The sequence below is a fragment of the Magallana gigas genome, chromosome 3, assembly GCF_963853765.1.
Source record: "Magallana gigas chromosome 3, xbMagGiga1.1, whole genome shotgun sequence".
Taxonomy (NCBI): Eukaryota; Metazoa; Mollusca; class Bivalvia; order Ostreida; family Ostreidae; genus Magallana; species Magallana gigas.
The window spans coordinates 45,897,690-46,186,047 of NC_088855.1; the positions used below are offsets into that span (position 1 = coordinate 45,897,690).

The 288,358-nt window shown below is 32.8% G+C and overlaps 20 protein-coding genes, 1 long non-coding RNA gene and 2 other non-coding genes across 43 annotated transcripts in view; 12 read left to right on the forward strand and 11 right to left on the reverse strand.

Annotated features, from left to right (window-relative positions):
• The first annotated feature begins 5,772 nt into the window (after window positions 1-5,772).
• LOC117685503 (uncharacterized protein KIAA1958-like) lies at window positions 5,773-8,040 on the forward strand. 4 transcript variants are annotated; one of them, XM_034459915.2, is made up of 4 exons: window positions 5,773-6,268; window positions 6,418-6,548; window positions 6,630-6,819; window positions 6,902-8,040. In XM_034459915.2, exons 1-4 carry the CDS (start codon window positions 5,908-5,910, stop codon window positions 7,537-7,539), a joined length of 1,320 nt encoding a protein of 439 aa, XP_034315806.2. In that variant the 5' UTR covers window positions 5,773-5,907; the 3' UTR covers window positions 7,540-8,040. The 4 variants fall into 4 exon arrangements, with proteins under 4 accessions (XP_034315806.2, XP_034315807.2, XP_065936071.1 ...); XM_034459916.2 differs by having other exon boundaries at window positions 6,979-7,148; XM_066079999.1 differs by having other exon boundaries at window positions 6,982-7,148.
• Window positions 8,041-9,390: 1,350 nt separating this feature from the next.
• On the reverse strand, window positions 9,391-12,508 carry LOC109618048 (uncharacterized). The gene is made up of 2 exons (XR_010712278.1): window positions 11,952-12,508; window positions 9,391-11,448 (listed from the first exon to the last, which is right to left on the reverse strand). It is a non-coding gene; the product is annotated as an uncharacterized protein (transcript).
• A 1,161-nt stretch (window positions 12,509-13,669) lies between these two features.
• On the reverse strand, window positions 13,670-17,229 carry LOC109618462 (uncharacterized). The gene is made up of 2 exons (XR_010712279.1): window positions 16,654-17,229; window positions 13,670-15,574 (listed from the first exon to the last, which is right to left on the reverse strand). It is a non-coding gene; the product is annotated as an uncharacterized protein (transcript).
• Window positions 17,230-17,649: 420 nt separating this feature from the next.
• LOC105325975 (acyl-coenzyme A diphosphatase FITM2) lies at window positions 17,650-19,880 on the reverse strand. The gene has a single exon (XM_011425794.4). The coding sequence runs from the start codon at window positions 19,837-19,839 to the stop codon at window positions 18,913-18,915; it is 927 nt and encodes a 308-aa protein (XP_011424096.3). The 5' UTR covers window positions 19,840-19,880; the 3' UTR covers window positions 17,650-18,912.
• Window positions 19,881-20,052: 172 nt separating this feature from the next.
• LOC105325976 (zinc finger protein ZFAT) lies at window positions 20,053-33,491 on the forward strand. Of its 3 annotated transcripts, none has more exons than XM_034443142.2 (16): window positions 20,053-20,182; window positions 23,793-24,011; window positions 24,211-24,384; window positions 24,531-24,632; window positions 24,831-24,965; window positions 27,575-28,102; window positions 28,325-29,128; window positions 29,238-29,672; window positions 29,944-30,166; window positions 30,279-30,403; window positions 30,618-30,897; window positions 31,108-31,324; window positions 31,750-31,890; window positions 32,146-32,257; window positions 32,373-32,452; window positions 32,741-33,491. In XM_034443142.2, the coding sequence occupies exons 2-16, from the start codon at window positions 23,843-23,845 to the stop codon at window positions 33,050-33,052; spliced, it is 3,837 nt and encodes a 1,278-aa protein (XP_034299033.2). In that variant the 5' UTR covers window positions 20,053-20,182; window positions 23,793-23,842; the 3' UTR covers window positions 33,053-33,491. The 3 variants fall into 3 exon arrangements, with proteins under 3 accessions (XP_034299033.2, XP_034299034.2, XP_034299035.2); XM_034443143.2 differs by lacking the exon at window positions 20,053-20,182 and adding an exon at window positions 22,658-23,472; XM_034443144.2 differs by lacking the exon at window positions 20,053-20,182 and adding an exon at window positions 23,510-23,529.
• A 2,329-nt stretch (window positions 33,492-35,820) lies between these two features.
• On the reverse strand, window positions 35,821-47,763 carry LOC105325974 (neurochondrin). Of its 2 annotated transcripts, none has more exons than XM_034443148.2 (19): window positions 47,607-47,763; window positions 46,703-46,816; window positions 46,041-46,140; window positions 44,631-44,716; window positions 44,086-44,150; window positions 43,838-43,974; window positions 42,922-43,049; window positions 42,643-42,708; window positions 42,432-42,507; window positions 41,696-41,865; window positions 41,265-41,459; window positions 40,918-41,033; window positions 40,070-40,718; window positions 39,704-39,827; window positions 39,439-39,528; window positions 39,070-39,237; window positions 37,278-37,376; window positions 36,734-36,851; window positions 35,821-36,639 (listed from the first exon to the last, which is right to left on the reverse strand). In XM_034443148.2, exons 2-19 carry the CDS (start codon window positions 46,784-46,786, stop codon window positions 36,567-36,569), a joined length of 2,544 nt encoding a protein of 847 aa, XP_034299039.2. In that variant the 5' UTR covers window positions 46,787-46,816; window positions 47,607-47,763; the 3' UTR covers window positions 35,821-36,566. The 2 variants fall into 2 exon arrangements, with proteins under 2 accessions (XP_034299039.2, XP_034299036.2); XM_034443145.2 differs by having other exon boundaries at window positions 43,838-43,980.
• Window positions 47,764-53,903: 6,140 nt separating this feature from the next.
• LOC105325973 (protein NipSnap) lies at window positions 53,904-63,551 on the reverse strand. 3 transcript variants are annotated; one of them, XM_011425791.4, is made up of 10 exons: window positions 63,394-63,551; window positions 62,540-62,715; window positions 62,108-62,153; window positions 61,445-61,536; window positions 59,869-59,939; window positions 59,263-59,403; window positions 58,975-59,006; window positions 57,130-57,224; window positions 55,135-55,218; window positions 53,904-54,161 (listed from the first exon to the last, which is right to left on the reverse strand). In XM_011425791.4, the coding sequence occupies exons 1-10, from the start codon at window positions 63,483-63,485 to the stop codon at window positions 54,097-54,099; spliced, it is 894 nt and encodes a 297-aa protein (XP_011424093.2). In that variant the 5' UTR covers window positions 63,486-63,551; the 3' UTR covers window positions 53,904-54,096. The 3 variants fall into 3 exon arrangements, 2 of the variants coding, with proteins under 2 accessions (XP_011424093.2, XP_011424092.2); XM_011425790.4 differs by lacking the exon at window positions 57,130-57,224 and adding an exon at window positions 58,059-58,156 and having other exon boundaries at window positions 53,952-54,161; XR_002199349.3 differs by lacking the exon at window positions 53,904-54,161 and adding an exon at window positions 58,059-58,156.
• Window positions 63,552-64,070: 519 nt separating this feature from the next.
• LOC105325972 (coiled-coil domain-containing protein 42 homolog) lies at window positions 64,071-74,757 on the forward strand. Of its 2 annotated transcripts, none has more exons than XM_011425789.4 (9): window positions 64,071-64,242; window positions 64,385-64,490; window positions 64,639-64,743; window positions 65,199-65,284; window positions 65,817-65,988; window positions 68,525-68,599; window positions 68,837-68,994; window positions 70,036-70,120; window positions 74,223-74,757. In XM_011425789.4, exons 1-9 carry the CDS (start codon window positions 64,187-64,189, stop codon window positions 74,316-74,318), a joined length of 939 nt encoding a protein of 312 aa, XP_011424091.1. In that variant the 5' UTR covers window positions 64,071-64,186; the 3' UTR covers window positions 74,319-74,757. The 2 variants fall into 2 exon arrangements, with proteins under 2 accessions (XP_011424091.1, XP_011424090.1); XM_011425788.4 differs by having other exon boundaries at window positions 64,072-64,242; window positions 74,053-74,757.
• Window positions 74,758-75,235: 478 nt separating this feature from the next.
• Window positions 75,236-80,513, reverse strand: LOC105325971 (uncharacterized). 2 transcript variants are annotated; one of them, XR_002199348.3, is made up of 9 exons: window positions 80,423-80,513; window positions 80,028-80,264; window positions 79,334-79,442; window positions 79,085-79,156; window positions 78,544-78,613; window positions 77,496-77,572; window positions 77,195-77,255; window positions 76,776-76,882; window positions 75,236-75,475 (listed from the first exon to the last, which is right to left on the reverse strand). XR_002199348.3 is itself a non-coding variant. In XM_011425786.4 (8 exons), exons 2-8 carry the CDS (start codon window positions 80,248-80,250, stop codon window positions 75,404-75,406), a joined length of 684 nt encoding a protein of 227 aa, XP_011424088.3. In that variant the 5' UTR covers window positions 80,251-80,264; window positions 80,423-80,513; the 3' UTR covers window positions 75,236-75,403. The 2 variants fall into 2 exon arrangements, 1 of the variants encoding a protein (XP_011424088.3); XM_011425786.4 differs by lacking the exon at window positions 76,776-76,882.
• A 909-nt stretch (window positions 80,514-81,422) lies between these two features.
• Window positions 81,423-123,929, forward strand: LOC105326007 (uncharacterized). 2 transcript variants are annotated; one of them, XM_066080002.1, is made up of 15 exons: window positions 81,423-81,794; window positions 82,219-82,318; window positions 82,456-82,731; window positions 83,216-83,322; window positions 83,418-83,462; window positions 83,559-83,830; window positions 85,222-86,664; window positions 86,780-87,280; window positions 87,387-87,834; window positions 88,244-88,728; window positions 88,843-89,269; window positions 89,358-89,625; window positions 89,812-90,207; window positions 123,380-123,406; window positions 123,840-123,929. In XM_066080002.1, exons 1-13 carry the CDS (start codon window positions 81,536-81,538, stop codon window positions 90,131-90,133), a joined length of 4,953 nt encoding a protein of 1,650 aa, XP_065936074.1. In that variant the 5' UTR covers window positions 81,423-81,535; the 3' UTR covers window positions 90,134-90,207; window positions 123,380-123,406; window positions 123,840-123,929. The 2 variants fall into 2 exon arrangements, with proteins under 2 accessions (XP_065936074.1, XP_034299040.2); XM_034443149.2 differs by lacking the exons at window positions 123,380-123,406; window positions 123,840-123,929 and adding exons at window positions 91,596-91,622; window positions 92,075-92,203.
• Window positions 95,441-98,265, reverse strand: LOC105326006 (potassium voltage-gated channel protein Shaw-like). The gene is made up of 2 exons (XM_011425841.4): window positions 97,561-98,265; window positions 95,441-96,979 (listed from the first exon to the last, which is right to left on the reverse strand). Exons 1-2 carry the CDS (start codon window positions 98,029-98,031, stop codon window positions 96,089-96,091), a joined length of 1,362 nt encoding a protein of 453 aa, XP_011424143.3. The 5' UTR covers window positions 98,032-98,265; the 3' UTR covers window positions 95,441-96,088.
• LOC117685070 (carbonyl reductase [NADPH] 1-like) lies at window positions 103,799-113,633 on the forward strand. Of its 3 annotated transcripts, XM_066080004.1 has the most exons (3): window positions 103,851-103,933; window positions 111,786-111,917; window positions 112,685-113,633. In XM_066080004.1, the coding sequence occupies exons 2-3, from the start codon at window positions 111,897-111,899 to the stop codon at window positions 113,492-113,494; spliced, it is 831 nt and encodes a 276-aa protein (XP_065936076.1). In that variant the 5' UTR covers window positions 103,851-103,933; window positions 111,786-111,896; the 3' UTR covers window positions 113,495-113,633. The 3 variants fall into 3 exon arrangements, with proteins under 3 accessions (XP_065936075.1, XP_065936077.1, XP_065936076.1); XM_066080003.1 differs by lacking the exons at window positions 111,786-111,917; window positions 112,685-113,633 and adding an exon at window positions 109,004-110,089 and having other exon boundaries at window positions 103,799-103,933; XM_066080005.1 differs by lacking the exon at window positions 111,786-111,917 and having other exon boundaries at window positions 103,818-103,933.
• Window positions 123,930-126,862: 2,933 nt separating the features above from the next.
• On the reverse strand, window positions 126,863-129,089 carry LOC136274022 (potassium voltage-gated channel subfamily C member 1-like). The gene is made up of 2 exons (XM_066080006.1): window positions 128,478-129,089; window positions 126,863-127,893 (listed from the first exon to the last, which is right to left on the reverse strand). Exons 1-2 carry the CDS (start codon window positions 128,946-128,948, stop codon window positions 127,003-127,005), a joined length of 1,362 nt encoding a protein of 453 aa, XP_065936078.1. The 5' UTR covers window positions 128,949-129,089; the 3' UTR covers window positions 126,863-127,002.
• A 5,357-nt stretch (window positions 129,090-134,446) lies between these two features.
• LOC136269521 (carbonyl reductase [NADPH] 1-like) lies at window positions 134,447-136,430 on the forward strand. Its single transcript, XM_034443150.2, has 2 exons — window positions 134,447-134,580; window positions 135,337-136,430. The coding sequence occupies exons 1-2, from the start codon at window positions 134,560-134,562 to the stop codon at window positions 136,159-136,161; spliced, it is 846 nt and encodes a 281-aa protein (XP_034299041.2). The 5' UTR covers window positions 134,447-134,559; the 3' UTR covers window positions 136,162-136,430.
• Window positions 136,431-136,484: 54 nt separating this feature from the next.
• LOC105340670 (carbonyl reductase [NADPH] 1) lies at window positions 136,485-139,979 on the forward strand. Of its 2 annotated transcripts, XM_034443151.2 has the most exons (4): window positions 136,485-136,624; window positions 137,646-137,769; window positions 138,143-138,274; window positions 139,029-139,979. In XM_034443151.2, exons 3-4 carry the CDS (start codon window positions 138,254-138,256, stop codon window positions 139,836-139,838), a joined length of 831 nt encoding a protein of 276 aa, XP_034299042.2. In that variant the 5' UTR covers window positions 136,485-136,624; window positions 137,646-137,769; window positions 138,143-138,253; the 3' UTR covers window positions 139,839-139,979. The 2 variants fall into 2 exon arrangements, with proteins under 2 accessions (XP_034299042.2, XP_065936079.1); XM_066080007.1 differs by lacking the exons at window positions 136,485-136,624; window positions 137,646-137,769; window positions 138,143-138,274 and adding an exon at window positions 138,384-138,812.
• A 1,602-nt stretch (window positions 139,980-141,581) lies between these two features.
• Window positions 141,582-144,303, reverse strand: LOC136274023 (uncharacterized). The gene is made up of 3 exons (XR_010712282.1): window positions 142,728-144,303; window positions 142,490-142,584; window positions 141,582-141,863 (listed from the first exon to the last, which is right to left on the reverse strand). It is a non-coding gene; the product is annotated as an uncharacterized lncRNA (long non-coding RNA).
• A 4,238-nt stretch (window positions 144,304-148,541) lies between these two features.
• LOC105325714 (carbonyl reductase [NADPH] 1) lies at window positions 148,542-150,496 on the forward strand. Its single transcript, XM_034443159.2, has 2 exons — window positions 148,542-148,663; window positions 149,585-150,496. The coding sequence occupies exons 1-2, from the start codon at window positions 148,643-148,645 to the stop codon at window positions 150,389-150,391; spliced, it is 828 nt and encodes a 275-aa protein (XP_034299050.2). The 5' UTR covers window positions 148,542-148,642; the 3' UTR covers window positions 150,392-150,496.
• A 1,310-nt stretch (window positions 150,497-151,806) lies between these two features.
• Window positions 151,807-161,296, reverse strand: LOC105325710 (uncharacterized). Of its 2 annotated transcripts, none has more exons than XM_011425391.4 (12): window positions 161,133-161,296; window positions 157,472-157,590; window positions 156,815-156,921; window positions 156,014-156,184; window positions 155,512-155,623; window positions 154,836-154,919; window positions 154,575-154,612; window positions 154,275-154,316; window positions 153,816-153,954; window positions 153,339-153,459; window positions 152,936-153,073; window positions 151,807-152,405 (listed from the first exon to the last, which is right to left on the reverse strand). In XM_011425391.4, the coding sequence occupies exons 2-12, from the start codon at window positions 157,556-157,558 to the stop codon at window positions 152,245-152,247; spliced, it is 1,200 nt and encodes a 399-aa protein (XP_011423693.3). In that variant the 5' UTR covers window positions 157,559-157,590; window positions 161,133-161,296; the 3' UTR covers window positions 151,807-152,244. The 2 variants fall into 2 exon arrangements, with proteins under 2 accessions (XP_011423693.3, XP_011423695.3); XM_011425393.4 differs by having other exon boundaries at window positions 157,472-157,559; window positions 161,133-161,272.
• A 1,192-nt stretch (window positions 161,297-162,488) lies between these two features.
• On the forward strand, window positions 162,489-174,304 carry LOC105324179 (D-aspartate oxidase). 2 transcript variants are annotated; one of them, XM_011423230.4, is made up of 12 exons: window positions 162,489-162,635; window positions 163,383-163,590; window positions 168,708-168,822; window positions 169,457-169,539; window positions 169,809-169,874; window positions 170,262-170,316; window positions 171,848-171,949; window positions 172,632-172,693; window positions 172,973-173,090; window positions 173,356-173,454; window positions 173,546-173,687; window positions 173,828-174,304. In XM_011423230.4, the coding sequence occupies exons 2-11, from the start codon at window positions 163,397-163,399 to the stop codon at window positions 173,651-173,653; spliced, it is 1,002 nt and encodes a 333-aa protein (XP_011421532.3). In that variant the 5' UTR covers window positions 162,489-162,635; window positions 163,383-163,396; the 3' UTR covers window positions 173,654-173,687; window positions 173,828-174,304. The 2 variants fall into 2 exon arrangements, with proteins under 2 accessions (XP_011421532.3, XP_019921053.3); XM_020065494.3 differs by lacking the exon at window positions 162,489-162,635 and adding an exon at window positions 162,646-162,729.
• Window positions 174,305-175,564: 1,260 nt separating this feature from the next.
• Window positions 175,565-187,691, forward strand: LOC105317035 (D-aspartate oxidase). 4 transcript variants are annotated; one of them, XM_034443160.2, is made up of 11 exons: window positions 175,565-176,837; window positions 182,580-182,778; window positions 183,053-183,167; window positions 183,748-183,833; window positions 183,967-184,032; window positions 184,533-184,587; window positions 184,977-185,078; window positions 185,169-185,230; window positions 185,431-185,548; window positions 186,756-186,854; window positions 187,321-187,691. In XM_034443160.2, the coding sequence occupies exons 1-11, from the start codon at window positions 176,792-176,794 to the stop codon at window positions 187,429-187,431; spliced, it is 1,059 nt and encodes a 352-aa protein (XP_034299051.2). In that variant the 5' UTR covers window positions 175,565-176,791; the 3' UTR covers window positions 187,432-187,691. The 4 variants fall into 4 exon arrangements, with proteins under 4 accessions (XP_034299051.2, XP_034299054.2, XP_011411861.3 ...); XM_034443163.2 differs by lacking the exon at window positions 175,565-176,837 and adding an exon at window positions 176,931-177,747 and having other exon boundaries at window positions 187,321-187,689; XM_011413559.4 differs by lacking the exon at window positions 175,565-176,837 and adding an exon at window positions 178,598-179,934 and having other exon boundaries at window positions 187,321-187,689.
• A 5,169-nt stretch (window positions 187,692-192,860) lies between these two features.
• On the forward strand, window positions 192,861-205,024 carry LOC105349231 (uncharacterized). Its single transcript, XM_034443165.2, has 8 exons — window positions 192,861-193,018; window positions 193,118-193,219; window positions 193,350-193,445; window positions 201,214-201,343; window positions 202,284-202,420; window positions 202,819-202,919; window positions 203,121-203,262; window positions 204,297-205,024. Exons 1-8 carry the CDS (start codon window positions 192,922-192,924, stop codon window positions 204,479-204,481), a joined length of 990 nt encoding a protein of 329 aa, XP_034299056.2. The 5' UTR covers window positions 192,861-192,921; the 3' UTR covers window positions 204,482-205,024.
• A 33,634-nt stretch (window positions 205,025-238,658) lies between these two features.
• On the reverse strand, window positions 238,659-262,686 carry LOC105349230 (transmembrane protein 64). Of its 2 annotated transcripts, none has more exons than XM_011458944.4 (6): window positions 262,448-262,686; window positions 254,762-254,863; window positions 252,612-253,350; window positions 248,415-248,576; window positions 244,862-247,554; window positions 238,659-239,764 (listed from the first exon to the last, which is right to left on the reverse strand). In XM_011458944.4, exons 3-5 carry the CDS (start codon window positions 253,317-253,319, stop codon window positions 247,378-247,380), a joined length of 1,047 nt encoding a protein of 348 aa, XP_011457246.3. In that variant the 5' UTR covers window positions 253,320-253,350; window positions 254,762-254,863; window positions 262,448-262,686; the 3' UTR covers window positions 238,659-239,764; window positions 244,862-247,377. The 2 variants fall into 2 exon arrangements, with proteins under 2 accessions (XP_011457246.3, XP_011457249.3); XM_011458947.4 differs by lacking the exon at window positions 262,448-262,686 and adding an exon at window positions 256,617-256,934.
• Window positions 262,687-265,741: 3,055 nt separating this feature from the next.
• The window catches only part of LOC105349229 (uncharacterized), a 28,034-nt gene continuing 5,417 nt past the window's right edge, over window positions 265,742-288,358 (forward strand). The window contains exons 1-5 of the mRNA XM_020062708.3: window positions 265,742-265,895; window positions 272,672-272,925; window positions 273,266-273,357; window positions 279,357-279,433; window positions 284,106-284,255. Coding sequence (XP_019918267.3) covers window positions 265,799-265,895; window positions 272,672-272,925; window positions 273,266-273,357; window positions 279,357-279,433; window positions 284,106-284,255 — 670 coding nt within the window. The 5' untranslated portion in view covers window positions 265,742-265,798. The remainder of the gene's footprint in view (window positions 265,896-272,671; window positions 272,926-273,265; window positions 273,358-279,356; window positions 279,434-284,105; window positions 284,256-288,358) is intronic.

The window sequence follows — 288,358 nt, forward strand, 5'->3', positions numbered from 1 at the left end:
TCTGTTGGTTTGATTTTTCTTACGAATTCCAACATGTTCCGTCCTTTCCATTCCCGCGGGTTTGCACAATGATATCGATAATACCAGTCTGTCATAATCTTTACATCTTTTTTCTCCCTTTCCCATAGTACGTACTGCATCAGTGGGCATTTGCAGCTAAATGGATTTCCAGAAAGGTTTAGATCCGAAACGCTCTTTGGTATAGAACCAGGATCTAGTGTTTCAATGCGATTCCATTGAAGATGCAAGTTTTTGATGTTAACAATGGTACTGTTTCGTTGTGGGTCTAAACTTGATATCCCATTATTACTCAGAATCACAGTTTTCAGGTTTGGCATTTCCCATATAATGTTAGGAATCGTTTCAAAGCCAACTTTTGAAAGTTTAAGGGTTATTATTGATTCTTTAAATGGTGCAAACAAAGTAGAAAGATTTAAAGAACTCCACTGACTTAAATTCCAGTTGCTCAGTTCTAATTTATTTAGTTTTATGAGATACTTGAAAGCTTTTGTATTGGTTTCTGTAGGTGGAAATAGAAATGCAATACAATTCAGTTCCAATGTTGCAAGGTTCTTATTCCTCTTAAAAGTTGGCATTTTAAATTGTTTGGTATATTCTAATCCACTAAGCTGAAGATACTCCAATTTTGGAAAATTTGAAAAACTATCTTTGTGTATGCTATCTTGAATATGACTTTTGCTCAAAACAAGCTTCTTTAAATTGTTAAAGCAATTTTTGATGTCTATATCCGCTAGCCGAAAGCGAATGCCGTCAAGACATAGAGCTCTAAGATTTGGCAAATGTTTAATTTTGTTTGGACAAAACGTTGAATTTAAGGAACGCGTGTCTGAGAGATCCAGTGTCTTTAGGTACGTAAACGGTTTAGAAGCCTGAGGTGAAAAAACCAATTGCTTATTCCCTGAAAGAATCAGACTTTTGATTTTAAATAGATTATCAATGTTTTCAAATGAAAAGCTTTCAATAAGATTGTTTTTAAGACTTAAAACCTTTAAACGTTTATTAAGTTTGGTAAACAATGGCACGACAACTGCTGTAGTAAGGTTCACATTCTCTAGACACAGTTGAGTCAGTTTTGTCTTGTTGATGTCTTCAAAACCACTTATAATTCCTTTACCAAGCATGGGTATATTTTTCATATGAAGAATACGTAGACTGCGGAAGTTTGAAAACAATGCCGTTTCTATTGAGTGAAAAACGTCATCTTGAAAGCTCATGCATTCTATTTTCGACCATTTACTGGTATGTTTAAACTCATCTCTTGTTAAATTTCTTAAGTTTTTATTATAGATGGTTGTACAGTTGCGAATTTCACAGGACGTGGTCGTTGATAGTGTCAGTCTAATCATCAAAGAAATCACGTCAAAAAATAAGATTCCGAATGTTACCTGTGAAACAAATAAACAAAGATTATTCCAATATCTGAATTGATACCTTCACATTGTTAAGTGTTTTATTTCATATTTCTGAGTTTGATTATGCATAGATTAGTTTGCAATCGATCGAAACTTGTCTACATATTGAGCATATACTTCAGTGACAGCATGGACAAACGTCAGAGTCCCAAGTACCTCTTGTATAATTTTCATCTATGAATTCCTAATCAATATTTGAAACTTTCTGATTGACGATAATGAACGTGTTTTACTTGTTTTTCATGAGTAATTGAGAGATTTTTAGAGATAAATAAACACAAATACTGTAATACTTACTTTGATGGCTCATACGGGCCAAGAAGGTGCATGTAATAAAAGGTGCATTTTCTGCAATGCTCGCTACCTTTACGAGTGTGACATTACTTTTGGATCAACCCTTGTATTTTCACATTTACCATCCAAAAAAGCAATTTTAATAAGATAAACTTAATAAATCGAAAATAGAAAGCGGGAATCGAGAGATAAACACAAAATAGAAACTTTTAAGTGACATTAACGAGGCCGGGTCTAATTTTTTCTGCCCTAGATTTTTTAATGAAATTTTTTACATGAATTTCTACTGATATAATTATTATTTTAAGAAAAAAAATTAAGACATTTACCACCCCGTTTGTTCAAGGGGTCATCTCAAAGTTTGTTAATCTTTAACATGGGACCCTATGGGATTTTGCCTGAAATGTATCAATTTTGCACATTTTTTACATTTTTTTTAAACTTCTGCCCTAGGGATTTCTTTTTCTGTTCTACATATTAAAGTTATTGCTTATAGATATCAAATGGTCAAATAAAAAAAACCTTTTACCTCCTGGTTTGATCCAGGGGTCTTATCAAAGTTGTTTTTTTGTATGCCCAATTTCCCAGTGTGCCAGATAATGGCTATTTTTTAATTTGACAACGACGGAAATGGTGATCTTCATAGTATTATTAAAACACTCAGAGACATTTAAGTACTAAATAAATATATAACATCGCATATCAAGGGTCATTAATATAAAATACATGGTTACTGTCTTGAAATATAGAAATCAAGCTATATTTAGGCGGGTAAAGAAAACGTGACAGAGGGCTATGCTTGCTGAACCCTCTTCACGTTTTCGAACCGAGCCCAAATATAGCTTATACTTCGAGACATTTATGTTTATTCCACAATATAATATCAATTTTACGCATCAATCGAGCTATTTTCAACAAATTTCGCTGAATATCTGCAGTTGAAACTATTACGCCATGGCGTCAACAAAGCAAAAAGATGACGTCACAATACAAATGAAACGCTGCGCGAAAGCGTGCGTACTCGTTCTGTACTCGGCCTCGTTAAGGTCCTACGAAAGAGACCAAAATATTTGGTAAAACATGTCCAGAAATTTTTTTCTGAAATTGCGTTAACTGTTAAGTATTATCTAGTGATGTGAAATCTTAGGAAAGGTTAGGGCACTGAAAATGACACTATATAAATAGCGCCTGGAGGGTCGGCTGACAATGGTTTTCTCGTGGGCTGTCAATTTCAACTATTGCCCCCCCCCCCTCCTAACTAGCAATATTCATGTTACTTTACTGAATGTCTTAATTTTTAAGAAAACCTTACTGCTGACGTGAATTTCTACGCGCATCGTTGTGACAATTGTGTTACCCGTTGCCAAAAGTGTTGATAATTAAAGTCGAGGGTAATAGAACGGATTATAAACTGCGTCTAAACCAATCAGATTTCAGTATTTAACGTTAAAGTATAATAAAGTCGCATGTACCATGCTATCACAAATTAATTTTATCAATATTTTGCACGAGGTTTCCTATCTTCCTATTTTTAAGGGACTTAGTTCGAAGAAAAGTCCAGGTAAAAAGGTTAAAGTTAAAGAAACTCTCTCTCTCTCTCTCTCTCTCTCTCTCTCTCTCTCTCTCTCTCTCTCTCATACAAATAAACATGGACTCAAATATAAATATATGCATTAAAAGCATATTTTTTGGATATCGTTGTTTCTTTAAAAAATCCAGGCCGTGCAAACACGTGCTAGTGTGTTAAGTGTATTCTTTCTCATTATACTTTAATCATTATTCACATTTTTTTTTACATTTAATAGGTTTGTAACATATTCTAAAGGGTCTGTGTGACATACATGTACAAAATTAAATCTTGAAAGAGTGATAGACGTTTAGTAAAAAAAAATCATACAAAATTATACATAGAATGTCTGAATATTTTAAGTCAAATTTTTATAGAAATTGACCTTTGAAACCCTTCATCTAAATTTGACATCACTGACCCCCAATGTTTTATTATGTCAAAATGATACTGAAAACATATCTAACTGGATAAATTCTTGATATTCAGATATTCTAAAAGTTTTTATTCAAAATCAATTTGTAACTTTTATAGAAATTGCCTATTTCAAGTGCAAGAAGGTCTTATAACTCAGAGGGATGAATACTCCCCCCGCCCTGCCCCCCCCCCCCCCCCCCCCCCCAATATCATCTTTGTATTTTTGAAGTCTGTTTTGTCTAGTCAGATTTCATTGATATACTTCTCAAGAAATTCTGGATGCAACAAAATTGAGGAGTAGGATACCTTGAAGGACCGACGATATTCAAAAATAAGTATTCAATGCTGAAAAGGAGATAAAGTGATAATTCTAATTTACAAACTTACCATGATGGTGATCTAGACGATGCCCCGTTATATACAATCTATATCACGTACATTTCTAAACAGGAAGGACAGTTCATAATTGTTTTGATGATTCTTATACATGTAATGCCGCATGTTGTCAAATAAGTTTGTTTCCGGATAATTCAGGACTTTACCCGGAACTATTAAGTTAATCAGATAAATGCTTTAACGAGTGTGTGTAAAAATACTAAACCTTTTAAAATATTAGGCAAATTGCAGTTCTGGTCGACAATACAATTAAAATGCTATACTTACTTTGGTGCACAAAATATTCTGTATGTTCTGTATTCAAATGTATGTGTAACTAAACTTTTAGTAATTTTTTGAAAATCTTATGCCAACAAAATAATATTATACACATGTCTTTAACAAACTCTGTAAAAGTTCATTTCTTTATTTTCAAGATATAACTTCGGGTATAGTTATAAGAACTAATTTCAACTTAAAGGCAGTCTGTTTATGGCAGTTAATTTCGGAACGAGAGAGTAAGCATATTAAGTTCTGGCAAACTTTTTCAAACAAAAATTATATTACACAATCCGGAGCATTCAAAAAACTGATTCATAAAACTGATGAAACATAAAAAAGTGGGGCTTATAAGTAGTTAAATGTTTTATTCCCTCAACTATATTTCAAAAAGTAAATACTAGGATTGCTTAAACTTTTTCATACTGGACAAAAATTTAGTTTATAGATGCTTATAAATTACTATAGACGGTATGATTTTAAGGTTTGCGTTTTTTTGAAAGTCAAATGTTTTCTAATAGTTTAAGGTCTATTTCTAGTGGGAAATGGTGTCAAACGTGTATTTTATTTAAATCTTTATAATTTTATGAATGTTAAATCGTCTTAATCCGGGAGTTTCTGTGGGCGTCGTCCCCTAGACCCCCACCAGGGCATTGCAATGGAACCACAGGGGTCTCAGGACGGCTCGTAGATCCCCATCTTGAGCATGTGCTGCATTCTGTGCTAAGCTACCCCCATTGACTGAGGAAAAAATGCGAAGCATTCAGAAAAGTAGATTTTCATTTCATGGAAGAAAAACTGTGACTTATATCAAACCATTTAAACAACCTTAAAAAAAGGTTGTATTTTTATTGATTGTCAAATTTAAGAAATCGGTCTTAATTTTATAGAGACCATATGAAAGCATTGCAAAAATTCCGGCGCTTTAGGTTTCGCATGAAGGCGAGAAAAGTTGAGAAAGGATAAAAAACGAGGGAAGGGGAAGATTAATCTGTTCCATATTAATTTTCCTATAGGAGATTTTACGTCACGTGAGTTTAACAATTTTTCAAGTTTTTTCATGAATACTTCCTGCAATAGTACTTGTTTTGATTTTTTCTCCATGTATTTCTTAAGATGGAATAAACACACCTGAAAAAAGTCACTCAAATTAACAGTTAATTATTTGATAATGAAAAAAATGATAAATAATCTGTACATATGTCAAATAAGCGAAAAATTTGCAGTTGGGGGGGGGGGGGGGGGGGTGGTGAAAAATGAATATCGAAAAAATTCAATAAAGTAACAACAAAAACCCCTGTGGGAATCGAACTCGGGATGATGTGTTATTCCACTTTAAACAGTTCTGCTCCTTCATGTGATTCTATAAATAGGTACCGCGACTTGAAAATGACAACGAAATTATATCATTATATTATATACTTTTGTGAAATCCGGTAATCTGATTGGTCAATACGAAGTCATTATTTTTTTATAATGACCGCTGAAAGCGAATATTGACTCGCACGAGCTGTCTCGTTTTCACTTTCGCTTCAGTCAAATATGGCGTCGAATACGAAAGCTCGCAGGTTTGCGAGTTTCAGTGAGGAAGATTTGAAAGAAATAGTAAACAACTCTGAGGCCGAGAATACCAAAAAATTAACAAGGATAGCTGTAAACGTTTTTCGGGAATATTTACTTTCTAAGCAAATCAGTGCAGAATTCGAAGGCCTATCGTGTGAAGAACTGGATCGTCTGCTGGGGAGATTTTATGTTGAACTTCGAAATAACAAAGGGGAGATGTACAAAAAAACCACTCTCTTATCATATCGTCAGGGTATACAGAGATTTTTGCAATCTATTCGACCAGACGTTGACATTATCAAGGGTCCATTATTCCGAGAGTCAAACAAATTTTTCAAAGGTAGGACTTCCGATTTCATTTAATTAATACTATCAGCTCATATTAATTTCCCGAATTATCTAGTCATTGAGCATACTCGTTTCAATATTTGATTATGAGGTATATTTAGAGGATTTAAAACTCTATTTATTTCTTGACAACAAATATAGGGATGACAATGGAGTTGAAGAGGCAGGGGCAGGCTAACATTGACCATCACCCTCCAATATCTGATGCTGACTTGATAAAAATGTACGACTACCTTTCAAGCTCTGACTCGGCCCAGGTGTTGCAACACAAGGTAAGTTTTAAAACTGATAACAGCAAATGGTCATATTATAGATCACAAGCATTTATTATATAGATGCTTTTTTTATGATAGGTCTTTGTGGACATCATGATGCACTTTGGCAGAAGGGGTCGTGAAAATTTAAGAACTCTTCGAAGAACAGACTTTTCTGTTAGTACTGACGGAGAGGGATGTATGTATGTGGAGAAAATTCGAGATGAACAAACAAAGAATCATCAAGATGACAGCTGCAAAGCAGAGGGCAGAATGTATGAAATAAAAGGTATGTTCTAATACTATATTTAAATTAACAAAAGTTATATTAAAATTGAAAAAAAACCTGGTAATTATTAATTTTTTTTTAGATAGTGACCGCTGTCCCTTGAGGAGCTTTGTGAAACTAATCCGAAGGTTGAACCCACAGTGCCCTTTTTTATTTCAGCAGCCGCGTGCGGTACCAAAGGATAACATACACTTCAATAATGTAGTGTTAGGCCACAACAAGATGGGTAACATGATGAGTGTCATCAGTGAGGCAGCTTCCTTATCGAGGCGTTATACCAATCATTCTCTCCGGGCAACCACTGTCCACATTCTAGACGAAGCACGTGTGCCGAGTAGACATATCATGAGTGTTACAGGGCACAAATCCGAAAGTTCCTTGAAAACTTACTCGGGCCAAACAACGGAAAGTACAAAACGTCTAATGTCAGAAACTTTAAGCGCACGTTCAGGAGTTGTGTCATCAAATTCCAAGTCTAAAGCATCATCCACCATTACCCAAGCTTCGTTGGCTACCAATGCTAACTTTGATATTGGGTTACCACTGCCAAAGCCCTGTTCTTCAACTTTGACGACTTGTAGTGATGAAGCAACCTTGAATGATGGTTTAGACAATCTTTATGCAAACATTCCCATGCCAAATGTACCCGTTTTACCAACCATGTACAATTGTTCAAATGTAACAATCACCTACAATATCAGTTTTAAGAGTAATCAGTAGACCAAGTATATTGGTGAAATCAGTAAAAGAAATAATTCAGGAATATCTATTTTAGTGTTGTTACTGTTATTAAATTTATTACTGTTATCGTTACAAATTGTTATATGTTGTTTTTATGTTGAAAATATTGACACTTTTCATTGCCAAGATAAAATAATACATATATGTGATATCTATTCTTTATTAATTTGTTATTCATGTTGTGATAGATTTACAATTATTGTTATTGATTATTGTTATTGTTGATTATTATGATTTCTGTCTAACAATATGAGGACTGTTGCTCAATGAAAAGAAACTCTGGTTGTTAGGTTTGGAAGTAATATTCAATAAACTTTGAAACATTTTCATTCAAATTGTGCTTTACAACAACAGCAAATCACTATCTCTGTAAACATTAAGAAGATAAACATTGTACTTATAAATTTGGGATATTATATAATATAATAAATATGGACTCAATGCACGGTCAATATGCATTTATAATGACCCAGGATGACAGATATTGACCTCAGATACATGAGAATATCGACCTCGGGCTAGCGCCCTCGGTCGATATCCTCCATGTATCTTCGGTCAATATTGTCATCCTGGGTCATTATAAATGCATATTGACCTACATTGAGTCCATATTTGTATAGTAAGTTCACAAATTGTTAAACTGAATGTCTTAAGTAATACAAAATTTGAGATATTTTCCTAAATCATAATAAAGATAAACTCTTTGATCTTTCCAGGAACCCTATCTCTGTTCCACTGGTTTCAGCTTGAAATGGAACCTTTCATTGCAAAGTAGAGCGTAATTACATGTATGTAAGGTCTCTCATCCGTCTCGTTCACAGCTCATACTGCCGCACATAAACTTGTAATGATGTATTCATCTTAATTATCAGCACAAAAAAGTTACCATTACAAAACCGCATCTTAACCAATTATAAAATTATTCTAAAACCAAGAAACTGATCTGTTCCGTGTAACACTATATTTTAGTGTGGCATGTACGGTTCCCCAACGGAAATCACCCGTTATTCTGACGTTTTAATTAGTTTTCAAAATAATATACGATATAGAGATCATTTTCTTTTTTAGTAAATTGAACTGAAAAAATATTCAACTGATATTAACTGTTATGTATGAGACTATTTTCTTGTGGTACAGTCTTTACAAGAAATAATATTGACGCAAGCGTCAAATGGGCCGCAAAAAATATTATTGCTGTAGGAATCATCATTGGTTGTTTACATTAAAAAAACACACCACAAAGAAGAAAATAACGAGTTGGTAAACGTTGTATTAATTTTAATGGTAAATTTTAATTACTTTATTTTCAGCAACACGTTTTGAATTTTAACATTTTACTATTATTATTAAGAATAGAGTTCGTTACTGTAAGCATTTCTAATGGTAATTGTATGATTATTGCTATAGTATGAAGTAATGGAGAACACATTGATTTGTACATTATTCTAATACAAAGTCCAACTCATCATTATTCTCTTGGAGATTGTGTATTTCAAACCATCTTGATTTTTTGTTGCATTGTATTGAATTAAAACTAAATGCATTAGTTTATATGATTTCAAGAGACCACATTATAAAATAGAAATGGATTGTTTAAAAGAAACATGTACAATCATACTCATCCGGTAGAATCTGCACAATTTTAAGGGTAAAAAATAAGCCGGATAATTTTTTTTCCAAAACTGAATTATAAATCTTATCCACACTTCATTTTTGTGAAGATAATCATGGTTATTTCAAAAGAATTAAAAATAAATCAGGTTAGCTCAAATTTTCAGGTTAATTTAAATTTCAGTTCTCTCATATTTTTGCGTGAATAAATGATATGGATGTCATTTTATGATATATATTTTTCTACCGCATACCACATGGAAATATAATAGAAAGACACACAAAGTTCTTTTTAGACGCAGCACATAGAAATTCAAATACATCATTTACATAAAATTTCATGTCATTCAGGTCTTTAGTATTTCAGGTCTTTAGTATGTCCCGTATACCATTCCCGATACATGTTTTGAAAAGAATGAAAAACTCCGAAACTTTCCGAATATAATTAAGTCTCGATAAAAACCCGTCTGACACGACATGCTATGACCAACTTTTCATTTACGAGTGAAAAAAAATATCTAATGTTTTAAAAAGGCATTAAACATATTTCTACATGTAAAATTACTTTTAAGTCATAAAAATAAACATAATTTTAATTCAATAAAAAAAACTATCCCGCAGAAACGCAGTTACAAAATTTAAATGTGTATCAAATAACGGACCACCTTCTGGCGGCCCGTAATAATGAAAAAGATTTTTGATTGTTAACTAGCTAGAGGACAAAAGCTTCCGTTTTTCACTGGAATCGTGGGTGTACTGAAATTTCTTCAGTATGTTTTGTTTTCTTCGTCGGCTGTAAATATTTGTTGCAATGACAATGATGACCATCAAAAAGCACAACACAATGGCCGTGATAACGTATGCATTGAACTCTTGACAGTCAGTTATTTTGGGTCTGAACATATCTAGAGTTTTTCCTTCCCATTGATGAGGTTTGGAACATTGGTATTTACTCGCCCAGTCCTTTATAATTTTTGTTAATTTTCTTTCTTTAACCCAGTTCTTGTAGGGCATCAGCTCACACGTGCATAAAAATGGATTGCCTTCAAGTGGGAATTCTACGACTCTTTTAGGAATTGAATGCGGATCCACAGTTTCTATTAAGTTCCACTCCATAAAAAGAATAGTTAAATTTTTATTTGTGTTTTCTGAAATTGAATTCCATGACGATATGTTATTGCTAGTTAAAATTAATTTCGTTAATTCATCCATTTCTTTTATGACCAATGGAATTGTTGATAGACCTGTTGATTTCAAATCCAGATGCTCCAGGGTTTTAATCATTGGGCTAAAAAGAACAGTGAGTTCTGTTTCGTCCCACAAGTGTAATTCCCAATTTTGCATTTCCAACCGTCGCAATTTATGCAGATTCTTGAAAATGTTTATGTTTTTGAGTGTTGGATTAACGAAGCATTTAACGTCGTTTAGACTCAGTTTGGTAAGACGTTCTGTGTGTTGAAAAGAAGGAAACTGTTCTATGTTTGAAATTCCGTCCAAATATAGCGATGTTAGATTTGGGAAAAAAGAGAAACTTTCATTAATAATAGGCTCGGTTAGATCGCATAAACTTAGATTCAGCGACTTCAAGTACCAAAAACAATTTTCGTCGTTGCGATTGTCAAAGGTAGATAAATTTAAACGATTTCCCGCAAAATTCAATACAAGTAAGTTTGGTATTTTACACACAGGTTTGCTTTCTTGAGATGTCTTCCACTCACAATTCGAATGCGACAGATCAAGATGTTTCAAGCTTAATGCTTGCTTATCTAACATCATAGTGATATTTTGGTTCTGAGAGAGGTCAAGTGTTTTCACTGTTGTATTGGAAATAAAATTCGTTGAAAAATATGTGAGGCTGTTGTTCTTAAGATCCAACAATGTCAGAGTTTTCGGCAAAAAAGGAAGAAGAGATTCAAACAGTGTGTTATTCAGTCCAACATTTTCCAAGCTCAAATAACTTAATTTTAACCCTTTTCCCAAACTATTTTTGATTGCTTCGCCTTCCAAAGGAAGATTATGAAGGGAGAGGTTTTCCAGTTTGACAAACTTTGAAAAAAGTCCTTTTTGAATGAAGTGAATTTTAAGATCGCGCACCATAATGTTATAACAGCATTCCAAATTATTTCCCTCCGAAAATTCCTTTTGTGTTAAATTTGTCGACTCATTTTTAAATCTCGGAGTACAGACATTTCTGTGTCCAATACATTTACTCAACATCTCCATCCAAACGATCTTGAAGGATAGGACGATGATTGCAACCTTAATTAATGATTGGAGCTACAAAAGACAAAGTGCCATGCAATTAGAGTTAATAAGCTGAAAGGGAAATCTGTACAAAACCCAACATGCATGTGCAGTAGAACATTCATCAATACTTATACATGTATGGTGTATATTGATTATAATAAGAATAGGTTTTGTAGTTTACTTTTTCGCTGATTCTCGAATTGCCCTTTTAACTTAGATAAATGTATCAGATATCTCCGATGCACAATCTAAGAGGTAAGTGCAAAATTAATATATATAAAATGAATCAAAATCGAGATAAAGAGATACAAACACTTAACTGTGTACATTTTATACTCGAATCATTTAAAAATAAGTTTGTAGTCTTAAAAATGAAAGATATACTTCCTGTCTGTGACAGGGGGTATCAAATTGGTTCATGAAGCTCAATGGTCACCATAGATTTATAAAATGTACATGTATAACATAAAGAGTGCATCAATTCATGTCTATAGTCTAAACTAATCAAAATACGAATAGATACTTCTTCTTACCATTATAGAAATGCAGAACGTTCAATTCTGTACCTTGCTATGCACAGTTTAATGCACAATGTAATCTATTTACTTCCTCGTACACACATCACGATGTTGATGTAAAACATATCAGTATTTGATACTTCCTCCAAACGGGACTAGTGTTTCCTTATAGCAATCGAATTGCTCTGATAAAACAAAGTTGTTTCCCTGTTTTAAAATTTTCAGAATCGGTTCAAATGCCTTTCAGATTTTCATAAGTTGATACCATACATTAAATCAAAGTTTTCAAGTGTTTCAGACCAATTGATTGACTGGTAGCTTCCAGGTGTGCTGGCATTGTTCAATTCTTCAAATCTGATTTCATGCTACAAAATATCCACGATCGTTTATAAATCTTTAGTCTTAAAAATGATGAATTGTGTAGATCCGACAACTATCTATATTTAAAGTGATCATGTGACACGATGCAGTAGACAATGATAATATAGGCAGCGACATTGCTTTGCTTATGTGCAAAGTGAGCTTTACATTTCATAAAGTTTTTTGTTGTTGCCAATTTGTATAATTATGACAATTCAGATTATTACATGTACTAACATTTTGTATAAGTTGGATTTAAAATATTTTTAAATTCTTTCGGAAGAAATCAATCATGCTAAGGAATATGCTGTACTGTCAGCCAATTTTTGGGTACAGCACGAGAATAATTTCACTTTACATGTACTTTATATAGTGCGTCTTTATGATTTTTCCCTCAAAAATATGACAAACAGAAGATTATATATCATAAACCAACTTGAACTTTACAATTTTTTTTTTCGACATGTAAATTGTCGTGTTGCTTTAAGGCTCAAACTCACTTACCATGATAACGATTACGGGCATCAAGCGGATAGCATTAAGAAAGTGTACAGTTTCAGACATATTTTGCCCTTTCTAAAAGTTATACTAGTACATGTACTAGTATTACACCAAAAATAACAAATTAACATTAACTTTGGACAACCATTTGACTTATGACTTAGTCATATCGTTAGCCCAACGGTTGGCAAATTTTTCAATCCGTTCGTCTTTATTTGCTTGCGTTTCTTCTCATTTTCTTGTTCGACAAAAACGTTCAATTTCACAAGAATGATCCGATGTTGTCCGTTGATTTTTGGCAGGAAGATTTGAGCATACATGTTTAAAACTCAACCTGACACCATTGGTAAGGCGACATGTGGTAGGGAGCCTGCTTTCCATGTTTTGAAGAAAAAAATCATACAATTTCTCATAATTTCTAAAGAAAAATAAACGTACAAGCCCATTGGCCACTCCATTTTATGTTTGGACCCTTCACTTGAAAATGAAATACATACTTGCACACGACTGTTATACATTTAGTACCCGCAATGTATGTACACATCGTGTACTAATATAAGTGATCAACGAGGGAGTGTGAAAATGACAGCTAGAGTTCCATAAACACACTTTTCTACAGTATACATGTAGATTTTTGTTGGCTAAGACCAACACGAGACCAGCTATTACTTTAACTTCTTCACTGGCCTTTAGTGTAGAGAATACTCTATATAGCTATTGCTTGATCGGCGATACTCCCGAATACCGTATCTCCAGAAGATAGTTTTTGAGAGAAAAATGTCTTGATAAAGCTAAAACGCATGCCTCCAACTTTCTACCAGTACAATCTACATTAGTTGTGCTTAATGTACCAAGCAATAAATTCTGATATAATCATTGTTTGAAATATTTATTTCGATTGTGTGACTTTACATTATAATTGACTATGCATGTAACAACAATGAATAAGACAGCAGCATTGTGACACATGTTCAACTTGTACATAGCGTTATAATGTGAAATAGAGAGTATGAAGAATAATGATTGTGATTTTGACCAGAAGAGTACTAGCAATGAACAATAAACACTCACGCAAACATAAAAATTAAAATTACACGATTTCTGTGAAGAATGATTTTTGTTTATATTAATGCGAATTTAACATGTGTTTTCTTTTTTTTCAGATGTCGCCACGACCACCTCTCTTTTTAGCAGTGTCAATTCTAGCTCGATTAGGTAAGTGGAGATAATTTCCTGTATCTGGGCTTTCTTTTTGGCTTTTCTCTTCTCTCTCTATAGCAAACTACTATATCGGTAACACAAACTACTATCACCATTAGACCACAAAGAACCATGGCGGTGATCACGATCGTGTTGAATGGCCGACAGTCGGTAGGTAATGGATTAAAATCAGCAAGCGACTTGTTTTTCCTGTCCATTGGAAAATCACACACATATTGCGTTCTGTTCCTCAATATATCCGAATACAATTTATTTTGCTTTGCCCATATTATGAATGGGACCAAATCGCACGTACATCGAAATGGGTTTCCTTTGATATTCAATGTTTTGATTGAGGTAGGTAGAAAGTCAGTGTCTAGATATCCTATCGCATTGTTTTCAAGATTTAATGTCTCAAGTTTCCCGCTTTGAAATGTTGGTTGATGCCATTGCGGTATGCTATTATTCGTTAAGATAACGGTCTTCAAGTTATGCAACTTCAAAAAGACACTAGGCAAGAATTTTAAGTTATTATTGCTCGCATTAATAAATTTAAGATTTGTCAGTGGACCTAAAAGAGATCCAATGCCATCATCACTCCATGTACTCAAGTTTATATGACTAATCTCCAAGTGTAGAAGGTTTTTCAAATTCCTGAAAATATGCAGATTATCTTTTGTTTCATTAAACTTCATTTGGATATTATTCATTTTCAATTCTTTTAATGGCGTATTCAGTATGGGCAGCTGGTAAATATTGAATGATTCGCTTATGCTGAGATTTTGTAGGTTTGGTAGAAATCGAAAGCTGTCGTTGTACAAACCATCTTCAAATAAACAATGGTCTAAATCAAGTACGTTTAGATTGTCTAAACAGTTGTCCTTTACATCTGTTGCTGAAACGTTTACAAATGTGGATGAAAGATGAAATTCGGTAAGGTTTGGCAATATACACGTTGAATTGCTATTTTTGAATAATTTGGTCCAGAAGAAGGATGTACCCGTTACAAACAGGTGTGTTAGCGGCAATTCCTCTTTGACGTTATCAGATACAAAGTGCCTGAATTGAAGGCTCTGGCTGAGGTCGAGGCTGGTTAAGTATTTCAAGTCCTGGATCCATTTCAATGGAAAAGTTGTTATGTGGTTCGACCGTAACGCTAGATATTTGAGTGTCGGTGGGAATATAGTGTAGATAGCCTTTAAATTTTCATCGTTTAATGATATGTTGTTCAGTGTTAAATTTTCTAATTTTGTTTTATCGATGCCAGTCAAGTTGTTAAGACACTGAGATACATTTGGGTTTGTGCTGAATTCTAGATTTGTAAGATTTGTAAAATTGACAAAGAAACCGTTTTCAATCCATCTGGTTGATGTGTTAACCAAAGAAAGAACTTTTATATCTTTCACACAGTCACGAAACTCGCTTATTGTTAAGTTCGGTAAAGAAATATTTGAAATTTTGCAGTTATGGTTGTGATGGTAACATGGACACTCGCGGTGTTCAGGATTGCAATCTCCTTTTTGAAAGGGAACCAAAATGACGTAAAAAATGGTAAATATCCAAAATATCAGCAAATTCTAAAAAAGAAAGATTTTATTGTGTTTTTATTGTGTTTTTTTTGGTAAAGAAATTACCAGAATCAGCAAATTGAATAAACAATACCCGGTAGTTTATTGCAAACCCAATGCATTACACTTTATCCTGCCTTTGCCCCCCCCCCCCCCCCCCCCTTCCCCGTTTACGAAAAATGATAATCAAATAAAACAAAGTTATATTCGGTCAATGTCCCAAATTATTAATGTAGCTTAGCTCGTGCATTCATCCGATTCAATGTTTGTAATGCGATATGTATGCTGACAATACACAATTTCATTCAGCTTGACGGTATGTTTTGTACAAGTATTCAATATATATGAGGAGAATTTATCTTACTTTTGTGCTTAAATGCAGAGACTAGAATCATATGAAATGAGCACAGAACTTACAGTATAAAGTTTACTTTATTTGTAAACTGGTTCGCGATTTTTAAACGAGAACTGTCCAGTCTAGTTTATTATCGTATATATTATGATGCTATTCAATTCATTCTGAGGTTATTTTCAGCCATGGGGTATGCCATGGCGTCAACTGCAGAAATGCACAAAAGGTCGAAAGTAGTTAGGAAGGAGGTGGATCAATATATGTGAACTATACTGAGATATATAAACGATATCTTGGATTTGGTCGAAGCTTAAATATAGCTCAGTAATCTTTTCTTCTAACATGTTTTCTTATCCATGCCCATAAAACCGCTAATATCACAAGACAGTGAGTCCACCTCGTCCCACATGGAATTTACTGATCACTTAAAAACTACATTCCATGTTTACTTATACCTTACAAAAAAATGTTTATTGTACTTCGCCGACAAAATGGAGTAGGAAATATTATGTCGTTTTTTTTATATTGGAAAAATTTATTCTACCGGGTATTAAAAATGTACACTTCTTTCCTCATTTGAAAACCCGCAAAGTTTTACACATGGAAAATTAAATTTTATCTCAGAGAGAGAGAGAGAGAGAGAGAGAGAGAGAGAGAGAGAGAGAATTTTTCATCGTGCAATTTACAAGAAATAAAAACAGCTACATGTACATGCACAGTGACTCTCTAATCTTACCATGCCTTTAGGTTAGTAAGATCTCATTGTTCCATGAAACACATGTGGCTTGCTGGTAAAGGAAGTGTTTTGTTGAGTATGTTAATTTAGATATTCTGGGTTTTTTTCCGGGTTTTAAAAAGGTACATAAAAATACGAAAGACGAATACTGCCATAAAAAAATAATAATTATTCCATTCGTAATTACCGGTATGAGGAAACAATCCGGTTATCTCATTAAACTAGATAATTGTCTCGCAATTACTAAATATGGATCACAAAACCAGATCTTGTAATATTGCGAGATTATGATCTCTTACATGTATTGACGAGATTTTTACTTGTTTAAATGCTAACATTTTGAACAATAAAATCTACTTAATCTCAAATGAGATACTGAGTATCGCGCTTCACAACGCAACACACGTAGATCTTTACAATGCGGGGAACTGTACGGCATATACATATCAAAGGTTTCAAGGGATAAGTTGAGGCAAAAAACGAAATTTTTTCATCGTCTTTTTTTAGACGTATAACCGTAGGTCAAGTTAACAAATACCAAAGTATATACTATTGTCAACATAAACACGTGACCCGCTTCAAAATCCAACCCCCAGCATCTGAAAGATATGGCTCAGATTCAGCGTTCAAGCCTGTCAAATGCATAAATGTCATAAGACACACAATCCATGCAAGTTTAGTGAAGTTAGGACCAGTAGCACATAATTTATATTTGACTATCAAAGGGCACCTGCTCCAAATGATTTAACCTGCTTAAAAAACCTTTTCCTCCTCCAGCATCTGAAACCCATGGCTCAGATCAGCATCCGAGTCCACACTAGTGAGTGAAATTGGTCAAATATGCAAGCTTGGTAAAGATAGGACATGTTATAACTTAGATACATGACCTGCTCCAAAACTTTAACCAGGTCTGGACACAGACGCCATGTAGTATAAGCAGATTACGTAAACCCACTAAAAACACACCTTTTCTTTAAAAAAAACCATGAACATATATGATGTTTTTGTAAAGATTTTTCTTTGACTAGGAAACAAAATAAATGAAGATCAAAGTAAAATACAACATCTTGCATATGAATACAATATAAGACAATAAATGTTGGTATCAACAGGTCTTTCATAATGTTTGAATTCGTGTTTAAATTGTAATCAATTAATTATACTTGCTGAACATCAATATATAAAACATTCTCTGAGTGAAACTGCAGTTGAAATAATGTCGATAGCTCTTTTTAAAATTATTCTTTAATAATTACACGTATAAAATAATTTTTATTAAAAAGTTGAATGCTCAAAGAATATTATGAAATCACAATTTATTATCTACCGATATATACCGTCTACGGTAACAATTTGAACTTGTACAAAATGTCAAACAATTATCCATTTCCTCTACAGGATTTAAATAAGATTGATTCAAGTTATTTTGAACAAGCTACAACTATTTCAGACAATTGTATAAAAACTAATAAACACACATGAATAATGATTCAGTAAATAATTAGTACAGGTAAAAAGATAATATCAACAACCCGAAAATATTGCAACTTCATCATCAGATGAGGGACTCAGGATTGCTTCATTCCTATATGCACATAGTATTGCTTTAGTATAAATTTAATAAAATCAGAATTAAGGTATCTCACTCTGATCGTTTTAAGTTCATAGAGCATTAAAAATTATGTCATATTGTATTGATTTAATTAGCACAGAAATACTGTTATTGCACAACATTCATAATGAAACTTCATCTAAAATCAAGTAACAGAAAAGTTTTTCCTTTTAAGCTCTTTTTCTAAAAATTGTCATCACTGATCCCTCTGTTTTATTTTTTCTTTAATTTATGAAAATCTTTATATTTCAAACACTTTTATTGTAATTGTACAGTAGATATATATTTAACCACGGATTTCAAAGATATACTTCCCAAGAAGTTCTTAATACGTCATTACAGGAGTTATAAATATACCTTAAAATAAAAAAACTCATACAAATGAACTCCATAAAAAAATCTTTAAATAATAAAAATAAAATGATACCATCTTCAGTAACAAGCAAGCGCTCTCAATTCATGCACATGTAAGTAACATTTGTTTAACATACAACCTTAATAAATTACTTTGACTTCTCAACCACATCAAAGGTGCAACACACATAAAAAGTACATGCAATGGTATTGTGAAAGAATATACAAAACTTTCCATCTGAATTTTAGATAATATTCAAAAGACAACTGACTAAAGGATTTACTGGTATGAATCATCCAACTTTAGTGAATTTCATTGGACTTTCTCCAGGTTTTTGAAGTAGTTTCAATGATCCTGTTTTAGAATATCCAAGAATAAGTCTGTAACTTCCAAACCAGCATGCAACAGCCATAAACACTGCAGTGACTTTCTGTGAAGTGGTGTGGAAGCGGTATATGGTCGAAATAATCAGCATGAATTCCCACAGCACCATAAAAACTGCAGCAACTACAACTGTAATGTTAATATATGGCGTAAGAACTCGATAGTTCTTCCTTCCCTGAAGAAAGTCACTCATTTTTATGTCCTTATTCTTTGGCAAATCAGGATCCTCAAACATTTCGCCAAGTCTTTTCCAGTCCTTAAATATTTTTACCTCTTCAGAAATGGAAAGTAAGTTGTGTATTAGCAAAAAGACATGTCCAGAGATTTCAAATCCTAACCATGATTTTCCATTTTTAATGCACGCATCTTTCCCAATAATTCCTTTCCCAGAACAAACTCCAACTACATTTTCAATGTAATTTATGATAGAGACCATTGTGTACCACCAAAATGTTCCCATGCACAGTCTCAATAAGTGAATTTTTACAGAACTCGTCTTCCCTAAGCAGTAAACATAGCTTGTCTGCGTGATAAATGCTGTTAAAACCAAAAGTGTCCATCCCCAGCCAAGTTTGACGAAATATTGATTAAATACATTATCTTTGTTGGATAAGTAAGTTCTCGGAAGCTGAATCATATCAGCCAAAACTGAACCAATAACGACACCGGCAAAATACAGTCCTATTTTTACTGATGTGTCCACAAGTAGTATTTTTTTGCATACTGTCATCACAAATACTACTATAAAATCTCCTATGTGCGTAGGAGGTGGGACAGGCTTCTTTTCTTGTGTTTTATCGGCACTTTTCTTCGTGGATCCTCTGGTGGACGCCATATTGGTTGTTTACATATTTGACAATTAGTCAAAAGTATAAAATTTACCCAATCGGATATATTTGATTACTCTCTTAATTTTAAAACAAATGTTATTATCAGATTCCATGTCATTTAAATCAAACTTTATTAATTCAAATGAAATGATATTAGTATACTAAGTTACACATTGAATATTTTAAATGTTTTAAATAAGATAAAAACTGCCCATATATATCCGAAGAAAATAATTTGTATCATTAAGTTTAACAGTTGCGTTCTTGAGCCGCCATTACATACAGCAGATATAACAGATATTTTTCTTGAATAAGAACCTTTTTTGGAATAACTGATTAAGTTTTGAGGTCTGTATAATGAAATTTGTATATATTACAAAAGAGGTATACCCAGCATTTTTTCCTATGTAATGCTGGCTCCAAGTTAAAGTTGAGTTGTTAAATGTTACGGATACAAAGTTTCGCATTTTACCCAGTTACACTCTCTAATGGGTCTTACAAAGCTGAAAGTTTAGCGTGTTTTCATTGATTATATACGTTTTCTTGTCGAACAACATTCAAATGCCATTAAGCATTTCTCTGTTTCTAATGCAATGAATTGATGAAACTCCCAAACAGGTTGGGACCAATCTCCCAAATGGGATATAATAGCCCGTTTGGGATATAATAGACCAAATGGGATATGAATTTAAAGTGCAAAAAATAAATTGGTGATATTTTAAAATTTTGGATATAAATCCGCATTTATATGAATCAAATGCAACAACTTTTGGTTAAAAAGTTTTTCTATAATGTCTGTAGTTTGTAAGATTGATCCCCAAGAAGTTTTGGATATACTGAGGGATCAATCTCCATAATAGTACAGCTACAGAAAAAGTTGTTTACCAAAAGTTGTTGTATTTCATCTATTTTAATGCGAATTTAAATGTCAAAAATTTCAAAATCAAAATTTTTTATTTTTTGCACTTTAAAATTATATCCCATTTGGGCTATTATATCCAATTTGGGAGATTGGTCCCAACCTGCCAAATGGGATATAATACCATGTTTCGGATATATTGACCCATATGGGATATAAATTTGAAGTGCTTGAATTAAAATGGAAACCTCCTGGCACCAGTACCAGGGAAAAAATCTTGGATGCGGCATGCCTGCATATTCAAGTGCCAAGATCATTTAATTAATAAAGGGGGAATGTGATGTTTCTACAGTTAAGCGGGGGGCTGGTATACCTATATGACTCCAACTTCTCAATATTTCAATCTTTTCAAGGTAAATTTAGGAACAATTATGTTTCCTGAGACAAAAAGTGGGGGGGGGGGGGCTGAACCCTCTCTGATGCCAATTTAAATATAGATTAATGGCGTTTAATGAAGTTTCACAGATGATGAACTAGGTTTATTAACATTTAACTATAGTTTACGGTTCATAGACTTTAGTTAGCGATTTGTAAACTGTAATTAACGATCCATTTACTATAGTTTTTACCTGCAAAACCATATTTAACGGTTGTAACTATAGTTAAGAAATGATTATCTTAGTTTATCTGTCTGCAAATAACATAAACAATAGATTTTGATGATAAATATAGATCTATCGATTTACATATGTAAACTATAATTTGCATTTGTTAAATATATGGTTAGAAGAGTTGTTAACCATAGTTTCACACTCTTGAAACTATATCTATCAGATAAACTTTGTTTTGCAATCGCAAATGGTTGTTTTTAGTGTTAATTATAGTTTTACACTTCTGAAACATAGATGATCGCCTAAACTATGGTTTTCAGATGTAAAATATAGATAACGTTGACGTTTTAGTTTTCTGCTGGTAAACTACAGTTTACAACTGTTAAACCTGTAGTTAATCAACTGTGAAACTATGATTAGCTCTTTTTGTGAATTTGGCATGCTATACATTCCAGCCCTATGCCAGATAACTATGGCATGCCAAATTCACAAAAATGAGCTTTAATCATAGTTTCACAGTTGATAAACTGGGTGTAATGGTTGTTAACTATATTTTACGGACAGAAAACTGTAATTAACAACATTAATCTAATGTGAAACATATGTTAATCAATTAAAGGTTACATGATGCGATCTATCATGGCATCTGTGTTTCAGAAGTGTTAAACTGTAACACTGAAACAACCATTTGTGATTTCAATCATTGTTTAATCTGATATAGTTTCATGATTGTGTAACTATGATTAAAAACTGACAAGTATATAATTAACCAATGTAAATTGTTTAGAACTGTTAAATTTGGTCTAAGATATATAATTAATGAATCCTTAAACATAGTTAAATTGTAAACTATAATTTACGGTTTTATAAACTATAGTGTACAGGTACCTATAGTTTAGGGTTTGTAAATTAAAGTTAAGGGTAGATAAATTTTGTTTATCACTGTTTTGATATTGTTAACAAATGTAAATTATTAATAATAAACAAATGTTAATCTATATTTATCAGCAAAATACAGTAAAACACGGTTATAGCGAACACGCTTATAATGAATTGACGCTTACAGCAAAGTGAATTTCATTCCCCAAGTCTCTATTTCATGTTGTAAACTTGACGGATATAACGAATTACGCTTATAACGAAGTTAAATTCCCTGTCTCTTGGACTTCGTTATAAGCGTGTTTTACTGTATATTGTTATAACGTTATTGCAGACAGATAAACTTAGATTATCATTCATTCACTTTACTTTACAACCATAAAATATGGTTTTACAGATTAAAACTATAGTTAAGCATCGTTTAGTGTAGTTTACGGTTCATAAACTATAATTCACAATCGATAAACCTAGTTTATCAGCTGTGAAACATGTTTGCTTATCTTTGTGAATTTGGCATGCCATAGATAACTCTGTTGATAGAGCACCTGATTGGAGACTCAGAGGTCCTGGATTTGAAACCATCCCTGCAGATCTGTCAATTGTTTTTTTCCCTTTTATTACACAATAAATCTTGGCTAAAGACTTATTCTTGGAGTCTGTTCAACTTGTACACATTCAGAATTTAACATTTTGCAAACAGTGAACTGATTCAGTTTGACATTCAACACATTTACCAACTTTTTAAAACAACTTCAGATTTTCAAATACTGTAGGTTGATTTACATCCTTTTTTACTTTTTTTGTATTACTTGATATATCACATCAAATTGGTGAAAATCTTGGATGAAAACCTTTTTTGGCTAAGCAACAGCGCCAACAAAAACCATACATTAAACTATACTGTGTATTAGGTGTTTAAAGTATCCTGGTATAAGAGCAATAACGCATGTACGTTAAAATGAGGTTACAGTTATTTTGCGGTTGCTTCAGTTCACTGAACTTAGGCAAGTTAGTCAGCTTACATGTACCAGCGATTATCCAGTGATGCCATGGAATAGAACATTTGCACATTTTTAAAATCTATCCTGGTTTACTTGCTTGTAAAATTGTCAAGGACTTTTCTATTTTTCTTAAGGAAATGATAGTAAATGTCTCAATAATTTCCAAACAGCCTCTGTACTATACTTGCATGTCTGGGCAAATTCAAGATGGCCGAGATAAAACCAAGTTTTCAAAGATGAGAAAAAAACCTTGTGTGCAGAACCAATGATAAAGAACTTTTTTCATGGGTAAAGAGTATGCAAAGACCTTGAAACAGTCTCTAGGTCCATTCAAGGACAATTTTGGTTTGTTAGAATTCTATTCTTTCTACACAGTTCACAGTTTGTACGTGTCTGCATGTTTGCAAAAAATATGCAAGGCCTTAGTGATGTAAATAAGAGTATGTTCATTATGACATCATAATAACATCAAGATTTAATATTTATGATATTGTAAAAATGATTTAAAATAATAAATTTGAAAACATTTCGTTTTATTTTTATTTTTTGATATTACATGTAATTATGTACTGATAAACTTTATTTGATAATTTTTCTTTGCTAAACAGTTTGAGGATTGACGGGAGGTACCTATGTGAAAGCCAGACCAAGTCTATTGATGGCTATGGACACATTTATTTGCGGGTCATGCCAGATGACCTTCAATGACATTGAACAGTTTGTCATTCATAAAAAGGACTGCAATGTCAACCTTCTGTCTGCGTCCTGTCAGCAGGAACCACAGGGAGAGGGCCAGGATGAGGGGCAGGTGGTGGTGGCCTCCACAGGTCTGTTATATTGTAGTGTTCACTGTCAATTACATGGAAGCTGGTAAACTGCATGATAATTTCTATCAATTTCTGCATTTAATAATAAATTAATTATTTCTATTTCATGTAGAGGAATGTTTGACACTGCAACAGAAGTCAGACTTATCATATCAATGACTAAACAAGTTCTCAACATAAAACATTCAATATTCTACAGATTCCAATGCAGAAAACCAGGTAATGGCATTCCCAGAAGGAAGCCGTGTGATTTCTACAGAGATGGTGGATGCCCTGACAGGAGAGCAGCAGACAGTTATTATCATCCAATCAGCTCAGGGAGCTGAAGTTCAAGGGTCAATGCCAGGGGTCTCCCTCACACCACAAACTCCAGGTTCTTAAATTGTTCCACAGTACATTTTTCCCCTAAACATACATGTATTACAAAGTAAATTCAAATTATTTTTTATAGTTCTTTTGTGTTGAATGAAGCATGAAGTGTATCAATAAATCGTTTAAAATTTAAAAATTTATTTGTAGCAACAGGGAAAAAAAGAGGAAGACCAAAAAAGGATAAATCAGAGGTTTCAACTTCTGCAGTAAAAGTTGAAAGAGTTGAAAAACCTTCAATTCCAGATATGGGTGGGTGTTAAAACTGTGATCTGAGTAGATTTCAGAATACTAGAACACAGAATATTATCTCTCCGAAGTGAAGTTGTCTGGCACTAGTATTGTAATAACTCTTTGTAAACTGTAGATGTTCTTCCAAAGTGTCTTGTTAAAGAATGTGTGAGGTCCTTTTGTTTTGAAAATGTTTTTGAATGTGAAACCTCTTTGCAGGGGCTGATGGGAAACTTTACTGTAAGGCATGTAAGAAGTCATTCCACAAGGAGAGGTTTTTCAAGACACATAAATGCATGCCAACAACTGACTATGTGGACATCACCAAGAAAAGTGTCCTCACTGTAGAATATGGTATGTCTGAGAACTTTGATTTTTAGCTCACCGAGACGAAGTCAGGGGGAGCTTATGCTATACCCTCGGCGTCGGTGTCGGCGTCGGCGTCCGGACCTGGTTAAAGTTTTTGTTGCATGTCCTGTATCTAAGCTATTACTTGTCCTATCTTCACCAAACTTGCATGGATGATGCATCTGGACCTACTTATGGACTTGAAAGACTAGGATGCTGAATCTGAGTCCTAAATTTCAGATGCTGGAGGAGGTTAAGGTTGTTGGACCAGGTTAAAGTTTTTGTTGCAGGTGCCCTTTGATAGCAATATCTAAGTTACTGCAGGTCCGTACTTCACCAAACTTGCATGGATGGTGTGTCTTATGATACTGATGCACCAGACAGGCTTGAATGCTGAATCTGAGCCATAGGTTTCGGATGCTGGAGGAGGTTAAGGTTTTTAGAGCTGGTTAAAGTTTTTGAAACAGGTGCCCTCTGATGATTATATATTAGTTATTGCTTGTCCTAACTTCACCAGACTTCCATGGATGGTGCGTCTTATGATACTGATGCACCTGACAGGCCTGAATGCTGAACCATAGGTTTCAGATGCTGGATATGGTTAAGTTTTTTGGAACAGGTCACATGTATAATAGATGATAGTACTATTTCAAACTTGCATGTTGACTAAACTGCAATATGAATGAATCACAGAGGAAGCTTCAGATGCAGAGCTTGATTTCCATTATCAAGGATGCTAAAAAATATATCTTAGTTATTACAGGTCCTAACTTCACCAAACTTGAATGGATGGCGTGTCTTATGATACAGATGCACCTGACAGGCATGGATGTTGAATCTGAGCCATAGGTTGCGGATGCTGGAGCAGGTTAAGTTTTAATTGCTAGTGCCCTCTGATGATGATATCTTAGTTATTACTGGTCTGAACTTCACCAAACTTGCATGGAGATGCGTCTTATGTATACTGATGCACCTGACAGGCTTGAATGCTGAATCTGAGCCATAGGTTTCGGATGCTGGATGAGGTTTAGTTTTTTTGGAACAGGTCACATGTTTTATAGATGATAGCTTGCATAGTTGATTTAACTATATTATAAATGAAACGCAGAGGTTTCTTCAGATGCAGAGCCTGATCTCCATTATCAAGGATGCTAAAGAAATCTCCTACCTCACTTAAACCTGCTTGATAGAAAGATGAGGTTGTTGTTAAATGATATAACATGATTCCTATGATAAAGTATTGTATGATGTGAAACACTTTTGTTTAATATGATACAATATAATATCATATGTTATATTGTAAAAAGTTATATGATACAATATGATATTGTATCAATTTTTTTGATATTTTATGATATGATATTGTATCATGATATTGTTTTGTATAGTATTGTATATTATGATACAATATTATATTGTATCATACGATATTGTATAATATGATATTGGTTTCTGTAATTTACAATTATATCACGCAAAACTGTAATTTATGATATTGTAATATTATATATTATCGTATCATACAATATTGTATAATATGATATTGGTTTATATGATATATTATTGTATCATATGATACAATATGTATGTATAATATTGTATTATATAATATTTTACTTTATCACATTATATTGTATCATTTGATATGATACAATGTAATATCAAATTATACAATATCATATGATACAATATCATATTATGTATCAAATATTATACAAAATCATACAATATAATATATCATACTGTATTATACAATATAATATCATATGTTTCAATGTTATGATGTATTATGTAATATGATATTGTATCATATAATACAATATTGTATTATATATAATGATATTGTATTATGTGATCAAATACAATAAGGTTTAACACAATACAATGTCATTTCATATTTACAATATCATCTTTGTTTATTACAGTATTTTATTGTATTATATGATATATATTGTAAGTATGATAGGATGCAATATTTAATTTTATATTATTATATTGATTAATATATGAACATATGATTATCATACAATTTTTTAACAGATGATATATGATTTTGTGTCAAAACAGAATCCATGAATATCCAAAATCGTATGATTTTCATATAATATGATAAAGGTGGTCTCATAGGGGTGATGCCTCGTCTCGGTGAGCTTTGTAATCTGTGATTACCTATGTTTGATATCTAAATTCTAACTGGTTTCCAGTAGTATGCATCTTCGCTAGCCAAGGGTGACGATCCACGGTGTTTCTCTATTCACCCAAGGTGACGATCCACGGTGTTTCTCTATTCACCCAAGGGTGAATAGAGAAACACCGTGGATCGTCACCCTTGGCTAGCGAAGATGGGTAGTATGAGACACATAAGGATATCAATGTGGATGAAAATATGTCCAATATATAGAATTTTCAAATTATTCAATTTTTGACCATAAAATTCATTATTAATATTGAATAATTTATGTGGCTACTGGTATGTAGGCAAATCATTCATCAAGGCCAGAGTCAATTCCTCCTCAATTAAATACGGTACTGAGTATAGTGAACCACAAACATTGCATGTAGCAGTATTTGGGGTTTAATTTTACAGTATATTCATTTGATACTTGTTTATACAGGGGAAAATGAGGAAGCAGCATCAGATGATGAGGAGGAAGAACTGGACAATGATGAAGACAAGGACTTCAAGGTCAGTGATTACAAAATTAAGGATGTAGAAGAGGAGGAGGATGAAATAGAAGAGGAAGAGGAAGATGATGAAACAGAAGGCCCTCCAAAGAAAAAGAGGAGATCGTACAAACTGCGTATGGATGCTGATGGTGAAGAAAGGGGAGCTAGGCCAACAGATCAGATAGGAGATGTGCCCATCTTTAAAACAGAGGCTGAAAAGTCACAGTTTGAGCAGAGTTTGAATGTGGATTTGAGTTTTGTGGACAACATGTTTAGGCAGCACATGATCGAGCAGGATTTAAATGACAAGGCGACTGTGGCATCTCGGATGACCACAAACACACTGAATCTCTACTCTTGTAATACATGTGATAAGATCTTTAAGACATTGTCTCATATGAGATTGCATTGTCTGACTCACACAGATGCAAAACCTTTCAAATGTCCAAAATGTCCCTACAGTAGCAATGGGAAAGGTAAATATTTATATATTGAGGTGTATATCTGTTTTACTTTTGGATGCACCATACCTGTACTATAGAGTCTAATGTATATATACATGTATGTGCTACCAGTATGTAAAACTTTTGTTTTCAGGAACTGAAATTTAAAACAAGATTATTTGAGGAAAACTTGCATGCATATTTACATTGAAGTCTTATTACTCTTTTTCATGCAATAATTTTTATTGATTTCAGGCAACCTGTACACCCACATGAGGAAGCATACAGGACAGTTTTTCCGATGCAAGGTCTGTGATTTCAAATCTGTGAACAAAAGTCATGTATTGGAGCATGAGGCAGTCCATAGTAATGTCAGACACCAGTGTGACATATGTAAAAAGGACTACAACACCCTCAAGTCCCTCATCAACCATATCAGAAAGTACCACAAAAACTCGGGAAGGGGTGAGGAGTACCTGTCCTCATTCCTCCAGGGAGGTCGCCAAAGGGGTGCTACTGTCATTCATCAGTGCCATGTGTGTAACAGAAAATTCAAGAAGAAGATTGACAGAGACCGTCACCTGTATGTACACGATATAAAAGACATTCCAACCATCCAGATGTGTAGCCTCTGTGACTATACAGCCAGCAGAAAGGTTTACCTGGAGAAACATTTTCAGAAGCACAGGGTGATTTACAAATGTGTGAAGTGTGAGGACAAGTTTCTCAGCACCATCCGCCTGATTGATCATCTTACCACCTCGCATATACAAGATGATGAAACCACTAAATGGGAGAGCATGTTTGAAGAATGCATAAATAACAGCTTGTATTTACCTGAGCCGGATGAGATGTTGAGCTCGGCTGAGAAGGAGTTTGTCAGTCTGCCAGCAGAGCTATCTCAAACAAATCTCGAAGGAAAGGCCAGAGTTGAAGTGGAACAGATGCCAGAGGAGACCGCAGGGGCCATTGAAGCAATGAAGTCTGAGCAAAAAACAATTCAGGAAGAAAATCTCCAAATGAATGAGATAGATGCCAATTCCCAGAGCAAGAATAATGGTTATAAAGATTAATGCATAAATATTGATTTGCTAAATGCTTAATATAAGATGTTAATGTGAATTAGGAATTATACAGTTGGGTGTGAATTTTGATGCTTTAATTTCAGAGATGAAATCTGAGGACTCTGAGACTAATGAAGATGGGAATGACAAAGAAGAAACAAAGGATGGGCTATCAAATGAAACCAATGACCATGCTGATGATCTACCTTCCACAGAAGTTGATAATACAGTATCTGAGAACATTCCTCTTGGGGAGAATGAAGATATGAGGACCATTTCAAGAAAAGATGACCAGGTATTATCTTCAACTGACCAACCTGGTTCAACCCCAGAAGAGGAAGATGAGGAAAATGAAGAGGGAAGTCCCAAAGAAGACAAAGTGGATTCTGCTGACCTCATTAAAACGCTGGGATATCGCCCTCTTACTCTGCAGATCTTTCACAAGATGAGGGAGACTTTTGGTCATGAAGAATGTGAATATTGTGGAAAGTTGTATTACAACAAGATAGACTATGATCAGCACATCAGAACACACACTGGTAATAAGAGGAAGCTCGAAAGAAAAGCTTGTATTTCCCATTTAGTTTCAATTTTCCAATATGTAGATTTGTCTGACCAAAACAAAACTTACAAGTCATGTACTCATATTTTATCCCATCACATATGGGACATAACAAACAATGTCAATACAACTGTTGAAAAAGAATTGAGTAATTGTGGTATCCAAAAATGAATTTTTCATAGACCCCAAAATTTGTGAGTTCTTTTTTTTTTTTTGCCAAATACTGTATTTGCATGTATATATTGTAGGAGACAACCCTTACCCTTGCTCTATATGTGGTTTCCGTGCCTTAACTAGAGACGGTCTCCAGTCCCATAAAGCCAAAGAACATGAGAAGATGTCATTCCCTTGTAAGGAGTGTAGTTTCACGGCTAACAGCCGATCACAGCTGTGGAATCATAGCCTTGTCCACTCAGGGTTTGGAGAAGACATGGGCATTGAGTGTCCTGAATGTCAACAGAAAATTGGCAGGTACAGAAACTACTGAAGTGAAGTCTTTGAGGATTGTAATTCAATGTGGACCTTCAAATTTTATCTCAGAAGTCTGGCTGTATTTCTATCATGACTTTATTTTCTTGAACAGTTGGTCATTGTTTAAAGAGCATGTGAATGAGGTTCATCCAGATAGCAAAAACAAAGAACTTGTCAAATTACACATCTATGCTGGGTACGAGACCTCTCCCAAACACAAAGTGCAGGGCAAAATAGGTAAGTTAATTTGTGTTCATTAGTTTCAAGTAGTTCTAAGCATTGCCATATTAAAAAATATGTACCTGGTATTTTTGCTTAATCGAACATTTGATACTTAAAATTTACAAAAATTTGGTGACGATGAAACTGTCAAAGCCCTAGATATAATCCACTTATCAAGCAAATGTTTAATATGTATACATGTAATATGTAAATACATGTATGTGCACAGGCCGACGAAGCTACAAGTGCCCTTACTGTGATAAAATGTTCATTCGAGCAAACTCAGAGCTCCAGAAACACATTTGGATCCATGAGGGAGTAAAGCCATTTAAATGCCCCCTCTGCCCACATGCCTGTAGGAGCAAGAACAACCTGCAGGCTCACATGTTGAGGCATTCCAATGAGAAACCCTATACCTGCTCCGAATGTAACAAAGCTTATAAATCTAAAACAGCTCTTCGCTGGCATGTGCGATCCCACAAGGCAGGGAGACTTTTCAAATGTACAAAGTAAGTGTTTTGTCCAACTGGGTAATATAAAAACACCTTATTATACAATACTATAGTATCAGATATCAATTTTTTTTCACAGTGTTAACAAACTTCAACTTCACAAGAGACTCATCACTTAAACATTCTATGCATTTTTTCAATATCTAGATGTACATGAAACAAAAATATTGCGAGGAAATAAGTTTTTTTGTTTTATTTGTAAACTAGGTGTCCTTATGAGGCCACACAAGCGGCCCATCTGAGACGCCACATGGAGATCCACAATGTCATCAAGAAGTACGCCTGCCAGCACTGCAGCTACACAGCCAACACTCTGAGCTACCTGAAAGTTCACCACACCAGGAGCCACAAGGGGCTGCCCTACAAAAATGTGGATGTGCCCGTGGTGGAGGAGACAGGCATGGGTTCTTCTGGTGCATCCCAGGTAAAGCTTTTTACAGTAAAATACAGACACACACTTATATTGAATTCAAGCTTACAACAAAGCCAGTTTCATCCCTCTAATCTTAAAATTGTGTTAAAACATTTTGAATATAACAAATAACAATTAGATGCATCAAAGTCACTCATTTTCTGGAGCTGTGCTCAAAGCATGTTTTACTATACAAAAAGGAACTTTTAATCTGTTTTGTATATGTGATTATGATAAAATGTGTAGGTAATGTGAATTTATATTTGGTGATAGATATAATTGCATAATTTATGATGACTACATCATGTACTTGAATTTTAGTTTGAAATGTTCTGCAGCGCTGCTCTGAAGCTTTACACATCAGGCAATTTATAATAAATCTTAGAATTGCCTTGTTTTAATTCAGTTAATAAACACCTTTATTTTTTTTTGCTCAGGTTTACAGATGTTTGAGTTGTGATTACCTGTTTGGAAACCTGACTGATCTAAAAAGACATTTAAAAATTCGGCATCATTTGACTCTTACCAATTTTGTTGGATTAGATGGGGAGAAAGGAATATCCAATCTATCAGAACAGGTACTGTCAACCTTTCATTAACTAGTACATTTTATAGTTTACCTTTGATTCTCAAACAGGTAAATATATAAAATACTTTTTAAATGTTAAAAAAGTATTAAAGGCAAGTGTTAAGTTTTCAGTGTACACCAGTACACATCATTAAGAAGTAAGTCATTACTTTGTTTCATAATAATGTTTTATTGTGTAGTGAAACTAATACCAGTATACATATGAGTATGTGGGTATGTACATGTATATGACTTTTTAATTCAGCAAATGACCTATTCTGAGGAGAATGTTCCTGATGGCATCATAACAGAGGAGGGTCAGGAGGGGTCAGTCCCAGTAATCAGTTCAGTCCAAACTATTGATGCCACATCAACTGGTAAGCTTTCAATACATGTACCATGCTCTTTAGAAAAATTTCCATGTCTGCAGTTAGAAATTGGGTTATACTGTCCTTTCTACAATATAAGCCTTTCCATAAACCTTTGTTTCAGATGTTAACTCTTCACATTTGGATGAGAAAACTGCATCAGCTGTTAATATTTTGCAACAGATTTTTGGAATGTCACAACAGGTAAATTACCAGAAAGAAATAATAGGGGGTGGATAGGCATATTATACATTGTAATATTGGCCTAATTTAATTTTATGTACAAACTGTATTTATATGTATATTAAACCAGTAATGGCATTGATGTTCAAAATCATAAATTTTCTTCTGCACTATAGATCAAAGTGGTTCAGTCTGTTTATTTACTTAATCTGTATTAATATTAAAAGAGCTCTAGATTTGTTGGAAAAATTGTTTTATTTGAATAAAAATGACACACTGTTTGTTGATTTATTAAAATTGTGTTAACAGAGCTCAGGAGGACAACAGCAGTTTACTATTCAGTCAGAAACAGGGGAGGTAATGACTGTCAATCCAGAGACCATCATTGTACAGGAGGGAGATGAGCAGGTGCTGGTGACAGACGGGAACCAGCCAGAGGGCGGGCACCAGCAATACGTAATTCAGTACGTCAACCAAGAGCAGATAGAAAACTCCATGGTGGAGATTCAGACCATTCAAGATGTGCAGCATTTCCAAACCATTGAACAAGAGATCATTCAGTCTATGGATACGCATTCTCTTGGAGACAATGTTGTGGAACAGCAGATTGTGCAGAGTTGATGATTCAATATATTGGACACTTGTACACCATTGGAAAAAACTGTAGAAAATTCATTTGAGAAAAAATCAAAATTTTACATTTTATTGGTACAGTGTATATACATGTATACACGTATGTAAATTTACATTTTGATTAATTGTTTAGAATTTCTGGGAGTTTTTAAATGTACTTTTGCAATTTATTTATTCTTTCATTGAGAAGTGATCTACATGTTGCAAGCCATATTGACATGAACAAGCTAGCAATATTGCTTTATTCAAAGTACCTTGAATACATGAGCAGTAGCTAGGGCGGTGGTAGTGATTCATTTCTTTGGAGTTACAGCTTACAGTAAAGAATGGATCAGATTTCTCAAAGCATTATATTTATTGTATTTTTATTGATACTTAATTAAATTATACATGCATGTTAACTTTGTTAATAAATGACTTTTGGGAAGTTGTTGTTTATTAGTCAGTGATTATGAAGAAATTAAGTTACCCTGTACATTGTACATGTATTTAAAAACAACATCTTTTCATTTCAATAAGTGATCCATAGATTCTTTTTCCTTTGTTAGCTCTGGTCTGAACAGATGGTTTTAGTGGGAATTTCTGATCAAATCTTTCTATTGTTCTCAATGTTGGCCTTGTTGTAAATTTTTCACATTTTCAACTTCTCATGAACTATCAGTACTTGGCTAATTTCAATCAAACTTTGCAAAAAGTGTCATTTAATGGAGGACTTTAGAGTTAATGGCCAGTGTTAATTATTAGAAATGAAGACAAATGGCCCACACTCATCAGCCCCACAGGCCTTGATGGTCATCTGAGTGCCATAGCCCATAAAGATGGATCTACATGTATCAAAGTCTCATGCTCAATTTGGAGTCTAATCCCTAATCTGAGACTTCTCTGACTATTACCCTGCTTTAATTCTTCGATGTTTACAAACATCAATTCATAAAAGAGGGGCAAGATTTAGGAGGAATCTTGAATCATCTTTACCCTAGCTCCAGAGGCCAAAACTGTACACTTTTGGTACAAATAAAGACCTGCAGGCCTTTAATGGTCACTTGTCAAATATTGGGAGATTAAATAGCCTTGGAGCACTTTTGTGATTGAAGTTGCACTTCCTAAGTCTCTTCAACTATCATAGTATTGTGAAAGCAAAGAAATTTAATGCATTAAATTAATATTATTATATAATATATATTTAAAGGGGCATGGTCACGATTTGGGTAAAATTTTATTTTTCTGTTTTTATTATTTAGAGTGCTTTAGGAATGCATTTCTAATGATCAAATGAAATTTGGATGCCAATTAATTTTGAGCAAGATACAGGGTGCTCAATTCTTCGTATTGTAAACAAGGCTCGTGCCCTGTTTTTGTTTACATAGGTTCAATATACCAGTAAATAATCTTCTTCAAGCTGATTTTTCTATCTTCTTATTCATTTTAAGCATAAATAAACAGTTCCTAATGATTAACACATTCGTTTGAGGTCTTAAACTGGAATTTTCAATTCAACATTCAAAATGTAAACAAAAGCTTTGTTTACATATAGCAAAGAATGGTAAACTCTGTAACTCGCTTATAACTCAACAAATGACACCCAAATTTTGGTTGCCCATTATTAATGCCTTACTTGAGCATTGTAAACATTAAAATCGAAAAAAATAATTTTCGACCAAAATTGTGACCATGCCCCTTTAATACATGATGGATATTCAAGGTTAGTAAAATTAGGTCCTAATATGAATGATGGATATTCAAGGTTAGTAAAATTAGGTCCTAATATGGACTGGATACCTTAACCATGTTAACCATGGACAATTATGTAGACCACACTCAATTAACATATTTCAAGAGGTGACGAGTCACGTATACCAAAGTAGTTATGTCATTTGACAGAAAATAAATCTGACCCATCCTGGGGAACAAGTGCATGCATAAATTAACGTCCCTTAGGTGTTAGAGGCTAGCAATCTGTGATCTGAACATGCATTCTTAGCAACAGGTGATTTCCAATCAATATGTGGCCATAATGGCCCTACTAAAGAGCCTGAATCTAACCCTAACCCAGGGGTCATGAATTTCACAATTTAGGTAGAGGGCTTCATGGACATCATAACCATGCTTTCATTTTATCTCCCTTTTGCTGTGGAAGTACAGGATATTTTCTAAGATTAAATCGTTTTCACTATATGGCCAAATTAGTCCAACCTTAGGACCTACATCCCTGACCCTGGGGCCATGAATTTCACAATTACTGTAGATAGAGGGCTTCATGGACATTGTAACTATGCATTTACTTTTTCTTAAAGTTATGCGAGAGAAGACTTTCTTAGATTAAATACATGTTCACTATATGTAGGGGTGAACCCCTGACCCAGGGGCAATATTTCACATTATTAGTAGATGACTTTATGGGCATCATGCATACATGTAACCATGCATTTCATTTTTTCATGTATTGGTGTAAATATTCTTGATTTGCCTTTTACACGGTCCCAAGGGTGGTAAGGTCATACTAGTATATTTCACAACTCTTATCCTAGAGATGCTTCAAACATAAAATGGTAGCAAATGGCCTCATAGTTTTCAAGAAGTTAAACTGTTCAATTTTTTACAAATGACAAATGAAAACAAAATAATGGAATAGGTCATCTAAGTGACTCAGGTGACCTAAAATTTCTTTGAAGCTTCCTATTATGTACCTGGCAAATTCAATATTGCCTTATGGATTTTATGTTCATTTCTTTATAATAAAAAAAAAACAAAGAAAATTTAAGTTACAAGTTTATTTGTTGAGACAATAACATTAAGCTTCATTGGCAAATGTCAACACTCTCAGGAGAGACAAACCTATATATTTGGCAGTTATGAATGTAAAATTAGATTATTAAATCAGAAAGACACTCAAGAATCAGGATTGTTTGCTGCTCTTATTTACGAAAAAAATTCAATGAAAAAATTCCAAAAATAAAGCAATATTTCTTGTGTTGAATACCATACTTGATACTAAAGAATCATGTTCATAAAATGCATGTCACACCAATATTTTCTTTTTCAAAACAGGTACTCATGTACTTGTCAAAAACCCAAAAAGTATAATGATGTAAAATGTAAATAAATGTATTGACTTCCTTCAAAATTCCATCATTTCATCAAAAGCTTTGTAAGTTATGTTCAAAGCTCCTTTAATGGAACTAAAAAATGACTTTATGATTTGGCAGGAACTAAAAAAAAAAGAGTTTGATACAGATACATTGAAGCAGGAACAACACTTCATATCAAATCAAGAGTTCATTTTATAAGGGATAGACAAAAATTACTGAATTTCACCAAGTTAATCTATTATGTGTACATGTAGGCAACAATGAACTTACATGTACATGTAGCATCTAATATACATGTTCTTATATGAATCCCATTTGGTGAGTGTATTTAATGACAAATTCCCCTATTTTGTAGCCTTTTGCCTTTCTATCTGTTCAATCTGAGAGTCCCAAAGAAATAAACTGGAATGCCATCAGGATTTCTTTTCCTGTCCACCTTTTTCAGCAATTCCTAACTCTTTACGCAATTCCTTTGAGTCATAAATCCTACAAAAAATTTGTATATTAATAATACCTTAAGTTTCACAATGTTTGACTTGTACTTGCATGATGTTGAAAGACAGACTTTGTGGTAGCTTACTTTGACAGCTGTAGACCACCAGTGGTTTTGATGACATTTCTGACTTGCTCGTGACAATGTGCCATGGTAATAAACAAAGACAGAACACATCTGATTACTTCCTCTCCAACATCACGACCTAAATAAAAAAATAATTTTTTTTGGTATTATTCCTTTAACTACATCAAAGCCAAAGCAAGCTGTAACATGTTCAAACCAACTTTAATTTGTGCAAGAAAACATCGTCTGAATCACATAAGCCTTCTCATAAATATTTCTTCTCATGCACTAACATGACATAAAATGCCCTTTGTAATTGTTCCATCACATCAAGTGAACATACCCGGCTTGCTTACAAACATTTGCTACTGCTAGCAAGTTTATTACTTGGTAAATACAAAAATGAGTCCTCCTGAAGCAAAGTTGGTCTATGTATATTAAATTATGTACACTGATTCATTAAACAATAATTTAAACCATTTTTAATTTATTTTTTAATGACTAAACATAAGATATTAAAACAAATGAAAATCATAAGAACTCCCAGGTGTAACGAATCTCTGACCTTGCACAGCAATGAAGACCTTTGCTAGCTGTGGCATCATTCCTGAGACGAGAGTGGCCTTTACCAGTTGTGGATACATTGATGTGCAGGATGTCATGGCTACATTGATAAAATAAAATATCTTTAATATAAACTTACTTTCCTCCATCTTATATGCATGTTGAAAAAAATTACTTTCAAATATTTATTGATCTTAATGAATAAAATGCATACACCATCATAATTCATCTTCATAAACTAGAACTGTCCTAATGGGACTAATACCCCCGCTAGGCTAATTTCAAATGGGACAAATAATTGAATTGAATAATAATTAAGGTTTGGAACACATACAAAAAAAAAAAATTCTAGAAATGTAAAAAAAAAAAAATAGTTAACAAAGAAAAATTAAAATCAAAATTGTCAGAATTTCACTGTAAATACATATCTATAACAGTAATACATTTACAAATGTATGTATTTGATGATATATTTTTTTAATTTAATTGATTTAAAGAAAAACCAACAAAATGACAATAACCCCTCCCTTTGCAGTGAATAGAAATACCGGTAGCCAAGCAATGCTCTTCTGTTGATAAAACTTTCAATATCTTTCTAATAAGAGTCTTGACAGATGCAATTAGTTGTTTCAAATTTTCCTCACTTTCTCCTATGGCACAATTGAACTCCATATCAGAAAATTGATCCCATAAGACTATGATTTTCTTTGATGAGCTTGTTAAATTTAATAAACTCCCAAAACATTACCATAATTACCATACTATGTAAAAATATGTAAAAAAGAAAATTTAATATTACAAACAATTTTAAAATTGCCAAAACACTACAATCATATCTGTAATTTTGAATTTCATTTAAATTAATGCCCAATAGGGTCACTTCATCAAATTACTTGACAAATAAATTTAAACAACCTCTAAAAAATAGTTTAACTTCTTTATTAATAATTATATTATTTATTTCCTTATAATGATAGACCTTTTGGTTTACATGAAACAGTTTTAAAATAGCCCCAAAACCATCACCCATTTTACAGATTATCAATTTCCCCTAAACACATGCTCCATCTGAACCATGGCTCAGATAATGGCTCCCTTGGGACAATTGAATTCAGCCACACTTGTCTTTGATGTTCTCATTAGCTCCTAAGAATTTATCATTGACAAACAAAAACTTTGCATTGTCAGTTGATAGAATACTTATAAAAAATAATTTTTTTTTTATTAATTAAGACATAAAGACAAAAAACTCCACCTGGATGTATTTATATAAATATATTTTAGAGTGTTTTCTATTAATTAATTAATAAAATCTGTAAGGATTACCTCCCTTACTTTTCAACATTAGTGTACAATATATAGAATAAGGAAAATGAAAACTGTCATAAAATCATTAAATCTTGTCTGATCTTAAAAAAAATTGCAGGTGCACATCTTCAGATGGTGTTCAACATATGTACAAATTTTCAAACTGTTCCATGCAGTAATAAAAAATTCTATAGGGGGGACAAAGTTGCGTCTACAGACAGACGGACAGACGGACGGACAGACAGACGGACAGACGGACAGGGTAAAACCAATATACCCCCCTAAACTTCGTTTGCGGGGGTATAATAAGTCTTACATTTTCATGTACACTATCAAGTACTGAATTGCTAACCATTATATTTTACATATATTTATTGATAACAACAAATTAAATTTGCGGAAGTGGCAGTAAGTAAGGAAGTATATTTTACACGATTGCATACAATATTTGAGACTTTACGGTATACGTTTTCTAAGCTTTTTACCTTGTATAGTTAGGAACCAGAGCTGGGAGGCCTCCTCCCAGAAAGGGAGGTAATGAGGGGACACAGTCAACACATCCTTCTTCCTGTTCTTGGAGCTGTTGATGAAGGCCCCCTTAACAAAGGTACAGGCGCAGATAAAGAAGTGAACCAAGATGTCATCAGCAGCCACTAAACACAAGAACATGTCTGGTAATTAAAATAAATTCAAACAGTGCCCTATACATGTTAATTTGAAACAACAAAGCCCCAGGATCGTGAGGAAGTCTTACATAAGGTCAAGCTTCAATCATTCATAGATTGAATATTTATGATAAATATAATAAATAGATGATTTTTTTATTGACCACATTGTATTAATCAATAACTTACCACTCCGTATAGCAGAGCTTTGATGTCGTAAATAAAACATTCCCAAGGTAACCATCTTGAGCCATAGAGGAGTAAACTCTGTTTTGCGACCTTTAAACAAATGATAAATCGTTTAAACATTAAACGATTCCTTTTACATGTACCATAAAAAAATTCTTCTCACAATTTTATTCTTATTTTAAATATGAATAGGATAAATGGTGAACACTCTATAGAGTGTAAAATGATTTGGTACCATATAAATTTAAAGTAAATGTGTACTAGCCTACTATAGGTACAGCTTCCATGACAACTATTGTTACATTGATTAGATGGTCACTTTTCCTCACCAACCCTGGCTCAATCACAGCAAAGTTCAGGAAAATGTTACACAGAAGTTCCAGTGCTTTCTGAAAAAAGACAAATTGAATATGTATACGTATAAAGCATTTATTTGTAAACAATTTGTATTTGTACACAATTATCAAAGCTATAAAACGTTGCCTCTTTTTTAAAGACTTTAATCATTTACATCATCTTAGGTTAAAAAACAACAGAATGACTGTCACAACAACTTTCATATTTGATATAATGCAAAACTTACATTTAATATTTGAAGACATCAAATTATGGACTGCAAAAAATTACTTACTACAACATTATCATTGGAATCATTCCTGAAATATCTCTTCAACAAACGTTTCAAATAAAAGTTCAGCATGGGTAACAACTCATTGTCCACTAGGATTTTCCTTGGATCGTCCTCAGATGTCAGGTGACACAAGCCCGGCAACAGAAATCGAAGCAGGTCCACACTCGTGGTGCTCTGATCCATTAAGTACACAGACTCCTCCTCAGCCTCTTCATCCTCAGCCTCATTTTTAGAGGTTCCATTGACCATCTGCTCTGTCTCTTTCCCCACATGCACACCCTCAGAATTTGCATTGTCAACACTATTTGGTTCTGAATTTTCACCATCGAGATCAGTTTTGAAAGTGACACTTTTCCCTTTTGTGTCCTTTTCATCCGCTTCTTTTCCATTTTCTTTAGTTTTGGATTCACTCTCACAGTTTCCTTTCTTTACACTTTTGTTTTCCTCCCCACTCTTGACTTTCTCATCATTATCTTGCTCTACTTCTAATATTTTTGCATTCTGTTCTTCCAGACTTAAACCTTCTGATAAAGCATCTGACATAGCCTGTGTGTCATCATCTATCTCTCTTTTGATATTTTTTAACCTATCGGCATGAATGTTTTCTTCCTTACTGCTTAACTCATTGGAAAATTCTAATTGTAGTTTGCTAAAATGAGATTCAATATGAATACATCAGGACATTGATACTGGTAAAAGTATCTCAATATTGACTTGTAAATACATGTACTCAAATAATGATTAGTATTGACATTAAAAAACAGAACTTAATAGGAGGGAAAGGGGACTAAACAAAATATTCAATAAATAAAACATAAATGCACACTGCATATAAGCTGATTTCTTACCATATCTGTAAAAGAAAAGGCAAGATTTCATAAGTCTTGGTACGTAGAGCAGAAGTCTCCTCAGCAAGCCACGCCCCTAATACTCGGACTGTAGCAATCACAACAGGATTCTGATACTGCAACCAAACATTCAAATTACCACAAATAAATCTTATGACATATAAATTTGCTAAGAATGAAATGATGCAAAATTTATATCAAAATATAAAATTATGATTTTTTTCCCGTGAAGTCTAAAGAGGTATAGCGGTAAAAATATTAAAATAAATCCAAAATTCTTTCAACTTTATGCCAGAATACCATGGAATTTTGACCCCAAAAAAGAACAGATAAAGACTTTGACATACCTGTCCCTGTGGATTGTTTTCATCTGACAGTTCCTTCAGGAAAAAGATGATGGAATGGAACGCACCCAACATGGCAGAGTGAAGCTGTAGAATCTGTTTTTCATCCAGGAGAAGACTAGGAGATGTGGTCAGGTAGATTATGATGTTTTCCAACAAGTGATAACAAGCACATAGCAAGTCTGCCTTCTCACAAACCTAAAAATTTGTAGTCTTTTCACATGGAATTTCAAAATGCATTGACCAAAATATGTTATTCATAAATTAACAAAAATGACAAAAAGTCTATACATTGAAAAAGAACTTTTCTGACGTATTTTTAATTGAACATTCACAGATAAGACATCACAGATAAAACATACGAGTAAACTTTGGATACTGTACAAGGTAATAAGAATTGACAAACTTATTGTAACAATTAATTTCACACTAACCTTTTGTATGGGTAGGTTTTCTAAGGTTATCCTGACTTCAATACAACTCAGGTGAATTATCATAAGAAGGACTTTGTTATCCTTAGTGTTAGGTGGCAGAATAAACTCCATTCCTACTTGGCCTATTAACGAGGCGACCAGTTTCAAGGCTGGTTCTCTTTGAGCCTCTCCTTCAAAATTAAAGACAGAGCTATAGGTACATGTAAATGATAGAATAACAAGATGTCTGTGATCCAATGCTCACTAGTAATACTCCTGCTCTGATGAGAATATACATGTACATAATAAGCAAAGTTGTCATTTAGCAGGAAGTTGATGTCTGATTGATACAAAAATTACCATATGGCATGCTTACACAAAGAGTGTGTTAAAATTTGAAGCAGCTGCGATCAAAAGTTACTGAGAGATCTATGACAAAAATTTGGGCTAAAAAAAAGAAGTCGTAATTTAACAGGAAGTTGACGTCTGATTAGTACAAATATGGCATCTCTAAACAAAGAGTATGTTAAAATTTCAAGTAACTTCAATTCATACCGTAGTTGCTGAGATTTCTGGGACGAAACTTTGTTATGGATAGACAGACAGAAACACAAGGGTAAAACAGCATACGCCCCCTCTCCTTCGGAGTGGGGGCATAAATACAACACAATTCGTCATCTAAAGACAGTGTTATTTTGTCATGATATTATTATTTATTACATATTGTAAACTGTATTGTACTTATGAATTTTCATACCCAACCGACTACTGAATATATCTTGAATTCCTTTCAAAAGTGAAGTCTTCCATGGTTGTTTTTCTGTCATATCAATCTAAAATTAGCATTATATTTACATGTACAGTATACTATTAGTATATGACAGGAGAGTATTGAACCATGTTTTTGAAATCCAATAATCTAAATATATTCACAAAGCTTTATACAGCTGAAACTTTTAAAGGTTTACCTCATCCATGGGCATCACCCTCAAAATCAAGGCTATGAAATTGCACAATTCAAATTTTTCTTGGTTCTGAAAAGAAAGTGATTTCATTTTCAATGAAAAATAAATGTACTTATGAAAAGATTGCACTTTGCATATGATTGTGCACAGTGTATACGTTACATGTAATACAATACATATGAAGATCCTTACAGAACAATACGATAAAGAAAGCATTTTCTGACAATATCTGCTTATATTAAGGAGGTTTTTTAAAATCATTATTAAATCTGAATAATGTACCTGATTTTCCTCCATATTCTGAGCATAGAAATTGAGCATCTTTTCCAGAGCTTTTCCTTGACCAGTCCAAATACAGGGCCTCATGGCATGGAGTATGTAGGTCATCAAATCTGAGGCTTTACTGGAACCTGTTCATCAATTAATTACATATACATTGATTTAGACTGACAAAAACTACATAAACATGTACATTTAACATATTGTTACATTAAGTGCATTATACTGATAACTTCATGTAAATGTAGAATCATGCACAGTAATCTAATAAAGGACTATATGCGGTATTATGCATTTTTCGCCCCCAAAATTTAAGTTTTTCAAAGAGCTTTGAAAATAAGGTGGCAGATAGATGAAATCATATTGAAAATAAGTGTGTAAAATGTTATCACCACAGTGATGTCATAAGGTAGAAATGACGTCATGAAAATTGTATTATTTTGATAAATTGATCTTTTGTAGCAAAGTAAGGGTGTTTTTCGATAGTTTTTCGACTGGGAAACATCGAGCGCAGGCTTGCTCATGTACCATTTTTTAGTATGATGTGTATAATCATTGGAAGACAAACATACGTTAAAATTGTACTCGAGCAGACCTGCGCTCAATACTTCCGAATGCAAAATATAAAGAAAAAATGACAATATTTTGATTTTTTTGCAAAATTGCAGGAATTGGGTCATATAGATGACGTCATATATAGTGAATGAGTAATCAGTACAATGATTAGTGGAGATTTGATTTTTATACGACACTATTTCAAAAATGGTTAAAATTGGGGGCAGAAATGTAACTATACCAAATATAGTCCTTTACATGTACCTTGGTACATGTACTTGCACCAAAAGTTTTGTAATGAAATAAATAACATCAAGTATTAGCACAAATTATTTAAAGATTAAAAGAAAAGGTAGCTTTATACCATACAAATCTTTGGAAATGACTTTAGCCAGGGAAGCAATGGTCCCACTGTCCATTAATTGCTTGATTCCCTGCTGGGATCCAGCAAACATCTTCAGGACCTCAAACGCATCGTTGACCATGTTTTCCAATTCTTCACTGTTACTATCAATGATAGGTAAAAACCCAATTTATTGCAACCTAAATCTTTTACATATGTATTACATTTTAATTAAAATACAGTGCATTAATCTAGGAAGTACTGCCTACCTTTGTTTTGTTACAATTATCTCATTCAGGGGCCTCAGAATACGATATAGAGAGGTACTTTCAACCTGTGAATATCAGAAAAATTATTTCAAAAAAGACTTAACACAATACACATAACTATTATAGCACGTGTTAATGATAACAAATAAAACAAATGCCTAGTGTTTCCTTGTTCCTATTGATCTTACAATGTACCCACTGTATTTAATTTTACTTCCTTTTTCAAGTACAAAGAACTTGGATCTTTTGTGACTGCATGATAAACTGGGTCACAATAATTGTGCAGCACATGATAATATTTTTGATACTAATATGCAAGCCAAGATTACAAAAAATCAGGCAGATATGTAAATAATCAAAGACATATTACACAGAGTAAATATGTAGAGTAAATGATCTATTATGAAAAATTTATGTACACTGTAAATCATGCTAAAATTGTCTGAGATTATTACATATACATGTACCGTATATAAAAGCAGACAAGCCTTTGAAAATAAACCATTGGAGTATTATTTCTCTAAAATAAATACATATTAATTTACCAATTTGGAATCTGCACATAGCCCAGATAAGACTGACAATGCCATGGATTTGTAGATATTGGCTGAACAATCTTCTGGATGTGAATCTGAGGAAACAAATAGATATATGTACATGTACATCATATAAACAAATGAATTTAATTTAGCATTCATTATCAAAGGTCAAATTTTTTGTGAGTTCTGGTATAAGCTGTGTAATGTATGAAAGAATATCTCTTTGTCCAACTTGTAAACACCACTATTTTATTTTATTATTATTTAAACTTAAAATTGATGGGTTAATGACTTTCTAATATATGAAGGTTCATCAAATCATTAAAAGATGAATGCGCCAGTATTGAAAGGGTTAACATTTCCATAAAGTACTAAGCAGATGAGCTAAAGATTTTCAATGTTTTCAGCAGACAAGATCTGTTTTTGTCTAGAATACTTTAATTTTTGACCTTTGACCATGTGATCTAGAAATCAACAAGGGTCCTATGCTTCTCAAAGTTTGTTGATTTCTCAAGGTTGATGGGTCCTCAAGATATTGGGCGGATAGCACTTAATTCTACATGCCAATGACCAGAGTACTTTAATCTGTGATGTTTGACCTTGTGACCTTAACATTGATGAGGGCCATCTACTTCATAGGGGATACCTACCATATGTACCCTGTACCATCTTTGTTGCCTGTTTAACAAAGGGTTCTTAAGAATGTAAGATTCAACAACACTTAGTCTATATGTCAGAGTCCCAAGTGGTTTACCGATTGACATTAACCTTTTGACTTCCATTTCAATTAAGACTTCTTCATTTTAAAGGCACCAGTGTACCAAGTTTGATGTTTGTCAAGCAGTAGTAATTGGTTTCTCAAGATATTGATTGGACAACCCTCAATCTACCAGTAAATGTCTAGAGCAGTTTGACTTTTGACCTGTAACCTTTAACCTCATATATTTAAAATCAATAAAGTTCATCTACACCTTAAAAGGTACCTGTGTACCAAATTATGGTCTGCCCAGCAAAGGGTTCTTTATAAGTTAAATGGACAACACTTGATCTGATCTACAAGCATAGTACGTATTATACACGATACTTTATGGTACTTTGAATCATTTTTCACATTTTTTTTTCAAATTTCAATTTTTTTTTTTGGGGGGGGGGGGGGGGGGGGGGAGACAGACTGAACAAGTTCATGTTTTCAAAAAACAAAAAAGCTTTTAAAATATACTTTAAAACATATGTCAATGAATATAATAAATGGTTTCACAAAATTGTGTAAAATTACAAAAATATAAAGACATTTCATTATTATTTTGACTAGTTTTCCAAACCTGAAAGTCATTTGAAATCAGACATGTAAATTTGGCAATAAAATGAATGCATGTGTGGACATAATTAAAAACTTATGACTTCCCGAGTGTGTACCTGATTTTAAGAGTCTGATGAGAAAAGTCAGTCCAATGGCATCTAAAATTCTCTTCTTTTCCTCTGTAGTCATTTCTGAACTTTTTGTTGTTTTAGCTACCTGTTGAAGAGATACGATACAACTGTATGATATTATTCAAATTACTGAAAGTCTATTAAATTCTCAATATGCTTAACCATTTCTTTCTAACAGTTTAAAAATTACATGTACATATAGGTATGTAACTGTCTTCAGTGTAAGAATTACATATACCAAATATGAACATGTATTCATTTTAGTATGGAATTCAACAATAACATTGAGGGTTTCTTCCCAATGGAGAGATGTGCACAGTAAACAGTGTAATTTTCACTCAATTCAATCAACTTTTTTATTGGTCCTTTATCCTTTGAATTTTGACATACAATAATTCAAATGATAAATTCTATAGATTCTGAAGGTTATTAACAAACCACAGTTGAATTTCATACAAAGCCTTTCTAAGATTCCCAGGGCATTTTTAGTTCTATCAAATCTAAATCATGTAACCTAAATAAATATTTAGCAATGTTTTGCTGTCATTTTATCAACATAAAATCAACAAAACAGTGCCAATAATTCATTGGTATTCATCCTGATTATGCATTGATTAAAGTTACTACTGATCAATAAGGGACATTACCATCAACATAGCAGCAAATTTTTCATTGTCAGACTCAGCCTCCTGAAGCTTGACTATACATGTCTCCAAGTTTCTTTTTTCCATGGTGTTATTTGGGATGTCTCACCTCACAGTCTAAAAATCAGTTTGCCAAACAAAATATTATGTACACATAAATTTGTAGACTTGAACTGACAGGAAGCAATCAGGGAAGAACAAAATACAATAAAATTGATCAGTGAAATAACATTTAAAATATTGCTGTTCTACATATAATATGGTCTTCGTTCATTCTGCATAATGGTTTTCAGATGTATTTTTAAAAAAAATTTAGATAAGAGATATATTGTGGTTTTGCTTCATTGTACGATAAAACATACTTGTATTACAATTCTTAACCATTGTATTAGTTCTAAAAGACCATGGTACTGATTATCATTAAACTATGATTAACATGATTAAAGTCTGTCACAAGAAACCGTTTCAGCAATATTTAACGAAATTACAAACACATGTTAAAGAAGTACCATAATTACAATTGAAATTGATTAAAAGGGAAAAATCCGCAATTTCTGTACACTCATGAGGCTCTGACACTGGTAGGATTTCGCCTGTTTCTCATTACAACAACAACAATTTACAACAAATTGGTAAAATTGCCGACTCCTGTGGTTAATCTATTCTCATTGCTCGGCAATGTTTGATGGAACATAAAAGTGATTTTTTTCCCATTAACTATTCAACCAGAATATCCGGTAACTAGAATGCACAATTCCTGCACAACAGGAAACATATAATAATATAGCGCACGTGCAATTTTTATTGACAACTGAGAAAATTCGAACAAATGATCTCGTAAAATTTGCGCTAAGTGATATCAAACCGAACAAACAGAAGGATGGTGGAACTCAGGAGTTAGGTGTACCTTATTCCCGACTGTCAAAAATGTGGACTGGTATACAAATTTCCCTCGGTGCTCCCTTCGTCGTTGTGAATCGTTTATCGAAGACCTTTCTATCCTCCACCAATCGGAGTTTACAAAGGAAGATAATCACGACAAATTTTAGTTACGACAACCAACGGTTTTATACCACAGGCACCTGACGATATGTATTTTTCTCATAATAAAAATATATATGTATATATACCCTGCCTTAAAATACATTAGGTGGAGGGTGTATATTTATATTTTTTATTTTGAGAAAAATATACATAATTTAACATTTTTTGTAATGTAGGACCAGAGACATATGTATGACTGCTACTCGGAACAAATTAGCTTCTTGTAACTTGCTACTAGCCTAGGTACTGGCAACAAAAAGTAAGAAAAGTTAGTTTGTAGTAAGGTGCTAGGATATTTTTTAAAAGTTAGCTACGAGATGAAATAAAAGCTGGCTACTAGAAAATAGTTACTATAGTAACTGGCAAACCTGTTTTTTCTCTCTTATTCAATGGTCAATTCATTCAATTGCTTCTTTGGCAATTTATATTTAATTCAATATACAAAGTCTTTATGATATGTAAAAAAATGTCAGAAATATTTCAATATTAAAAGAATGAGCAAATCAATCAAAATCATATATCTTGACAATTAAACAATTATCCCTTTTAGTGTAAATATTTACATGTAGAACAATTTTAACAAGATCTTGGACTTTCGGTAGGATGTAACATCTTTTCATTGCGTCAAAAAAATTAAATATGACGCTGGTTTCAAGTGAAATATGCACCGATTTCGTACTCAAAAGCCAGACAAATCTTGTTTATTTCAAAGAGCCATATGGCTGAATGCCCAGCAATGAAATAGACAGGCCTACGTCACAATGCTGTTTAACACAACTACCCAAGTCCAAGCTCCTGTTAGAATGGTTCTAACTATGTATTTATAAAAAGGGAGAATGGAAAAACTAGGCCGAGTGATGTTCAGGTTGCCTAAGTTTAGTTTCAGTAGGATCCAAAAAAAGATGACAGACTTGACCTGACTTTGCTGAGAAAATAAGTAAGTCAGCATTGATTAAACTGATACCATTACTTGACATAACATTGTCTGTTTGACTGTGTGAAAATTTCGCGGACATCATGTATATGCAAGAGAAAACTCCTTCCTTATCAATATCGACTATAGTCAATTATAGCAAATCTCACTGGTTGTCTGCGTTGGGTACAACATGACGTAACAATATGACTACGTCTGCGTTGGGTATATCATGACGTAACAATATGACTACGTCTAACGTTTATGACATCACAATGCTTGTTCAGTAATACTGAGCTCGGGTTCTCATCGACAACACTATGGGCTTGTTTCAGAGCTGTTTAGCTAAAAACAACGAACCGAGAATGGTACCGGTTGTGAAAGAGGAGATGGAGACGTATGAAAAGGTGATCCGTGCATTGGTAACTGAGGACATGACGGAAAAGAGGGGTGGGGTGGCATTTGACCTTACCTTTATCTCAGAAAAGCCCCCAACGATGCCATCACCAAAAGTGTTAAAGAACAAGAAAGAGGATTTTAAAAAGTGAAAGGGTAGGTACACAAATTTATTCCATAATCATACGTAAGTTGAAAAAAAATCTTTATGATAACAATGAGGGATTCATTTTTACCCAAATTTGTTTAATTAGAATCGTAAAAGTCAAGAAAACACCCTGGCTGAGAAACAGAAAATGGCATAGCAGATAAGAGATGAGCCTCGCGTCCAGATCAAGAGAGAGAGAGAGAGAGACTGAAATAAGTTGCGCACAAAGGAGTAAAGAAATTGTAAAAACATGCAAACAATGGCGCTGAATAATTCAATGAATGCGATGGATAATTATTTATTCTTTTCCATGCGCATTTATAAATTAAAAAAAAAACATCATTTCCTCGACCACGATAGAAGTTGCAAAAACTGAACGAAATTTAGTTATCACGTGCACACTTCAGTTTGAATAATTGAAACAAGGAAACTAGAGTTCATTTCCTTAATGAAATCTGTTTTGCAGATTTAATTGAGTGTTATCCAATTTAGAGCATTAATTGTTTACTCTGAAAAATGTTGGTACTCTTGGATGTATTATGGTATTTTCACGCTTCCTTGTGAACAACTAGATCGCAAAAAAAAGCCCGATCGCTTTACCACAACGAAAAATCGTTTACATGTATCGGAATTTTGATTCCCAGAAGGTAGTCTTATTCATTATTTATATAAATATTCAATAAATATATTAATATGTTGTTTTGCGTTTGCTTTCTTTGTCCAATATGTACATGTAGTTTTCTAAAGTTTATCTACCATATATAATTCCCGTCTTTTTTTCTCCATTTTGTTGGGGCCGATTCGATGATGTATACTAACGGAAAAAGAAAATGTGCATTATTTAATACTGTGGTTTCATTAATATTCAAGGGTATCAATTTTCGTGGATTAAGTGAAAATCACAGTTTCAAGGATACATAAATTCGTGGCGAATGCCCTATCAATATAAAATGTTGATAAAAATTGCACTTCAATGAACATTTAATTTCATGGATCAACTTAACAACGAAATCCACGAAAATTGGTATTCAACGGATATTGATGAAACCACAGTATATGAAAAAACATTTAAAAATTACAATGAACAAATTTTATTTTTTGTAATACTGTTAACACATGTATTCGTAACAACATCTCATAACACATTAATGTCAACGTCGAATAACGTCAATTTCAGCACACTCGAAAGTCACTGTTATATGAAATTGAATTAACAAAATTAATCATGAGTGTGACCACCATTTGTGTTCACGCATGCTTGACAGCGACGCCTCATTGATGCCACTAAAGTGTTCATAAATGCTTGAGGGATGTTGTTCCAGATGTTGGTTAAAGCCTGGCCTAAATCAGCCAATATCACTGGCTGATTTGGTAAACGGCGTAAACGTCTTTCCATTTCATCCCAGACGTGCTCGATCGGCGACAAATCGGAGGAAACAGCTGGCCAAGGCAAGACATCGACATTCTGTTGAACAAACAAGTCCCTGACTACACGTGCAACGTGTGGCCTTGCGTTGTCTTGCTGCAGAGTGATGTGATTTTGATGTCTCTGTATGAAGGGTATCACATGACGCTGAATAATTTCATCTCGATAGCGTACGCCGGTGAGATTTCCATTGACAATTTGTAGAGGGGTCCTTCCACGTGCTGATATTCCATCCCACACCATAACGCCACTTCCACCAAATTGTCGACGTTGCACAACACAAGCGTCCTGGTAACGCTCCCCTACGCGACGATACACCCTACAACGACCGTCACTGCTATCCAAATGAAATGTGGATTCATCAGTGAACAGAATATTGGCCCAGCCCTGTATTCTGAATCGCAGATGTCATGTGCACCACGCTAGTCTGGAGATACGATGACGTTGAAGCAGTACTGGGCGCACCGCTGGACGTCTTGGTCTGATGTTTTGCTCGCGCAGACGATTACGCACAGTTCTTGGACTAATTGGTCGAAGCCCTGGAATGCTACGGACAGTCAAACTTTTTTTGTGAACGAAATCACTTTAGTTTCAACAAAATTTACCCCTATGTCATGCCACGACTCAACGAAAACCAGCGCGTAACCGTGCTGTTGGGATGCTGCAAGCTGGAATGGCACAAAATACTGTAGCAAGACACTTTGGAGTTCATCGGAACACCATCCAGTCATTATGGAGACGTTTTCAACAATCTGCAGGCAACACTCGGGATCTATGGGTCGCCGTTTTAATATTTTTGAGGTATTTTCTGATATCAGAAAATGATTTTTTGATATCAAGAATTCGAATTTCTGATATCAGGAAATGATTTTTTGATATCAGAAATTCGAATTCTTGATATCAGAAAATACGATCCATTTTCTGATATCAAAAAATCGATTTTCTGATATCAAAAAATCATTTTCTGATATCAGAAATTCGATTTTTGATATCAGAAAATGATTTTTTGATATCAGAAATTGAAAATGATTTTTTGATATCAAGAATTATATTTTCTGATATCAGAAATTCAAAGAATATGGCGAATAAATTTCCTGTAAAGGATTCGTTTAAACTTTTTTTGTGAACGAATCCTTTACAGCAGTATTGGCCTGTAAAACTCGCGCGTACAAATTCTTCAATAAACAACCAATCTGATTAAAATAAGATCTTTGATCCGCTCTGACAAATTCGATGTCGCTACAGGTGCTCACTAACCACGAAAAAGTCCGTGCACCCAACGGTTACCATCCGATACTGTCAAAAACATTACCACTATCGATTGTTTACATTTTTTAAATACAAACAATAGATATAGAAAAATTATGCTAAATTTTATAAACAATGCAGTTTCTTTTTTCCGCTAGTATATATTGTTAAATATAATAATTATACATGGTTATCATTTTTCTACGAACTAAAGATATCTCTTTCAATAACAATTATAAAAGCCTGTGCGAATCTAGAAATGTTTCATGGGGTCCGACGGATAATTTGATATCCCCCGAGGGGGGGGGGGGGGGGGTCCCAAGGCCAAACATTTCCACTATTTTAAATACAGGCGGTCTGCTTTCGTTCCCACTCCTGCAGAAACCCCGTAGTGTAATGTCATATCAAATTCCAAACAAGAAACGCTAACAAAAACCCCCATATAAACATTAATGATCAAACGAACAATTAATGTATATATATTTACACATTTTTCTCGAGCTCTACCAGGAGCTTCGAATCAAATTATCACACACGCACTCGCGTGAAAAGGAAAACTGTACAATCTCCAACTCCAGAATAGATACCCGTATATACAAAAAGATATTGTTCCAATTACGATATTTTAAACTTAATCATAAAAATAATCCCTTGTTCACAACTTTAAAAAGCAGTATTAGATTAAGCCAAACAAACCCTCCATCGTATTTCTTTCTGCAAATGTGCAAGGAATGACTAAATATTATCTCACAGGCACTCGAGGCATGGACGGCCCCCCTTAATTTCACATTTTTAATATTTTAATGTTTTAATAAAAAAAAAACTGAGGCCGATACTCACTTTCTTCCAATAAATATACATTGTGGTTCGCATATTATTTTATAGAAAATGAAACCAGTTTGACTCTGAGCTTCTTTTTTTGAAGTGTCAATCGAAGAGCGCTTTTTTAAAAACAAGCTTAAAACGATGAATAAGTTACATTATCGATAAAGTATCATGCATATAAAAATATATACAAGATGGTTGGGGTCCATACCCCACGTGCCTGTGAAATATCAGACATACATAATTATGTAATTGTGTTTTAAACTACTGATGGTACAGAATCACCGAATGAAATCTTGAATCTCTGGACATTTCTTATATACTTAGTTTCGTTTAGCTTGGCAGGTATTTAGCAATTCCTAGTACTTACTTCAATTTATATCTCTTCAGATGAAATATTATTGAAAGCCCTAATTAATTGAAACATTAATGATCGTCTTCTACTTTTATGGGAAGACGAATCATTGGATGATTCACTCAACCCCATGTACCTTTCCAACAATTTTATAGAACAAGGGAGCTTAGGATCAAATTTGAATATAACTGTCAAATGTATATTCATGAACTTTTGTGCAATAATGTGTATTTTAATATCTACGTGCTTACAATTATGATGATAATTGTATTATTTTCATAAATACAACGGTAAATGGAATTAAACATATACGAAGGTTTCATTCACATTTCAATCCAATTTAAAAAATCAAGAAAGAATGATAAAATTTGACAGGTTTGAATACAAAATAACAAGATATGACGTCATAATTTATTTTTAGTCTATCAAATCACAAAAATAACACTGCTGCAACAGCACAAATAGTCTATTTATCAAATACATGTACAATATTTCTGTTGAGTAGTACAGCGCACTCCAGCTGAAAAAGGTGTTTGTACATATGGAAAGGAATAAGTTGCCATCGGCACAAACTCAAGGTCAAACACTTTCTATTGCTGTTGAAGGATTCTTAAACGATAGGTTTCATATCTATGATATTTGAAATGCAGTCCATCATTACAGAATATTCAATCAGTATTGTTTACAGAAGAAAATGACCAGCTAAAAATTCAATCTTTTTAAGTGAAATCTATGCAGGTTTACAGTATTATGCACCCAAACAGATACAGTACATGCACTACATGTATACATGTATAAAGACCTGAACAACACAACCCATGCCTATTAAAAGATATAAACAAGAATAACAAAATATCAATTTCATAGATTCCTTCAAAAAGCACTGAGGCAGTTGACTAGAGCATAGAATATTTAAGTCTCATCTAACTGCCAGTTTTACTTAAAGATTTTCTCCTGTTATATCCAGTTTAAAGTATGTATCACTGTAATTCATGTACCAGCTGTTTCTTTATGACTGCCGTGGTAACCATAAGGATGTGCTCTATTGTACTGGTGAGAATGGAGTGGGTATCAAAATCCTTGACTTCATCTGGCGTATAAGAGGTACTGAAAAGAAAACCATGATCATATTCATTACTGATTTACATGTACTTCTTAGTCTATGGAAAGTACAATATGTTCTCCTAAATTTACATATATTTTGTTACCAGCTGTCATATCAATCTCCCATGGTAAACTATTTGTTAAGTCTACCACACCCTTACGGATCATGAGCCTGGTCCTGTCAGTCTTATTATATGGCAGCGAAACATGGAAAACAACAGAGTGGGACAAGAAAAAGATAAACACCTTTCAGAATAGATGCCCGAGAAAAATCCTAAGGGTAAGATGGCCAGATAAAATTTCAAAAGAAGAACTTTACATGAGAACAAAAACAACTTGAGTAAGCGACATCATACTTATGAGGAAATGGAATTAGATTGGCCATGTCCTATGAATGCAGAACAACAAAATTTGTACCACCGCACTGCCATGGCATCCAGAAGGAAGAAGGAAAGTAGGCCGACCAAAAACAACATGGCGCAGAACTACAGAGCAGGAAAGATCACAGCTGTGTATCCGGGCCTTATGTGCCAGCTGGCACGAAAAGGTTAGGTGAGGTGAGGTGAGAGGTGAAACTATTGGTTAAGTCTACCATACCCTTACGGATCAAGTTGAATATCTTTTTTAGAAAGGGATTGGATAATAAAAGATTCACTTTTACTTATTTAGACTTTCGTTGTTACGTTACTTTTATTTATATTTAAAGGTAAATAAAGTGGCAATAGCATCAATTTAAATTTTTAAAAATTTACAGTAAAAACTATATGAAATATCAAGCAAACAAATCCTACTTATTCCTAATGAAAACTGTACAAAATGCAGTGTGAAAAAATATGGAGAAACGCCTATAGCCTGAAAACACATAAGAAAAGAATTTATAATATGATTTCCCTTTGAACGAAACACAGAAGCCCACATAAATTACCCGGATACTTGAGCTAGGATACAAAATGTCCAATGACAGAAGTCCATTTACCTGTATAAGCCACACATTCATCCCATCCTGGCTTACTCCACGCCATTTCTCTTGTCTCCTTCCTGGTCTGTAGATCCTTATAACCTGTCAAATCAATGTATGCATGTAACATGATGTCGCTCACAAATTACAATTTAAAACAAGTATGTATTGCTTCAAAGTTATATAATTATTTACATCTACCAAGCATAATTCCCTCTTTTCTTATGGAAACTTATAGTTAATCCATATAGCTCTAATGAACAGCCAGACTGAAATCTACATGCCACGTTTATTGATTGGTCAAAATCTACAGCAAGGTAAGAAAAATCATGGACTGCACAAAAAAATCATGATGATGTCAGGCTCAATTTCTCATAGGAGACAATTTGGCTGTTTCTTTTCATGATAGTGCTGATGTAGATTAACAGTTCTTTAATGAATTTTACCTACTTCTTACAATCAATTTATTAATTTGTTAAAAGAAAGATGTAAATATAAACAATAAAATGCTTTCTTTGATGATTCATGTGGGTTGAGAAGATAGCCATCATTGCAGAAAATTTTACATAATCCGCTAAAGAGGGTTATGTATTTTTTTCTGCAATGTCACTATCTTCATATCCCACCAATTACCAAAGAAAGCATTTTATTGTTTAAATGTATGTAATCAAAGTACGGAAGTACTGACGGGAGTTGATTTTATCGATTATTATTTATCTTAAATTCAATGATATGTTATTTTGCTTGGCAAGTAGTTTATAATCTGTATTTGAATTACGCACATTTTTATAATATGAATTCTCGGACTTTTTCGACAAGAATTTCGAGAAAACCTCTTATGAATCATGTTGTCTAATATTTAAAAATAGAATTGATTTCATCAAACTATGTATCGATACTCGGAATAGTTCAAAAATTGTATGGATCCAACCAATAATGAACTCTAGTCTCGTTCAACCAGATGCTCGGCTGTCTCCGTAAATATCCGACAAGTAAGAGATACCAGGTCACGTGATAGCTTGATGATGCGACCTCTCACTATAGACTGACTCTCTGCTTGTTGGAGATGTACGGAGACAGCCGATGGTTGAATGAGACTATATTGAACTCTGGCGTAGGAATACATACAACTGCAAAAAACTCCTAAATTGCTCGTACTATTTAAAATCTGACTATTTTCAAGGTAATTATCAATAAGTTTACTTTAAAAAATTGCGTCAGCGTACATTACATCGAATCTATCGATTATTTTTAAGAACTAACTCTTGTCAGCGGTGATGATTTGTGCTTTGTTTGCCAGAGTAACTGCATAGGAGAGTTGATTAAAATCAACTCCTAAAAATTAATTGCTCTTATGCCAGCACTGCAGGAAAACACTTTTTAATTGTTCTAGAAATCAAAGTTATTGGAAATGTGTTTTTTTTACCCTTTTGTTTAAATGAATAAAGATTTATTTAAAAAGACTCTTACATGACATTAGCCTGCAGACTTAAAAACACTTCTTAATAATTTAAACTAAGCACTTCAATAAAAAAAAATTAGTATCTTGTATACAGACAGTGTATCATGAAGAAAGCCTATATATACGCGAAAGTTCCATACTGTATAATTTTTTTTCTACCAGGTATATCTGCAATGCCCATTTACTCTAATGGATTATCCATTATTTGAGGAGCATGATACTTTCACAAGCTTTAAATTACAAAACTTTTCATTTACATGCAAAATGTACTTTAGCAATAAATATATTTTAAATACATGTATTTCAATTTCAAACATAATATCAAAATTCCTTCAATATCTTCATAGAACAGTCAATTGTAATCACCTGATACTGAAATTAATACCTAACATGTACATTGAATTCATAAGAGGAAAACACTATACACTTTCCTGAAACTCCATAACTTCAGAGTGTTCTCTTAAAAGGGCATATACCTGTCAGGTTACAGAAGAGTTATCTTCACTGAGTAGCATTCAGGAAATAGTGAAAGAATGTGTATGAAGACATACCCCATAAATGATGTACAACATTTTGCTCTCCTATGTGGGTAAAAAATCCAGCAACTGGTTCATTGTTGCTTCGCCTGTGTTCTATACCTCGCTTCCTTAATGAACAAGACAAAGGCAATGCTCACTAAGGTATATAGATCAATAATGAATGTTAAATGCTGTATATTTGAGGCAAAGGCATCAAAATGCTGTCAAATTCAAGGTACCATACAACAAGTGAAGTTTTTGTCATAAAACCTTAGAGTATTTAATATGGATGCAGAGAAAGAAAATTATGGAAGGATAGAGAATCAAGAGTCTAAACATTCATGAAGGTTAGGAAATGACAGCATTTTAATAGGAATGTTAATACCGCCTGTGATGACAATGAGGTTTATGCACAGTGCATAGTGGAGTAAGTCTTAATCATTGACTCAAAAGATTCTGTTTCATTTGTAAGATGAAACAATACTGGTAATATACCTGTACACGTATAATTACTCTTTAGGTAAATATACATTCATAATACATGTAGTACCCTTTGGCATTCTAGCTGTGCACTGAATTTTTGATTATTTTAACACTTTCCTAAACATTTACAAGTCATATTTAAAGAAATACAGAAGTTTTATATTCAAGGGCAATTCTCAGGGACATTTATTGAATCTGTATGTATACAAATCTGGATTATCATACTACTTGTATTCATGGCATGTCATGATTCTGTGCATTTTCTAAAATTTCAGGAATTATTTTAAGACTTGCGACCTTAACGATTTTCATTAGTAATAAAAACAGGCAAGATGTGAAACAAAATTGAAATGCAGAAGTAGGAATTAGGCTGTAGTACAAAACTTTTACAACAAATACCAATAATAGTCCAAAAAACAAAACAACAAACTACCACACATCTAAGGTCTATCTGGGTAATGCCTGGTAGATAGACTTACCCCACATGTGGTGCACTGTGAATAAGTCACCTAGATCAGTGAACAGTCCACAGACTGCCACCTCATCATTATCCTGGCGGTATCGTAAACCTTTTGCCCTTCAAGAAAATTCTCTGTTACTAATTTGAAAATTATTCATTTGGGATAATCATCTAATTTGATAGTCTGTCCTGGATTCTTTGAATATCTTTTTCTGAATGTCATATTACCATATTTTGTAGTACCAGTAATTTAAATTCTATGCAGAGGGAAAATATGATAAATTCTGCATCTTATACAATAAATATGTATTTGAATTAATTTCACAATTGTATACAAGTTTTTGGGAGTCATAAGCAACAAGTTTTAATAATTTCTTGAACAAGTTTACCTTTTTTATCAACTAAATTTAATAAAATTACAGACACATATCGAATTAAAATTTATGTCACAAAGAGATAAAAGTTTAAACTTTTTCTTAAGACCTCAATATTGAAAAATTTTCTTAATGAAAATTGTTTCCAATACATATAGCGAAATAAACTTTAAAATCTCAGTACAGAAAATCTAGTTATCCTGCAGGTACCAGTAGGTTTTGTTTTTCTTATGCCAATAAGAATATCTTATAGCCACATATATTGCAGATTGCTATAAAAATCTTTTATACATTTTTTTGTTGTTATTGGGAATAAGGGTACCAATCAAGTTGTTCACAGAGTTTCAAAGGCAAAATCTTGCTTCAAACATAATAGTTATTAAGTCTTTTTTTTTTAATGGCAAGAGGTTATATGACAAAGAAGCTGTTTATTTATTAACCAGGAAAGACTATATACCAGTAAGTGAATTAATATTGTTTAAACATGTTTATAAACAGTAATCTTGCCAAATGTAAATCATATATCCAATGGTGTGAGATTAAGAATAAAACTATACTAACCAGCAATTTGACCACTCAATCATTGATCCTGGCTGAAAATTTTAAAAACAGTGAATATGCATTTAGGAAATTAAAATAGGTAATACAAAGCTGACTCAAAAACTACTGCTATCTTGCTTGTTAACCACATTCAATATCTATGGTAAAGTATTTAAATCATGTACTAATTTCTTTACATGTATTATCAATAATTCAGCAATTTAGTATTTCTAGGAAATGCAGAATTTTATGAATTGATCTTTCAAAAAAAAAAAAATACAAAGTACATGTATATATTGCTTTTCCTACCTTTAGTGTGTAGCTTCTCATTTCATAGATATTTTTTCCTTCTCTTGGTACTGGTGCTGGCCAGAAATTAAAAGGAAGAAGAATCTGATTCTTTCTGTATCGAAGCATTTTGTTCCTGCTTGTTCGAAAGTTTATAAAATCCTGTTAATGAAAAAAACTTAATTGTTGAATTCATCTTCTAATCCAGTATTTCTAATGAAGATCTATAAAAATGTATTTTCTTCAGAAAGACAAACAAATGGATCACAATCACAAGTGTCTCTGTTAAACGCCTTAATTTTTTAACTTTGTGCATGATGACAATTTTACCATTATGTCAAATGTAAACTACAGTAGTATGTACATCTTAATCTATCAAAATGTTTTACAATGCATTACAAATTTATTATATAATATACTAGAAAGTGAGATTTGGGAATCAATGAAATACAGTATTAACAAGGCAAAAAAAAAGGATTTTCTAATAACAAATCAGCAACCCTTCATGATCAAATCATACTTGCTTTTCTGGTGCTGGAAATAGACAATTATTAATGGCATCTTACAAAAACTAAAACTCCAGTCAACTGGACAAAATAAAAGCGGCTGTCCTTTTAATCCAGTTACCTGGTCAGTCCTGTAGATTTCCGTCGCATTATTTAAAACCGGATACCCTCCTTTGTATTCCCAAATATGAACTGAAACAATATAACATTGGTAGCACGGACATTTTTGCCTACTCAACTAAGCAGCCGAAGAATCAGATAATGAGAGAGCAAATTAGGGAGAAAAACAATTCAGTCAGAAAAAAAGGTGATGAAAGTATTGAGAATATTTTGGGCTTTTTAGGTCTGTGGTTTATTTGCTAAGATAAGAGGCCCAGGGGCCACATCGCTCACCTGAGAAACAATAGCCATAGCTGATCAGAAAAGCTTTAAACCATTGTTAGAGTATTAAATACAAAATATCTAGACAACTTAGTAATAGTAGAATATATCTTGTTTGTAAAAAATTTCAAATTTTTCTACACATATTCTCAAGTTAAAATTGAAAATTTTTCTATATATATTCCAAAGTAAAAATTCAACTCCATTGTGAGAGGATTTTTTTTTTTTTGCCAAATGGTTTTTGAGAGGATTTTTAAAGATTTTCCTCAATATACTCTTCTGTAAATTTCCAAACCCCCCCCCCCCCCCCCACCACCACCAACTTCCATTGTGGCCCAATCCTACCCCCTGGGATCATGATTTACACAAACTTTAATCTACATTAACTGAGGATGCTTTCACACAAGTTACAGCTCTTGTTAAATGGTGTCTGGGAAGATTTTTTAAAAAAAATTCTTTATAACCATATGTTAAAATTTGACTCCCATTGTGGCCCCACCATACCTCTGAGGATACTTCCACACAAATTACTGGTTTCCAAATGAATTGCTTTTTTTCTCTACATATTATTTTTCCTATACATGTATAAAAATTACACACCCCTCCATGTGGCCCTACCTCCGTGGATCATGATTTGAACACCACTTGAAGATGCTTCCAAACAAGTTACAGATTTTGGTCCCAATTGGTTTTTGAGAGGATTTTAAAATATTTCTTCTCTTTTCTCTATATATTCGTATGTAAAAATTTGACCCCATCCTACTACCAGGGATCAAGACTTGAACAAACTTGAATCTACACTACCTAAGGATGCTTCCACACAAGTTACATATTTTCTGGCTTATTGGTTATTGAGAAAAAAAATCTCTCTCTCTATATATATACATGTATATATTCCTGCATAACAATTTGACCCCACACCCCAGGGGTCATTATTTGAACAACTTAAATCTATACTACCTGAGGATACTTCCACACAAGTTACATATTTTCTGGTCCAATGGTTTTTGGTAGAAATTTTTTACAGATTTTTCTCTAGTATGTACTACTAAGTAAAATTTTGGATGAATCCCTTTAAAGGGACTTGGTCATTTATTTGAACAAACTAAAATGCCCTTTCCCCAAGGATGCTCTGTGCCAAGTTTAGTTTAAATTGGCCCAGTGGTTCTGCAGAAAATGAAAATGTGAAATGTTTATGAAATACAACAACAATGACAACAACAGACAACGGACATATTTTGATAGGAAAAGTTCACTTGAGCCTTCGGCTCAGGTAAGCTATTAAAAAAAAAGAAATTGGATTTCCAGCTACTTACTTGCTTCATCTTGATCTCCAATTTCCACTGTGAAACTGCCAATCAAATGAGCACCTGTTTTCTTTTCATGCATCAGTTCTTGAAATTTAGAGCTGTTGAAAATATTCTTTAGTTAAAAGGTTTTTGTTTCAGATTATTTAACTCTTTTAATATTACTTGTGAAAAGTTGGCAATTGTATTGTGAACTAATGAAAATCAAGCACATTTCACATTACATTAATCTTTTATTTGGTCTTAAGGTGGCTCACTTACACTACACCGTGAAATATTGTTTCAAAGCAGCAGAAAATTACTTGATTATGATAGATATCATAATGGATAAGAATTATTTAAGTATGATAGGCAAAGAATATGCAATTTTGGATGAAAAATTACATTTTCAAAAATTTAATTCAGTTAACATGAACAAAGGCTCCAGGCTGATTCGATGATCTGAGGTTCAGAAGCCCAATACTTTAGTTTAACCACTGAGCTACGACGATATACAACCAAATCGAAAGATTTAAACAATTTAACAAAACATTTAAATCGCCATCTTGTGACGTAGTGTCTTAAAAAGTATAAGTGTAGGTGTAGTGAGGTACCTTAATAGTTTTGATTTTTTAACATTTTAAAACATTTCCTCCAATGTTATTCTATTTGAGGATTTGAAAAATATCTTACAATTGTTTTAAATATTCTTCCATATCTTCAGGCTTCACAGCATGAACTGAAACATATAAACAGGAGGATAGACATACAATTTAATTAATACATGCATTTCATACCCATGCATGTATAAAACACATCAGTTCATTTCAGAATTAATCTTAAAGTTCAATGGATAAATACATATACACTGACTACACAGTGCTACATTCAAGATTGCAGCAGATAATAAAGTTACTAGGCTAGATATATCTAAGTTGTATTGAATGCAAAGTACAAACTAGCCCTTGTTATGGCAAGCTAGCATATTGCTCAAGATCATATAGGCTAGCTACTCAGAGTTATGTAGATGTAATGATCCTGAACACAGCCAACAAGTCAGAAGGCAGTAAAAATTGAACACATCTGAATGCCATTAAAATTCATTATAGGAATACACAGACTTACACTGGATTTCATACACATTCTCCTTATCTGACAGCTGGCTCGAGTGAGATTCCTTTTGAATTTCATATGGTCCAAAGTCTGATTTATCAAAAATTGACTTGATAAACTGAACCTGCCTTGTTGCAAAAGATTTTTTTTCACCATCATCTTGTAATACAGGTGATGTTGAAAGGCATCTGTAAATAAATCAGTTATATTCATAAGATGCCCATTAAATAAAGTATAGTACATTTAATGCACGTTTGTTTTTTAGCCATACACCAGAGCAAGTTCAGCAGAGCAGGTGCTCGCGAGCACTTCTAAAATTTGTGTTATATTGGTAAAGGGATTTATGGCAAGTGCTTGTAACCTTTTCAAATTTGTGTTATTGGTAAAGGGAATTTTGGCACGTGCTTGCAACCCCTTCTGATGAACATGCCTCTGACTTTGGAATAACATTTCCGAGTTTGCTTTGAAAGTGGCTCATGGGAGGCTACCAGTTTCAGCAAACAACCTTCACTACAATCAATATCGTTGACCATCAAATAATTAAAGAGATGTTCTACATAAAGGGACAAAATGTCAAAAACAACATCATCCTTATGCATGTCATTGAAACACTGGAGCAAACTAAACTTTTGGCATTTTGTGCAGGACAAAGCATATAGAAAAATATTAATTCATATTGGAGCAAGCAAGATATCCTTTGAATTAACTTTCAATAAAAGACATTGCAGCACACTTTGGATTAAATTTTAAAAATTAAAGAATCAGAAGTCACTGTCAGGGCTACTATAACAAGTTAAAATTTATATTTTTCATTGATTACGTTTCCAGATCTTCATATCAACAGTTATCTACATAGTATTCCAAACCTTTGTGATACGAAGGATGCTACGCGTGTCTTATTTCTGAGAGCAAAGCCCGCGGTACTCCGCAAAACTCTCGCCATAACCGGAGTGTTCATGTTTCCATTACCTCGCTCTCAAACCGAAAGTTGAAGGTCAAAGCGGCATTCGACAAACTTCGGCTTCAAGACGTTCGGCAAAAGGAACTTTATAGCTGAGACTAAATTATAAATGTTTAAATATATAATTTATTTAAAATCACACATCATATTCATTTTTAATAAGATTTTTGTAGTATTTTTTAAAAATGATTTTTCAAGTTTTTATCATAAATACGCGAAAAGTACCAAATTTATCTATTTGTAGTCAGCATATTTTAACAAATACTAAAGAAGGCGACGTTTTTATCAGTACAATTTTTAGTATTTTCCCCCTTTTTTAATCTGAAATATAATGGCCAAAAAAGCCATTAATGGGTATTATAAATTTGATAGATTGCACTGAATTCATAGACATATTTTCAGATATTTCGTTATAATTGTATTTGTATTAATTTTTACAGGTATTCAAAAAATAAATATAAAGTTATATTCCATTGCAAATTTATTTCTTTTAAATCGGAGACGTGTTCTGTCATAATTGCAATCAGAATTAGACTTTACTCAGGTCATCATATACAACACCTGATATTAGACTTTCTTTCACCATAACAACAAGTGTCAAGCTTTCAATGGCGGCGATGTAAACATATTTTGAAGATTAAACATTTAAATTTAAAGAATTCTACGTTCACAGAGAAGGAAATTGACAAGATTTCAAAATGACTGTTAATTTAGAGGAATACTTTAGAACAACATTTGAGGATAAACTCCTCGTGTAAGTAGGATGTGTATTACACGAAGTTGTGTTTTAACATATGTAGCTAGAATTTCCTCGGAATAAAGTTTTCATTTAAAGCATTTGATATTTCAGATATTTAATTTTGTTATGTTGATTTTGCTTGAACAAATGTTTACAGTAAAATGCCTGAGAGAGAAGATGACCATCTCACTCCAGCAACAAGACTTCTTGAAAAAAGAAGAGAAATGCAGGAAGTGGAGCAAGCACTTGCAGCTCAGAAAGAGGTAGCCTATAACGATTGAGATGATTTTTTTATTATTCAATAAGAGAAAAATATGCATGATAGTCAAATAAGTGGACAGTTTATCAACATGTACATACCTTCATCTGAATTTTAATTGCAATTAACAGTATATTCTTGCATTGAAATAGGAATTTCAAATGAAAATGGAAAGCTTGCAACAGAGAAGAGAAGAACTTGAAAGAAAGGAGTGTCAGCTAAAGGAATCTTTATTAAAGTTTGACCACTTTCTAAAGGTATGTTAAACCAACAAATACTATACACTCTCCCAAGTTTATGCTTTCACCAGTGTTTGCATAATAAATACCTTGTGCCTAAACTACGTCCATTCACTAGCAGGAAAAATGTCCAGATTATTTGTCCCGAAACACCTTCTCTACCACTCTGAATGATAACGTTAAAAAATTGTACGAGGTGTCCCAAGTACTCTTGAATGAAGAAAAAATGTAGACATTTAATTCCCATGTTTGTTTTTGTTTGTGTCAAATTCTCCCGGTTATCGATTTGAATTGTATTTCATTGACAGGTATCATTAATTATGTCAATTAAAAATCAACAAAAGGTGATGGAAGCAATAACTTGCAATAACAGACAATAGTTACCGTATTCTTTATTAATCATGATACAAATGTATAGAACTTTGATATCTTCAAACATTTTATAACCTGAATCTTTTGTTGTGAATTTCCAGGAAAATGATTCAAAGAAAGCCAGGGCATTAAAAAAAGCAGAAGAGGAAAGGGATTCCAAGAAGCAGAAGGATAAAGAGATTGATAAGTAAGGAAACATGATCGATGATTCTCAAAGTCAAATCTTAACTTAGTCAAAGTTGAATGGGTGAAGAAAACAAAAAAGCTCACTCAAAACTACGATGACTATTGCAGTTTTAATTAATTAGAGTCAGTAAAATATTTCACAGAGTGAAGGTAAACTTGTGTTAACATTGAATATAATCAATATATTTATAGAACTTCTCACGATCTGTAACAAATTGAACATAACAGACTCCTCTTTGGCCCAGTTTTCAAATTCAGTCATTGTTCTATCATTAAAGGTTATATGGAAAGGATCGGGGCTACCTTTCTCTGCTTTGTTTTATCCATATTTGATAAACATAATCAAATGTGAATAAGTAGAGGATTGCATATCCTTTACTAATATATTATAGCTCCCATTAAAAACATCTGTGTATATATGAGGGACTTTATTTATAAAAAGAAAAGGGCTGTTAAACTTGATTAATAACCATTTTTAATTTTCACATGCTTTCGTATTAATTTATTCATTTTCTTTCATTTTCAAAAAATAGATTGAAGCAAGAAAGAGCAGAACTTGTTAAGTCAAAGGAAAAACTTCAAGCTAAGTTAGAAAAGTACAAAATTTATCACAAATATATGGAAAAAGCTTTGGAGGCTGGAGAGGAGTTCCATGAAATGAGGGATATAATTGCCAGGCATGATACACTGGTAGCCACTCATGAGGTAAAATGATTAAAGGGATCCAAAATGTAGTTATATATACATATAAACCTACAGTGCAAGATCCATAATTAATACAAAATTATTTACTGAATGGTATTTATCAAGATTAAACCTTTTTAGCTCACCGAGACGAAGTCAGGGGGAGCTTATGCTATACCCTCGGCGTCGGCGTCCGGACCTGGTTAAAGTTTTTGTTGCAGGTCCTGTATCTAAGCTATTACTTGTCCTATCTTCACCAAAGTTGCATGGATGATGCATCTGGACCTACTTATGGACTTGAAAGACTTGGATGCTGAATCTGAGTCCTAAATTTCAGATGCTGGAGGAGGTTAAGGTTGTTGGACCAGGTTAAAGTTTTTGTTGCAGGTGCCCTTTGATAGCAATATCTAAGTTACTGCAGGTCCGTACTTCACCAAACTTGCATGGATGGTGTATCTTATGATACTGATGCACCAGACAGGCTTGAGTGCTGAATCTGAGCTATAGGTTTCGAATGCTGGAGGAGGTTAAGGTTTTTGGAGCAGGTCAAAGTTTTTGTTGCAGGTGCTCTCTGATGATTATATCTTAGTTACTACTTGTCCTAACTTCACCAGACTTCCATGGATGGTGCATCTTATGATACTGATGCACCAGACAGGCTTGAATGCTGAATCTGAGCCATAGGTTTCGGATGCTGGAGAAGGTTAAGGTTTTTAGAGCTGGTTAAATTTTTTTAAACAGGTCCCTCTGATGATTATATCTTAGTTATTACTTGTCCTAACTTCACCAGAATTCCATGGATGGTGCGTCTTATGATACTGATGCACCTGGCAGGCTTGAATGCTGAGTCTGAGCCATAGGTTTCAGATGCTGGATATGGTTAAGTTTTTTTGAACAGGTCACATGTTTAATAGATAATAGTACTATTTCAAACTTGCATAGTTGATTAAACTGTAATATGAATGAATCACAGAGGAAGCTTCAGATGCAGAGCTTGATCTCCATTATCAAGGATGCTAAAAAATATATCTTAGTTATTACAGGTCCTAACTTCACCAAACTTGAATGGATGGTGTGTCTTATGATACAGATGCACCTGACAGGCATGGATGTTGAATCTGAGCCATAGGTTGCGGATGCTGGAGCAGGTTAAGGTTTTAATTGCTAGTGCCCTCTGATGATGATATCTTAGTTATTACTGGTCTGAACTTCACCAAACTTGCATGGAGATGCGTCTTATGTATACTGATGCACCTGACAGGCTTGAATGCTGAATCTGAGCCATAGGTTTCGGATGCTGGATGAGGTTTAGTTTTTTTGAACAAGTCACATGTTTTATAGATGATAGCTTGCATAGTTGATTTAACTATATTATAAATGAAACGCAGAGGTTGCTTCAGATGCAGAGCCTGATCTCCATTATCAAGGATGCTAAAGAAATCTTCTACCTCACTCAAACCTGCTCGATAGATAGATGTGTTTGTTGATAAATGATATAACATGATTCCTATGATATAGAATTGTATGGTATGAAACAAAATTGTTTAATATGATACAATATAATATCATATGCAATATTATAAAAAGTTATATGATACGATATGATATTGTATCAATTTTTTTTTTATATTTTATGTTATGATATTGTATCATGATATCGTTATGAATAGTATTGTATATTATGATACTGTATATCGTATCATACGATATTGTATAATATGATATTGGTTTATAATATGATATATTTTCACATCACATGAAATTGTTTTGTTTGATATTGTAAAATATATTATTGTATCATATGATACAATATGTATAATATAATATTGTATTATATAATATTTTACTTAATCACATAATATTGTATCATTTGATATGATACAATGTTGTACATATCAAATTATATTGTATCATTTGATACAATATCATATTATGTATAAAAAATGATACAGTATCATACAATATCATACTATTTTATACAATATGATATCATATGTTTCAATGTTATGATGTATTATGTAATATGATATTGTAATATAATACTATATTGTTTTATATATTATGATATTGTATTATGTGATCAAATAAAATAACGTACATAACACAATACAATGTCATATCATACGTTACAATATCATATCTCATCATTGTTTATAATGGTATTTTATTGTATTATATGATATATGTTATAAATATGATAGGATGCAATATTTAATTTTATATTATTGTATTGATTAACATATGAACATGTGATTACATACAATTTTTTAAGAGATGATATACGATATTGTGTCGAAACAGACTCCATGAATATCCAAGATCATAAAGTATGATTTTCATTTAATATGATAAAGGTGGTTTCATAAAGGTGAAGTCTCAATAGGGTGATGTCTCGTCTCGGTGAGCTTTGTAATCTGTGATTACCTATGTTTGGGATTTATATTCAATAAGATGTACTTGCACTCATTGTAATGGTAGTTATAGATAGCAGTCATATTTATCAATGTACATGCAAGTTCCAGATATTATATAGTTATTTTCTTTTACCACATTGCAGGATTTATTGGAAAGGGAAACAAAGAATCAAGAGATAATTGAAAAGCAAAGACAAAACTTATTGAAATACATTGAGGTAAAATTAATACTTTGTAATTTCATTTTTTAAATGATCAGTAAATGAACATTATTTTACTCCATTAATAAATAGAATAAGTATTTAAACCCATTGATAAAAATAATATGTATTTTAACCTATTAATAAACTAAATATATGTATTGTTTAGATATAGAATATGTGCATCACATTTAGAAAGCTTTTTCCCTCAAAATTTCTATAAACCATTAAACCAGGTATTTTTTTCTTCTTCAGGAAAAAGACAACGAAATTCTTTCATTTAACAATGAACTCTCAGGACTTCAAACTAGGTTAGACACTGCTCAGAGTGAGGCTGTGAAGTGGGAGAATGAATGGACACGTATCAAGAATACGTCTGCTGAGAAAACATTGGAACTTGGGAGAATAAAAATGTGAGCAAGAAAAATATGGTTTAAAGTACTATGTGCGGTATTATGCATTTTCGCCACCAAATTAATTTTTTTTTAAAAAGCTTTGAAAATAAAGTAGAATATACTTGAAATCATATCGGAAATAAATGTGTAAAAGGTTATCACCATGTACAGTGACTCATAGCGTTGAAATGACATCATGAAGATTGTCTTATTTTGATAAATTGATGTTTTGAAGCAATTTTAAAATATGGGTGTTTTCCGAGGGTTTTTTCGACTGGGAAACATCGAGCGCAGGCTTGCTCAAGTATCCTTTTTTAGTATGATGTGTTTAATTATATGAAGAAAAACATATGCTAAAATCGTACTTGAGCAGACCTGGGCTCTATACTTCCCAATGCAAAATATTTTTAAGAAAAAATGACAATTAATATTTTCATTTGTTTGCAAAATTGTGGAAATTTAGTCATTTAAGTGACATCATAAATAAACAGCGAATGAGCAATGATGACTAAAATCAAGATTAAAGTGATAAGCATCCTCTGTACAATGATTTATGAAGATTGATTTTCACACAACACTATTTAGAAATTGGATAAAATTGGGGGCAGATATTTGACCATACCAAAAATAATTCTTTGCTCCGAAATTCAATTACCGTAGAAATGCATTAAACAGCAAAACATTTACGACAAATATAAATATCTGATAACACAATTTTTTTTTTTTTTTTAAAACAACTGTTTTTATTACCCCAGAACATGTAGAAGTTATAATTCTTATAGCCAAGGTTGGGGAGCCTTGGAATCTATAAGTTGACATTATATATACTGAATAAATTTTGATACAGGGTATTTTTACAAATAGCATCATTCATACACCCACTCATTGATAACATAATTTTAATTTATTTCATTTACCATATTAAAGCATCTTCAATATGATTTTTTAAATTGATTACTTGGATTGTCTCCCTTGAAGAAGCAGTAAATAGCAAAAATCACTTAATGATGAATGAAAAGAAAGATTTTTATGATAATTCTTTGCTATTTTTATGTACAGGGCAGCCCATAATTTGTACCAGTTAGTCAAGCGTCATCAAAAGCAGTCTGCAGATGAGGAGGAAACATCAGAGCAATTGAACCAGGTATGTTGGCATTCATACTCAGCAGTACTATGTATTCATTTGATGAATCCCATAAATATTTATACATGTATATTAAAAAAAAGACAACCTTCCAGAAATCAAAGAGCTTGTGCCATGGAAATCAGTCTGTTTATCACAACTCACTTTCCCTGTGTTCATTTTCCCTTGTTTGTCCTGTTATTCTTTGGCATAATACATATACCTTAATTCTAAAAATTTCTGTTATGGTTTTGATGTCTTAACCTTCATTCCTCTCCCTTTAAACATCATTTCACAAACTCTTCCTATAACAAAATTAAACTTTGAAGAATTTCCAAATATTTTCAGATTTCCAATTCCATTATCATCAATAGTTTGAGATTAAAGTTCACGAATGATGAAAAAAAAATAACTTGATCAATAATTCTCCTCTAGAGTTATAAATTTTCATTAAAATCATTTGAACAAATACTGTACCACAAAATATAGCATGTCATTTTTATCTCTCAATAATATTTTCCAATGGACTGCTATTCTGAAACCTCACCTATTTATCTCACATATTTTTGTGAAAACTGTCATATTTTTCTCTTTTCTTGTCACAAGTTAGCTTACAATCCATCTGTTTAAACAACTAAATACAGAGAAACTGTTAGACCATATTCTTATTAAATGTACTCTATATCTTCATTTTTTCTTTAAAGTTTTTTTTTCAAATATGATCTGAATAAGTTTTTGGTTGCATAATATTTATATACATACTTTATATTAATTCTCTCAGAACGGTTAACATAATTTATGTTGCATTAATATTTAGTTTTCATTTCAGTTATTGAGTTCCAGAACATTGACAAATTGTGATAATTGCTTACTAATGCTCACATTTCACAAGTTTACGTGTTTTGTGTTCTTTGCATGTAAATTACTTAAATCTGTGTGTATATATATTAATCAGTGTTTAGACTGTATTTATCTGCAAGAGCTACTGATATTACTTAATCCATATCACTTATTTCAAAGTATCAAATTATCAACTGAAAAATTAGTCTAGGAAATTTGAAAATTTCTATTTTCTTAAATATGTAGCATAGTATCATGCATTAAAGCAATGTATAATATGCTAAAAAATAATAATAAAGAGATGTGGATTTTAAGCGATATGACCACTTCAAAGTTGCTTATCCAAAAAAACAACTACCGGTATTAACATGTGCACACAATTTTTTATTTTTTGCAAATTAAGCTTAAGTATATAATCATTTAAAATCTTTACAAGGATACAAACCCTTTCAGTTATAGATTGATTGAGAAAATGGACGGAATGTTGAGTCTCCATATATATTTCATTGAATTGATATTAATTATTTACATGGCAAGTAAAGCTAGATTAATTAATACATGTAGAATTATCAAAACATACAATTTTGTCAAACATCAATGACCATTACTGTCCCTTTGTGGATTTTTACTGCTGCACTCCATTCATGAGTGGAGTGCATGGTTTGTAAAGGCTTATCCAATTCTCATCAGAACTATTACTAAAAGTCTTTATGAAAATGGATAATAGATTTACAACATGCTTAGGTTAGAATCCAGGGTTGGCAAAAAAGCGGGAAATACTCATATTTCCCAGGACGGTGGGAAATACTGGTAATTCCCGGGAATTACTGGTATTTCCCGGGAAATACTGGGAAATAAAGTACAACTACATATTATAGTACTTCATACTTAGACATTAGTCTTAATCAAATCTGTAGGGATGTAGACAATAGTACACCTTGTCAGCTTTTTGACATTTTATTAATACATGTTCTTTGATTTTAACAAGTTTTGACTGCCCAGTAATGCATTGGTTATCTTCTTATGAATACTCCAAACATGATTCATTCATTGACAACATTGTTATTTTGTTTTTAAGACTAGTCAGGTATAGGTGAATCTATACAGTTATCATAAACATGATATCAAAAGTTCCTTTTTCTGGTTATTTGGTGAATGTGAAAATGGTGCAAGAAAATTGTGAAAAATAAAGTGTGACTGTGTCACTACCTCAGTATGCAACACACCTAAGAAGAAGCCAATCAGCCCCACTCATAGTATATATCTCCCCTAAACAGGAGCACAAAACTGTCAAGTGTCATTTATTATAACAACATGTGTGATTATTTAATTGTTACAGTAATTATAACAGTTTATTTTGTGATTTGAATTATAAATCTGTAAAACAGAAAACTTGAAGTTCAAAAAGCTGGACTAAAATTTGTACTTTAGCAGCTATAGAAGTCTTTGGGAATAGGTGATTGGTGAATTTAAGATTCATGAACTGGCAGTGAAATGGGAAAGTAGGATAAATTGGTTTTTGATGCTTATTGTTAATATCTTTTATCATAAACATACGTTTTGCATTGAAAAAATTAAAGAAATAAAGATTATAAATTTGTATTTCCCAGTATTTCCCACATTAGTGAAAAACAGTAGTATTGACCGGGATAGGAAATACCGGTATTTACCACCGGTAATTCCCAGCACTGGTATTTCCCGGCCAACCCTGTTAGAATCTACCTTAAATAATTGCTAGGTTTAAAAAAAAACCAGTTACTGTAGAAGATTTAAAGGGGCATGGTCACGATTTTGGTCAAATTTTATTTTTATGTTTTTATTATTTACAATGCTTTAATTTAGAAATGCATGCATTTCTAATGATCAAATTAAATGTGAGAGTCATTCGTAGAGTTTTAAGCAAGATACAGGGCTCACAATTCTTTGTCATGTAAACAAGGCTTGTGCCCTGTTTTTGTTTACATAGGTTCTATATACCAGTAAAAAATCTTTTTCCAGCTTATATTTGTCTATCTTTTTATTTATTTTAAGCATAGATATACAGTTCCTAACATTTAACACATTCGTTTTAGGTTTAAAAATGAAATTTTTACTTCAACGTTCAAAATGTAAATAAACGCTTTGTTTACAAAGCGAATAGTTTCAAGCTCTGTAACTTGCTTATAACTCAACAAATGAGACTCAAATTTCGATTGCCTATTAAAAATGCCTTTCTGAAGCATTGTAAATATTAAAATCGGAAAAATAACTTTTGACCAAAATCGTGACCATGCCCCTTAGATTACTGATATTTCAGTATTTTAAGATCATAATTGATGGCAATGACTTCATATAAACCGGGGTGCATGCCACCCTAGGCTGAAGTGTAAATAGAGTATTGTTGTAGATTTGGTTGATATTCTGACTTAAAGGCATATCATTGAAATCATTATAATTGTTAAATTTGCAAGAGGGAAATTCAAACAATTCTGATTTTCACAAAATTAAGTATTCAATTAATTTTTATTTGAATGAGTGAGTCATCATAAAAAGGATTTACATCCAAAATTCAAATCAACACCAGTTTAGAAGTTAGATATTTGACCTAGACTAGTCAGGGTAGTAGATATATTTCATGCCTGTGGTAGCTATATACGTGTCTGAGCTAGTGTGATGCAGTTTGTGATCAAAATATAACCCCCACAATGTAATATCACTTACTAATTATCGTCTCCTGCCAGACCAGAAGGGCTGCCACAATTTCAGATTTATTTCAGGTGAGACGTCATGTTATGTAGTTACGCTGTGCTTGCCACTCGCATGGTTATAGTATTAGTTTGCGTAATTCTGCCCTTAGTATTTTTTAATTCAATATACCCATGTGTAATTTGGTTAGCGATGTCAACCGTAAAATTTTGGGGCAATATTTGCATGGCTGTCTTGCTTTTAAGCATTGTTTGCAGCTTTACAGTAAGCTTTCAAAAAAAATCAGTAACAAAAAAAACTTCAACTTTGTTCTTGTAAGTTAGATAAAAGTTCTTTTCTAAAATACAATATTATGAAATTTATTAGGAATTCAAATTTTTTTCTGGTCCAAACTCATGTCACACCTTTCTTTTATTTCTCTTTTTCAGATTCAAATGTTTTTGGAAGATCTGTCAGACATTGTTCGGGAATTAAAGCGATCAGACACCTACAATTCAACATACATTCCTCCCTCCTCCAGTTAAAGAGTTTCCATCATCTTTCACCAAACTATATATCATCCTTTAAATCTATGAACTATTATATATATTTCTTTCAGATAAAAATGTTTGTGCAGGATTTAACAACCATTACCAATGAAATCAAGCGAATGGAATTGCCTGGAACTTCGATTGTCCCTCCTTCTTCTAGTTGATTTGAGTCATGTTCAGTTCAATGTTACATATTTATTGTTTTGGAGATTAAAACAAAAACAAGCAAAAATATTTTTAGAATGGAAACTGGTGCATTTTCATTTGGCACCACTTTTATTATCTACAATATTTGGTCACAGTTTACTTGTTTTGAGTGAAGATATATACCGGTAAGCAGATTCAACAAGATTTAATTAATTTCCTCAAAAAACAAATTTTAGTTGAGGAATTAGTGTTCCGGCCACCATGTGTGCAACTGTCTATCACCTACATGTAGCTGTGATACTGTGTGTATAACTGCCAATTCTAGGAATGAGTGGATATGGATGAAGAGTGCAAGATTTATTTTCTTTGGTTTGTTAACTGCATGTTTTTTATGTTTATAATCAGAAAATATACATTTTGTTCACTTTGTTATACAATAAATGAATTATAGATGTATGATTCTTTTGTTAATTGTTATGCCATAAAAGGGGGAGGGGGTTATTTATGCATTTAGTTCATGTGTCCTTTTAACGTAGAAGGAATAATCACAAGAACCTTGACCAAGAGGTCCCTTTTAATCAAATTTCCCCATGTATACTATTCAGTGGTTAATCTAAATTCTCTCTGATGTATAAAGAACCCAGACAGTAAGTTAATTAAAAAGGATATCCTCCAAAAAGCACTGCATAGCTCCAGGTGATAGATTGTTGATTTAAGATAGTTAATGAGCTAAATACGCAAATTTATTTAGTTTCATGATTTACAGCTTATACAGATACCAATCTAAGATGTTAAACATTAATTTCAGTTTTAAACTCATACCTGCAGATATCAAATATATGCATAATAGCGTATTTAGCATATCAACCTTAGATACAACTTTATATCCTTCTCACGTTCCTTCAAAAACATTCAACAAGATCAAAATTAAAAATACTTTAACGGCTTAAATTTATTTATTTTTTCGTTAACTAGCACAAAAAACATTTGTTTGGTGAATTATTATAGTAAAGATAATCTATGTATAATTGATAACAAAAGTGATATACATGTAACATAAGTATATACTGGATAGAGTTTACTTCAACAAGTCCAATTATCCTCAAGTCTCCCATTTCTTATATGCAGGAAGTGTGAGAGATGTCTTAAAGTCTTTTTGCAGCAATGGATGCATCTGGCAGAAAAGAGAAAGGTCAAAGATTATAGAGCTCACAGAGTTGAGGCATCAACTGTATGAGTCCACCATTATCATATTATATGAAAATTATAGTTAATGATATCATATATGTTATAATGTGGTAGTGTATGGTATTGTACCATACTATATAGTATGATATTGTATGATATCATTGTATAATACTATACAATGATATTGTATCATACTACACCATATGTGTAATATAATACCTTACAATATTGTATAATATATGATACCATATTGTATTTTATCATCTATGATATGATATTGTATCATATGATACAATATGATATTGAAATTGAACATACAAAATACAGTATTCTCTGTTTTACGCACTGGATGAATCTGTATTTTGACAAAACTGACTGTGTAACGAATCTATCCCACTGAATACCTTTTCAAGATTTGTTAAGAGTTCCAAAACATTAGAACCATTTTAACAAGATCTTGGACTTTCAGTAGGGCATAGCTATCTATTTTTTGCGTCAAAACAAGTTAAAATGATGCGGTTTCAAGTGAAATATTTACCAATTGCATAGTATTAGCCCAAAAGCCAGAAAAATGTTGTTGATTTCAAAGAGCCATGGCTGAGTGGCCAGCAATGAAATAGACAGGCCTACGTCACATTGCTGTTTGATACAACTACATAAAGTCCAAGCTCTTGTTAAAACGGTTCTATTTTGATTGTGTTTGAAGAATTCACATTAAATCTCTTTTGTTTCACTAAGTCAATGATCTCCTGCACAAACTATTTACCGGTACATGCTGTCATGTCTGTTGGTAATATCAGAACATAATCTTGTGCTTGATGATTAATACACCCCTTCCAAGAATTTTCATTGACGGTGTATTATGAAATTTCAGGGCATCTTGTGATTTGCTTTTCCTATCAATTGCCTATAATTTTGTCTGAAGCGGGATACAATATTATATTATCATACCACATTATTCAACACTGAATCATATGATATAACATGTTTTATTCTATGAAACAATACTGTTTATCTATACAATATGATTCTGCCTGTACATATAAGGCAAAATAAAAAGAATAGGATTCATAGGATATATCGTTTATCAACAATGACCAGTGGGTATAAACAGGATATTCATTATGTACCGTATCCAGCTCCAAGACTCTGAAACCATTTGGGTTGTTCTTAAATCTGCCAAAGTGATCAAGATCACTCTCAGTATCTGAAGCTAGCACTGAGATCCATTTGCAACAGTTTTAAATCAACCATGCAAGTTTAGATTAGAAAGGACCATTATTTACCCAGATATACTGCATGAACTGCTCCAAAAATCCTTAACCTCTTCTAGCATATGAAACCTATGTCTCAGATCTAGCATCAGAGCCTGTTGAGTGCATCTGAGTCAGTACTACAAAATAAATCACCGATCTATGTTTGGGAGAACCAATAGTTACTGATATACTGGTAGCTATCAACAGGCACCTGCTCAGAAAATTTTAACCAGCTCAAAAACCTTAACCTCTTCCAGCATTTGAAATTTAAAGCTCAGATACAGCATCCATGCAAGTTTGGTCAAGATGGAACCTGTAAAACTTAAGAAAAGGACCTACTCCAAAAACATTAATCAGGTATAGATGCTTGTGACTAATTGTGCTGGAGAAAAATACATGTAAGTACATTGTATGGGTTTTTTATTTATAATTAGATAAATATTTAATACTTGTGAATTCTCCATGGTTGCTACAATTTTTTCCAACTCTTCTTCAAGTTTTTCACATGCACTAAAAAGATAATTGAGACAAAGAATTACATATACAAATATATATCTGATGAATCCAATAAAAACAACTCTGATATGTATATATAAAATGATTATATGAGCACTTAATTTAATATACCATCAAAATGTAACAAAAATTCTTTGTTTAAAAATTAAGATTTATCATATTTTTGTTTAAACTTGTACAAGAATTTGCAATACTAGAGTTCTGAAATATATTGTACATGTATCTTATACTTACTCTTTCTGTTTTGAAATCCTAAATTCAAGTTCACATTCATGTAATTCTAATTGGTCAAGATTTTCAGCTGCAGCTCCCTAAAATAAATTGAACAGAGCCATTTTTACAAGCTTGGACTTTGTATAGTACGTGGCAAACTCTGATTTGAAGAAGGCAGTATTTACTCATCATTAACTGTCCAGTCATTGACTAATAGATATGAATACATTGAATGCAATAAAACATGACCAACTCCTCTTGGACTCATGATCATCAAAGTTTCACAGGTTTCATCTTTAAACTGCATCTTGTTGGGTTTGAAAATCTTCCCAGCTACCAGATATATTAAATAAACATTCTATAGGAGTAGTGGAAGCTGGGATTTAAAAGATACTGTTTGGCAATCTTTATCTTAGGATATGTAAAGTGTTCAGGCAATAATAGAAATATACACAATCCTTGTATTTTCTATCATTTAATCTAAACTAATGTAATGTTACTTAAAATACAACACAGATATTGAGAGAAGAGAGAGAGAGGGAGATTTTAAAGGTGCATGTCTGTCCTCTATTCTATTGGATCATAGCTAAGAGAACAAGGATTGAGGTGTTTAGAACTTTGTTAAACAATAGATATTGCTATGATACTTAGATTATCCTGAGGTTCTACGTAATGCCTGCATTACTCTTGATTTTGGAAAGTAATGCTACATGAGTGGCATTACACATAAGTAGTATTAGTTTGAAAACATATAATGCATTACCATTACATTTAGCAGTACCCTAAGCCTGTTTGTGGGTCACCTGACAATCTCGATACCAAAAGCATGGATGCTTTGAGACTATAAAACACATTCATCATCTACCGTATCGCAAAATTAAATAACATAAAATTGATATACTTTAATGAGCAAAACAAAAATACACATATATCAGGAACACATTGATGTTCTACAACATTTCCTACTTCTTTCTTTTAACTCAGTTCAATTTCAGCATGTTTGTCAGAGAGTACAATCAAACCGATAATACAGTGTAAAGTTAATGCAAAATAAACCTGTATTTATTACCGTAATCTGTTGGAAAGTTTTTTGTCCATGTTGATGTGGCACCTTAAGCATTTTGAGACTTGCCAAAACTCTTGAATAGAAAAAAAAGAAATTCACAATTTATCATAGTGAATATTTGTTACATTATCCCGACATAAAAAAAAAAATCTGAAAATAATTTGCTGTTGATTTTTTGGGGGGTTAAATTAGCTAATAATACACTCACATTACAGATTTTTTTGGTTCTGACAATAAATAAATCTGAATCAAATATTGATTAGGTATATAAAACAATCTACTCAAATTGATCATTTTCATAAGAGCCCAAGATTTTGTAAAATTTAAAATGCTAAGTAACTCTATCAGAGAAAACTCAAAAGCTATCATAGTTTTATCTATTTCATCCCTATAAAAAGCAAAGTAGGCCATGTTCAGTCTTTAAATTGAAACTGAATACACATAATATATTGATTGTCTAGTTCATTTACAAATATGTGTACTAAAGCTTTGATACTTATAATTTGGATTTCTTTAGATATACCACTAAATCAAAGTAAGTTACCTTTTCTCCGATAAATCGACTGCTGATTTAACACTATCATAATACAGACCATGTGACCTATTAAGAATTAACCTGTAAAATGTAAAATAGATCAAATAGAGTACTTATTAATACACATCCTGTACATGTGTTAAGACATAAGTCTTTAGTAATGATACATAAACTGTCCTTATTCAAATAATGCCTTAATACTAGTCATTATTTGTCACATCTGTCAATGTTGCAATTGATTTTAATAAGGTTAATTACTGTTTTGCTGTTTCAATAGTTCTGGCCACATTCTTGAATGTTTCCTCAGACAAAGGTTTCCAGTTTTCCATTTGTTCCTTTGTGAATGTACCGGTAACTTTCCTTGTGTCTAAAACATGAAAAAGTTTATGTACAAATGTACCAGTATTTGATTTTGTTTCAGAATGTTATCGTAAAAATATGGTATTTTTGATTAACTGCGCAATGCATGTGCCGAACTCCTTTTTTTTTCTTTCTTCTGAGAAATCACTTCCTTTACTTCGTTTTCTTAGTCCGCCCAGACTGTAAACCCAACCAGTTAAGTTTTTACTATTCTCTTAGAAAAATACTAATATATGTTTATACATGTATTATAAATATATGATGTCCATTAAATTATAATAATTTAATTCTGGTTGTAACGCGCATTCTGATTGGCTAAACAATTATTTTATATCGTATAAAGAATGTTGCCTACGTCATAGTAAGACTAACATCAAAAATGTAGCCATACGCCTGATGTTATGTTTGAATTTTGTACATTTTACGTCATTTTAAAGGTAAAATGCCCTTTTTTATCTACCATGAAGAGTAAAAAAAAATAAATTATAAGCAATGAAGCGGTTTTAAAAAAAGCGTAAACTCAATCCATTTTATATCGTATAAAACTAATAAATATTGAATTCATTCCTTAAATATATATATTTGAACCTACCATCTTTATCAAATTCTAATCCATGTGTGGCATTAGTTTTGTCTACTGTTGATATATTTACAGTAGACTGTTCCTTATTGCTTTTCGTCCGATTGGCTGGAACCTTGGTCAGTTTTTTCTTTTTTCCATTTTCTGAATTTTGTTTATTAACCTTAGATTTCTTGTCGACGGGAAACAGCTCCTTTCTTTTCTGATTTGTCTTTGTGAATTTCACCTTTGCCATTTTTAAGAAATCATCTGAAATAGAGATAGACCGATGTAGACCAATTTTCGTGAGCAAAACAAGTTTACGTGGTTCCTACGCTACAGATAAAGTAATCAGCTACGCTTATATATTGGATTTTGTGACCATTATGAATGGTATTCAGTGAAAGAAATAAGTAAATAAAACAAACCCAACTATCTTGAAGTTGAAATTTGCCGCGTTTTAAATGTTAATTCGTACCACGGATAGATCAAATCTCAACAAGTCGTACGCAGTCGGTTTGTGTCAAAATGCTTCGCAGGATCAGGGACGTATAGACAGGAACGTATATACTTCCCTGGTATAGAGTATAGATACGCTGATTGATTATTATCTTAAATACTTCTGAATTTTTTTACTAGATACATAGGGAATAAGGGATATAAGACTTTAATAATAAATATTCCGATGACATTTTTTATTGTTACGAAAATGAATACTTTAGTAGGCATATGTAAGAACGGTGCATCGGCTGTTATAATGTACAATATATATAACAAATTCATTAAACGTATACTTTATAAAATACATGTATAATACAGAACATTATTTCAAAAGTGACCACATAGTTATCATGCTTATAGAAAAATATATAAATAAGATAAAAAACAAAAACAAACAAACCCCCCCCCCCCAAAAAAAAAAGAAAAAAGAAAAAAAGAGTGAATTCTGAATGAAAGCCACCAGGCCTTAGAGTATAAAGTCCTATATGAAATCAAGGTTTGGATTTTATAACGCCACAGAACTTTGCATAAACAGGAAAAACGTATACGCGTAGATCTATAACAACTTTAGCATTTTATATATCTTCTTCTTTTTTTTTTTAAATCAATGGCATATGAGATTTCATTTCTTTTTTTGATGCATGTGTGAGTTGTCAAAACCTATTTTGAACATGTCTGAAATTCGCCGATTTATTTACCCCCCCCCCCCTTCCCAATGTATGTGTGTATAAAATCTTTAATATTGGTTATGTCTCATTTATGCTAGAAGCGTTCTCTTGCACAGGCCTATGATGACAGAGTAAGATTTTAAAAATTATTATTGAGTTCAAATTGACTGAATAAACCTGTATGTACTCCACATTACATTGTGTTATTTTAAATGTCTTTTCTATTCAAATGCTTTGAGGTCATTTTTCCTCGGCGATTTAAACCCAAGCTGTGTTGATATCTACAGTATCTGCAATGAATAGGGATTTAAAATCGTGTCATCGTTGGTTTATTTGTTAAAAACAGTCGAATTTTATCCTTCTACTTTCGCCATGGTAGCTATAACGCAACTAAGTCTTTGGATTTCTGCGCTGGCCGTATTTTCTTGTCAGGCTCTATTGGTAACGTACATCGTGGAATCAGAGACGTTCTGTGAAATCAACTCTACGGAAATTGACAAGGTTTCGAAATCCATGGTAGTGTTTCTCGATGACGTGTCAACTAGCTCAAAACAGATGAATTTAACAAATGATTTCATTCCTGCCTGCACTTTAAATAATGTGGAGATTAAAAATTCTACAGATTTGATAGGTAAGAAGCAACCTTTGGTCTCTGAATATGCATATGTGCAGTAGTTATATTCAGAAATTAAAGAAGAATTATTTAAAACTCAGTAATTCCTAGTTACACAAATAACATTAAATATGTTTTTTTTCAAATTTACAACTGAAAGATGTATGGGGTTTTTAAATGCTCGATCAATTGCAACTTATCACTTAGCCGCTAAATGAAGAAAAATCAGTGCCTATGTGAATGCAGTTTGCAGAATAAAACAAAGAGATGCTTTAAAAATCATGTTTTGTTCACTTTAACAGGATATATCGAGTAAGATTATTTATACATCAGAAAAAAATTATAATATTTTTTTTTATTACAAAAGAATTATGTACTTGATAAATAACGTATGTTGGATCACACTCCAACCAATTAAATATACTTTTTTTTTCTAATACAGTTTTTACGTCTAAAAGAAGAACGTCCAAATTTCCAACCTTTTTGATGAATTCGTCTTTTCCCATAGTAACCAATACACATGACGTAAATAGGAACACAAGGTACTTTTTCAGGTTACCGCCAACAGTATCATTTTGTATTATTATAAATACAGTTCGATTTTCATGTTTGTTTGATCCCTCTATGCAAAATGTAGTAATAAAAATAGCAATAATCTAATTCAGTCATCTCTTTCCAGTGTTTCCACCCAATACAAAACACCGTCTTTGGGTAACAATATATACGCAACACTTAAATCCCTGGACTGGACGTACATTCAAGTGATCCTGCAGCCGACACCATACTTCCGAAACATTTTGAGTGAATTTCAGAGATCACGTGACTCTCCATACATCTGTGCAATAAGAATCTTCGAAATAAATTCAACCTCTAATGTTGAAAACATGATGACGGCGCTTCAGTATGAAACTAACACTAGGGGGATTCTTGTTTTGACAGACGACAATGTTTTAGAGTAAGAATGCTATATACAGGGAAATATTCGCCCGTTTTATTTTCGCCCATTTCGTCCTCGTTGTCAGCGGGCGAATTTAAGACTGGGCGATTTTAAAACAATTTTTGAATAACTGTGTTATTAGTAAAAGTATCTTTTCCTAACTGTGTCTTGGCGAATCCAAGTCGAGGCGAAATCGTTTGCAATTGTAGAAGGACAAAATAACAAATGGATGAAATAGCCGTGTAAACTGTGTGTAAAACATTTTGAGAATGATCATCAATGTGTCCTTGATCGTTGAAAACCCAAATCCAGTTTAGAATACGTTTACTGACTACGTTGTATGAGCCAACTCGCCGAATACTTTTTGTTTTCATGAACAATTGTTCCCTATTCCAATTGGCTCAATCACAATTTTGCTTTAAATTTAGATATATCAGATTCAATTTATTGAAAAAAGTGAAAAAAACCCGTATAATTATTTTTGGATCTTTTCCCTTTGTAGACAAATCATTCAATTCTGGACATCGCTGACTGACCACGAACAACTGTACTTTGTGGCTCTGTATGAAGACTCGGCAATCATTCAAAGATACATGGAATATATTTTAGGTATTTAAGAAGTTTCCTCAAAGTCAAATATGACATGAAATAACTTGTGATAAAGAAATGACAAATGTGGTAAATATATTTACTTCTTTTTCTAGGATGGGTTTTCATACCTAGACATACAACAAACACAATATCAACAGGTAAGAACTATACATTTATTTCTATATGGTATATGACACAAAAATTTTCAACATTCTTTATATTTTTTCATAATAATTTAACCAAAAAATCTTCAGATATATCAGGCGGTGTCATAGATAGCATAAACCTCCCCCAAACCACACTGAGAGAAATACAGAACACTGTAAACTTTCTCAAGGACACACTACTTCATGCGAATATCAGTGGATGTAATAACTCAAATGAAGAAGAAAACGACAGCTGTATAATATTGAAGTGGATGAAAGAAATGAAGCTGCGAGAACAGCGAAGTCATGTTTACAACATTCAAATCAATGAATCAAATGAAGAGGCCGCCCCAAATACAACAAAAACAAAGTTTATTCAGGTAAGAGTTACCGGTATATGCATGATTGATGACGCAAAGAACTGCTACTATAGTACTATGGCTAACAAATTATGTCAGACTATCCTTGATAACCTTGTGACCCTTTAACTTGAGTAATATTTAGTTTTTTATAACTTGACAAATGTTTGAAATTTTTCTTTAAAGAAATCTATGGTGGCATATCTCTGCCCCTTGTGTGCAAGTTATTTTTCTATTAATTATGTGGACATGCAAGATAAATATGTTGACATGCAAGATAGTTATGTCAACATGCAACATAACTATGTTGACATGCAAGAAAACTGCAATCAAATAAGAGTTATATAAAAAAAATCTCAAATATCGCCAACATGTGACATTCAAGATGCTAGATACGCTACCTATTAAAGTCAACATGCAACTTATTTATGTTAACATGCAACTTCCTCATGTCGACATGCAACTTATTTATGTCGACATGCAACTAAGTTATGTTATCATGCAAGATAAATATGTCGACATGCAACTTAGTTATGTTGACATACTGTGGTTTCATTAATATTCAAGGGTATCAATTTTCGTGGATAAAGTGAAAATCACAGTTTCAAGGATAGGTAAATTCGTGGCCAATGACCCTATCAATACAAAATGTTAATAGAAATTGCATTTCAATGAACATTTAATTTCATGGATCAACTTAATAACGAAATCCACGAAAATTGGTATTCAAAGAATATTGATGAAACCACAGTACAACTTATAAGTTGCATGTCAACATATTTATCTCGCATGTAAACATAACTAAGTTGCATGTCAACATATTTATCTCGCATGTCAACATAAGTAAGTTGCATGTTGACATAAATAAGTTGCATGTCAGCAAATTTATCTTGCATGTTAACATAAATAAGTTGCATGTTGACATAAAAAGGTAGCATCTAGCATCTTGGATGTCACAGGTGGGCAATATTTGAGAATTTTTGAGATTTTGTTTAATTCTTATCTGATTGCAATTTTCTTGCATGTCAACATAATTATGTTGCAAGTTGATATAATTATCTTGCATGTCAACATATTTATCTTATTATCTTGCATGTCAACATATTTATCTTGCATGTCGACATATTTGATAGAAAAATAACTTGCACACAAGGGGCAGACATATGCCACCATAGAAATCACACCAAGAACTGGTTTAGATCATGATTAATTTTTGTATTAAAGTTTTATTTCATAGCCATAATTTATGTAGTTTGAGTTCAATTACATAATACACAAATTAAAAATATTCTTAATGTCGATATCTTTCCCCAGCCTGGTGGAAAAAAACCCATGAACCTTAAATTTCCCCTTTGAAATGGTTTTCAATGTGAAATTATTTTTTGAAGGCTTGGAATTGGTTATTGTTCTAGGTAGGAGAAGTAAATAATACCCAGTTTACACCACTCGGATCCTGGATTTTGTATGACAAAGAAAACAGAAGATTAAGATCTACCGCAGTGTCGTGGAATAAAGCGTTTCATTACAAGTGCCGATCACACGTGGATTTTGAACAACTCACGTCACCATTTACCTCCGACATTCAAATTGCGGGGAACCTGCCCCTGCATTATTCTTCATATACCCCAGAAGGCTGTGGAGAAATTAGGAATAACTATGTTCTGTTCAGCGAGGCCATAGTCTTTGCTGTGGACTACGTGAACAATTTGACAGATATTCTACCATCTGTAAAACTTGGGTATGATATCATTGATACATGTTCCGTACCGAGCAGGTTCATTCATCAAATGGACGTATTGTATTCACTTGGGCTTAGAGATGCTAGTGTAAAGAGGAAAAATTACATAGGCGGCGTTGGATTTCCATTTAGTTCAGGAGTTGAAAGTCTAGCACATTACAGTTATTCAAAGAAAATACCTACCATTAGCATCAGTGCGACTAGTTCAACATTTTCTGATAAGAATTTATACCCATATTTTATGCGTATGGTCCCATCTAATAAGGATGAAACCTTAGCTATCATTAGTGTTTTGGAACATCTGAAGATTCATAGCATAGGAATTGTTTACAGCAACGATGCTTTTGGCTCTGATCTAACAAAAAGTGTCTTAACCTTTGCAAATGTAAAAGGAATAACTGTTAACTATATGCTGAGAATTGAAGATAGCTATGTTGAAAATCCTGAAATTCTAAATTATTTAGTGGATATGTTTATAGTAAAAAATAATAAATATGTTCAAGCAGTGTTATCACTTACACAGAGCCAACACATAAAACCAATTTTACAACGGCTTAATGATATTGATATCAACAACATATTTTGGATTGGATGTGATACCTGGGTAGCAGGGATAGAAAAGACATTTCTAAAGAAAAACTTTGATGTTGTTTCTAATGCTATTCTTATTGCATTTGAAACAAATCAGTCAGAAAAGTTTTTGAAATACATGAGAGACAAGGCTAACTTAACGGAACAAAACCCATTCATCAAGAAACTCATAGAAAAGGAAAACAACTGTACCTTTGACAGAAGTCAACAAGCAAAAATAGAGTGCAAAGATGTTGTAGATTTCAAAAATTTGTTCAAGAACGTAGACCCTCACGGCGAAACTCATATAATTGATGCAGTAATTTCACTCGCTCATGGAATCGATACACTCATACGAAACCACTGTCCACTAATGGATTATTGTACGGAAGCTAATCTACACATAGAGGAGTTGGCGGAAATTGTTCAGAAGAAACGAATTACGGGAATTGACGGCGAGAAAATATACTACGATAGCAAAGGAGACGGCAAAACTATTTTTTTCATTAGGCAGATAGATCCAACTTCTCCATCTTTTCATCGACAGGTTTGATATCATTTGGTTAAAATGAATTTGAAAATTATATTTAATCTTATAATTTGCAATTTCTTTCTTTGTATTAGTACGAAGGGGTTTTTAATGTGCGTCTTCCTATTTGCAGATAGGCATGTATATGGAAAGCAAAATTTTGATAGATAATAGCACACTGAAAATGCCTAAATCAATTCAAGATAAAAGTTTAACTCCATGCACCGGTCGTAACTGTTATTCAGTTCCGACAAACCTGATAGAAATGCCCTACACCTTTATGGAGGGTGATGTCATGATCTATGCTTTCATAGAACTATATAAATTCAATGGAGTATGCACAGACGATCTCATTCTGGAGCATTTTGAGGTGGCTACTTCAATTTTATGGAGTATTTCAAACATTAATAGAAAGCAGCTCAAAGGTTTCCCGAAAATTGGACTAGGGCTATTTGCCGCATGCGGACATGATACCTCCTTAGCAAAAAGTGTTTTTAAACAGACATTTGTTGTTCCAACAATTCCATCAACCCCTTACACGAAACCTATTATTGGAGTGGTTGGAGCAATAACCAACCCTGTAGCATCGTCAATTTATGACGCCAGAAAGTCATCGTCCATGGACTTTCCGATGGTAAGTTTTTTCTTATAATTATAAGTAGTGGCAATTATTGAATATTAACTAACTAGACAAGGCTAAGGAATATTACACAAGTTTAATGTTTTTATTTCATTTTAAGATTATATCAGCGTCGACAGAGAGATTCAACAATAGGGAAGGCCATCCGCGTGTTTTCAGAACCGTAATGTCTTCGACATTCGACGTATACCTTTCCTTACAATTAGCCAAAAAACTTGGCTGGAAATATTTCCATGCCTTATTTGGCAGTCGCGACCAAGAACTATTGGATCTTATGAAAAGAGAAGCATCAACTTTAAACATGTGCTTGGCAACTAATCGAGAGATTATTATGGACAACCTTGAAAATGAACTTAAAACCGCTGTTGATGAAATGTTGCAATATGATGGTGCAACAGTTGTTATGGTTTTTATTCCAACAGCTGCTATTGAGATGTTGCTGAAAATTGCTTCAGAGAAGAACACCGCCGGAAAATTGGTTTTCATTATTCCTAAACACGTAGAAAACATTCAAACAATCGTTTCAAAATACAAGAACCCTTCTTTAGGTAGAACATTCATGTACTATATTTTTTTGGCTTATTATTAACGGTGATATAATTGACTCGGTTATGACTGAGATATCAAATAATAATTTAATTCTGGTTGTAACGCGGCATTTGATTGGATAGAAAAATTTAGTTAAATTTGTATAACCTGGTTGCACGTCACAATGCACCAACGTCAAAAACGTACTAATCCGCTTGACGTTGCGTTTGAATTTTTAACAAATTAATATCATTTCGGTACATTTGTACAGTAAATTACAGAAAATTAAATCATTAGGAATGAACTCAATATCTACCCAAGTTATACTCGTATAACCTGGGTTGGAGCAATTTACGCTTTTTTTATAATCCGCAAAGCGGATTATAAAGCGTTCATTTCTTAAATGATATGTTTTTATTTAACTTATAGGATTGGTTGTAATGCAGAACAATTTGTTGGAAAACAAACAGTTCGGTTCATACTTCCAACATCTGAAAATTGATGAAGGAGACTGGACAGAAACACTGCCATGGGGCAAAACATTTTGGGAGGATGTACACCAATGTAACCTAAGGTTTTCAAATCGATACACCAAGGACTGTGCAACTGACTTAAACCTTAGTGGGCTACAAAAGAAACAGTCTCCTTTTGTAGCGTCAACAATTCATGGGGTTTATGCCTTGTCTAAAGCTTTCCAAAATGTTTTGGACAAGCATTGCAACTTATCATCTCTTAAGGAGTGTGTCAATGGGAATATGTCAGAAATCTACCATCAACTTGAGCTTGAATTGGATCGTGTTACGGTGACTCCTGATGGAGGAACGCTATTCGGTTTTGAAAATAGAAATGCAACAATTCCTATGGTTATCCTTAACTTCCAGTATGGTCCCAAAGGCAGTCCTCGATTAGTCGAAGTAAGTATATATTTAAGATTAGGTATATCTTATTAACGGTGTATCAAAAGGTGTTGGAATTTATTGAATGTTGTATGAAAACACTAGTTATCCCCATGATTCTTTTCGTTTTAGGTTGGAAGTATACAAAAGGAAGAGATAACTCTAGATTTACGAAAACTAAGCATGTACAACTTGAATGGTGAACGGCGAATTTTTAAATCAGAATGTCCGGATGATCAATGTTCAGTATGTCTGGATCCAAAATTTGTATCTGATTACAACGAAAAGGTGCAATATCTTTCCACCATTCCTCATGTTACTCTGAACAGTATTGAAAGCGGAGTTGGACTTACTACTATCTTTCTTGTTATCATTGGTGTCGGAGTAGCTATTGTTTGTACTTACTACCTGGCCAAATTTTCCTCTCACAAAATATTTAGTCTTTCTGCCGACGGACATGCTTGCATAATTATAGGAACAACCGTGCAAATCCTGGGAGCAATGGTGTATTTGTTTGATGGTTCACCTTTAGCATGTGGAATTCATATCGCACTACCAGGTAAATGGGTAGAAAGATAACTTGTTAAATATAAATTTTATGATAAACTTTTATTATATGATGATGATGATACTAATAATCATTTTAGGAAGTGTCTATAGCATTACCCTGACTGGCTTATTGATAAAACTCAACAAAACAGCTTGCCTTCACGCAATCGTAAAAACAAATATTACTAAGCTACCAAAATGGGATTTTGCCTTCACGTATTTACCTATTGTAATATCGGCGCCAATCATCATATATGTCGTCTGGACTTTGGAGGACCCTGTGACTATGACGTGGTCGGTGCCATCTTTGTTTCAGATTTCAAAGATTGACGATTTATATATCCAATGGTATTGCGAATTCAACAGGTATGATATATTCAATCTTGATAACTAATGACAATGGCTGTATTGTTCGATGATTTACAGAAGATGAATAGTGTTAAACAATAAAATCAAAACAGAGTATAGATATTTCAACTCAAATCAACAAATATTTCAGTTTTCGATTTTCAATGCAAAATGTTTTTATGTTTAAACGTCTTTAATTTTTAGGACGGAATATATCATTTTTATGTGCTTCTTTTGGATAATTCTATTCCTGTGTATGACTTTATCAGTCATCTACAAATGCAGAAAAACAGGAAGGAAAGAGGTCAAGCAAGTTTTGTTTTCCGCAATCTGCTTTTCTCTATTCACTACTGTCACAACTGTTCTCCGTTTGCTGACTGATGATCACGTGATGTTCAGAGTATTTTATGGCAATTACTCTGCCTTTAAATGGAATAATTATCTTGATTATAAATTTTCTTCCACAAATTGTCGAACTCATGAGGGAAAAAAACAGGGAACTTCTTTTTACCAGACTTATGTCTGATCATAAAACAAGCCAGGTTGCAAGCCTTTGGAAGGACTTCATTCATAGTGAAAACAATAGAACAAAAAGAAAAGGTAAGTAGAAATAAAAAGGAATTTTCAGTTATAGCGTAAACTCCTTAATGCAATTTTGTTTTAGTTCAATTTTTAATCACATTTTCAGCACGTTTTAGAAATTCTCTGAGCAGTCTGAATTTATTTTTTTAAAATAAAAAGATGTTCGTAAAAATCCAAGTGCCCTGTTAGAAAGGGTTTAGCGACCTCATTATCACCCTTGATTGGTCCCAATAGAAAATACTCAGAACATCATATACATTGCAGGGAAACAAACAATATCGTCAAAATATCATGCTAACACATCTATAGTTTATTATTTAAAGCAATATGAGCTGTACTTTTTAGAAATTTATTTTGCTGCAAAAACCTACTAGTATACTTAGTCTGCATATAACTTAAACTTTAATGATAAATAAGATTTGAAAAAAATCATTAATTTTTGTCAGAAGAAAGATTTCTCTTCCAAAGAATATATAACAGTTTTATTTTTGTATAGGACGACAATAATCCAATTCTGCTTTAATTAAGTCTTCTTAACGGTTTTCCCACAAAAATAAGGCTAGCAAATATTAAAAAACATTGATATTTTTGTCATTTTAGTTTGTTTAAAAAAAAAATTAGCATGAAAATTGCAGCTCATTTTGCTTTAAAATTCAACTACCTTACATGTAGTGTTATTTCAACTTAACATTTAAAAAATACGACTCAACACAAATGTCAGAACCTTTACCCTTTCTGTGCAAATGTGCAAATTTTGTGTTTCTTTCACAAGGGATTTAGAACATAGTATTTAGAAATGATGATAGTAGCAGTAAAAGAAGAAACAATATATCAAATTACACATAAACATGCAAATCATACTGACACCAGGTCAAAATATTCTAAGAGATTGCATTCTTTTAACTCCAGTGCCTGTTCTTTTTTGAATAATATTCAGCAACTGAGTATACTAAAAGAGTAAAATAGTGCAAACCGATGGTTTCAAAATCAACTGTACAAGCCACAGTGCATTTTACATCAAGGATTATGACCTTATCAAATATCGACGGCTTTTAATGCTTTCGTTATATTTGATTGCCATTATAGGTGCTTTCAAGTAATGCTACTTTAATATTGTTTTGAATGATACGAGCTAGCGCTGGTTATAAGAATGAAAAAGCATTAGCGCTGTAATTTGGTAGCTTTGGTTGTAAGGTACTACCCAGGGATTTGAGGATGCTATGGATCGTACAGGCCTCGTCAGGCAGTAATAAGTAGAGATGAACATAACTGACTACTGAGTACTAGTATTTAAACACAATTACATGTATAATCAGTAAGACTTGGTACATCTGGGGTTTTTTTTTCAGAGTACATGTTTGGCAACATAAATTCATAACAGTATAGAAATATATATTTTCTTACAGATTCTAAACAAAAGAAGAATGAGAAAGGTATACTTTTTTTCTTTATTGTATGAATTGAAAGATATGAATATTTATCGTATGCCCCGCCATTACATGACAGAGACCTTTTAGTTTTACCCTTTTCCGCCCGCCTTTTGTCATTTTGTCAAAAATGTTATCGGCAGTCTTCCTATTATGCTTATAGATAAATAATTTCTTGGAACTTTTTATATGTTAAGTACTGACATCAATTTCGTGTTTCACATTGTTGATAAACTTTCGATATGGTTACTTTGAAATTCCTTACCTATTTGTCTTTGATAAAGTTCGTAGACATCATAGACATCAAGGTGTATCCATTTAATTAAAAAAAAATTGGTATTTATATTTTCCCCTGAAGAGTTTTTATGTACATAAGTTATCAATTCATTTAAACCACAAAATAAATCTAGAATAAAATACGTGTAATAGATTTAATAATTTTCTCTCTTTTTGTTTAGTTTCTTTGTCCGTAGTTGGACTCTCATCAAAATGGCGTAAAAAGACACGGAACACATCAACACCTATCTCGGCATCTGAGGCATAACAACGTGAATTCATTTATTGAATAAACAACAGTTTTAATAATGTGACATGACTTTGTGTATTTAATATTTATAACTCATGTCCCAGCAATTGTTTATATTTAATTTAATTACATCTCCTCGTATTTGTCTAGTGGTGACGCAAAACAATAATTAAACTAGTGACTAACATGCACTTCATTTTTTAATAAACATACATGTATTGTTTTAAAATATAACAACAGCATCAAAGTTAAAATCGTTTAAATAATTTGACAATGACAAAGATATTTTCATTTCCTGCTCTTTCAAGGTCATGCATGCTCAACGAACGGAAAATATTGTAGCATGGTTCTACTTGAGGCATTGGAAAGCTGTTTGATCTTTGTTTGTAAAAATTAAACAGCTTGTGTTTGGTTTTATGAGTATGTCATGCAAATGTGATGACCAGAATAAGAACGATTATATTTGAACAATAAAATGCTTTCTTTGGTGATTCATTTGGGATATGAAGGTAGTGACATTGCATAAAAAATACATAACCCGCGTTAGCGGGTTATGGAAATTTTTTTGCTGCAAGATTGCTTCCTTAATAACCCGCATGAATCAATCATCAAAGAAAGCATTCTATTGTTTATATGGGTGTGTTCCCGTTTTGCACACATTTGATAATTGGGTATAGAACAATAGGTGTGAATTGTGTTGTGATAGCAATTATAGTCTGCTTTCAGTCAAATATTTTACCTGGATTTTTACCTGTGTTTTATCAGCGCCTTTACGATGAAACATGAAAAATATAGATACAATTGTATTTTGTTGTGTTTTAGGTCTAACAACTAATAACTATCACCATTTTTTTCATTTGATAAAATAAAGATAATGATATTTTTAGTCTTAAATTTCCAGTCAGGTCAAGACGTTGTGAATATGATGGGGTACTCCGTGTCTCTTTTTACAACTTGGTTGCGAAATATGTAAAATGCATGTTTATAATTGGTTGGTTGGTATCAACAGAAAGAATATTATGAAAAGAAAAACAGATCTTTATCACAAAATATTTCAATCTTCGAAGTAGCAGCTTTGACAGTAGTTCTTATGACATAACCGCTTTAGTATAAATTACATTTTATGATTGCAGGTCACTTTCTGATTTTTCAAATCAGTAGCTAAATACATGTACATGAAGCACAAAAATTTCCGACAAAAATAATAATTTTCATATTGATTCCATAAGTTCTTGTGACGTCACCGCTTTAGTTTATATTGCGGTACATTTTCTGGGTTTATTTTCAAACCAGTAGCTAAATACATGGAGCACAAACAATTCTAACAAACATAATAATCTGAATATTGAATTGATATACTTCAATCTGAAGAAGGTTTAGGTCTTCATTTGATAGGTTTTACAGTTTTTGAAGCATATAAAATTGCCGATTTATCATCATACCATCATAAACTTTGTCTATTTTCTTCGATTATTCAAGCCACAGCATAAATGAGAAATATTTTGCAGCGTTTTCACTAGACACATTTCCTCACTTTATGTCAGCAAAAGCAATTATAATTGAATATAAAAATACATTTTCTTTCCAAAGTCAAACATGTATACATGTATATGTACTTCCTATAGACAGCAAGTTAAACAAAGCATTTCATATCCAACATTTTTGCAATAATCTTTCTTGTTTAAATAAATTAATGAAATTGTTCATGACTAAATTACTGTAGTAATGTTTGAACTGAAATCAAAAACATGCAGGTCAATCGTTATGTAAATGTGCTTTTATGCAATTCATATTGTAACATAAAATAGGTGTAAATATGTATTGGGAGTACATATGTTTTATTTATCTTATTGTCGATAGCCCTCACATGAATTGTGATATAGACTATAGCAATTAAGCAATTATCTCACCTTGTCAAATTCCCGTTTCGCACACATTTTTTCGATACCTAATTTTCAAATGTGTGCAAAACGGGAACAAACCTTTATATGAACATATTACTTTTAACTAATTAATAAATTAATTATGAAAAGTTAGTAAAATTTACTAAATTACTGTTAATGTACAGAAGTGCGTTAGCTAATAATATAGCCAAATCGTCTCCTGTGAGACTTTGAGTCTGACATCAAAATGATTATTTCGTGCAGTCCGTGATTTTTCTTAGGTCACTGTAGGTTTCGACAAATCGATAAACAGGGCATGTCAATTTCACTCCTCAGTATCTTGTCAGTTTCAGCTGCTGTAGATTTCGACCAATCGATAAATGGAGCGTGTAGATTTCAGTCTGACTGTTTCTTTAGAACTATGAATTAAATATAAGTTTCCGTAAGAAACAGAGGAAATAATATTTGGTAGATGTAAAAATTGATCGATAAGTTCAAGAAGAAATTGGATTTTCTTTAGAACATGTTTTTGTTACGGATTCTCAACAACCCCTGACTTTTTAAGACAATATGTCACAACATGGCGATTTGAACGCATTATCAAACAGTTCATATCGGCAAGATTTGTTGTCTATCTCAGGTTTGTGAAGGAACCTTAAGGGATATGGATGAATAGTTGTGTTGAATAGTTTAAGTTGAAAAAAGTTTAAGTATATATCATATATTTCGTCAAAATTGATTGCTTATAAGATTTAAATCAATTAGAACATTAAAATTCTTTTATTTATATTTTCTGATATTACCAAAAAGGATTTTAAAAATACTATGTTATTGGTGTAGTTTGTTATATGTTTGTTTCCTAGGTTAACCATATATTTTTGAGGCACATAGAAAAACGAAAGTGTGCGTAGCATGCTAAACAGGTACATTAAAAATGTTTAAAGAAAGAGATATATTTAGATCGCTGAAGACTTGTAAACCATCAAACTGTACTGGTGCTGTTTTTTATTCATAAACAATACCATTTTTTGACTAGTTTTGGGTTCCAAGATAACAACCGCAGTCATCCTAAACGTCTAACAGACGTCTAGTGCATGCTTTCCAGTTCCCTTTTTAGTTACACACAATCATCAAAGAATTATATAAGAATTTTAATTCATTTGAACATCAAGCGTTATTTTGTACTTTTATTGAAATAGTATAAATCAGACTAATAAAACCTTTTTAAATATTACATGAATGATAGAAAGAATGATATGAAACACGGTCCCCAGTAAATTGACCAAAAAAAATTTCAGAACTCAAGTTTCATTTTGCATTTAATATTCTCTTTTTTCACCTTCATTATAAACATCAAAATCATCGTTCTAGATATTTTCTATAATCCAACGTTTAAAAGGGACATATGACACATGTTTAATAATATCATCCTTTGTAGAATTAATGTACAAAAATGTAAGCTTATAATGTTTATTTATAAATCTTCAATCTAAATTCCCGATATTTGCAGAGCAGTTAGGGTAAGAAAAGAACAAACTTTTTTTTATAGCAGCGCAGTTTAAAACCTTCATGACATTAAATTTCTATTTGAAATTGACCAAACTCTTTAACAATTACAGTAAAATTAAGACAAAAATAAACGTAACTAAAGTATATTTTTTTTGGCCGTAAACTTTATTATTTAGCCAAAAAATAAATTGAAATGGTAAAATAGATATTTGAACAATCCAAAATGGCCAAGACTATTCAGCCCTCTTAATCAAGAAAAAGTTGAAGGTAAACAATAGAAACTTATTAACAGGTGGAGCATAGTCTGCATGATTATGTTTTAAAGCACAGATATTAAACTTTCGCCAGAACGAGAAATGATTTATTTGGTGAAAGTTGTAGCTTGGTTGCATTCGATAAATATAATATATGAAGCAAGTTTTGTCCAATATACACTAGAAACAATGTAAGAAACATCATAAAACGATAATATGTGCCTCTTTTCCGAGAGGAAGGATTTGAATAAAACATTTACATAAGACAATAGTTGGTAAAAAAGGTAAGTTATCGCAAAATCAACAGTCAGGAGAAACCTTTGACTTCGAAGAAATGATGCTATTTTTCTTCGTACCCCCTTTATTCGTATTTGCATTGTCTTTGCTTCCCCATACTTTGGAGTAAGCATAAAATAAAAGAAAATTGTTGACAAAGATTGGGATGATAATCGCTAGGAGACATACTCCTGTGACAGCACAGACCGCTCCGATGGTTTTTGAAAGAGGTTGCGTGGGATACATATCGCCGTATCCGACAGTTGTCATAGTAACAATTGCCCACCAGAAAGCGTCTGGGATGCTAGTGAAAGCCGTATCCCCCGAAAAGAAAACGAATGCTGAGAACATCAGCATGGCCACAACAAGAAACAGCGACATCAAAAGTACTTCCCAGATACTGGCTTTCAACGCGTATAATAATACACGGAATCCGATGAAGTTTTTCACCAAACGGAATAAACGGAATACCCGAACAATCTGAAAGCAGTGCACAATATCGAAAACAGTTGCTGTGTATTTTTCTCTTGGGTTGATAGCTTCTACAATGTATTTAGAATACATGACACAGAGAGAAAATATATCTACTAGATTAAGGAACGATGATATAAACTTTTTTTTGTTTGGGCAAAATATAAATCGAAGGATAAATTCCACAGAAAAGAAAGCAGTGGTAATAAAATCGAGATATGACAGGAAATCAAGTGGTGCTTTAGCGTGTGTTGGCAATGGAATAAGCGTTGTATTAGTTGATGATCCACTCGAATCAAAGTGTCCTGCATATTGTGGGTATTCTTCTCCAAAGAACTCTTCCCACTCAGATTCACGAAGTGATCGCATGAATGTTGGATGGGTTCCACATACTAAGGCTGCAATGGACACGATGACAAAGAACGCACTTATGTAGAAATATCCCTGAAAATCAATTATAACTTCTTAATTTATCATCGATAAACAAATATGAAAATTATAGATATAGACAATAGTATACTGTCAAATGTATTTGAAAAATACTTTTAGAAGAATAATTCGACCACATGGATTTACATTCAGGTGGATTAAACACTGAAAATTCGATCGCTTTCACAGAAGTGCAAATAGTTAGATTAAGAAATGTCCAAACAATGTACTATATCAGGCTATTTCAAACAATGCCCTTCGTTGTGTTATAGGATAATTGCATGACATCATACCATTTTATGTTGAATGATAATTGCTACGCATGTTAACATTGTCTTCCAGTCCATTGTTATCGGACATAAGAATTAACTTTGGTTCATCATGCTGAGAGCTGATGTATATTCTAAAATATACCATGCCCTCACGATAGAGCGGAGTATTTAGCTTCTGCCTGTGCAAGTTTTTGGACATTAGAAAATAATGGTTTTGAAAAATAATCTAAGTTCAGCGTCTAGCTTTTAAAAATACATTTTATAGATAAAGACAACTAGCAGGATCGTATAATAATATTAATGATTTTGTTTTTGAATACCGACCTTTGCAAACATGTTAAATGATGGTTCTTCTAAAACAGACCACACTTTAGCCTGAATGGAGAGCCAGCCTGTTGCTTTAACACGGCGCTGTAGCTCTGTGCGTTCGGTGATACGCTCAGTTTGGTCATCTGTAAGGATTGTAAGTGCTTTCTGGTCGTCGAAAAAACCGATGTATTTGCTATAACAACAAGGCTCTATTTCTTGAGGATCGATTCCCCAAAAGTCTAATTCCTTTTTGAATTCAGCGATGCAAGTCAATGCAGGAACATGAAGACCATTTCCTTGAAAATAACTGAGAACTGCGGTAAATACTTCAAAGTTTCTTTCTAAGAAATAGCATGATGGGTTATTTTCTTTCAAGATGTCTAGCTTCAATTTTGCATCACTTTCGGTGGACATCATATTATTAAAGGTATTTACAGATACTTCAAATTTTGTTCCTCTGATATTGAGGACAACTGTATTCTCCATGATGTCCTTTTTGTTTCGACTTCTAACTGACTAGCACTGTAGTCTGCAAACAAAGAGTTTATTATTCATGAATGAAACAATACTTTTTGAATGTTAGGTCATTTTCATCCGTGCCAGTTTGTTGAAAGTTCAGAACAAAAACTTGCCATATACTGACTACATCTGAAACAAATACGCGTTTTTATAGAATTTTGTTTGTAGCAAAAAAATCAATCAATCAGTGTGGTGAAACTTAAAAATCGTGATAAAATTATTCGAATGAAACAACACAGCATTATTTTTACTGTGGTAATTCCCATCAATATTTTCTTGTAATAGAAAAGTGAATTTTCAAAAGAAGTCTTACCTTTAATGTATTTGCTCCAAAATTTTGAATTCTACTTATATGTCAACTTACTTTCCTAATTAGTTATGCTTTTAGATATATTTTATTATTAATTGAATAGAGAATTGTGGATTATTGTCATTTCTTAACTTTAACATTATAGGGTAGAAAAAAAGTGAGCATATGATATTGATTTTTTGTGAATGCGACTTAAAAAAATCGATATATATCGAGGTATTGATAGCGTTGATAAAATATCTCTTTGTCACAGGAAGCTACTTCAGACAATAGAACAAGGAAAATGAATACATGTAGAACACTTCCGAAAGTAACTCATTTATTCTCTAAACCGATGTATTTCATTTTAAATTCATTTGATACCTATTCATCTTTATTCGAATGAAAGACTCGACTGTCTTACCGCAATCGATATATAACCAGTGTTTGAATCATTTCGTTACCAAATTATTGATAAGCATCTATGAAATACTGGAATGTCTTACAAGATATCGCACTAAACAAATCAAACAACGGGGGATATCTACTGTAATAAGCATTTAATTGCAGACAAGTAGGTTCATTTGGGGTTCAGAAATTGGTTGGGGTCTCATGTTCAGTCTGGATCCATGCAAAATAAGCTTAGCTTCAGGCTATATTTTGCACAGTATATTTTACACCACATGATGTAGGATTGCAAAATGATTCGTAATACTAGAATGTTTTAAAAATTATGTGTTTGATATATGGGCAGTCCCGTACTTAAATGACTTACTTTGCGATTCATTAGTATGAATGTAAAAATGATTGCTTTCTACAATTAGGACAATCTAATTCAAAGTAAATGCATTTTAAATACTGTTTATATATATTAAGAGAGAGAGAGAACGCGCGCGCGTGTGTGTGTGTATGTGTGTGTGTTTACGGATCATTCGCATATTTTTTAGTTCGGTTTTGTTTATTGGAATTCCACAAAACAGATATTGACCTGTGAATCCAGGTATATCTATAAACCTAATTAGGAAACCCCATTGATGTTAATTTCAAGCTTTGTAAAGAGGGATTTACCACGTAAAGTAACTACTGCTATTAGTACAAAATTAATACATGTAGCTCATTTATAGTGCCTTTCTCAAGGAAACTAGGGCAAAAGTCTAAGTCTATTGGACTGAGGTGAAAATGGGCTTTTTTGCGAAAAAAGAACTTTATAACTAATTTACGTCAACTGGGTGATAAATGATAGGTAAGTGCAGTATTGGGATTTCAAGTTTGCGTCTATAACAGTAGAAATGAATTATTTATTTTTATTCTGAGCTTATGCATATACACCTAAATCAATATATATGAATACACAAATAGCTACACACATATTAAGACATAAAGTTGTACAAAAACATAACAAATTCAAAACATGGAAGTTTTTAATGGAAGTTTATCTTATTACTAAGATAAACAGGGAGTAAAAAAGATACACGTACTGAGTAGTCAGCAGACGGTAACAATAACATGCAAAATACATACATATACACTTTAATAGTTTTTACAAACCCTGCATCTTTCAGGAAACCCATTATGATAATATAAGTTCATACCTAAAGAATATTGATGATACACAGCTTGAAATGTGACTTCATTTACATCATGTAAACAATATAATCATTATAATCATCAAGGAAAGGTTGTAAATCATTATGAAGGCGCAGATGATGTAAATTCAAGACTTGCAAAAAGCGTACGGTGCATTTGATATGCCTCAAAAGGCATGAAAAACACATGTGGCCTTACTGTGCCCAATGCGATGAAACCAATCAATCCAAACACAATCAAATAAAGACATATTTGGCAAAGAACAAAACAAATGTTCATTATACTAGTAATAAAGAAGAGAAAATGGACACGGATTACAAACAAGCAACAACACTTGCAATATTCTTCAATTCACATCTAAAAAAAACCTTTAAAAAGTTTTTATCTGTAAAACTATATTTAACGGTTGTAAACTATAGTTTACAAATGATAATCTAAGTTCATCTGTCTGCAAATAACGTTAACACTAGAATTTGCTGATAAATATAAATTCACATATAAATGTTGTTTCTCATCTGGCAGATGAAATGTTTTCTTTTTATGAAATAATAAACCATGAGAAATGGGAATTTCTGAGAGAAATTCAATTTCCTAAAGGATGTACAAAAATCATGTCTACTATTATAAAAACTGTATTTCTATGGGATTAAGGCAAAGATTGTTTTCTTATAGAATATTGAGTTTCCTACAGGATTTTAAAAATCATATAAGTTGTTTTTAATCATATCAAAATATATACGTTGTCTGCATCAGTTTACCACGTGACATGGATTTAATGGAAACTACATTATAAGTTCTTTGAAGAAATTAAAACCATTATTATCCGACTCAGCGTTATTAGTTCAACTATTTTATTCAATTAAATGGAAAATCTAATTTATACCGGGAATATCAAAAGTTGGATTATGCAAATAAGCGTGAGTGAAAAAAAAACGTCTTTTGAATAACGTCTATTTCATGCCATTTAATTTTAGAAAATAAAGATTTTTTATAGAGATGTTTGAAGAAAAAAATCAAGTTCTCTTAGAATATTATCCTTTGATTTGGAAATTAATCAAATGTTATAGCATCATCAGTATATTGTGCTTCTCCCATCAATTTTAAGATCCTTCAAAAGTCTTTATCATTTCAAAATAAAAACTATTAGTTCTGCTTTAATGTATATTTTCAAATCCTTTAATGATGTCTATTTGTATATTTGCAAAAGCGTGGATTGTTATTTGATCGATTGAAACTAAAACTCCAACGCCACAGACTTGCACTGGCTGACCTCTAGACGTGCAATTACTAGTAACCTTGGTAATCTGCACGTGTTAGGAAATGTTTGCTTTTCCTTCTGTGCAACGTGCTAATCGGCAATATAATACTTCACGTACTTGTACTCACTTTTTTGGATGTGTAAACGTATTTATAAAAACTTTAAACAGTCATGTCACTATTGTAAATTGCATCTCTTTATACTTGATAGTATTTCTCTTTGTTATATCAATACTTCATTTGTATGTAAACTTTAGTAGGTAAAGGGAAGCCATATTTAACGGTTTAAAGAAGTATGCTCAAGTTTTACAAAGTATTAATGCTAAACCGCTGTTTATCAATGTTACATATAGTATATAACAAATAAGAAATCATTCTTTGAGTACAATGAGGGGATAATTTTGGTCGGGCGTTGTCAAATGTAATAAAGGACTTTATAATAGATTTGGTCACGCCCCGACTGAAATTATTACCTAAAAATATTTGAAGGATAAATCATTATTACTTATATTCGTATGATTTTCAGCAATTGTACGATTAAATAATAAAGAATATTGGCATATACATGTATGTGATTTTCATTTCTTTTAATTATGCAAACCCCGATTGCGCCCTAACAATACGTCATCTCAATATTATTAAATCTGTTCGTAGTGTTTTCATAGACAAAGACATTGAAAATATAAATATTCAGACTTAAAAGAATTCTCATAGAACACATGGAGACGTATGAATAACGCTGGGACAGCGCACGTGCGAATGAGGTGTGGATTCGTGGGTGGCTGGGTAGGTGTAGAGGTCATAACATGAAACGAAAACATTTTTTAAACAAATAGCGAAATATGAATTTGACATATAGACTTAGCCTGTAAGAAGTGCACTTTTTTCTCTAAAATAGTTTGCAGTGGTTTATTTATACACTTTAAAAGTATTTAGATGGTTCTTTTGGAGGGGCCTGCCTGAATTATGTATACAAACACCTGAAACAATCCAAATGCTTGACAAGTGAAAGGTGGCACATTTTAGTCTGAAAAATTGTGTGCTCCGAACTTAAAAGCGATAAAAAAGGGGAAAATATCCAACATACGCACAAAAAATATCCAATTTGAACCACTTTAATGGAGGGGACACTCTTTTCCATAATCTCCGCCTATAATGTCTGATGGCAAATGGAAACATCATTTGGATAGACAATGTAGAAAAGGCGTGATTTCTGCAATACTTTAAATACCTTGTAACTCCTTTTTTTTTAAATTCAGATTATTTTACTCGATCAACCTGTGAGTTTACAGTTTAAAGTCTAGTAAACATTACCATAAAAGAATTAATGATTCCAAACTGAGTGTAAGCTTCACAATGAAAAAAGAAAGAGTTTCGTCTTGTTTTACACCAGTGTTGCAAGCATTATGTACAATATCAAAAACATTACGTAATTTTATCTAAAGGATGTAACCTACATCAGATATGACATTATATCGTAATATACGTACATTAAGTTCCTTGTAATCAAACTCAGTGTCATGAATAGATAAGAAAGTATTTGAGTTCCTCATAGTGATTTTTGTTTAAAGATCTAAACCATAAGCAACAACTTTTTTCATTCGCTTTTGGATATAATTGAGTATTGGATGTACTGGAACATTGTTTCTTTTGAATACTTATTGATATATAAGGAGAATAAAATTGTACATCAACTTTATTTTATGTGAAGAAATAGTATACATATGTCACTATACAATGATAGAACTCGATTAATTTCTCAAGTGAATCAAAACAGAACTTTTTACTAAATTATTGGAGATCAAGTTTTCAGCATAATTCGTTCATATGATCAATGTATAGGGAATACTTTTAATTAAGAGTGTTTTTATTTCACTCATATTTGATTTGATTGTTATCTTCAACCCGCAATGAAAATGTGTGGGTTTTGTCTACACAAATAGAAGCTCAATACATTATTTACAAGCATCAATATTTCAATTTCAAACTTTTAAAATGGTCGACTGTCACTTGTACTAAAACTTATCGAGAAGCATCTCAGTATGATGTTTTGCAAAACAATAAACAAGTTAACCCATTTCGAAAGAAGTATGAGTGAAATAAAAACGCTGTTAATTAAAAGTTATTGAATGATGAAAAAATTATTAATTATACACCCTTAAAATGAAGTTTACATTTAATAAGCCAATTAATTTATTTCAGGCAGGTAGCATCGTTTTGGAAAGTGAGGGGGGGGGGGTGCAAGTGTGCCCTACTTGTAAATCTTCGCATACAAAATATACAAAAAACCGCAAACTTTTCAACTTTTTACCTTTTCCAATCATAAAAGGGGGGGAGAGAGAGAGAGAGAGAGAGAGAGAGAGAGGAAACGAAGTGCGATTACTACTTCAAACTTATTTTTGGGTTAATTTTCCTGTAACTATTTTATCTGCACCTACAACGAGGGGGAAAGAGGGGCAACTCACCCAAAATTATTCAATTTTCAATATCATGTAAATCATGGTATAGACCTGTGTACCAGCGCCCCCCCCCCCCCCCCCACCGATGCTAAGTGCCTGTTTTTGACATCAGATTATCGCATACATTTCAATTTTGTCAATTCTTATACAACCCAGTAGAAGTAAATGCTTGCACGTGTTCTGGTTGTTGTCCTTTCTTGTGTTCCATACATCAACTATCCCGGGGTCACACAACTTGCAGGAACATCAAAACAACATGTCCACGAAAGTAGCAGTGGTGAGTATAAACTTACGATATGTATCGACAATTATACTGTAGGCTAGATGCAAAACGTGCATGCTTTCACATGTCTTCAAAAAAATCAGCTACCGGGCGGTTATGAAAGCTCTGTGGTTGTAGCGGTTCTCTTACTTTCACTCTGATTCGATACCATTACATGACCATGCATGTTTTGTTTTTTAGCATTTGAAAGAAAACTTAAAATTTCATTAATGGAAGCTTGTTAACAAATAATATACACGCATGTTGTACATTATTATGATTATACTGCATCGCGTAAGTTTCTACAGCGACCCATCAGGGTGTTTGATGTATTTCGGAATCGACAGTGCTATTAAAGGTCATATGAAACGATATCCTGATCATATTGAGTTATATACGGGAATAAGTTCATAAGTGCCTATTTAATTAGACTGACAATGTTTTTTGAATATTTTATGCAAAATGTAAGCGCCACAGTCAATCAAAATTACTTAATAGGGATAAGGAACATTGACTTACGTGGCTTACCTCCCTTGCTTATGACGTCAGTAAGACCCAATGGCCTTATAAAGCTATGTTGTGAATACAAATATCCATGTCATTTTGCAGCATTTTAAAAGAAAAAAAGACTCTATTTTATATAAAAACTTGTATACTTATACAATTATCAACCACGGCAGTATTTTTTCCGTCAAGAAATGAAATCGTGTGCGTTTATATTTGATAGCGTGTACATATTCAGTTTAGAGACTGCACGGAGAATGGATGATTTTCTTCATGGTTCTACATGCAAGTATAATTTTAATATATGCAAGTATATATGTTTTATTTCAATCTGTTTCATGAAATTGTCAAATTGTTTGAGGGGGTCAGGACCACCCACAGGGCCCATGACCTACATAACATTTGATGCCCCTTGACATCAGAAACATGAATATATATGGTTTAGGGGTCATTAATTTAAAACAGTTTCTGAGATATATGGTAATTTCAAATTCCTGGGGGGTGGGGATGACCCCAGGGGTCAGATTTAATAAACCCTATATATTGCCAGTAACAGTCAATATATGATTAGGAAAACCCTATATTATTATCTTGTTATTATATTGTCCGTTTTTAAGTTACCATTTACAATAGAGTTTACGATTCTTCCTACAATGTTCAATGTTAGACCCCACACCCTTTTGACAACCCCCCCCCCCCCCCCCCCCCGAAAAGTGGTTGTCTAACCCAAAATGAGAAAAATCAAACCAGGGTGCGCAACTAGATATGCAGGCCTATCATATCATAGAGTTTTGTACAATCCTGTTTAGACATCTCCGAGAAACAAGTTCAGAGCAGGAAAAAAGAAAAAGAAGAAGACGCAGAATAATAATACATGTATTAAGAACCGTACAAAAACAATAAGTCTCCAAATTTCATTCGGGAGACTTAATAATAAAGATTAAATAGAGATAGGATCATCAAACATCAATAATTTAAAGATAATTAACAATTTCTGATCCTAAGGGGGTCAGGATGATGCCTTAGGGTCATGACTTACATGCCATAATGATCTGATGTGCCATAACCTAAGGAGGAATAATATCTTTGGATTAAGTGGGGATCTCGATGGTTTTTATGATATTTGATAATTTCAGGAAGAGCACTTGGGATCATGACCTACATACCATCTGAAATGCCTTGAACAAAGAAACAATAATATAATATGTACATGATATATGATTCAATTTAAGAGAACCCAGATATAGATCAATCATCTATGTTTTGTAATACTTCCTATGTATATACATGTTTTAGTTTGTGTTTTGTTCTATACTATTCACGTTCATGACTGTAGTATGGCTTAGTCTTATTTTAAATTACATTAAAAAATTGTCAAAAATATGACTTGGAACCCCCACCCCGAAACAAACTCAAATATAAACTGTTCTCCCCCCTCCCCCCCCCCCCCCCCCCCCCCCATTGTCGAATGATCTATTAAAATCAAATTATAATTTGGGTGTCTTAAAACTTTTATAAACTGGTAAAAAATGTTATTCTTAAAAAAAATTACATTACACCTTGCATAATTGACAAATGATCTATTGAGATATGATCAGAGGTCATATTTCTACCTTGGGATCAATAACTAGTATTCATTGACAAGTTCAAATTAATAACAATAAATGATTCAAATTATAAATGTTTATACTCCACATTCAACCCCCCCCCCCCCATCTAACCTGGTTCTAAAGATTCAGTCTTCTTAATACATTCTTACATGTGTTGCTTTTTCTCTCCTGATGCACATTAACATTTTGGAAATTGCTTAATTCAGTTTTTAAGATTTATAAACAAAATGTTATATGCATGTGTATTCGCCTATTTGGGGCAATTGTAAAGTCTCCTGAACTAAGCAGTGACATCATTAGGCTAGGAATTACCCACATGGATCAAACACTACTGTAACATATGAATAAGATAAAATACTTTATCATTTCTAGTTCTAGAATGTCAGGGTGTCTCCAAGGGGGCATAATCTATATACAATTTTACGCGCAATGACACAAAGAGCAAGAATAATTATATGGTTTAGGGATGAGGATCTCAGAACTCAAAAGTTAACAAAATATACAGTGTATCATCATTTCCTATTTCATAAAGGTGGGGGGGGGGGTTAAAGACAACACCTGGGGGTCATTAATGTATTTACACCATTTGATGCATCATAATGACATTAGAAGATATTTTGTATTTTCCTGTTTCGTGGGGTCAGAACAGTCCCATAAGGTCATGACCTACATTGTATTTGATGCATTATAATACATTAAGAAAGAAATACTCCTTCCTTCCTATTAATAATATAAAATGATAAGTGTCTACACTTACTTACATGAAATTGTTTATACAGGGTCAATATGGGGTCAACTCAATAGTGCAAGTCTGACAAAAGAAAAAAAATAACTTTTGCAACTAAAATGACAGAAACTTTACAAATGCGATAGGATAGGTAACGATGATGAGCTTATTTAAATATTAAAAGATGATGATACGGGAGATCACATGTAGAAAGTGAAAGTAGAACTTATGTACGCTGGCATCTCATTATATTGTGCTACTGCTACTACATTATTACAACATTGTATTATGCTTACCTAAATTGGTCAACATCATAATGATAATCCAATTAAAACACAACAATGAATTCCTTTAACTGCTCTTAACTAAACCTTTTCTGCATATGGAAAACACAGACATGTATGCCCATCTAATCGAAGAGCTGGGTAAAACTAGTACCCACTAATGAGACCTGCAGACCTGTGTTGTGTACGTAACTTCAGACAAAGATCAGTTATTTGTAACATGCATGTATTTTTTATGACCTATTCTTCAAATCCACTTGCACTATTTTATTAGGTAAATAACAGCTTTAAGGTGGTGCAGGACACCTGCATATTGTGATGCATACTTCCTATTGAGAAAAACAATAAAGTATATATTAAATATTAATTAAATATTTACCCCCCCCCAAATAATGTTACCTAACATTGAAGCGCAATGGGTTAGAGCGTTTACATGTCTGTAAGAGCATGGGGTCCACCGTGTATATTTGGTAATTTTGCAATTGATATAAATGAATTTTCATGGGGGGAGGAAGGGGGAGGGGGGTCTGGACCCCTCACTCCCACCCCTTCTCTAAATCTGTGCATACGATGATGTACATGTAGGCACGCAGAAGCAAATCTAAAACCGGCAATCGCCACGGGGAGGGGGCATAATTTTTCATTTTGTATGTAATAATTATATAGACCATTATACTTTCTATGACAGGAAATGTTACGATTATTGATTAACTGAAAATTCACTGCAAACAGTTCAACCCCAAATTGCACATAAAGTGCTGCTCATGTGTATTATCATATGGGAAGGGATCTCATCCTTCAGTTATGAAAATTATAATTTTTAAATGTATTACCGGAGCTTGCATGTGACCTTCATTTTTAATTAAACTGGTACAAAACAGTGTTATTTAGGGGCAAACACTTGGTGCGGGTATTTCTGTCTAATGACAGCATCTAGTTTATCGTTGTATTTACTCGTCTATAAATTTATATCACTGGCTGACACGCGATTGGAAAAATCTTTAAAATAGTGCCTACATAAAATCGATTCAAGATAAAGTATCACGAAATTTTGATCATTGACCTTATATAATGTTAATGTCAACATAATACAGACAACAAATATAGTTTTAGGCAATCAATGGTTTGGAGCTCCTTAAGTCAGTTTTTTGTAAAACTCGATCAAAAATGGGTGCAATTTTGGATTTTGATAGAGGAAATTCGGACTAAATTAAACGTAAAATATGAGCTAAAAACAATTCAGTCAAATATAAAATTAGTAAAGCTATTCGTATTTTATCAGTTCCCAATCTACAAATTGTTTTATTATTTCTAATATCAACAAAGAAAGAAAACATTGAAAATGGTGGACAATTTTGACAATTTTTTTTCAAAAACATTCAGAGGTCACTAGCAGAAAAAGTAGGTCATTGACCTAGTTATTTGAAAGTGAAAACAGCACCAGAATAGTGGGGCTACAATGTGCAATAAGTAGTTTTTCGTTCCTATTAGTGGATTTTTTTTCGCCCCTGAGCAAACGTAATCCTTAAAGAGCTAGAGGTATTCACACCGGTATTTGTTTTCACTATAAAACAGGATAAAGTCGGGGAGGGGGGGGGGGGGAGTTGTATTTCTCATGACAAAATATTCGGAGGAAATGTTATTTGTGACCTATCTCATCAGCCAACAGTAACACCCAAAAGGGCACATGATACGGCATTTTCTAAAAATATCTAGCTCCAAACAGGCCACCCTCAAAACCACGCGTTTACCGTTTGTATCGAAAAAGACTGTAAACTCCTCCAGAAAGCTACTGCATGTGCCCCGAAAGACTACCCTGTGAAAAAAGATCATCATTTAACAAAATACATTTAAAATAGATCTAACGTGAAATATTATTTTACGTTACATTTTTTCCTCAAAATCATGAATTTAAAAATAAAAAGTTTATGAATTAAAATTGATAGCATTTTTATTACAGGTGACAGGGTCCAACAAAGGAATAGGTTATGCCATTGTCAGAGGCCTATGTAAACAATTTAAAGGCGATGTCTTCCTAACAGCAAGAAACGAAGAGCTCGGCAAAAAGGCCATTCAGAGCTTAAATGAAGAGGGTTTTTCTCCAAAGTTCCATCAACTTGATATCACCGACCAAGCAAGCATTGAAAGATTAAGAGACTTTTTGAAGAACACTTACGGTGGTTTAGACATTCTGGTAAACAATGCTGGAATAGCTTACAAGAATGCATCTCCTGCCCCATTTGCAGAGCAAGCTGAGGTAACAAACAAAACCAACTACTTTGGAACCATCGCAGTATGCGACGCACTTTTCCCCTTGTTGAGACCACATGCAAGAGTAGTCCATTTGTCAAGCATGTCTAGCAGTTTTGCCATTAGAAAATGTAGTCCAGAAGTTCAAGCCAAATTCCTGAATCCAAATATCACGATCGAAGAGTTGACAGCCTTGATGAACGATTTCATTCAAGCAGCGAAAAATGGCGAGCATGAGAAGAAAGGTTACCCCAGCAGTGCTTATGGCATGTCTAAAGTTGGGATGAGTGTCCTCACGCATATCCAACAACGCCAGCTTTCTGCTGATTCTAGAGAAGACATCATTGTCAACGCTTGCTGTCCAGGGTATGTAGATACGGATATGACATCCCACAAGGGTCCGAAAACCGTCGACGAGGGGGCAGATACACCCATTTATCTGGCTCTCCTACCCGAAGGCACTAAGAGTCCTGCTGGAGAGTTTGTCGCTGATCGCAAAGTTTATAAGTTCAATGAATATAAAATGTGAATGATACATGTATGTAACATAAATAGTGTATTCGAACCCATGTTTACATGCCAAATCTAGAACATTTGTTGATTTTCGTGATATGGGCATCTCATTAGATTTCCCACGTTATAATAGATTCATCAACGTTAACGTATTCGATGAATATATCAATATGCTCTTTACACTAATATAATAAGAAATAGTTACTGCATTTTGCTGCATAATCTTTGTAATTTGTGTGTATCTTCGTAATTTACATTAAAATTTCTGTAACGCACTATATAATATATGTTTTTTTCTGTCTATGCTGCTCAACATCAGTCTTATTATGAATTATAAAATGTTAAGTTGGATATGACAGCGGATTTGTTGATGCTATCCATTTTTAATAAGGGAATTTTGTTTACTGCTTTTAAGGTGGTATGAGACATCTCCATACTGTGGCGTACTTCCTATTAAAATAATCAAATATGTTTATTTGTTTCACATAGTTGTTACCTAACAGCCAAGCGCAATGTGTTAGACCGTTAACTATAAATCTATAGGTCATGTGTTTGAATTCCGCTAATGCTTTTATTAGCCTTATCATCCCAATAATTTAAAAAAAAAATATGATTTTGTAAACTGTTGCAAAATTTGAAAGTATTTTGAATGTAATGCACTTTTATCCACAGCAATATCGATACGTATGATGTTTTACTGTAAAACAAAAATCTATGTGCCCATATTGCGAGAGAAATAATTGTGCTTATTAAATTTAACCCCCCCCCCCCCCCCTCAAGAAAAATTATCAACACTTGAAGTCTACAACGGGTAACTATATAATTCGTAGGTTCATGTCCTATTTTGGCAATGAAGTGTATTCCAAATCAATCTATAATTATACCCAGATTTTTATTTGAATCATTTTAATGGTCTTGGAATATCAAAAATATAATAAAGAAACTACACATTTCATTTATAGATTAACCAAAAATGAAAATAAATTAATGAATTTAAATGATGCGTAAGGATAATTTTAAAAATGTATTTGTTTTACCAAAGTGTGACAGTAAAATAGATTGCAAGTAATTTAAATATGTAAAATTACTCAAAACTTGAATATTAATGAATGAGTTCATCTCCGTTGGTCACAAATAAACGAAATTAACAATAAGTAGATCTTATGATGGAATAGGGGTGATTCCAAAGAATAATAGAGATATGATTCAAAATAAAGTATTTGACCTTCCAGAAATACCAATCGCTTTTGGCTTATAAGATTGTTTATTTCTATTAAAAAATATGTATCATTTTAATATTTAAGCATCATTATATAGACTATAATGAACCTGTCATTTTCATACTGATATTAAAATGCGTATTAATTTTGATAAAATTTGTATATCAAGTAAATATCTTTTTTATATTTTGATCATAATTGCCAGATTTATTTTTTGAATTAAAATGTTGTTAGTAAGATGTGTATGTCAATGTTTTATAACACATTAGCACATTTTTAAGTCAGCAGAAAACAAGCAAAACTGGCTACAGCGATATAGAGTGTGATTTGCAAAAGGAAATTATATCCTTGAGGATCCAGGATTTAGCGAAGGAAATCCTACTATAGAGCCAGTTTTCCATATGGTGGTTTAGAAAGTTAATATCAAAAGATTGATCGACATGACGCATAAATTTCTCTAATTGCATATTTAAATATGTATATAAATTCACGTCTTTCTAAACATACACACTTTATAAAGAGTTATGTGCAGCTAGGTCTAGAGCATTTTTTCAGGGGGGTCCGATAGCTATTTAGTTTGCCGGGGGAGGGTAAGGGCATATTTTTATTGAAATGTAATAATGTGAATTAAAGAAGGTTGAATTTTGCAGGGAAGGGGGGGGGTCTGGACTTTCTGATCCGAGCATGAGATTAATAACATCACGATTTACTTCACCCACATGTGATCATGTCTGTGTTGTTTTCTTTCTTTTTACCTAGGATTTACAAGTTAAAGGTAATGATTAAATTGTCCCACAAAACGACCCGTTTGGATTGTGTTTACTTTGGTCACATTTTAGAACAGACACGTGAATACCCGAATCTTTAATCATGTCGAAGAAGGTGGCAGTGGTAAGGGTTTTTCTTTCTTAATTTTACTTATTATTTAATTGTCATTTGTAAACGTACATAAAGAAATGCTAAATTATGTCACTTTGCACACTTATAATTATTATTTATAGCAATAAAGTAATGCTAAAAGTGAACAGGTGAAGCAATCGATAAGCCCGTATTTAGCGTAACTTTGCTGATAATCATTTAGGTAAGCAAATCAATTCAGACAGTGAAAAAGGGATTTTTGCTGTAAATTCTTGAAATGAAATATTTGATTCTCTGAAGTACTTTATATCAAATGTATGTTCTTGTTCTTAATTAATTTATAAATGTTTTAATTTTCTTGTACCTTGAATCAAATACGATTTTTCTTTCGAAAGGCTACTTATGTAAATTACAAGTATGGAGGACTGTAACGGTTAATCTTCGAATGTTTCCATCGCTAGCATGCAATACCTAATGAATATTAAAAACCGTAAAAACTATTCGAAGTTCATTTTAATTTTGTTTAGCCTCTACGTTTTTCATTTTATTTTCATCTGCAAATGTTTTGCTACCAGACACGAACTATGGTACACTAGTAACCATGCATACGCACTTTCATTACCATGAACCTTAAGGTTGTCCTTCGCAATGTTCTATCATCATGGAAAACATGCATGGTTTTAAACGATTTTTATCAATTAATTTTTCCAATGAGATTCAACTAATTTAAAAAGTTTTAAATTGATATCATCATTTTTATTTTGAATCTTGATTTATTGGTGCATGTCTGAACTTTATAGGTAACTGGATCTAATAAGGGGATAGGGTACGCCATAGTTCGAGGTCTGTGCAAGCAGTTTGAGGGAGATGTCTACCTTACTGCAAGGAAGGAGGAGTTGGGCCAGGAGGCCACCAAGAGCTTAAACTCGGAGGGACTGTATCCAAAGTTCCATCAACTTGACATCACGGACCAAGCCAGCATTGATCGTCTGAGAGATTTCCTCAAGAATACATACGGCGGTTTGGACATCCTGGTCAACAATGCCGGAATTGCTTACAAGCAAGACTCTACGGCTCCATTTGCGGAACAGGCAGAAGTGACAATTAGGACAAATTATCAAGGTACACTTGATCTCTGCAATGCTCTGTTTCCGTTACTGAGACCGCATGCGCGGGTTGTAAACGTTTCAAGCATGGCAAGTACCTTTGCAATTAAGAAATGTAGCAAACAGGTTCAAGCAAAGTTTTTAAACTACAAAATTACAGTCGACGACCTAACAAATTTAATGCACGACTTCATACAAGCAGCAAAAAAAGGTAACCACGAAAACAAAGGGTATCCTAGCAGCGCTTACGGCATGTCAAAGGTCGGCGTGTCAGTTTTGACAGAAATTCAGCATCGCCAACTTTCGACAGACTCGCGAGAAGACATCTTAGTCAATGCTTGCTGTCCTGGTTACGTCGATACGGATATGTCGTCACACAAAGGGCATAAAACCATTGACCAAGGCGCAGACACACCCATTTACTTGGCTCTTCTCCCACCAGGAACCAAAAGTCCAGCGGGGAATTTTTTATCGGAAAGGAAGATTAAGAAATGGAACGAATAATCAGTACACTTCATCTTTGTTTCGTACCTTCATTTCATATAATTAAGATATGTAAATTAACTTATTTCTGTTATGAACTCTATGAACTTGTAAGAGTATAGATACCAAATTATTTGTAAAATAAACTATTTCCTAACAGGTTTTTTTTCACTTTCGGTATTATTGTTTTCCTTAGCTTTACAGCTATTCCGTGGATTTTAATTTGTATGTTTTGTAATACCAATTAATCATAAATGTGATCTCAACCTACATTATTTCCGATTATAAATCGATAATATGTATGGATATACATCTGAGACCTTAATTTTATGTGATATTGAACTTTACAGGGAAAAAAGAACTTACCCTTCAACTTTTATCCCAAATTTTGGTTTGTCATATATCATAATTACTTAAAATTTAAAAAGTTACAAATGCACTGGATAGGTTGCAAAAGATGAAAAATTGAAAAGTTTTCTCAATAGCCAAAAATAACATTAAAAATTATAAAATCTGTGAAAATATGCATTTTTTAAAATGGACATTATTAACTTTTAATCGATTAAAAAGTATGTAAAGATAACACTTAACATTTATTAGAATATGTTAATCTTACATGTTTTTCAATAATACGTAAAATTGTCTCGAATCGTTAATAATATATCATCCGAGACATAACAAAAATTTAACAATGAGGGTGATTTACGGTAGTGTAGAAGGAAAATAATACATTAATAAAAATATTAATCTCATTCTCAATAACAATGGAATACGACAGAATTTACATACTACAAACATAGATAACGCCGAGCGCGACGAACATTTTTTGAGTAGTAAGGAATACATAACAAACACCAATTCTCAGAATACATAAAATTCAAAACCAAGGCCACCAATAAACTGGCAGTTCATACAGTATGAATAAGTACTTTAAATATCTCTCGAAAAATTGGTTTTAGGGGTTATATGATAAAACTCATTATTTAATCTACCCCACCTCCTCAAAAAAAAATTGTTGTCAAATCTATTTGACATGCAAAACTTGGGATGGGGCAAAGACAAATCACTTTTCTTCAAATATACATGGACTAGACGTGAGCGGTGGAAATATGGAGGTGTAGTGAGAGGCCGATTTCTGTTTACTTTATACTTATTAATGTTCCTTGTAATTATTAACTCTGAGTAACTATTGAACATCACCCTCTTTTAAACAATTAATGCATGACACAAAATGCACTTAAACTAACACAAAAACATGATATTTGCAAATCACAGTCAACATGCTAACATACGGAGAAGTCAATGATATCAAGAACATGCTTTATATTCTCTAATCATATTGATAGATGTTTTATAACAATCAATATTCATAGTTGAAGTAAAATATTAAATTGCTGGTCATTCATGCGTCTTAACAAAGAAAACAAGCTTAATAAAAGACAATTTAAGAATATTCTATCAATTATATTATCGCTATGACACTAATGTTGTATTATCATTTCATTGATATGGATTTCTCAAAAACTGATTGTAAAATATTCTGTACAATAAAGATGCATAAAAAATGTATAAACTCATAAAGTGAGACGTAAAAATTAACAATATACTACAACATAACAAATAAAATCTCATTATAAACATGATCGTTTTATTCAAAATAAATAGTGATAAATAAAATTTTAAGCATTTTGAATCTGTCTCCAAAATTAAGTACAATCATAATCATATAAAGTGTCTAAATTTCTAACAACAATTAGAATGAAGTTTTCTTATAAAAATTATCAGTTATCTTAATATTTCGTTTAAAAGAAAATAAAGCCAAATCTAAAATTTTTGCTTTTGAAGTTTCTTATAATGAAACTTCTTTTCAAATCGAACTTTTTACAACATTGTATGTTAAATTAAACCTACAGTTTAGTTGCTTGCTTCATCTAGTCGGTGTCTGTGGTAACGACTCAAATTTCCTCAGTGATTTGGGGACCATTCTTGGTGTTGAGATAATCGGTTATTTGATATTAATTTATTACATGTATACTCCTTAATAAAAAGTAACTTTAAAATATTCCATGTATTTAAAAAATGGAGAAAATTGGAATTTAACAGTAAGTATGTTTAAGATTATATGTATTTCTGATTTGCATTTGATCCTCCTTTACCCTGATATTTCCAAAAACTGATCCTGCCTTACCTTGAATTTCCTACATTTGATCCTGCCATATCGTGATTTGCTTTCATTTAGTCTTGACTTACCCTTATTTTGGCAATATTTTATCCTGCCTTACCTTAGGTTCCAACCGGTTGCCATGTTCATTTGTCTCATTTCCAGTTTGTGTTGCTGCTCCAACTCAGCTTTCTAGAGTTTATGATCTTGTTTGGTCTTCTCCATTTCATGATAAACAATATACATGCATGTACTACGTCATGAAAGAAAACAATTATTTTCTCAAAATCACAAATTAGATAAAAAGTTTATGAATTAAAAATCATAACATTTTTATTACAGATGACAGGGTCCAAAAAGGAACAGGCTATGCCATCGTCAAAAACAACTACTTTGGAACCATCGCTTAAACGTCATATATTTGTTGATTTTCCTAATATGGGAGTGCATCACATTAGATTCCCCACGTTATAATTGATTCATTAACGTTAACGTATACTTATGATGTGAAGATGAATATATCAATATGCTCTTTACACTAAAATAATAGGAAATAGTCACTGCATTTTGCTGTATAATCTTTGTAAATTAAAACATTAAAATATCTCTGAAGCACTATATCTGCTTTTCTGTACATGATCCTCAACATCAATCTTATTATGAATAAAATGTTATATTAGATATCTTTAAATAGCGGATTTGTTGATACTTTCCAATTTTGATAAGGGTATTTTGTTTACTGCTCTTAAGGTGATATGAAACTTTTCCATTGTGTTGCGTACTTCCTATCGAAATAATCAATTAAATCAAGTTTATTTGAAGTAAACGACAGCTGTATAATATTGAAGTGGATGAAAGAAATGAAGCTGCGGGAACAGCGAAGTCATGTTTACAACATTCAAATCAATGTATTAAATGAAGAGACCACCCAAATACAACGAAAACAAAGTTTATTCAGGTAAGAATTATATGCATGATTGATAACGCAAAAAGCTCTACTATTACTATAGCTAACAAATTATGCCAGAATACTTTGTGACCCTTTAACTTGAGTAATATTTAGTTTTCTATAACCTGACAAATATTTGAAATTTTTCTTAAAAGAAATCAGATCAATAATTGTTTTGGATCATTATTACTTTTTTATGAAAGTTTTATTTTATAAGAATAATTTTTGTAGTTTGAGTTAAATTACATAATACACAAATTAAAAATATTCTTAATGTCGATATCTTGCCACAGCTTGGTGGGAAAAAAACCTGAACTTAAAAATTTCCCCTTGAAATGGTTTTGAATGAAATTACATTTTTAAGGCTTGCAATTAGTTAATGTTGTAGGTAGGAGAAGCAAATAATACCCAGTTCACATCGATCGGATCCTGGATTTTGTATGACAAAGAAAACAGAAGATTAAGATCTACTGCAGTGTCGTGGAATAAAGCGTTTCACTACAAGTGCCGATCACACGTGGCTTTTGAACAACTCACTTCACCATTTATATCCGACATACAAATTGTGGGGAACCTACCCCTGCATTACTCTTCTTATACCCCAGAAGGCTGTGGAGAAATTAGGAATAACTATGTTCTGTTCAGCGAGGCCATAGTCTTTGCTGTGGACTCCATGAACAATTTGACAGATATTCTACCATCTGTGAAACTAGGGTATGATATCATTGATACGTGTTCCGTACCGAGCAGGTTCATTCATCAAATGGACGTATTGTATTCACTTGGGCTAAGAGATGCTAGTGTAAAGAGGAAATATTACATAGGCGGCGTTGGATTTCCATTTAGTTCAGGAGTTGAAAGTCTAGCACATTACAGTTATTCAAAGAAAATACCTACCATTAGCATCAGTGCGACTAGTTCAACATTTTCTGATAAAAATTCATACCCATATTTTATGCGTATGGTCCCATCTAATAAGGATGGAACCTTAGCTATCATTAGTGTTTTGGAACATCTGAAGATTCATAGCATAGGAAATGTTTACTGCAACGATGCTTTTGGCTCTGATCTCACAAAAAGTGTCTTTACCTTTGCAAATGTAAAAGGAATAACTGTTAACTATATGCTGAGAATTGAAGATAGCTATGTTGAAAATCCTGAAATTCTAAATTATTTAGTGGATATGTTTATAGTAAAAAATAATAAATATGTTCAAGCAGTGTTATCACTTACACAGAGCCACGTATAAAACCAATTTTACAACGGCTTAATGATATTGAAATCAACAACATATTTTGGATTGGATGTGATACCTGGGTAGCAGGGATAGAAAAGACATTTCTAAAGAAAAACGTTGATGTTGTTTCTAATGCTATTCTCATTGCTTTTGAAACAAATCAGTCAGAAAAGTTTTTGAAATACATGAGAGACAAGGCTAACTTAACGGAACAAAACCCATTCATCAAGAAACTCATAGAAAAGGAAAACAACTGTACCTTTGACAGAAGTCAACAAGCAAAAAGAGAGTGCAAAGATGTTGTAGATTTCAAAAATTTGTACAAGAACGTAAACCCTCACGGCGAAACTCATATAATTGATGCAGTAATTTCACTCGCTCATGGAATCGATACACTCATACGAAACCACTGTCCACTGATGGATTATTGTACGGAAGCTAATCTACACATAGAGGAGTTGGCGGAAATTGTTCAGAAGAAACGAATTACGGGAATTGACGGCGAGAAAATATACTACGATAGCAAAGGAGACGGCAAAACTATTTTTTCATTAGGCAGATAGATCCAACTTCTCCATCTTTTCATCGACAGGTTTGATATCATTTGGTTAAAATGAATTTGAATGTTATATTTAATCTTATAATTTGCAATTTCTTTCCTTGTATTAGTACGAAGGGTTTTTTAATGTGCGTCTTCCTTTTTGCAGATAGGCATGTATCTGGAAAGCAAAATTTTGATAGATAATAGCACACTGAAAGTGCCTAAATCAATTCAAGATAAAAGTTTAACTCCATGCACCGGTCGTGACTGTTATTCAGTTCCGACAAACCTAATAGAAATGCCCTACACCTTTATGGATGGTGATGTCATGATCTATGCTTTCATAGAACTATATGAATTCAATGGAGTATGCACAGACAATCTCATTTTGAAGCATTTTGAGGTGGCTACTTCAATTTTATGGAGTATTTCAAACATTAATAGAAAGCAGCTCAAAGGTTTCCCGAAAATTGGACTAGGGCTATTTGCCGCATGCGGACATGATACCTCCTTAGCAAAAAGTGTTTTTAAACAGACATTTGTTGTTCCAACAATTCCATCAACCCATTACACGAAACCTATAATTGGAGTGGTTGGAGCAATAACAAACCCTGTAGCATCGTCAATCTATGACGCCAGAAAGTCATCGTCCATTGACTTTCCGATGGTAAGTATTTTCTCATGGATACAAGTAGTGGCAATTATTGAATATTAACTAACTAGACAAGGCTAAGGAATATTACACAAGTTTAATGTTTTTATTTTATTTTAAGATTATTTCAGCGTCGACAGAGAGATTCAACAATAGGGAAGGCCATCCGCGTGTTTTCAGAACCGTAATGTCTTCGACATTCGACGTATATCTTTCCTAACAATTAGCCAAAAAACTTGGCTGGAAATATTTCCATGCCTTATTTGGCAGTCGCGACCAAGAACTATTGGATCTTATGAAAAAAGAAGCATCAACTTTAAACATGTGCTTGGCAACTAATCGTGAGATTATTATGGACGACCTTGAAAATGAACTTAAAACCGCTGTTGATGAAATGTTGCAATATGATGGTGCAACAGTTGTTATGGTTTTCATTCCAACAGTTGCTATTGAGATGTTGCTGAAAATTGCTTCAGAGAAGAACACCGCCGGAAAATTGGTTTTCATTATTCCTAAACACGTAGAAAACATTCAAACAATCGTTTCAAAATACAAGAACCCTTCTTTAGGTAGAACATTCATGTACTATAATTTTTTTTGGCTTATTATTAACGGTGATATAATTGACTCAGTTATGACTGAGATTCTGATATCAAATAATAATTTAATTCTGGTTGTAACGCGGAATTTGATTGTATAGAAAATTTTAGTTAAATTTGTATAACCTGGTTTGCACGTCACAAGACACGTCACAATGCACCAACGTCAAAAACGTAATAATCCGCTTGACGTTGCGTTTAAATTTTGAACAAATTAATATCATTTTTAAAAGTAAAAAGGACTCAATTTGTACGGTAAATTACAGAAAATTAAATCATAAGGAACGAACTCAAAATCTACCCAAGTTATACTCGTATAACCTGGGTTGGAGCAATTTACGCTTTTTTTATAATCCGCTATGCGGATTATAAAGCGTAAATTGCCCCAACCCAGGTTATACTCGTATAACTTGGGTAGACATTGAGTTCATTTCTTAAATGATATGTTTTTATTTAACTTATAGGATTGGTCGTAATGCAGAACAATTTGTTGGAAAACAAACAGTTCAGTTCATATTTCCAGCATCTGAAAATTGATGAAGGAGACTGGACAGAAACACTGCCATGGGGCAAAACATTTCGGGAGGATGTACACCAATGTAACCTAAGGTTTTCAAATCGATACACCAAGGATTGTGCAACTGATTTAAACCTTAGTGGGCTACAAAAGAAACAGTCTCCTTTTGTAGCGTCAACAATTCATGGGGTTTATGCCCTGTCTAAAGCTTTCCAAAATGTTCTGGACAAGCATTGCAACTTATCATCTCTTAAGAAGTGTGTCAATGGGAATATGTCAGAAATCTACCATCAACTTGAACTTGAATTGGATCGTGTTACGGTTACTCCTGATGGAGGAACGCTATTCGGTTTTGAAAATAGAAATGCAACAATTCCTATGGTTATCCTTAACTTCCGGTATGGTCCCAAAGGCACTCCTCGATTAGTCGAAGTAAGTATATATTTAAGATTAGGTATATCTTATTAACGGTGTATCAAAAGGTGTTGGAATTTATTGAATGTTGTATGAAAACACTAGTTATCCCCATGATTCTTTTCGTTTTAGGTTGGAAGTATACAAAAGGAAGAGATAACTCTAGATTTACGAAAACTAAGCATGTACAACTTGAATGGTGAACGGCGAATTTTTAAATCAGAATGTCCGGAAGATCAATGTTCAGTATGTCTGGATCCAAAATTTGTATCTGATTACAACGAAAAGGTGCAATATCTTTCCACCATTCCTCATGTTACTCTGAACAGTATTGAAAGCGGAGTTGGACTTACTACTATCTTTCTTGTTATCATTGGTGTCGGAGTAGCTATTGTTTGTACTTACTACCTGGCCAAATTTTCCTCTCACAAAATATTTAGTCTTTCTGCCGACGGACATGCTTGCATAATTATAGGAACAACCGTGCAAATCCTGGGAGCAATGGTGTATTTGTTTGATGGTTCACCTTTAGCATGTGGAATTCATATCGCACTACCAGGTAAATGGGTAGAAAGATAACTTGTCAAATATAAATTTTATAATAAACCTTTATTATATGATGATGATACTAATTATCATTTTAGGAAGTGTCTATAGCATTACCCTGACTGGCTTATTGATAAAACTCAACAAAACAGCTTGCCTTCACGCAATCGTAAAAACAAATATTACTAAGCTACCAAAATGGGATTTCGCCTTCACGTATTTACCTATTGTAACATCGGCGCCAATCATCATATACGTCGTCTGGACTTTGGAGGACCCTTTGACTATGACGTGGTCGGTGCCATCTCTGTTTCAGATTTCAAAGATTGACGATTTATATATCCAATGGTATTGCGAATTCAACAGGTATGATACATACAATTTTGGAAAACTAATGACAATGGCTGTATCGTTCGATGATTTACAGAGGATGAACAGTATTAAACAATAAAATCAAAGCAGAGTATATATATTTCAACTCAAATCAACAAATATTTCAGTTTTCGATTTTAAATGCAAAATGTTTTTATGTTTAAACGTCTTTAATTTTTAGGACGGAATATATCATTTTTATGTGCTTCTTTTGGATAATTCTATTCCTGTGTATGACTTTATCAGTCATCTACAAATGCAGAAAAACAGGAAGAAAAGAGGTCAAGCAAGTTTTGTTTTCCGCAATCTGCTATTCTCTATTCACTACTGTCACAACTGTGCTCCGTTTGCTGACTGATGATCACGTGATGTTCAGAGTATTTATGGCAATTACTCTGCCTTTAAATGGAATAATTATCTTGATTATAAATTTTCTTCCACAAATTGTTGATCTCATGAGGGAAAAGAACAGGGAACTTCTTTTTACCAGACTTATGTCCGATCACAAAACAAGCCAGGTTGCAAGCCTTTGGAAAGACTTCATTCACAGTGAAAACAATAGAACAAAAAGAAAAGGTTAGTAGAAATAGAAAGGAATTCTCAATTATATCGTAAACTCCTTAATGTAATTTTGTTTTAGTTCAATTTTTAATCACATTTTCAGCACGTTTTAGAAATTCTCTGAGCAGTCTGAAACAATTTTTTTAAATAAAAAGATGTTCGTAAAAATCCAAGTGCCCTGTTAGAACGGGTTTAGCGACCTCATTATCACCCTTGGTTGGTCCCAATAGAAAATACTCAGAACATCATATACATTGCAGGGAAACAAACAATATCGTCAAAATATCATGCTAACACATCTATAGTTTATTATGTAAAGCTGTACTTTTTAGTATACTTAGTCTGCATGTAACTTAATTTTTTATGATAAGTAAGATTTGAAAAAAATCATAATTTTTGTCAGAAGAAAGATTTCTCTTCCAAAGAATATATAACAGTTTTATTTTTGTACAGGACGACAATAATTCAATTCTGCTTCAATTAAGGCTTCTTAACGGTTTTCCCACAAAAATAAGGCTAACAGATATAAAAAAAAAAACCATGATATTTTTGTCATTTTAGTAAAAAATAACAAAAAAAAATCAGCATGAAAATTGCAGCTCATTTTGCTTTAAAATTAAACTACCTTACATGTAGTGTTATTTCAACTTAACAATTAATAAATACGACTCAACACAAATGTCAGAACCTTTACCCTTTCTGTGCAAAGGGATATAGAACATGGTATTTAGAAATGATGATAGTAGCAGCAGAAGAAGAAACAATATATCAAATTACACATAAACATGCAAATCATACTGACACCAGGTCAAAATATTCTAAGAGATATATTGCATTCCTTTAACTCCGGTGTCTGTTCTTTTTTGAACAATATTCAACAACTGAGTATACTAAAAAAGTAAAATAGTGCAAACCGATGATTTCGAAATCAACTGTACAAGCCATAGTGCATATTTACATCAAGGATTATGACCTTATCAAATATCGACGGCTTTTAATGTTTTCGTTATATTTGATTGCCATTATAGGTGATTTCATGTAATGCTACTTTAATGTTGTTTTGAATGATACGAGCTAGTGCTGGTTATAAGAATGAAAAAGCATTATTTAGCGCTGTTATTTGGTAGCTTTGGTTGTAAGGTGCTACCCAGGGATTTGAGGATGCTATGGATCGTACAGGCCTCGTCAGGCAGTAATAAGTAGAGATGAACTTAACTGACTACTGAGTACTAGTATTTAAACACGATTACATGTATATTGTATAATCAGTAAGACTTGGTACATCTGGGTTTTTTTTTAGAGTACATGTTTGGCAACATAAATTCATAACAGTATAGAAATATATATTTTCTTACAGATTCAAAACAAAAGAAGAATGAGAAAGGTATACTTTTTTCTTTATTGTATGAATTGAAATATTTAAATATTTATCGTATGACCCGCCATTATATGACGGAGTTTTACCCTTTTCCGCCCGCCTTTTGTCATTTTGTCAAAAATGTTATCGGCAGTCTTCCTATTATGCTTATAGATAAATAATTTCATGGAACTTTTTATATGTTAAGTACTGACATCAATTTCGTGTTTCACATTGTTGATAAACTTTCGATATGGTTACTTTAAAATTCCTTACCTATTTGTCTTTGACTAAGTTCGTAGACATCAAGGTGTATCCATTTGATTAAAAAAAAATTGGTATTTATATTTTCCCCTGAAGAGTTTTTATGTACATAAGTTATCAATTTATTTAGACCACAAAATAAATCTAAAATAAAATACGTGTAATAGATTTAATAATTTTCTCTCTTTTTGTTTAGTTTCTTTGTCCGTAGTTGGACTCTCATCAAAATGGCGTAAAAAGACACAGAACACATCCACACCTATCTCGGCATCGGAGGCATAACAACTGTGAATGCATTGAATAAACAACAGTTTTAATAATGTGACATGACTTTGTGTATTTAATATTTATTACTCATGTCCCAGCAATTGTTTATATTTAATTTAAGTACATCTCATCGTATTTGTCTAGTGGTGACGCAAAAACAATAATATAACTAGTGACTAACATGCACTTCATTTTTTAATAAACATACATGTATTGTTTTAAAATATAACAACAGCATCAAAGTTAAAATCGTTAAAATAATGTGAAAATGATAAAGATATTTTCATTTCCTGCTCTTTCAAGGTCATACATGCCCAACGAACGGAAAATATTGTAGCAAGGTTTTACTTTAGACATTTGAAAGCTGTTTGATCTTTGTTTGTAATAATCAAACAACTTGTGTTTGGTTTTATGAGAATGTCATGCAAATGTGATGACCAAAATAAGAACGATTATATTTGAACAATAAAATGCTTCTTTTGGTGATTCATTTGGGATATGAAGGTAGCGACATTGCAGAAAAAATACATGACCCGCGTTCACGGGTTATGTTATTTTTTCTACAATGATCGCTTCCTTCGTAACCCGCATGAATCATCAAAGAAGGCATTCTATTGTTTAAATGAACATCTCTCTTTTAAGTAATTATTAAATTGATTATGAAAAGTTATTAAAATTCACTAAATTACTGTTAATGTACATAAGTGCGTTAGCTAAAAAATAGCTAAATCGTCTCTTGTGAGACTTTGAGTCTGACATCAAAAATGATTATTTCGTGCAGTCCGTGATTTTTCTTGGGTCACTGTAGGTTTCGACCAATGGATAAACAGGGCGTGTCAATTTTACTCTTGTCAGTATCTTGTCAGTTTCAGCTGCTGTAGGCCAATCGAAAAATGGAGCGTGTAGACTTCAGTGTGACTGTTTCTATAGAACTTATGAATTAAATATACGTTTCCGTAAGAAATAGAGGAAATAATATTTGGTAGATGTAAATATTGATCAATAAGTTCAAGAAAAAAATTCTTTAGTAACATGTTTTTGTTAAGTTCTTGTTACGGATCCTCGACAACCCGTGACTTCTACTTTTTAAGACAATACGTCACAACATGGCGATTTGAACGCATTATGAAACAGTTTATATCGGCAAGATTTGTTGTCTTTCTCTGTGACGCAATGGGTGTAGCTTCAATCTGCCGATCTGCAGATCCCGGGTTAGAATATCACCGGGACTTTTAATAGTAGTATAATTTAAAGAATTTATTTTTTTCCTTAAAAATTATTTTTCTCTGTCATTTTCAAGTTGAACACATGTTAGAAATCTATATCTCTAATAAACTACAAAATTCAGGTTTGTATGCAGAGCTTTTCCCAGGTGTGTGGAGGACCCTTAAGGGATATGGATGAATAGTTGTATTGAATAGTTAAAGTTGAAAAAAAAAATTCACGTATATATCTAAATCTCGTCAAAATTGATTGCTTATAAGATTTAAATCAAATAGAACATTAAAATTCCAATAATTCGTCTATGTGTTTTTCTGATATTATCAAAAGGGATTAAAAAAAAATACTATGTTATTTGTGTAGTTTGTTATTTGTTGGTTTCCTAAGTTAACCAGATATTTTGGGGGCATATAGAAAAATGAATGTGTGCGTAGCATGCTAAACAGGTACATTAAAAATGTTTAAAAAAAGAGATATATTTAGATCGCTGAAGACTTTTAAACCATCAAACTGTACTGGTGCTGTTTTTTTATTCCTACACAATACCATTTTTTGACTAGTTTTGGGTTCCAAGATAACAGCCTCAGTCATCCTAAACGTCTAACAGACGTCTAGTACATGCTTTCCATATACCCTTTTTAGTTACACCCAATAATCAAAGAATTATATAAGAATTTTAATTCATTTGAACATCAAGCGTTATTTTGTACTTTTATTGAAATAGTATAAATCAGACTAATAAACCCTTTATAAATATTACATGAATGATAGAAAGAATGATATGAAAAACGGTCCCCAGTAAATTGACCAAAAAAAAAATTAAAAAAAATTCAGAACTCAAGTTTCATTTTGCATTTAATATTCTCTTTTTTTTTCAACTTCATTATAAACATCAAAATCATCGTTCTAGATATTTTCTATAATTCAACGTTTAAAAAGGGACATATGACACATATTTAATAATAACATCCTTTGTAGAATTAATGTACACAAATGTAAGCTTATAATGTATATTTAGAAATCTTCAATCTAAATTCCCGATATTTGCAGAGCAGTTAGGATAAGAAAAGAACAAACTTTTTTTTATAGCAGCGCAGTTTAAAACCTTCATGACATTGAATTTCTATTTGAAATTGACCAAACTCTATAACAATTACAGTAAAATTAAGACAAAAATAATTAACTAAAGTATATTTTTTTGCCGTAAACTTTATTATTTAGCCAAAAAATAAATTGTAATGGTAAAATAGATATTTGAACAATCCAAAATGGCCAAGACTATTCAGCCCTCTTAATCAAGAAAAAGTTGAAGGTAAACAATAGAAACTTATTAACAGGCGGAGCATAGTCTGCATGATTATGTTTTAAAGCACAGATATTAAACTTTCGCCAGAGCGAGAAATGATTTATTTGGTGAAAGTTGTAGCTTGGTTGCAATCGATAAATATAACTCAACTATACTTCCAAAAAAAAATTCTTCCCAACAAAATTTTTTTCCCCTCCAAATCATAAAATTCCTAATCCGTGGGGGGGGGGGGGGTTACTTCAATTTGACTACTCATTTCCTAATTTTCATACCAATTTTTTACTAACTTCCAAGGGGGGCCAACTCCTTTATAATTCATTTTTTATATGTAAATCTTAAAAATGTTGTTGCTGCGAGAAAAAATGGGGGGGGGGGGGCCAGGCCCCCCCCTGCCCCCCCCCCCCTGATGCTACGTGCCTGATATATGAAGCAACTTTTGTCCAATATACACTAGATACAATGTAAGAAACATCATAAAACGATAATATGTGCCTCTTTTCCGAGAGGAAGGATTTGAATAAAACATTTACATTAGACAATAGTTCGTAAAAAAGTTATCTCAAAATCAACAGTCAGGAGAAACCCTTGACTTCGAAGAAATGATGTTATTTTTCTTCGTACCCCCTTTATTCGTATTTGCATTGTCTTTGCTTCCCCAAACTTTGGAGTAAGCATAAAATAAAAGAAAATTGTTGACAAAGATTGGGATGATAATCGCTAGGAGACATACTCCTGTGACAGCACAGACCGCTCCGATGGTTTTTGAAAGAGGTTGCGTGGGATACATATCGCCGTATCCAACAGTTGTCATAGTAACAATTGCCCACCAGAAAGCGTCTGGGATGCTAGTGAAAGCCGTATCCCCCGAAAAGAAAACGAATGCTGAGAACATCAGCATGGCCACAACAAGAAACAGCGACATCAAAAGTACTTCCCAGATACTGGCTTTCAACGCGTATAATAATACACGGAATCCGATGAAGTTTTTCACCAAACGGAATAGACGGAATACCCGAACAATCTGAAAGCAGTGCACAATATCGAAAACAGTTGCTGTGTATTTTTCTCTTGGGTTGATAGCTTCTACAATGTATTTAGAATACATGACACAGAGAGAAAATATATCTACTAGATTTAGGAACGATGATATAAACTTTTTTTTGTTTGGGCAAAATATAAATCGAAGGATAAATTCCACAGAAAAGAAAGCAGTGGTAATGAAATCGAGATATGACAGGAAATCAAGTGGTGCTTTAGCGTGTGTTGGCAATGGAATGAGCGTTGTATTAGTTGATGATCCACTCGAATCAAAGTGTCCTGAATATTGTGGGTATTCTTCTCCAAAGAACTCTTCCCACTCAGATTCACGAAGTGATCGCATGAATGTTGGATGGGTTCCACATACTAAGGCTGCAATGGACACGATGACAAAGAACGCACTTATATAGAAATATCCCTGAAAATCAATTATAACTTTTGTAATTGATCATCGATAAACAAATATGAAAATTATAGATATAGACAATAGTATACTGTTAAATGTATTTGAAAAATACTTTTAGAACAAAAATTCGACCACATGGATTTACATTCAGGTGGATTAAACACTGAAAATTCGATCGCTGTTACAGAAGTACAAATAGTTAAGAAATGTCCCAACAATGTACTATATCAGGCTATTTCAAATAATGCCCTTCGTTGTGTCATAGGATAATTGCATGACATCATACCATTTTATGTTGAATGATAATTGCTACGCATGTTAATATTGTCTTCGAGACCATTGTTATCGGACATAAGAGTTAACTTTGATTCATCATGCTGAGAGCTAATATAAAAGTGTTGATGTATATTCTAAAATATACCATGCCCTCACGATAGAGCGGAGTATTTAGCTTCTGCCTGTGCAAGTTTTTTAGACATTAGAAAAGAATGGTTTTGAAAAAGTTCAGCGTCTAGCTTTTTAAAATACATTTTATAGATAAAGACAACTAGCAGAATCGTATAATAATGATAATGATTTTGTTTTTGAATACCGACCTTTGCAAACATGTTAAATGATGGTTCTTCTAAAACAGACCACACTTTAGCCTGAATGGAGAGCCAGCCTGTTGCTTTAACACGGCGCTGTAGCTCTGTGCGTTCGGTGATACGCTCACTTTGGTCATCTGTAAGGATTGTAAGTGCTTTCTGGTCGTCGAAAAAACCGATGTATTTGCTATAACAACAAGGCTCTATTTCTTGAGGATCGATTCCCCAAAAGTCTAATTCCTTTTTGAATTCAGCGATGCAAGTCAATGCAGGAACATGAAGACCATTTCCTTGAAAATAACTGAGAACTGCGGTAAATACTCCAAAGTTTCTTTCTAAGAAATAGCATGATGAGTTATTTTCTTTCAAGATTTCTAGCTTCAATTTTGCATCACTTTCGGTGGACATCATATTATTAAAGGTATTTACAGATACTTCAAATTTTGTTCCACTGATATTGATGACAACTGTATTCTCCATGATGTCCTTTTTGTTTCGACTTCTAACTGACTAGCACTGAAGTCTGCAAACAAAGAGTTTATTATTCATGAATGAAACAATACTTTTTGAATGTTAGGTCATTTTCATCCGTGCCAGTTTGTTGAAAGTTCAGAACAAAAACTTGCCATATACTGACTACATCTGAAACAAATACGCGTTTTTATAGAATTTTGTTTGTAGCAAAAAAAAATCAATCAATCAGTGTGGTGAAACTTCAAATCATGATATAACTATTCGAATGAAACAACACAGCATTATTTTTACTGTGAAAATTTCCATCAATATTTTCTTTTAATAGAAAAGTGAATTTTCAAAAGAAGTTTTACCTTTAATGTATTTGCTCCAAAATTTTGAATTCAACTAATATGTCAACTTAATACTTTCCTAATTAGTTATGCTTTTAGATATATTTTATTATTAATTGAATAGAGAATTGTGGATTATTGTCATTTCTTACCTTTAACATAATAGGGTATGAAAAAAATGAGCATATAATATTGATTCTTTGTGAATGCGACGTTAAAAAATCGATATATATCGAGTTAGTGATAGCGTTCATGAAATATCTCTTTGTCACAGGAAGCTACTTCAGACAACAGAACAAGGAAAATGAATATATGTAGAACACTTCCGAAAGTAACTAATTTATTCTCTAAACCGATGCATTTCATTTTTAATTTATTTGGTACCTATTCATCTTTATTCGAATGAAAGATTCGACTGTCTTACTGCAATCGATATATAACCAGTGTTTGAATCATTTCGTTACCAAATTATTGATAAGCATCTATGAACTACTGGAATGTCTTACAAGATATCGCACTAAACAAATCAAACAACTGGGGATATGAACTGTAATAAGCATTTAATTGCAGACAAGTAGGTTCATTTGGGGTTCAGAAATTGGTTGGAATCTCATGTTTAGTCTGGATCCATGCTAAATAAGCTTAGCTTTCAGGCTGCTGAAGTTTATTTTATTACTAAGATAAACAGGGAGTACAAAAGATACACGTACTGAGTAGTCAGCAGACAGTAACAATAACATGCAAAATACATACATATACACTTATAGTAGTTTTTACAAACTACACTGTTTTCACATTGCAATGCATCTTTCAGGAAACCCATTATGTTAATATAAGTTCATACTTAAAGAATATTGATGATACACAGCTTGAAATGTGACCTCATTTACATCATGTAAACAATAAAATCATCAAGGACAGGTTGTAAATCATTATGAAGGCACATACGATGTAAATTCAAGACTCGCAAAAAGCCTACGGTGCATTTAACATGCCTTAAAAGGCATGAAAAATACATGTAGCCTTACTGTGTCCAACACGATGAAACCAATCAATCCAAACACAATCAAATAAAGACATTTGGCAAAGAACAAAGCAATTGTTCATTATACTAGTAATAAAGAAGATAAAATGGACACGGATTACAAACAAGCAACAACACTTGCAATGTTCTTCAATTCACATCTAAAAAAAACTTCGTTAACTTCGTTTTTATCTGTAAAACTATATTTAACGGTTGTAAACTATAGTTAACAAATGATAATCTAAGTACATCTGTCTGCAAATAACGTTAACACTAGAATTTGCTGATAAATATAAATTCACATATAAATGTTCTTTCTCATCTGGCAGATGAAATGTTTTCTTTTTATGAAATAATAAACCATGAGAAATGGGAATTTATGAGAGAAATTCAATTTCCTAAAGGATGTATAAAAATCGTGTCTACTATTATAAAAAATGTATTTCTATGGGTTTAAGGCAAAGATGTTTTTTTTTATAGAATGTTTCCTACAGGATTTTTAAAATCATACAAGTTGTTTTTAATCATATCAAAATATATACGTTGTCTGCATCAGTCTACCACGTGACATGGATATAATGGAAACTACATTATAAGTTCTTTGAAGAATTTAAAACCATTATTATCCGACTCAGTGTTATTAGTTCAACTATTTTATTTAATTTAATGGAAAATCTGATTTATACCGGGAATATCAAAAGTTGGATTATGCAAATAAGCGTGAGTGAAAAAAACGTCTTTTGAATAACGTCTATTTCATACCATTTAATTTGGGAAAATAAAGATTTTTTATAGAGATATTTGAAGAAAAAAATCAATTTCTCTTAGAATATTATCCTTTGATTTGGAATTTAATCAAACGTTATACCATCATCAGTATATTATGCTTCTCCAATCAATTTTAAGATCCTTCAAAAGTCTTTATCATTTCAAAATAAAAACTATTAGTTTTGCTTTAATGTATATTTTCAAATCCTTTAATGATGTCTTTTTGTATATTTGCAAAAGCATGAATTGTTATTTGATCGATTGAAACTAAAGCTCCAACGCCACAGACTTACACTGGCTAACCTCGAGACGTGCAATTACTAGTAACCTTGGTAATCTGCTCGTGTAAGGAAATGTTTGCTTTTCCTTCTGTGCAACGTGCTAATCGGCAATATGATACTTCACGTACTTGTACTTACTTTTTTGGATGTGTAAACGTATTTATAAAAACTTTAAACAGTCATATCATTATTGTAAATTGCATCTCTTTATTCTTGATAGTATTTCTCTTTGTTATATCAATACTACATTTGTATGTATACTTTAGTAGGTAAAGGAAAGCCACATTAAACGGTTTAAAGAAGTATGCTCACGTTTTACAAAGTAATAATATTACACCGCTGTATATCAATGTTACATAGTATATATCGAATAAGAAATCATTCTTTGAGTACAATGAGGGAATAATTTTGGTCGGGCGTTGTCAAATATAATAAAGGACTTTATAATAGATTTGATCATGCCCCGACTGAAATTATTACCTCAAAATATTTAAAGGATAAATCCTTAATACTTATATTCATGTGATTTTCAGCAATTGTACGATTAAATATTTAAGAATATTGGCATATGTACATGTTTGTGATTTTCATTTCTTTTAATTATGCAAACCCCGATTGCGCCCCAACAATACTTCGTCTTAATATTACAAAACCTACTCGTACTGTTGTCACAGACAAAGACACTGAAAATATAAATATTCAGACTTAAAAGAATTCTCATAGAACACATGGAGACGTAGGAATATAACGCTGGGACAGCGCACATGCGAATGAGGTGTGGATTCGTGGGTGGCTGGGTAGGTGTAGAGGTCATAACATGAAACGAAAACATTTTTTAACAAATAACCAAATATTAATTTGACATATAGACTTAGTCTGTAAAAGGTGCACTTTTTTCCCTAAAATAGTTTGCAGTGGTTTATTTATACACTTTAAAAGTATTTAGATGGTTCTTTTGGAGAGGCCTACCTGAATTATGTATGCAAACACCTGAAACGTTGCAAATGCTGTCACATGTTAGTCTGAAAAATTGTGTGCTCCGAACTTAAAAGCGATAAAAAAGGGGAAAATATCCCCCATACGCACAAAAAATATCCAATTTGAGAATCCACATGATCGAATGGAGGGGACACTCTCTTCCAAAATCTCCGCCTATAATTAATGTCTAATTGCAGATGGAAACATCATTTGGATAGACAATATAGAAAAGGCGTGATTTCTGCAATACTTTAAATACCTAGTAACTCCTTTTTTAAAAATTCAGATTATTTTACTCGATCAACCTGTGAGTTCACAGTTTAAAGTCTAGTAAACATTACCATATAAGAATTTGTGATTCCAAGCTGAGTCTTCACAATGAAAAAAGAAAGAGTTTCGTCTTCTTTTACACCAGTGTTGCAAGCATTATGTACATTATCAAAAACATTACGTAATTTTAACTAAAGGATGTAACCTACATCAGATATGACATGGTGTCGTAATATACGTAAATTAAGTTCCTTGTAATCAAACTCAGTGTCAATAGTAAAATTGTACATCAACTTTATTTTATGTGAAGAAATAGTGTACATATGCCACTATACAATGATAGAACTCGATTAATTTCTCAAGTGAATCAAAACAGAACTTTTTACTAAATTAGTTTTCAGCATAGTTCGTTCATATGATCAATGTATAGGGAATACTTTTAATTAACAGCGTTTTTATTTCACTCATTCTTCTTTCGAAATGGGTTAACGTTTGTTGTTTTGTGAAACATCATACTGAGATGCTTTTCGATAAGTTTTAGTACAGTCGACGATTTTAAAAGTTTGAAATTGAAATATTGATGCTTGTAAATAATGCATTGAGCTTCTATTTGTGTAGACTAAACCCACACATTTCCATTGCAGGTTGAAGATAACAATCACGAAAGATCAATCAAAAAATTGATAAAACACTGCAAGTTTAACAACTTGATGAAATAATGTATTGTACAAAACTCTGGTGCCACAACTTCAGAAAACAAAGAAGGACAAATGAATAATACAATAGTGCATGAGATCTAACATACACAATAGCAAACAATTTTTCCAACTGACATTCTTTTTTGTTCTATAAAAGAATTATTTTGTGTCCCTATCAGTTATTACACTGTTTCCTGGTGTTGAATTCATTAGGTAAAGTTTGAATTTATCAATAAACCAGTCTCTGAAAAAATCTAAATTCTCATATATCGACGCAAGGTCGCAATAGTCCTCTCCATGTACGGATTTAGGAGAACATTCAAAATTATTAAATTTACATAGTAAAATTACAATAAATAGGCATCGGACCCCCACAATTCCGTCTGTACAAAGGATATTATCCCCCTCCCCCGCCCATGAAAACATTTGTGGATCCACACTTACAATCTCTGAGATATGCACAGGTAAATCGGTAAACAACAACCGGTATGAAATATAGATATCCTTGAATCATTCAATGGATTATTATAAAAGTAAGTGAAACCGAAGGTTACTATGATTACTGCAACTATTTGAATTTTTTTAAAAAGGCACGCCCATGCAAGTCTTTGGGGTCCGTGCTATCAGTGTCCATAAATTTTGGTTTTCATCGATCAAAAAATAATATCCATATAAAGTTAAAAGTCCCCACCCCCGGAAAAAATTATTGAATGATGAAAAAATTATTAATTATACACCATTTAAATCAAGTTTACATTTAAAAAGCCAATTAATCAATTACAGGCAGGTAGCATCGTTTTGGAAAGTGGGAGGGGGGTACAAATTTGTCCCACTTGTAAATTTTGGCATGCAAAATATACAAAAAACCGCAAACTTTTCAACTTTTAACCTTTTCCAATCATAAGGGGAGGGGGGGGGGGAAGGAAACGAAGTGCGATTACTACTTCAAACTTATTTTAGGGTTAATTTTCCTTTAACTATTTTATCTGCACTTACAACGAGGGGGAAAGGGGGGCAACTCACCCAAAATTAAATTTTCAATATCATGTACATCATGGTATAAGTGTACCAGCGACCCCCCCCCCTTCCCCGCCCCACAGATGCTACGTGCCTGTATTTAACATCAGATTATCACATACGTTTCAATTTTGTCAATTCTTATACAACCCAGTAGAAGTAAATGCTTCCACGTGTTCTGGTTATTGTCCTTTCTTGTGTTCCATATGTCAACTATTGCAACACAACTGGCAGGAACATCAAAACAACATGTCCACGAAAGTAGCAGTGGTGAGTATACACTTACGACATGTATCGACAATTATACTGTAGGCTAGATACAAAACGTGCTTGCTTTCACATTTTTTTTCAACAAAAAACTCTTCAGCTACCGGGCGGTTATGAAAGCTCTGTGGTTGTAGCGGTTCTCTTACTTTCACTTTGATTCGTACTATAACATGACCATGCATGTTTCATTTTTTAGCATTTGAAAGAAAACTTAAAATTTCATTAATGGAAGCTTGTTAACAAATAATATACATGCATGCTGTACATTATACTACATCGCGTAAGTTTCTACAGCGACCCATTAAGGTATTTGATGTATATGGGAATCGACAGTGCTATTAAAGAGCTAAAGGTATCACACCGGTAATTGTTTTCACTATAAAACAGGATAAAGGGGGGCAGTTGTATTTCTCATGACAAAATATTCGGAGGAAATGTTATTTGTGACCTGTCTCATCAGCCAACAGTAATACCCAAAAGAGCACATGATACGGCATTTTCTAAAAATATTTAGCTCCAAACAGGCCACCCTTAAAACCACACGTTTACCGTTTGTATGTAAAAAGACTGTAAACTCCTCCAGGAAGCTACTGCATGTGCCCCGAAAGAAGTAAACCCTGTGAAAAAGATCATCATTTAACAAAATACATTTAAGATAGATCTAACGTGAAATGTTGTTTTACGTTACATTTTTTCCTCAAAATCATGAATTTAAAGTAAAAAGTTTATGAATTAAAATTGATAGTATTTTTATAACAGGTGACAGGGTCCAACAAAGGAATAGGTTATGCCATTGTCAGAGGCCTATGTAAACAATTTAAAGGCGATGTCTTCCTTACCGCAAGAAACGAAGAGCTCGGCAAAATGGCCATTCAGAGCTTGAATGAAGAGGGTTTTTCTCCAAAGTTCCATCAACTTGATATCACCGACCAAGCAAGCATTGAAAAATTAAAAGACTTTCTGAAGAACACTTACGGTGGTTTAGACATTCTGGTAAACAATGCTGGAATGGCTTACAAGAATGCATCTCCTGCCCCATTTGCAGAGCAAGCTGAGGTAACAAACAAAACCAACTACTTTGGAACCATCGCAGTATGCGACGCACTTTTCCCCTTGTTGAGACCACATGCAAGAGTAGTTCATTTGTCAAGCATGGCTAGCAGTTATGCCATTAGAAAATGTAGTCCAGAAGTTCAAGCCAAATTCCTTAATCCAAATATTACGATCGAAGAGTTGACAGCCTTGATGAATGATTTCATTCAAGCAGCGAAAAATGGCGAGCATGAGAAGAAAGGTTACCCCAGCAGTGCTTATAGCATGTCTAAAGTTGGGGTCAGTGTCCTCACGCATATCCAACAACGCCAGCTTTCTGCTGATTCTAGAGAAGACATCATTGTTAACTCTTGCTGTCCAGGGTATGTAGATACGGATATGTCATCCCACAAAGGTCCGAAAACCATCGACGAGGGGGCAGATACACCCATTTATCTGGCTCTCCTACCCGAAGGCACTAAGAGTCCTGCTGGAGATTTTGTCGCTGATCGCAAAGTTTATAAGTTCAATGAATATGAATATAAAATGTAATTGATATATGTATGTCACATAAATAGCGTATTCGATCCTATGTTTACATGCCATATCTAAAACATTTGTTGATTTTCGTGATATTGGAGTGCATCGCATTAGATTTCCCACGTTATAATAGATTCATCAAGGTTAACGTATTCTATTGTGAAGATGAATATATATCAATATGCTCTTTACACTAATAAGAAATAGTTACTGCATTTTGCTGCATAATCTTTGTAATTTGTGTGAATATTCGTAATTTCCATTAAAATTTCTGAGAAGTACTGTATGGTTTTTTTTCTGTATATGATGCTCAACATCAGTCTTATTATAAATTATAAAATGTTACGTTGGATATGATAGCGGATTTGTTGATACTATCCATTTTTAATAAGGGCGTTTTTTTACTGCTTTTAAGGTGGTATGAGACATCTACATATTGTGGCGTACTTTTTATCGAAATAACCAATCAAATCAGGTATATTTGTTTTGTCATATTTGTCCCCTAACAGCATAGCGCAATATGTCAGAATGTTTACTATAAATCTGTAAGTCATGTGTTTGAATCCCGCTGAGACATAATTTTACCATTCCAATAATAAGAAAAAAATATTCTTTTGTGAAATGTAGAAAAATTTGAAAGTATTATGAAAGTATTATTTACCCACAGCAATATCGATACGTATGATGTTTTACTGAAAAACAAAAATCTATGTGCCCATATTGCAACAGAAATCATGAATTGTGTTTATTAAATTTAACCCCCCCCCCCCGAAAAAATAATCAACACTTGAAGCCTACGACGGGTAACTGTATGGTTCGTAGGTTCATGTCATTTTTTGGCAATCAAGTGTATTCCAAATCAATCTGTTATAACCGGATTTTTACTTGAATCATTTTAATGCTTTTGGAATATCAAAAATATAATAAAGAAACTACACATTTCAATTATAGATTTACCAAAATATGAAAATAAAATAATGAATTTAAATGATGCTTAAGGATAATTTTAAAAAATGTATTTGTTTTACCAAAATGTGACAGTAAAATAAATTGCAAGTAATTTAAAAATGTAGAATTACTCAAAACTTGAATATTAATGAATGAGGTCATCTCGGTTAGTCACAAATAAACGAAATAAACATTCAGTAGATCTTGTGATGGAAAAGAGGTGATTCCGAAGAATAATAGAGATATGATTCAAAATAAAGCATTTGACCTTTCAGAACTACCAATCGCTTTTGGCTTATAAAATTGTTTATTTCTATTAAAAAATATGTATCATTTTAATATTTTAAAAGCATCATTATATAGACTATATAAACCTGTCATTTTCATACTGATATTAAAATGCTTATTAATTTTAATGAAATTTGTATATCAAGTAAATATCTGTTTATTAATATGATCATAACTGCCAGATTTATTTTTTGAATTAAATAGTTGTTAGTAAGATATGTATGTCATTGTTTTATAACATGTCTATGGCATATTTTTAGGTCAGCAGAAAACAAGCAAAACTGACTACAGAGATATCGAGTGTGATTTGCAAAAGGAAATTATCCAGGATTTAGAGAAGGAAATCCTACAACAGAGCCAGTTTTCCGCATGGTGGTTTAGAAAGTTAATATCATAAGACTGATCGACATGACGCATAAATTTCCCTGATTGAAAAATAAATATACATATTTAAATATGTATATAAATACACGTCAAACCATACAGACTTTACGTATAAAGAGCCATGCGCAGCTAGATCCAGAGCATTTGTTTTGGGGGGGGGGGGGTCCGACAGCTATTTAGTTTGACGGGGGAGGGTAAGGGCATATTTTTATTGAAATCTAATAATTTAAATTACAGAAGGTTGCAGGGAAGGGGGGGGGTCTGGACCCCCTGCCCTCCCCTCCTTTCTGATGCGCGCATGAGATTAATAACATCACGATTTACTTCACCCACATGTGATCATGTCTGTGTTGTTTTCTTTCTTTTTACCTAGGATTTACAAGTTAAAGGTCATGATTAAATTGTCCCACAAAACGACCCGTTTGTATTGTGTTTACTTTGGTCACATTTTAGAACAGACACGTGAATACCCGAATCTTTAATCATGTCGAAGAAGGTGGCAGTGGTGAGGGTTTTTCTTTCTTAATTTTATTATTTAATTGTCATTTGTAAACATTCATAAAGAAATGCTAAATTATTTCACTTTGCACACTTATAAATTTTTAGAAAAAAGTAATGCTAAAAGTGAACAGGTGAAGCAATCGATAAGCCCGTATTTAGCGTAACTATACTCTGATAGTCATTTAGGTAAGCGAATCCATTCATACAGTGAAAAGGGATTTTTGCTGTAAATTCCTGAAATGAAATATTTGATTCTCTGAAGTACTTTAAATCAAATGTATTTTCTTGTTCTTAATTAGTTGTTTTAATTTTCTTGTACCTTGAAACAAATACGATTTTTCTTTCGAAGGGATACTTATGTAAACTAAAAGTATGGAGGACAGTAACGGTTAATTTTCGAATGTTTCCATCGCTAGCATGCAATACCTAATGAATATTAAAAACCGTAAATACTATTCAAAGTTCATTTTAATTTTGTTTAACCTCTACGTTTTTCATTTTATTTTCATCTGTTAATGTTTTGCTACCAGACACGAACTATGGTAACCATGCATACGCACTTTCATTACCATGTATTGTAACTCAAAGTTGTCCTTCGCAATGTTCTATCATCATGGAAAGCATACATGGTTTTAAACGATTTTTATTAAATAAAATTAATTTTTCCAATGAGATTCAACTCATTTAAAAAGTTTTAAATTCATATCATCATTTTTATTTTGAATCTTAATTTATTGGTGCATGTCTGAACTTTATAGGTAACTGGATCTAATAAGGGGATAGGGTACGCCATAGTTCGAGGTCTGTGCAAGCAGTTTGAGGGAGATGTCTACCTTACTGCTAGAAAGGAGGAGCTGGGCCAGGAGGCCATCAAGAGTTTAAACTCGGAGGGTCTGTCTCCAAAGTTCCATCAACTTGACATCACGGACCAAGCCAGCATTGGTCGTCTGAGAGATTTCCTCAAGAATACATACGGCGGTTTGGACATCCTGGTCAACAATGCCGGGATTGCTTACAAGCAAGCTTCTACGGCTCCATTTGCGGAACAGGCAGAAGTGTCAATTAGGACAAACTACCAAGGAACATCCGATCTCTGCAATGCCCTGTTTCCGCTATTAAGACCGCATGCGCGGGTTGTAAACGTTTCAAGCATGGTTAGTACCTTTGCAATTAAGAAATGTAGCAAAGAGGTTCAGGCAAAGTTTTTAAACTACAAAATTACAGTCGACGACTTAACAAACTTAATGCACGACTTCATACAAGCAGCAAAAAAAGGTAACCACGAAAGCAAAGGGTATCCTAGCAGCGCTTACGGCATGTCAAAGGTCGGCGTATCAGTTTTGTCAGAAATTCAGCATCGCCAACTTTCGGCAGACCCGCGAGAAGACATCTTAGTCAATGCTTGCTGTCCTGGTTACGTCAATACGGATATGTCGTCACACAAAGGGCATAAAACCATTGACCAAGGCGCAGACACACCCCTTTACTTGGCTCTTCTCCCGCCAGGAACCAAAAGTCCAGCGGGGAATTTTTTATCGGAAAGGAAGATTAAGAAATGGAACGAATAATTCGTACACTTCATCTTTGTTTCGTACCTTCATTTCATATAATTAAGATATGTAAATTAACTTATTTCTGTTATGAATTCTGTGAACTTGTAAGAGTATAAATACCGAATTATTTGTAAAATAAACTATTTGCTAGCAGTTTTTTCAGTTTTGGTATTATTTATTTACCTTAGCTTTACAGCTATTCCGTGGATTTGAATTTATATGTTTGTAATACCAATTAATCATAAATGTGATCTCAACCTTCATTATTTCCGATTATGTATGGATATACATTTGATACCTTAATTTTATGTGATTTTGAACTTTACAAGGATAAAAGAACTTACCTTTCAACTTTTATCCCAAATTTTGGTTTGCCATATATCATAATTGCTTAAAATTTTAAAAGTTACAAATGCTATGGACAGGTTGCAAAAGATGAAAAGTAGAAAAGTTTTCTCAATAGCCAAAAATAACATTAAAAATTATAAAATCTGTGAAAATATGCATTTTTAAAATGGACATTATTAACCTTTAATCGATTAAAACGTATGTAAAGATAACATTTAAAATTTATTAGAATATGTTAACCTTACATGTTTTTCAATAATACGTAAAATCGTCTCGAATCATTAATAATATATCATCCGTGACATAACTAAAATATAACAATGAGGGTGATTTACGGTAGTGTAAAAGGAAAATAATATATTTCTTCATTTTAATGTTTAAATAATAGATAATAAAAATATTAATCTCATTCTCAATAACAATGGAATACGACAGAATTTACATACTACAAACATAGATAACTCCGACGAACATTAATGCATAACAAACACCAATTCTCAGAATACATAGAGTTCAAAATCAAGGCCACCAGTATGAACAAGTACTTTAAATATCTCTCGAAAAATTGGTTTTAGGGGATATTTGGTAAAACCCATTATTTAATCTACCCCACCTCCTCTAAAAAATTCGTTGTCAAATCTATTTGACATGCAAAACTTGGGGTGGGGCAAAGACAAATCACTTTTCTTCAAACATACATGGACTAGACGTGAGCAGGGGAAATATGGGGGTGTAGTGAGAGGCCGATTTCTGTTTACTTTATACTTATTCATGTCCCTTGTATTTATTAACTCTGAGTAACTATTGAATATCACCCTCTTTTAAACAATTAATGCATGGCACAAAATGCACTTAAACTAACACAAAAATTTGATATTGGCAAATCACAGTCAACATGCTAACATACGGAGAAGTCAATGATAACAAGAACATGCTTCATATTCTCTAATCATATGGATAGATGTATAATAACAATTAATATTCATAGTTGAAGTAAAATATTAAATTGCTGATCATTCATGCATCTTAACAAAGATAACAAGCTTAATAGAAGACAATTTAAGAATATTCTATCAGTTATATTAACGCCATGACACTAATGTTGAATTATCATTTCATTGATATGGATTTCTCAAAAACTGATTGTAAAATATTCTGTTCAATAAAGATGCATAAAAAATGTATCAACTTAAAAAGTAAGACATAAAAAAGAACAATATACTACAACATAACAAATAAAATCTCATTATAAACATGATCGTTTTATTCAAAATAGATAGTGATAAATAAAATTTTAAGCATTTTGAATCTGTCTCCAAAACTAAGTACAATCATAATCATATAAAGTGTCTAAATTTCTAACAACAATTAGAATGAACTTTCCTTATAAAAATTATTAGTTATCTTAATATTTCGTTTAAAAGAAAATAAAGCCAAGTCTAAAATTTTTGCTTTAGAAGTTTCTATAAATGAAACTTCTTTTCAAATCGAACTTTTTACAACATTGTATGTTAAATTAAACCTAAAGTTTAGTTGCTTGCTTTATCTAGTCGGTGTCTGTGGTAACGACTCTAATTTCCTCAGTGATTTTGGGACCATTCCTGGTGTTGAGATAATCGGTTAATTTGACATCCACTTCATTTGATATCTCCAAGAAATTACAATCCCAAGCCTTATCTCCTGCATTCAATTCTAAAATTAAAAGAATGTAACATTTTGAAGACAATTAAATCAATTGATATCAATTTATTACATGTATACTCCGCAATAAAAAGTAACTTTAAAATATTCCATGTACTTAAAAAATGGAGAAAATTGGAATTTAACAGTAAGTATGTTTAAGATTATATGTATTTCTGATTTGCTAACATCTGACCCTGCCTAAACCTGATTTGCTAACAGTTAATCCTATCTTACCCCAATATGCCTTTATTTGGTTTTGCTTTACCTTTGCCTTTATCGTTTTCTGTCTTATCCTGATTTGCTTACATCTGATCCTGCCTTACCCTGATTTACCTAAATCTGGTCCTGCTTTACCTTTATTTGCCTACATCTGATCCTGCCTTACTGTGACGTGCTTACATTTGATCCTGCCTTACTCTGGTTTTGCTAAATATAATCCTGCCTAAATCCGACTTTTGTACATCTGATCCTGCCTCACCTTGATTTGCTTACATTTGATCCTCCTTTACCCTGATATTTCCTAAAACTGATCCTGCCTTACCTTGAATTTTCTACATCTGATCCTGTCATATCGTGATTTGCTTTCATTTAGTCTTGACTTACCCTTATTTTGGCAATATTTGATCCTGCCGTACCTTTGGTTCCCACAGGTTGCAGTGTTCATTTGTCTCATTTCCAGTTTGCGTTGCTGCTCCAAGTCAGCTTTCTACAGTTAATGATCTTGTTTGGTCTTCTCCATTTCATGATAAAAAAATATACATGCATGTACTACGTTACGTAAAGAAAACAATTATTTACATTACGATTTTTTCTCAAAATCACAAATTAGATAAAAAGTTTATGAATTAATAAAAATCATAGCATTTTTATTACAGATGACAGGGTCCAACAAAAGGAACAGGTTATGCCATCGTCAAAAACAACTACTTTGGAACCATCGCTGTATGCGACACACTTTTCCCCTTCTTGAGACCACATTCAAGAGTCGTCCATTTGTCAAGCATGTCATGTTTACACGTCATATATTTGTTGATTTTCCTAATATGGGAGTGCATCGCATTAGATTCCCCACGTTATAATAGATTCATTAACGTTAACGTATACTTATGATGTGAAGATGAATATATCAATATGCTCTTTACACTAAAATAATAGGAAATAGTCACTGCATTTTGCTGGGTTTTTTTTGTGTATGTTCGTATTTCAAATTAAAATATCTCTGAAGCACTATATCAGCTTTTCTGTACATGATCCTCAACATCAATCTTATTATGAATAAAATGTTAAATTGCTTATCTTTTAATAGCGGATTAAATGTTGATACTATCCAGTTTTGATAAGGGCATTTTGTTTACTGCTCTTAAGGTGATATGAAACTTCTCCACATTGTTGCGTACTTCCTATTGAAATAATCAATTAAATCAAGTTCATTTATTTTCTCACATTTGTTGCCTAACAGCCTAGCGCAATGTGTTTAACCGTTAACTATAAATATGTAGGTTATGTGTTTGAATCCCGCTGAGGCTTTTATTAGCTGTACCATTCGAATATTTTCTTAAACATATTTTTTTGGTAATATATTGCAAAGTGTGAAAATTTTACACCGTTGAAAGTTTTTTGAATAAAATGCACTTTTATCTACATTAATATCGGTAGATGTCCCATATCACCTTAATGTAAACTGTCTGAGATGTAACAAGTACGTATGATGTTTTACTGTAAAACAAAAATCTATGCCCAAATTGCTAGGAAAATTACTGAGCAATTGTCCTTATTAACTACCCTCCTTCCGGATCTATATGATTCGTAAGTGTAATCAAAGGTCTTCCATATTAATCTGTGATAACCATTTTCTTAATATAAATCATTAGAATGTTCTTAGAATATCAAAAATATAATAAAGAAACTACACACTTCATTGATAGATTTACCAAAACCTGAAAATAAAAATAATTAGTTTTAAATGATGCTAAAGGATACAATGTATTTGCTTTAACGAAGTGTGACAGTAAAAAACATTACAAGTAATTTAAAAATATGTAGAATTATTCAAAACTTGACAAACATTGGATGAATTTATCTCAGTTGGTCAGAACTAAACAAAATTAAATTAACATTAAGTAGATCTTAAGATAGAATAGGGGTGATTCCGAAGAATAAGAGAGAAATGTCTCAAAATAATAAAGTGTTTGACTACCTATACCTACCAATATCACTTTTGGCTTATAAAATTGTTTATTTCTATTAATAAAAAAGTATCATTTAAATAATTCAGCATCATTATATAGATTATGATAAACCTGCCATTTTCATATTGATATTAAAATGTGCACTATAAAAATGAAGTTGAATTAATTGTTTTGTAATTATGTAAATATCTGTTTATATTTTGATCACAATTGCCAGAGTTCCTATTTGAAATACCATATTACTTGATCGACATGAGGCAGTGAAAGAGCTAGAGCCACGAAGCATCAAAAAATGCCCTATCATTAAAAATTACCATATTTTGGTAAAATATAGGGTAGGATCTTAGCTTTTCATAACTCTTTTTCTTTTTTCGATATCTATCATACTTTTTTAGAAACGGAGTTTACCATATGGCATTGTTTTGATGAAAAATGTAGAACAGACGTCATTTTTGTTAAGTAACGTCATGAAATGATAAATCTACGTATGACTTGAATCTAATAAAATAAACAAAAAAACATAAATAAAATTATCATGTAGACATTATAATTAATTTATGAAAATAAATTTATTGATGAAAATAGCATGAAAAGCTTATTTACAATATAGTTTAAAACATATTACAGGGACTAGTGCTGAAGGTCAATATAACGGCGGTACATTTATATATGTCAGTGTCTTAAAAGTTCTTTTTTCTGCAATTTGAAACTGCATGAAGTAATGCTGATGATGCGCAATGTATAACTGAGGATTAATCATTGAATTCTATCAATGTAATCACAAATTATTAAAAATAAATATATAAATATGTCAGAGATGCGGTAATTGAATTTAATAGAGATATATGTTATCTCGAATTTTGATGCATTTCTGTAACAGTCTGTGTACATTATTCTACATGATTATTTCACTTGTTTCAAGGCTTCGATATTTTCACCCAATCATGGCGCTTTACAGCAGTTAGATGCCAGGGTTCAGTTCTTTGAAATGATTTATTTTCCCAGTTTCCCGTGGGCTCACCGTGCGTTCATGTGCGCTCTCCGCTCCGCTCCATTCCCGCTCATCGTGCACAAATCGCCCACCGTGCGGTCACAAAGATTTCGCCTTGCATGTGCTCACTGCGTTTGTTCAGTGTTCACTTATTATTTAGTCAGATTAATAGAATCATTCATTATTACGAGTGTGGGATAGTGAAATTCCACCGAGGGGACAAGATTCACGGTCTAGGACGAGGCTTTGCCGAGTCCTAGACCGTGAATCTTGGCCCCGAGGTGGAATTTCACTATCCCACACGAGTATATAATGAATGATTATTTTTCTCGCATTATATTACCTTAAAAAAATGATGTTTGACAACTTTCTGTTATGACGTTCAAAAGATTACTTTCGGTTTATCCCTCCGCGTGCTTCAAATAGTGCAAGTCAAAATGAGAGCATACGACAGTTTTTTGATTAAAAATATGATAAATTGTAATTAATTAAGCAACACAATTACTTAATGGATAATCTCAACGCACCATTTTGTATTTCCCTACAGCAGACAATGTTTGTTTACGTTTTAAAACGGCGGAGTAATACACAGTGTAAGACAGAAAAATCTCACACTGCTGTCTCACACCGGACAAACCGATCTCACACCGGTGATAATGCGAGAAAATATTATATTCAGGCTTATAACAATACAAACATATAGTTTATTGTTATTATTTCCCGATTACCAACGAAACACAATGTAACAATACCGCCCGGGGCACTCCGAATAAATCGTTCATCTTGCGTTCACATAGAGTACATATACTATCGTTCAACGTTCACTTTGCGCTCTGCGTTCGCTCTCAGTTCACCGTTCATAAGCGCTATCCAAATTCGGCTCAGCGTGCACTCGCCGTTCGTTTAGAGCGCAATCACTGTGCGCTCACCGTTCACGAACTGTTCAAGTGAAAAATAAAACCTTTTAGCGACTGTGTTTATGTAATGGATGTACTAGTATGCCGAAAGCAGTTCTGTATGAAATAATATAAAACAGTTTCGAGGCCCGTTATAGGGCCGAGAACAGTGATATTTTTTCGTACAGAAGTGTTTGAGGCATATATAGCCATTGAATATCATTGTTGATTCCTGAGACAGCCTGATTTTAAAGAATAACAGTGTTGTAATCACTGATAATGGTCTGATATCAAGAAGCTCTCTAATATATCGGACTGTCACAAGTAAAATTTTTGACTGCTGGAACAAAGGAATGACATTACAGCAGTGTTTTAATTTTTATTAATTAAATGAAAAAAGAATATCGATTTCTTTAAAAATATTCTTATGAGTTAATAATTCCTTATAAATGCCATAATGTCTATTCATTTACATTTCAATTTTTCTAGTGATATTCATGTCCTTTGAGAATTGTTACAAGTGATAAGCTATCCGTAAATGTCTTGAGAATTAAGATCATATTTCAGAGAGAGAGAGAGAGAGAGAGAGAGAGAGAGACAGAGAGAGAGAGAGAGAGAGAGAGAGAGAGAGAGAGAGAGAGAGAGAGAGAGAGAGAGAGAGAGAATGTGGGTTTATTATTTCGGAGCGAAGATAGGTTAAAATGAACATTTTTATTTAAAACATCAAGCAGTAGCACATAAATAATGTTGTAAAATTGTCTTGAAAAGTCGAGTTCATAGCAAGCCTGTAGAATTTGTGTTATCATATCTATAAATTTGTAGTGAACTCGGCCGTAAATCGATTTTTTCAGAGGGTAGGGAAGGGGGGGGGGGTTGAATGGAAACAAATACTGTTTTAAATCTCTCTGTACTCATCGTTGTTTTGTTTTTTTAAAGAAAGGGCCCGGCAATCTGATTTTTTTCTATATTCCATACAAGAAAAACTTTAATTAGATTTAATACGCATAAAATAATCAAAAATGATTTCAATCGAGAATTTTATAGGCAAAAGTAAGTCACCGATGTACACACATTTAGGGTGATTTTTTATTTTATTGGACAAATTATCAACAAAGACATCGCAATTAGGATTAGACTTCTATATAAAGCACATGCTGATAATGTATTCTAAGCTGTGTATACCAAAAGCCGTCTTCATCGAAACGGACACAATCGATCTTTTAAGAAAGGAGTGTAACTGCATGTAACGGTTCACCGGAAATACATTGACCACGCGACAAATCGACACTGATCAACAGGTGGCTGATAAAGAAAAGACGTATGCATTTGCAAAAATTTTTTATGCAAGGGACGATTGGCTTAATATTCAATTACAGCTGTACTTAGGAATTAAATAATCAAGTTTTTTGACGGAATGAATTAAATTTATCATATATGTACATGTTTTCATGTGATGTCGACTGTCTTTCTCCCGCGGTATTCAGGAACACGTACTTGTGTGAAAAAAATCGCTTGCATCTTTCCTTTCGTTTAATGCATTTCACCGTTTGACAAAAAACCCACAACTAGCTAAGTATACATGCTATCGCTTATTCTACGTAAAGGTATAGGAATATATATTTACTTACGTACGTACAATGTTAACTTTGCCAATCAATTTTTTTTCTGTTTTTAGCATTGTTCATGTGTCTCATATTCTACTGCAATTGAATAATACCGTGGTACATAGAAATAATGCTTTTTAAAAATGCATACTTTACTGGTCAATTCTATTGGCAAAATACTGAAAGAACTCAAGATTCCATGTACAGATTCAACTGACGTCGCAAACGTCAAACTACGACGTCATTGATGATGCACGATGTAAGCATGAATACACAGTATAAAATTACTAGATAAAACATGTTAAAGTTCAGTTTATATGCATTTCTTCCTGAAATATTTAATAAAATGATGATTTTGGAAATAATCACAAATAATTCTTTATCATTATTAATTAAATTCTGCTATTTCAATAAAAAGGAAGCAAATAATTACCCTAAAATAGAGTGGTCAGTGTTATTTTCTGTTATTTAAATTTTCAAAATTTGTAAAATACACATTGGCCACACTTGAGTACCTCTACGAAACTTTGCAGGCGGAAGCATTTGTGCAATATCTCTCAGTTTTAAAAGTTTCAAAGAGGTACTCAAGTGTGGCCACATTCAAATTTGGGAAATACTGCAGTAAAATCTACAATTTTCAGCTATTTTTAACGACCATAGTATGTTTGATGATGCGCATGTGCTAAACGGTGGGGCCGAAGTGAAAAAAATTCATATGCATAGAAGCAGAATATTGTGCCCTACATTATAAGTAATTACAATTTGTATTGTTTCAAACTTGAGTTTTGTGAAAATTTTAAGGCACATTTTGATGCTTCGTGGCTCTAGCTCTTTGATAATGTAAATTTAAAAAAATATGAATTTTGCAGGAGGGGGGATCTGGACCACCTGACTCTCCCCCTTCCCTCTAGATCCGTGCATGAGATTCACTAACCACGCGATCTACTTTACCCAAATGTGGTCATAGCTATGTTGGGGTTTTTTTTCCCTAGGATTTACAAGTTATGTAAAAGTAAAGATAAAATTGTGTCCCCAAAACGACGCGTTTGGATTGTGATTACTCTGATCATATTTAAGAACATACTCGTGAATACCTCAATCGTTAATCATGTCGAAGAAGGTGGCAGTGGTAAGGGTTAATCTTTCTTAATTTTACTCATTTTTAGTGTATTAAAAATCGACAGGGAGGAGGGCTTTGGGCAAAGTTCCCGGGAGCTCCTGGATTTTAGGTTTTAGCTTTTGGATTTCCCAGTTTTCTTTTTTGATAATGAGATATTGTCTCCATATGTTACATATACATACTGTACATGTGTGAGGGAAATGTTGAATTTTATAAAAATGTGTATATGAAAAACGGATGCCCCAGCGGAAACCAACTGCATATGACTTTTGATACAAGGCGTTTTGAAACAGCTCCATTTTTACAAAGCAAAACACACAAACCTTAGATGACAAACTTTGGATCAAGTTTATAATTGTCAAATTTGAATAATTTATTAAACCAAAAAAAAGTTTAAATTTTTGGAAAGGTAAAAAAAAGTAAAATCGTCAAATGAAATCTTTCATTCTCTGAAGTACTTTAAATTAATCAAATGTATTTTCTTGTTCCTGATTAGTTGTTTTAATTTTCTTATACTTTGAAACAAGTACGTTTTTTCTTATGTAAATTGAAAGTATTGAAAACAGTAACGGCCATTTTTCCAATGTTTCCATCTCGGTAGTATGCAATATCTAATGCATATTAAAAACCGTGAAAAACTATTCAAAATTCATTTTAATTTTGATTCACCCCAGTCTCCGTTTTTAAAATTTCATCTACAAATGTTTTGCTACCAGACACGAACTATGGTAACCACGCATACGCACTTTCATTACCACATGTAAGGTTGTCCTTCGCAATGCTCTATCATCATGGAAAACATGCATGGTTTTTTTACGATTTTTATCAATGAATGTTTCCGATGAGATTCAAATAATTCAAAAATTTTAAATTTATATCATTATTTTTATTTTGAATCTTTATTCATCTGTGCATGTCTGAACTTTATAGGTGACTGGGTCTAATAAGGGGATAGGATACGCCATAGTTCGAGGCCTGTGCAAGCAGTTTGAGGGAGATGTTTACCTTACTGCAAGGAAGGAGGAGTTGGGCCAGGAGGCCATCAAGAGCTTAAACTCGGAGGAACTGTATCCAAAGTTCCATCAACTTGACATCACGGACCAAGCCAGCATTGATCGTATGAGAGATTTCCTCAAGAATACATACGGCGGTTTGGACATCCTGGTCAACAATGCCGGGATTGCTTACAAGCAAGATTCTATAGTTCCATTTGCAGAACGGGCAGAAGTGACAATTAAGACAAACTACCAAGGAACACTAGATCTCTGCAATGCCCTGTTTCCGCTATTGAGACCGCATGCGCGGGTTGTAAACGTTTCAAGCATTGCAAGTAATGCGATAAAGAAATGTAGCAAAGAGATTCAAGCAAAGTTTTTAAACTTCACAATTACAGTCGACGAACTAACGAACTTGATGAACGACTTCATACAAGCAGCAAAAAATGGGGACAACGAAAGCAAAGGGTATCCTAGCAGCGCTTACGGCATGTCAAAGGTCGGCGTATCAGTTTTGTCAGAAATTCAGCATCGCCAACTTTCGGCAGACCCGCGAGAAGACATCTTAGTCAATGCTTGCTGTCCTGGTTACGTCAATACGGATATGACGTTACACAAAGGGCATAAAACCATTGACCAAGGCGCAGACACACCCCTCTACCTGGCTCTTCTCCCGCCAGAAACCAAAAGTCCAGCGGGGAAGTTTTTACTGGATAGGGAGATTAAGAAATGGAACGAATAATTCGTACTTTCATTAAATAGTTTTTATAATTAAATCTGCAATTTACTCATTTCTGCTGTGATTTATATGCTTATAACTTATGGGAGTGCAAGCACCAAATTGTCTGTAAAATAAACCATTTGCTTGCTGTGTTTTTCACTTGTGGTATTATCTAATTTTCCTTAGCTTAAATGCTATCCCGAGGATTTCAATTTATGTGTTTTATAATAACCAATTAATCATAAGTATGATCCTGACCTACCGTATTTTCAATTATGAAATGATAATATGTATGAATATACATGTGCGACCTTTATTTAATATGATATTGAGATTTATAGGGATCAAATAACTTACCCATGAATTTTAATCTCAAATTTTGGTTTGTCATAACGTTAAATCATAATTACTTTAAATTTAGAAAGTTACAAATGCACTGGTTGAAAAATATGATATAAAATGAAAGATTTCTTAACAGCCAATAAACAACAATTAATTCTATGAAAATATGCATTTTGTAATGGACATTACTAACCTTTAATGGAATAAATTGAAATAAAAAAGATAATATTAAACATTTATTAGAACATGTTCATCATACAAGGTTTACAATAATGTGAAAAATCGTCTCGGATCATTAATAATGTATTATCTGAAATATAACTAAAATATCACAATAAGGGCAATTTAGCGTAAAAAATACATTTCTTCATGTCAATGTTCAAATAATAATTAATGACTAATAATAATCTCATTCTCAACGAAGTACGACAGAATTTACATAATACAAACAGAGATGACAGCGACAAACATTTTTTTATTTAATTGTAAGTAATGCACATCAAACACCAATTCTCGGAATACATAGCGTTCAAAATCAAGGTCACCAATAAACTGGCAGTTCATACAATATGAACATGTATATTAAATATATCTCGAAAAATTGGTGTTTTATTCTAGGGGTATTCAGTTAAACACATCTTCTAACCCCCCCCTTCCCAACCTCTAAAAAAATCGGTTGTCGGTGGGCGAAGCCTAATCACTTTTCTTCAATATACATCATTTTTCCTTATCAAGATGGACAGGAAGGTGTGAGTGAGGAGAGATATGGGAGTGTAGAGAAAGGCCAATTTTTTAATTTTAATTCATATTCCTTGTATTTATTAACTCAGAGTAATAAACACCTTCTTCCCCAAAATATTAATGCATGACACAAAATGCACTTAAATTAACAAAAAATATTATTATGGCAAATCACAGTCAACATGCTAAGTCAATGATATCAAGAATGTTTCATATTCTCTAATCATTTGAATACCAGGTATTGTATAATAGGAATTAATATCAATGGTTGAAGTAAAATATTAAATTGTTGTTCATTCATGTGCCTTAACAAAGATAACAAGCTTTAAAGAAGACAATTTTGACACTGATGTTGCATTATCATATCATTGATGTGGATTTCTCAAAAACTAATTGTAAAAAGATTCTGTGAAATAAAAATGCATAGAAAAAAATGTATAACTTATAAAGTGATATATATAAAAAAGAATAGGATAAAATTACATAACAAATAAAATCTCATTATAAACATGATCGTTTTATTCAAACTAAATAGACATAAGTGTTAAATACAATTTTAAGCATCAAAAATCCGTCTCCAAAATGAAGTACCATCATAATCTTATAAAGTGTCTTATTTTTAAACAACAATTAAAATGAAGTTTTCTTACAAAACATATCAGTAATCTTAACATTCCTTTTGATAGAAATGCCAAATCTAAAATTTTAAATATCCCTTTGAGGTTTTTGTAAATGAAACTTCTTTTAAATCAAACTTTTTCCACATTTTATGTTAAATTAAACCTGATGTCTTAGCTTGCTTTTATCCAGTCGGTGTCTGTGGTAACTACTCTTATTTCCTCAGTGATTTGGGGACCATTCTTGGTGTTGAGATAATCAGTTAAGTTAACATTCATATCATTTAATTTCTCCAAGAATTCACAATCCCAAGCCTTATCTGCTGCATTCAATTCTAAATTTAAAAGAATATAACATTTTGAATATCATCAATTAAATCATTTTTTATCAAGGTATTACATGTATAGTCTTCAATAAAAAGTAAACTTAACAATATTCCATGTACTTTAAAGATGCAAAAAATTGAATTTTAAAAGTAAGTATACTTTAGAGTATACATGTATGTATTTCTGGATCTACAAACTCTAGCACATCTGATCCTGCCTTAGCTTGATTTACTTACATTTGACCCTGCCTCACGCTGATTAACCTACATCTGATCCTGTCCTATCCTGATCTGCCATCATCTTATCCCATCTTACCCTGATTTGCCTACATCTGAACCTATCTTTCCCTGATTTACCCTAATTGATCCTGCTTTACCTTTATATTCCTACATCTGATCCTGTCTTACCCTGATTTGCTTACATTTGATCCTGTCTAGCCCTGATTTTCTTAAATCTGATCCTGGGTCCCTACCCCGATTTTTCTACATCTGATCCTGCCTTACCTTGATTTGGCTACATCTGATCCTGCCTGAATTACCTTGATTTGCCTTTGTGAAGAGAGCAGTTGTCTCCAACAGGTTGCGGTGTTCAATTTGTCTCATTTCCAGCTTGTGTTGCTGCTCTAACTCAGCTTTCTTTTGTTTATGATCTTGTTTGGTCTTCTCCATGTCATGAACTTGATAAATAATAATTCATAATGGATAATGGTTTTAACAGAATATACAGTACTGTATCCACTACAGCATGTTTATAAGGAATTCACTCTTAAAATAATGTTGGTTTTATTGTTCCATGTCTTTAATCATATTGATACGAATTAATTGATCATAAGATTCTACAAACAAATTACATATTAGGCTAATCAAAATCATCTGTCTTTGGCACTTTGATTTGCTTCTGTTTTACTCTACAGGAACAGAAGGATTTGATATACCCCTTACCTAGTTTGGTTCTCTCTTGTTCTTTAGAAAGCTTAAAGTCAGCAAGTTTAGCTTTCTGTTCCTCAATCTCTGATTCTAAGCGAAGTTGTGTTCGTGATTCGATTGCAGCATTCTGCATTGCCTGCAAAAACCATTTTAAAGTTGAATAATGATTTCTTTTTAAAAAATTTCTACACTTTTGATTTTTTGTTTTGTTTTTAACTGGTATCATATTTTAGTAATTTACAATGTCTTTAACAATGAAATTACAAAATCTCTCTCAATTTGAAATGACATACATGTACCAGGGTAATGAATGAATCTAAATATAAAAAATTCTACTTCATTTTTTTAATTTCAGCAAGGATTGAGTCTCCTCCTTACTGCCCATGATTTTAAACTAAATATCTATTCCTGCTATTTTCTATTTTATTCATTGGAAAATAACACAATTCATCAATGTAATCATAGAACAACTCTGCAAAGACATAGTTTTACCTGGAGACTATCACTGGCATGGTAGCCCCTGAAGACAACCTTCTGAATGCTGTACCCGATCTTGTCAGCCCGCTGGGTCAGTTGGGGGAAGGTTGAAATATCACTCAGGATCTGGGTCCGATTCAGAAACTCTTCAAACCTGACGATGTTAAAAAAGGAAATTAAAAATAATGGAGTTGTGCTGCTTGTATTGTACAACTACAGTAAAACACGGTTATAGCGAACACCCTTATAATGAATTGACGCTTACAGCGAAGTGAAGTCTCTATTTCATGTTGTAAACTTGACGGTTATAAGGAATTACGCTTATAACGAAGTTAAATTGCCCGAGCCTGGGACTTCGTTATAAGCATGTTTTACTGTATATCACACAAACTACCGGTAATAAAATTTATTCTACGTATCTTTATTTTCTGATCATAGTTGCCATATATGGTATATCATGTTTCTTTAACTTACGAAACTTTCCCAGCAAAAGCAATGACATCTGCACATACAGCACTGAAAAAGGAGAAATGGTTCACTTAGTATCTTCTGAGTTTTAGAAAATGTATCCCCAAATTCTGCTATTTATCATATGGAAATCCAGACGTTCGTAAAGTTTTGTTCAATTTGCTATTATTAACATTTCTGACAAACTGTAAGCTATCCATACTTAAAAACTGTCTATAGATTTGTACATGAAGATAAAAGTATTGTAATTAACAGAATCCATATCATACATATTGATATTGTTTTCTACTCAGTACATGTACATACTTTATCATATCTGCTATAGGATCTGTTGTGGTGTTGAGCTACAAAATAAAAGAAATGGAGTCATCTGCTGTTTAATCATGTACATGTGAAACATATAAAACACTTCAATAATTCAGTTTATTACATAATTTTTAGGACTGATAACCCTATCAATACTATATGATTTTTACACAGTAAAATTACAAATGCTGAGATAATTGTTCATTGAAACAAATGTTATAGGTGATTTAATTAATAACATAAGCAAGATAGTGTACACACCATTTTGGTCACATCTTTCAGTTCATAAAACAGCATTAGTTTTACAGTTATCATGGTGTCATCTTGTGTTCTCACATCCTTGACCTGTAATGAAAAACAGCACAAAATGTTAACCATTTCATTTAAAGCATGCAAAGATAAAAGCAGGTCTGCAGCATCAACTCTGAAAGTGATCAAGTGGGTTAATGGGGAGGGCCTAGCAATGCTGCTGTCTTATGCAAATAAAATAATAGAAAAAGAAGGAAATATATAATTGAAATTAAAGAGCTGGGACCAATTTCTAAAAGCAAAATGAAACACAGATCAACAATTAATTTGCCATATCAAGAGAGGGAGGAGAGGATGCTCAACCGTGCTCCTTTCCTCTTAAACCAGTGCTTCGTTTTAAATTACTAGAAGGAAATGTAGAATTTTCATTCATATGATGCTTAGTATTAATGGAATAGTGATAGAAGAAATATATCTACTTTTTTTTAAGAATGAATATGTAAAAATTTTCTATCAAATGAAGTCTACCGTTTATAATATCTAACACATACATGTACCAAAGTAGATTTATTTCAAAAGTATGATTAGCTCTTGTATTGCACTGCAATTGGAGCTCTATTACTAACTGAAAGATACATATGAAACTTTCTAGGCTCTACCACAGATGGAGTATATAACTATATATTACATTGTAGTAGAACTGATCTGGAATGACGGCCAGCTTTTGAAATACACTTTGCCCCGGGATCATCCTGGTCTTCTCCAGGGGGTCTGTTCCATGCCATGTAAACGTATGAATCCTGAAAATTGCATATAAAATTGTAAATACATGTATATTAAAAGAATAATGCTTATCAAATTTTCTAACAAATGAACAATGCAAAATTAAACTGTTAAATTATGTCCATTTATAAATTTGTTATCAATCTTAGTTTTGATATAAAATTTTGCAATATCAACTTTTATAAATAATGCATTTACATGAATCTAGCGATAATAGTGCACAATTATACACAGCGCTAAATGATATTTATGTGATAGTGTTTATGCTGGCTTGTTACATGAAAAGTAAGAACAATATTCCTTTTAATCTACAAATCTTTCCTGCCTTAAACACTTCAGGTAGAGGGGGAAGTAAGTAAGTACCGGGTAGGTACACATGTTAGTATGTTATAAGTACAGGTACTTACCATTCTTCAGCCTCTGGCACAAACACAGTGGGTCCCTGAACAACTCTTCTCTCTACATCTGATTCTTTCAGACGTTTGTACACAACAATCAGATGGTTGGCATCGATCTTGGTGCTTTCTTTCACGGTCACAGATTCATACAATAGGGGGTTGTTGAAAACAAAGCATGGTCTGAAAAGTTGAAATAACTGATTAAAAAACTGAATTTAATCCTTTTGATATCAATTTCTCAGCATGCAACTTTAAAATATGTGAGATTTTTTTTGAAAAATGACGAATTAGTTATTATTCACCTTCAAGTAAAATGTATTTGGTTAGGGGTCCATCTAAAGGTAGCATTTCCTTCATCTAAATCCCCATTATCAGAAATTTACTTAATTCAGTCTCATATATGCTTACTAACTGTGCATAGGACAAATCATTGAAGTTTACATACATTCATGAATATTATTTAAATTTATGCCCTAAACATTCTGACTGACCTCTTCAAACATTTGCAAGGAAAAACTCACTAATAATAATAACCGGTAATACATGTTCTTAAGCATGCATTGACCTATAAACAGCAGCATGTTGGTGAATTGATGTTAGAATGGGAAAATATCCAATAAGTTGTCCAAGCCTGCATATGTTAATTTATAAGACTGGTCTTGGCTTTTCAACAATGTCAACAATAACATACCCCCCCCCCCCTTTTTGAAAAATCATATGACGCACATATTTAATAAGCAATGTAATCAGGGCCATTAATATACTTCCCTGATGTAATTTATAAATTTTAAGTGGTTTATAAAAGCTTACCCAGGCTTATGTTGAACTAGTCCATCTCTGTCTTTAACAACTATGTATTGATAAGGATCTGCTGTGTGTTTCTTCAAGTATTGCAATCTTTCTCTGAATAAAAAGACCTGGAAAACGAAATTAAACATATTATCACAGGAAAAGCGGAACATTCCACAACCCTTCAATAACTGATTTAAGTGATAGGAATTTAACAATCAGCATGTGCTTAAATTCCTGCTTTACCTCTGGAAATTCACGTATTTTTGCCAGAATCATTAATTATTATGATGTCTGCAGAATTGCATACATTTTCACTACAAACCATCTAAAAAAACACTTTAGGTACATGAACAACTGATATTCTTCAAGACAAACTGTAGTGATAAAAGTTCTGAGAGAAAGGGAATTGTTTATCTGATGAAAAATAAAGTTCCTAATTTTTTTTTATCAAAATATTCCCGAAACTTAACTCTACTAACTTCAAACCTGATTGGCCCAGAGTCAAGGTTGAGCTTAAGATTGAAGGCATTCCTTGGCAGAATTTTAAAAGGCAATTCGACTGGGTTTTTTTTAACATGTTAAGACTGACATATGAGTGAAAAATTTTAAAATTGAAATACCGGTAGTTAAAAATCCTTTGATCATGAAAGAAATTTTTGTACAAGTAATACATACCCTTTGAGGTCCCTTGACCAGTCTTCCCTCTCCAAGGTAGTTCAAGATTACTGCCTCCTGTCCTTCCAGAACAGTTTTGAACTTCATTCTAGTATAAAATGACTCCTAATTTTTTAAACCTATTACCAAAAAGAATAAAAAATAAAACTAGAACTTTTTTTGTCTTCAACAAAAAGTAAGGGCTTTTCAACAGCCCTATAGTTTCCTTTTTTTTTTTTTAAATGTCTAAAAAATTTTGTCAAATCTATTTCCAAATTTTCTGAACACCGTGGTATAACCAGTTGCTTAAATAAGAATTCATATCAAGAAATCATTTCAAAGTAAGTATTTATTCCTTCGACGCAAAACTTGGTATGCTGAGAGTATTTGTGCACTACATTCTTAGAGCAAAGCGAGATAACTCTTCCAAAAAATAATTTTGAAATTTAAACAAGTTATGATCTTTAGGCCCTTCAAACCCCTATAAGGAGTCAAAAAGTGGCCCCTCGGACCATAATTTTTAAATTGTACTCTTTATTCTGAAATATTAACCGAAAAGATTTTGAAAATCGGATGAAAAATAAAAAAGATACAGCTTAAGGGCTGTTTTCAACTTTGACCCCTCTAGATCCCTTATTTTTCAAAATTTTAATCCCAAAACCTTTTCCGGTCTGTGTATTTGGTCCTTCATTATAAAAATTAAATATGAAAATATTTACTTGAAAACAGTTTGAGAAAACGTGGCACGCGTGAATTCAGTTTAACATTAAAACACCCATAGACGATTTTTAATCAACTTATAAAACCGGAAGTTCTCAATGGTTTCAAACGAAACTTTAAATATATGATAATTATGACAGTTTTAACATTTCCCATTCCTCATTTAACAAATTTGATGGTTATTTCAATTTTCACTTTTTTCATCCCCCCTTTTTTCATAGTTTGAAGTCTAATATCTCGAAAACAGCAAGAGATAGAAAAAAGTTGTCGCTTACAATTTTGTATATCAAACTATGAAGTATCTAAATCCAAAATTTCTTAGTTTATAATTAAAAAATAAAATATATACAAAGGTCCTTTTACTATTTTGTTTTTTACATGTGTTAACCGGAAGTATATAGACCGGAAGTCCAAAAAGGGACATGCGGGAGAACTAAACAATTGCTAAAAGAATCTAATTTTAAATTTTTATTTTTCGGTTCCGTTTTCAAAAAATCCATGACGAAACTTTGTCGAGAAGAATAATAATAATAAAACAGAACGAAAACAATTGGTCTTTTCGACCGAAAGTCGAAAAGCCCTAATCATGTTTTAAAATTTCAAACAAAACTAAATGTCAATCAGAAGTTATCCTTGTTTCCTGCATGTGAATGAGTGTAGCATCTCTCTTCCTCTGTGCATAAATTACTTTAATTCTCTTACACAAACATATATTTTCTAATCACAAGTCATAGACTGCCCCAAAGTCTCTGTAAGAAATATGGACATTTCTTACAGAGACTTTGGGGGAGTCTATGACTCCTCCGCTTAACGAGGCCGAGTACAGATCGAGTATGCATGCTTGAGCGCAGCGTTTCATTTGTATTATGACGTCATCTTTTTGCTTGGTTGACGCCATCGCGTGATAGTTTCAACTCCAGATATTCAGCGAAATTTGTTGAAAATAGCTCATTTGATGCGTAAATTTGATATTAAATTGTGGAATAAACATAAATGTCTTGAAGTATAAGCTATATTTGGGCTCGAATTGAAAACGTGAAGATTGAGGGTTCAGCAAGCCTAGCCCTCTGTCAAGTTTTCTTAACCCGCCTAAATATAGCTTAATTCATATATTTCAAGACAGGAACCATGTATTTTATATTAATGACCCTTAATATGTGATGTTATACATTTATTTATTACTTAAATATGTCTGAATGTTTTAATAATACTATAAAGATCACCATTTCCGCCTTTGTCAAATAAAAAATAGCTATTATTTGACAGATCTGGGAAATTGGGCATACAAAAAACAACTTTGATAGGACCCCTTGAACAAACAAGGAGGTAAAAGGGTTATTTTATTTGACCATTTGATGCCTTTTAGCAATAACTTTAATATGTAGAACAGAAAAAGAAATCCCAAGGGCAGAAGTTTTTAAAAAATGTGCAAAATTGATACATTTCAAGCAAAATCCCATAGGGTCCTATGTTAAAAATTAACAAACTTTGAGATGACCTTTTAAACAAACGGTGTGGTAAATGTCTTTTTTTTTTTTTATTTTAACGAGGCCGGGTCTAATTTGTTCTGCCCTAGATTTTTGGATGAAACTCTTTACATGAATTTCTACTGATATAATTATTATTTTACAATTAAAAAATAAGACATTTACCACACCGTTTGTTTAGGGGGTCATCTCAAAGTTTGTTAATCTTTAACATAGGACCCTATGGGATTTTGCTTGAAATGTATCAATTTTGCATATTTTTTACATTTTTTCAAAACTTCTGCCCTAGGGATTTCTTTTTGTGTTCTACATATTAAAGTTATTGCTAAAAGGCATCAAATGGTCAAATAAAAAAAACCTTTTACCTCCTGGTTTGTTCCAGGGGTCTCATCAAAGTTGATTTTTGTATGCCCAATTTCCCGGATTAGTCAGATAATGGCTATTTTTTATTTGACAAAGGCGGAAAAGATGATCTATATAGTATTATTAAAACATTCAGACATATTTAAGTAATAAAAAAATATATAACATCACATATTAAGGGTCATTAATATAAAATACATGGTTATTTTCTTGAAATATATGAATTAAGCTATATTTAGGCGGGTTAAGAAAACGTGACAGAGTGCTAGGCTTGCTGAATCCTCTTCACGTTTTCGACCCGAGCCCAAATATAGCTTATACTTCGAGACATTTATATTTATTCCACAACGTAACATTATTTTTACGCATCAAACGAGATATTTTCAACAATTTTCGCTGAATATCTGCAGTTGAAACTATCACGCCATGGCGTCAACCAAGCAAAAAGATGACGTCACAATACAAATGAAACGCTGCGCGAAAGCGTGCGTACTCGTTCTGTACTCGGCCTCGTTAAAATAATTTAATTCTGGTTGTAACATGCTTTCTGATTGGTTGAAAAATTTATTTTATATCGTATAAAGAATGTTGCCTACGTCATAGTACTAGTATGACAAACGTCAAAAACGTATCAATCCGCCGGACGTTACGTTTGAATTTTGTACAATTTGATGTCATTTTATAGATCAAATGACCGTTTTTATCAACAATTGATCGCAAATAAATTAAATTATAAGGAATGAATTCAATATTTATTAGTTTTATACGATATAAAATGGTTTGGAACAGTTTACGCTTTTTTATAAACCGCTTCGCGGTTTATAAAGCGTAAACTGTCCCAAACCATTTTAAATCATACAAAACTAAAAAAAATATTGAATTCATTCCTTAAGTAATAATTATATCAATAGAAATTCATGTAAAAAATTTCATTCAAAAATCTAGGGCAGAACAAATTAGACCCGGCCTCGTTAAATTATCATGGCTTGAAGAATGATTTATCTACTTGACAATGCTGAGATAGGTTTGAAGAAGATAACTTTCATGAGAAATATTTTCAGCAATTGTTTTGCCGAAATTTGAAGTGATGGGGGATCAAATGATGATCTTACCTGTAATGTCACACATAAGATACGGTTCAAAGATGAATAGTTATCATTTAAGCTTGTTGCTACTTCAATTTATCTAAATGTAATGACATTTTCCAACAACTCAAAGAACAAAAATCCAAAGTTAGCAATGACACAATAGCTGAATTAGTGAATAGGCTTGGCTTTTTGTAAACAAACAGAGTATGACTTCCGGGATTGCTTCCCCGAGCCCGACATAAATTCTAGCACCTCCCCCCCCCCCCCCCCCCTTTTCTAACTGAAACTTTTCTGACATCTGGAGTTAACATAACAATGGTACATAGTATTCACAAATGAAGGAAAATATTGTTTAAAATATATTGAACATATTAAAACATTATTTTAACATAAAGTATTTGTAAATAAATGTCAATTAATTCAAATCATAATTAACTACATATATCTACAAATATGGCTAGAATTAGTCCTGACTTTTACCCCTTTCTATTTGTAACCAGTAATATTTACAAAAATTGATTTAAACCTTTGGAAATATCTATCATATCGGCATGGTATCAATCAGTAAAAAACTGATTACATCAATCAGTCGTAGAATGTCCATAAGAAATCGAACATCAAATCAAACAACTAGTCACTAACGAAATTGTTGCAAAAATAAATGGAACAACAGTTCGTTAAAAAATGGTATGATATTAATCGTTTGATAAAAAATCTATATTTGTGCTTCAAATACTTAAAATTCATTGACGTAAATGTTATGCAATAAAACATTCTTTGGGTGACAAAAGAGTTGAAAGAAATCAAGAAAGAAATGAATTATGTTACATGTATATATCAATGTGTGAAATCCTTTTTGACAACTGATTATATAAAATATCAATTCGTTAAATTAAATTCAGCTCGTTGCATTATGACATCATTGGAATACACTTGATGCTTTAATTCTTGAAACCGCAGATTTGTAATGTATATGGATCATGATGGATTATAATTTATAATCTTGAACAGTTGTATAATGAGTGGTCGACCCCCCCCCCCCCCCCCTTGCATTCTTATTCTATATCTGGATGTTGAACTAAATTTACTAGCTGTACTATAATTATAATAATTTTCATTGCGTTATACAGCTTATTGGACCACTTATAACATCTTACACGTATGCTATTCTCTCTTATGTGCAATGATGAGCGAGTAAATATATTTATAAGACAAAACATATTCAACTTTTCACAATATTTGTGAAACAAAATATCTAAAGAGTTCGTCGAAACAGGCTGGCATTGTGCAATTGTGTTAGATATGAATAGCAGAACTTAAAACCTTATCTGTGTGGTGCAAGATGTAATGTAGGTCACCTCAAAGTTTAAAATTGAATGTCCTGATAAATAACAGGCGTACATGCAGTGGTAAGGAGTGTGCGAGCAAACAAAAAAAAAATCAGTTTTTAGATTCGCCCTGAAGTTTTAAACAGGCATCAGCTGTTTAACGACACGGCCGCCCTGTCTATATAGAAATCAATATCAGGTAAGGAGAATATGATGTTTCCCCATCGCCATCGGACGAATATTCAGTGACGGTTATTGTAAACATTTCTTGTAAACATTTGTTGAAAATACTCGTAAGTTATGTCTTTACAAGGGGTTTATATGAAAAAACCATTTGAAATGCTGATGCGCAGTAAATTCGGGAAGTTATAAATACCGACATACTATAAATATTTACTGGTGTCAAATAGGTTAAAATCAGTTGAATGCAGAACGTAGGAATATTTTCCAGTAATAATCATTATCGAAGCTGTGTATAGAATTCTATGAATCAAAATTATTCATTTTAGCTTTTATGCTACAGCTAACAGTGTTAAAAAAAAATTCACATGTTTGTGTTGTTGGGTTACTGCTCTTTTAATTTACTACGAAAGAGGGGTCGTATCAAAAACCATTTTCAAGGAAGTTTAAGAAACGTAGAATGAAAATGTTTATAAAGTCAATTTTGTTTGCGACACTGTTCGATGTGAATGTTAATTTCTTATATACTAGAAATAAATAAAATATTATATGGTCATTTTATAATGATTTAGATATATATTAAATTATTGTATATATGTGTGAATTAAGGAAATGAATGATAAATTAAGCTTCATTAATGAATATATATTAGAATTCTTAAAATAATATCTTCAAAAACACTTATGAAGATTTATAAACTAATTTAATATGAACTCAAAACATGATATACGAAAGCACAAATTCAGTTATTAATTCATTTCAATAGTATAAAAAGTGACGATGCCTAACATCGCCGTGCTTGGGGCAGGCATAATAGGTGTCTCTACAGCCTTGAACATCCAAAATCTGATTCCATCGGCTCAGGTCAAGATAATCTCGGAGAAATTTGGCCAGGAAACGACAAGTTGGGGCGCTGGAGGGTTATTTCGACCGACTGCCAAATTCATCCAAGGAGTGCCCGAAGAAAAAATACGGTATTAAACTTTGCGTAAAAAGAAATATATATATTAGTTTATAAATCTTACATTGATACAAGTCCGATACAAGTCCAATGTAAATTAGATCTTTGATTCGCTCCTACAACATTAATTGCTACATTTACTTTTTTGTAGATCTAGGTGGAACGGATCAAAGATCTAATTTTAATTAAATTGACCTTGATACGTCATACTTTAACAAAGACAATCATATGCTCCTCCCCCGCTCCATTTTGATTAATAATCAAGCAACGGCAACTGCTATCAACAGAATAGGAGTCATTAGAAGAGCGGGTAAACTTTATAGAGAGATGGAGAATATAATAAAAGTGGATAAAGTTCCCATTATTTTCAAATCAGCTAAATTGTTAGCTTAAATCTGTCCATTAATCTTTAAAAAAAAGGAAACAAACCGAAAGTCTGAAACCTACTGGCTGCTGCAATGTCCATTAGAAACAGTTTATCTTAATCCTTCAGCCAGCTAGCCATTAGCGCTTGCTGTGTGTTTATGTGAGACCAACAATTGTTTACATTATAAATGTTAGAATGCATGGGAAAGCATTAATCTGTGTGAAAGTTTAGTTAGAATAAATGTAGCATCCGAACCCACCACAAGTGTTATCTTTCTACTAAGCAATTTTACAATGGCGACGAGGATTTTTATTCAACTTTGAAGGAAAACACAATGGCAGAATCTGGATTACCGGTTTTTCCTAAATTTCCTGTCCATGCTGAGGGAGCAATAGGTACCCGATGGAGGAAATGGGTACAGAGACTGGAAAACTTATTCGTTGGAATGAAAATCACAGATAACAAGAGGAAACGTGCGCTACTCCTTCATTACGCTGGCGAGGAAGTCTACGACATTTTCGACACATTTGCAGATACAGGGAATGACGAGAATTATGACCAAGCCAAAGATGCGTTGAAAAATTACTTTGAACCAAAAGTAAACAAGGAATACGAGCGGTACGTTTTCCGACAAACGAAGCAATCGGAAGGGGAAACGGTGGACACATACCACACCCGATTGAGACAACTCGTTACAAAATGTGAATTTGCAGACAATGATAGTGAGATCAAGTCTCAGATCATACAGAGCTGCACATCATCAAAATTAAGAAGAAAAGCACTTAGTGAGGAGATGACACTCAACAAGCTACTAGAAACGGCAAGAACATTAGAACTGGCGGAGAAGCAGGCATCGGGAATCGAAAATAACAATTCCAGTGTAAACAAAATACACCAAAAGGAATCAGGACAAAGAACTCATCATTGGAAACCAAGGCGAAATCCAGAGCCGAGAACAAAAGGTACATATAGACAGAGTTCTAAATGTTATAACTGTGGCGGCCATTACCCCCACAAGACAAAGTGTCCAGCATTCAAACAAATCTGTAGTAACTGTGGACGAGAAAATCATTTCGCTGCTTATTGTAAATCAAAACCCCAGTTTAAGAAAAAACATGTTAAACAAATCCAGGACTGTGATGAAGATGATGGATACGTATTCAGCGTCAGGAACAACTCTACAACAAAACAACCAAAGTTTAATATTACGCTTAATGGGCAACGCTTTCACATGTTGATTGACACAGGCTCCAGTGTTAATATTTTGGACGAGGTCACATTTTCCAAACTGCATCCAAAACCTAAACTGAGCAAATCAAGTACAAGAATTTTCGCATATGGTTGTAAAAACGACATAAAAACGTTTGGATATTTCACTGCGACCATTGAAACAAAGTCCAAAATAGCTGTTGGAAAATTCTATGTAGTCGAAGGAAATTGTGGTACACTCCTAGGATACCAAAGTGCCGTAGATCTTGGTATCATACCAGTGATCAATCGTTTGTCAACAGATGTGAATGAAATATGTGAAGAGTTTGCTGACCTGTTTCAAGGAATTGGAAAAATAAAAGATGTAAAAGTGAAAATTCACGTCGATAAAAGCATCAAACCTACTGTTCAGCCTCACCGACGGATACCTTTCCATTTACGAAAGAAAGTAGAAGCAGAGTTAAGAAGGCTTGAGGATCTTGACATCATCGAGAAAGTAGAAGGCCCTACACCTTGGGTTTCACCAATTGTCGTTGCACCCAAACCGAAAACACCAGATGAAATTAGGATGTGCGTGGATATGCGTTTACCTAATAAGGCAATTCAAAGAACAAGACATATCACACCTACAGTTGATGACATAATTCATGATTTAAATGGAGCCAAAATCTTCTCAAAATTGGATATGAATGCAGGGTATCACCAAATTGAATTGGAAGAGCAATCAAGATACATAACGACGTTCACAACTCACGTAGGATTGCGCCGATATAAACGTCTCAACTTTGGCATTTCATCAGCTGCTGAAATTTTTCAAGAGACTGTTAGTGAATCACTCCAAGGCTTACAAGGGGTAAAGAATATGAGTGACGACATCATAGTGTATGGGGAAACACAAGAACAACATGATACGCGTTTAAGAAAAGTCATGGAACGGCTACGGGAGCGCAACATAACACTAAACCGACCAAAATGTGAGTTTAACAAACAAAAGCTATCTTTTTTTGGCTATGTATTTTCCGCAGATGGCATTTCAGCTGATCCTGCTAAAATACAAGCTATCAAGTCAGCGAAAAGTCCAACAAACACAAGTGAAGTGAAAAGTTTTCTTGGAATGACAAATTATGTATCTAGATTTATTCAAGATTACTCAACAATTACGCAACCGATAAGGATTCTCACACAGAAGAATATGGCGTGGAAGTGGGAAACGAAACAACAGTTGGCGTTTTAAAAGCTAAAGAATTCACTTACAAGTGATACTGTTATGTCATACTATGACCAGAACAAATCAACGGAAGTAGTTGTTGATGCAAGCCCAGTTGGACTTGGAGCTATCCTTTCCCAGGAAGGAAAAATTGTTGCGTATGCAAGCAGATCATTGACCCAAGTAGAACAACGTTATTCACAAACAGAAAGAGAAGCGTTAGCCATCGTTTGGAGCTGCGAACATTTTCACTTGTACATATACGGATCCAGGTTTACATTGGTTACTGACCATAAACCGCTAGAAAGTATATTCAACAATCCGAAATCAAAACCCCCTGCAAGGATTGAAAGATGGCGTTTGCGTTTGCAAGCATATGATTTTCATGTCAAATATAAGAAAGGAGTTGACAACCCAGCCGACTATATGTCCAGACACCCGGATATACGAACCGATGAGAATGGATCAAAAGAAGAAAAAATAGGGGAAGAATTTGTCAACTTTGTTGCACAACATGCTGTCCCAAAAACTGTTACTTTATTGGAAGTAGCGGAAACCACAGCAAATGATGCAAATCTACAAATGGTTATTCAAAATCTGAGGACTGGAAAATGGAAAACTAAATCTGACAATATGTCAATGCAGTCGTTTTACAAACTAAGGAACGAGCTGTGTATTGGAAAACATGAAGAGATGGAAATTCTTTTAAGAGGATCAAGACTAGTGATTCCTTCATCACTACAGAGGAAAATAGTCGACATAGCACATGAAGCACATCAAGGCATTGTTAAAACGAAACAATTGCTAAGGGAAAAAATTTGGTTCCCTGGAATCGACTCAATGGTAGAAAACCTATGCAAATCTTGCATCCCATGTCTATCATCTGTTCCTGCCAACAAGATAGAACCGTTGAGGATGTCAAAGCTACCAAACAAACCGTGGTTGGAAGTAAGCGTAGATTTTGCGGTCCTTTCCCATCCGGAGAATACTTACTAGTGGTAATTGACGACTATTCGAGATATCCGGAGATAGAAATTGTATATTCAACTTCAGCAAGATCAACAATGACGAAATTGGATAAGATTTTTTCTACACATGGAATTCCGAATATTGTCAAGACAGACAACGGACCTCCATTTCGAAGCCATGAATTTAACGAATTTACGAAATATATGGGATTTACGCACCGTAAAATTACACCATTATGGCCAAGAGCTAATGGAGAAGTTGAACGGTTTATGCGGACCATAGGGAAAGTTGTCAAAACATCGCATGCAGAGAGCCGCAATTGGAAACAAGATATTTTCCAATTTCTGAGAAATTACCGAGCAACGCCCCATTCTACAACAAAAGTTCCACCGGCGGAAGCTTTATTTGGAAGAAATATAAAAGTTCGTCTTCCGGAAAACCCTAAAACAACGAAATTCAGAAAAACGGAAATGCGGAGACGGGATGAAAATCAGAAACAAAAGATGAAACATTATGCAGACAAGAAAAATAATGCGAAGCATTCATCTTTAAGAAAGGAAGACAGAGTTATTGTTCAACAAAAGAAACGCAATAAACTATCTACTCCGTACGAAATTGAGCCATTGGAAGTCATAGGGAAAAAGGGATCCATGATAACAGCATCAAATGAAAACAAAACCGTTACAAGAAACTCCAGTGCATTCAAAGAAATAAAACCAGCAGAAGTTATTATTGACCAGTCTGATAAATGCGATAACGGAGATGTAAACAACCCAGAAACCAACACAGAAACAACGAAGTCTCCAGATGCGATACCAATGACTCCGCGCTATAATTTAAGGCAGAAAACAAATCGTCCAGCATATCTAGATGATTATGTTTCCAAGTAAAAGATAACAAGTCGTGTTGAGAGGCATAATAATCCTCTGGCTTGTTCCGTGTAGTTTAGTTTTATAATCAATCTTGTAGTTATTAAATATGTATAAATGTTGTGAGTGACTGATAACATCTTATAAACAAAAGGAACATTTCTATTTACATTTAATTTGGACAATGTTAATATCAGTGATAATTTCATAAGAGACTTTCATAAACAAACAATAAATGAACACAATTAAAATTCAAAGGAAAGGAGGGATGTAATGTCCATTAGAAACAGTTTATCTTAATCCTTCAGCCAGCTAGCCATTAGCGCTTGCTGTGTGTTTATGTGAGACCAACAATTGTTTACATTATAAATGTTAGAATGCATGGGAAAGCATTAATCTGTGTGAAAGTTTAGTTAGAATAAATGTAGCATCCGAACCCACCACAAGTGTTATCTTTCTACTAAGCAATTTTACAGCTGCTTAAAGATGTGATCTGAATTATATTGCAGGAGATGGGCTCGGGTAGGATGGGATTTCTACTCTTCTCTTGCAGTGTCAGATAAAGCTAAAGATTCGGGGATGCAAATAGTCTCTGGGTTCATACTTAGTCAAACGAAGGTCGAGGTATGTTGAAAGAGAAATGCAGGCACACGAATACGAATGTTTTGCATTACCCGGGTTTTAAATGACTTGCTTTTCTTCTTAAATAAGATTCTAATGATTATGAAAAAGATATGTATAATTTGAGAGCAATCAGTTTATACTTCGGGAATTAAATTGTATGGTCAACAAATCAAATCATCCTTAAAATTGTAGAAATGAATTTTTAAGCCGTATACTATGTTTAGCGAAGAGAAAATCTTCCCATTTTAGCATTAAAAAACATTGAATAATTTCCTATATTATGACACTTAGCTCTTTTCTAAAGGAAATTAATATACATATAGTCTTAACATGACCAGGACCATCCAACCTCTTAATGCAGAGCATATTGTAAGAAAAACATGGGGAAGTAACAATCATTAATCTGAAAAAAGGAAACTTCAGTATAAGCGTACCCCGAGTCACAATGATATAGTGTTGGAATTAGCGGGATGTTAATATGTTCACAGCGTAAACAGACTGAGTTTTCCCCCAGACAGGGGGAATTTTGTTTAATATTACCCGAATGTTCTTTGATTTAACATTTGAGAAAAGTATAGTTAATTTGAATACAGTTATCTGTCGTCATATGTAAGATTTTCCTTATTTATTTTAGAACCCGTTATACAAGGATTCTGTTTATAGCTTCCACGAAATCAGCAGAAAAGCGGCAACAGAACTCGGATTTGGGCACTATAAGTGAGATGATTTTGTTTGATCATTTCATATACATCTCGTAGTGTTGAAATTATTAATCATTTTTAACGAGTTTCTTGAAAGTTTACTCCGTCAAAATCATTTTTAGAGAGAGAGAGAGAGAGAGAGAGAGAGAGAGAGAGAGACTTTAACCGAAAAATATTGTCTTGTCAATTTAAAATTAAGTTTTCAACTATTTGTAATATTATTGTAGATCCAAATTCAAATTCAATGACTTGTAAGATAATTTCTGTTTTGTTTTGTACCTGTAGGTATGTCTATCAGGTGACTACTGTGATAGCCATAGTAAGGGATTACCTACCTTACCTTTTCAAAAGGTACATGTATAGCTTAATTAAGGGCATGGTCACGATTTTGGTCAAAATTTATTTTTCCGTCTTTAATGTTTACAATGCTTTTCTAAGGCATAGTCAAAGTAAATTTGAGTGTCAGTGGTCGAGTTATAAGCGAGATATACAATTCAAAATAACAAATATAATGAATAAGTTGATATATAAATGATATATTATTTTTAAGACCTTTAACACTTAGACTGAACTTAAACAATTAATGTTTTACAAGTACAGCACATAATATTCTCGGTATTGTGGCATACTTAGACATTTTTGTGACAAAGTTTCGGAGCAGAATTGCCTTTACAGAATAAAGATATCATAGAAAGTATATGTATACATTCAAAATTCATTACATGTAATCATTTTCAGATTCGAAGAAAACGGAGGGCAGACAGAACAAAGAAGAATTGACGATTTAAATGAAGTAAGAAAATGCCTCGTAAAACATAATTTGAGAAAATTGCAAAAACTCTGACATACGATTTGAAATTAGTTTAAGTTTAATATTCTATCATGAAAATTATAGATCGATTAAACAACAGGCGCTGCCTCTTTAAGTCCTCTCCATAAATCAAAGTCAATCAAAATTGTACATGGTATTTAGCCAAATAGCATTGAAATTTAAATATACGTATACATGCTTATGAGAATTTGCATTTGAATTTACTTTTACTTTGTATATGTATATACATGTTGGGTTACACTGAAAATTTAAAACAATGTGGAAAAAAACCTTTGATTGGTAATGAAGCGGCAATTTTTTTTTCGGCCCGAATAAGAAATAAATTCTAACTTATTGATAAAGCGAGAAGAAATAACCATAAAAAACAATTAAAATGTTACTGTTCTGTACTACTCCAAATTTCAGTCTGACAAGAAAAACAAGGAAAGTTATCACTTTAAAAGGGCATGGTCACGATTTTGGTCAAAAATTATTTCTCCAATTTTAATATTTACAATGCTTCAGTAAGGCATTTTTAATATGCAACCAACATCTGAGTGTCATTTGTTGAGTTATTGCTAAGTAAACAAAGCCTTTGTTTACATTTTGGATGTTGAAGTTATAATTACAGATTTAGACCAAAAATAATGCATTAAACATTAGGAACTGTTTATTTATGCTTAAAATGAATAAGAAGATAGACAAATCAGTTTGAAAAGGATTTTTACAGGTATATTTAACACATGTAAACAAAAACAGGGCACGAGCCTTGTTTACATGACAAAGAGTTGTGAGCCCTGTATCCTGCTTGTAACTCTACGATTGACTCTCAAAACTCATTTGATCATTAGAAATGCATTCCTAAAGCATTGTAAATAATAAAAACAGAAAAATAAAATTTGACCAAAATCGTGACCATGCCCCTATAAAATATAAAAAACTGTGTATGTAATACTTCTTCTATATAAATGTTTCGCTAAATACTTGTTCTTTAAACAGTATTTACAAGGAGGAAAACTTCATTTCTACTGCATGATTTAGGACCTACACTCATTAGAAAATTAAATTACCTGCCTGTTTTAATTTTCTTCATTCCGTTAGGATGCTTTTAACTGTTGTGCTTGTCAGTCTGTACGATGCGGTAGTTAACTGTTGTGTGTCTGTTTGTTAGTTATTCGGTCAGTACGATGTGATGGTCAACTGTTGTGTGTCTGTTTGTTTGTCGATCAGAATAATGTGGTCGGTAACTGCTGTGTGTCTGTTTGTTTGTCGATCAGAATAATGTGGTCGGTAACTGCTCTGTGTCTGTTTGTTTGTCGATCAGAATAATGTGGTCGGTAACTGCTGTGTGTCTGTTTGTTATTAGTTTTCGGTCAGTACGATGTGATGGTCAACTGTTGTGTCTATTTTGCAGTTGGTCTGTCAGTAAGAAGTGGTGGGTAATTGTATGTCTGTTTTTCATTCGTCTGTCAGTACGGTGTGGTAGTTAATTGTTGAGTATCTGTTTTTTCAGTTGGTCGGTCAGTACGATTTGGTGGTTAACTGTACGGGTATCGGGAGTCGCTCTCTGTTTGGAGATACTTCCATCTTTCCTGTTCGAGGTCAGCTACTGAGGGTAGGTGCATTAATTATTGATTATTATTATTAAATTATCTTTAAAAAACAAGACAATTTTTGTTTTGTTTGACATGAAATGCCAATTTTGTGCATAAGCACAATAGATTATGATCGGTTAAGGTTACCCAACATTGTTCATTGTTATAATATTATAATGTTGTAATATTATTGTTATAACATTTCTAATATGCTTTTATTATTTATGGATAAAAATGATTAATTAGGGTATTTTTGCCATCTAGCAACAAGCAAGATTCAGAGCTCACAACTTTTCATAACGCAAACAAAGCTAAGGCCATGTTTTTGTTTGCATATCGAATGCTGAGTAGAAAATACAAGTTTGAATCTGAAAAACTTTAGACTGTTTATTTGTGTTCATAACGAATTAGCAAGGAGGAAAAACTGCTAAAACAGAAATTATGCAGGTATATTGAACAAATGTAAACAATATAAAAGATGGCTTGAACCGTGTTCACATCACATTAAGTTGTGAGATCTGCATTTTTTTAACACGACAACATTCAGATATAAAAAACAAATTGAATCAAATAAAGCATTTTAAATATCGAAAACTAATTTTGATCACAAATCATGACCATGATCCTTTTATATTTGTTTTAGAATGTCGAAGACAATTTATCTTCTTGTTTATAATGACATTAAAAAAATATGCATTATAGGTAAAGGCACCATGGATAAAGAATTTTATATACACAGAGGACGATGCTTATCTGGTCCCAAAGTAAATATTTACAGATTTAAAGTAGTAACTTAATGATAAAGCAGTGAGAACAATGAATTATGTATGTATGAAATATGCGATAGTCTTGTAGAATATTTTAATATTTGATAATTTTTATAACTTTTTTGAAAATAATTTTCATTAAAAATTGAAATAATTCATTCAGAAAGTATCAAAACGTACACATATAAATAAACATTCAGCATTTGAATTTGACATTCATGCTTTCATTCAAGTTTTTAAACATTATAGTGAGTCAATTCTTTTTTCTCAAAATAGTGGTGAATTACTGGTGGTAGGAGGTTGTCGACAACATAATAACTACAATTTAAATATAGAAGCTAGCGACAGCAAGGCGATCCTTGAGAGGTGTTACAAGATCTGTCCGGAACTAAAGGTATGGTTATCAAGTAAACGTATAACATTTTGTATTCAAATGCGTTATTAAACTCAGTTCAAATGCATAATTAAACTCAGTTCACAACGACCGTCTAAAATTTGGTTTAAAATATAGAAAAAAAATCCTTGCAACAATTATGTATCTAATACATTTCTCTATGTCTTAAACTACATTTGTGTTCAGTAACCAACATTTTGTATCCTTTTTACTGCTTGACGCCATTGTGGTATTTCGGACCTTTGATTTTTTTTATATCTATAAGGGTGCTGTGATTGATCATGAATGGACCGGACTTCGACCTACACGTGTCCCAATTCGTATAGAAAAGGAAATTCTCCAGTTAAAGAAAGGACGCTTAGTTGTAAGCCTCCTCTCTCTTCCTCTCTCTCTCTCTCTCTCTCTCTCTCTCTCTCTCTCTCTATTGTAATGATCGAGAAACACATCTTTTACAGGTTGTTCATAACTATGGTCATGGTGCTAATGGAATTTCTATGAGCTGGGGAACCAGCATGGATGCTGCAGAACTAGTCAAAGATGCATTATTAAGTTCAAAACTTTGATGACATTGCACTGTAGAAGAAGAATAAAAACCAGGCAAGTGGCTTGGGATGATGCCCTTTCTTTTCTCTCTTTTTCTCGGTCTATCTGTCTGTAGCCTGCTTGTCATCCATTTGTCTGTCTGTCTGTCTCCCCCTCTCTCTCTCTTGATTGTTATGATGAATACATTTTTTCAGGTTGTTCAATACTATGGTCATGGTGCTAATGGAGTTTCTATGAGCTGCGGAACCAGCATAGATGCAGCAGAACTAGTCAAAGATGCATTATAATGTTAAAAACTTTTATAACCTTTCACATGTCTTTTTTCATATTTAATTGAATCTAGTATGTTTTTTTAAATGTATTTATACATTATATTTTGTTGTCTACACCAATGTTATTATACTGTATTTTTAAGAAATAGCTGATAATAGTGATTCGAATGGGATTTTATGATAGAGGCTTTTCACTTTGCTTAATCTTATGATATCTGAAAAACCGCACGCCTATTTTTTAAATCATTATGGTTAGATCCTCGGTGATGATTTTGTCATTGTTATTTAAATCTTTCAACAAAGTTTTCAATTTTCATGTATTCAAGAAAAACATTCAAGAATTAGATTATAATATGTATGTAATGTTGTCAATATATAAAAAGTTACCAAAAATTGTGATTCACGAGTTACTTAAAATTTCATACGGTATGATTTCAATTTGACCATTGACCACTGGTACTTCAGTTTGGGGATCTGATCTAAAACATCATAACACAATCCGACGATTGAAAATGCCAGATGGTGTCACGAAATAGTTAATATTTTTGTTAATGTTTGTGCGCATTTTTGTGCTTCTATTATGAAGCTCTCTTTACTTTATAGCATGCAACAAACCTAATGGATTCCTTTATTTGAAGTACAATGAATATAACTATAATATAACTATAATATAACTATAAATTATTTAAAGTGAGCTTTAGGTACAAGGAAAAAGCTGTAAATTTTGAACAGCAGGCATAAAATATGTTAATACTGCACAATCTAGCACCTTTTAAAAACAATTTTCGATAGAGATTAATCATTCCTTACGTTGAAATAAAGGTGGTAGTTGAAATGCAATGGTTGAATTACACTTGAGTATCTGATTCAATTGAAACTAATTTCATCTTCCTACTCAAGATTACATTTCTAGACCTTGTTCTAAAGACACTAAGTATCTCTTAAATGAATAATATTGATTTGTCAACTGATAGCATTTAATAAAATAAGCTCAAACAAAAATAGACTAATGGTAAAAGAATAAAAAGGATATTCCGACTATGTTTTCCCACTGATTCTGTTTTTTGTTAAAAAAAAAAAACAATTGCAAGAACTACAAACCTGTTTGTTGTATCTCATTTCTTTCTTAAGATGACTGTATGAAATACGATGCGAAAAAATGAAATATGCTCAAAATCATCAAAAGACAGCGTATATCTAAAATATGATCATTGAATCACCTCATATCATTAAATACCAGCAGAACAGGTCAGTATAAATTATTCATAACTATAGATGTCCAAGTGTTATCATCATTTAGTTTTTTTTTAAAACTGCATTTATTTTTTCAAAGTGTGTTTAAATCAGCAATATTTTCACAATTAAAGAATCTCTATCATAGTGTAAAGTTTTAAGAGATATTTTTTCATATAAAAAAAAATCCAATGGAAACTAACTCAAGAAGTAAGTCATTGACCTAATGTTTTAAAAATGAAAATCAACAATCTAAGCTCTATAACGTACAATAGATGATTTTTTCCTTATCAACAATGGAACTTTGTTTCGTTTCGATAAACATCATCCTTAAATTCACTGTCTATGTTAATATCTCTCTCTCTCTCTCTCTCTCTCTCTCTCTCTCTCTCTGATAACAACCAAATCTATTTTTGTAAAACGTAAGATAAAGGACGAAATTGACCTCATTAAGAAGCTTGGGTATATCTACTAATATTCAGGGCAATCAATTCCGGATCTACTTGTTATATCCTCAAAGCTTTTGTTAACTTTCAGCAGGTAAGCAATGACTATGACAATGAAATTAATCTCATTAACTGACATTTAATACAGTATAATAAAAAAGTTTATATTTGGGCATGAGTAGTATCAAAAAAAAATCTTGATTGCAAAATATATGTAGCATCACAAACAAATAATCATACTCACCCTTTATCGAATGTTAAAACACATGTATATCTCGGTAAAATGCTGCATTTTCCAACTTTTATAAGTAGTTGTATTTTGTATTGCAAGTTCTGAGCTTACAAAATATTTCAAATACTAATAGAATAGAAAAAAAGGTTCCTTTAAAATACCGAATGCTGCATTTCAAGAAGAGTTTAACTTATCAGTACACCGTGACTGTTTGAATTGATGAATTTGTATGTCAAGTCCAGGTAGTTCAAAGATATCCGCTGATTACATCATATGCGCCAATTTACGGACATCCCGACTGTAATTCAATAACTTGAAGGATGTGAGACTACATCAATATTTTGACATGCAAATGTATTTTCTGTTGGAAGTAATCAAATTAACAAGAAGTTGATCTTTACAATGCATTTAAAAAAGCGTATCACATTTCAGATATTGACTGCGAGTTGTAATCAGGTTTTGATGAAAACGATTAACTCGCTTTACGTATCCAAGTCATCAAGCGCCCTGTTTTCGTCGATGTGCATCTTGTGTCAGTCGTTAATTTTTTAACAATTTTGTCTTCTTTCCTAAACTACTACCTGGCAAATGTTGACCGAATTATATTTTATACATTAGTAGAAGAAACAGAAAAGTATTGAAAAACATGAATGTCATCAAATAAAAAGTTTTATTTCTGTGCATTTAATAAGTAGGTTACAAAATAAACATAGGCTCCTCTTCTAAAATTGTAAAGTTCCTAGCACCAAGCTTAGGGGATCCATTGTAAGGGCATATATATAATAATATGCACAAACTCCTATATACTGCTGGACATCAAGCAGAAAATATTTGCTAGTAGTTTGAATGACAACAAATAGCTCACCTTTGAACATACACCCTTTACTGCATACCTGTTTGAAATTCAGTTCCGGGGGGGAAAAGGATGTAATATAACTTTCATACCTTTTAAAATTATCCATCTAAGAGAGGGCAATGGATGCAGAAGTCAACTTGGTGTTACCTTTATTTCTTTTATCAGGTACTATTCATCTTTCTGTCTTCAGAGCATTTTTCGAAACAATATTTTAATTTTGTGTCTTTATTATTGTTCTATCTTTTCAAAGTTTTGCCAGTGTTTACATACCAAAGTTTAACTAAATGAGAAAAATAGTCTCAAAAAGATGGGATTTTTAGCTTAGTTAACCCGAATAAAGGCACTTTTCTCTTGTGTGATGGAATTATTTATCATTTATTTTTATTTATTTATGTACTATATTACCGCTGTTGTGTCCCCTTACCCACCCCTTAAAATTGGAAAAACAGAACTTAATCTCCTAATCAGGGAAAAAACTTCGCAATCTGATTGATGTTACAACATGTTCTATAACCTCGTTACTTTACATAGCGATATCATTTCATTATAAGTGCATAACACGCACTGTTTGTAATCTAACGATAATCTGACGAAATAAATGTTTAAAAGTGTCTACGTTTGCTCGACTGTGAAATTATGGCACTTTAAATGTAGATTTTTTCGGATGGAGGTTCTGAATTAAAAATGCATCAGTGCTGGAAGCCTGAATAGTGTTTTTAAAGTTTTTAGTCAATATTTTTCTTTCGATGACACATATTTTTTAATGTGTCATATTTGATTTTCTAAAAGGTAATCTTCAAACAAGAATAAACATGTAAAGAAACACTTTGGGATGTTCGGGAGAGTTTGTTGTTGAAATTATCAATAGTTTTACAACACCTCGGAAGCAAAGGGACTTCATTTATAATAGAAAAGAAGTCCGGCGGAATCATGCTCTTTATTATTTGTTCTTGTTTGTTCTTTATTATTTATAGAATCCCTTACCGCTTAAAAAGTTATTTATAAATATCTTATCGTTGTTAACGTATTTAAAATTTAAATCACTGAATTGGAATGTAAGGGTACAAATTGTGAGGTAAGACTTTTTGCAGCATAGTAACTTACATGTAGCTGTCATATTAAACATACTTCATAGTAGTGAACATTCCTTATTACTGATTTTCATGTTTGTTTAATTAAGGGCAATGTCCTAAAGGGATTGATAAGTTTTTTTGAAAGATGTATTATCTACTGACTAGGTTAAATTCAAATTTGTTCAGTCATAGCTTGTGTCTCCTTGGAGTATACAGATTTGGACTAATACAGGGAAACAAAATATAAACTATACTGCATCAGAGCACCGGCATACTAGATTAATCACAAATTGTAGCATTGCAGTAAATAGATTGATTCTTAAATTGTTACCATGAAAATCTTGTATGTATCATGGGACCACATTATTATACCCCCCCCCCCCCCGCGAACAAAGTTAAGGGGGTATATAGGAATCACCTTGTCCGTCTGTCCTTACGTCTGTCTGTCTCTGTCCGTCTGTCTGTCCGTATGTCCGTCCGTATGTCTGTCTGTCAGTCCGTCTGTCTGTGCAATTGTGTCCGGAACATATCTTTCTTATGGAGGAACATTGGTAGCTCTTAATTACTTTACACAACGATTGTTTATGACCTGAGGGTGAATAATGATTTTGATCCAAGATAATGGACCAGTTCAGGGTCACTGGAAGGAAAAGTGCAAAATTCGTGCTCGGTTTATATCTTTCTTATTGAAAAAATTGGAAGTTCTTACTGCAATTGATTATGACCTGAGGATATGTCATAAAGGGTCAGTTGTGTGAGTTCAAGGTCATTGTTTAAAAAAAAGAAAAAATTCTGTGTAATCAATATCTTGTAATGGAAAATGGTAAGAAGCTAAAATTTGAAACAAAGATTGTGAGTGAACTGAGCTTTGGTCTTTTGTGCAAGTTTAAGGTTACTTTAAGAAAAAGGGTGCATCCATTATTTCTTATAGAGAAATACTTTCGTTATTATATTTTCTTAGCGGGGGTATCATTTGTGAGCTTGCTCCCTGTACCTTTAGTTTATATCGGTCCAAATGTCAAGATTTGAAAAAATTTGAATGCTTGCACATAATCTCAAATTATAGTCGTACGTTTATACAAAAGAATATTAAAATGGGGTTTCCCAATAGATTTTATTGGAGACACCTTGCTCCCTCCCTTTGTTGATTCGGGGTTTCGGTTTGAATAAATCTGAATATAGACGAACCACAGGGGCATCGTATCCGCTCTACACTCTATGACATATATAAATAATACACGTGTATTATTTATATATGTCATAGAGTGTAGAGCGGATACGATGCCCCTGTGGACGAACTCTAAGTATGGATGCTTTTTAGAAAAATACTATAAGTAAAAGTGTCGACAAAATATGATAGAATTTCCCCATTAAAACTTTGCATCTCACTTAGACTAAATTTTTTGTCAATTATTGTTCAATTACTCTTAGGAAGAAATCAATATAAGGCAGCCTATTTCCACTATGTGTTTTTGTTACCAATTTATGTCCTCTCCTGCTAAGGACATTTGTTGAAAGGTTGAATTGGCCAACTGGTTAGGAGGAGTCTACAGACAAACTGATAGGCGGCGAAATAGTGTACAGAAACAAGGACAGTGCTTCTACACGAAAATTCATTATCTAATTCAAGTCTTTTGCAATGTCCTTACTTGATACTGTATTTTACATATATTTTCTTACTAAATGTTTATGCGTTATTTTAAAACACATTATATTGCTCTGTATAGTTTTTAAGAAAAGACCATTAATACCTCGATTCAACTCAATGTAATTACCTAAACATACATTTATAAAACAACTCAAAATACTACGAGACGGGTTTCTAAAATTAATCTCTCAACTGATGAGTGCACCAGTAATCTGCCAAAAATGTGTAACATTTTAATTATAATACGAATAAGAAATCAGAAAAATATTATTCTTTTCCTGGATCTATTTCCTCCACGCATAATTTCAATTCAATTGCCGTGCTCCTAGTGTTACTGTTTTGTACGGCGTACGCTTCTGACCAAAGGTAATTGTGACACAAAAACGCTTTCGTAGCAAATTAAACAGGTCAGGCAAACAATTTTTGTTTCAACAATGTTTACGTAATTTTGAACTAAGTTTAACCCCGTTTCTCTAAACCCTTGTTTGCACCGGCAAGTAGATCCACTCGGCCATTATGGGTGATGGATTAACTCCAACAAGTAAGAATGTGCATCTTTTTTAATCCATTCTTGTTGATATCAAGGTTAGACGACACGTTCCTCATTTTTGTATGGCTTTTACCAGCAATTACATATTAATTTACTACTTGTTTGACAAGCTTTCTTGCGAACAATTAGGGTACCTTGCCAGGCATTTTTGCAAGATACTAGATTATGCAATTTCCGATACAATCTTATTTAAAATACACTTGCATTGCTGATATAAAACTTTTTGGTATACATATATATATTTTTTTAAAATTAATCATTTCAAAAATGATAATAAATAATAAAAATTTAACTGGAACTCTTTTTTACAAGGAGATACAAATAAAAATACTCGAAGAACGTGTCGTCTGATCTTTACCTTTTTCTCCCGGTTTCTTTTATATTACTATGTTTAAATGTTATCTATGTGTGTATATACATGTAATTCAATGTAGGACTATATACGATACAAACTATGATACAAACGTTTAAAACTCATCAGTGTGTTTAGGTACGGTTATTTTTATCACATTTTTAACTGTTTAAGCTGTATGGACGTCAGGATAAAACAAGAAATCATCTTGACGCAAGCGTCAAATGGGCCGCAAAAAATATAATTGTTGTATGAGTCATTGGTTGTTTACATTAAAACACACCACAAAATAGAAAATAAAATTTGGTTGTACTAATTTTTATGGTAAATTTTAATATAATTTCAGCAACTTGTTTTGAAGTTTAACTTTTTACTATTATCACAAAGAATCGAGTTCGTTACTGTAAGCATTTCTAACGGTAATTGTTTGATCATTGCCATAGTATGAAGTAATGGAAAACACATTGATTTGTACAATTCAAAGTTCAACTCATCATTTTTCTCTTGGAGATTATGTATTTCAAACCAATTTGTTTTTTTTTGTTGCATCGTATTGAATGAAAACTTAATGCATTAGTTTATATGAATTTAAGAGACCACATGATAAAATAGAAATTGATTAGTTTAAATTTTTCAGTCAATTCAAATTTTCATTTCTGTCATATTTTTGCGTAAATAATTGAAATTGATGTCATTTCATGATATTTTCTACCACATTTTACATGGAAATATAATAAATACACACACAAAGTCATTTTATTTGACACGGCACACAGAAATTCAAATATATCATTTATAAAAAATTTAATGACATTCAGGTCTTTAGTATTTTAGGTCTTTAGTATGTACCGCATACCGATCCCGATGCATTGTTTTGAAAAGAATGTAAAAACTCCGAAGTTTTCCGAATAGATTATAGTCTCGATAAAAACGCGCCAAACACGACAATCTATTAAGTATGACCTACTAGTATTTTTCAATTACGAGTAAAACAAAAAATATGTGATATTTTTTAAAAGGTACATCACATATTTCTATATGCAAATTTACTTTTAATTCATAAAAAATATGCATGGTATTAATTCTATTAAAAAGAACTATCCCGCAGAAACGCAGTAACAATATTTAAATGTGTATCAAACAAGTTGCTGTCCTTTAAAAAAGGACTACAATACGTGGACCATTTGCATGTGTTTCCAACGAAAACGTGAAAGCCTTAAGATTATCAGAGATTCCACCGACTCTAGCCCTCTGCTTTTAACCACTAAATTTGTACGTTGTATTACGTATACATGTATGTATAGCCCTGACCTTTTATCTCAGAATTTAAAGGATTCATACTTCTAAAATAATTTTGATTTATCTATGAATGAAGTTTGCATGTATAGTATCAGGCATTCGGTGAATTCTACTATTTGCGCACACATTACGATTCGCACTACTTTGTTAACTATGCAGTGACAGCTTTGTGTAAATTAAAAATTTCATATTTTGATGCATTTTTCTTGAGATTGAAACTTTTATAGTGACATAATTATTCAATCAAACTTAAATGCTGAAAAAAATTTAATCGGGAGGTTCTCTAGCCTCGACTACTATAAATGTATTTATAAGTTGTGTATTCGGAAAACAACAAAACATTGCAAATTATGCTATTTGATTCATGTTGTAGTTTCGGCATAACATTAACTTATTTCATAAAACTGATAGTTCATATCACATGCCAATCATTTCGTTAGAAGGAATACTTTGTTTCTGTACTATTTACCGACAACTTTACAATTACAGCGCCTTTGAACTTATGTGTGCATATGGCACGGAATCCCGATCCCGATCCAGATAAACGTGTAAGCCTGGTTCCCTGAGCTACCCATTACGCACAGGAACCAAGCTAGCTCATGCGCAGGCTGAATTTCCCCATAGCATCCGGTTTAACCTCGCTTATATATTTTCTGCGTGGACCTCAGGGTCCACGCAATAACGGACCGCCTTCCGGCGGCCCGTAATAAAATTAGGATAGATAGATAAAGAATATATTGGCGAATAAGAGCAAGTTATAGACTTACCATTTTGGTACTTAAACATATTACGTAGCTATGGTGGTACAGGTATAAGTATTTTGATCACTAGGTTACAGTTTTTATTCAGGAATTCTTAATTTCAAGGCACCATAAATCAACGTTGAATTAGCGAAAATTTATCGTGTTTAAAAATTGCGTGAATATAGCGAAATTTTCTTCTGGGAGTTCATTTCCTGCCGTACAGTATTGTAACGTGTTTTCAGTCATGACAGCGAATGTTGTGGTGATTGGAGCTGGCGTGGTAGGTTTATCCACAGCCATCAACATCCAGCGATTGGTTCCTTCTTGTTCTGTGACGATCGTAGCAGAGGATGTCGTAGATGGTACGACCAGCGTCGGGGCAGGCGCAATATTCAGGCCAACTGAAGAATATCTCCCAGGCGTGGACATACAAAGGGCTCGGTATACTTGAACATCAAAACTAAAACCTTTCTTAGAATATGATTTGTCGAAGAGTGTCTTGTACATCTTTTTCCCTAAAAGATGACCGGCGTTAATAATTTGAATCTTTTTTAAGGACATTTTTAAAACGATGTCGTGAGTTGAAGAAGAAAAACATTTGTTTATTGTCAGGCAAAAATTAGCATACCATAGCAAATGTTCGTAACATGATAGAATATTCCTAATTGTTACATACTTTTTTTGTATACTTTGATTAACGGTTTGATATCTCAAGGCAATGGATCCGTGATGGATGGGAGCACTTTTCTTCTCTTGCATTGTCAGAACATTCTGGTCCGGCTGGAATAGCCATCACACCTTCGTTTATGTTGAGTCGAGCGGAGATTAAGGTAAAGGATATACAACTGTTGAATATAATTTGCTCCTTATTCAGTCTTACCCATGTGACACTCTTTTAAAGATTACAACTGAAAGACACATACGACAATAAAACTAAAATGTCATTATCTAAATTAGACCTAGTCTGTAATTTGTAGTAAATACAAGACTTTATATTTACAACAATGCAATATTAATCCTACATTCGATTTCAAAAATAAACAGAAAGTACTTCAGATAACGAGACAAATCTTTTGGCAAACCTTAAGGCGTTTACAGAATATCCAGGGGTGGGAATTAGTGTGACACCTATGGAAATTTCTTACTCATCGCTACAGAGTAGATTTTTCACAAGATACAGTATTAGATCATTTATATGCCTATGATTTCTAGCACAATGAACTTACTGGGATTACACCGATAGCTATGAATAAATACAGTAAATTGCTCTGTACGCTTTTGATAATTAAATCATGTAGGTTTCGTTTCTTTTTAAGTACAAATGTATTAGTTCCTAGATTTTTTATGAAATACTTCTGTTCATTAAACATGCGTCTGACAAATGACTTTTTTGTTCTTACTTCATCCTAGGATCCTTTGTACAAAGATGTTGTGTTCACATTTCACGAACTCAGTAGAGATGAAATGAAAAAGATGGGATTTGACAAACATTTCAGGTATGTAAAGTTCTTCTTAGTCGATGGTTAACTTCATTGAATAATAATGCTATATTCACTAAATAAAGATTTGGTTTTTTTTTTATAAATTGTTAGTTTAAAAAGTTATATGCTTACTTTTTCATGATTGAAGTTATGGCTATCTTGTGACAACCATTGTGATAACAACAAAGTTATACCTGGTCTGGCTTCTGAAGAGGTAAGTATCCAGTACATTTACTAACAACAACGGGGAACTTATATTGTCTTGCTCATTATTAATTTTTCATTCTTGAAAATAACGTTAATTTTTATTAAAATATAGCTTCGTGTTGAATTAATGATAATAATGACCTTTTTGTTTTCATTTACGTGATGTGAAAATTAAGCCGGCAAATGCACAAAACATATCTGGCTTCCCTTTTTTTTCATCATTTTTACAGTGTTTTAACTAGAATTATTTACAGTAGTGTGTTCAAATAACATATTCAGCAATCAAAATTACCTATCCATTTATATAATGTATTATTTACTCTAAACAAGTAGTGTATGTCTTATTTTATGTTTAAAGGCACACGGGTAATTTTTTTAAGCAATCAATAAAATATGTTCAAAACAAAACACAGTTGATCTAGCTCAGTCTCCCTTTCCAAAGAAAACTGTGATCTGTTGATGTGTTTCCTTTAAAATTTGAATTCTCAATGACCAGAGTGTTTCCAGATTTCTACAGAATGGTGGTAAGGTTGAGAAAAGACGTGTGTCAAATATGAACGAGGTAGGACATTTTATTTTCAAAAACGACTTTTCTCATAACAGATATTCATGTACAGTACCCTTTAGAAGTGTAATTGATGCAGTTTGTCATGCAATTTGATGTACAAATCGGTCTTATGGTTGAAATACTGTTGTTGAAATAGTCATTTTGCAAGGTGCTCGGCTTCAGAAACTCTTTTGAAGTGAAAATTTCGGGTCTGTCATACTGTGTCATTGTAGGTACTTTTACATGAACTATTAAGACCCTTAACTGGTTACTGAGTCTGAGACACATGAGACACAAGACACGTGCCTCAATGGAAGGACCTTTAACAACGGCTTAATGGTGATAACCTTAAAAAGACGTACATGATTAATCAATCTTTGACCTGAATATGTTGTTTTTTTCAGTTCCTGGGTCGATATAGGATTGTCGTAAATTGTTCAGCAATAGGAAGTCGACAACTTTTCGGCGACAAATTGATTCATCCAAATCGAGGACAGCTTTTGCGAGTAATTAATTGAAAATATTGCTCATCGATATCTTGAAGTGTACTATTTTCATTTTTTCGATATTTAATGTTCATGTGTAACATTTGCTAGGTCAAGGCACCATGGATAAAATATTGCATATACACTGATGCTGATGCTTACATTATACCAAAGTAAGTTAGTCATCATATTTACATTAAAACAGTAACACATACATACATGCATGCATACATACATACATACATGTACATACATACATACATACATTGTCGTCAGATTAGAGCGATATCAATAGAGTGAAAAGCGACATATCTATAATTTGAAATATTCTTCAAAGACATAAAAATATAACCATCATACTTTTTAATATAAGTCAGGGTTTGGTGGCCGTTGGAGGAAGCCGAGAGGAAAATAACTACGATATATCTATAGATGACAAGGAATCCAAAGCAATTTTGGAAAGATGTTGCAAAATTTGTCCTTCTTTAAAGGTAATGAAAAAATGCAAATGATGTTGCTTATTGCTTGATTATTATCTCAGCAAATGTAGCATTATTGCGCCCTTTTTAGTAGTCTTTCCATTTATACATGTAAATATACAAGTTCAAATACATCTATTTGTAATAAATAAATTATTGTATCTCAGTAAATGTAGTATTATTGTGCCCTTTTTAGAACTGTTTCCATTTATACATAGCAAGGACAAATACATCTATATGTTATAAATAAATTATTGTATAGAAAGTTAAAAACAACGTTTTGTGTATCTCACCTGTAGAATTGAGAATTTGAAAATATTTAATATTTAGTAATTGATGTAAATATGGACAAATGGTAGCACCATATAGATGTTCTTACAAAATACTGACAATTCTCACAAGAATTAAGTGATTTACAGCGGGATTTCAGGATTTTGAATAATATGAATTATTTATTTATTTATTTAATTATTTTGAATAAAATGTCACCTTTGCAGTGAAGTGAATGAAAAGAATTTGAATGAAATCTCGCAACGTGTTGTCTGTATTTTAAAGTTTTATAAGAAGTAGATTAACCAAACGTCTGTGACTATGTGTTGTATTTATCATCGATGCTGAAATACTAAGCTATACTCTGTCCCAAGATATTTTGGATTCACGTTTGGACGATTTTTAATAAAAATACACTTACCTGTGAAAGAAGTGCAATTGAAATAGTTGAAAGGGATATTTTCCAAGATAATTTCATTGACACATTATCATCTTTCACTCGGAAAAATTTACAGGAACGAAAACAGATTCCTTACGGAGATTTATAATGGGGAATGTTTACATCTTTTCTCCATTCGGAATACACTCGGAATACATCGCGCAATATTTCAACGTTATCATCCGGGCTTGCTGCAATGCAAAATCTCCGTAGACATCACATTTTTTAGCATTGTATTGAAACCTGATAAGCTAACAGGGGCGTTTTGACTGAGAAATCTTGGAAATTTTTCATACTTTTGAATGAACATCGTTTGGATCCTGAGGTATTTATAAATATCAAACAATTAAGCCAAACGTGAATCCAAAATATCTTGGGACAGAGTATAGTAGATGTTAACTATTTGTAAAACTAAAAAACATGTTAACATTTTGTCAATTTTGTATTTTCTTGCATTGAACAGGAGTTGATTAATGCATTTTAGTATTTTACTTTATATATGCACAACAGAGGGCAGAGGTCGATCACGTATGGGCGGGGTTAAGGCCAGTACGATCACCTCTCAGGATTGAAAAGGAAATTATCAAAGTTGAGAACGATCAATTAACAGTGAGTGTGAAATGCAAATATTCAAATGTATGAATTTACTGTATTCATATTTGTTTATTGTTTATCATTTCATAGTAATTTTCACGATTTTCAAAACTAGATTTTTATTGCATTTAATAGAGTTTTATACATAACAATATAATATATGAACAGAATTTTAAGTAATAATATATGCCCTTGTAAAACTTCCTCTAAATTAACTATAAATGTAGTTATCATTTATTTAATATTTATTCAAGTAAAAGCATTTTCATGTAAAAATTAATTTTTAGCGACAATAAAATCAAACATTTTTTTTTAAAAGATAAGGGTTAATAGATTAGGTGATAAAGTCAAGATTTTAAAGAAATAAATAAAAATGGGAGAATGATATTCTTGTTATAAATAGCAAATGTCAAGAAAAGATTAATTTGCATCAAAGAATTCTAAATTCTTACTAAAAAGATTTTGTCTTCTTTTAATAAAGGTGGTTCATAACTACGGGCATTGCTCGGATGGTATTGCCCTGAGCTGGGGAACAGCTGTGGAGGCTGCCGGAATGGTCAGAGACTGCCTCAAATGTTCTTCCAAACTTTAAAATATTGACACTGTTTAACGTGAATACAATTAATAGTACTGGATTTAACTCAACATGTAATGCGGATGTGCAATTGATTACCATGTTAAACAAAAACAAGTACGGTTTTTCTACATTACTGAAATATAAAGTGATAAGTCGCAAACAATGTTTATGAGTTTTACTTCTCTTACAATGCGGATTAATATTTGATTCCAATGTATAGTTCTATGATGTTATGGAAGAACAAAGTGTAATCGGTTTTAAAAAATTGTACATTCTCAATGTTTATATTATCTTCGATGAGTTTCATTACTTAAGGGGGGGGGGGGGGGGGGGGTGGGGGTCCGCCGTGGACCAAAATGTAAACAATTCTTGAACTGACATTTCAAACCCAAAGACTGACCAAAACTGCTGTCAAAAGATCCAAAGGCAATAAATGTATGGTTTTAATTGTTTTGTATGCAAATTGCGCACACAGGTACATTGCCATTTTTAATCACTTAGAACTGCGCAGCTGGAGACTTAAATAAAATACTGAATTCAATTATTCAAGCAAGGAATTTATCGAAGCAATGAAATACACGTCTTTACGAAAGGAGTCTTCTCGTTATCAGACATACTTCTTATATTAAGAAATTCGTGAAATTTTTACACAGTCAAACAGATCGTATAACCAAATGATTGTATCATCTTGCTTTAGTATCAAGGTAGGCCAAGGTCACTACCTTTTTTTCTCAACTTAAAAACTGACAAAGATAAACATACATGTAGTCATCTGCAGTTATGTAGACATATGTTTTAGATATGAAGTTTCTATTCTTCACTGAAAATATAGAATATCAGAATGTCTATCAGCTTATACCACTAAATTGAAATATTTATTGCTTAGCCCGCATTTCCTTTAATTTTCTTCAATTTTGAAGATATTAAGATCTTTTTTCTATGATTCAAACAATAAGATATTTCTGATTTTTACATATTATAAAGACCTAAAGATATGAATTGACAAAAAGCTAATACATATGTAGATAGTAGGATATCCTTAGCATATAAGTACTACGGAGTTTTGCGAGTTTCCTACGAATGTCGAAGATTTATTGCGACTATGTACACGAGTGCAGTGCAAGTGTCGAGCGAAAGTCTACGAATACTTTAGGCACGATTGTTTTGAACATGCTCAAAACAATCACCGCGTTTGCAGTTGGCGATTTGCTGCGATGAAGGAACAGAGCCTACGATGAAGGAAGAAAGCTTACGACTTTCTCTATGATAAACCCCGATTATTGAATTCGTACACTATCGTATCGTGACAGTGTGACAGGGGCTTTAATGTCTAGATTTTATATTTGACTAAAAGCACCATAATTCTATGAAATAGACTATAAACATGAGGTACGAATTTTACTGCGAAAGCGAAAGGGTCAAATAAAACCACGTGGTCTAAAATTTAAATGACAATTGTGAAATTAATATTCCGCTGGCTGACTGTCTTAGCTTTTTAAAAAGCTAACCTTGATAATACGAGGATTGATCCAAAAAATATGTCACAAAGTGCATTACGCCGGTATTTAGCACTCTAGAAAATAATGTTATATCTCAAAATATGTACAATTATAATTCTTATTAAAACTAAAAATTTTAATAATTCCATTAAATTGTGTAAAGAATATACATGATCAAAACGCAAAGCATAAGGGACATCATCGCATTACAAAGAAACGTCATATTTAAAACTGTTTTATATTAATTGAAATATAAAAAAACACACTTGAAATTGCGCTAAATTACACAATATTTTGTATGATAAACATTGCGTCATTTTTACATCCATTGGTAATAATTAAATGGCATCATTTGTGTTAATGATCTTTACAATCGTGCGTTAATTTGCTTATTCGAACTGAGAAAATGTCTGAATCGGACAAAACACCACAACGGGCGGTGACGCATTTTTGCTATCAATTGGGAAAATTGCCATTGAGACTATGTAACGTCATAGCTGCCTTATGTGGCTATTTCATGTGAAGATGGTGCTTTATTATGGGAAGATAGTGCTTTTTTATGTGATGGTGCTTTTTTATGTGAAGGTGCTTTTTATGTGAAGATGGTGCTTTATTTTATAAAGATGGTGCTTTTTCATATGGTGGTGCCTTTTAATGTGAAGGTGGTCACTCGGAACTTTATTTTTGAATACTGAGTTTACCATTTATGTTCTTGAAATTTTGAAAGTAAAACAAATCAAAGTACTGAATCACTGACGGGAGTTGATTTTATCGATTATCATTTATTTTAAAATCAACTTATCTTGCATGGCAATTAGTTTCCAGTCTGTATTTGAATTAAACCCTTTTTTATAATATGAATTTTTAGACTTTTCCGGCAAGAATTTCGAGAAACCCCATATAAATCATGTTGTGTAATATTTAAAGATAGAATTTAAACTATGTATTAGTAATCAAAGCAATTCTAAAATTTGTATGGATCCAAGCACGATTGATATCGAACTCTAGTCTTGTTCAACCAGACGCTCGGCTGTCTCCGTTTATCTCCGACAAGCAAGAGAGCCTATCTGCTTGTCGGAGATTTACGGAGACAGCCGAGCGCCTGGTTGAAGGAGACTATATTAAACTCTGGCGTAGGAATACATGAGACTACAAAAATATTTAAATTGTTCGTTTATATAAAATCTGATTATTTTCAAAGTGTTTATAGATAGTTTCCTTAAAAAAAGAAATGCTTCAGCATACATTACATCGAATTTTTCTATTACTTTCAAGAATTAAGTCTTGTCAGCGGTGATGATTTGTGCTTAGGTCCAAACACTGTTTCACTTTCGGTTTGCCAGAGTTACTGCATAGGAGAGTTGATTAAAATCAACTACCAAAATCAAAATGCAATGCAATCAAAATCCATTTGATACACCATTGCTAGTTCCTTTTTTCTAGCACAATTAGAATAAACTATCTATCCAGGTGATAAAGCTGTGTACGACCTTACCTCAACCGAACTTACATATCTATTAATTAAAGTGTCAACTAAATAATGACGGAATATTACAAAAATTAAAGACTAGTAACGTCATCCTGAACTTTGAAGAGCAGAAAATTGAAATTATTAATTACTTGTGTTTAAGCGAAGAACAGGTTATTCGATGAGGCGTAAATGCCCTAGCAATCTGATTAAAATCAGATCTTTCATCCGCTCCTAATTTTGTTATTGTCACCGCCCAGCCGGTCTTCGTCATAAATGACCGTTCCTCTCTAACCTAAGTGGCGAGTTGGAGGAAGATTTTGAGTGGTTTCAAAACAAAACGTTAAAAAAGATAATAATAATAAAGGAGCGGATCGAGGATAGGATTTTAAACAGATTGGTGCCCTAGGTGATATGATTTAACTTGAAGATAAAGTAAGGGAAAGTCACTGGGAAAGGTCTACTGTACTATAATATACCTCAAGAAGACCCTTTATTGCTGGTAAAGGCAAAAGTAAAATGTCAAGAAATGCTGACAAAATATTGTATTATTCTATTAATCGTCTTTGTCAATAGTTGAGATCAAGTCGCACAGTTCATCTCGTAACTTAAAATACTTATTATGCTATAAAAAAAAGAAACTAGCAATGGTGTATTAAATGGATTTTAATTGTATAAATTTTTGTTCTAGTTTCAAAATTTTGAGTTAATAAATGTTTAACTCAATCTTCAAAAATGAAGCATCATCACATAAAAAAGCACGATCTTGGAGGAAGCACCGTTTTCGTATAATAATGCACCATCTTCATATAACAATAAAATTTCATGTCATTCAGGTCTTTAGTAGTTCAGGTCTTTAGTATGTCCCGTATACTGATCCTGATACATTGTTATGAAAAATATTTTAAAAAAAAACTCCTAAATTTCTAGGATAGATTATAGTATCGATAAAAACGTGCTTAACACGACATTATATGACTTATTTTACATTTACAAGTAAAACAAAAAATATGTAATAATAAGCATAAAACATATTACTACATGCAAATTTACTTTAAAGTCATAAAAATAAGCATAATATTAATTTAATAAGAAAAAAAACTATCTCACAGAAACGCAGAACTTTACAATTTTTAACTGTATATAAAATAACGAAACGCCTTCTGGTAGCCCCTTTAAAAAATGAAATACGATAGAAAATATTTTTATTTTATTACATGTAGGCTTTTGTTGTGTTACGTTTATTAATATCTGTGTCAGTGAAGTTACTTTTGGATCAACCCTTGTATATACCATAAAAAGGTTAATTGAGAAATTGTGTTATTTTGTCATTCTATAGATAAAACTTGTTAAAGGTTGAAATCAAGATCAAACGATCTGGGAATGGTGGAAAAAGAGAGTAACTAAACGAAGATCAAATTTTAATGAGAGATTGACTGTTTGTGTTCAGTTCAATATCATTTTCAGTTTTATATTTCTTGTTTTGTGACTTTGAGATATGATGGAAATATTGACCAGAATTAGATGAGTATACAAGTGAAAAAACTTATGCATTGGCGTCAGCTAATATTACAACTGTACTGGGGACAAACAGAATATATAGATAAAGATGGAGTTTAAAATGATTTCAGACTATTCTCTGAACTCAAATAACTTTGATCTGCTTTTGCTGCTTTGTGTAGGAAAGTTAACGGAGGTTTTCAGTATGTATCACTTACGTAAAAATATTTAAAGGGACATGGTCACGATTTTGGCCAAAAATTATTTTTTCGATTTTAATGTTTACAATGCTTCAGTACTGCATTTTTAATAGGCAACTAAATTTTGTTTACATGCCAAAGAATTGTGAGCCCTGTATCTTGCTTAAACCTCAACGACTGGCACCAAAATTTCATTTGATAATTAGAAAATCATTTGTAAAGCATTGCAAATAATAAAAACAGAAAAATAAAATTTGACCAAAATCGTGACCATGTCCCTTTAAACAAAAAATGCCTTCTTCATGCTGAATATGACGGTGACAGAAAAATACATAGCCCGTGAACGTGGGTTATATATTTTTTTCGCCACCTTCATAAACCCGCATGTATCACAAAGGAAAGCATTTTATTGTTTATATTTACATTTTTCTTTCAATAAATCAATAAATAAGTAGTAAAAAGTAAGTAATATTCACTATATTTAAAAAGTGATAACACTTTTTTCTACATTCCCATGTGATGTTGATAAAGTAACAAAATGCACTTTTTTCTATTTTTAAAGACTATTTTCTGTTTAGCTCTCTACTGATTAAATTTAACCAAGTAAAGAAACCAAGTTTAAGATAAAGTTTCTTAGATTTAGTGCAAATAAGAACGTATTTGAATGCTTAGCATAAATATGACCAAGCATAAGAGATTACCTGTTTGTGATTCGTCCAATTTCATTATCTGTAATATATCGAGACTTTTCCCAGTTTAAACGAATATTTAAGCGAAACACGTACAGATCGACGCCAGTTAATGCTAGAACTGATGACAAACAAAGAATAGATATAAGATGGAGTTTAAAATGAATACAGATTATTCTCTGTTGAACTCAAACAACTTTGATCTGTTTTTGGCACCTCGTGTAGGAAAGTTAACAGAGATTTTCAGTACGTATCAATCACAAATAATATATTGAAATCTGTATGTTTTGACATCGTACTTTTGTGTAACTAACAAAAAATGATTATTTTTTTTTTCCTTTTAAGGTCGACATTTGGACGCCGTAGATGATGACAGAGCCATCAACATTGTAGACTTTGGAACGAATGACGGGAGAAATATTTTTCCATTTTTGAAGATAATGATCGGTAAATGAAGTCTTCAGAATGATGAAGCAACACAATTTAAAAAAAAAAAAGATTTTTTGTTAATATTGTATTGTAAAGTTAAAATTCATTGATAATTCATGAACTTCATCGAGGATTAATAATTTAACAGAACAAATTCGATGCCGATCAACGAAGCGCGACATTAATGTTGTCCTCAATGACCTACCAACAAACGATTTCAATGAATTGGCGAAGAATGCAGAAGGTTTGTCATTTTACTCGTTCAGTTCAGATGCATTTTATCTCAATATAAAAATGTGATAGATAGAGATTTCAAAGATTTGAATTAGCATCCAGTTTTTTATGAGAAACAATGCCACGCCGAATCCTTATCGATGGGTATTTCATAAATAGTGTTTTTGTCTACTGTATAATATATTTTTGGCTTCCACCAATAGTTTCAAGATGAGAAGGTAGGTAGGTATTCATTCAATGTTGTAAATGCATTGTACGTGTTCTTACGTATCATTTGTTACTTATTACTTGTTTTATTTTTTTCTATGTTCAAAGTTTTATTAAATTTTTGATAGCAAGAATGGTTGGAGCTTTTACCAAATTTTCATAATATTAGTCTAAAATTGTCATTTTATAATAGTTTATCTTTTACCAAGGCAAAGGCAAAAATAAAAGTAATTGATGTATGCCATGCCTCATCAAAATGTATCAAACAAATGGTATAAATGGTAAACGGTTTGCACGACTACCAAAATTTTATATTGACAGAGAGTTTGTGTGAGGTCGGTACAAAGGTAGTCACCGATAGATTTACATGTACGTAATTGTTCCGAGCATTTATACAGTACTTACAGTACACAGTAGAAAAACTGTAACAGTAAGCGTTATCGAAAGGAAAAAAATTATTTAGGAAGACCACTTAACATCAAAATAGGCCATTATTTGTAACTTTCATTGAGAAATAGAATATTTTTTATAATTTACTCGTGTAAAAGGCTTGCTTTCTTTTAGTTTTTTCTAAGTGGAGCAGCATTCCCCACCTCTGAATTCTAAGTAATTTTATTATGTGGTATTGTTTGAAGAATGTTCATTTGCATTTATAAATACTAGACTTTGACCCATGCGTGCACGGGTTGACATTGCATATTATGTCTGGCATTTACGACATAGATATGATACATCAAATTTGCACACCATGTTGACATTCAGAACTCTCGGAAATGTTCATATTAAACGCACTGAGTTAAATTATCTCCCGTATTTTCTTTCATGAACAGAATATATAGCAAATGTTTAATGAAAATTTACACGTATTTGTATTATCGTTTTTTGAGTTTATCAATGCAAATGTAATAAAGTGGAAATATCCCGTGATTTAGCGTGAATGTAATGCGCATACGCAAGAAAATTCAGACGATTTCCGGATTTTTAAATGGAATTTTCTTTGATTATTAATAAGCAAAGCCTGACTGAGAAAAACAAAAACAAATTGGTAATCTCCAAGTACCAATGATGTTAAAAATATATAAAACGAAAGACAGTAGTCTTCCGATTTCTCGGTATTAAAGCCCCAAAATTCGAGTCTATTATTTTAATATAGTAGTATAGATATGGTTTGATAGATTAGGACATTCTACCTTATGATCTAAGGTGCATTCATTATGTAAATGTTAAAATGCCAAACAATAAACAACCGCCCATTATCCTAAAAAATTTTCTTTAGCTCTGGTGTTAAGGATGTGGACTTTAGAGTGTCATAATCATGAAGTGAAGACAAATTATTAAGGTCTTCCGTTTCCAACGGAAGACCTTATTGTTATTGCTTTGTTTCTTTTTCCCTATTCTTATTAAGGTCTTCCGTTTCCAACGGAAGACCTTATTGTTATTGCTTTGTTTCTTTTTCCCTTTTATTTTTTTTTCTTACGCTTTTTTGTACAAGCGATTTTTTGAAAACGACTTGACCGATTTTCGTGAAAATTGCAGATCTTGTAGATATTGATAAAAACCTTATAAGTAATTTTTCATTTTAATGACGTCATTTCCGTTCGGGAGATATTGGCGTTTTAGTGATTTTTAGAGGGTCATTTTATCCTGCTATCTCCTCCTAAACGAAAAAAGATATTGAATTCAAATTTTCAGGGATTGTAGACAAAAGATTGTAGATGTGTTTAAAGGCATTTGTGGTTGTCTGGCTTCAAAGGCGTCGAAGCTCGCCTGGACCCGAAATTCGAGTTTAAAAAAACGACGTAATTTTTAATGATTTTCGTTCTTTATCGCCTTTCCTGAAAATATTTTACCATAACATATAGAGCAAATAAAATTCATATTTACAGGATCTTCCGTTTGATAACAAGGAAAAGGGGCTGGTCCCTTAAATAAGGGGCCAAAAGGGCTCTAAAGTCTTTCTCCCATAGCACTTTACTCAGAAATATTTTGTAATATGTTTAAGAAGCAAAAATGTTCATCTTTTACTAATTAAACTATACATTATAAATTTTTTATTATGCCTTACGTAATTAGGGGTTTTAAGGGGCCAAAAATCCCAAACTTCGATCGAATATATCTCAAAAAGGACAAATATTTTGAAAACTAATATAGAATAAAAGATGCTTAGAATGATGTTTTAAACAATATTCAATCATAAAATTTTCGTTATCTGGCCCCAATAAGGAGATTAGGGGTCGGCCCCTAAAATGTCCTTTCCAAGATAGCTCTTAAACGGCAAAGAATTTCTAAACACTTGTTGAACAAAATATGTTTAATATCAAAAGAACTTTCGTATGATGCCAAGAAAAAGGGGCTGGCTCTTCAATTTAGGGGCCAAAAGGGCTCTAAAGTCTTTCTTCTATAGCACTTTACAGAGAAATGTTTTGTAATATGTTTAAGAAGCAAAAATGTTCATCTTTCACTAATAAAACTATACATTATAAAATTTTTATTATGCGTTACGTAATCAGGGGTTTTAAGGGGCCAAAAGTCCAAAATTTCGATCGAATATATCTCAAAAAGGACAAATATTTTAAAAAGCAATATAGAATAAAAGATGCTTAGAATGATGTTTTAAACAATATTCAATCATAAAAGTTTCGTTATCTGACCCCAATAAGGAGATTAGGGGTCGGCCCCTTAAATATCATATCCCAGATAGCTCAAATACGGCAAAGAATTTCTAAACACTTGTTGTACAAAATGTTTAATATCAAAAGAACTTTCGTATGATGCCAAGAAAAAGGGGCTGGCCCTTCAATTTAGGGGCCAAAAGGGCTCTAAAGTCTGTCTTCCATAGCACTTTACTGAGAAATATTTTGTTATATGTTTAAAAAGCAAAAATGTTCATCTTTTACTAATTAAACTATACATTATAAATTTTTTATTATGCGTTACGTAATTAGGGGTTTTAAGGGGCCAGAAGTCCAAAACTTCGATCGAATATATCTCAAAAAGGACAAATATTTTGAAAAGCAATATAGAATAAAAGATGTTTAGAATGATGTTTTAAACAATATTCAATCATAAAATTTTCGTTATCTGGCCCCAATAAGGAGATTAGGGGTCGGCCCCTAAAACGCCATATCCCAGATAGCTCAAAAACGGCAAAGAATTTCTTAACACTTGTTGAACAAAATATGTTTAATATCAAAAGAACTTTCGTATGATGCCAAGAAAAAGGGGCTGGCCCTTCAATTTAGGGACCAAAAGGGCTCTAAAGTCTGTCTTCCATTGCACTTTACTGAAAAATGTTTTGTTATATGTTTAGGAAGCAAAAATGTTCATCTCACATTTATTTAACAACATATTATAATTATTTTATCATGTGTTCCGTATTAAGGGGTTTTAATGGGTTTTAAGGGGCCAGAAGTACCAAACTTTGATAACATACCTCAAACAGAACAAATATTTTAAAAAACATTATTTTGAAAATCAATATAGAATAAAATGCTGAGAATGATGTTCCTAATAAAATTCAACCATCAATTTTTTTTTGTTGCCCCAGTAAGGAGATAAAGGGTCAAATATCAAAGTCAAGGTCATATAACCTTAAAAAAATCGCACGGTAGACCTCCTCGTTGCTCGCAACGAGATCATGTCTAGTTAGGGTCTTCCGTCTTCAGCGGAAGACCCTTCTATTATTCTTCGGTTTCTTTTTCACTTTTCTTATTAAGGTCTTCCGTTTCCAACGGAAGACCTTCTTGTTATTGCTTTGTTTCTGTTTCCCTTATTATTCTTCTTCTTTTTTTTTCTTACGCATTTTTGTTCACGCGAGTTCTCGGGAACGGCTGGGCTGATTTTAACGAAACTTTCAGAACTAACACAAATTGATCTGAACCTTATTGGAAAATTTTTATATTGATGACGTCATTTCCGTTTTAGAGATATTGACGTTTTTACGATTTTTAGAGGGTCGGCTTGTCCGTTGATTTTCTCCTAAACGAAAACAGATAATTGATTCAAATGTTCAGGGTTTGTAGACCTATGATTGTGGATATGACAGAAACATTTTCATTGTTCTCTGACAAAAAAAACACCGAAGCTCGCCTGAGCTTAAAAATTGAGATAAAAAGCGTCATGATTTTTTTGGGGTTTTCTTTGAATATCTTTTTTCTCAAAAGTATTTTGTTAAAACTTATAGAACAAAAAAACTTTAAAAAGTCAAGAGCTTTCATTTGACATCATAGAATAGGGACTGGCCCTTGAAATTAAGGGCCAAAAGGGCTCTAAAGTATTTTAATAATATCTTTTTACTTTGAAATATTTTGTTATACTTTATAGAAGCAATTATGTTCTTCGTAACGTTATGTACCTATACATGACAATTGTTTACTTCTTTGTTACGTGATTAGGAATTTTAAGGGACCAGCAGTTCGAAATTTTGATCTTGCATATCTGAAAATGGAGAGATATTTTGAAAAGCAATGTTGAACAAAAGATGCTCCAAATAATGTCGTTAACAATTTGCAACCATATTTTTTATGTTATCCGGTCCCTAAAAGGAGTTATAGGGTCGGCCACTAAAACGATCTCTTTCAGATATCTCGAGAACGGTACATAATTTCTACATACTTGTTGAACAAAATGTGTTTGAAATGACAAGAGCTTTCTTTTCACATCAAGAAAAGGGGGCTGGCTATTCAAATTAGGGGCCAATAGAGTTCTAAAGTCTTTTAATCATAACTTTAATTGTGAAATATTTTGAAATACATTACAGAAGCAATTATGTTAATCGAAATGTTATGTATCTATACATGAAAATTGTTTACTCTTATGTTTCTTAATTAGGGATTTCAAGGGACCAAAAGTCAGACATTTTGATCTTGAATATCTCAAAATAGAGAAAAAATTTGAAAAGCAGTATTTAACAATATCTAACAATAACTTTTTTTGTTAACCACTTCCTAAAAGGAGTTACGGCTCCTAAAATGATCTTCTCCAGATATCTCTTGAACGGTACATACTTTCTAAACTCTTGTTGAACAAAATGTGTTTAAAATGACAAGAGCTTTCTTTTCACATCAAGAAAAAGGGACTGGCCCTTCAATTAGGGGCCAATTAGGCTCTAAAGTCTATTAATCATAACTTTTAATTGTGAAATATTTTGTAATATATTACAGAAGCAATTATGTTAATTGAAATGTTATCTACCTATACATGAAAATTGTTTACTCCTATATTATGTAATAAGGGATTTTAAGAGGCCAAATGTCCGAACTTATTATCAACGTCCCAAAATTAAAAAAAATCAATTGAAAGAAGCAATATTGAACAAAATACGCTAAAAATGTGGTTAACAATCTGCAACCAAAACTTGGTTGTTATCCGTTCAAGAACAAGAACGGTAACAAATTTTTAAAGTTTTAACATAAAATGTATTGAAATCAAAACACCTCTTATTTGATATGAAATAAAATGGGGCTGGTCCCTAAATTAGGGATCCTACGGGGTGTATAATCCTTCATCCATCGCTCTTTAAGATCACATCTGCATTTCTTGCTATGTTTCGTTGATGATTATAAAAGGCAAGGTCATTTCCTCTTCTAAAAATCGGACGGAAGACCTCCTCGTTGCTCGCAACGAGATCGTGTCTAGTTATTATTATTTTTTTCTTCCCTTTTTTGTGCACGCGATTTCTCAGAAACGGCTCGTATGATCTCAATCAAATTTTTAGATATGATAGATATTGGTCTAAACCTGATTGAATTTTTTTTGTGTTGATGACGTCACATCCGTTTTTGAGATATTGAGATTTTCTAATTTTTATATGGGTGTTTTGTCTTCTGTCGTTCTCCTAAAGTATAAGAGATATTAAGCTCAAATTTCTACGGTTGGTAAAGGAAAGATTGAAGTTTGCATGGTTGTTGTTTTGTATGTTTAGCACTACTAGCGTCAAAGCTCGCTATGGCTCGAAAATTGACATTAAAAATGCGTCGTAAATTTTTGTGCTTTTCTCTCTTTATCCTTTTTCTGGAAAATATTTTATTAAGACATGTAATGTAAAAAAGGCTTATATTGACAAGACCTTTCAGCTGATATCAGGAAAAAGGGGCTGGCCCCTCAAATTAGGGACCTAGAAGGCTCTAAAGTCTTTTACCCATTGCTCTTCACCAAGGGATATTTGTAATAGATTATAGAAAAAAATATGTTTATCTCACAGTTATGTATTCAAGCAATGTAATGATTTTATCATGTGTTACGTAATTAAGGGTTTTTAGGGGCCAAAAGTCCAAAATTTCGATCACCCATATCTCAGAAAGGAAAAATATTTTGTAATGCAGTACAGAAGAACAGTTGTTTAAAATGATGTTCTCAACAAAATGCAACCTTTAAAATTTCGTTAAACGGCCCCTATAAGGAGTTATGGGATCGGCCCCTAAAACCTTCTTTCTCATATATCTCCAGAACGGTAACAAATTTCTAAACACTTGTTGAACAAAATTTGTTTAGAATTAAATAACCTTGCATTTTATATCAAGAAAAAGGGACTGGCCCCTAAAATTAGGGGACAAAAGGGCTCTAAAGTCTTTTATCTATAACCCTATATTGAGGGATATTTTGTGAAATGTTATAGAAAAAGCGATACAATAAAGCATTAGTACTTCACTCCTTTTTCCATAACATGTTTTGTTGTCGAAAATCAAAGTTGATGATGTCATATTTCATTCTAAAAATCGAACGTAAGACTTCCTCGTTGCTCGCAACGAGATCGTGTCTAGTTTTATTCTTCTAATTATGTTCTCCAAATATTTCGCGTTTAGCTTTATAATACTTTGAGTAACTTTTGGGGAGTTTATTTACACTCAACACATCTCCGATCTCCTTCATTACTATTGTATCCCAAATACTGCTCTGATGAGTCATTCAAATACAAGAAATACATCGGACGTCCGTCATAACCTTATGAGTATCAAATATCTTCTAAACTCTTTAAAATACAAGTTTCTTTCACTATATTTCATACTTTTGGTAATCCATTTTTGTTTTAATCTGCGCAAGTATTTCTGTACAATTGGTTTGGTTCTTACATGAAAGTTGTAAAATCGTCAAGTTAATGATACAACACGGGAGTGTCAAGATATCTTTTATGATCTTCTTTTGAACAAATGTTGTGCAAAAGTCATTATTTTTCTAGCAAAAATAAATCTTATCATCCAATAATTATTATAATGTTGCAAAAACTACATCATTGCTTACATACAAACACAACAATTGTATAATAACGTGTGTAAGATACACAACAGACCAAGCAACTTGACAGATATTGTCGAAGCGGGGTTTTTTTTGTAGAGGGATAAGTAATGTAACTTTCATTGTAAAATAAATTCGTCAAACTCTACGTCTGACAGATTTCAATGTCACTTTTAAATGTCACCAAATTTTGACGGTTCTAGTATTTGTAAAAAAGTTTACTTTTAAAACGTTTACCACGTCTGACCAGACAAAAGGGTTAAAAACTTTAACTTGTATTAAAACAAACACGAATAACAAGCCTCACTATCAATAACATACCCTGGATTTATATTTAGCTTTTCAGAAAGACGTGAACGACCAGTGTCTTTATGTGATGATCAACCCTGGAAATGCATATCGGCGCTGTCTACCCCGCTCAAGTATTGATTTGGGAACATGTACCTTTATATTGCAATGGGTTTCCATGTAAGTTATTAAACATTGGAAAATTATGATCAGAATAATTGTCTTGCTAAATATGAGTTTGTATATCCTTTATCTATTAAATCAGCATAAAAATATACATTTCTTTTTATTTTCATCAGTCTGAATAGGCTAGAGACCAGTTACATTCGTATCATGAAACATTTTTTTAATTATTCTACCATTAACACCATTAATTTGCAATAGTTATTATTTGTTACCATCGTATCAGAATACTGCATCGTGACTAAACGTATCATGTCGAATTTAATCGTGCCCCCCTAATCATGTTGATCTGGATCAATCTTAGGGGAGGCAAACACCACGCTGCGCTTCGTTCAGTTGCGATGTGTCCGTATGGTCAGTCGGGCTAAATAGATATATGTATATTGTCTGGTCGAAGCGTAGCTCAAGTCGTGATCATCGCCCCCTTAATCGTAAAAGGGATCGCAATCATCATCATATCCAAACACAATACAGCATATCGGTTCGTGATGAACGTATTGAATGTAAACGAACGTATATGCATGTACACAAGCGTTCCAAACCGAGGACTAGTGTCATGATGTTCGGATGAGATCGGGATCTAATGGAGAATCTGGACAATCTTATATAAACGTATTTTCTCGTATCTAAACGGGCAATACGATCGTAAAAATCGCATCACCTAAAATATGTCTTTTGTGACTGTAATGTATCAATGCAAATATCAAGAAATCGCAGAAGGACATATCGACTTGCATCAACTCGTACCTTAACCCTTAAATTTTTAGAATTTTCACGATCAATTACGATTTGTCAATCGTAGTGTTCGTAACAAATCGCACGACAATTGTACTCTGGCATCATTAGGGTAACCCTTGGGATTGTTTACCCACAACGTTGTGCATTTTTGTGTGTTTGTGTGTTTCTAATAAAATATGTTTTTTTGTTTTTCTAAAAGGTCCGTGAAACTTAAAAATCAGTTGCTCTATTTTCCTGATCATATGGTAAGCGACCTTGAAAAAAGTGAGATAACGTGTTTAGCTGCAAACGATTGGAAAAGCTTCCTACAGTCAAGATCATGGGAAATGAAAAAAGGTATAAAAAAAGAAAAAAAAAAGAAAACACAATGATTTGACAAAGTCAGTTAATTAACATTAAAACAAAAAATAATAAAGCTCATTCCACAATACAGCACATGTTTACAACAACATGAGCTATGTTGTTTTTTTTAAAATAAATAATTGTGAGTTCTGTACCTTGCTAGTGATTCAACTGACAATTAAATGATGATTATTAAGTATTAGAAATACATGTACACATGATTTTAAAGGAAATCGGAAATGAAATATATATGCATAAAAAAAAATTAAAGTCTAGAATGATAAGATCAAATTGTGATAGTACATCCTTAATAAAGTGTCTGTTGCTTAAATATGTGCATTTTTTATTTGCAAAAAAATAGACTTAACATGATTTTTATCATTATCTTATAGGCGCTATTATCCACGTAGGCATACCAACTGGTTGTAAAGATTTTTTTCAAATTTGTTCTTCTACATTTTATCAACTTTTTCAAAAAGGTGTGATTTCAAAGGTAATGTTGAAATGCTTAAACAAACCACATACTTATAAACTAATTATGAAAATCCTTGAAATTTTGGTCTGTACTTGCGGATACACATGTATACTAAAGGAATTTAATTATCATATGCCTTATATAGCGTGTAAATCATAGCTTCTGAAAACAGTAACTGTTAAATGTTGTGTCAATATATTTAAACTATTATAAATGTAGGAAGAATTGCAAAACACTACTATCCCTCTGTACCATTTTCGATCAGAGACCGACATAAAGGCACCATTTGAAGACATCGACAAGGAAATTGATGTTAAGCTTCTGGATTTGTCAATGAGAAAACTCAGACATTATGAGAATAGTAAGTGTTAAGACTTTGGTTACATACCCATTATTTCTTTTAATGAAAAAAAGTTATTTTGACTGATATTCAAAATACATTTATATCTATTAAATGCTATGTCCGTTAACGATGAATAAAATTTTGATATAACTTGTCAAATAACTTTACTTTACCTACTTACTTTAAAATAGATGTTTTCTAGGGATTTACCAAATGGTACTTTTTTGTTTAGTAATGCATGGTAAGATGTAAAGTTACATATAAAGAAATATATGAGATCGGGAAAGATTTGTTTATATAACACTTAACTATTTTAGCGCCAAATTTCTCAAGTTGAGGGATAACATTAACTTAGCAATCAAAAGTAACATCCTTTAAAATGTTATTTTCGCTTTAATAAAGGATATTGGCATAAATATACATTTTACTTCGATCCACTTACCAAAATGTTTATCGAAGGCAAGCTTAGTATAGAAGGATAACATTATAAAAGGTTAAGCGATTTAGACAGGGATACTGCATATACTGGGGTAGGCCAAATGATGGGATTTTGAATCTTTTGAAAAATTACGTATGAGCGCATGAAATTCTTTTATCTCCCTTCACATAAAGAAGATTATTGTTAAATATATTGAGAGCTAAAGGAGAAAAATGTACCTGTTTTAAGGCCTTCCCATATGGGGCGACGCTAAAAGCTCAAAATATGTGTAAATTCGTATGTCTTTTGTATCCTGGATGGAAAAGAAAGTCTATGAAGGAACACATATACTAATGATTAAATGCCTGCAAATTGAACAGAACTTTTTGTCTATTTGCTGGTACCGTTTTTCACATCAACGTTTGACCGAATGTTAAATCATGTCATATTTTATACCGCCTGCTTTATCAGGATAAATATTTATTTTCAGGTCATAAAATGTTTTGTAGTACCTTGTATTTTCAATTTATCTGTTTTATAGATAAATCACTTGTGTAATTGTATCGTGTATAAACATTAAAAACTGGTATGTCCAGTTATTTGTAATAATCCAAATTGTATTTATGTCTTGTAGAGGACATTGTGGACTGCGTTAGATCATGGATGTATCACAGTATGATGGATGGACTCTGTCAAACAAGAAACAACGAAGAAGCTAACGATATTTGTGAATCGTTTTTTGATGACTTGAAAGTTCATCTATCAGACCGGAAATGGCTAGACTTTGAAATGTTCGATGTGATTTTTCAAAAATTATAGTTGATTGTTCATATCGTGTAGATGTTCATTTTACTTTAATTTGTGCTTTAATACGTGTTCCTTTTTCAAATTGAAAGACAAATCTTTTCAAAAATAATGTAAATTATTGTTATTATCATCATTATTTATTATTCAAGATGTATTATTACCGTCCCTTTATACGTTTCATTTTTTAATGGAGTATTTCTATTAAATCAGCGTTTTCAACATAACTTTGATAGCTTTTTGGTGGGGTTGTTTCTTTACATTAAAACTAGATTAGCTATAACACTAGAATAAACAAAAATTTAAAGCCCACCCAATGAATATTAGAAGGTGCAATTTTTATCACCTGGTCCCTGAACAAATATTCTGAAGAATGAGTTTAATTCTCTGTTAAACTATTTGCAAGTCCAGAAAAAACGTCATATTCCGTAGAAATATACTGTACTGGAAAATAAAGAAATTCAAAAATAGTAGAGAAAATGTTAATATTATTTGATGTGCCAAAATATGGTTTTAACAAGGTTCCAATATGAATGTATAATGGTTTTTTTAGGAACTTTGCAAAATAAATTCATTCAAGAGCGTTCAAGTGATGCAAATATATGTATCTCTTCAAGGGGACAGGTATGGAAGAGCTTTACACATGATTTTTTTTTTAATTGATTACTTACTTACTTTATTTTTTTTTAAATCTAGTTTCGTTCAAAAGCTCGACTTTTATCAGTAGAAACTGAGATGTTTCATTGAGTACAACCAGATGCAAAATATTCTGTACATTTCAAAACTTCGTATATATAGTTAAATTGCTTAGTCTTACGAATTTTAATACTAGTATATATAACTTAGTGTAAAGTTATTGATTGCAAAGATCAAACGCACCTAAACTTTTAAAACTATTGTCAACACAATAAAAAGTTGGCGAATAAATCTTTATTTCTTTAGAAGATTACCGTCATTGTCTCATTGTCTGTTCTCCTGATTTTAATGAATATTTTGTTTCATTTAGTATAGAAATAGATCTTATTTATATCCATGTCGAATGTTTACAGGTATAATTGTTTTAAAGTTCTTAAGTACCTCATGAAAAAAAATGAATGATAAACGGGGAAAAGAATTATGAGTTGAAATGTGAGTCGCATTGGCTTATTATGTATGGCTAGTAACTTTACCAAAACAGCGAAAAAATTTGTTTGAAACGTCTCTCTCTCTCTCTCTCATACATAAAAAGCTGCGAACAATGCCCTGTTTTTAATTATATGTAATGAGATAAGTCAGAAAATGTAAACTACTCGATATTTCTGCTCGATTACATAATAAAAAAAAACTAGATATAAATGAATGACCATGCATTTCATTCATATGTCATCAATGCCAAACATAATCACATCTCAAAATCGCTTATGTTTAAATTCATTTACTTCATATTTTGATCGTGACTGTAAATAAGTCAAACAAAGCTGTGCCAACAAATTGAACTTGTTTTATGGACAAAAAGAACTTGGCTATCTGTATTTTTAAAAATACTTTCATTGTGAATGTTTTCTTTAGCTTTCTACTGGCACATTAAACACCGACAAAAATCAGGGTGAAATAATAAGGAATTCTATACGTTAGCGTCAAACAAATTCATGGATGCTATGCACACAATATCATCAAACATGGTAACTGAATGAAAATAAGAGCTGAAGCTACGTCATATAAAGAAGATAGAGACGCGTGATAGCAACGTGCTCTCTGCATTCCAATACCATATGTTGATAACGTAACAGAATACACTCATTTTTCATTACGCTTAAGTTCGTACAGGTATTATAGAATCATTTTACAATCAGTGGTAGTTGTGTCATTTCAACAAACAATTGAATTTGAACTGTCTGCAGATTTTAACATTAATTACACGATTTCGAATTTAAAGATTAAAACTTATGATATACGTACAATGCAAAGAAAAGAATCCAACCAACGTCCTTGAAAGGAAGATATGCATGTTTGCATTACAATTAGCACGTGTGCTGCGATAACCTACTGCATGGAGTTTTACATGACAAAACATGGCCATGTCCTGCAAATCATTTTCCCTGGCTTTGATGCCTGTTAGCGTTTTACGTATTATCATAATTGACTGAAAGATTATTAATACATATTATGCATGTATAATGAATGATGTTTCATTAATGAAATTGCTAAATGTTGATTTCAAGATAAAACGATCTGGGAATGATGGAAAAATGAAATGTCTTATTATTATTGTTATACTTTCATGTTAAATACTGAAATCTGATTGGTTAAGGCGCAGTTAATAATATTTACTATTACCCTCAGCGTTAGCAACGCACTTGGCAACGGGTAACATTAAAAAATGTTACATGCGCGAAAATTATGCGCGTACGGTTCGCTGTAGAATTCACGTTATTCCTATATAAAAGCAGTAAAATTTTCTTAAAATTTTTTAAAAAAGACATTCAGTATAACAAAATAAATAGTGCCTGTTTGGGAGGATAACAGTTGAAATTGACACCCCTCGAAAACCATTGTCAACCTCCGCTTCGCGTCGGTTGACAATGGTTTTCTCGGGGTGTCAATTTCAACTGTCACCCTCCCAAACAGGCACTATTTATATAAGATGATCAAACTTTATAAAGATTTGACTGTGTTCCGTCCGATTTTATTTTTTGTTATACATTTCTTGTTCGTTTTTTTTCAATAATGCTGTATATATATATATATATGGGCTGCCGAAAGGGTAAAAAGACGTTTGTGCAAAACGAACCACCGCTTAAAACAAAACCAATAGCCTCTTTTGCAAAATCAACACACACCGATGCAAAATAAACCATCACCGATGCAAAACCAACAGTCATGCACTGAATAAATGCTAGATGGCGTGCAAAGAGTAATTAGGAGAAATCGTATCCTGGAAAAACGTAACCCGGAAAAAATTTACCCACAAATTAGAGTGCATTTTCTCCGAGAGAAATGACCAAGTAGAACGTAGCATTGTTTTTTAAAGTGGGAGGGGGAGACGCATCCTAAAAACCTTGATAAGCAAAAGAAAGAGAAAAGATTAATACGCAAATCATGAAAGTTCTCATGCGTTGGGGGGGGGGGGGGGGGGTAACCAGGAGTATGCGTTTACCTAAACTCCAGTTTCATTTTCAGTCAGTTTTTACATGCTTCTTGATAATTTGGTTTTTTAATATGTAAATTTAAGAAAATCTTTTGCCGCAGAAAAAAGTAGGGGGGGGGGGGTATCCACGCCCTGCTTCTCTCACCCCACCCCTCCTCTACGTGCCTGCAATAATTGTGTTAACACACAAACAAGCGTCGCCTGAGCCGAAAAGTAAACAAAGAATCAACAGAAGTTCAACGCGATGTCGAGCCAGAAAACATAGAAACTTCCTGTTGAATCTACAACTACTCGTATAAAAAAATTCTGTTTTGTAGCTATTTTTTCCAGCCCCCAGTTCCAATTTGGTGAAAAACAATGTTTTATGACCAGTTGTTCACTTACATCCTTTTACTTTGAGGAGATATTGAGATGAATCCCGATTTTTTATTACAAATGTGACATTATCCATTCAAACATTAGGAATATTAGAAACAAATAAGGCTTTTAAAATAGTTTTATTCGTGATTTTGATATTCTATGGTTTACCGAAACTCACCTATGCAATGCATTTTCTAATGATGCTTTACTCTTGGGTGGAGTTAATTGTATTTTACGCAAGGGTATAAATTCCTTTTGGGCTAGGGCTAGGATGTATTTGTCTGATATGTTAAGGACTGCATTGCATTACGAATGCATTTGGATCGAAATAGATTACCCAACTTGTAATTACTTTTTATGTTGCATATATCTCCTCCTCACTCCGATGGTAGATTTTGGGGTAAATATATCAACTAAAAAGTCTTAGAAATAAGCAAAAATATCATAAATGTAGTAGATCTCGACATAGTTTTTCTAAATATACCAGCTAAATAAGAACGGTAACTATCCGTTGTGTATGTTTACAATTAATACAGTCATCTGAAAGAGAAGCAATTCATATTCAAGTAACAGAAACTTGATTTTTGAACAGTACATCAATCAAATAAACTAGAAACGAGTGCACACCTAGCACACCTACCTAGGATAGTATGCGTTTATAACAAAGTAAAAGTTAGAATTAAACGTTTAAATTCCGGATTAGTCTGAATACCATCTACACACAATCAGCCAATCCAAGATAAACTATACAGTAATAGACTTGTAAAGAAAATACGCGAGCCACGAGAGTTTCGAACACCACGCGTACACCATTGACTCCATTTTTGACAACAAGAACCTACATGACTTTCGACATGGAACCTTCAGTCAGTGATCACAAAACCACATATGTTTCAATCTCACTAAATTATAATTAAAGCGTGCTTACGAACGTAAAGTTTGGGTATATAAGGAAGCCGATATTGATCAACTTAACTTAAAAACTAATAATTAATTATACTAGAAACTAATGAAATAGGGTTTTCAAGAATAAAGGCAAAAACTGACATTCCGCCTTTACAAACAATTTCTGAAAAAAGGTATTACCATGGTAGCATTTTCGGATGAAAAAAGAATATACCGAAAGTATACGCCTTATTGGATAACAGTCTTGGTGATATTCTTATCAAAGAACATGAAGTCATTGATTTGATATCCAACCTTCCTGTAAACAAAGCTATTGTATATTGTAAAAATCACAGGATGCTGAAATTAACTATTCACACTATTTCTAGCCCACTTTGTATGCAAAGATCAATTGACTTCGAGTGCATGCAGGGGTACCGAAATGTTCTGTTCTTGGACCTCTGTTATTTTTAATATAATATGTTAACGATGTTGCTGAAAATATTATGTCTCTCTGTAGATGATTTGCTGTTGAATGCTCAATTAATCCAGCATGCGTCAATAAATCAAAACGAAATCGAATTTACTTGAATCACGACCTCAGTGTTCTGGATACATGTAAATGGTCACAATATGGTTGTTGAAGTTTAATTTCTGTAAGACAACGGCTGCACTTTTTTTTAAATGAATAAGCCCCCTAAAATATTTTTTTTCAAACTGACAGTTAGAGTTCGTGCCTGTGCATGGGCATTTGGGATAGTTTGTTTCAAGCAATTTAAGCTGGTCACAATATATAAACAAAATAACAAGTAGCCATACGGCTTATAGAGAACGTTCAATTATGTGCAGTCCGGATCATTATTAAGCTACCTCTACTAGCTTCCATATATTCCCTGTTTTATAACCGACCCAACCTAACAGAAAGTGAACCCCAACTAAACTCTGGGTTTATTTTCTTGGTTTATTCTGGGGTTACTCCGGGTTTACTAGAGTGGACCCTGAGTAAACCCCGATCAGAAGTACACCCCCGACAGCAGACGCTACATGTGTTTTCGTAATATACAAGAGGCAGGAATTCCAGACGGTAAGATGGTAGGATAAATGATGGGTCTGCATCACACTTCAGTGCGTACAGTTGACCCCAAAAGTAATTCTAGTAAAAGTAAAAAAGTAAACCCCAAGTAAACCCAGAGTAAACGCAAAGTAAACCACGAGTGGACCCAGATTTTCAAAAAGTAAACCCAAAGTAAGCCCAGAAAGTAAACCCGGGGTTTACTTGGGATATACTCTGGTGTTAGGTTGGGTCTGATCGGTACTAAACAAGGTTCATAATAACGAAGTTCCACAGTAGCTTAAAATAGTGGTACCTAATAAAAACATGTCCACAGGCATGTATAATCTTCGTAAATGAGATAACTATACACTTCCAAAATGCGGACACGAAGTCTTCAAAAAGTCATTTATACTAGATGCTGTATCAAAGTGGAACTCTCTTAGCATTGAATCAAGACAGGCTAGTTCAATTAAACAATTTCGAAAAAATTTCAATAACTCAATATTTTTCATAAGGTCTATGTTTACTTAAAATAATTATACAAAATTTAGCATGTTTTTGAATTATGATCTTATAGACGCAATACTTTTAATTCACCCTCATGTTTCTTGTGGTATGCGTGAAGACGCATATCATTTTCTTCATTTGAATTGAATCTCTGCATTTGATTTCAATTTATTGTAAGAAAGATTCAAATGCTCGATATAATTTATGACTAGATTATTAAGTTTAAACTGTTTAACGAGTTGACTATTATAAATATACACCTTCTACTTTAGGGTGATACTGCGTCACCTCCCTATGAACAAGGAAACTAGTTTTGTTCTTTTGTTTGGACGTATATTCAAGGCTCTGGAATGTTTAGTTGTTGAAATTTTACTTCATCAACAAACTGCACAATACTTTTAGTTGTGCATATTCTATGTATATAAATTTTGATCTGTACAATTTTCAATGACATATGTGTAGTTTTTACGTTTATTTACAATGCAAGGAGAAGAACTCGTTACTTGTTTGAACTTGTTTTTTGATCCTTTTGCATATGTTTTATACAATATAATATATTCAAATCAACCAGTAATATAAGTCTTTAAAAACATTACATAAGCTTTATGATATATGCGCGTTTATCATGTACATAACTGAATGTAAATATGCCTTTGGTAGGTGTACCTTGATTTTTCGCAATGACTCTACACATATACAGGAGTGACAAAGATAGATAAAGTCGCTTATTTTTCGAGTTTAATGGACCGGCATACCTCACGACTGAAAGTTTTTTTTTAAAGATATTACCCTCTTTAAACATGTTTGTCCGGTCGTACAGTTTTCTTAAGTCAAATATTTTTTAAAGCGAAAATCTGAGCAATTTTTATTTTTTCTTTACTTTGTTATCAACCATTCTTGTTCTTCATTATTAAAAACTTGAATTAAGATATTTTCTTAATTTAACAGTTATTGTTGTCTAAAAGTCTGATGCAAGTAAACATTTTTAATATTTTTCTTGTAATGAAAACAAACATCGATTAACTCAAAGTCTCATATTTATAAACTGTTCAACACAAGGTGGGTTGTCTATGCGATAATGTTACATGCCTTGTTAGCTATTATCAGGGTGAAAAAGATCGCATCCACAGATACTAAGGCAACTACAGTAATTAAGGTCTTCCGTTTCCTACGGAAGACCTTCTAGTTTTCGTACAGTTTCTTATTGTTAAGGTCTTCCGTTTCCAACGGAAGACCTTATTGTTTCGTTCTGTTTCTTATTATTTTTTTCCACAAATTTTGTGCACGCGATTTCTCAGAAACTATTCGGCCTATTTTGACCATTTTTTCACAGATGTTTGCCAGAGGTCATAATTCTAGACGTTTTTAAAATTTTGAAATCGTCACTTCCGGTTCCGAGTTACGGCGGTTTTTCTATTTTTTACGACCTATTTTGTGCAGAGCTGATCTTTTTATCGCTGTGCTAGATCATGGATAAATCATGGTATGATGGCCGGACTCTGTCAAACAAGAAACAACAAAGAAGCTAACGATATTTGTGAAGCGTTTTTCGATGATTTAAAAATTCAACTCTTTACACGAAAATGGATAGACTGTGAAATGTTCGATGTAATTTTTCAAAAATTATAATTGAATCCTAATATCGTGTAGATGTATATTTCACTTTTTGTGCTTTAATCAGTGTTCTTTTATTTCAAAATGAATGGCAAATCATTAGGAAAATAATTTATTGTGTATTATTATTATTACATTATAATAATTATAATCTTCTATTTATCTGATTTATTCCTTATCTATGCATTCACATTATATCGGCATATCCAGTACAACTTTGAAAGCTTTTTTGGTGGGACTGTGTCTAAAATATTTTTAATTTTCTATAACTGACAACGGCTAGTTCGACCATACACTGTATGTGTTACAGGAAGTTTCCAAATAAAGGTGTTTAGAAATAGGAACCAAATATTTAGTAATATTATATCTCTTTTTTTTAAAGTCTAATATAATCTTTATGACATATGCGCGTGTGCGATTAACAAGAAGAGATAAGTGTATACATATTTAAACTTTGCCAAGTTGATTTGACATTCATTTGGTAAATAAAATGGTTTTTTACTTTACTAAATAATAATAATAAGCTTATCAATTCTTTTCTGAAAATTTAGGAAAGATCTAATGGTTAATGATTCACGATCCAGCCTCATTAGGTGCAGTTATAATTTGTTTGTAATGACCGTTCTCATGAATAAATTAAAGAAACTTGTATTAATTGTTTTGTAGGAATGTGTTGTTTTAATAAACTCTCTTTATGGTGTTGTTCACACCAACAGGTATTATGAATTCTTTAATTATGCAAAATTGATTAAAATCAAGTGGATAAAATGTCCATTCCGGCAAATGTTTGGGCATTTATAGTAAGTTTATGATATCAAACTATATATTTTTGAAAGATGTAAAAAAAAAAATCGACCGAATAAAATATATTCAACTATATGATATCTTTTTTCTTGTTTTGTATATATATTTTTCTCAATTGCCTTAAAGTAATCCTACCTATGTTCACTGTTTTAATCTTGTATTAAAATCATAAACATTTTCATGCGGAAGTTTTCCTAGAAGAAAATTGTCAACGATTTCAATTTATGTTGATAACTGCATTAATTTTCTTTTGAAGTCAAACGTTGATTTAGCATTCATAAAATATGTCAAAACCCCCTTCGATTGGTGATAGCAGAAACAAACAACAAACAAAGACAATAAAAACATGTAAAATTATCTGCTGATGTTTTAGAAATTTGTGTTTTAAAAAGATTTGGTCGGCACTGTTTACAGTTTTGAAAAGACGCGTTATAATTTTTTTAACACTGTATTGTCATTTTTTTCACACACAAACGTTTCAGACCATATCAACACTATAATGCGAATAACTCTGATACGACATGGAAAACCTTAATATTTTTGTAAGTTTTATGAATTTATTCGCTTTGATGAAACCAGTTTAAATAAAGAAGATTTAATTAAAGAAAGAACTCAAAGCATAGAAGTTTATTTATTTCAAAACAAAATATGCAATATTTGACAGACAGGAATTGTGTCAACTAGTTCATCAGTACAAACACTAAAAACTGTTTTAAATCATATCCGCACCAGATATCATCAAAATCAATGAAATGTTCGTCATCATCGATCATAGTATCATATTCATCAAAATCAACCAAATCAACTTGAGGTTGACGAATACGAACACTAACTCCGCCGTTCGTGGTTGTAAACTTTCTCGCCGTCAAACGATCGCTGCTTACTCGAATGACATCCACAAATGTAATGTGACCGCTTTCTTCCAATCTTTTGAAAATCCACAGTCTGCGATTTTCCAACGTGAACCATTTCCCGTTTTTCATACAGACCCTCAATCTTGGAATTAGATCTATCTCGAAGGGATTCTCTTCACATATTCGGAGAGTAGAATATATTGATTGGCCAATGTCAAACGTATTCTTGACAGAATCTTGGCTGAAATAAATCTCTGAACTCTTGTATTAAAATTCAGTGCATTTTTGAATTTTTTCTACTAGACAGTAATAGTGTCTTACAAAATTGTTCTCTGTCTCTCCGACGCTTTGCCGACATTGAGAGAGAGAGAGAGAGAGAGAGATTGCTAGTCCTTACTGTTTAGTTTTTTTTTTGGGGGGGGGGGGGGTGGTGTGTGATTTTCTTTATAGGTTGTGCTATTCATAGTTGGTGATTTGCCAGTCTACAGCCAGGGCTCTGCTTTCAGCAAAGCCCTTCTAAAAAATATGAAATTTAAGAGTTTACATGTGACAACATTTATAGAAATACTATTGCACCAGATAGCAACAAAAAAACATACGTAATTCTATATCAATTTCTTTATCATAACTGATAAAATAAACATGTTTTCAGCTCAAAATTAGCTAAACTAACCAGATTAAGATTGAATAAATATAATGGTATTGTACTAAGAATGTTTTTTTATTCTTTATTCAAAAATTCCTCTGAACGAAAATCCCCATGTGGTTTATAATTCAAACCTCAAAAGAAAATCACATCAAAAAAAACGAACAGTGTAAAAATAAAAGCTTCCGCTATAACTAATAGTTACACAGATATCATATTTTGTGAAATATAATGTTTTGGGGTTTATTATTGTGAAAAATTTAGCGACAAGTGTTTTTATGGTTTCATATTAATTACGTGTTTTAAAAATTTGGGTATGCATGTTGCGTTATTCGAACCTATGTTAATAAGTGTATATTTACTTACATGGACATTCAGGCAATGCAAATCGAAATTTCATGCAGCGAAAAAGGAAGTGATACAGCCATGAAACCATTGCAAATCTATTACAGGCAAATTCCATTAATGAAAGGTTTGATATATAATGGTTACACCATTTACGCCATTTTAAATGCTTGCAAAAATCATCCTTTTATCATTTTGAAAATACCACTGATAAGAGTTTGAAAAAAGGATGACAAATGAAACACTTTGGACAAAGGAAGGCTTTGGGTGTTCAAAATACTGGAGGAACAAGGTCACGTCGATTTCATTAGTATTAAACAAGTAAGCCCTAGTCATCTTAACGCGCAGCCAGACCGTTGGTTTTTTTTTTAATCAACTCCCTGGGTAATTATATCATGCAGTGTTATTTGCTTAGGAATTCGCTTCATAGAATTGATTTGAGGATAAGAACACGACTAACAAAATTTCTAATAATTTATTAATTGCTCTAAATCGTAATTGTTACGGCCAAAACTTGGAAAAAAAAACTTGAAAAGACTTGTTTCATTTTGTACAAAGAAGAAGCAATCAGTAACTGACAATTTTTCATGCGAAAAAAGAATTACAAACAGAATTGGTCTTCAGATAAATTTTGCTATAAAATCATCCTTTTATGGGACATGGAATTAACTGTCAAATATTACGAAGGAGGAAGATATGGAACAGACACTTGTACTGCACAGTATCTTCACAATGCTTAAAAATTTATGCGAAACATTTTCTTATTTGGATACATGCCAAATCATGATCAAAGTACTAAAGCACTGAAAACTGGACTCTTGACGTGTCATTACGCAAATTGTGTAGTATGGACTGGAAATCTCTCTCTCTCTCTCTCTCTCTCTCTCTCTCTCTCTCTCTCATACTTTCAATGTCGGCAAAGAGTCAGTGAGTCAGAGAACAATTTTGTAAGAGGCTATTACTGTCTAGTAGAAAAAATCAAAAGTGCATTGAATTTTAAAACAAGAGTAATAAATTAATTCCCCATTTTTTCGATGTGCAGCCGAATACCAATCCTTTGTATAGTGGTTAATGGATATCCATGCGCATTATATACACTGTATGTGTCCAAAATGCATAGTTTTTCATTTTAAAACAGTAATTAATATGAAACCATAAAAAACGGCCTTTTTGGTTTGATTTTCTTTTGACGTTGTGCTATTTATAGTTGGCGATTTCCAAGCCTACATCCATGACTCTGCTTTTGTCAAAGCACTGCTAAAAATATGAAATTTAAGTATTTACATGTAACAACTTTTATAGAAATACTATTGCACCAGGTAGCTATTTTCTGATTTTTCTACATTCTGTCAATAATGATATCTGAAGTGATTCTTTCTTAGAGGGGGGGGGGGGGTCATTAAACCACTTTATATAAGAGATATCTTCTTTTTGAATATTGGCTTAGGTATGTTATTTGTGATGAATAGTAACAAAAAACCCGCCTTTAATTTATTTTCGGCCGATTGAGGAATTTATAACTTTGTGAAATCATTAACAACCGTTATTTGTCGAAAATTACTCGGGGCAAACATATCTTTCTATACAGTATTCCACTGTATTAGAAATCACGAGCAATTTGCTACTGTTAGTTTAAAATCAACAAATTTCAAAGTGATCTATTCTGGTGTTCTAGTTTATTGCCATTCTTTTGATTGTATGGTTTAAGTTCCATACTCGTGTAATGTGATCATATTCATTGGTGCAGCGTCCACTAAGGCAAAAAGGCATTTGCCTTCACATAATTTCAAGCAAAATTTAAAATATATTTTAAAATTTTAAATCTAAAACAAAGTTATTAACATAAACTCCGTTGCGTGTCCACAAAACTTTCCAGTTCAAAAAAGCTGCGATTCATATTACAAACGACATGCGATTGCATTGCGAAAGTGTTAACTCAAACCAACGAAAAGCTAAATTTGAGGGTTTTCTTTTCATTTAAAACCTTAAACACCTTGCAATGTTTGTATATATTCGTTAAATTAAATCGATCACATTTTTACTTTTGCGATTTTACTGAATTTTATGAAAGGAGATGATAATGAGCATGATGTGGTCCAATCCCTATACTGAAATAGATTATTTAACGCGGTCATGCCTGTGAAATCCAAAGATTTTTTTATGATTTTGAGCTGAAAACATGTTTATTTTATCAGTTATGATAAAGAAATTGATATAGAATTACGTATGTTTTTTTTATTTTGTTTACATTATAGTAAAAGTGTGGATTTGATTCTCTTAAATTACATTAACAAAATATAGATTTAATTTGATTATTTCCAAAAGGATAGACTGAGAATAGAAAATACACGATTTTAAATTTACATAATTTTCCCGTAAGACAAACATTACTAATTTGTTGAAACTAACAATGTTCTGCTCTACGAAGTTGTAGTTTTGTGTCCTTTTGGAAAATTTTTTCTAGGGATGTCCCCTAACTCCCTTCCGGGAGGGGGATACCCCCTCCCGCACCTTCCCCATTCCGTCCTACGCACGTCACTGAAACGTTCGACTTCAATTGGTGGCATACTCATATAAATGGGCCACGCTACGCCAATTATATTTTTTTTAAACAAACACGATATTTATGTATCTAAAACAAGCTTTGTGAATTTAAAAAATATTGATTATCTCAAAGAATTGGTTTTAAAAAACTATAATTCTGTGATAAGTTCAATTTGACTGTTCTAAATCTGTAACATAAAAATCAAATTCAACTAGTTTCGTTTCGATAAGTTGTTTCCATTTGAAAGATATTTTTAATACTTATGTTTAAACCCTATTTGGCTTCTTGATACACATTACGTGACGTATTAATACACTGAATCAAAATCGAAAATAGAAGTACATGAGCTACCCGTAACAGTTACAGGATGAAACCTTCAGAGATTTACTACAGCCAAGACTCTATCAAGGAGAAGTTTGACAACGGACACACAATTCATTCTACCCTTAGTGTATGCAAGAAACACCAGTATGTGATTAATAAGATTCCACCAATGAGGGTCTGTAAGAAAGACGGGAAATGGTATACTTTGGACAACCGTCGGTTGTGGGTGTTCAAAAAGCTAGAGAAAGACGGACATATCAAGGATGTCAGGGTCATACAGGTGAGGAAAGATCGTCTGCCCGCGGAGAAATTCACCACCAAGAATGGCGGCGAGAGTGTCGACATTCGACAACCTTATGTTGAATCAGATGATGACGACGATTATGGAAGTCTTAATGATTTATATTGAATAATTTCAGAGAGACATTTGAATTGAAAACTTTGTTTTTGGTGTGTAAATATATGAAGTTTTTTGGCTCTATTACCTTTTGTGACTCATCGTAACCAAATATGTATAAAATATTCGTACAAAGTTTACGTTGATATCATTTGTTTTGTAATAAAAGATTATTTGGCATAATTGTTATACATATAATTCCTAACTGTAAATGAAGGAACGGATTACCATATACTCTTTTCAAGTTTGTGATGACATGATTTTGTAAAGTTTTTTATGACTATATAATAAAGATTGTTTGTTATATTTAATTGAGTATGTAAATTTGTTGTTGAGGGGTACCAACGAAATACATGAATATTGAGTCACAACGAATTTAAATGATTTCACAATATTTTTTATTTCTTAATATATGTAAGTTTAAATTATGGTCAAATTGCTATAAAAATTAAAATTTTTAGGCAATATTTGCAAATATGCATAATGCAATCGGCGTATGTGTATACAACATCAAATGGCCTATATGTTTGCTCTTCGGGAAAAAAAATGAACGATGGGAAAAATATGACTAATTTTACAATTATGCATATATTAGGATGAATATTCAAAAAATGATATGAAATCACTCACTAATGAACAACAGAGAAGAAAGCAGCTTAAATATGATATACTTGCTCACCTGAATTACAAAAGGGAAAGTTTGTACAAAGACAGAAAGAGGGCAGTGGTGATGGAAAAGATGTCAATGTTTCTGAACACTCACAACCGACGGTTGTCCAAAGTATACCATTTCCCGTCTTTCTTGCAGACCCTCATTTTTTAAAAATCTTATTAATCACATACTGGCGTTTCTTGTATACATTGAGGGTAGAATAAATTGTATACATGTCCGTTGCCAAATTTATCCTTGATAGAGTCTTGGCTGTAGTAAATCTCTGAGGGTTTCATCCTGTACCTGTTACGGGGTTACACGAAGGTCGTGAATTTTTAATTTTGATTTTATGCAGTGCTGTAATCAATAGTTCATACAATGTATCAACTCTTTTCAAAGATCCGTCTTGGAAATAAACTTTTTGGTCGCAAGAAAAATTGTTTTCTCCTGATATGTTTTATTAAAGTATCAATAAATTTAACGTGTTTAGTTTCGGTTTAAAAACGTGGTCAACATTTGAAATTTTAAAATTTTTGTTGTTATATTCTTAAAATTTTTTGTGTAAAATACACAAGCATCATGTTTGTCAAAAACACTCAATGTGATCACATTACACAAGTATGTACGGTAGCCCATTTAGGATCGATCAAAACATATTTTTGAATTTAATACCACAAATTGTTAAACTTGTAAAAACAAGTATAACTTGTTATATTATATTTTTATATCATATTTTGTTTTGTATTATATGATGATATTTTAGAAAGTTTTGTTTAATGATGATTTGGACTTAGCTTACAAAAGATGCGTTATGGTGTTTTTTACATGTATACATAACAGTGTATTGCACAATTTTCACTCGCAAACGTTTGAGACAATATCAACCTTAATGTACGTTTTTTATTTGCTTAATAAATCCAGTTTATATAAAAAGGATAAAATCAAAAAAAAATAATAATTACGATCTCAAAGCTCAGAATTTTTTATTTCAAGACAAAATATTCAAAATTTAACAGACAAGAATTGTGGGTAATTCCATGCACAATCAACTGGTTCGACAGTACGAAAACTAAAACCTGTTTTGAATAATATCAATACCAGAAATCATCAAAATCAAGAAAATCATCGCTACCATCGAACAATTCATCATCATCATATCCATCTTGATCATCAAAATCAACACGAGGTTGTCGAATTCGAACACTAACTCCGCCGTTCGTGGTTGTAAACTTTCTCGCGGTCAAACAATCGCTGCTTACCCTAATGACATCCACTAATGTAATGTGACCGCTTTCTTCAAGTCCTCTGAAAACCCACAGTCTGCGATTGTCCAACGTGAACCATTTCCCGTTCTTCATACAGACCCTCATTCTTGGAATCAGATCTATCTCAAAGGGATCCTCTTTACACATTCGGAGAGTAGAATATATGGATTGACCATTGTCAAACGTATTCTTGATAGAGTCCTGGCTGTAATAAATCTCTGAAGGCCTCATTGTTAAGAAGCTATATATACTTCTCACTAAATGAATTCGTGCACAAGTATCTTCACAAACAATTGTTTTAGGTTAAAGCAAGAAGGATAGCCTTTCAAAATTTGATGCGATGACCGGTTGAATATTAAAGGTGTCCGATAGTAAACGACTGGCGTTATCGCTCGTTTGTTTGTTAGTTTCGATTTGTATTACCAGAACTGCTTATGTAATTATACTTTTTGTTATATATTTTCGATTTTGATTCTTTATAAGTCTAATTCACACCTCACAGCCTTATTAGCATAATCGGAGCCTTTCTGATTTTTATATTATGGGAAAGCTAAAAAACCCCGAGAACACCAAAATACGTCATTCACGGGATTTTAAAGAGACCAGTTTGAGACTCTATCAAATCGAGAGAGGAGTTTAGATCGATAAAGTAAGGAAAAGTTTATGTTTATTCTATCAGCAAGCTTTTTAAATTATTTAAAGTTGCAGAACAATTGTTTATTGATGTGAATTCGAAGTTTGGGGTGATTGGACTTATCTCGTTAAATATTGCTCAGCATGAAGCCGTCTGAACAGCAGTTTTCGATTTTGTCAACAATCTGAAACGTGCTAGGGGGTAGCAATGTATCGGTAAGAACATACTCACTTACAATGTTAAACTAGATTAATAACTTTTTAAAAACCTGCAGTGCCGGTCAATTTTTGATATAATGAAGATCTATATGTAAAAACATCATCCTGAAAATGAGAGGCGAAACTCTAACAATCTGTATTGCGATACTGTTTAATGCAATCATTGACAGTGGCAAAATCCCCACTGAATGGAAACAAGGACTCATCATTCCAATTTATAAAGGTGCAGGGAAACCAAAAGACTCCTGTAAGAGTTATAGGCCAGTAGCTCTATTGCCATGCATTTTTAAAATATTCGAAAAGATAATTCTATCACGCATAAATAGTCAGATCCTACAACACTCGAAATTCCCCAATCCACAGCAACAAGGCTTCCAAAACAATCTCGGCTGCTTAACAGCTTCCTTTGATCTACAGGAGACAGTTTTCCATAACCTTGAACAAAATAATAATGTCTATGTCAGCTTTCTTGATACAAGTAACGCTTTCGATACTGTCTGGAGAAATGGACTTCGTTTTAAACTTTTCAATCTTGGAATCACTGGCAAAACCAGGTCATTGATACAAAACTGCCATTCCAACACGGTCAGTTCAGTGGTTGTCAATCAGACACGATCAAGATGGTTTTCTGTACACCAAGGCGTCCGGCAAGGTTGGGTATTATCTACTTTTTTGTATTTGGTATTTATCAATGATCTGATGAATGACTTGGAACTCAACTGTCCAAACTCTGGTGTTCTTGGAGTAAGAAGCAGCTGTCCTTCGCTAGCTGATGACCTATCGTTCATCTCCACTTCGCCAGTGCAGCTTCAGAGATTATTGGATGTTGCGTACTCATATTCGTGCAAGTGGCGTTTTAAATTCAACGCGTCAAAATCCTGCGTATTAACATTCTCTGATAAGTGCAACAATCGAAAAAGTGAATTCTTATGGCATCATGGACAAACTGAAGTACCACAGAAAGAGTCGTACAACCACCTAGGTATTACCATCAACTCTAAGTGCAAACTATCGGTCGCGATATCTGATGCATATAAAAAGGGTAAAAAATCTTATTATCTGACATTGGATCCAAGTACTTAAATCCTGCAACAGTGTCTCACCTTTATAAATGTGTAGTTCTTCCATCGGTTTTGTATGGTTGTGAACTGTGGAGTAATATGACCTCTTCAAATCTACAGCAACTTAATACATTTCAACACTTTGTATGCAAAAATGCCCTGGAACTTCCCAAACTATGCAGATCTGATATATCCGAGTCACTTTTCAACTTTCAACCTATATCAGCAAAAATTGACCCAAGAAAACTGCTTTTCTTCGGAAGAATCTGCCGCTTGGATTATGATGCCCTGCCGAAAAAAATCTTTCTCACTCGGTTGATGTCCTTTATGCTACGTATGTCGGACAAGCAAAAAGGATTTATCCCGGACATCATAACAATCCTTCATCTTTATGACCTTGCAGACTACTTACAAAAATGGCTGTTTAATGGAACTTCCCAACAAAAGGCTCCTGGAAAAAAATTGTCAGACGAACTGTGAAATCGTCTCATAACAGAGATCGAGAGAGACGCATGTCCTATGATTCAGACTTTTCCTTCTTCCGAGAAATTTTTTCCAGGTTCATACCTTCATCTATATGGAAATTACCATCAACTCCCGACAAAATCAACTTGTGTAAATTTATTGCCAAATTGTGTTCAAATATGCATTGTAATTATCATGAAAATCTAAATATCTGTGTGTTGTGCAATCGCGCATCCAGGGATGTCTTCTGTCACTCCTCATGTACGTGTCCAGTTACTTACGATCTTCGTAATAGGTGGTGGAGCGTAATTATTAATTCTTTTGATATTCCACTAATTGCAGAAATAAGTGGTCTCTCTGAAGATGACCTATATATGACTCTTATTAGTCGCCATACTTCTACTCCGCTCGACAAGTCACTCCATGGGTCCTTTTACCTGACCAATTTTCGTTTAGTGCGTTTTTGTGCCGCCCGATACTTCAGAGCCCTCCGTTCAAGTGCAATGTGAGCTCATAACTTCCAGGTCTGACGAAATTTTTGTGAACAATAGTGCAGGATACAATCATGTATATTTTATGTATATATGTTTATGTTAGTCATCTTTTTTTTTCTTTTCACCCTTTTCCTTATTATTTGATGTTTTCTGAAAATTTATAACTTGTATGTATTTTCATTATCTCCTTAAGGAGGAAATAAAGTATGAATGAATAATCTTATGGTTAATTGGTTCACGATCCAGCCTCATTAGTTGCAGTTATAATTTGTTTGTAATGACTGTTCTCATTAATAAATTAAAGAAACTTTTATTAATTGTTTTGTTGGAATGTGTTGTTTTAATAAACTCTCTTTATGGTGTTGTTCACACCTACAGGTATTATGAATTCTTTACTAAAGCAAAATTGATTAAAATCATGTGGATAAAATGTCCATTCCGGCAAATGTTTGGGCATTTATAGTAAGTTTATTATATCAAACTATATATTTTTTGAAAGGTGTAAAAAAAAATCTACCGAATGAAAATATATTCAACTAGATGATAGTTCTGTCTATTTTTGTATATTCTGTGTCTTAATTTTTTCTTAATTGCTTTAAAGTAATCCCACCTGTGTTCACTGTTTTAATCTTCTATTAAAATCATAAACGTAAATGTTTTCATGCGGAAGTTTTTCTAGAGGAAAATTGTCAACGATTTCAATTTATTTTGATAACTGCCATATTTTTTTGGAAGTCAAACGTTGATTTAGCATTCATAAGATATGTCAAAACCCCCTTCCATTTGTGATAGCAGAAACAAACAACAAACAAAGACAATATAAACATGTTAAATTATGTGGTGATGTTTTGGAAATTTTTGTTTTAAAAAGATTTGGTCGGCACTGTTCATATTTTAAAAAGATGCTTTATGATTTTTTTTAACACCGTATTGTCATTTTTCACACACAAACGTATCAGACCATATCAACACTATAATTCAATAACTCTGTAACGATATAGAAAACCTTAATATTTTTGTAAGTTTTATATATTTTGGTTTTGAACATATTTTATTGATTAAAAAAAGGGTTAGAAACAAGTTCTAACAACTGACAAGTTCCTCTCCTTTATGTTTTATATATTTATATATCTTTAAGTTATCTTTATTTTTTTCTCTTTGATGAAAACAGTCTAAATAAAGAAGATTTAATTAAAGAAAGACCTCAAATCATAGAATTTTCTTTATTTCAAAATAAAATATGCAATATTTGACAGACAAGAATTCTGGCAACTATTTCTTCAGTACGAACACTAAAAACTGTTTTAAATCATATCCTCACCCGATATCATCAAAATCAATGAATTGTTCGTCATCATCGATCATAGTATCATATTCATCAAAATCAACCAAATCAACTTGAGGTTGGTGAATACGAACACTTACTCCGCCGTTCGTTGTTGTAAACTTTCTCGCCGTCAAACAATCTGCTTACCCTAAAGACATCCACAAATGTAATGTAACTGCTTTCTTCCAATCTTTTGAAAAACCACACTCTGCGATTGTCCAACGTAAACCATTTCCCGTTCTTCATACAGACCCTCATTGTTGGAATCCGATATATCTCAAAGGGGTCCTCTTTACACATTTGGAGAGTAGAATATATTGATTAGCCGTTGTCAAACGTATTCTTCATAGAGTCTTGGCTGAAATAAATCTCTTAATGCCTCATTGTTAAGAAGCTATATATACTTCCCACCCAGTAAAACACGGTTATAACAAACACGCTTACAATGAATTGATGCTTACAGCGAAATTATTTTCATTCCCCGAGACTATATAACATGTTGTAAACTTGACGGATATAACGAATTACGCTTATAACGAAGCAAAATCGCCCGTTCCCAGCACTTCGTTATAGGCGTGTTTTACTGTAATAAAATTCGTGCACTAGTATCTTCACAAACAATTGTTTCAGGTTAAAACAAAAAAGTTGATGAGATGGCCGGTTGAATGTAAACAATGTCCGATAGTAAACCACTTGCGTTATCGCTCGTTTTTTTGTTCGTTTCGATTTGTATTTCCAGAACCGCTTATGTAATTATACTTTTTGTTATTTATTTTCGATTTTGATTCTTTATAAGTCCAATTAATACTCCGAAATTTGGTTTTGTTTAAACCTGATTGTTGGTATTTCAAAGTTCTTTAAAACATGAGCGTTTCGTTCTGTTGATTTTAAATAACCGATATTGAGTCAAGGCATACAGTGGAAAAACTCAAAAAATTAATGAGAATGTGTTATAAACCAAAACTTTTGGAGTAAATATCTTAACCTATTGCACCAAACATCCTTTATCTTAGCGAGGCCAGGATGTAGCAGCAATTGGAAAACAAAAACTTTAATGAGGACAGAGAAGAATGCAAAAATTCACTCAAGAGCTGTTACTAATGTGAGTGATTCTGCCCATGAGCATCTTCACCCCTGCGAATGTGTTCGGAATGTTTTCTATATCGTTGCCAAGTATGTAATAAATCCAGAGGTGCTCGAATGAAAGTTCACGAGACTTCACCGAGGTTTGTTCCGTTCCTGTGAAATTTCGAGCGAAGTATATATAAGTGTTTGGATAATATTCTTAAAATACGTAAGTACTGGATATTTTCATATCATATCCTTCTTTGATTTCTGTTAAAACATGAAAATCTTTTAAGATGTATGTCTTATCTCACTATCTATTGGTTATTTATATCAAACGGTAATATTCAGAACAGAGCTATCGTTCGTATTCAACCACGTGTATATTGGTTGAAAATATAAACATTGGGTTGCTTAATAAAATCATAGCCATGTTTGATACTTGTGGTGTGCAATATTAGTTTTAAAAAATGAAATCTCAATCTTAAAAATCTCAATCCGCTCAATTGATACAAAAATTCGATCCTATTCAATTTTATTATACTGGTTCAAGTTCATTTTATCTTTTTTACTGAAATAATCACACAGACTAGAATTACTACAGCTGAATTCCTTTTAAGGTCTAAAACTTTCCCCACCACTACTACCCCCTTCCTGTCTTGGTACACGCTTTTTCTTCTCTATTTCAGTCCCTTTGCTGCTTTCTTTTCTAGTGTAAAGGCATGATTTCATATCATTTCTTGAATATTTATGTGATATTATGTTGTTCATTTCATTTTTATTGTATTTTGGCAAGGTCATATACGGGTACAAATACTTTATTAATCATTGTTAATTTTTTTCCACAAACAGCAGACCCATATGCCAGTTGATATTGTCTATACACTGGTTGCATTATGCATCTTTGCAACTATTACCTGAAAAAATTAATTTCCATTGCTATATATTTCAGCATTATTTCAACTACCAAGTTATAACATAAAGAACAATTGTGTTTACAATCGTTAAAATTCCTTGTGACTCATTATAAATGTATTTCATAAGTATCACACAGCAATTAATTTACAAAATTTAATTTTAAAAAAAGTCTTAATTATATATTCATACAAACAAATTGATGAAATCATGTCATCACAACTTGAAAAGAAAATATCATAATCCGTTCGTTCGTTTATTTAAACAATAAAATGCTTTCTTTGGTGATTCATTCGGGATATGAAGGTAGCGACATTGCAGAAAAAATACATAACCCGCGTTAGCGGGTTATGTAAATTTTTTCTGCAATGAACGCTACCTTCATTACCCACACGAATCATCAAAGAAAGTATTTTATTGTTTATATTAACATCTCTCTTTAACAAATCAATAATTTGATTATGAAAAGTAAGTAAAATTCGCTAAATTACTGTTAATGTACGTAAGTATAGGTAAGCTAAAAGTAACAGCCTAATCGTCTCCTGTGAGACTGAGAGTCTGGCATCATCATGATTATTTCGTGCAGTCCGTGATATTTTGTAGGTCGCTGTAGGTTTAGACCAATCGATAAACAGGGCGTGTCAATTTCAGACCTGTCAGTTTCTACTCAAGTTTCAGCCGCTGTAGATTTCGACCAATCGATGAACGGGGCATGTAGATTTCAGTCTGGCTGTTTCTATAGAGCTATGAATTAACTATAAGTTTTCGTAAGAAATAGAGGGAATAATACTTTGTAAATGTAAATATATAGTCATGAACTCTATGTACAATTCAAAAATAATCTTTCATTTCAAAAAAAAAATATTTTTAAAAAACTTCGTACAAATATTTTTACACATACTTAGTTAGGACGAGTCACAAATGTTAACAGAGCCTGTAACGAAGAATTTGGACCCGGGTAGAAAATTTACGCGGGGGTCATTTTTCAACGTTGAATAATGAGACCAAAGGTGTTGAATAAAGACCCTGATCCGTTGAATATTGACCCGCATCGTGGAATACGGTTATGATTTGATTAAATGCAATAATCACACAGACAGTCTAATTTACTGAAAAACCTCGTAAAGCCTTGACCGCTTCTCTATCACCACTACCCTCTTCCTGTCTTTGTACAAACTTTTCTTTTTGTAATTCAGGTGTACGAGTATTTCATCTTTAACCTGCTTTCTTCTCTGGTGTTCATTAAGGAGTGATTTTATTTCATTTTTTGAATATTCCTAATATATGCAAAATTGAAAAATTTATATTTTTTTGCCATTGTTCATTTTTTTTTTCACGAAGAGCAAACATACATGCCATTTGATATTGTGAACATGTATACACCGATTGCATTACGCACGTTTGCAAATATCGCCTTAAAAGTTTTAATTTTTATTGCAATTTGAGTATGATTTAAACTATCATACATTATAAAAGAGAAAATATTGTGAAATCATTTAAATTCGCTGTGGCTCAATATTCATGTATTTCTCACACCTCAACAATAAATTTACATAATTAAATATAACAAACAATCTTTATTATATAGTCATGGAAAAAAACTTTGCAAAATCATGTCATCACAAACCTGAAAAGAAGATATGGTAATCCGTTCCTTCATTTACACAGTTACAACTGTTATATATATATATATATATATATATATATATATATATATATATATATATATATATATATATATATATATATATATATATATATATATATATATATATATATATATATATATATATATATATATAAATTATGTAAATTTAAAATCGTGTACATGTATTTTCTATTCTCAGTCTATCCTTTTGGAAATAAGCAAATTAAATCTATATTTCGTTCATGAAATTTAAGAGAATCATAACCACACTCTGCTATAATTTTGTACACAAAACCAAAAACCGTACGTAATTCTATATCAATTTCTTTATCATAACTGATAAACTATACGTTTTCAGCTCAAAATCATGAAAAAAAATATTTTTGGTTTGACATGCATTACTGCGTTCAATAATCTATATAAATATAGGGACCAGACCACATAATGTTCATTATGTAAGAAGTTCCCTTTTCATAGAATTATAATCGCAAAAGTGAAAAGGTGATCGATTGAATTTAACGAATATATACATACATTACCTGGAGTTTAAGGTTTTAAGTGAAAAGAAAACCTTCAAATTTTGCATTCCGTTGATTTGAGTTGACATTTTTGCAACGCAATCGCATGTCTTTTGTAATATAAATCGCCCCTTTTTGGGCAATAAACTAGAAAGGGTAGATCAATTTGAAATTTGTTGATTTGAACCAACAGTAGCAAATTGTTAATGATTTCTAATACAGTACAATACAGTATAGAGAGTTCTGTTTGCCCTGAGTAATTTTCCACAGATAATTGTTTTTAATAATTTCGCCCAGATATAAATTCCCCCTTTAAAGTGGATTTGTGACCCCCCCCCCCCCCAAAAAAAAAAAAATCACTTCAGATATCATTATTGTAGAAAATCCCTCATATTCATTTTGTTTATTCAATTTTAATCTGGTTACATGTGAGAGTACTGCGCAGTATCTTCACCATACTTAAAAAATTTTGTGAAACATGTTCTTATTTGGATGCATGTCAAATCATAATCAAAGTACTAAAGCACTGAAAACCGGTCTCTTGACGTGTCATTACGCAAATTTTGTAGCATGGACTGGCAACATCTCTCTCTCTCTCTCTCTCTCTCTCTCTCTCTCTCTCTCCATGCAATTGGTGTAGCATGGACTGGCAATCTCTCTCTCTCTCTCTCTCTCTCTCTCTCTCTCTCTCTCTCTCTCTCTCTCTCTCTCATACTTTCAATTTCAACAAAGAGTCAGAGAACAATTTTGTAAGAGGCTATTAATGTCTACTAGAAAAAATCAAAAGTGCATTGAATTTTAAAGCAAGAGTAATAAATTAATTCCCCATTTTTTCGATGTGCAGCCGAATACCAATCCTATGTATAGTGGTTAATGGATATCCATGTGCATTATATACACTGTATGTGTCCAAAATGCATAGTTTTTTATTTTAAAACAGTAATTAATATGACTACAAAAAACGCCTTTTTTGGTTTGATTTTCTTTTGACGTTGTGCTATTTATAGTTGGCAATTTCCCAGCCTACATCCATGACTCTGCTTTTGTCAAAGCACTGCTAAAAAAATGAAATTTAAGCATTTACATGTAACAACTTTTTTAGAAATACTATTGCACCAGGTAGCTGTTTACTGATTTTTCTACATTCTGTCAATAATGATATCTGAAGTGATTCTTTTTTAGGGGGCCATTAAACCACTTAATATAAGAGATATCTTCTTTTTGAATATTGGCTTAGGTATGTTATTTGTGATGAATAGTAACAAAAAACCCCCTTTAATTTATTTTTTGCCGATTGGGGAATTTATATCTGGGTGAAATCATTAACAACCGTTATTTGTCGAAAATTACTCGGGGCGAACATATCTTTTTATACAGTATTCCACTGTATTAGAAATCACGAGCAATTTGCTACTGTTAGTTTAAAATCAACAAATTTCAAAGTGATCTATTCTGTTGTTCTAGTTTATTGCCATTCTTTTGATTGCATGGCTTAAGTTCCATACTCGTGTAATGTGATCATATTCAGTGGCGCAGCGTCCACTAAGGCAAAAAGGCATTTGCCTACACATAATTTTGTAAAGCAAAATGTAAAATATATTTTAAAATTTTAAATCTTAATCAAAGTTATTAACATAAACTCTGTTGCGTGTCCACAAAACTTTTCAGTTCAAAAAAGTGGCGATTAATATTACAAACGACATGCGATTGGGTTGCGAAAGTGTTAACTCAAACCAACGAAAAGCTAAATTTGAGGGTTTTCTTTTCACTAAAAACCTTAAACTCCTGCAATGTTTGTATATATTCGTTGAATTCAATCGATCACATTTTCACTTTTGCGATTATACTGAATTTTATGAAAGGAAAAGATAATGATCATGATGTGGTCCGGTCCCTAAATTGAAATAGATTATTTAACGCGGTCATGCCTGTGAAATCAAAAGATTTATTTTATGATTTTGAGCTGAAAACATGTATATTTTATCAGTTATGATAAAGAAATTGATATAGAATTACGTATGGTTTTTTATTTTGTTTACATAATAGTAGCAAAGTATGGATTTGAATGGACTTAAATTCCATTAACAAAATACAGATTTAATTTGATTATTCCCAAAAGGATAGACTGAGAATAGAAAATACACGGTTTTAAATTTACATAATTTTGCCGTAAGACAAACATTACTAATTTGTCGAAACTAACAATTTTCTGCTCTCAGAAGTTGTAGTTTTGCGTCCTTTTGGGAAAATTTTTCTAGGGATGTCCCCTAACTCCCTTCCGGGGAGGGGATACCCCCTCCCGCACCTACTCCCTTCCGAGCTTCGCACGTCACTGAAACGTTTGACTTCAATTGGTGGCATATTCATATAAATGGGCCACACTACGCCAATGATATTGAGTGTTCTTAAACAAACACGATATTTGTGTATTTAAAACAAGCTTTGTGAATTTAAAAGATATTATCTCAAAGAATTGGTTTTTTAAAAACCATAATTCTGTGATAAGTTTAACTTGACTGTTCTAAATCTGTAGCATAAAAATCAAATTTACTAGTTTCGTTTCGATAAGTGGTTTCCATTTGAAAAATATTTTAAATAATTATGTTTAAACCCTATTTGGCCTGTTGATACACACTATGTGACGTATTAATACACTGAATCAAAATCGAAAATATAAGTCTATGAGCTACCCGTAACAGTTACAGGATGAAACCTTCAGAGATTTACTACAGCCAAGACTCTATCAAGGAGAAGTTTGACAAAGGACACACAATTTATTCTACCCTCAGTGTATGCAAGAAACACCAGTATGTGATTAAGAAGATTCCACCAATGAGGGTCTGTAAGAAAGACGGGAAATGGTATACTTTGGACAACCGTCGGTTGTGGGTGTTCAGAAAGCTAGAGGCAGACGGACATATCAAGGATGTTAAGGTCATACAGGTGAGCAAAGATCGTCTGCCGGCAGAGAAATTCACCACCAAGAATGGCGGCGAGAGTGTCGACATTCGACAACCCTATGTTGAATCAGATGATGACGACGATTATTGAATTCTCAATGATTTATATTGAGGAATTTCAGAGAGACATTTGAATTGAAAACTTCGTTTTTGATATGTAAATATATGAAATTTTTTTTATTGTTGGCTCTATTACCGTTTTTGACTCATTATAACCAAATATGTATAAAATATTCGTACAAAGTCTACGTTGATATCATTTGTTTTGTAATAAAAGATTATTTCGCATATTTGTTTTACATATAATTCATAACTGTTTAAATAAAGGAACAGATTACCATATTCTCTTTTCAAGTTTATGATGACATGATTTTGTAAAGTTTTTTTATGACTATTTAATAAAGATTGTTTTTTATATTTAATTGAGTATGTAAATTTGTTGTTGAGGGGTACCAACGAAATACATGAATATTGAGCCACAACGAATTTAAATGATTTCACAATATTTTCTATTTTAAAATAAATGTTAGTTTAAATCATGCTCAAATTGCTATAAAAATTAAAACTTTATAAGGCAATATTTGCAAATGTGCGTAATGCAATCGGCGTATATGTATACAATATCAAATGGCTTGTATGTTTGCTTTTCGTGAAAAAAATGAACAATGGCAAAAAATATGACTAATTTTACAATTTTGCATATATTAAGATGAATATTAAAAAAATATGAAATCACTCAATAATGAAGAGAACAAAGAAGCTTAAAGATGATATACTTGTACACTTGAATTACAAAGGTGGGAAGTTTGAACAAAAACAGGAAGAGGGTAGTGGTGATGGAAAAGATGTCAAGGTTTCTGAACACCCACAACCGACGGTTATCCAAAGTATACCATTTCCCGTATTTTTTGCAGACCCTCATTTTTGAAATCTTATTAATCACATACTGGCTTTTCTTGCATACACTGAGGGTAGAATAAATTGTATGTCCGTTGTCAAATTTATCTTTGATAGAGTCTTGGCTGTAATAAATCTCTGAAGGTTTCATCCTGTAACTGTAACGGGGTTACACGTTCTTTTAATTTGGATTTTATTCAGTGCTGTAATCAATATTTCATACAGTGTATCAACTCTTTTCAAAGATCCGTTTTGGAAATAAACTTTTTCGGTAGCAATGAAAATTGGTTTTTCCTGATATGTTTTATAAATATATCAATAAATTTAACGTGTTTAGTTTCGGTTTTAAAACGTGGTCTTCATTTGAAATTTTAAAATTTTTGTTGTTAGATTTAATCCTTTGTGTAAAATACACAAGCATCATGTTTGTCAATTTTTTTTTCACTTGCTAAAGTTTGAGACAAGATCAACATCTTAATGTAAGTTTTTTATTTGCATAATAAATCCAGTTTATATAAAGAGGAAAATAATAATTACGATTTCAAAGCTCATAAATTTTTATTTCAAAACAAAATTTGCAAAATTTAACAGACAAGAATTGTCTGTGATTCCATGCACAATCAACTGGTTCGTCAGTACGAAAACTAAAAACTGTTTTAAATAATATCATTACCAGAAATCATCAAAATCATTGGAATCATCGCAATCATAGAGCAGTCCATCATCATATTCATCATAATCATCTAAATCTTCTCGAGGTTGGCGAATTCGAACACTTACTCCGCCGTTCGTGGTTGCAAACTTTCTCGCTGTCAGATCATCCTCACTGACTATATCGACATTCACATCTGTGATGCGCCCGCTTTCTTCCAGTTTTTTGAAAACCCACAGTCTGCGATTGTCCAAAGTGTACCATCTTCCGTTTTTCATACAGACCCTTATTGTTGGAATCTGACATATCGCCATCGGGTTCTGTTCACACGCTCGGAGAGTAGAATGTATGGATTGGCCATTGTCAAAGGTACTTCTGATAGAATCTTGGCAGAAGTAAATCTCGGAAGGCTTCATTGTTAAAAAGTTATACTTCCAACTAAATTAATTCGTGAACAGATATCTCCACAAACAAATGCTTCAGGTTAAAACAAAAAAGTTAGCTTTTCAACACTTGGCCGGTTGAATGTAAAATACGTCCGATAGTAAACCACTGGCATTATCGCTCGTTTGTTTGTTAGTTTCGATTTGTATTCCCAGAAATGCTTATGCAATACTTTTTGCTATTTATTTTCGATTTTGATTCTATATAAGTACAATCAATATTCCGAACTGAAGTTTTATTTAAACCAGATCGTTAGTGTAATAATTTTTTTTAAACAGGAGCGTTCCGTTCTGTTTAATTTAAATAAATAACCGGTACTACGTCAAGATGTACCTCGGTAAAAACTCGTAAATTAACGACTTCCGATCCTCATTCATGTCCGGTAGCTCTAAATTATCCGGGTTTTTTATTCGTACCATAAGTCTGCGATAAATATAGACAATTTAATTGGTATTCTAGTGTTTACCTTAAGATCAGCTATTCAATAAAATGCTTGGCTTATTGTTTCCACGGAGAACTACTACATATAGGTAAAGGAGTTCGAGCCCCTGATGCATCGATACAACTTTTTTTTAAAATTTGATCTCAACTTGTACATTTACTTCATTTTATCCATCGTTGGCAAGTTTTCAATAACTTTGCAAACTGGATGAATACCATCAATAGATTTCTTTTGATTTCATTTCATTTAATAAGTTTGAAGAACAAATAACATTTTTATGTTTAAAGAAGACTTTGAGGCAGAGGATCTGAGAACCTTGATGCGTTGTTAAAACCCAAAAATATTCAGTAAAATCTAAAAATCTTAACCTCTTAGCACCACAATCCTTCATCTTAGCGAGGCTAAGGTATAGCAGCAAATGGAGTGCAAGAATTTATATGAGGACAGAGAAGAATGCAAACATTTACTTAAGAACTGTAACTATAATGAGAGTGATTCTGCCCATGGGCATCTTTTTTAACGTTTATCTTGTTTTTGATGTCGAATATTGCTTTACCGTTACCACCACTAACCCCCAACCCCTGTCCTTCGCCGTTTAACATTTCAATCTCAAAAATCTCAATCCGCTCAATACATTGATAACCCTTTGGTCGGCAGTCAAAACTAAACCCATAGAAAAACACAATCCGATTCAATATAATTTTACTGGTTCAAGTTCAGTCTATCTTTTTATAGTGGAGTGACAAAGATAGAAAAAGTCGCTTACTTTCGAGTTTAATGGAGAGGCATATCTCACGGCTGGATGTTATTTTTTCTTAAAGATATCACCTCTCCAGATATTTTTGTCCGGTCGTAGAGTTTTCTCAGGTCAAATGATTTTTAAAATGCGAATAAATTGAAGATTTGAGCATTTTTTCATATTCTTTTAACTTTCTAAATCATTCTTGCTCTCCATTATTAGAACTCAGACCAGGATATTTCCTTGATTTAACAGTTTCTACTTGCCTTGTTAGCTATCATAACGGTGAAAAAGATCTCATCTTCAACGAACTACAGTAATACTTAATATCTGTTTTTACAATATACATAGTAAAGTTAAGACAAACCTATGAAAATATAATAAGTTTTGTAAATCGACATACTTGGTGATATGTCATAATTTTCCTTAATTGCACACTACTCTTTGAACAGTTTTGTTCGGATTAGAGATTTCTCATCAAATCTTTCTCTAGGTGAGAACATTTGAAGTTCTGTTACTTCCGGCTAGGTCAAACAAAGAGACAAACAGATGAAAAAATATACTTCGTGTCACCAATTCTATTTGATATAAAATATTCTTATGTTCCTGGACTATTTTTTGTAAGTATTGATTAATTTAAATTGATTATTAATACTTACTTTATATACATGTAAAGTTATTAAAATAAATTGTTTTTCCTCTGTTTAATTTTTATGGTAGTAATTTCTAATTTGTGTGTGATTGTTTTTAAATATACATATTTTACATTTAACCTCCAAAAGCATAGGTGTTTAAAGAAAAACGTTTCATAGTACAAACAGACATTAGGGGTAATTATTTTAATTCATGTCAATATATACAACTTACAAAAACTAAATATTATAAAAATGTTTGAAATTGATAAATAATTCACGAATTTTTACAAATTATTTCATTTTGTACATGTTTGTTTGTATTTTAGTCAATGATCTTTAACTTTTAAATATTTTAAATTTTGATCATAGAAATTTCTTCGACCGGGTGAAAATTATTACTTAATAATTACCCGTGAGGTAGGGCGGTACATTAAAATCAAATTTTTGATGGTATTGTCAATCCACTATTAATGAAACAATCACTAGACTAGAATATTAGGCTGAATTTTTTTAAGATCTAAAACTTTTCCACCATCACAACTACCGCTTTCCTGTCTTGGTACACACTTTTTTCTTTTCTATTTCAGTTGTACGAGTATTTTATCTTTAAGCTCCTTTGCTGCTTTCTTTTCTGGCGTTAAGGCATGATTTCTTATCATTTCTTAAATATTTATCCTTATATTTGTAATTCATGTTATTTTTATCGTATTTTGCCAAGGTCATTTACGGGTACAATTACTTTTTTAATCTGCCATTGTTTTTTTCACAAATAGTAGACCGACATGCCAGTTGAAATTGTATATACACCAATTGCATTACGCACCTTCGCAAACATTACATAAAAAGATTAAATTTTTATTGCTATTTGAGCATGATTTAAACTACCATATAACAATATAACAAAAAATTGTGTTATCATTTAAATTCGTCGTGGCTCAATATTCATGTATTTTGTTGGTATCCCTCAGCAATGAATTTACACACTCAAATTTACATTGAAAAAAATCTTTATTGTATATTTATACAAATTTACGAAATCATGCCATCACAACTTCAAATAAGAAGATCGTAATTGTCGCCGGATGGCTTTGTGGGTCCAAAATATAAAGTTTCCGTAGGTTTATCAGGTTTTTATTCAGGTGTTATTTTGAACATTACTTTACTCAATACATTTTTCTGTATTTACACTTATATTTGGACATTTTGCTGTACAGAACTTTACTACTTTACTACATATACTTTAATTTAAAACAATCATTAGACTCGTGCACGCACTTCACCTTAATATCCTAGTGTACTAAATAAATTCATTTATTTTACGGCAAGTATTACAGGCCTTACACTATAAATACATACAACACATGTTTACAATGCCACAATACACATACTTTTACTTTATACTAAGTAGTTTTCATACGAGCAATTACTCATTATCACAATTTACCTCGAAATACTTCTAAATTACTCACAGAAAATGTATAACAAGGTTATCTGGCCATTTTAAGAATAAATACGGCGTGTAATCCGTTAAAAAAAAATAATAAAACCATATTTACCAAGAAAAATTGAACTCTGGTCAGTAATACTTAATATGTTACATGATGAAATGCTTTACATGTATATGAAATGAAAGAGTTGGTTGGAAACATCCGCTCTCTCCAATTGCTACATCCAGACTGAAATCCTAAATGCACGGGATTAGAACCCGCCAAGGTAAACCAGTTGAGTGAACTTTAAACTATGGAAAGCAACTATGACAATAAATTAGTAATATTATAAACGTAAAAACAAAATATATGGAAAGTAAACATGGACGTAAGACTCCCTTTATCTGCAGACTATGCGACACCATGTTTGTAGACATTTTTCAACACATCGCTTGTCCCTGCCACTCTACTAATGACTTACGTACATACTGCTGGGATCAGATCACCAACTCCTTCGACATTCACCTCTCCGCGGACCTGTGTGCCATGACTGAGGATGATATATTCTTCTTCCCATTAGGTGAGAAATATTTCACATGGTTGTCAGAAAAAGACCTACGTGCAGTACGTATATTTAACTTTAAAACAGAACTTAACAGACAAGATTTTTGTTTAATTCCATGCACAGTCAACTGGTTCGACAGTACGAAAACTAAAAACTGTTTGACTTAAATCATATCCTCACCAGAAATCATCAAAATCATTGGAATCATCGCCATCATAGAGCAGTCCATCATCATATTCATCATAATCATCTAAATCAACTCGAGGTTGACGAATTCGAACACTTACTCCGCCGTTCGTGGTTGTAAACTTTCTCGCCGTCAAACGATCGCTGCTTACCACATTGACATCCACATCTGTAATGTGACCGTCTTCTTCCAGTCTTCTGAAAACCCACAGTCTGCGATTGTCCAACGTAAACCATTTCCCGTTCTTCATACAGACCCTCATTGTTGGAATCAGACGTATCGCGTAGGGATCCTCTTCACACATTCGGAGAGTAGAATATATGGTTTGGCCATTGTCAAACTTGTTCTTAATAGAATCTTGACTGAAGTAAATCTCTGATGGCCTCATCATTAGCTAGTTATATTCTCACTAAATAAAATCCAGCAAGCGTGTCTGCAAAACAAGTTTTTCGGGTTAAAAACAAAAACAATACAGTATGCTTCTTTTCAAAGCTGTATGCGATGGCCAGTTGAATGTGAACGATGTCCTAAAGTTTCTGAGTAAGCCACTGCCGGTTTCATTTCTTTCGTTTGTTTGTTAGTTTCGGTTTGCATTCCCACAAATGCTTATGTAATACTTTTTATTAACAAACATAAACTTTGATTATTTATTTTCGATATTGATTCTATATAATCAATACATGAGTACAATCAATTTTCTGAAATGTGGTTACAATATATCAACACAATTGAATTATACAAAGAAGAGGGTTTATTAATTACTTAATTTATATTTTTTCTGTTTTGACGTTTCAAACTAAGCATTAAAGGTTTCACTTACACCTAATTGTTGGTAGTTTTTTTAGTGAGCGATTCTGCCCATGGACATCTTGTAACTTTAAATAATGTTGAAAATCGCTGTCTTTAAACCAACCCCCGCCCCTCGGAGAAAACATTTTTAGCTTAAAATTTTATGAAACGGTACAGTGAGTGTTTTGGACAAGATTCAATCCCGAACACGGTTGTGTAAGAAAAGAAATGTAGATTTTGGTCATAATAGACATAAAAATGGTATTTTTGATATACAAAACCGTGTTTGGCATATATCCAATACAGTTATATGCATAGTAGATCTAAATCCTCTCCATACGTTGATAACCCTTAAGATAGTAGGAAACAGGTATGAAACTAAATCAAAATAACTACACGACCCTAATCAATTTGTTTTCACAGGTTTGCTTTAAATGCAATAATCAGACAGACTAGAATAAGCTGATTTTCTTTCTAAGGTATAATTCACTAAAGAAAACATTGTAAAACCTTCGACAACTTTTCCATCACCACTATCCTCTTGTCTTTGAACAAACTTTTTGCAATTCAGTTGTACGAGTATTTTATCTTAAAGCTCCTTCGCTGCTTTCTTCTCTAGTGTTATATAGGCATGGTTTCATACCATTTCTTGAATATTAATCCTAATTTATGCAAAATTGCATATCTTCTTTGCCATTTATTCATTTTTTTACGAAGAACAAACACACATGCCAGTTGATATTGTGCAAATGCTGATTGCATTACGCATATAAAAAGTTTTTATTGCAATTTGAGCATGATTCGAACTATCATATCATAATATAGAAAATATTGTAAAATCATTTAAATTCGTTGTGGCTCAAAATTCATGTTTTCGTTGGTACCCCCTCAACAATGAATTTTAATACTCAATTAAATATTAAAAAACCAATCTCTATTATATACATGTATTCATAAAAAAAAACCAAAATCATGTCATCACAAACTTGAAAAAATAAGGTTATCCTTTCATTCAATTACACAGTAAGGAATTCTATGTATAATAAATATTCAAAAATTAGCTTTTATTACAAAACACAAGATATTAAAGTAAACTTTGTTCAGATATTTTTATACATATTTAGATACGATGAGTCACGATGAGTGAGTGGTTTTTTACTTTTTAACGGGGCCCATAAGTGCAATCGTTCTTTTTATTATTTATTCATACAAACATCTTTATAAAATTATCATGTCATTACAAACTTGAAAAGAAAATATGTTCATCCGTTCATTTGTTTATATAGTAATAAATTCTTAATACAATTCAAAAATTATCTTTTAATACAAAACAAAATTAAAGATATTAAAGTAAACTTTGTTCAAATATTTTTCACACATATTTAGTTATGATGAGTCACAAATGGTTATAGTTTGAAAAATAGGGTATTTTTTTATATTTACACACCAAAAACTAAATCTCTGTGAAAATCCTCAAAATATATCATCGAAAAGTCCGTCGTGTTCGTCGTCTGATTCAACATAAGGTTGTCGAATGTCGACACTCTCGCCGCCATTCTTGGTGGTGAATTTCTCCGCGGGCAGACGATCCTTGCTCACCTGTGTGACCTTGACATCCTTGATATGTCCGTCTGCCTCTAGCTTTCTGAACACCCACAACCGACGGTTGTCCAAAGTATACCATTTCCCGTCTTTCTTGCAGACCCTCATTCTTGGAATCTTATTAATCACAAACGGGTGTTTCTTGCATACACTGAGGGTAGAATAAATTGTGTGTCCGTTGTCAAACTTCTCCTTGATAGAGTCTTGGCTGTAGTAAATCTCTGAAGGCTTCATTCTGTTAATGGTAAAGATCATGAATTTTCGTTTTCGATCTTGATTCCAGATGAAACCAATCAATATATTTTCTATGGATTACGTGCAAGGTTTGGTATAAAACTCTATTTAAATTTCCTTTTTCAAAGAGCCGTATTGAGTAATCCAGATATCGAGCAGCTTTCAAATATATATTAGCTGTACTTTGTCTGATTTTCTGAAATTCATACCGTGCTCTGGTTTTTATTCGTGGGCATCAACTTTTGTTGTTATAGTGAAAATGACACTTAAATTCATGGTTACAAGTAGCAAATTATTTCATAAGTAATATCTCATTCTTGCTAGATTTTGTTTTAGGTCCGTACGATGATTAAGACTCCCAAGAATTAAAATATTGCTAATAGGGCATCTACTTGTAAATCGTCGTAGTGATCATTAAAAAAACAGCAAAAATTGTTTTATTACAGTGTATGATTTTGTGACAAATTGATAGAAACAAGTATTATTAGATAGCGAAGAAAACCGTGCAACCTCAATTCAGTTTGTTAACGTAAAGTTAAAAGTCATAACTGAACACAATTCATCGACGGAAATCACTGTGTGGAAAATACTATGAATCGAAAATGTGTTGATTTGGATCATTAGCTATATTTACGGAGAGGGCACACATATGCTATGCCTGCTGCCCAATCCAGTTATGTTCATTTACATGATAAAATATGTTCGAATCAAATCAAAGAATTACCAAAACATAAATTAGCTTTCAAATAATGGGGGAAGGTATATATTTGGTTTATTCATCAATGTATGGAAAGAACATGCGATCGAATTTAATTATAAGTGATTGGTAGGTATCCTTGGAAAATATAACAATAAACACCTTTCCTTGACATTGTCCGAAGAGAAAAAAATTTATAAAACTTTATACAGAACAAAAATACTGGTAAAATAAATTTGAAGCTGTTTTAATTAAAGTGAATCAAAAATGGTTTTTTGTCTAAGTGTGCAGACAGAAAACTCGATGTAAAATATCGCCAATAATCCAAACTAAGCACATTTTTAAATAGCATTTTCGATACAGTGGGAAGGATGATAAGTAAGAAGATGGGGGAACAAGATAGCGCAAATGCCAATTTGGTTTTGTCGTAAAAAACAATTTCAAATTAATTTTTGACAAACCAAATATACTAGATGATGTTTTATTACAAGTTTAAAAAAGCACGATTTCTAACTATATTCAGTTTTGAATATTTTAACAAACGATAAGAAAAAAATTAAATTCGAAAGTTTTGGTGGTATCGAACCCACAATCTAAAAACCCTAGCTCTATAATGTTACCTCATGTCTGGTGCTCTAACCACTGAGCCATTTCAGTCACAACAAACAACATTGTTAAATGCTAAATGCAACTTCAACCACGAATTGACGGACTTGTAGTATTTCTCTAAAACGTTCAATTGTTGGGATACAAAATGACATTTTTAAAGTATAGTGGGTCATCTCTCCACGTTTTTGTTGATTGAAATCGGTTTGATTTCCTTTAAACCTCATATAGACTATGACAAAAATATGGAGCCCAGACCCACTCTATAAAAGAAAAGGCATTGAAGTTCTAAAAATGACACTATTTGGAGGTTATGACACGCATACGCCAGTTTAAATCAACCTATTCTAAATATTTAACATATTTAAAGGTTATAAATCGATGTTATGGTAAATATACATTGTTTTCAATAATTGAGAAAGAAATTATGAGATTTGTTCATATTTTAATTTTATAGTATCTTATCAATCCTCATATGGACAGTTTACACGCCTTATTCATCCATCTTCTTTATTATACTTTCATGTTAAATACTGAAATCTGATTGGTTTAGATGCAGCTTATAATCTTTTTGCAAAATCAACAGACACCGATGCAAAACAAACGATCAACGATGCAAAACCAACAGTCTTGATTTTAAGAGAACTAAACGTTTAACGTTCTTGTCCGTCCCGTTCTCTGCGGTTTGTTGGGGGATTTTTGGGTTTTTTTTTAATTTATGGGGGTGCAATCCATTTATCAGATTCCATGTATATTTTCAATAAAAGTTGTAATAGATTATTATTGCAAAAAATAGCAAAAAATATTTCATGAGTGTTGTGTCATTTTAAAATGAAAAAAGGGTGTTTTTGTTCTAGAAATACTGCATCTTGCACTGCAGCTTTAGTTTTTTCTATCGATCAAGAAATAATCTATGCAAAGTATTTACGCAGCAAAGGTATCACGAAGACATTAATAAAGGATGTAAAAAAAATATTTGTATAATGGATGACATTATCAAAGCTGAGCAATGCTTCTTAAATAGTTTTTAAAAGTTCAAGAATCCGTATATTCTTACGCAGACCGTTATAAGTCGTGCGTTGGATTGCGTAGCTAGATTTCTGGCTTGACATACATGTACATGTATGAATTACAAGCAATTTCAGTAAGAAATGGACGGTAACATGTATAGTTACTGTAAATATAAATACATGTATATTGGAATGAAAACAAACAATAATAATTTATTTCTGTAATTCAGACAAACAATCAACAAATGAAAAACTAGTTTTGAACATAAGACAATATTTAGCCAAGTTTTCATCTACATGTATATGAAATACAGCATCTATTTTAAAACACTCCATGTGATCATAATGCACGAGGAACTTAAACCATAAAATCATAAAAAATGGCAATAAACTCGAACTACATGCAGAATAGTTGACTTTAAAATTTGTTGATTTGAAATCAAGAGTAGCAAATTGTTTGCAATTTCCAATTCAGTACACACAGTAAAGAGAGTTATTTTCGCCCCGAATAATTTTCTATAAAAAATAGCGGTTTTAAGCAAATTTGCCAATTTGTAAATTCGCCCTTATACAGTATTAGTTGAAGAGAATGGAGTTGCAATTTGCAATAAGCCCGTCGTTTTTAAATAAGGGAAAATGGGGCGAAAATAAAATAAGGGCAAATTGTTGTTTCTACATATATTTATAACAAATAATATACCCATGCCATTATTTACTAGATGACATCTCTTAAAATTAAGTGGTTTAATGAAAACCAGAAATTACATCCCAGATTTCATTATTGACAGAATGTAGAATACTACTCAGTACCAGTATGTCTATCCAATTTTATCCAATTTTGTAATTGTTAACATGTAGCTACCTGATGCAATGGTATTCCTATAAAAGTTGCTACATATAAGTGGTTCTATTTCATTTTTATAACAATTTGGCATACATCCAAATAAGAACGTGTTTTACATGAATTCATATGATGTAGATACCATGCAGTTCAAGTGTCTGTTCCTAGCTTTACCTTCATTTGGTATTATCTGTCACTTAATTCCAAGCATGTTCCATGACACGTTGGTTTTATAGCAAAATCTTCTCGATACCTTTTTTGTATAGTAGTTTTTTCGCATGAAAGATCGTCGGTTACTACTAGCCTCTTTTTATACAAAAAGAACCAAGTCTTTTCAAAACACTGGAATGATACATAATTTCTATTCATTAACATTATTGCTGCAGACAGATGCAAGATGATTCAACATTTGTAGAAAGGGTCTTAATGGAATTGCATTAAGTTTTGGCCGGAAAAATCACGATTCAGAGCAATTAATATATCATTTGAAACTCTGTTACTCGTCTTTTAATCCTCAAATCAATTTTGTGAAGCAAATTCCAAAGCAAATAACACTGTATGCTATTGTTATCCGTCATTCAGGAAGTTGATTAAAAAAACCAATCGGTCCTGTTTCGAATTTCCACACTTTCCCCTCCGTTGGTTGTAGTAAATTTCTGCGCGGTCAGAAGACTGGGGCTTACTTGTTTTATCCTAACGGAATCGACGTGACCCTGCTCCTCCAGTCTTTTGAACACCCAAAGCCTTCGGTTGTCCAAAGTGTACCACTTGCCATCCTTTTTGCAAACCCTTATCGGTGGTATCTCGTAGATAACAAAAGGATGGTTTTTGCAAGCATTCAAAGTGGCGTAAATGGTATAACCATTATCAAACTTTTCATTGATGGAATTTTGGCTGTAATAGATTTGCGATGGTTTCATGGCTGCGTCACTTCCTTTTTCGTTGTATTTTCGATTTGTATTCTCCGAATGTCCATGTAAGTAAATATGTTAACATAGTTTAGAATTACGCAACATGCATATCCAGATTTAAAGCTAGCAAAACTTTGGAATACTAGTATGATAATAAAAATTTATTATTATTAGAATGATGTAATCGCTTTTGACTATACTGTAGCCTTGAAATTAATATACAGATGAGTAAGTATATAAATAATATATTCGTACGTTTCTGAGCAAATATTTATCATATACTAGTAGTTTTTTTTTTAATAACGATGGTATAGAACGCATGGAAATCCATTATAAAATTCTCAGCCAGATAAAATATGTAAAATATCGATTGGCGAGCGGGTTTGCAGATCATAAGATAACGCCTCAACTTGACTTTTTGGTTATTCTGATAGACATCAAGATTGTAATAGAAAAGGTGTGTATTCGATAATAGGTAGGTTTGTTTGATTGTTTATTTCCAAAGAAATTGCGTTACAATATAAATCTGTCTTATGCTTTAATAAGGCCTACCTCCTAAAGAAACAGACATATTATCAGACTGACGGACGGACAATAGATAGATAGATAGATAGAGAGATGGAGAGATAGATAGATAGATAGATAGATAGACTTCATGAAACTGAGAACTAAAGCGGTTATTAAGTTTTGCTGGCTATAAGATATAGTGACTCCAAGCGGGAGGTTGGACGACGCACACCTTTTAGTTATGCTTACATCTGCTGTAATTGATCATTGCCCATAAAATTCTTGTAATCTTCATCGACGTGTTCAGAAATCAGAACATCAAGGGATACATGATTACGCTACCGTCTCTGTTTTATACGAGTTCATGAACATGTTAACGTATTGGTGATAAATTAAATAATGCATGAAAATCAAATAGTAACAAACAAACGTTAATATTATGCCGTCATTGCCAAGCTATGAATTTGGTAAATGTTATTAGTTTAGGTAAACCATCCGTAAACACTACAAACCAAAGTCATCATACCTAGTTCTAGTTTGCCAAGGCTAAAGGGAAACAAAACACAGCTGAAAGTATACAGATTATTTACCATCACAAATCATGAGAGATCCAATATTTATCGTTTTAATGCTTTCAAGATATATGAAGGGGAGGTATGAAATACATGTAGGTTTACATTCCATTTTAATCTTCTCATTTTTACTGTCCTCTATCATGAACCCAATGGTTTGACCATAAGGAAAGGGCAAACAAAAAATCAACAAAAATTTTCTGTTTCAATTTTATGTCCATTTCAGCACCTTCAATGATTTAAAATTAAAAACTGCTATTATATCACACACATTTATAATCAAACTTTAAAGAATAAATAGTGCAGCAAATATACACACATATATAACCACTCATACATAACAGCAAATAAAATAAAGGAACAACATGTGAAGTTGAAAATGTCAAAAAAAAAACAAGACAATTGCAGATGGACAAAATTTGCTTCTTTCCATATTGTTAGATTGTCTCGTTTTTTAGAGGTAAAAAAAATGAACTGTATATTCAATAATCTTATTTTTTCCTTAATGTATTTTTTTTTCCTGAATGTAGAACTTTATAACCTAAAAGATAAATAAGACTATAGGTAAGTAAGAAACAAGTAATACAATAATAAGATTACTTATTTGTCTCTACTGTGACTGTACCTAATGTCAGTTTATGAGAATAAATTCATTCTCATTGATCAATGGAATGTATTTGTTATACATAAGGTATCAATTTTGCATAGAATGGCAATTGTGCAAAATTGCTTCAATTAGAGCCATAATTTGCTTTTCCTAAAAAGATGTGAATCATGGAAGTTCTAGAATCTTAATTTTTGCTGTCATTGAATTACCCTAAACACTGCTATTATGTTTAATATAGCCTAAGGGAAGTTACTCTACAAACCATCAATAGAAAGAAAAGGATAAATATAGCTAAAACTACAGTTTTTCATAACCAATAATTTTTGTACATATATTGTAAGAGAATATATGCTTGTACAAGATTGTTTAACTCTATTCATTGTTTAAATATATTCAATAATATCACAATTTTTTACAATGTTTATACAGAAGCCAGGCAATGAGATGGATGACTATATCACGTACTAAGTAGTCACCATAAAATAAAGACCAACCATACTTAGAAATTATGCATCTTTGGCAGAAAATCTCATTATTGTACAACTCTCAAATCTCTTGAACAAACAATGCAACATACTGCTCATACATACATAATGTCACAACTTCGTCTAATACTGATGTAGAAATAATATATACTTTTCAGCATTTTGTTCACAATGTCTTCTTTATATGGATTATATAAAGGATTATATAACAACTTGAAATCTGATACTATATGTGCATGAAAAATGCTCCTTTATAAAAAATCACACTGGTGCACAATAAAAACTTGCAATGTGGTTATACACAAAGAGGAAGTTACTCCATTAGACTTCCTGTTCCCCACTGAACCAATGATATGTTGTACATGACAGTCAATACATACACCATTTATACACTAAATATACAAGTAATCAGTCAACTCTGACTTTTTTGCATAAAAAGTAAAATATATACCAAAAATAGAAAGTCACAATGGTAAACTTTTGTAATAAAACAATGCAATTTAAAATATTAAAACAAAACTGTGAACTGCAAAGAATCTGAACACTAAACAATGGTAATTTTTTTTTATAAATCTTCAAATATGACCTAGTCTATCACAATTTAAAATCAACAAACATGTTGTTGTATATACATTATAGTATTCAGTGTGATAGATAAAAAGTATATTACAGAATAAGGCAGGGGCATTTAGAACTAACTTTGTTACCAAAGATTAATGCCCATGAAGAGTAATGAACCCACAGCACTTTGAGCAATCCATAGAATGAACATATAATATACAGTGGCTAAATGCTTCAATCATTCTATCGTGTCAAAAAGATCAATCATTGTCTTATATTGTTGAACATGTCATGAAATGTTCAACAGAACCCTAAATAATGTTCAACATCAACAAAGGCAAACCAGTGATCTACATTTACAGAATGCATCAACCAAATCATATTGCAAGGAGCAATTGCCATGAATTAACTGAAACAAATGGAATCATAATTTTATATTTTAACAACGCACTGGAATAAGTACTTTCAATATCTTCAACATCATATTGAAATTCTTGAGAATAGGCAGACACTTAAATAGGATATAGCAAAAATAACAATACTGAGAAAAAAATGATGTCTTAGGTTTCAGGATTCCCTTGCATTAACATAGATTAAAAATACAGACATTGAATTGTCACATTTCAATGGTTTTAACAGATGTTATACCAGTAAATTTTCAGCATGGAATTTTAAGTTCACAAAACATTTACTATAAGTATTACTTGTATACCAGTACTACCTGATTTTAAAATACTTCAATCATAGTTCTACAAAATTTCAACCAACATAACAAAGAAATAATCCAGATCATATAATACTGTACTAAACATATGCACTATGTATGGATGACACCATTGGATAATTTCTTTGTTGATCTGTTGCTATGGATGCTGTCATGGCTGATGATGTCTGAGAGTTCTATACTCTGGTTTGGCTGTCCTTCAACAGTTTTCTTCAGCTCTGAACGTGCTTTTCTGATGACAATCCACAGCAAAACCACTGTTAACAAGATCTTTAAAAAAAGAGTAAATTTACGTATCACATAAAAGATCTATATAAAGTTGACTGTCAATATTTTGTACATCAATTATATCTGATATTAGTACACATTTTATCCTGTTTTTCAAGTCAAGACTCAAGTACTAAGCTGTTGTTATACAAGACTTAGCTGACGTTTTCATCCAGCCACTCTGATCCTATAGTCAACCTAGATGTACTGTCCACTATCCAGGTCATTAGTTTGATAGAGTTTATTCGAGACAATTGAGCACATACTTGAACATAGTACTTGATAGAACTATTATTGATGTTTTAAGGTACAATGCAATCAAAATACATCTTGTATTCATCCATAAATACATGTACATGATGATACACATCAGGTGTGTGATTTCAATAGATTAAAAGTAATTTACCCCAATTCATGTCATTCTTCATTTGGTAAGCTTTGTGGAAAATGATTTGGAGTCAAGACTAAGGAGAATGTGGTATTATTGTTTGGTTCAAACCAATGTCAGGTATGCCGAACTTGTGTACCCTTTAGTTGTACAGTCTTCATAAATGTATATTGTTATTAAAGACAAGCTTACAGTGCATAACAGACCTCAGAGCTATTGGTGCAAAAAAAATTGAACAGCTCAAATTCTTTGCATGCAATAGTACATAGAGTAAAACATGCTTATAACGAAGTGCCTGGGGCAAGCGTTTTTGCTTCGCTATAAAAGTAATTGGTTACATTCGTCAAGTATACAACATGTAATAAAGTTATGGGGAATGAAAATAACTTTGCTGTAAGCATCAATTCATTATAAGTATGTTTGCTAAAACCTTGTTTTACTGTACATGTATTTTTTTTTTAAAAAATGAACTCACTTGAACTGATAGAATTAGGTAGCCAGTGGTCTGATTTGATTTGTCAGTCAAGACATCACTCATGGTCCTCAGGGTGGATCCCATGTAACAGTTCAACACAGTGGTAGGTAATAGTCCTATGGTAGAGGCAGCACAGTAGGACCACAATGGTGTATCTGTCAACTGGATAAAGAAAGAGCAGATTCTACAACCCTTGCATGTATACCACTAGATGATAACAAATAATGGATTTTTCTAAATATAGTCTTATGTTCATATGCTAATGATCAAGAGTTAAATTTCTCTGGAAGCAGGCTTAGACTATGGAATGGGGAGGGGGATTCAGTCCAGGAGTTGTTTCTTCTTTTATCATCAAATTCTAACATTACATTTATTCAATTAATTAAATTTTCCAAATTCCATAAAGTTTGAATCTAGGGTGTGATACAACTCTTGAGCAAACCCATCCTCTGTTTAGTTCCCTCATGGTCTGTAATGATTAAATTTACATCTGCAATGGCCAAGGCAGTAATATCATCTGTTTGTTCTATTGATTTTCAATCTAACCTACATGAGAATCATCTTCCATATATTATTTGAGGTGTCAGAGAATATCTTGATAGTAAATTTGACCAATTATCCTTCGGATAGCCTAAAGACTTTTTAATACAGTGTTCTTGAATCTAGTCAAAAGTATGATTTCTTTCTTCTCAAGCTGAAGCAAGTCATATCTGGAGTTAAAGTAGTCCGAGTATCGCACTACGTCATAATACGGATTTTACAATATTGGTTCGACTTTTACAAAGCGTTTTTGATACCCGGTATTGATTTTGCTCTTCATCGCTGTTGTAAACAATGGCAATAATAAGCAATTAAAACGGTAATATATGTATTATATGAGATATAGAAATGATTACTGTTGAGAAACTCGATTCTGTTAAAGTAAAATGAAAAACGAAGTTTCTGATTAACCAGGATCTAAGGTATGCTTATATCTTCTTTGTTTTGACCCCCCCCCCCCCCCCCCCCCCCCCCGAATTTTTCTTTTTCTTTTACTAAAACCGGTTTAAATTTAGAGACAGAAGCTATTTCGAATTTAATCAATCGTCAATTAATTAATGTTTAAATGATATCTAACATTGTTGACAGATCTAGGCAGAAAACTGTAGCAAAATGTGATTTTTACGAATTTTTTCGTCAGGGTCTACTTGGTTTAGAGCTTATAGCGTGAAAAGTAATCCGTCAACATATAATTTATTTTACCAAATCTTTTTTCTAAGATGTCAATCTATAGAATAAACACCATGAATTTAAGTTTGAGTCCATAAAATAGTAAAAAAATTACCAAACGCGATACTAGCAGTGCATTTTTTGTATTCTGTTTTGATACATCAGGTCCATAAAGCGTACTTACTTACAAAAATTTGCGCAAAATTATTGATGAGATATGGCTTTAATAAATATTTATACTCTATTTTGTATGTTCAGTTCTAATTTTCCCAAAATTGGTAATTATTTTTAGGAAAAACGGACGTCTGTCAAATTTCATAATTGTCAATAATTTTCACAAGGGGGTACACCCGTCTGAGAGGTGATAACAAACAAATTAGCATGTAAACATACATATTTTCTTTTGTATATGTATTGCTAGAATGTATATTTATCATTTAAAGCTAAGCATTTAATGATTGAGCCCATTTAGTGCCGAGTATAGGACTACCTTAATTCAGAAGATTTTATGTTTTAAAGGCTGTCTTATTGTCTAACACTTAATTTCTTGGGGATATAATTTTTTTCATATGAAGCACATTTACAAAGGTTTTAGATCATATCTTTAAATAAATGGACTTCATGACTCTTACAGGTAAAAATTTCATTATGATCTTACATTGCAAAGCAAATGATGCAAGGCACCAACACATTACACAGCTTATGTATTTTCTGATTGGTCAAATATTTCTTTTACCTCTGCCATGCATTGTTTGCAACTAGATTTATGGAATACTTTTGTTACATGTTTTAAAACACAGAGGACACTTGTGGTTTTAAAGAACTTATTCACATGAAGGGTAAAACTGCCTCTTTATGTTGAGGTTAAAAAGCAATTAAATTCATTTGATACTTGGTACACTGCATGGTCTTCACCATTTCATTCTTTTAATCCTTTGCTTTGTTCTTGCCTTTTATATCAATTGAATTAAGCCAATTACATCTGTGATTTGAGAGTTAATACAAAGGGTCCATTCAATGGGTAATAATTTCTGAAATTACAACTTTTCATGTTAAATTCAGCCTATTCAAAGACTTTTCAAGACTTTTGTTCAACTATTGAACCTTAAACTTAAAAGGCAATTACATGTACCAACTTAATGTCTTATGGCAGTAAAAACAAAACTAAATTATTTATTGAAAACAAAATAAAATTAGGAAATAGTGTTTTTGACAGTTTATTTCTGAATATAGTTGTAATGTAAATTATGAAATTCAAGTACTTTTCCAAGACAAGTCCCTCGAATTAACCTTAACCTAGTAAATTTTCAAGCACTTAGACCAAGTAATGTGAAAAGCAGACTTTCCAGACTCTGTGTGTAAACCAATATCAATTGATCATTTATTATAGTTATAGCACACATTATTGCAGTATTGTTCAAGGTGGTTTCAGAGACCACATAGCCACATAAATTAGAACTTCCCAGGAGTGTTATTGGTTAGAAATTAGTTGTATTCTTAAACTGATTTATAAATTTTAAAGGCATTAAAATAATGAAAAAACATGAATTAAGAAATAATACTGCATGCTTACCGTAATTTATAAGCTGATATTAAGTTGACAAAGAGATAATTTTAAGTAGATCATGCATACATTTGAAAGGATGATGAGAGCAGAGACATAAATAACAATAAGTTATTTATGTCTCTGGATGATAAATACTGCTCCCAGTAAATTTAGCAAAAATTAAATTTTGGAATTTCTGTTTCATTTTGTATGTATTTAATCCTTGATATATGTATTCTCATAAAATCCATTTTTTATCCACAATATAACAATCAAGTGGGAGTTATCTATGGTAGGGGTACTTAATTACATTAATTCCCCATAGACTTTTATAGCTCTGTGCCACATTTTTAAGCTTTTAATTAAATATACGAGTGCAATTAGGTGCATTTTTCTCCTTCAGCTGGTCAATGTATTTTATCTAAACTTATTTATTTGTGAGAGGAGATAAAATTTATATGTACCTCACTGCACTTTAATGTAACTTTTTAAAAGATGACTTCTCTCATTATAAATTGGTGTTGTTTACTATTCTATTAATTTTTATTCATTAAAAGGACTGGGTCACTATATAATTAAAATGAAAATGTAGGTTTACGAAATCATAGGTAATGCAAGATTTTTGGTAATTCATTGTATAAAAGGGGCCTCTGAAATATGTCATTTCTTGAGTAATGCATGGCAAAATACTAAGATTGTAGTTTCAGTTACTCTGTGGAGGTTTTCCTGAAACATTTATGATACCTTATACTTTATTTGAGATATCTGGATACAGGTAATTGTGGTTTAAATTGATCAATTCTATTTATATTACATGTTACCTGATCATTTAGTAACATTTTTATATATGACTCAATAATGCATGAATAAAATGAACTTTGTAATAATAAGTCAGCTGCTTCTTTAAAAAAAACAGTACAAACAAATAAAGAAATGATAGTCCATGTGATGTAGTTGCTCTATGATGAAGTCATCTGCACTTTAAACAAAATAAAGATCACAAGTGGAGAAATGATAGTGTGTATATACATGGTATATATTTATATATGATATATTAAGTCGTACATGAAAACAACCAGTATATAAATATACATGTAGAGTAATGCAGTAAAATTCTATTAATTCATGTAAAATTTATTAATTCTTTTTCAGTTTTGTACAATGCTAACATCTATCTAAATGAATGTAGAAATAAATATACTGTAGATTCCTAATTAAACATGAGAAATTATTTTCCGCATAAAATCGTAAGAAGCAAACCTCGCAGATTTAAAATTTTGCTTTTTTTTTTTTCAAACAGTTTTGACCTATTAGAATTACATGGTATAACAAAAAAATTGGCTCTCCCGATTTTATATTCTCGTGATCTGATACAAAACATTGGAAACACGGAATTAAGAACTCGTGTAAAATAAGGAATTTTACAGTAATATTATACTTACTGCAAAAAGTCCATTCTGTAGTCCAAAGGGAATGGGTGTAAGCCTAGACAGAGCAATGAGTTTAAATCCCTGAGAACTCTCAACCACTTTTATAACAGCCTCCATCTTACTGCTATAGAACCTCCTTTTGATAAAGTCTCGACAGCAGTTTTTCATTACTAAATGTGCTACAATAATCCCCACAGTTCCACATATTAACACTACTAAGGGTCCATATATATAGCCATAGAGGTATCCCGCGGCCACCATAAGAAGGATGTATCCCCAGGCCATGGGAAAAGAAGTCACAATGAACAGAAGGAGGAAAATGAATACACTGATATATGGGTCTGTCTGTTCTAGCCATAGTAACAGATCTTTGACATAATTCCTGCAAGTCACGACTAGTATACATATTATTGAGATCAAAATCACAGATGAAATTGAGAGTTGGTAACAACTCGGTCCAGAATGACTTAAAATATCTTTTTCCTCTGAAGAGTCTTCCACTTTTGCAGTGTCCTTCTCTATCAGGCATTCCACATCGGGCGGAATGGTGGAGTCCTCCCAGTCATGACCCTGGGGTCGCCCGGATAAAAATACCTCGTCCAGTGTGGAGGACTCACCCAGAAACATCTGGGGTCGCATGTGAATGTGCTGCACAGTGAAGTGGAAGCCATCGGTACAAGAGGCCATTGCCACAGGGTTGAAGTTGTCTTCTGCTACCATGTGGTCAGACTGCTATAACCCTGCGTTGTCACTGACAAGTATAAAATCATGATAACATCAGTGATACAGTGAAGACGAAAAGCAAACACTATTATCTACTTGTACCGTAAACTTCATATTGCATACAGTCATTTACATTTCACCTTCATAAAACACTTTAAACCTTTTCAATGTAAGCCATAAAAAATTATTGATAGCGGTATTTCACCAGGTTGTAAACCATGAATGCTATCTAAGCATTTCACTACGGCATCAATATTTTTCATTTTGAATGCATTCTGCAGCTATACATATAAAATTCCTTTATTGATTGTGTGCCTTTTTCCTTTAATCTCATTTTATTAATATAGGATCTTATTCAACGAAATATAGAAAAAAAATTGATTTTTTCCAACATCTAACAGGCTTTTTTTTCTCCCCATATGCTGGCCCCAAAATGTAGTCTGAGTGTTGGTTCCATTTTTTTTATGTAACACTAAATACCACTGCTATAACAACTGAAACCATCCTAACCCTGTTACAGTACAGGTAGATATACCTGGCCAGGTAAGGAGGAAGCAAAAGTTGACAGCAGTCTTATGTAGGATACACTAATAGTTCCTTAATCATGTATACACCACAGCTAGGATGTGTTACCCACTATCATTAACATGACAAACATGTACTTAGTGAGAACATTTATGAGGCAAATGGTCATATTTCAGCTACCATTAAAAAATTAAAAATTTCATTCTATGTTGTACCCATGAATGTGCAGATCCAAGGTATAAAGGCATGTCTAAAGAGCAAGCAAGTGTGAGTGAAGAAACAAAAAATCAATTTAAGCAGTCAATATTTTTCATTAGCTAAACCTACTTGCATTGGTATTACCACAAACAAATGTTTACATAGTCATCATTCTGGCCCAAACATTAATGATTTTTTTTTTCCAGATGATCTGATACAAATACATGTACCAGCTATCTTGCCATCTACAGGTATTAGGCATTTTATGTTTTATATTTTTGATACATAATATAACTATGGCATAATACTTTCTCTCCATCATTCCAAACATTGACAAAAGTTTTCATATTCTAAACTGCAACAAATACCAATCTACATAAGAGTTTCTTCAAAGCTGATGCAAATTATATTCAAAATACCAAAATTGAGGAAAATTAGAGATTATTAATACACGAAAGCTACTTATACATTCCTCTCTATATAATATGTAAATAAGGCCCATTCAGCTACCTAAAAAGATCATTATCTTGCCTGAGGCTGCAGTGATCAAAATCAATGATGTTAACATTATATACTACAAATTGTTCCTTGTTTACTTTCCTGATATAAAGCAAAAGATTTCTTCCTTCCCTGAAATCTGCTTCCTTCAAATTTAAGTATGGGTCCAAAAATATTGATATAACAGCAACACTTCCTTTAAAATTATAGGATATTACCTTTTTCCTCTGCTGGGACACCACCTTTCGATCTGTCTATTCCAAGCAATTCCAGCTACACAGTTGCATGGGTTCCCAGCTCGTCCTTCATCCTTACAGTAACTGTTTAATAAGAGTAACAAATAAGTACATATATATATATATATATATTCCTGGACCTATCAAAATCAATATTCACCAAGGTTGCATTCATCTTTTAGGGTCTTCCCTGACCAGTGGGAATTTGCTAAATAGCACCAGTTACTGCTGTTTACAATATAGCTTTGCTCCAGCAAGTTTTATTCATTTTCCTACATTCTTCTCCTACACTATTATTACTTGCACTGGTCCCCACCAATCCCCCATTAATAAAAGTCTGCAGCAGGTGTGGAACAACTAAAAAACCTCTATAATAATGATAAAACTCTCAAGTTCTTTCATGAAGAAACTTGATGTACACCATATTAAACCTAATGACTACACATTTCCAATATTTGGCAATGTACAAGCAATCTAAAGGGAACTGGCCACTCCAAAACATCAGCCCAAACAGGAATGAGCTTGAGAATGTATGCATGTTGTGCAAACATATTGAGCAAATTATAATGCAATATATAATATAATAATATGATGATCGAATTTTAAATAATAAACTTCAGTTTTTGCAATCAGATCCATCAATGAATCTCACATTTCTTTAGCTATTTCTTTATTTTAGACATATAACTAAAGCTGTTTCAATTATCATCAATCAATCAGCAAAAAATGAAATTTACAGCATGCCATGTTCTAGTTAAATACATTACTAATTATCTCTGGGAGCTTAATTAGAAGAAAATCAGGAATGTGGACCCCTTTTCCAATCACTTAATTTAATCATCTTGAGATTTGTTGTTTAACAATGCAGCAATCAACTATGTAAATGAGAGCAAATGTACTAAAACAAATATCTGACCTGATAATATATGACCTCCATGAATATTCTTGCTACATTGGTAAGCACTTGTTTCATGTAGCCCTAACTAGTCAGACTACATAACATTTAATATGTAGGACATTATATCTATAATTGTACTTTAGACCTCCTCAACATGCAGAGATGAGTTTGGCTCGTTTGAAAGTTTGACATGAATGAAATGTCAAAGTGCAAAATATGATAATCATTATATATACCCCTAATGCTCAAAGCAATAGTTACTGAATGAATATTGTATGAACAAGGTCATAAATACATTACTCTGGTGTTTCATTAATGATTTCCAGCCACTAAACTCTGTTCAATATTTAATGTGCAAGCTACACTCCCACATAGTTACACTCTTCCGAGAAGTTAAGGCAAACTTAAACACTCTTTTATTATATCAGTCTGGGTTGAGGGTGGTTATTCAGTATCAGGAGACTATGACTGTGTATCTGATTCATATACATTTGTATTGTAACACCTGGTGGGGAAAAGTCAAGTCTCGACTACATTGTTAACCAGTTATACTGTTGTAATCTGACAGTTTACAGTTTTTGGGTTTATTATAATAAAACAATATCATAACCTTATGATAATACATTTTTATAGACCTAATAAGATTACACCAACTTCCTCTGAGTAGCCAAGAGCATAGACCATCATACACAAAACATTGAAGTACCACAGTGCAATATGTATTTTTTAGACAAAGTCCATTAATAAAACATATCAAATAATATATAAATATATATATATATAAAATTTTGGTTTATAATCATGATAATACATCAAAATCACTCATCCCTGATTCTTTGCAATAACCATGTGATATTGTTAAGTTAAATGGGTTTAAACTCATAACTTGCATCTCAATAGCTTTAATGTAATATCATAAAGACTGTGAAAAATATATACATTTGTCAGGCTCAAAAGTCTGATGGTCATGCCTAAGTCAGATGGTTGGCAGGAATGTCCGGTGGTTTTTTGTTGATATGAAAGCCCACTTCAGATGGTCATGCAAAAGTCCAATGCTACGTCTTATATTGGTACGTCATACCAAAGTATGATAGCTAAATTGAAAGCTCTAGACTAGCTGATGGCCTGCTTTAATATATGAATGCTTTTAACACTAAAGTATAGAGTATGCCAACATACCATGGTATTCAGAAAATCAACTTTAATGATGACATATTAGGCTGACATCATAGGTAAAGTTGCTGCTATCAGATAAAAAAAAACACCCCAAAATAGAATCCTCATTCTCACTTGTATTTTGCAGTGATACAATTGCATTTTGGTCATTTGATCCTTCCACGTGCCATGATGGCGCATAAGGCCGGTGCTTATCCCCAGTTTCCGTGGTGCTAAGCGGATGAAAGTCATTGACTACCCCTGGATGGGACACCAGTCCATCGCAGGTTAACCCCCAGCGTAAGCCGGCGTAAGCCGGTACGAAATTTCAGCTGGGTGGACTGAAACAATGTAGATAAAGTGCCTTGTCTAAGTGCACAACACCAAGTGATCACAGCGGGGTTTGAACCAGCGACCTTTCGGTTACTGGCCTAACGCCAATGACCACTGAGCCATGTGTCTACAAACCATATTGCATAAGGTAAACAATTGTTTGTATATTTTACAAATCAATTTATAAGCATTGGACTTTGAGGCATAAAAAATCTTACTTTAGAGTCCAATCGCGCTCTGGAGTCCTATACATACAAATATATAAATCATAGATATTAATGTAGTCAATTTATTGTATCACAGTGAAGATGTGATCTACATCTCCGTTAATTCATTGCCAAGCTGCTTCCTGTACTTCCCCCATTAATTCATTCTAAGAAATGAGCTGGGGATACTGTGCATAAAAGTTCATGGTTAAATGTTTTTTTCCTCTATAGAATATTAGATTTAGACCTGTTGCACTTAAAAAGCTAAAGAAACTTCGTACTTTGAACATTTGTCTAACATTTGTCCTCTTATCAATTATTCTACCAGTACTTCAACTTGCAAAAAAATCTTTAAAACACTTTTTTAGACAAGAGAAAAGCTGTCAATGTGACAGCAAACCTGGTTTTCTTTTATGTGAACTGTATCCATAATCCATTTGTCAACCCTGAATTCATAAACAATACCTATCCAGAGAAATGGTGTACCCTGCAATATTTTTTTAGAAAATGACTAAGTTTAACAGCTGGTATTTTTTTCATAAATTATCAAGAATCAAAATCAAACTGAAGTAATATGCATATCTCTGATATATGTCAAATTGATCCGCAAAACACCGACTTCTTATCTTGAAAACTGTAGGAGGTGTTATCTGTACAATAAGGATACCTTTTTGGCAGCTGCCCACTGGCCATTTTCACCATTTCAATAACCAGATTTTTCGTTTGGAAAACCCTGTTAAAAACAGTCCAGGTACTTTATTTGTTTGTTTCATATTTTCAGCAGAAAACATGTTTATACACTGTACTAAATTGTGGGTACAATACAACATTTTGACTTGTCCAATAAAATGTAATCAAAGTTGCAACCATTGGAACATGCAGAGCTTCTACTGTGATATAAAGGCATATACAATAATTCTATGGTCCTCTAATAATAATCATTGTAGTACATGTATAATTTCAATAGTGTAATACATTTATATACACTCAAGTAGCCACCAACCTTACAAAAGATGCAGTGTTTGTACGTACAGTGAAAATCTGGAGGTATGTGTAAGCAATGACTGAATAGGCAACAGATGTACCAGTAGGTACATTTATATGATGATAAAACCAATGTATCTATGTACCTATATATGTACACAATAGAAATGAGGTCCTGTGATAAAAGGGAGTTTAAGTCCGGTCACTGTACATATAAACCTACATTGTACATGTACTTATTGGTCATGACTCATGAGGTCACAGTTTGACAAAACTGGATATGGTTTGAGAAAACTGGTCGAGAGGTCATAATTTAAACAAGGTGCAGTTGCTTTCAGAAGATTTTTAAAGATCAGAACCAACCCTCTATCAACATCTGAAGGTTTTTAAAATTAATACCATAATTACTTCACCTTTTAAGATAGCATATCGATATATCCCTTCATTGAAGAAACCTGGCAGTCCATCACCCACTGGGGCAGCGCTTAGTGCCAAGTTTGGTTGACATTGGTCTATTGGTTCAGGAGAAGAGGATAAAATACGAAAAAATAAATTTTTGGAAAAGTTCATTTGATCTTTCAGCACACATGAGGTAAATAGATAGGAAAAAACCCAGTATGCAACAATAAATAGAAAAATATTCAGTATATAAGGCATTGTGAACTGACATTGCTTTGCTGACATATTTACCTTTAACATGGAATATACATATATGTATATGCTCTTTATATAATTCAATGTTCAGTGAATATGAAACCTTCTTTAATTGATTCTTATCACAGGGTTGTTTATAATGGTGTCCTGTTTCCTTAGATTTCCCCCTTCTATTTCTGGTGAGGGGGAATTATCATAAACATATCAGAATTTTATATTACTGCCAGTATCACAAATTCAATGCGTGCATGCATGTACTTCAATAATGAAATTCAAGTTTGGACCTTTAAATATTTGTTCGGACAAGAAGAAATTGTACATTCACCAACCAGTTAAAATGACTATTAAAGGATTTTTTGTATTTCAAAATATTTGTGACTGTGTAGTAAATGTTTACAAGATTAAGGTAGTCCTATACTCGGAACTAAATAGGCTCAATTATGGAAAGCTTAATTAGCTTTAAATGATAGATTATGCATTCTACCGGTACATGTGTAGGACTCAAAAGTGCGTTAGGACTTTAAAGTCCAATGGTCATGCCAAAATCCTATAGTCTGCCTCAAACCCCAATGGTCCATGTGCAGTTGCATATTTTGGTGCAACACATACATTTTATTTGTGCAGTTGCATATTTGGGTGCAATGCATACATTTTATTTGAATTCAACATGAACTTTTTATTCGAATACAACATGAACTTTTCATTCGAATACAACATGAACTTTTCATTCTTTGTTCCCGCAGTTCCACGGCGTAATGCCTTCCCTACCATCACTGTTAATTTTCACCACTCGTCTCCTTCTCCATCGTGTTGAATTTGAATAAATAGCAGTGATTTCAGTGACATAGCAAATGTATTAAGACAGCATCGGACTTTGGCGAGGCAAGCAATCAGACCTTAGTGCTGACCATCGGAATTTGGCCTGACCATGACTTTGGAGACTTTGGAGTCTTGTACACATAAATATAAAAAAAAAAACTGTTTACATGCTACCGGGTAGTGTTTTTTTTATTCCCTCTCAGACAGATGTACCCCTTTAAATTGTGAAAATTATTGACAATGATGAAATTTGCCAGATGTCCATTTTTTTCTAAATGTAAATACCAATTTTGGGGAAAATTAGAACTGGATATACAAAATAGACTATAAACAATGGTAAGGTCTTGAGTTCGAGCCTAGTAATAGTTGTCAATCCCTAACCTGTTACACTGGTACCCAACATAAAACCTATATGGAGAAGTTTGAAGAGTCTTCTGTGTGAGCTTTCTATGGGATAGAAAAAAGTGGGAAGAAAGTCATAGTTTAATTAAAAGGCTCAGTACTGTCAAACTTCTATTAGTACAATTAACTACTGTAACAGGTAAATTTCACCCTTCAGCTCAGAAGGTAGAGAGTTGGCTTTTTACGTTTGAACCATATAGGTCTCATGTTTGTTTTTAAACTCATCATCTGGTTCATATGGGTTGAAGTATTATGGCAGTATCTCTGTATATTTGTTTATGTTAATTGGAGTTCATATTTGGCAAAAAAGTTTGATTTTCCATATGTGAATTCAAAAGTTTTTTTTCCAGTTGGGGCCTGAGGATAATTTTGCTTGCGAGTTGCCAGGTCTCTAAAGCTTATTTTCAGTAACTTTAATTAATATGTGAATGAAGGACTAATGACCCTTTGATAAGAGAGCTTCCAAAGAACAAAATCCTAAAATATCAGAAATTCTGTTTTATAAGAATTTGGGAAGGGGGAGGGTCCGTGCAGGTTTTCATGCTTACATGAAATGGGTCCCTGTCGTCTCATGCAACCAAAGCACCCCATACTTGAGCACCCAAAATTTTATTTGAGTGCCCAAACTATGTTTCACTAGAGCCCAAAATACTTTTTATGAGCGCCCAAAAGTAAAAGTTATTATTACGTTAAATTTGGATTATTATCACGAGCGTCCAAAATTGTTTTGTCTGTTTTTGCACTAAAATGTTGGCGTATGATTTCACGAGCACATGTCTCCAAGTTCGATTGAAGCTCACTTCCACATCAAGTTATGAATTATTTATACGAGCGCCTCAAAATGGTTTACCTGATTAACTTTAAAATCTTTGATAGAATCTCAATTAACATATACCTTGGATCATTTTCATGATCCAGCACCCAATAATGTGCTTAGGCTTAAGAAAAAAAATGGTTTGTTTCCGGTTTCCCGACCGACCCTAGTTTTTACCCCCCGACTCAAAACTTTTTTTAAAGGATTTTTGATGGAAAATCGTTTATTTCCGTTTTTATCCGATTTGGAAAAAATTACTCAAAATTATGGTCACAAAAACGCTTGAAGCAGTTAGATCTTTTCAAATAAGTGTAACTCAAACGTTTTGTTTCAAAATGGCTGTATGTTTCCATGTGTTGTAGATTTGCAGGTGTCACTACAGTATTAAATTTTACTATATATTCTTACCAAAATTGCACAACTTTACATACAGATTAAAAATTCACAACGAACTTCTGGAAAAAATCCTCTTGACATCTTTTTAAACAACGCTTCATTTACAATTTTCTAGCAAAATACACACGTGCATCCAGCAAGGCGTGAGACTTTGTTTACCTCGAAGTTACACATGTGCTTGAAAATCAAGCCCGGGCCTTTTCACCCCCCTCCGGAAACAACACGCATCAAAAATTCAAATGACCTCGCATTATTACAAAAATGGGATAGTTAGACCTCTTACACATTGTTTTTCAGCTCATAAAAAAATCAGCTCCTGTCGCGTGTGGAAACGCCCCGAATTCAAAGGAAAATTCGGGAATTATTTTGGCTCAGCCATGTTTTGACGTGAACCTTCCGTGAAATACTGTTATGACACCTGCACTAATGCTCTCATCGCTGGCAGAGGAAGTATATCTGATATATAATATCATTTTTGTGTTTTCTTAAGACCATCTTAATAGTCAGGAATGATATTAAAAGTATTTCTCATTTTATACCATTCAGCAGTGTCAGTATCTAACTGGCATGTATGGATACTACAATATTAAAGGAAAAAAAAATATTTGAAGAAATAAAAAAAAATTCCGACCGACCGACCCTTCTTTTTTTCAGCATGAAACCGGAAACAAACCATTTTTTTTCTTAGGCCTTACTCGATTTTGCTCTAAAATTCGTTGGATTATTTTCAAGAGCTCCCCAAAGTTCGATTTGGACTGTATTCACGAAATGGGTTCACCCAATTAAAAAAACTGAGTAAAATAACATGCACATTTCTTCAATTTACAGCTATTTCAACTGCGAGTCCAATTTGTTTAGGGGTGTTTTTAAAAAAAACTAGTTATGGTAATGTCAGCTATGATCAGTACAGTAGTACTTTATAAATAACTTCATTATAATCATTTTTTTTTACAATTAAAATTTGAGTTTTTAATCACTGGAGTAGACTACAAACCCTCTAGGCTTACCTTCTTGACTTTCCAGGATAGAATGTGCAGCATCATTAATTGAGTATTATCCATCTACAGTCTTCATTTAGTATTGGATCTTACCGTGATCACATGATTTATGCTATTTCGTGCATTACAAAATTTCGTTCTATTTATTTAACTTTACACACATTTTACCACGACTTTGGGTTTTAAATAGCTGCCGCATGCCAACGCAAACTACACCTGTAAATAAACTCAGTCCGCTTGTGTCATCGAAAAAAATGTTGACCGATCGTTTATTATCTAATGCTAATAAATGTACAAAATCTAAATGATTCGCTTGAAAAGTATTACAGTATCTTTTTACTAGCCAACATTCTTTTTTTTATCGATAAAATCAATATTTTTTTTTCATAAACAACACCCCTTATATCACTGAAAGAAATTAATGATCATGATAATAGGAGTTACCTCTCTTTTTTCAGCAAGAGGACTGAAGAATCTTTCCAAAAAATGCCAATATAAATGAATTGATTTGATACATGTGATAATGAAATCATGCAAAAAGACAATTTCAACATATGTATAACGAAAGTCTACTGTAAAGTAAATATGGTTATTATAGTATTAACAAAAAAAGTTTTATAGTCATATATCGAACGCTCAATTTTTAATATTAATATGGCCAGGTATGTATGCACTTCTATTAATTTTCTGCGAAATGATATTTTTTTAATAGTCGGCCATCTCTTCAAGCTCATCATCACAACGATTTTTCACTGCCAATATGATTGATGTGTAATTATTTCCGTAACTCCATAGGGATATATACTATATAGTAGTTAAAATGAAAATTTAAAAAGAGGAATGTGATAGGTACATCTTGTACATCATGTTTCTATGGTGTTCCGATGGGGCCACTTCGACCTTCGCACTTTCGCCTTTAGGTCGAAGATGCGAGAGCGCGAAGTTGCGAAGGCGAAAGTGCGAGAATGCGACAGCGAAAGTGCGAAGATGCGACGGCGAAGCGTGAAGTTGCGATGGCGAAAGTGCGAAGGTGCGAAGGCGAAGGAGCGATACTACTATCGCTCCTTCGCCTTCGCAACTTCGCACTCTCGCCTTCGCAACTTCGCACTTTCGCCTTCGCCTTTTTTTTCAGCATTCAGAAAGTCTCAGTCGATTACATAGAATTTGATGCAGGCACCGTACTCGCCAAGGTTTTCCGATTAATCCATGATATCATTGGTACGCATGCGCTAGGCCATCGTGCTTACTATGAATGTTTATAAATATTTTAATGTGTATATGTGACATATATGTTTACCAGTGCTGGGTATGTCTAATCATTATATACTCCATATAAAATGTAATGTACGCCATAGTGTATACATATGCACTTCCAGACTCCTGTCACTTACCAGCTGTCTGTTTACTTTACCGTGGATCAAACACAGTAATTAACATTCTAATTTCATTATGCGACACTCCTTGCTTATGTATGGATCTAGAGGGGGAGAGTGGGTCCGCCCCCCCCCCCCGGAAAATTCAATATTAATAACTTCACACATGCAGTAAAGGGGAAGAGAGGGTCCGGATCTCATCCCCCCGGAAAATTTAATTTTATTATTATATATAATTAAATCTCCAAAATAGGTCTCAGAACCCTCCCCCACCCCCGACAAATATAATTATCCAGCTAAAATTGTCTTTAAACGATAGAGAGCTCCACAATTATTAAAATGCGAAGGCGAAAGTGCGAAGATGCGAAGGCGAGAGTGCGAAGTTGCGATAGTAATATCGCTTCTTCGCCTTCGCAACCTCGCACTTTCGCCTTCGCATCTTCGCGCTTCGCCGTCGCATCTTCGCACTTTCGCTCCTTCGCCGTCGCACCTTCGCACTTTCGCCTTCGCAACTTCGCACTCTCCCACCTCGACCTAAAGGCGAAAGTGCGAAGGTCGAAGTGGCCCCATCGGAACACCATATGTTTCACACATGTAAAATAACTCTGCTTCGTATGATATTGACAAAAAATATCGATTGCAAAAAAAGCCATTAACGACTGATAATTTCCTATGTTTATGACTGCATAACAATGAAGATGGTGTTCTACAAAATGACCCCTTTAAAAAACTTTATCTAAACAATAAATTTTGCTTTGTTCTAACTTTACTACAACTGCTCCACCGGCATAATCCAAATTATGCGCTAGCATTGCAGTTCATGTTTTACAATTGCATGTAAAGCTAAAACGCAAATACAAACTGTATATTATACCCATTCTTTTTTCAACTCTTTAGAAAAAAAAAATATTTTTTAGCCTGATTAAATGAAATTACATGGTTTAACATTACAGACACATAGCAACGGCAGGGGGTGTGCTCATTTTTTGGAAACCGCTATTTCAAGTTTTTTGGGTTTTTTTTTTTTAAAAGGGGGGGGGGCTATTTGATTAAAGAAGTGGCCCGTTCTGATGTGAAAATTATAGGGAAAGTTCATTTGTAGTAAGTAAATAGTTTATTGTCGTGACATGTGTTACAGATCACAGGCACCGAAGATATATATCATAGTATATTTTTTAATTTTTATAATAAAATAATTCCCTATGCTATAATAATGATTTTTAGTTATTTATTATAGTATAGAGAATAGAATCATGCGCCTGTGAATTCTAAGGAGTGCAACTCTGTCAGGCATATTTGCGAAGTAGTCTGTTTCAAGTTTTAGAAAATTTGGTATATCAGCTCACCATATTTATTTCTTTGTTCAATTTCATCATATAACGAGATTTTAAGTATTCGATAAACTTTTGAAGAAGAAGAAAAAGAAGATTTTTTTTAACTTTTGCACACATGATTCTGTGAACAGTTCTGAGGGCAAAAATTAGTAAGACCTGCATAATATTTAAAATATATCACCCAAAATTTATAAAATTCGACACGGTGTCAGTTAATTTAAAATGAAGATTGACACGCTTTAAAGAAAACACCTAAATTTCATCAATTTTACAAAATGCTAAATTAATCTCCTTAATGTGATTGTTCCTACAAAAGTCTTTTGCTTAATACATAACAATCATCATTATTCTTGAAAGCAGGTACTGCAGTATATAAACATGATAAATACGTCCCTTTCGCGGAAAGTCAGCAAAAATTTTAAAATTTTCAATCATACTATGTACAATGTCAACAATCTATTTTATGAATTTTAACATTCTTATTAGGGCTATTAAATTCCTGATACTTTCTTATTCACAAGGACACATCACATCACTTTTTTTTTCACGCTACACGAATTATGCTAATTATCAGTGACAGGTCACACCTGCCCACGTGGTGTTGTTTACAGATGGCGCTTCCCGGAAGTCATTTGTTTCAGTAGTAACTCAACATGGCGTTAGGGCCAGACTGGGTTTCTCAGTCATGGTGTTTTTTATGGATGTTTACTCTATTATTAAGTGAATCTCAGACGAAAAAGACACAAACATGTAAGTAAATTATATGCTTAAATTTGCTTTTAATTTAGATTATGCAAACACGTTGAGAGAACGGTAAAATAACCGTTTGTTGACAACGTTGTGTTCTGTTCATACAACATGCTGTTTTCAAATGTGTGTCGATCGATCGATGCGGAATCCTTTAGAACTCTGTGTCACTCTTAGGTCTCATCGTCTTAAAGAAGGAAAGTCGATAGTTAAAGGGTCTTGGCATTTTGAACAAGATTATTTATTTCTTTTGCTTGATACATCCCCGAGATCAGCTTTTATAACAAAACAAAATAGTACTTAATTAATTAGGATATTTGTTAATCCTCTGTTATTAATAATTATATCAAATTTTCTTAAAATTGGATTTAATCTGTTTACATAATTATATCAAATTCTCTTAAAATTGGATTTAATCTCATAAGATTTATACAAGGAATATTTTATTTCATAAATAAAATTTGATGTAATAAATCACAGTTTTATATCGGAAATTAATTAAATTAATAATTATAAATATGTAAGATGGAGTGGAGTTAGGAAATATAACATGTTAGAAAGGGCTTTGGGAATCATATTTTCAATATCAGATTTATCAATTTTGGAAAGCAACTAAGAACATATGTTGTATTTATATTAAGATTTGCAGTGCTTCGCATTACCCCCTAATTTCTAAGTTCAGCTTCATATGAAACATATGTCAATACTGCTGATCAGATTGTTGGTCTGGCATTGCTGTCTTGTGATACTAGAAAATACAGCAGTAAGAATAATATGTACAGGAGATACCTTGCTGGTTTTGTATTATCAGAATGTTCAAAGATATACAGCATCTAGTGATTACTCTCAAAAGCAGAATGTTAAAATAACTCATTGTCATGTATATCACAAATTTTTATATCTTAAATGAATATTTTAAAGATGTCAAATGGTGAACATTGATAAAAACACCTCTACAACAAATTACTTTTTAAAACACCATGTAGTTTTCTGGCCCTTTAACTGAGTGATTAGTTTAAATAGTTGTTGGGATTCAATCACAATGAAGCGTAGTTCTAATGAAAGGCTTATGTCACATCATTTAAGTTGTTGAAGATTATTTTGAATAAGAAATCCCTTTTTAGATGTAATCAAACTTTCAATGATGAATTAGAGAGCATTCTTATCTTTATACCTTGACACTTGGTAAAGAATGTTGCCCTTGTAAGTTCATAAAATTCTAGTTCTTCATGCTTCTTACCGTGAAATCATTTCTTAACTTGGAGGGATTCATGATTTGAATTCTTAGTTTTTATATACCCATACATTTATTGAAACCTTTAGTTCTGCAATAAGCTTTATGAACATGTCTCCTCTCTATTACCTGGTATTGCGAGTGTTAAATAATATTTTTAAAAAGATGCAATTTGTAGATTTCCTTTTATCATGTACATGTGCTGATCTGTTTTCCTCCTTTTGTGTACTAGGGAGCAGGGTTTGTGAAAGCGTAAAGATTCTGTCGGGCAATTGAATTCTGGGAGCTGAAGCATGAATTGTAATACCACCACGATCACAAAAGAAGCGATATTAAATAACGCAAATATCACAAAGGGTTAGCAAATGAGGGGGTTGGGTGATCATTATCTGGGTGAAAAGAAGTGTTTAGGTAAAGGGTGGTCTATAAGACACAGTTTATAATTTAAGTTTTCAACACTCCATCGATTTACAACGATAATAAATAGCTTTTATGTTTTAGGAGGTTGTACGGAAGTGGTTTTCTAACAAGCTGTCAAAAAACTTTATGAAATCTTGGTTACGCATTTTATCATATTTTACGCAAGATAATTGAGGTGTTGGATCCAATCAACTCCAGATTTTTTAGAGTTAATTTGAGTACGAATTTTCTTTGGACAGGTTTTTTGCTTGTATTTCTCATTTTCAACGTGTTTGTATGGCAAAACTCTGCTGGTTCATGGGAGTACGTCGTTGTAACAAACATTGCATAAATTCATCTTCCTGCAAGCCACAAGTGGTATTTCGGAGCCGATAGAATCCCCCAGATTAGCTTCTATCTCCTGCATGTTTGTTTAAGGCCATAATTAACAGTTGATGGGTCCCTATATAGTTTCAGATGATTATGAGATACAGACCTGATTTCTTCTAGATAATTTTCTTTTTGCATTTCTTATAACTAGAAAAATTTAATCAGATCATGAAATGTGTAAAAAGAAAAAAAAAAGAAATAGAAGATTTTAGAACTTGAACTGAAAAAAATACTGTAACCTTCATCAAAATTTTACTTGTAATGTAGTACATTATTGTGAGTATTAACTACTGCATAATAACAGGATGTGGACAGGTTTTCTTCAAATACTGATGTTGCAAAAATAAATGTTTTAAATTTGTAATTCAATAAAGTCATTATAGATGCATTAATTTTCAGTAAAAGAACACCACTTTAGTGTCATGAAAAAAGCAAAAACATCCTCTGGCATTTGAAAATGTTTTTATTATTGAGAACTGAAACATAATCAGAATTGTACCTTGAGGATGAACTTTTAAAAATATTAATCAAACAATATCAGACATACAATGAACAACCTTATGTGGCAGATGAAAAAGATTAATGTAAACTACCGGTAATTTAGTCATTGTTTAGTATCTTGTTTGATTGGATGATAGAGATAAATAGACAAACATGTATTACATGTATATTTAATTCCTGTTGTACAACATAAACTGGTTCTATACATGACAGTGTACCAGCTTTTTGACTATTACAAATTTATCACTTGAAGGTATATACTGAATGTAATTAATCTCTTTGAAATTTTGAATTGTGACAGAGGGAAATACTGTGTCATTTTTAGAATAACACGCATTAATTTTGATGTCAGCAATATGAGGCCAGTGGCATATGAGATAACCTTATTTTTTATGTTTCAAACTGAAAAAAGTTAAAGTTAGTATTTAAAATATCTTATTTAGGTGTCTAGATAATGGAAACCTTGAAAAATAACTAAATCCCTCATTTGCCTTATCAAACTCAGGACACTTGAGAGCAAAATTCTCAAACATAATCACGATAATTTGGCCGTATTTAGAACATGTGATTGGCCAACATGACCAGTAGTCCCTCTATCAGCATAGTGACCAAGGGCCAGTTTATTTATTAATTCGGATGGCCCATTTATGGCTTGTTGAACTCTTGGTCATCATAAAACTGTAATGTAATTGTTTGTCTCTTGTCAAGCCTCTCATAACAATGAGGAGATAATGGGAAATCTCCTGATAAACTGAACAAACTGGGGCTAGCCTACTCCAATCTCCACCTTATGGTCAAACTAATGCAGGGTCGTACTATTGGAACCGGTAGTTTTAGAGAAGATGACATTGAAGATGACATTGATTTTAGGGTCGCTCTTCGTGGTGTCCTAGCTAGTACTGGATAGTGAGACAAGGAGCAGTTCTTCCATCAGATAATAGGGTTACATGGATGTATAGATGGTCTTGTAGCAATTATTGGCAGATTATTCTATCATCACACTGACATATTGTTTGTTTCTTTTTCCAAATCATAATTAATATTTTGCTTCTTGCTTCACTCTTGCTGGGCTGATTCTTAAGATTTGGGGTCTTTTTCATCCAAGTAACAAAGAAATACCCAGAAACCCCTTCAAAGTTGCTTAATGAATCAAATAGATTTTTGTGAGAAAAAAAGAAAAGGGAGGAACTCTTTCACTGCATTGTATTTTTTTTTTAACTCTCTTGTAAGATAGGCAGGGAGAGAGCACACAGATGGAGACCTGGTTTGTAAGATGCTGTGTGTAACTTCATTTCTTATCATTATGGAGGTATACCGTTAATTCTGACACAAGTGTCTAACTTAAAACAAAAAACCCTTCATTCCTTTCATGCTAATTGTTGTCTACTTGCAGTTTGAAGTTTAGTGGGTTTTTTTTTAAATTTTGGTGGTCTCTTTTTGATTCTCCAAGGCTGCATCAAATTAGAAGATGATTAAGATAATTGCAGTTATATGGTTACATATCAAAAGGCTAGATGTGTTTGTGTGAGTGTATGTATGTCATTGTTGTCTTTGGTATCTAGATGTACATATAAGTCTTTCATACATGAATGGATATAAATTGCTATAACTTTTCTGATTTTGTATTTTGATTTGTCAGTTGTGCTTGTTTGAAAATTGGATAAAGTATTTGAATAGATTCTATGCTAACTGCATATATGTTTTACCGGTAATTACTAATTGAACTGTTCACAAAACAAAGAAAACTCTATCTCAATGTACTGATCGAATGATTATTAGACTGCGGATATTTTCATGTACTTAAAATATACAATGTCTGCATTCAAAATCAGGATCTGGTGCCAGCCAAAACATATGTCAAAGATTAGGCATTTAAGACTGACTAGCTTAGTGTCAACTTCTTGCAAATTGTTTAAATTGTTCAAATATTGCTTTGGCACCGTGGAAGATTATGTCATACAATGAGGATGATGCTTGAGGTTCACCCCACAGAACAATCAACACATTAAATACTACAGGTATTAACTGCAGGTTTCCTAAGGTCAACTTTCTGTGGTCGTATTTTCTGTTGGCATTTAAATGAAAATATTGTTCATACAACCTTTATAAGTTCTGAATGGGACACACATACATGATACAATGAAAATTTATTTTTACCATACTCGTTATTTTTATCTTCAGGTCAATTTATGGCTCTCAAAATTAAGTGTTCTTTTTTAAACTGAGGTTGTGAAGTTGATCATCTTTGGTAAATTTCAAGGAATTTTTCTTGCAAAAAGGGAATAAAATTGCATTCATGTATTTCGATGTAACCAAACAAGAATTGGTACAAAGCCCGAAACAATGGCGACCCTGGTTATGTAAAAGGGCACAGAGGTTCTGCATGAATTTTTGATAGGATCTGCCATTGGCGACTCCGGTTTCTGCTACAAATAATAGAGTTTTTCTCTATTGAATTCGGATGAGACATAGAAGAACCCCATAGAGACATACAAATATTAATTGGGGTACAAGAAGGGTTGACACTTTGGAGACAACAAAATCTAATAAAGTTCGATTTATTTTACAAAGGAATAAATAAAATACTAATAGACTCTTTAAACAGATAGTTTTCATATATCTACCTGTGGGAAATAACAATATGTGAAATAAAATGTAGGAGCAACTGCATGGGTCCATGCATTGGGCAATATTTTTTCGGGGCCAGGGGATAAAATATTGATCCAAGGGAGATAATAAGGGCTGGGAACATCTGTTGATTACAGATCTGTGATTTTTTTTTAAATAATGGTTGATTGACAGCTGACAAGACTGCATGGATTTGCACACTCTTAGGAAATCTTTATAATGCCAGGAACCTTCAGCATGTCTGATTAACGGGGGATTGTTGAAGTCTGCCACACAGGTTTCAATGTTGCTTAATTGTGATTTATCTTACATAATGTTACAGATTATCTTCACACAATTTATTTCATACACATGCACACCGATCAGCTTGCTCCTAGCTGTTCATATAGCACATCGGTATTTGAGGGAGCCAAGCACTACTGATATAAACAGAGATATATACCACAGATTCTTTGGAAGCTCTGAATAAACTGTTTTGTCTGATATTTTATACTAATCTCATTTTAAGTGTTATTTAATCAGTGAATTTTTTCCATCGCCATTTATACTTGTTTCACCTCTCACCACTCTGTTCTCAAATCACACGTTTAAGATTTCAGTGGAGCCAAAAAATTGTTTTTTCTTCTGTCCTTGTTAGTTAAAGAAGTAATATTTTTGTGACAGAGGAATCTGTTATTAATACCCAAGATTGGCACCTAAATGAGAAATGTCATTCATTAAATGTTTCTTCTTGGCTAGGCAGCGGTAAAGGCTTTATACACCAGTGTCGGGGTATATCTCTGACAGTTCTGATAGAACCTCTGATACAAAAAACACAGTAGGTACCATTATATGACTCAATTTTGGTGTCAAAACAGATTATACACCATGATTATAGGTAAAATCTTTTTAAAGCTCGCAGCAATCAGAAATAAGAATACAGGTCACTAAGCCCATGACAGATAGTAGGGGAGGGGTTTGGGAGTGGGGTGGGGGGTTAAGCTGATGGAGGGTTATTGAAAAGTCCATTAACACCAATTAATGTGGCACCTCATCTATCAGGTGTTACATGAGAAGTGATTGGGGAAAAGGCTGAGTTATCACTTAGGTGATTCACAAGGACTAAGTGTGAATTTTACACGCTCAGGACAGTTCAGTCTGAAGGTGTAAAATTGGACAGCTGATGTGACCAACACCCCATAATTAATAGCAGTCTGCTGATACATGGACTCCCAGACTTGTTCTTGCTTGAGAAATTTGTTATTTGCATGATTTCTTCTTAATATTTGTTACACAAAATGACATTACCCAGAACTAAATCATTTGGCCCACTCCTCTTCATATTTATGATAATTCTTTAAAAATTGAACATTCTTTGCTTGTTTTCAATTTCATAAAGCATCAAACTGTGAAAATGAATTAAAATAGTGTTCCAAGGACAAATTCATTTAAAAACCCTTCAGATTAAAAGTGATGCTTATCATGTTTGTATTAACATTATATTTGCAGCATGAATGTGATATTTCAAGATTGTTATTTCATCTTTTTATTACCGGTAAATTGACAATATTTCATGAACACAAATGCATACCTTACTTCGAAATGATTAAGATGAAATTGTAAAATATTTTTCTTTATTATTTTGCAGATTATATGCATGGAATAGATTGTGGAAATAAGAAATACATAGGTGGAGCCACTGTGTACTCGCACCGGGAGGAGAATTCTCAGTATTACATGGACGAGAATGAGTGTAAAATTACATTTAAAGCAGACAATGAGGGCTGGAGAATTATGTTACGATTTCTGGAACTCGATATACCTGACATTGACCCAAATAATGGAATCTGTAATGATGCTCTCTATATATATGATTCTGAAGATGTCTTTACAGGGGCTATGGTAAGAAAAGGAGAAACTATATGAATGAAATACTACAGTTAAATCTGTATATTCTGAGACCCACATACCAGTAATGTTTTATCTCATGGTAAATTTTACCATGCAAAAAAAATACTGAAGAATTCTAAATTAATTTTGAGGTTTCGTCATCTGTTGCAACATTAGATTGGTTCTAATTCTGATACACATGTGTTACCAACATTTGTTGATTCATTAACAAGCATTCATTAGTGGTAAATATCTTTTTTTTTATGAGACGAGAATCAATATATAATGTACTAATTAAACATTCATTTATATTTCATAAAACTTAACATATTCCTCATTTCTATTTTTCCAGCTAGAGGCAGGTGGAAATTATGGATTATGTGGCATCCAACCCCCTCCACACATCCTGGTCTCCACAGGTCCATTTATGACAATCCATTTTAGGTGAGAACACCTCTTTGTCATATTAACACCCAGGGTACAGGTGCTTGAGGCCTGGCCTGCTTGATGAACAATAGATACACAGGGTGCATGTTTAGTCTGTTTCCAATTGCTCTGAATCTAGGAGAAAGGAAGGTTTCTAGAATTGACAGTACTAAGATAAGTTGGAGGACTTGAACAATACCTATCTATCAGTCCTTATGCATTATGTTTTTTTCATTTTTCTTTAAATACCAATTTTTATTGATTTTGTTGCTATTAATGGTATGCTACATGCATAAAAATTAAAGTAAGAAACAGTGTTACAGAGAATTTATTGGTAAAGTTATTGTCTACAAATATACATATCCTTGAATCTGTAAATTTAACTTAATTCATAAAAATCGATCACATCAAATATTAATGATTCCACAGTATAGTTAGAATGTTATAGTTTTAAAAATAGACTTCAAGTGAACAAGAAGGCAACAATATATTTATCTGAAATTCATTTGACTTCACTCAGACATCAGTCACATTAAAAGTGTAATATGAAGAAGTCTTTTTCAGACTTGTTAATTAGCATTAAGGTATTTAATCTATCGAGAGATTAAAATCATACTGCAGTTCTGTCTATAAAGAGGCTCTGACAGGTATATGGGTTAAGATGTGTCTGGATTATATTGCTACAAAAGGAGACCTTGAGTGACCTTATCCTCCTCTAGAGTTGCAAGATTGACATGCAAGTTGTCTGTGCAGACATTTTGATTAATTGTCTGCAGTTTCCATTCAGGTCTGCCTGGCTTGAATAAAGAAAAAAAAATACACACACAGTTGTACAGTGGGTTTAGTTGCACCATGCTTGTTAAGGAGGGTGCATATTGCGTAATTATACAGGTGGGGCTAGCTGTACCAAGGAGGCACCTGAAATGGCAGAAGTAAATTTTTGATCTGTGCATAAACCATGAAGAAGATATCATTATGTACCAGTAGACTTTGACTCTGGGTACAAAAAGCATTTCAACAATTTTTGCTCAATTTGAAACAAATGAAAATGCATTTAGAATAGGTTTATATTTGCCACTCGATATTGTTGTTTGGTATATAATGTCTCAAGAAGTAGAAATTCATAAAGCCATAAAGCTGAAGGACTTTATTGACCGGCATAATAAGAAAGAAATGGCTGTCCTTTTTTAGGTGACAGATTTATGTCGATCAATTGTCAGACAAATTGAGAGACAAACTAGATAATAAGCAACGGATCAATCTGATGATTATTACCTTTGACTTCAAAGACCTTGTCACCCTGCCTTCCATCAAGTATCTTAAATCAGACTCAATTACCGCCATCTTGGTCTTTGGATGAACCTTGTTTGTGTGGCTTGTGAAGATACATGAGGGAAAGGTGAAAATACTCTTAACATCCTGTAGCAATGCTGTACCTATCAATTTGATTTTTCAAAAAACAAGATTTCCACATTAGAATGTTTTCATTTTAAGAAAAGTAAAAATATTAGTCTTGACATACTATGCTGATAGCTCCTGCCAAGTCATTTGTTTCCTCTGAAAGGTAATTTTTCAGACCATGACATCCAGAAACATGCTGGGATAGAATTTTTTTCTTAATCTTTCAATTAAAGATGCTAAAGATTGAATCATCTACTTTCATGATAAAAGAGTGGGCTATAAAGATAAGTAGAAGCATTTTTAGATTACAATTAAGGTTACTGTCTTATTTTGGATGTTATGAATGCCTCGTAGTGCAATGAAGGGATAGAGTGTCTGCATGCATGTACAATAATGAGAGAGTGATTGATCAACATGGCTAACACATGCAATGGAGGAGCCTTCTCCAGTTTCTGTTTGTCTCAAGGTCAAGAGCTCTGCCTGGCATCAACTTCTCCGACACCACTCCAAAGATTTGGACAAACTGAGTGTGGTGTGTAAACAGTCTTGTTTGCCAACGGCAACAGTGGTCATCACACAGACTAGGGCATTTGCATACACCAGCTTTATAATTTTGTGTTGTAGTGAAAACATTGAGCTTTTGTAGAACCCTGGCTTCAATATGGACCTGGGACAAATTGGCATAATGATGACTGGTTTCCCTGAATCATTTATTAGGGTGAATCAGTTTTTAAATGCAACACATTGCAAAATTTGTCAACGGAAGTTTAGACGGGTGACAACTCCATGGGAAGAGAATGGACCATTGATTGCTAAACAGTGTCATTGTTTTCAAGACGGCTCAGTTTTGAAAAGACTAAACAGTCATATTCTGGTATAGCCAGTCTTAATAACCATTGGATCCCTTTGTTAACTAGACACCAATTACCTTAATCTTTCAGCCATGTTTTCAGCATTTCCACATCTCATTGCAGAAAAGTAATTATTGTTCAATTGTTCTGATAGGATTTTAAATATTTAAACAGGCACAGCCCAGTACAGCAAGATAGGATATCCAGAATGAAATATTTGAGGAAACGCAATTTCATTAGACATAGGTTATTTCTTTTTATGATGTTTTTTATTCTTTAGAATTTGAAACCCCCAAAGTTTGAATGCAATAGTGATGATTCTAATTTCGTGGGTTTGTTGACAGACATTTGCAAGTACTTAAGGAGCCCCTTGTACCTGAATATGAAACCTGTTAACCTATGCTTCACCATTTTATTCCGAATCAATACTGTTTTATAGTGACAACTCTGTTGACAGAAGACTTCAATTTGTCAGCATAGAACCTTTGAAATCACAATCCTGCTTGACAAATTATTGAGAATTAGAAGAGTTTATTCATTGATAGATTGATAAAAGATTAATATTTAAAAACTCAATATCGGTAAGGAGGGGAGAAATGGGGGGTATATATTTTTATGGTGTGTGCTTTGTTGCTGGGTAAATGTTTGCATTGTATTTTAGCAGTTATTTTCACAGGATGTCAGGTTTGTAGTCGGGGTTTATTTGCAGACCTTTTAAGCTGTGTGTAAAATGCATTAAACAAAGATACTCCTGCCTAACAGTCTACCCCGAAAAAGAGAAATTTTCAGATTAGGCTGACATGTTGCAGGTTAATATAAACAAGAGAAGTTGCTTGCATCTAATATAGATAGGGAACATATTTCATATCTACACTCTAAATAAATAATTAGATTAGAATGTCAAACTTGGGGAAGAAAACTTTGAGAAGGAGGCCCAATGATCCTGAACTATCCACCATTTTTATTAATGGATCCTAAGTGTTATGTTGGTTACCATGTGTTATCATTTCCAGACTATGAAACAGAAATCAGCATTTATAACACAATGCATGGGACAAGGAACAAAATATTAAGAAAGAAAAAAATCAACAATTGCATATTAAGACATTTTGTGAATCATTGTTTGACCACTGAGTGAAAAGGCTTCTTTTATGAAGTGTGACAAGTCACACAGAGCTATTCCACAAGAAATACCAACCACAAAGGAAAAAAATAGTTTCCCCATAGAGTTGCTGTATTTTTCTTGCATTCTTCTGGGGTTTTCACATGATTTTGACCAAGCACTAACAAATGAAAAAGAACATTAAGACCTTTGTATCTTCTAAAAAAAACTTCAAGTGATACAAAGTGCATTTAAGAGACAGAGGTCATGCAGTTCCAGAGAGAGGCTGTTAACTCCATTGTTTTTAACCCCCTACTTCAGCTCTGAATGGAAACCATAAGCTTTACATTCATGAATCCTCTGCATCTTCTGTGGAGTCCGTTCTGTATAAAGAATTACTGCTAATGGCAATGGCAAACAAAACTAAGTGTTTCAGGAGGGAGTCTCTTTGATGTGATCATTACAAATCATAAGTTGCAATGCTGGAGTGCTCTTGTTAACATTTCTTGCAGTTACTCTATAAACTAAGTATTTTTTTTGTTGTTTTTGCCATAAATTGAATGTGCATTTGTATATTCTGTCCATTGCAATGACTATAAATAATGCAGAAAAGTGTCAAGTTTGGTGAGAAATAGGTTCTTTATGCTGATTTCATTGAGAGTGACATTTATGCATTGCAAAAACCCGAACATTTCTCTTTGTAAAATCTTTGTGTTTTAATAGCAGAATAAGAAACATGCAATGGTAAAGTTAAAAGGAGCTATTAGTTTCTATTTGCAAGTATGAAATAAGATGAATATAGTGTACATTAAGTAATTTAGTTGCATTAGGAATAAGGTGATTCAAGGGATTAAAAAAAACAGTTGCAGATGGAAATCTTTCGGGCCAGTAATTGTACAGAAATATGATTCAAGCATATTAATGATATGCAATTTGTTGAAGCTTATCAATATTCAGCTGAACCAAGTTTTAGCAACTTTCAGACTCTCCTCTTCACACCTCCCACTTTGCAGAATTGATCAGTAATATCTAGACATTTAGCCTGGGGATTTGAAGCAGGAAAATATTAACCCACCACACATAGGCTTTGGCATGAGATAAATAATTAATTCTGGAACAACCACTTAATATTAAGTAATGACTCCTGACATGCATACAGGGGAAAATATGATGGATGCCCATCAGCCTCATGGGTTCATTTCCTTTCATTCATTTCTTGCACTATGATCCACATTAAAGCTACTTGCTGTATCAGTTAGGTCTGTCTTCTGCTACAGGGACTAAGGAGATAGTCAATTAGCTGATCTATGCAGACAGTTATGTGAATCCCTGCTATTAGTCTTTCAGGACACAATTATGAGCTTTTGACAAGTTACAAGGGAAGGTTAGCCAAAAAGCAGCTTGCAGTGACTTTTATGTGGTTTGGTTTATCAAATCATGCTGCTGTCATGTTGTTTTTGATGAGTGAGGCAAATGTCTCTGGGTACTTGCTCAGGAGTCATCAGAATTCATTTGAACATTAAGGCACAGCAACATATGTAATAATTTTTACAGCTTTCAACTGCACTCTGTACCTTTCTTTCTCTCTGTATGCCAGTATGTAGAAAACAGACAACGATAGTGATTGCCTTTCTGGTAAAATTGGTTTTGGCCTTTTTTTAACACAACTAGCTTTCATTTAATCAGATGTGACAAACTATGTCATAACTTCAAAGGAATTTGAACTCTTCAGATGCCATAACCTTCAGCACGCTAAGGTCTTTTAAGTGTTAGCTGAGGGTGGAATTTCAGATATTTTTACTAAACAAGGTTTCCTGAATTAAGGCAAATTGGTATCTGGCCTCCAAGTGTGCTTTATGAAGAAGCTGTGGGTTAGGGACACTTGGTTAAAGCTTTGTTCCAAGATAATTGAACATGCTATTTATTAATTAAATGGTTTTATTAATATTTTTGGGCTTAAATTTTTTGTTGAGTTAGAGAAAATGACAGTTTGCAATAATTTCATTTACTGGGTTGTACAATATGTTCTGAGAAATACACTTCAATGAACATTTAATTTGACAATCAATTAAATCAAAAAAACAAAATCCACAAAAATTTTGATTCAGTGAATAATGATGAAACCATAGTATTTCTTCTAGTAGGAATTAAGATATACTGACTTAATAAAAAAAACAAAAAAAACAAATCATGAAGTCCCAAAGGAAGATACAATGCCAGAAGTTTGAGGACTATTGAATTGCAGCTTTCTGACTGTGTCAGTGTTCCTTTGATGGTTTGAAATGTAAAGATAACCTAGTTATAAATTAGATATAGGTTTTAAAAAGCCATAGAAGCCACATCATAGCCAGATCATAGCCCTCAGTGACAGTCAGAGATATAATACTGTTTTTATTGTTAGGAAAATTATACCACAACACATGCTGAGTAACTGTATCAGCAGTGTCATAAATGTAACTTCTATTACTGAAGAGTTGCAGAGCTAACACCTTAATATGACTTTTATTATCAACACTGTTTGTGTTGCAAAAAAGAACTGATCATTAAAATGTTTTAATGTTTTCTTAACATCTGTTGCTTTCAGTAATGCAATTGCAACACTTAGAAATACATTATGCAAGAACTTGAGTTAACATTATAACTACTTCTTTTTTTAATTATAGGACTAACGCAAAAGGAGATATAAAAAGAAGAGAAATTGGAAGAGGTTTCAAATTCATAGTGACAGCATTCAGTGAAGGTAAATTACTGTGAATATAATGTGAATGATAAGTAACTGCTTATTATCATACGCGGAATCTGTGTTTTGTTGGGCTTTGAAACCTTTGAGGAAAAAATGATCCATGCAATGTTCTTTGCTACCATCATCTTGTGATTTATTATCAATAGTTCGGTACTCAGTTTAATCATTATTAGCTTCCTATCAATGAACTTCACAAATTTGCTTAGGGTATATTTTCAATTTCTTTTGTTTAATTTTCTAAATTACATATTGTAGATGGTAGATACAAATGTAAAATAAATTTAATCTTGATCTGTATAGTTCCAAAAATCCTCCAAAGAGTTTGAAAAGAAGATTAGAAGTACATTTTCTTTTCATTCTCCAATTTAGACTTAAATTTGAAAATTAATGCTTAATAAAGTAATTTTCTTTTTGAAAAGAATGCAAATAATGATACAGTTGATTGACTCTTTAATTCTGTAACTTTATAGTCGATTCAAAATACTGTAAATATCCATGGATTCCATGCAGCAGTAATTTGTAAGCTGATGTTTCCTTCCCTTTTATGGTCAAGAAATGAGCCTCATTATTGCTAATTCTATTGATATTGGATGACCACCATTATCATCTAAGGTCTTGTACACGGTCATCATTGTCTGTCACCCTTTGAAATCTCTAGCTCTCTGCTGTGCTTTGTTGCCTGTCATGTTGTGGTTATTTGATAGGTTAAACAGGCAAAAGGACCTTGTGAAAGCATTCCACCTGCTGATTTAAAGGTTGACTATTCATTTGCCCCACTCATGTTTGATGTCTCTAAATGTAGGGGGAATTAATTAGTGGAAATATTTTGTAAAATCTAATTGGGAATGAAATTAGAGTCAGGGAGTTCTGAGTATGCAATGCTGTCTAAAGGCAATTAAGGCTTGTTTCTCATAAGAGAGGTTTTTGTCTGCTTCAAATGGTGAGTGGGGATGAGTCCCTGATTGGTTGGTCACTACTAAATGAAGGATTGAACATCTTCAATGTAATGAAGGTGTTTTTATTAGTACACATCAAAACAAATAATCTGTGGCAATAAAGTTAAAAGGAAATTGGATACTTAATCGCAAAGGATTGATTATTATTTGTCGCATTTTAAAAAATATTTGGAAAAAGTTATATTTTATTTTATTTAGATATTTGGTAGCTGAGATCATGCACAAAACTGATATGAAATCTTGCAATGGCATTGTACAGTAGCATTGTGCCATATAGCAAAAGTCTGTTTTCTATGTTAAAGGATAACATTCCTTGGGCTGGAAGGGAAGCTATTAAATCCCTTCTCTTCTTTGATCATTCTTCATCATAAAACAGTTGGAGGTGAAAAAACAACAAGGTATGGTAGAGTTTTGAGTAATCCATCATTTGGTAGCAAGATAAAGTGATGAAACATGTTATCACTGTGTCAGAATAGTTAACTTTTCAACTTGGCTCCTACACTTCTGCAATAAAATACACAATCTGTCAAGGATGTTTTGCAATGGTGGCAGAAGTTTTGTACCTCTTCCTGTTCAGAAATCTGGTGAATTATTCAAACCAAGCTTTTCCATGACCAGTGCAAGATTTCATTTTCATTGACAGATATTTCCCTTTGAAATTGTATCAAAGTGATAGCATTTAAATCTCCTTTTATTTTAGTGTTATCCCCTTATCATTAGAGACAAAATAAAAATTTGATGTGGTGATAATAGACCTTAACTTTACCTCTTTAATTGGGTGATTTATAAACTGCTTGGAGAGTGACAGCTGTATTCTTTTTCTTATCTCAGGCTCTTATGGAGTTCAAGGGTATTTAGTTTATACATCTTCAAGTTTTTTGATCGTCACAGAAAAAATTTGCTGGCCTGCCTGTTTAAATGGCTGATTTGGCAACAAGATCTTTCAAGCCATTATTTAGCCAAAGCTTGGGTTTGTTCAATGTTGTACAAGGCTTTCATTGGGGGAAATTGTCTAGAACAGAGATGTCGTAAAACATTTAGCGGGCCATAATATACCATTTACAGGCCATCAAGTATCTAACAGTTTGGACAGATAAATGGTGGAATCTTTTATCAATTGAAATAATACCCCTTCTCGTCTGTCTGCTATTAATCAGCATCGGAGCAAGGAATGTTGTACAATGATCTAGTTGATTCACTTACATGTACTGGGACCCTCGCTCCCATAGTCAACAGCATGAGTATCCTTGTACCCAAGCGTTCCCATGTTCAAATAGTGGCAATTCTGGCTGTTTAGAACAATTACCCAATTAGAAATAAATGACCTAGGTGCTTGTAACTTGGGATCTTGGAGGATTCTTGGCTGCAAATTACAAGGGAAATCTTGTATAACATTTGACTCAGGCAGTGGCGATGTTTTTACCATTGACTAGTAAAGGGTTTCCAGATAATTATCACTAGCACATCCAGAGATGCATAGCTCTGTATTATTACAGTAGGCATATTGACAAAACTATCAATAGAACTGCTTTTCTGAGGGTTTTTCTAATAATCGACCATGGTAATTCTCATTGGGTGTGTGTTGCTCAGATGAGGCCCATTTCTAGAGCACGGTTGCTTTTGTTTCTTTTGTTTTGCAGAGAACTGTTGCACTGTCATGCAATTTGTTCAAATACAACAGGGATAATGATTTACAGCATTTTGAATCTTTGTTTGAGATAATAAGAACAGAAATGAACACAGAGCAGTAATCATGCATGAATACATCAGTATCAAGTTATATGAGTTAAGTGTGTAGTAATTGAAAAGAGTTATTGTAGTAGAAAACAACATAAAAAGGTATGTTTGTGGCAAGCAGCACGGATAGAGATGTTGGAGTGAAATTCATTTATCAAAATCCAACAACTCATACCATGGAAAGAAATGGAACAATTAAGCAATGAATGTAATACAAAACTCAATTAATCACTCATCAGTGGAAAATGATTTTAAAACTTGTCATCTAGCTTGTACAAATAATTCTGTGAAACAGTGGGTGACTTTTAACTTTCATGAGTGAAAAATCAATAATCTTGCACATTAAGAAATGCCAGGCATATGTAATGACAAATGCCTTCACAGAGAAGGATTCCCCCAGAGACGCTGTCTGGACATCAGAAAGTCTATTGCTATTCTGTTGGGGATTTGCGTGACTGCTATTGAACGTAAATGTCTAGATTATACTGCAAGACAAAATAAATAGCTGTAGATTTATTGATGAAATTTTCAAAATTTCTTTGCAGTTCCTTTGTCTTTTCACTGATTCTAATCTGGATTTTCCTAAGATTTAATCAGATCAAAATATTTTAGTTTATTAATTCTTTTAATATTACACTGTATGTGATACAGTATTAACTTTCCCATTTATATTTGAATACTACATTGTATCTATAGATAAAAGATTTGTTTAACAAAATATGAAATATATAGCATGGATGGTTACAAATCGTAGACTTCTTTGATATACTGGTACATGGAAATAATGATAATATAACAAGGAGATCTGCAATAATTTATCATTTTGATGCTGCAAAACATGCCATGTTTATTGCTCTTTGCAAGCTTGTTAAGCTCCAATCAAGTCCAGCCTTTTGTGTTCGAATATTGGTAATCCTGATGCATTTGATTGGATGAATCATCAATATTTATGACAGACTTCATCTTAAGACCAAGTCTTATGATTACTAGATGACAATATAACTTAAAGGCTGGGGGATCTTTATAACTTTAATATCAAGGCCATGTCTTTTCAACCTTGGACGTCTAAAAGCAGAAAACATCACCATGTGGGGATTTTTCATCTGAATTATTAAGTATTAAGCTGTGTCCTGTTTTAATTATATGCGTGTATAAAGCTTAAATTTAAAAAATTTTCTGATGATTCTTTGGAAGTACGTTAAACATTATTAGTTTAAAAATAAATCATGAAAGTGACCATTGAAAAATGGCATTGCTTGATCCTCTTGGTAGGTTTTATTTATATTTTGAATTAAGGTTTCATTAAGGCAGCATTGTATAGTTTGTGAGATTTATACATTTGTTTCTTCATTTATTCAATCAACAATAATAATTATAGCTAAATTAACAGAATATTATAAATGACACAGCCAAACTTTATTTTGAAATGTCATTTCACAACTTGATAATTATGATTCATTGATTGGTAGTTTTATCATGACCAAGTTCAATCTTTAAAATATGAAATGATACTGTACATTGGCAAATGATCACAATATTATTGATTTTAATTTCACTTTGTTCATGATTTATTATTCTTCTGGAAAATTAAACCCATTTTCAATTCTATCATAAGTTTTCAAAAATGTTTCATTGCTAATTCTTTGATTATTGCGCAATTTCATGCAGTGTGAAATCAAGACCATCACAATTGGTATTTTTGAGAAACCATGAATTTTTTTACACCATGATATTTAACCCTTATGTATAAATTTAATTTTTAATGTCTGTCCAAAATTGCTTTAAGCATCAATGCATGGTTGTGTCCAGAATAACCTTTTCAAATGTTTTTCAGAAATACTGTATTCATTTCAATCATCATTGATTTGTTCATGTAAACATTGACAATACTGTTATTATTTGTTCTGTTTTAAATTGGTGCAATAATGTCATGTTATTTTCGAAATTGAAAATTTCCTATCATTTTTCTTTCACAGATTTTAAAAAGTATAACTCCTGTGGTACGCACTTCCAGTGTGCAAACAAGAACTGTATAGATGAAGACCTTAAATGTGACACAGTGGACCACTGTGGGGACAATTCTGATGAGGCCATGGAAGGGTTTGCTCAGTGCGGCGTCAAAGATGGTAAGATCATCAGATATATGACCATTAATGGTTAAGGTACTGTTAAATAAACAACTGGTAGGGCTTGCAATAAAATATAGAAGTTATTGCAGTTGTGTCAGACTATAAGTAAATTTAAACACTGTTCTGGATTTTATCGAGAGTTTGGAATATTAAAGAAAAATCACCATGAGTTGGACCATGATATGGATTTTCCAATATCTGAGCTTGGATGTTTAAATTTGTGTTTCCAGTAATGAAAATTGAATACTATAGCTTAGTCATTGCAATTAAAGTTTGAGTCTTAGTAAAATTAATTAAATCATCATAAAATCATACTTGCCAACTGACCCGATTTCGTCGGGTCACACCCGATTTTTCAACCCTTCACCCGATTATTTTTTATGACCCGGCGGGTCATGCTTTTCACTCGATTTTTGTCAAACAACCCGAAAATCTCCCGATTTCCGGATTTGGTTCGTAAATTACGTTGCGCGTTTGACTTCCAGTTATGAACCCAACCTGAGCTTGGATTTACGTAACGCGTAAACAATGCCGATGGCTATAACAGACACATTAAGTGTAATTATTATCGTGAGTTGTTTTGACTAAGCGAAGGTTTATATCTTTAAGTGTGATGGCTTCCAATAAGAAAAGGTCTTCATCGGGGCCAGCAGAATCAAAACCAACAAAAAGAAAACGATATTTTTGTACCTATCAACATATCTGGGAAAATGAATTCCCATAGGTAAAGCAAAGTAATAGAGTACACAACGAGGCTTTTGTGTTCTATGTAACGCACATTTGAATATTGGATTTTGTGCCCAAAATGATCAGACTAAACATTCAAAAATGCTAAGTCATGTATAGAATGCTTTTTTAATACACAAAAGTCTTCCAAGTCACTTACAACTTTCATGCCATCATTTACAGAGTTCAAAAGCAAGGTTAGTGTAGCAGAAACTCTTTTTGCATTTTTTTTTAGCTGAACACAACCTACTATTTTCTGTGTCAGATCACTTTACAAAATTCAAAATCAGCAACTGTTATTTAAAATGCTTCTTTGCAATAAAGTATTACACATAAGTTTTTACACATATTTCTATTGTATATACCTATGAAATGCATGGTAAATATGTCGTGAATGTCGTTACGCGCTATGACCAGATTTTTTACTTTCCAAATCTGGTCATGACCAGATTTCCACATGTTGGAGGTTGGCAAGTATGCATAAAATTGATTTATTATTAAAATTTTATTGGTGCCTTCACCAGGATCCTTGTTAAGTGTATCTTATATTTATAAGCAATGTATTGTGAATAAACAACAAGACTAATGCTACAATACCACACACATCTAGGATTCTACACAGATAACACTGAATGATTTTTTGGCTTAGGGTATTGGTTTATATCAATTAATGTTCTCAGTGGTCACATTTTTGGATAGATAATTGGCATCCTTTGGCTCTCTCCCTTCAATTAGTCAGACAAAAACACAAGGAATGATATTGAGCACACACTGACAGTAAAAACCCAAAGAGCAATTTTGTTTAGAAATATTTCTGCAGTATTGTGTAGGATTATCATGTCATATTTTATGATAACAGAATTGTTACGATATGGTGCTTTTTACGTGATTATAATTTTGTGTTTTGAAGTAGTGCATTTTCGGTTTTATTCTGAATCATATTTTCCCTGAAAGAAAATAGAGATCAAAGCAATCTTTTATGAATGAATGTAAGTTTTTAAGACTTTTGTAGAAGCTCAAAATAAAGTTAATGACTGAATTAGTGTGTTTATGTTTAGATAACCTGGTTTTATATAAAGCTTTCTTGTAATATTATGATTTTTTTATGCACTTGTTAAAATTCTCTGAATACAACAGTAGAGGGTCAGATTTACCGTAACTTAAAAAAAGGCGGGTGCTAGTCATGGATTTTAATGTGAAATCTAAAGAAAATAACCAGAAGTTATCAGGGATAGACTCCATACACAATATCAGGGGGATCGGGTCCCAATACATGTTGTAATCACTGAAATCTACAAAACACAGAGTCTGGTGCCAGACAATGTTTTAGTTCATTGTTTTATCTTTTGTGAGAATCAAGAGCAAAAGTGAGAGAGAGCATTGCTTGTTTATATCATGACTCCTTGTCTTTTCTGTAATTCCTACCCCTATCAAGATTATCGGACTTAACGTTAATATTCCCAGATCCAGAATAATCTCGTAAGACCAGAAGAATTCTATTTTCTAAAGGGAGTGATAAGACATTTTTCAATTTTTTTAAAGATGAATATAAGCACTGAATTGCTATGTAGTTTTACAAATAATCCATAATCTGATTTGATACAATTTGGAGCTATTTTCTTCTTGTTAAGATTTCTTTCAAAGGGCAGGAAGTTTATAATCTGATAGATTTATCACATTGATTTTTCATCTCCAATTTAAATAAACACAAGCATTAATTATACATATTTGTTGATTTTATAAGAAAATAAAAATCATAAGCAAAGGTGGTCCTTTAAAAGTTATCTTTCTACAAACATTTCAGAAATATCAAAAGACAGATTATAATTATATAAGGTTCCTTCATTTTGTACTAGGAATTAAAAGGCAAACATTACACATGTGTTTAGAGAGTTGGAAATGGTTAAATTTTACCAAATTTAATAAGAATTAATAAAAACTGTTCAAATTTAAGTTTTCAGAGGCCATTAATTGATGAAAATGGTAGCTCAGCTAAGTCTTTACCCTATTTATTTGATAGAGATGGTTTTTAGTCATTGTGATATGGCTGTAAGCCATTTTCTCCTCATGAATGAAATTACTTAGCGAAGTGTGTGTACATAATACATGCAGAGAATTATTTATAACCTCCACAATTAAGATTCTGAAGCAGCTGACCACCATAACTTTATCTTAACAAGACACTGGTAGACCAAAACTACTAATTAATAAGGTCTGTGGAACTGAATTAGAGGGACATATTTCACACTGCTATCTGGAGAATGCACCTGATATCATGTTTTATGAGATTACCAAGGTAGCCAAGAAAGCATCTGCTTCTCTCGAAGGATAAGCTTTGGAATAATTCTGTCCTTATAATAACTCATTCTGTTTAGAATCAATAAGTAAATGTATAAGTCACGGCATATAGGGTAAAGTGAAAAATTGACTGTAATCTGATTAATTATGCCAAGGGAAAATTATTGTTTCTTTTTTCTTCACTATTGAGATGAAAATTTGATCCCATCTCTGATTATTCATTCTAGCATGTCTTATAAATGAATACCTAAACTGCTGTACAGTTGATACCCCCTCCATCTTTGATCATCAAATATTGGAACTCTCTGCCTTGAGGTGGATCAAGCTCATCTTTGATGTCAGAAATGCATATAGGCTGATACTGATATTGTTGAATGGTGCTTTGATTTTCTTTCAAAGGGTTCAGAAAACATTGGGAAAATTCATGAATTAAGAAAGATATCCACTGATTCACGATAATTAATCTAGTATTTACACTTCTGATTCATATTGAAAGCATTCATTTGTATGAAAGAGAAATAAACAAGTATATGTACTTAGCTTGAATCTGCTCCATAGCTGGGTAACACGTCCTTTGATCTTATAGTCTTAGAGATGCATGAGATGAGCAGTTTCTTAAAAAAATTTAATTGGCTGGTGATAACAACAAATTATATTTTAACTTTTTTGGTTAAAGGTACATTCATGTAGAATTGGTGTCTCTATTGGATCAAAATGTAATACTTCTGACCTTTTACATTTAAAAGATAATCTAGAACCTGTTTCTAAGAAAACGATAGTTGCTTAACAATTAAGATAGAGTCTGTTATATGGTATATGTTTATCCCACTCTGAAATTTTAAGATAGAAAATATGTATATCAATTTGTTTCTTATAGTTTATTAAGTAGAATCTTTGGAATTTCAGAAAATCTTTTCTTAGAAGGGGGAGTATAGGGTACAGTCAGAAGGAGGGAACATATATCAAACCTTGAACTTCTGTCAAAAAAGGAGGGAAAGCTATGAATTTAATTGAATCCATACCATTCTTTGTAACATGGAATCAAAAATGATCCAAATGTTCTGACTCTTTTTTCT

What these genes read in the sequence shown, in the direction of transcription:
- LOC105325975 (XM_011425794.4), bottom strand. Translation starts at nt 19,839, where the DNA reads ATGGCGTCCACCAGAGGATCCACGAAGAAAAGTGCCGATAAAACACAA.
- LOC136274022 (XM_066080006.1), bottom strand. Translation starts at nt 128,948, where the DNA reads ATGGAGAATACAGTTGTCATCAATATCAGTGGAACAAAATTTGAAGTA. An exon ending in CATTTAACATGTTTGCAAAG is followed by an intron (nt 127,894 to 128,477) that starts GTCGGTATTCAA and finishes ATTGATTTTCAG; the next exon opens with GGATATTTCTATATAAGTGC.
- LOC105325714 (XM_034443159.2), top strand. Translation starts at nt 148,643, where the DNA reads ATGTCGAAGAAGGTGGCAGTG. An exon ending in TGTCGAAGAAGGTGGCAGTG is followed by an intron (nt 148,664 to 149,584) that starts GTAAGGGTTAAT and finishes TGAACTTTATAG; the next exon opens with GTGACTGGGTCTAATAAGGG.
- LOC105325976 (XM_034443142.2), top strand. Translation starts at nt 23,843, where the DNA reads ATGGCTATGGACACATTTATTTGCGGGTCATGCCAGATGACCTTCAAT. An exon ending in TGTCCTCACTGTAGAATATG is followed by an intron (nt 24,966 to 27,574) that starts GTATGTCTGAGA and finishes TTGTTTATACAG; the next exon opens with GGGAAAATGAGGAAGCAGCA. An exon ending in CAAAGTGCAGGGCAAAATAG is followed by an intron (nt 30,404 to 30,617) that starts GTAAGTTAATTT and finishes GTATGTGCACAG; the next exon opens with GCCGACGAAGCTACAAGTGC.
- LOC105325972 (XM_011425789.4), top strand. Translation starts at nt 64,187, where the DNA reads ATGACTGTTAATTTAGAGGAATACTTTAGAACAACATTTGAGGATAAA. An exon ending in GAACTTGGGAGAATAAAAAT is followed by an intron (nt 68,995 to 70,035) that starts GTGAGCAAGAAA and finishes TTTTATGTACAG; the next exon opens with GGCAGCCCATAATTTGTACC. An exon ending in CATCAGAGCAATTGAACCAG is followed by an intron (nt 70,121 to 74,222) that starts GTATGTTGGCAT and finishes TATTTCTTTCAG; the next exon opens with ATAAAAATGTTTGTGCAGGA.
- LOC105325971 (XM_011425786.4), bottom strand. Translation starts at nt 80,250, where the DNA reads ATGGCAAAGGTGAAATTCACAAAGACAAATCAGAAAAGAAAGGAGCTG. An exon ending in AAACTTTCCAACAGATTACG is followed by an intron (nt 77,573 to 78,543) that starts GTAATAAATACA and finishes AATTTATTTTAG; the next exon opens with GGAGCTGCAGCTGAAAATCT. An exon ending in AGGATTTCAAAACAGAAAGA is followed by an intron (nt 77,256 to 77,495) that starts GTAAGTATAAGA and finishes TTATCTTTTTAG; the next exon opens with TGCATGTGAAAAACTTGAAG.
- LOC105325973 (XM_011425790.4), bottom strand. Translation starts at nt 63,485, where the DNA reads ATGAACACTCCGGTTATGGCGAGAGTTTTGCGGAGTACCGCGGGCTTT. An exon ending in GAAGAATATTTAAAACAATT is followed by an intron (nt 61,537 to 62,107) that starts GTAAGATATTTT and finishes TATTTTCAACAG; the next exon opens with CTCTAAATTTCAAGAACTGA. An exon ending in CACAGTGCACCACATGTGGG is followed by an intron (nt 55,219 to 58,058) that starts GTAAGTCTATCT and finishes TTGATTTGACAG; the next exon opens with GTTATAAGGATCTACAGACC.
- LOC105324179 (XM_011423230.4), top strand. Translation starts at nt 163,397, where the DNA reads ATGCCTAACATCGCCGTGCTTGGGGCAGGCATAATAGGTGTCTCTACA. An exon ending in GAATTGACGATTTAAATGAA is followed by an intron (nt 170,317 to 171,847) that starts GTAAGAAAATGC and finishes CTGTTTTTTCAG; the next exon opens with TTGGTCGGTCAGTACGATTT. An exon ending in GATGCTTATCTGGTCCCAAA is followed by an intron (nt 172,694 to 172,972) that starts GTAAATATTTAC and finishes TTCTCAAAATAG; the next exon opens with TGGTGAATTACTGGTGGTAG.
- LOC136269521 (XM_034443150.2), top strand. Translation starts at nt 134,560, where the DNA reads ATGTCCACGAAAGTAGCAGTG. An exon ending in TGTCCACGAAAGTAGCAGTG is followed by an intron (nt 134,581 to 135,336) that starts GTGAGTATACAC and finishes TTTTTATAACAG; the next exon opens with GTGACAGGGTCCAACAAAGG.
- LOC105326006 (XM_011425841.4), bottom strand. Translation starts at nt 98,031, where the DNA reads ATGGAGAATACAGTTGTCCTCAATATCAGAGGAACAAAATTTGAAGTA. An exon ending in CATTTAACATGTTTGCAAAG is followed by an intron (nt 96,980 to 97,560) that starts GTCGGTATTCAA and finishes ATTGATTTTCAG; the next exon opens with GGATATTTCTACATAAGTGC.
- LOC105325974 (XM_034443145.2), bottom strand. Translation starts at nt 46,786, where the DNA reads ATGGAAAAAAGAAACTTGGAGACATGTATAGTCAAGCTTCAGGAGGCT. An exon ending in AGAATATGGAGGAAAATCAG is followed by an intron (nt 42,709 to 42,921) that starts GTACATTATTCA and finishes CTTTCTTTTCAG; the next exon opens with AACCAAGAAAAATTTGAATT. An exon ending in TATATTCAGTAGTCGGTTGG is followed by an intron (nt 41,866 to 42,431) that starts GTATGAAAATTC and finishes TTAATTTTGAAG; the next exon opens with GAGAGGCTCAAAGAGAACCA.
- LOC105317035 (XM_034443160.2), top strand. Translation starts at nt 176,792, where the DNA reads ATGGATGCAGAAGTCAACTTGGTGTTACCTTTATTTCTTTTATCAG. An exon ending in GGATTTGACAAACATTTCAG is followed by an intron (nt 183,834 to 183,966) that starts GTATGTAAAGTT and finishes TCATGATTGAAG; the next exon opens with TTATGGCTATCTTGTGACAA. An exon ending in ATCGAGGACAGCTTTTGCGA is followed by an intron (nt 185,079 to 185,168) that starts GTAATTAATTGA and finishes AACATTTGCTAG; the next exon opens with GTCAAGGCACCATGGATAAA.
- LOC105325710 (XM_011425391.4), bottom strand. Translation starts at nt 157,558, where the DNA reads ATGAAGTTCAAAACTGTTCTGGAAGGACAGGAGGCAGTAATCTTGAAC. An exon ending in GTGCCAGAGGCTGAAGAATG is followed by an intron (nt 155,624 to 156,013) that starts GTAAGTACCTGT and finishes TGCAATTTTCAG; the next exon opens with GATTCATACGTTTACATGGC. An exon ending in ACAAGAGAGAACCAAACTAG is followed by an intron (nt 153,074 to 153,338) that starts GTAAGGGGTATA and finishes TTATTTATCAAG; the next exon opens with TTCATGACATGGAGAAGACC.
- LOC105349231 (XM_034443165.2), top strand. Translation starts at nt 192,922, where the DNA reads ATGGAGTTTAAAATGAATACAGATTATTCTCTGTTGAACTCAAACAAC. An exon ending in ATCATGGGAAATGAAAAAAG is followed by an intron (nt 202,421 to 202,818) that starts GTATAAAAAAAG and finishes ATTATCTTATAG; the next exon opens with GCGCTATTATCCACGTAGGC. An exon ending in AAAAAGGTGTGATTTCAAAG is followed by an intron (nt 202,920 to 203,120) that starts GTAATGTTGAAA and finishes TTATAAATGTAG; the next exon opens with GAAGAATTGCAAAACACTAC.
- LOC105340670 (XM_066080007.1), top strand. Translation starts at nt 138,786, where the DNA reads ATGTTTTGCTACCAGACACGAACTATG. An exon ending in GCTACCAGACACGAACTATG is followed by an intron (nt 138,813 to 139,028) that starts GTAACCATGCAT and finishes TGAACTTTATAG; the next exon opens with GTAACTGGATCTAATAAGGG.
- LOC117685503 (XM_034459915.2), top strand. Translation starts at nt 5,908, where the DNA reads ATGGCGTCGAATACGAAAGCTCGCAGGTTTGCGAGTTTCAGTGAGGAA. An exon ending in GTCAAACAAATTTTTCAAAG is followed by an intron (nt 6,269 to 6,417) that starts GTAGGACTTCCG and finishes CAACAAATATAG; the next exon opens with GGATGACAATGGAGTTGAAG. An exon ending in CAGAATGTATGAAATAAAAG is followed by an intron (nt 6,820 to 6,901) that starts GTATGTTCTAAT and finishes ATTTTTTTTTAG; the next exon opens with ATAGTGACCGCTGTCCCTTG.
- LOC105349230 (XM_011458944.4), bottom strand. Translation starts at nt 253,319, where the DNA reads ATGGTAGCAGAAGACAACTTCAACCCTGTGGCAATGGCCTCTTGTACC. An exon ending in TACAGAATGGACTTTTTGCA is followed by an intron (nt 248,577 to 252,611) that starts GTAAGTATAATA and finishes TTCTTTATCCAG; the next exon opens with TTGACAGATACACCATTGTG. An exon ending in ACCTAATTCTATCAGTTCAA is followed by an intron (nt 247,555 to 248,414) that starts GTGAGTTCATTT and finishes CTTTTTTTAAAG; the next exon opens with ATCTTGTTAACAGTGGTTTT.
- LOC105326007 (XM_066080002.1), top strand. Translation starts at nt 81,536, where the DNA reads ATGGTAGCTATAACGCAACTAAGTCTTTGGATTTCTGCGCTGGCCGTA. An exon ending in GACGTAAATAGGAACACAAG is followed by an intron (nt 82,319 to 82,455) that starts GTACTTTTTCAG and finishes ATCTCTTTCCAG; the next exon opens with TGTTTCCACCCAATACAAAA. An exon ending in ATACAAGAACCCTTCTTTAG is followed by an intron (nt 87,835 to 88,243) that starts GTAGAACATTCA and finishes TTTAACTTATAG; the next exon opens with GATTGGTTGTAATGCAGAAC.
- LOC117685070 (XM_066080003.1), top strand. Translation starts at nt 103,913, where the DNA reads ATGTCCACGAAAGTAGCAGTG. An exon ending in TGTCCACGAAAGTAGCAGTG is followed by an intron (nt 103,934 to 109,003) that starts GTGAGTATAAAC and finishes TTTTTATTACAG; the next exon opens with GTGACAGGGTCCAACAAAGG.